Source organism: Lolium perenne, chromosome 2 (genome assembly GCF_019359855.2).
Source record: "Lolium perenne isolate Kyuss_39 chromosome 2, Kyuss_2.0, whole genome shotgun sequence".
Classification (NCBI taxonomy): domain Eukaryota; kingdom Viridiplantae; phylum Streptophyta; class Magnoliopsida; order Poales; family Poaceae; genus Lolium; species Lolium perenne.
Genome location: NC_067245.2, coordinates 210,580,210 through 210,868,567, shown reverse-complemented (window position 1 = coordinate 210,868,567; position 288,358 = coordinate 210,580,210). Strand labels below are relative to the sequence as shown.

The 288,358-nt window shown below is 40.2% G+C and overlaps 8 protein-coding genes, 2 long non-coding RNA genes and 1 pseudogene across 20 annotated transcripts; 8 read left to right on the top strand and 3 right to left on the bottom strand.

Annotated features, from left to right (window-relative positions):
• Positions 1–1,030: 1,030 nt before the first annotated feature.
• Positions 1,031–1,937, top strand: LOC127329118 (uncharacterized). Its single transcript, XM_051355661.1, has one exon. The coding sequence runs from the start codon at positions 1,031–1,033 to the stop codon at positions 1,760–1,762; it is 732 nt and encodes a 243-aa protein (XP_051211621.1). The 3' UTR covers positions 1,763–1,937.
• A 59,615-nt stretch (positions 1,938–61,552) lies between these two features.
• On the bottom strand, positions 61,553–64,157 carry LOC139835269 (uncharacterized). Its single transcript, XR_011751057.1, has 3 exons — positions 63,916–64,157; positions 62,859–62,918; positions 61,553–61,713 (listed from the first exon to the last, which is right to left on the bottom strand). It is a non-coding gene; the product is annotated as an uncharacterized lncRNA (long non-coding RNA).
• Positions 64,158–79,575: 15,418 nt separating this feature from the next.
• Positions 79,576–89,932, top strand: LOC127334738 (RNA polymerase II C-terminal domain phosphatase-like 2). 2 transcript variants are annotated; one of them, XM_051361267.2, is made up of 10 exons: positions 79,576–79,945; positions 80,964–81,417; positions 83,686–83,899; positions 84,296–84,453; positions 84,587–84,657; positions 84,764–84,869; positions 84,948–85,040; positions 88,725–88,968; positions 89,161–89,339; positions 89,424–89,932. In XM_051361267.2, the coding sequence occupies exons 2-10, from the start codon at positions 81,328–81,330 to the stop codon at positions 89,682–89,684; spliced, it is 1,416 nt and encodes a 471-aa protein (XP_051217227.1). In that variant the 5' UTR covers positions 79,576–79,945; positions 80,964–81,327; the 3' UTR covers positions 89,685–89,932. The 2 variants fall into 2 exon arrangements, with proteins under 2 accessions (XP_051217227.1, XP_051217226.1); XM_051361266.2 differs by having other exon boundaries at positions 80,937–81,417.
• LOC139835083 (uncharacterized) lies at positions 85,368–86,429 on the bottom strand (annotated as a pseudogene).
• Positions 89,933–91,541: 1,609 nt separating the features above from the next.
• Positions 91,542–259,090, top strand: LOC127334742 (uncharacterized). Its single transcript, XM_071825581.1, has 3 exons — positions 91,542–91,678; positions 258,387–258,855; positions 258,907–259,090. The coding sequence occupies exons 1-3, from the start codon at positions 91,675–91,677 to the stop codon at positions 259,088–259,090; spliced, it is 657 nt and encodes a 218-aa protein (XP_071681682.1). The 5' UTR covers positions 91,542–91,674.
• Positions 92,718–94,629, top strand: LOC139835268 (uncharacterized). Its single transcript, XR_011751056.1, has 3 exons — positions 92,718–92,831; positions 93,004–93,158; positions 94,297–94,629. It is a non-coding gene; the product is annotated as an uncharacterized lncRNA (long non-coding RNA).
• LOC127334740 (uncharacterized) lies at positions 137,731–143,665 on the top strand. 10 transcript variants are annotated; one of them, XM_071826475.1, is made up of 10 exons: positions 137,731–138,464; positions 138,865–138,952; positions 139,160–139,345; positions 139,437–139,705; positions 140,200–140,265; positions 140,469–140,641; positions 140,737–140,846; positions 141,335–141,405; positions 142,563–142,724; positions 143,102–143,665. In XM_071826475.1, the coding sequence occupies exons 1-3, from the start codon at positions 137,995–137,997 to the stop codon at positions 139,172–139,174; spliced, it is 573 nt and encodes a 190-aa protein (XP_071682576.1). In that variant the 5' UTR covers positions 137,731–137,994; the 3' UTR covers positions 139,175–139,345; positions 139,437–139,705; positions 140,200–140,265; positions 140,469–140,641; positions 140,737–140,846; positions 141,335–141,405; positions 142,563–142,724; positions 143,102–143,665. The 10 variants fall into 10 exon arrangements, 7 of the variants coding, with proteins under 7 accessions (XP_071682576.1, XP_071682574.1, XP_071682577.1 ...); XM_071826473.1 differs by having other exon boundaries at positions 140,195–140,265; XM_071826476.1 differs by lacking the exon at positions 140,469–140,641.
• On the top strand, positions 185,017–185,786 carry LOC139835267 (uncharacterized). Its single transcript, XM_071825165.1, has one exon. The coding sequence runs from the start codon at positions 185,146–185,148 to the stop codon at positions 185,680–185,682; it is 537 nt and encodes a 178-aa protein (XP_071681266.1). The 5' UTR covers positions 185,017–185,145; the 3' UTR covers positions 185,683–185,786.
• A 5,844-nt stretch (positions 259,091–264,934) lies between the features above and the next one.
• LOC127334741 (uncharacterized) lies at positions 264,935–265,787 on the top strand. Its single transcript, XM_051361270.2, has one exon. The coding sequence runs from the start codon at positions 265,146–265,148 to the stop codon at positions 265,662–265,664; it is 519 nt and encodes a 172-aa protein (XP_051217230.1). The 5' UTR covers positions 264,935–265,145; the 3' UTR covers positions 265,665–265,787.
• A 3,420-nt stretch (positions 265,788–269,207) lies between these two features.
• LOC127334737 (ABC transporter B family member 29, chloroplastic) lies at positions 269,208–273,368 on the top strand. Its single transcript, XM_051361265.2, has 10 exons — positions 269,208–269,910; positions 270,050–270,136; positions 270,220–270,327; positions 270,413–270,679; positions 271,229–271,312; positions 271,712–271,928; positions 272,092–272,177; positions 272,414–272,601; positions 272,806–272,935; positions 273,025–273,368. The coding sequence occupies exons 1-10, from the start codon at positions 269,296–269,298 to the stop codon at positions 273,184–273,186; spliced, it is 1,944 nt and encodes a 647-aa protein (XP_051217225.1). The 5' UTR covers positions 269,208–269,295; the 3' UTR covers positions 273,187–273,368.
• Positions 273,369–274,024: 656 nt separating this feature from the next.
• Positions 274,025–283,064, bottom strand: LOC127334736 (protein transport protein SEC23 D). Its single transcript, XM_051361264.2, has 14 exons — positions 282,606–283,064; positions 282,467–282,529; positions 281,686–281,739; positions 281,405–281,577; positions 281,081–281,267; positions 280,751–280,899; positions 280,524–280,678; positions 279,498–279,579; positions 279,300–279,415; positions 277,343–277,435; positions 276,905–277,028; positions 275,204–275,472; positions 274,793–275,004; positions 274,025–274,571 (listed from the first exon to the last, which is right to left on the bottom strand). The coding sequence occupies exons 1-14, from the start codon at positions 282,937–282,939 to the stop codon at positions 274,360–274,362; spliced, it is 2,223 nt and encodes a 740-aa protein (XP_051217224.1). The 5' UTR covers positions 282,940–283,064; the 3' UTR covers positions 274,025–274,359.
• Positions 283,065–288,358: the final 5,294 nt, after the last annotated feature.

Sequence of the window (288,358 nt, the reverse complement as noted above, 5' to 3'; positions counted from 1 at the left end):
GCCGATTAAAGACAGTCGCTCAAGCTATTTACAACTGTTAAATATAAATATACTGCCTAATCTTTTTCCATCAGTTCGGACTGATGGGTGAATTGGTTAGGTGCATACAACTTGAAACCTGAGGTTGAGGGTTCAATACCCAATAAAATTAATAAGAAAATTATTGCAGCTTTCCGCCGTTCCCGATGTGCACGTCAAGACTCTAAAAAAAGGAGCCACAGACGTGAGGAGGAGTATTAGAGTGTAATGGGTGACCTCTCTCTATATAGTATCAGAGCACAAGGTATTTAAAATAAATATTTGCGGTCTCCCTAAAAACAAATGCACGTCTAAGACCCGTGCGAGATCTAAAATAAGGCCCACCGACCTAGACGTGAGGGGAGGTGTTGAATATAATTGCCTAGCTCTCCTACACCAGATCGGTCTTTTGCAAATTTGGCTAGTGCATCAATCCTATAACAACCAGTATGGTTGACAGCTTTCTAAAGGGATTCCCCCATCATATTTGTATGTTTTCCTTGATTGACCTTTATGTGCACCATGTGCGACCTAAGAAATGTACAACTCTTGAACTATAAAACTTTGTAATAAAACTGGTGTGTGCATCAATTAATTCAGAGACCGGGACTAAGGTTTCTATTTCGAAAAGAAAGATTAATTATATATACAAATTGTTACTTGAATGCATATGGCATTTGATTTAAAAAAAATGTAGTGGCGCCTCATTCATATTCGTATTCGTAAAACAAATTCGGAAACTAACTTGGATGTTCATTTTCATTTGGTTTGGATGTAGATGTCGATTTACTACTATCATAGGTGGAATTATCAATGGCGTGGGTAATCGGATCAGATTATCCCAACAAGGCAACAACCAACATTCAACAAAGACGACTGTTTCATCGGATAGCAAGAGCAGAGAGCGGCCCAGCTTCCAACCGGCATATCGATATGATGCATGCCATATCGCCATGCATGCACCTTGCCACCCGGTCGAGCGCAAACGGCGAGGCGCGCACCACCCGCCTCCATGGAGACCCGCTCAGAGTCAGCCGCTCTCGCTCTCGGCTCCATCGGCGCTACTCTCCTCACTGTTCTCTCTCGCGATCACAGATACATAGGCGGCGGCCGGGCACAGCTGCTGCACCGGTGCACCCAGACGTACTCCCGCACTCACCACGTACGCAACCACCGACCACCACCGCACCTCCCAGCGCGCGCGACGCCCGTCCGTCCGTCCGTCCATGGCGCCCCCACCGCTCCACCTCCCGCCCTACTTAGGCCCCACTTGGCCCATCGCGCGCCCCGGTTCCGCACCGCCATTGAGCCCCCCGCCAGCTCTCCACCCATCCTCCGACAGTCCGACCTCCTCACCGAGGCGCTCGGGGCCGAGAGCTTAGACCCGGACGACGTCGCCATGGACGGCGTCGCTGCGGTCGTAGCCCAGGACCCGCCTTGCAAGAGAGAGCAGCGTGAGCCTGAGGACGACGCCGACCAAGGTTTCGTGATGCCGAGGCGGACGAGGAGCGGGAGGGTGTTCCCTCCACCGATTTCGGTGATCGGCAGGGGCGGGCGCCCGTGGCTGACTCTCCGGGCGCACCGGGAGGACGGCCGGCTCGTGCTGCGGGAGATGCGGCTGCCGTCGCAGGAGCTGCTCCAGCCATGCAGGGAGGACGGGAGGTTTAAGCTGTTCAGGCACCCGGAGGCCGGCGGCCGATGCTTCGTTGCCGGCGCCGGATCACCCACCGCGGCGCAGGACTAGGGAAAGGCCGGGAAGCACTTTGAGATGGAGCTGATCGACCAGACTATTCTGTAATTTAGTTCCTGCGTGACACAGCACTCGCGAGTTATTCCTCTCTTTCCTGCAGCAATGTTCATGATCATCTTGCCTTCCCGTCCGATCTATCCATGCATGGCTGGAAAAATCATCTCCCACATGTTCCAATGTCTCTCGATCTGTTCGGTAGCATGTGAACTGGAAGTCTGGAATACACATACACTGCATTGAATATATCAAAATTACTTGGAAAACAACAATTAATCATCACAGAACAAATCATACAGGATGCAATTGCACTTTTTTAACAGAAAAATACAACTTAAAGCACTTTTTATAAGTAACTTAGACTTAAGAAAATCTCAGTTGACTAAGAAGCAGATTTTTATATAATACGGCGTATTTAACTTCAGGTTTCACGTGAAAATGTAAGTTATTTATTATCTTAGTTTTTCGGTATTAACAAATCAAACCTCACATACACAATAAATTTACTCATGATCAACCAAAGAATTGATAGCATTATTATTGTCCACCTGCAGAGAAAGTAAGCTAATTATTTGAGCTTATCAACGGAACAAAGCGTGCAAGTTTATCCAAATCATGTTTTTTCTTCTGGCTAACTTAGGTATTTAAAATTTTGACCTCACGTTTACGCTATAGTTGTATTTAAAGAAACAAGATTTATATGTCTAATCTCAAAAGAGGTATCGTTTAATCCTAATCGTTTTTGTGTTTCACTCAGAAAAATGTTTCAGTTTTGAGGGTCTATGAAAGCACAAACCTAGTTATATACACGAGAATACACTCCCCTATAAGTGCACACACGCAATGAGCATCTCCGAACATGGGCGAAGCTCCCCTAAGAGCAAAGTACCACGGTACGATGCCTGTCCTACCTTGAATTTTGGCCGAAAAATTCATATAGGTATGCATCTCTGACTACGTACCAGCTTTTGCATTTTCTGTCTGTTCCAAAGAAACGAAGGGAAATCACCAGACAATTCAATTTTTTGCGTCATATTATTTTTATGCTTTAGAGTTTGCCTGATCCTGATTTTCGTCCTCCACCACCGCATCTGAAAGACTACATAGAACTTATCAAATACTTTTTATGTGCACATGCTAGATACCACAAACCTGTAAACGTAGCTTCGTATTACATTGGAAATTTTTTGGCATTGTGTGTTTGTATCATAATACTTTCACGAAGTTATCTGAAATTTTTAGAGGTGACTTTGTGAATTAAGGATTAATTCGGTGCTTATTAACGGGTCAGCAAGTAGGTGAGCCCAACAGCTTGTGGGGACGGTCACTGTACGACTTTAGTAATTATTTTTCCAGCCCCATAATATAAGATGGTAGTGCAAGCAAGCTAGGAATATATTGGTTGTAATAACATCTTATATTACTTGGAGCGGTGTTTTGGAACATGGGTCCATATGCTCTCTATATTTCGAAATGCATCTTACGTACATTTTAAATTTAAAAAAATAGAAACTAAAAGTTCGCACGTACATCTTCACGTGCTACGTGCTCTTAAAGTCGTTTCATAAAAAATCGACTTATCATGTGACGTGTGTAAAAAAGACAAAATTCAGTGCTAAAAATAATGCTTTTGACAAGATAAACTTTCTCTTTTTTATATAGACCACACAAAATATTGGTTTTTCGTGAAACTTGACGAACGCACGTATATTATGAAGATGTACATGTAGAATTTTTTGTCCAAATTTTTCGACATTTCGAAATATAATTTTTTTAGTAGAGGGAGCATACGCACCCGGGAGCCGAATTGAATTTCCGTATATTACTGGACTATATTATTTGACGAAGGTACTAAAATTTGAACCTTGTCCTTATAAGTAATCAGTAAAATCAACCAAAACATGGCGAAAATGAATAATTTTTGTAGAAGTTAGTGACGCGGCCAATCTCACAAGTTGCTCACATCAATACATTTAATTCGACCCGCAAATGGTGCGATCGAAATGGGGCGCGGTTGATATCACGACCGTTGTTGTTAGTTGTGTTCCTCGAGATTTGTTTCAACCCGGCCTTAAGTGAAAAAGAAATCTACAACTGTCATGTGTGTAAAAGCAATAATACTTTTGGCACTATTGCATGTACTGATACGTCTCCAACGTATCGATAATTTCTTATGTTCCATGCTTGTTTTATGATGATACACACATGTTTTATATACACTTTATGTCATATTTATGCATTTTCCGGCACTAACCTATTAACAAGATGCCGAAGAGCCAGTTGATGTTTTCTGCTGTTTTTGGTTTCAGAAATTCTAGTAAGGAAATATTCTCGGAATTGGACGAAATCAACGCCCAGGATCTTATTTTTCCACGAAGCTTCCAGAATTCCGAGAGGGAAATGAAGTGGGGCGACGAGGCGGCGACACGCCAGGGCGGCGCGGCCCAGCCCCTGGCCGCGCGGCCCTGTTGTGTGGGCCCCTCGTGTCGCCCCTAAACCTACCCTTCTGCCTATAAGAAGCCTTCGTCGATAATAACTCCAGTACCGAGAGCCACGATACGGAAAACCTTCCAGAGACGCCGCCGCCGCCAATCCCATCTCGGGGGATTCAGGAGATCGCCTCCGGCACCCTGCCGGAGAGGGGAATCATCTCCCGGAGGACTCTTCACCGCCATGGTCGCCTCCGGAGTGATGTGTGAGTAGTTCACCCCTGGACTATGGGTCCATAGCAGTAGCTAGATGGTTGTCTTCTCCTCATTGTGCTATCATTATCGGATCTTGTGAGCTGCCTAACATGATCAAGATCATCTATTTGTAATGCTACATGTTGCGTTTGTTGGGATCCGATAAATATGGAATGCTATGTTATGTTGATTATCAATCTATCATCTATGTGTTGTTTATGATCTTGCATGCTCTCTGTTATTAGTAGAGGCTCTGGCCAAGTCATTACTTGTAACTCCAAGAGGGAGTATTTATGCTCGATAGTGGGTTCATGCCTCCATTAAATGCAGGACGATGTGAGAAAGTTCTAAGGTTGTGGATGTGCTGTTGCCACTAGGGATAAAACATCAATGCTATGTCTAAGGATATTTGTGTTGATTACATTACGCACCATACTTAATGCAATTGTCTGTTGTTTGCAACTTAATACTGGAAGGGGTTCAGATGATAACCTGAAGGTGGACTTTTTAGGCATAGATGCATGCTGGATAGCGGTCTATGTACTTTGTCGTAATGCCCAATTGAATTTCACACTACTCATCATAATATGTATGTGCATTGTCATGCCATCTTTATTTGTCGATTTCCCAACTGTAATTTGTTCACCCAACATGCTATTTCTTATTGTAGAGACACCACTAGTGAACTGTGGACCCCGGTCCATTCTTTCACTGTCACGTTGGGGCAAAGTAATTTGGTTGTGTTGTGCAGGTTCCACGTTGGCGCCGGAATCCCTGGTGTTGCGCCGCACTACACTCCGCCGCCGTCAACCTTCAACGTGCTTCTTGGCTCCTACTGGTTCGATAAACCTTGGTTTCTTACTGAGGGAAACTTACTGCTGTACGCATCACACCTTCCACTTGGGGTTCCCAACGGTCGCGTGTTGTACGCGTGTCAAGCTAAATTTCTGGCGCCGTTGCCGGGGACGTGAAGGAAATTACACCACAGAGATTTCTAACTCCCACGTCAACCGCACGCCAGCAAACAAATTTCTGGCGCCGTTGCCGGGGAGATCAAGACACGCTGCAAGGGGAGTCTCCACTTCCAATCTCTTTACTTTGTTTTTGTCTTGCTTTATTTTATTTACTAATTTGTTTGCTGCATTATATCAAAATACAAAAAAAATTAGTTACTTGCTTTACTTTATTTACTATCTTGTTTGCTTTCTCCATATTAAAAACACAAAAAAATTAGTTACTTGCATTTATTTTATCTAGTTTGCTTTATTTACTATTGCTAAAATGGGTACTCCTGAAAATACTAAGTTGTGTGACTTCACTAGCACAAATAATAATGATTTCTTATGCACACCTATTGCTCCACCTGCTACTACAGCAGAATTCTTTGAAATTAAATCTGCTTTACTGAATCTTGTTATGAGAGAGCAATTTTCTGGTGTTAGTTCTAATGATGCTGCTGCCCATCTTAATAATTTTGTTGAACTATGTGAAATGCAAAAGTATAAAGATGTAGATGGTAACATTATAAAATAAAAATTGTTTCCTTTTCTCATTAAGAGGAAGAGCTAAAGATTGGTTGCTATATTTTCCTAAGAATAGTATTGATTCATGGACTAAATGTAAGGATGCTTTCATTGGTAGATATTATCCTCCTGCTAAAATTATATGTTTGAGAAGTAGCATAATGAATTTTAAGAAATTGGATAATGAGCATGTTGCCCAAGCATGGGAAAGAATAAAATCTTTGGTTAAAAATTTCCCAACCCATGGACTGACTACTTGGATGATCATCCAAACCTTTTATGCAGGATTGATTTTTTCTTCGTGGAACCTATTGGATTCAGCTGCTGGAAGTACCTTTATGTCCATCACTCTAGGCGCCGCAACAAAGCTTCTTGATAATATGATGATTAATTACTCTGAATGGCACACGGAAAGAGCTCCACAAGGTAAGAAGGTAAATTCTGTCAAAGAAACCTCTTCCTTGAGTGATAAGATTGATGCTATTATGTCTATGCTTGTGAATGGTAGAACTAATGTTGATCCTAATAATGTTCCGTTAGCTTCATTGGTTGCTCAAGAAGAACATGTTGATGTGAACTTCATTAAAAATAATAATTTCAACAAAAATGCTTATCGTAATAACTCTAGTAACAACTATAGGCCATATCCTTATAATAATGGTAACGGTTATGGTAATTCTTATGGGAATTCTTACAACAATAATAGGAATGTGCCCCCTGGACTTGAAGCCATGCTTAAAGAATTTATTAGTACATGATACGTCTCCAACGTATCGATAATTTCTTATGTTCCATGCTTGTTTTATGATGGTACCTACATGTTTTGTTCACACTTTATATCGTTTTTATGCGTTTTCCGGAACTAATCTATTGACGAGATGCCGAAGTGCCAGTTCCTGTTTTCTGCTGTTTTTGGTTTCAGAAATCCTAGTAAGGAATATTCCCGGAATTGGACGAAATCAACGCCCAGTATCTTATAATTCCACGAAGCTTCCAGAACACCCGAGAGGGACCAGAGGAGGGCCACAGGGGGCCCACACGTGTGGGCGGCGTGGCCAAGGAGCCAGGCGCGCCCCCCTATTGTGTGGCGGCTCTGTAACCCTTCCGACTCCGCCTCTTCGCCTATAAGAAGCCCCCTGACCTAAATCTTCGAGACGGAAAAACCACGGTACGAGAAACCTTCCAGAGCCGCCGCCATCGCGAAGCCAAGATCTGGGGGACAGGAGTCTCTATTCTGGCACGCCGCCGGGACGGGGAAGTGCCCCCGGAAGGCATCTCCATCGACACCACCGCCATCCTCATCACCGCTGCTGCTCTCCATGATGAGGAGGGAGTAGTTCTCCCTCGAGGCTAAGGGTTGTACCGGTAGCTATGTGGTTAATCTCTCTCCTATGTGCTTCAATACAATGATTTCATGAGCTGCCTTACATGATTGAGATTCATATGAGTTTTGTATCACTATTCATCTATGTGCTACTCTAGTGATGTTATTAAAGTACTCTATTCCTCCTCCATGATGTAATGGTGACAGTGTGTGCATCATGTAGTACTTGGCGTAGTTTATGATTGTGATCTCTTGTAGATTATGAAGTTAACTATTACTATGATGGTATTGATGCAATCTATTCCCCCTTTCATAGTCTGTCGGTGACGGTGTGCATGCTATGTTAGTACTCGGTATAATTGTGTTGATCTATCATGCACTCTAAGGTTATTTAAATATGAATATCGAATGTTGTGGAGCTTGTTAACTCCGGCATTGAGGTGCTCTTGTAGCCCTACACAATTAGTGGTGTTCATCATCCAACAAGAGAGTGTAGAGTGGTTTTATTATGTGATCAATGTTGAGAGTGTCCACTAGTGAAAGTAGGATCCCTAGGCCTTGTTTCCAAACATCGAATCTCCGTTTGTTTACTGTTCCGTTAACGTTGCATGTTTACTCGCTGCCATATTTTATTCAGATTGCTATTACCACTCATATTCATTCATATCATTTGCATCTCACTATCTCTTCACCGAACTAGTGCACCTATACATCTGACAAGTGTATTGGGTGTGTTGGGGACACAAGAGACTTCTTGCATTGTGATCGCAGGGTTGCTTGAGAGGGATATGTTTGACCTCTTCCTCCCTGAGTTCGATAAACCTTGGGTGATCCACTTAAGGGAAAACTTGCTGCTGTTCTACAAACCTCTGCTCTTGGAGGCCCAACACTGTCTACAGGAATAGAAGCGTGCGTAGACATCAAGCTATTTTCTGGCGTCGTTGCCGGGGAGGAAAGATAAAAGGTACTCACACTCCGGATCTCGGCTACTAAGCTATTTTCCGGCCGTTGTAAGTGCTCGAAGCTATTTCCTTTAGATCCTGCAATTGCATCTTTTTGTTTCTTGTTTATCACTAGTTTGGCATAATGGAAAGCAACATGGAGCTTTTTAATCTTTTTCCTGAGTTAAGACATGGATGGTTTGATGCGAAAATTAAAAAACCCATGGAACATATTAGTATGAACACTTTGAATACCATTATTGCTAATGATATAGAAAGTTCTAAGCTTGGGGAAGCTGGTTTAGATGAGCATGATATTTTTAGTCCCCCAAGCATTGAGGAGAAAATTTACTTTGATGATACTTTGCCTCCTATTTATGATGATTATGATGATAGTGGTCTTTTGGTGCCGCCTGTTATGGAGGATAAATTTGATTATGATTACAATATGCCTCCTATATTTGATGATAGCTACTTTGTTGAATTTGCTCCCACTATTACAAATAAAATTGATTATGCTTATGTGGAGAGTAATAATTTTATGCATGAGACTCATGATAAGAATGTTTTATTTGATAGTTATATTGTTGAGTTTGCTCATGATGCTACTGGATATTATTATGAGAGAGGAAAATATGGTTGTAGAAATTTTCATGTTACTAAAACACCTCTCTTTTTGCTGAAAATCTTGAAGCTGCACTTGTTTTATCTTTCTATGCTTGTTGCATTATGCTTCTTGAATTTGTTTATTTACAAGATTCCTTTTCATAGGAAGTGGGCTAGACTTAAATTTGTTTTGAATTTGCTTCTTGATGCTCTCTTTTGCTTCAAATACTATTTCTTGCGAGTGCATCATTAAAACTGCTGAGCCCATCTTAATGGCTATAAAGAAAGCACTTCTTGGGAGATAACCCATGTTTTTGTTTTACTACAGTAATTTTATTTTATATTTGAGTCTTGGAAGTTGTTACTACTGTAGCAATCTCTCCTTATCTTTATTTTATTGCATTGTTGTGCCAAGTAAAGTCTTTGATAGAAAGGTTGATACTAGATTTGGATTACTGCGCAGAAACAGATTTCTGTCTGTCACGAATTTGGGCAGGGTTCTCTGTAGGTAACTCAGAAAAATCTGCCAATTTACGTGTGTGATCCTCAGATATGTACGCAACTTTCATTCAATTTGAGAATTTTCATCTGAGCAAGTCCAGTGCCTCTAAAAAATTCGTCTTTACGGACTGTTCTGTTTTGACAGATTCTGCCTTTTATTTCGCATTGCTTCTTTTGCTATGTTGGATGGATTTCTTTGTTCCATTAACTTGCAGTAGCTTTGAGCAATGTCCAGAAGTGTTAAGAATGATTGTGTCACCTCTGAACATGTGAGTTTTTGATTATGCACTAACCCTCTAATGAGTTTGTTTTGAGTTTGGTGTGGAGGAAGTTTTCAACGGTCAAGAGAGGAGGATGATATATGATTAAGAAGAGTGAAAAGTCTAAGCTTGGGGATGCCCCGGTGGTTCATCCCTGCATATTTCAAGAAGACTCAAGCATCTAAGCTTGGGGATGCCTTGGGCATCCCCTTCTTCATCAACAATTTATCAGGTTTCTTCTCTTGAAACAATATTTTTATTCGGTCACATCTTATGTACTTTACTTGGAGCGTCTGTTTGTTTTTATTTTTGTTTTGTTTGAATAAATTCATGCTTGTGTGGGAGAGAGACACGCTCCGCTGGTTCATATGAACACATGTGTTATTAGCTTTTAATGTTCATGGCGAAGGTTTAAACTGCTTCGTTAATTGTTATATGGTTGGAAACAGAAAATGCTACATGTGGTAATTGGTATGATGTCTTGAATAACTTGATACTTGGCAATTGTTGTGCTCATATAGATTATGTTTAAGCTCTTGCATCATGTACTTTGCACCTATTAATGAAGAAATACATAGATCTGGTTAAAATTTTGTTTGCATGATTGGTCTCTCTAAGGTCTAGATATTTTCTGGTAAAGGTGTTTGAACAACAAGGAAGACAATGTAGAGTCTTATAATGCTTGCAATATGTTTTTATGTGAGTTTTGCTGTACCGGTTCATACTTGTGTTTGCTTCAAATAACCTTGCTAGCCTAAGCCTTGTATTGAGAGGGATTACTTCTCATGCATCCAAATCCTTGAGCCAATAACTATGCCATTTGTGTCCACCATACCTACCTACTACATGGTATTTCTCTGCCATTCCAAAGTAAATTGCTTGAGTGCTATCTTTAAACACTTCAAAAATTATTACCTCTTATTTGTGTCAATGTTTTATAGCTCATGAGGAAGTATGTGGTGTTTATCTTTCAATCTTGTTGGGCAACTTTCACCAATGGACTAGTGGCTTCATCCGCTTATCCAATAATTTTGCAAAAAGAGCTGGCAATGGGGTTCCCAGCCCCAATTAATTAACTTTCATAATTTTACAAAAAAAAAGACACTCCTCCATGGTATGAGATTGTTGGCAGGCACCCGAGGATTCGGTTAGCCATGGCTTGAGAAAGCTAAGGTGGGGAGGAGTGTCATCTAAATAAAACTAAAATAAAAAGGCACTCCTTCATGGTATGAGATTGTTGGCAGGCACCCGAGGATTCGGTTAGCCATGTTTGTGAAAGTAAAGGTTGGAAGGAGTGCCACCCAAAAATAAAAATGTTTCATGGGAGCCGCTCTTTGAAAGTCTGTCTGGCAAGGGGGTTAGAGTGCCCACTACCATTCGTTGACAACAACAAACACCTCTCAAAATTTTACTTTTATGCTCTCTTTATGTTTTCAAAATAAAAGCTCTAGCACAAACATAGCAATCAATGCTTCCCTCTGCGAAGGGCCTTTCTTCTACTTTTATGTTGAGTCAGTTTACCCATTTCTCTCCATCTTAAGAAACAAACACTTGTGTTAACTGTGCATTGATTCTTACATACTTGCTTATTACACTTATTATATTACTTTATGTTGACAATATCCATGAGATATACATGTTACAAGTTGAAAGCAACCGCTGAAACTTAATCTTCCTTTGTGTTGCTTCAATGCCTTTACTTTGAATTTATTGCTTTATGAGTTAACTCTTATGCAAGACTTATTGATGCTTGTCTTGAAGGTACTATTCATGAAAAGTCTTTGCTATATGATTCAGTTGTTTAATCATTGTCTTTACCATTGCTTTGAATCGCTGCATTCATCTCATATGCTTTACAATAGTATGATCAAGATCATGTTGGTAGCATATCACTTCAGAAATTATCTTTGTTATCGTTTACCTACTCGAGGACGAGTAGGAACTAAGCTTGGGGATGCTGATACGTCTCCAACGTATCGATAATTTCTTATGTTCCATGCTTGTTTTATGACAGTACCTACATGTTTTGTTCACACTTTATATCGTTTTTATGCGTTTTCCGGAACTAACCTATTGACAAGATGCCGAAGTGCCAGTTCCTGTTTTCTGCTGTTTTTGGTTTCACAAATCCTAGTAAGGAATATTCTCGGAATTGGACGAAATCAACGCCCAGTATCTTATAATTCCACGAAGCTTCCAGAACACCCGAGAGGGACCAGAGGAGGGCCACAGGGGGCCCACACGTGTGGGCGGCGCGGCCAAGGAGCCAGGCGCGCCCCCCTATTGTGTGGCGGCTCCGTAACCCTTCCGACTCCGCCTCTTCGCCTATAAGAAGCCCCCTGACCTAAATCTTCGAGACGGAAAAACCACGGTACGAGAAACCTTCTAGAGCCGCCGCCATCGCGAAGTCAAGATCTGGGGGACAGGAGTCTCTGTTCCGGCACGCCGTCGGGACGGGGAAGTGCCCCCGGAAGGCATCTCCATCAACACCACCGCCATCCTCATCACCGCTGCTGCTCTCCATGATGAGGAGGGAGTAGTTCTCCCTCGAGGCTAAGGACTGTACCGGTAGCTATGTGGTTAATCTCTCTCCTATGTGATTCAATACAATGATCTCATGAGCTGCCTTACATGATTGAGATTCATATGAGTTTTGTATCACTATTCATCTATGTGCTACTCTAGTGATGTTATTAAAGTACTCTATTCCTCCTCCATGATGTAATGTTGACAGTGTGTGCATCATGTAGTACTTGGCGTAGTTTATGATTGTGATCTCTTGTAGATTATGAAGTTAACTATTACTATGATGGTATTGATGCAATCTATTCCCCCTTTCATAGTCTGTCAGTGACGGTGTGCATGCTATGTTAGTACTCGGTATAATTGTGTTGATCTATCATGCACTCTAAGGTTATTTAAATATGAATATCGAATGTTGTGGAGCTTGTTAACTCCGGCATTGAGGTGCTCTTGTAGCCCTACACAATTAGTGGTGTTCATCATCCAACAAGAGAGTGTAGAGTGGTTTTATTATGTGATCAATGTTGAGAGTGTCCATGATACGTCCAATTTGCATCACTATTTTATATCATAATTTGCTGTTATTCATTGATATATTTCATATTTGGACATAATACTTATGTTATTTCATCTATTTTGCATGTTTCATGATTATTGGAGGATCGAGCACCGGAGCCAGGATTCTGCTGGAAAAAGCACCGTCAGAATGCAATATTTCGGAAGATCAACAGTTGACGGAAATTATACCAAAAATCCTATTTTTCCAGATGACGAAGTGAGCCAGAAGGGGGAGCTGAGGGGACCCGAGGTGGGCCCACCCCATAGGCCGGCGCGGCCCAAGGGCTGGCCGCGCCGCCCTGTGAGGAGGGGGGCCCACAGCCCCTCTCGCCTCCTTTTCTTCGTGAAATCCTTCGTCCCGAAGACCTAAGCTCCAGAGGGTACCTCACGAAGAGTTACAACCGTCTCTGCGGGGCGGAGAACACTAGAGAGAAAAGAGCTCTCCGGCGGGCTGAGATCCGCCGGGGAAATTCCCTCCCGGAGGGGGGAAATCGACGCCATCGTCACCGCCATCAAGTTGGACATCATCTCCATCACCATCATCATCATCTTCATCATCATCACCGCCGCCTCCACCGCTGCACATCGTCACCGCTGTAGCAATTTGGGTTTGATCTTGATTGTTTGATAGGGGAAACTCTCCCGGTATTGATTTCTACTTGTTATTGATGCTATTGAGTGAAACCGTTGGACCAAGGTTTATGTTCAGATTGTTATTCATCATCATATCACCTCTGATCATGTTCCATATGATGTCTCGTGAGTAGTTCGTTGAGATCTTGAGGACATGGGTGAAGTCTAAATGTTAGTAGTGAAGTATGGTTGAGTAATATTCAATGTTATGATATTTAAGTTGTGGTGTTATTCTTCTAGTGGTGTGGTGTGAACGTCGACTACACGACACTTCACCTTTATGGGCCTAGGGGAATGCATCTTGTACTCGTTTGCCAATTGCGGGGTTGCCGGAGTGACAGAAACCTAAGCCCCCGTTGGTATATCGATGCAGGAGGGATAGCAGGATCTCAGAGTTTAAGGCTGTGGTTAGATTTATCTTAATTACTTTCTTGTAGTTGCGGATGCTTGCAAGGGGTATAATCACAAGTATGTATTAGTCCTAGGAAGGGCGGTACATTAGCACAGGTTCACCCACACAACACTTATCAAAACAATGAAGATTAATTAGCCGTATGTAGCGAAAGCACTAGACTAAAATCCCGTGTGTCCTCGAGAACGTTTGGTCATTATAAGTAAACAAACCGGCTTGTCCTTTGTGCTAAAAAGGATTGGGCCACTCGCTGCAATTGTTACTCTCGCACTTTACTTACTCGTACTTTATTCATCTGCTACATCAAAACCCCCTGAATACTTGTCTGTGAGCATTTACAGTGAATCATTCATCGAAACTGCTTGTCAACACCTTCTGCTCCTCGTTGGGATCGACATTCTTACTTATCGAAGATACTACGATACACCCCCTATACTTGTGGGTCATCAAGACTATTTTCTGGCGTCGTTGCCGGGGAGTGAAGCGCTATTGGTAAGTGGAATTGGTAAGGGAAATTTCTACTGTTTGTGCTGATTTTATTTCTGCCTGCTGCCATAATTCATTATGGAGATATCTCCTTTTGAATGTTTATTTGGAAAATCTGCTACTACTGCAAAGGTAGTGGATGAGGCGCCAGGTAAGGAAGAGATACCATACAAAATACCTATGAAAATTATGGAACGCGTAGTGGGTAACTGTTATACAGGGGATGGAACTATCCACCCTGGAGATCATTTACTGTTCTTACATGAATTATGCGGTTTATTCAAGTGTGCAGGTATTGCTATGGATGAAGTGAGGAAGAAACTATTCTCTATATCGCTGTCTGGTAAAGCGGCGCATTGGTATAAATTACTGGATAATGGGGATTCTCTTGAATGGAATGATATTGTGCCCCGGTTTTATTCTAAGTTCTATCCTCCAAGTGAAATTCACAAGGATCGGAATCGCATATATAATTTTTGGCCTCATGATGGAGAGAGTATTGCCCAAGCTTGGGGGAGATTGAAGTCTTTAATGCTCAAATACCCCATTCATGAGCTTCCTGGTAATGTTATTATTGATAATTTCTATACAAGACTTTCTTTTGAAGACAAGACCTTGCTGGATACTTCTTGTTCTGGATCATTCACACGCAACAAGGAAGAGTTTAAAAGGGACCTTCTTAATCGGATCCAGGAAAATACTGAAGGATGGGAGATTGACAAAGATAGAGAATCAGGTATAAATTATGATTATAAATGCATTGAAGCTTTTATGGATACTGATAAATTTCGTAATATGAGTGCTACTTATGGTCTTGATTCTCAAGTTGCTGCAAATCTTTATAAAGCTTTTGCCTCTCATTATGAATTGCCTAAGAAGAATTTTGATAAGTATCATGAACCGTATAAAGATAAAATTAATTCATCTATTAATAAATGCGTTGTAGTTGAAACTGTTGATCATGTTATTCCTGAAGCTTATATTGAAAAAACTCCTTTCCCTCCTAAAATGAAGGAGTACTCTGTTATAAATAGTGCGGTTCATAAAAGTGAAAAGAAACCTATAGAACCTGAAGAACAAATAAAAGTTGAACCTGCTGTTGCAATAGTTAAAGATCTTGTGACTGAAAATGTAGAGGATGGTCATATTATTTTCTGTGAAGATGCTTCCAATATTGTTTCACATCCTAATAAATCCAAACAAGCTAGTGTTCCTATGCTATCTGTTAGAATTGGTGATCATTGTTATTATGGTTTATGTGATATTGGTGCAAGTATAAGTGCTATTCCTTATGAGCTTTACATGGAGATTATGCACGAAATTGGTTCTTGTGAACCTGAAGATATTGATGTGGTTATTCAGCTGGCTAATAGAGAAACTATTTCTCCAATTGGTATTGTTCGAGATGTGGAAGTTCTATGTGGTAAGATTAAATATCCTGCTGACTTTTTGGTACTTGGTTCTGCTGCTAGTAAATATTGTCCTATCATTTTTGGTAGACCTTTTCTAAATACTTGTGGAGCTATTATAGATTGCAAGAAAGAGAAAATTTTGACTAAATTTGCTGGTGAATCTTATGAGTTTAACTTCTCTAAATTTACCAAAACTCCTTATAAAGCTGATTTGCCTAATAATGATTTTAAAGTTGAACAGTGCGCATCTATTGTTCTTGCTCCTAATAATCCCTTGCAGCAACATTTGGAGAATAGCGAGAGTGAAGTTTTTAGGGAAGAAAGAGATGAGCTTGATGAAAATTTTCTTCGTCAACCTATTCTTAAGCACGATTTACCGGTGGAAGATCTGGGTACAACACCACCACCAAAGGAAGATCCTGTCTTTGATTTAAAACCATTGCCTGATAATCTTAAATATGCTCATATTGATTATAAGAAAATATATCCTGTTATTATTAGTTCTAAGCTTTCAGAGTTTGAAGAAGAAAGGTTATTGGAAATACTGAAGAAGCACCGAGGAGCTATTGGCTACACTCTTGATGACTTGAAGGGGATTTCTCCCTCTATTTGCCAACACACCATTAATATGGAAGATGATGCGAAGCCTGTTGTTGAACCTCAGCATCGTCTAATTCCTAAGATGAAGGATGTGGTAAGAAATGAGGTATTAAGACTTCTTGAAGCTGGTATTATATATCCTATTGCTGATAGTAGATGGGTTAGTCCTGTGCATTGTGTTCCTAAGAAAGGAGGAATGACTGTTGTGCCTAATGATAATGATGAGCTCATACCTCAAAGAGTAGTTGTAGGGTATAGAATGTGCATTGATTATCGAAAAGTTAATAAGGTTACTAAGAAAGATCATTACCCTTTGCCTTTTATTGATCAAATGTTAGAAAGGTTATCTAAAAATACTCATTTTTGTTTTCTTGATGGTTATTCTGGGTTTTCACAAATTGCTGTTAAAACTAAGGATCAAGAGAAAACCACTTTCACTTGTCCTTATGGAACTTATGCTTATAGACGTATGCCTTTTGGTTTATGTAATGCTCCTGCTACTTTTCAAAGATGCATGTCTGCTATTTTTCATGGCTTTTGCGAGAGTATTGTAGAGGTATTAATGGATGATTTTTCTGTCTATGGGAATTCTTTTGATAATTGCTTGCGGAACCTTGATAAAGTTTTGCAGAGATGTGAAGAAACTAACCTTGTTCTTAATTGGGAGAAATGCCACTTTATGGTTAATGAAGGAATTGTATTGGGACATAAAATTTCCGAGAGAGGTATTGAAGTTGATAGAGCTAAAGTTGAAGCAATTGAGAAGATGCCCTATCCTAGGGATGTTAAAGGTATTCGTAGTGTTCTTGGTCATGCTGGGTTTTATAGGAGGTTTATTAAAGATTTCTCCAAGATTTCAAAGCCTCTTACTAATCTTCTTCAAAAAGATGTACCTTTTGTTTTTGATGATGATTGTAAGGAAGCTTTTGAAACTCTAAAGAAAGCCTTAATAACTGCTCCTATAGTTGAACCTCCTGATTGGAATTTACTATTTGAAATTATGTGTGATGCTAGTGATTTTGCTGTAGGCGCTGTTCTTGGACAGCGAGTAGATAAAAAATTGAATGTTATTCATTATGCTAGTAAAACTCTTGATGCTGCTCAAAGAAATTATGCTATTACTGAAAAGGAATTGTTAGCTGTAGTCTTTGCTTGTGATAAGTTTAGATCTTATATTGTTGATTCAAAAGTTACTATACATACTGATCATGCTGCAATCAGATACCTTATGCAAAAGAAAGATGCTAAGCCAAGGCTTATTAGATGGGTACTACATTGCAAGAATTTGATTTACATATTGTAGATAGGAAAGGTGCTGATAATCCTGTTGCTGATAATTTGTCTAGATTGGAAAATATTGCTTATGATCCTGTTCCCGTTAATGATAGTTTTCCAAATGAACAATTGGCTGTAATAAAGGTGAGCTCGCGAGACAGTCCTTGGTATGCTGATTATGCTAACTTTATTGTTTCCAAGTACTTGCCTCCAACCTTTTCAGCCCAGCAAAGGAGGAAATTCTTTTATGACTTGAGGTATTATTTCTGGGATGACCCACACTTATATAAAGAAGGAGTGGATGGTATTCTGCGAAGATGTGTTCCCGAATATGAACAACAGGAGATATTGAGTAAATGTCATGGTAGTGCTTATGGAGGACATCACGCCGGAGATAGAACCGCGCAAAAGGTTCTACAATCAGGTTTTTATTGGCCAACTCTCTTCAAAGATGCAAGGAAGTTTATCTTATCTTGTGATGAATGTCAAAGGGTTGGTAATATCTCCAGACGCAATGAAATGCCTATGAATTATACTCTTGTTATTGAACCGTTCGATTGTTGGGGATTTGACTTCATGGGACCTTTTCCCTCTTCAGAAGGTAACACTCATATACTTGTTGATGTTGATTATGTTACTAAATGGGTGGAAGCCATTCCTACAAAAAGTGCTGATGGTGAGACCTCTTTAAGAATGCTTTTAGATATTATTTTTCCTAGATTTGGAGTTCCTAGATATATTATGACTGATGGAGGTTCTCATTTTATTCATGGTGGTTTTAGAAAAACTCTTGGTAAATATGGTATTAATCATAGAATTGCTTCCGCTTATCATCCTCAAACTAGTGGGCAAGTAGAACTATCAAATAGAGAAATTAAATCTATCTTGCAAAAGACTGTTAATAAAACTAGAAAGAATTGGGCTAGTAAATTGAAGGATGCACTATGGGCTAATAGAACTGCTTATAAAAACCCCATGGGAATGTCACCTTATAAAATGGTTTATGGGAAAGCTTGTCATTTACCTTTAGAACTAGAGCACAAAGCTTATTGGGCAGTTAGAGAATTAAATAAAGATCCTAAACTTGCCGGTAATAAGAGGTTGTTGCAATTGAGTTCTCTAGATGAATGGAGTAGTGAAGCTTATGAAAATGCTAAACTCTTTAAAGAGAAAGTTAAAAAATGGCATGATAGAAGGATTATCAAAAGAGAATTTAATATTGGGGATAAAGTCCTATTGTATCGGTCTCGTCTCAGATTCTTTGCAGGGAAATTACTCTCGAAATGGGAAGGACCATATGTTGTTGAGGAGGTGTATCGTTCAGGAGCAATTAAAATTAGCTCTCTCCAAGGCAATGCCACACAAGTGGTGAATGGACAAAGACTCAAGCATTATATCTCAGGTGATTCTTATAATGTAGATGTTGATATTATTCGAGTGGAAACACCGGAAGCCTTCATCAAAGGACAAATTGACAGTCCGCCAGAACTCGACTTTGAATAGGTAACAGTACTGGTAATGAAAAGTTCGCAATTTACCTTCCGAACAATGTTTTGCTGTTTTTGGAATATATGAAAAATTACGAGATCGAAACGGAGTGGAGGAGACGCACGAGGGCGTGCCCCCATAGGCTGGCGCGGGCCCCAGCCAGGCCGCGCCGCCCTATGAGCTGGCCGCCTCGTCGCCCCTTTCCGACTTTGGTTCGACCTGGTACTTTCCTTTTGTCGTGAAAATTTTTGCTATATAATCCCCCGGACCCCTGGAGGTCCGTATATCGCTTTCTCGACGTGTTTTGTTTCGAGCTGTTTCTGCCAGGATCTATTTTCAATCTAGGAGCACCATGGCCTCCAACAACAAGGGCAAGGGGTTTTCTGAAGAAGAAGTGAAGAGGATGTCGTCAAAACAAGAGCAACAAGCCGTTGGGAGTAAGCAAATCTTGGTGGGATCTGTTGACACTCGACGTTCTTTCTCTCATAACTTGCAGGGATCCTTACCACCCGCTCTTAGCCTCGACTCCTTCCCTGTGTTGGAAGAAGCTCTACGGACTACTGATGAGTTTTGTGATCGATATCGGGCTCTAAGAAGAGAAGTGGAGATACTCCAGGAGGAGAACTACCGTCTCCGTAGAATGCTGGAATATTACTCGATTCCCATCACAAGGTCGCCACCGCCAACTTCAGATAACAATGAATCTCTTCGAGTCTTAGTGCAGAATTGCCAAGCTGAGAAACTGAAGCTGAAGGAGATCTGTAAGAAGCGCGGGAGGAGTTCATCACCACCATCGCCGAAGGAGTAATTCATCATCGGTATTGGCATCCCCTTGGTTTGTTCCAAGCTTGGGGGAGTGCCGCGGTATCACATCACCACTACCTTTTACTTTTACTGTCAAGTAGTGTCATATCATGAGTAGGGAGGTTATCATATAAGATGGGTTGCAGTTTGGAAGTATCTCTCCTTTAGTTAGTTGTCTATGTATCCCTTGGTGTGAGTTATCGTTATGGAATATTAATGAGAAGTCTTATCATTTACATATTGCACACCTTATTTTAGTTTGCAATCTCTATTATATGATTGATCTTGATTTTAGTATTGGTATCACTTTGGGAGCATTGAATAAATCTATTTGGTTTTGGCAAACTTAGCATTGGTCAATAGCAACAACACTTTGAGGTTTAAGTAGAAAAGAGGAATACATGTGGTTGTTTCATTGTCTTTCTTTCTTGTTAGCTCATAGCTTATTATTCTGAAGTTAAAACTGTTTGTGCTTACAAGGAAGATGCATGATTGTTTCTATCACATGTATATTTGTTTGTTTCCTTCGACTCTTATGCTTGCTAATTAACCTTGCTAGCCAAAGACTTGTACTGAGAGGGAATACTTCTCGTGCATCCAAACCTAAACCCAAACCTATGCCATTTGTGTCCACCATATCTACCTACTACATGGTATTTCCTGCCATTCCAAGTAAATACTTCGTGTGCTACCTTTAAACAATTCAAAATTTACTATCTCTTATTTGTGTCAATGTTTTATAGCTCATGAGGAAGTATGTGGTGTTTTATCTTTCAATCTTGTTGGGCAACTTTCACCAATGGACTAGTGGCTTCATCCGCTTATCCAATAATTTTGCAAAAAGAGCTGGCAATGGGATTCCCAGTCCCAAATTAATTAAACTAAATAGACACTCCTCCATGGTATGTGATTGATGGACGGCACCCGAAGGATTCGGTTAGCCATGGCTTGTGTAAGCAAAGGTTGGGGGGAGTGTCATCATAATAAAACTAAAATAAAAAGGCACTCCTTCATGGTATGAGATTGTTGGTAGGCACCCGAGGATTCGGTTAGCCATGGTTTGTGAAAGAAAGGTTGGAAGGAGTGCCATACAAAATAAAAATAAAATGGGAGCCGCTCTTTGAAGGTTTGTCTGGCAAGGGGGTTAGAGTACCCGCTACCAGTCGTTGACAACAACAAACACCTCTCAAAATGTTACTTTTATTCTCTTTATATGATTTCAAAACTGAAAAAGCTCTAGCACATGATTTAATCCCTGCTTCCCTCTGCGAAGGGCCTGTCTTTTACTTTATGTTGAGTCAGTAAACCTATTTCCCTCCATCTCAAGCAAGCATTTGAGTAGTTGTGATCAAACCATTAGATTGTGATTTGCTTTATCATGTCTTTACTCTTCCTTGTTTAGTACAAGTTTTATCTGAATGAATATAGCTTTGCAAGTTATCAATGATCATGAGGAGACTATTATGATTGAGTATGAAAGTTGTGCCATATAAACTTTAACATGAGAGCGCTTCTCAATGAGATAAGTATAATCTGTTAATTGTTCTCTGACCAAGAACGAAGTTTGCCATCACCAACTATGATTTCTTATGCACCTTTATTTGTGATTACCTTATACTTGTTTCAAGTTGAGTTATATGAGGAAGTTGTTTACTAGAATGTCTTGTGTTAATGAATATGATGCTTCTTGTCCGTATTTTATTTATCGACTCTTCACTACATAAACATGTGGTCCTGTTTACCGAGTTCAGTTTCGCTTGGGGACAAGCGAAGTCTAAGCTTGGGGGGAGTTGATACGTCCAATTTGCATCACTATTTTATATCATAATTTGCTGTTATTCATTGATATATTTCATATTTGGACATAATACTTATGTTATTTCATCTATTTTGCATGTTTCATGATTATTGGAGGATCGAGCACCGGAGCCAGGATTCTGCTGGAAAAAGCACCGTCAGAATGCAATATTTCGGAAGATCAACAGTTGACGGAAATTATACCAAAAATCCTATTTTTCCAGATGACGAAGTGAGCCAGAAGGGGGAGCTGAGGGGACCCGAGGTGGGCCCACCCCATAGGCCGGCGCGACCCAAGGGCTGGCCACGCCGCCCTGTGAGGAGGGGGGACCACAGCCCCTCTCGCCTCCTTTTCTTCGCGAAATCCTTCGTCCCGAAGACCTAAGCTCCAGAGGGTACCTCACGAAGAGTTACAGCCGCCTCTGCGGGGCGGAGAACACCAGAGATAAAAGAGCTCTCCGGCGGGCTGAGATACGCCGGGGAAATTCCCTCCCGGAGGGGGAAATCGACGCCATCGTCACCGCCATCAAGTTGGACATCATCTCCATCACCATCATCATCATCTTCATCATCATCACCGCCGCCTCCACCGCTGCACATCGTCACCGCTATAGCAATTTGGGTTTGATCTTGAATGTTTGATAGGGGAAACTCTCCCGGTATTGATTTCTACTTGTTATTGATGCTATTGAGTGAAACCGTTGGACCAAGGTTTATGTTCAGATTGTTATTCATCATCATATCACCTCTGATCATGTTCCATATGATGTCTCGTGAGTAGTTCGTTTAGTTCTTGAGGACATGGGTGAAGTCTAAATGTTAGTAGTGAAGTATGGTTGAGTAATATTCAATGTTATGATATTTAAGTTGTGGTGTTATTCTTCTAGTGGTGTCGTGTGAACGTCGACTACACGACACTTCACCTTTATGGGCCTAGGGGAATGCATCTTGTACTCGTTTGCCAATTGCGGGGTTGCCGGAGTGACAGAAACCTAAGCCCCCGTTGGTATATCGATGCAGGAGGGATAGCAGGATCTTAGAGTTTAAGGCTGTGGTTAGATTTATCTTAATTACTTTCTTGTAGTTGCGGATGCTTGCAAGGGGTATAATCACAAGTATGTATTAGTCCTAGGAAGGGCGGTACATTAGCACAGGTTCACCCACACAACACTTATCAAAACAATGAAGATTAATTAGCCGTATGTAGCGAAAGCACTAGACTAAAATCCCGTGTGTCCTCGAGAACGTTTGGTCATTATAAGTAAACAAACCGGCTTGTCCTTTGTGCTAAAAAGGATTGGGCCACTCGCTGCAATTGTTACTCTCGCACTTTACTTACTCGTACTTTATTCACCTGCTACATCAAAACCCCCTGAATACTTGTCTGTGAGCATTTACAGTGAATCCTTCATCAAAACTGCTTGTCAACACCTTCTGCTCCTCGTTGGGATCGACATTCTTACTTATCGAAGATACTACGATACACCCCCTATACTTGTGGGTCATCAGTCCACTAGTGAAAGTAGGATCCCTAGGCCTTGTTTCCAAACATCGAATCTCCGTTTGTTTACTGTTCCGTTGCATGTTTACTCGCTGCCATATTTTATTCAGATTGCTATTACCACTCATATTCATTCATATCATTTGCATCTCACTATCTCTTCGCCGAACTAGTGCACCTATACATCTGACAAGTGTATTGGGTGTGTTGGGGACACAAGAGACTTCTTGCATTGTGATCGCAGGGTTGCTTGAGAGGGATATCTTTGACCTCTTCCTCTCTGAGTTCGATAAACCTTGGGTGATTGATACGTCCAATTTGCATCACTATTTTATATCATAATTTGCTGTTATTCATTGATATATTTCATATTTGGAGATGATACTTATGTTATTTCATCTATTTTGCATGATTCATGATTATTGGAGGATCGCGCACCGGAGTCAGGATTCTGCTGGAAAAAGCGCCGTCAGAATGCAATATTTCGGAAGATCAACAGTTGACGGAAATTATACGAAAAATCCTATTTTTCCAGAAGACGAAGGGAGCCAGAAGGGGGAGCCGAGGGGACCCGAGGTGGGCCCACCTCATAGGCCGGCGCGGCCCAAGGCCTGGCCGCGCCGCCCTGTGAGGAGGGGGCCCACAGCCCCCTCTCGCCTCCTTTTCTTTGCGAACGTCTTCGTCCCGAAAACCTAAGCTCCAGGGGATAGGTCGCGAAGTGTCACAGCCGCCTCTGCGAGGCGGAGAACACCAGAGAGAAAAGAGCTCTCCTGCAGGCTGAGATCCGCCGGGGAAATTCCCTCCCAGAGGGGGAAATCAATGCCATCGTCACCGCCATCGAGTTGGACATCATCTCCATCACCATCATCATCATCTCCATCATCATCATCATCATCACCGCCGTCTCCACCGCTGCACATCGTCACTGCTGTAACAATTTGGGTTTGATCTTGATTGTTTGATAGGGGAAACTCTCCCGGTGTTGATTTCTACTAGTTATTGATGCTATTGAGTGAAACCATTGAACCAAGGTTTATGTTCAGATTGTTATTCATCATCATATCACCTCTGATCATGTTCCATATGATGTCTCGTGAGTAGTTCGTTTAGTTCTTGAGGACATGGGTGAAGTCTAAATGTTAGTAGTGAAGTATGGTTGAGTAATATTCAATGTTATGATATTTAAGTTGTGGTGTCATTCTTCTAGTGGTGTCGTGTGAACGTCGACTACACGACACTTCACCTTTATGGGCCTAGGGGAATGCATCTTGTACTCGTTTGCCAATTGCGGGGTTGCCGGAGTGACAGAAACCTAAGCCCCCGTTGGTATATCGATGCAGGAAGGATAGCAGGATCTCAGAGTTTAAGGCTGTGGTTAGATTTATCTTAATTACTTTCTTGTAGTTGCGGATGCTTGCAAGGGGTATAATCACAAGTATGTATTAGTCCTAGGAAGGGCGGTACATTAGCATAGGTTCACCCACACTACACTTATCAAAACAATGAAGATTAATTAGCCGTATGTAGCGAAAGCACTAGACTAAAATCCCGTGTGTCCTCGAGAACGTTTGGTCATTATAAGTAAACAAACCGGCTTGTCCTTTGTGCTAAAAAGGATTGGGCCACTTGCTGCAATTGTTACTCTCGCACTTTACTTACTCGTACTTTATTCATCTGTTACATCAAAACCCCCTGAATACTTGTCTGTGAGCTTTTACAGTGAATCCTTCATCGAAACTGCTTGTCAACACCTTCTGCTCCTCGTTGGGATCGACATTCTTACTTATCGAAGATACTAAGATACACCCCCTATACTTGTGGGTCATCAATACTATTTTCTGGCGCCGTTGCCAGGGAGTGAAGCGCTATTGGTAAGTGGAATTGGTAAGAGAAACTTCTACTGTTTGTGCTGATTTTATTTCTGCCTGCTGCCATAATTCATTATGGAGAGATCTTCTCTTGAGTTTTTATTTGGAAAATCTACTACTACTGCAAAGGTAGTGGATGAGGCGCCAGGTGAGGAAGAGATACCATACAAAATACCTATGAAAATTATTGAACGTGTAGTGGATAACCGTTATACAGGGGATGGAACTGTCCACCCTGGAGATCATTTACTGTTCTTACATGAATTATGTGGTTTATTCAAGTGTGCAGGTATTGCTATGGATGAAGTGAGGAAGAAACTATTCTCTATATCGCTGTCTGGTAAAGCGGCGCATTGGTATAAATTACTGGATAATGGGGATTCTCTTGAATGGAATGATATTGTGCCCCGGTTTTATTCTAAGTTCTTTCCTCCAAGTGAAATTCACAAGGATCGGAACCGCATATATAATTTTTGGCCTCATGATGGAGAGAGTATTGCCCAAGCGTGGGGGAGATTGAAGTCTTTAATGCTCAAATGCCCCATTCATGAGCTTCCTGGTACTGTTATTATTGATAATTTCTATGCAAGACTTTCTTTTGAAGACAAGACCTTGCTGGATACTTCTTGTTCTGGATCATTCACGCGCAACAAAGAAGAGTTTAAAAGGGACCTTCTTAATCGGATCCAGGGAAAATCTTTGAAGGATGGGAGAACGACAAAGATAGAGAATCAGGTATAAATTATGATTACAAATGCATTGAAGCTTTTATGGATACTGATAAATTTCGTAATATGAGTGCTACTTATGGTCTTGATTCTCAAGTTGCTGCAAATCTTTATAAAGCTTTTGCCTCTCATTATGAATTGCCTAAGAAATTTTTTGATAAGTATCATGAACCGTATAAAGATAAAATTGATTCATCTATTAATAAATGTGTTGTAGTTGAAACTGTTGATCATGTTATTCCTGAAGCTTATATTGAAAAAACTCCTTTCCCTCCTAAAATGAAGGAGTACTCTGTTATAAATAGTGCGGTTCATAAAAGTGAAAAGAAACCTATAGAACCTGAAGAACAAATAAAAGTTGAACCTGCTGTTGCAGTAGTTAAAGATCTTGTGACTGAAAATGTGGAGGATGGTCATATTATTTTCTGTGAAGATGCTTCTAATATTGTTTCACATCCTAATAAGTCTAAGCAAGCTAGTGTTCCTATGTTATCTGTTAGAATTGGAGATCATTGTTATTATGGTTTATGTGATATTGGTGCAAGTATTAGTGCTATTCCTTATGAGCTTTACACGGAGATTTTGCACGAAATTGGTTCTTGTGAACTTGAAGATATTGATGTGGTTATTCGTCTGGCTAATAGAGAAACTATCTCTCCAATTGGTATTGTTCCAGATGTGGAAGTTCTATGCAGCAAGATTAAATATCCTGCTGACTTTTTGGTACTTGGTTCTGCTGCTAGTAAATATTGTCCTATCATTTTTGGTAGACCTTTTCTAAATACTTGTGGAGCTATTATAGATTGCAAGAAAGAGAAAATTTTGACTAAATTTGCTGGTGAATCTTATGAGTTTAACTTCTCTAAATTTACCAAAACTCCTTATAAAGCTGATTTGCCTAATAATGATTTTAAAGTTGAACAGTGTGCATCTATTGTTCTTGCTCCTAATAATCCCTTGCAGCAACATTTGGAGAATAGCGAGAGTGGAGTTTTTAGGGAAGAAAGAGATGAGCTTGATGAAATTTTCCTTCGTCAACCTATTCTTAAGCATGATTTACCGGTAGAAGATCTGGGTACAACACCGCCACCAAAGGAAGATCATGTCTTTGATTTAAAACCATTGCCTGATAATCTTAAATATGCTCATATTGATGATAAGAAAATATATCCTGTTATTATTAGTTCTAAGCTTTCAGAGTTTGCAGAAGAAAGGTTATTGGAAATATTGAAGAAACACCGAGGTGCTATTGGCTACACTCTTGATGACTTGAAGGGGATTTCTCCCTCTATTTGCCAACACGCCATTAATATGGAAGATGATGCGAAGCCTATTGTTGAACCTCAGCGTCGTCTAATTCCTAAGATGAAGGATGTGGTAAGAAATGAGGTATTAAGACTTCTTGAAGCTGGTATTATATATCCTATTGCTGATAGTAGATGGGTTAGTCCTGTGCATTGTGTTCCTAAGAAAGGAGGAATGACTGTTGTGCCTAATGATAATGATGAGCTCATACCTCAAAGAGTAGTTGTAGGGTATAGAATGTGCATTGATTATCGTAAAGTTAATAAGGTTACTAAAAAAGATCATTACCCTTTGCCTTTTATTGATCAAATGTTAGAAAGGTTATCTAAAAATACTCATTTTTGCTTTCTTGATGGTTATTCTGGGTTTTCACAAATTGCTGTTAAAACTAAGGATCAAGAGAAAACCACTTTCACTTGTCCCTATGGAACTTATGCTTATAGACGTATGCCTTTTGGTTTATGTAATGCTCCTGCTACTTTTCAAAGATGCATGTCTGCTATTTTTCATGGCTTTTGCGAGAGTATTGTAGAGGTATTCATGGATGATTTTTCTGTCTATGGGAATTCTTTTGATAATTGCTTGCGGAATCTTGATAAAGTTTTGCAGAGATGTGAAGAAACTAACCTTGTTCTTAATTGGGAGAAATGCCACTTTATGGTTAATGAAGGAATTGTATTGGGACATAAAATTTCCGAGAGAGGTATTGAAGTTGATAGAGCTAAAGTTGAAGCAATTGAGAAGATGCCCTATCCTAGGGATGTTAAAGGTATTCGTAGTGTTCTTGGTCATGCTGGGTTTTATAGGAGGTTTATTAAAGACTTCTCCAAGATTTCAAAGCCTCTTACTAATCTTCTTCAAAAAGATGTACCTTTTGTTTTTGATGATGACTGTAAGGAAGCTTTTGAAACTCTCAAGAAAGCCTTAACAACTGCTCCTATAGTCGAACCTCCTGATTGGAACTTACCTTTTGAAATTATGTGTGATGCTAGTGATTTTGCTATAGGCGCTATTCTTGGACAGCGAGTAAATAAAAAATTGAATGTTATTCATTATGCTAGTAAAACCCTTGATGCTGCTCAAAGAAATTATGCTACTACTGAAAAAGAATTGTTAGCTGTAGTCTTTGCTTGTGATAAGTTTAGATCCTATATTGTTGATTCAAAAGTTACTATACACACTGATCATGCTGCAATCAGATACCTTATGCAAAAGAAAGATGCTAAGCCAAGGTTTATTAGATGGGTACTTCTGTTGCAAGAATTTGATTTACATATTGTAGATAGGAAAGGTGCTGATAATCCTGTTGCTGATAACTTGTCTAGATTGGAAAATATTGCTTATGATCCTGTTCCTGTTAATGATAGTTTTCCAAATGAACAATTGGCTGTAATAAAGGTGAGCTCGCGAGACAGTCCTTGGTATGCTGATTATGCTAACTTTATTATTTCCAAGTACTTGCCTCCAACCTTTTCAGCCCAGCAAAGGAGGAAATTCTTTTATGACTTGAGGCATTATTTCTGGGATGACCCACACTTATATAAAGAAGGAGTGGATGGTATTCTGCGAAGATGTGTTCCCGAATATGAACAACAAGAGATATTGAGTAAATGTCATGGTAGTGCTTATGGAGGACATCACGCCGGAGATAGAACCGCGCAAAAGGTTCTACAATTAGGTTTTTATTGGCCAACTCTCTTCAAAGATGCAAGGAAGTTTATTTTATCTTGTGATGAATGTCAAAGGGTTGGTAATATCTCCAGATGCAATTATACTCTTGTTATTGAACCATTTGACTGTTGGGGATTTGACTTCATGGGACCTTTTCCCTCTTCAGAAGGTAACACTCATATACTTGTTGCCGTTGATTATTTTACTAAATGGGTGGAAGCCATACCCACAAAAAGTGCTGATGGTGAGACCTCTTTAAGAATGCTTTTAGATATTATTTTTCCTAGATTTGGAGTTCCTAGATATATTATGACTGATGGAGGTTCTCATTTTATTCATGGTGGTTTTAGAAAAACTCTTGCTAAATATGGTATTAATCATAGAATTGCTTCCGCTTATCATCCTCAGACCAGTGGGCAAGTAGAACTATCAAATAGAGAAATTAAATCTATCTTGCAAAAGACTGTTAATAAAACTAGAAAGAATTGGGCTAGTAAATTGAAGGAAGCACTATGGGCTTATAGAACTGCTTATAAAAATCCCATGGGAATGTCACCTTATAAAATGGCTTATGGAAAAGCTTGTCATTTACCTTTAGAACTAGAGCACAAAGCTTATTGGGCTGTTAGAGAATTAAATAAAGATCCTAAACTAGCTGGTAATAAGAGGTTGCTGCAATTGAGTTCTCTAGATGAATGGAGAAGTGAAGCTTATGAAAATGCTAAACTCTTTAAAGAGAAAGTTAAAAAATGGCATGATAGAAGGATTATCAAAAGAGAATTTAATATTGGGGATAAAGTCCTATTGTATCGGTCTCGTCTCAGATTCTTTGCAGGGAAATTGCTCTCGAAATGGGAAGGACCATATGTTGTTGAGGAGGTGTATCGTTCAGGAGCAATTAAAATTAGCTCTCTCCAAGGCAATGCCACACAAGTGGTGAATGGACAAAGACTCAAGCATTATATCTCAGGTGATTCTTACAATGTAGATATTGATGTTATTCAAGTGGAAACACCGGAGGCTTTCATCAAAGGACAAATTGACAGTCCGCCAGAACTCGACTTTGAATAGGTAACAGTACTGGTAATAAAAAATTTGCAATTTACTTTCCGAACAATGTTTTTGCTGTTTTTAGAAAATATGAAAAATTACGAGATCAAAACGGAGTGGAAGAGACGCACGAGGGCGTGCCCCCATAGGCCGGCGCGGCCATGCCTTGGCCTGCGCCGCCCTATGAGCTGGCCGCCTCATCGCCCCTCTCCGACTCTGGTTCGACCTGGTACTTTCCTTATTACATACAAATTCCTGCTATATAATCCCCCGGACCCCTGGAGGTCCGTATATCGTTTTCTTGACGTGTTTTGTTTCGAGCTGTTTCTGCCAGGATTTGCTTCGGATCTAGAGCCATCATGTCTTCGTCGGAAACTCCGAAGGACAGCTCCTGCAAGGACGTTGACAACTTGTACATGAACGAGCTGAGGATGCACCCTAAGGAGTTGCTGCTCGTTGATGGAGAGCTACAGATCAAAGATGTCCAGGGTCCTAAAGGAGAAGGAAGCTTGGAAGACAGGATGGAGAAGCTGGAACAAGAGGTCTTCAACTACAAGAAGATGGCTGAGCGTGAGGTGGACATCCTCCACAAGATTGTGTCGGAACTTATTGATGCACACGAGAAGGAGACTGCAAAGCTATGGGGCGACATCCTCTCACTTCACGACACCACCAACAAACTCCAAGCTCAACTCTATGACGTTCAGAATCAGAACTGTGAGTATGAAAACAGGTTTAAACACATAAGCTATGCTGCTAGTTTCAGGATTCCCGAGACCAAGATGTCGTTTGTTGATGGAGAGCCTCTTCCTTAGAAATCTGATGATGGGAATTCATCACCACCATCGCCGAAGGAGTAATTCATCATCGGTATTGGCATCCCCTTGGTTTGTTCCAAGCTTGGGGGAGTGCCGCGGTATCACATCATCACTACCTTTTACTTTTTATAGTCAAGTAGTGTCATATCATGAGTAGGAAAGTTATCATATAAGATGGGTTGCAGTGTGGAAGTATATCTCCTTTAGTTGGTTGTCTATGTATCCCTTGGTGTGAGTTATCGTTATGGAATATTAATGAGAAGTCTTATCATTTACATATTGCACATCTTATTTTAGTTTGCAATCCTTATTATATGATTGATCTTGTTATTAGTATTGGTATCACTTTGGGAGCATTGAATAAATCTATTTGGTTTTGGCAAACTTAGCATTGGTCAATAGCAACAACACTTTGAGGTTTAAGTAGAAAAGAGAAATACATGTAGTTGTTTCATTATCTTTCTTTCTTGTTAGCTCATAGCTTATTATTCTGAAGTTAAAACTGTTTGTGCTTGCAAGGAAGATGCATGATTGTTTCTATCACATGTATATTTGTTTGTTTCCCTCGACTCTTATGCTTGCTAATTAACCTTGCTAGCCAAAGACCTGTACTGAGAGGGAATACTTCTCGTGCATCCAAACCTTAACCCAAACCTATGCCATTTGTGTCCACCATAACTACCTACTACATGGTATTTCCTGCCATTCCAAGTAAATACTTCGTGTGCTACCTTTAAACAATTCAAAATTTATTATCTCTTATTTGTGTCAATGTTTTATAGCTCATGAGGAAGTATGTGGTGTTTTATCTTTCAATCTTGTTGGGCAACTTTCACCAATGGACTAGTGGCTTCATCCGCTTATCCAAATTTTGCAAAAAGAGCTGGCAATGGGATTCCCAGTCCCAAATTAATTAACCTAAATAGACACTCCTCCATGGTATGTGATTGTTGGACGGCACCCGAAGGATTCGGTTAGCCATGGCTTGTGTAAGCAAAGGTTGGGGGGAGTGTCGTCATAATAAAACTAAAATAAAAGGGCACTCCTTCATGGTATGAGATTGTTGGCAGGCACCCGAGGATTCGGTTAGCCATGGTTTGTGAAAGAAAGGTTGGAAGGAGTGCCACACAAAAATGAATAAAATGGGAGCCGCTCTTTGAAGGTTTGTCTGGCAACGGGGTTAGAGTACCCGCTACCAGTCGTTGACAACAATAAACACCTCTCAAAATGTTACTTTCATTCTCCTTATATGATTTCAAAACTGAAAAAGCTCTAGCACATGATTTAATCCCTGCTTCCCTCTCCGAAGGGCCTGTCTTTTACTTTATGTTGAGTCAGTAAACCTATTTCCCTCCATCTTAAGCAAGCATTTGAGTTGTTGTGATCAAACCATTATATTGTGATTTACCTCATCATGTCTTTTACTTTTCCTTATTTAGTACAAGTTTTATCTGAATGAATATAGCTTTGCAAGTTATCAATGATCATGAGGAGATTATTATGATTGAGTATGCAAGTTGTGCCATATAAACTTTAACATAAGAGCGCTGCTCGATAGATAAGTATAACCTGTTAACTGTTCTTTGACCAAGAACGAAGTTTGCCATCACCAACTAAGATTTCTTATGCACTTTTATTTGTGATTACCTTATACTTGTTTCAAGTTGAATTATATGAGGAAGTTGTTTACTAGAATGTCTTGTGTGAATGAATATGATGCTTCTTGTCCGTATTTGATTTATCGACTCTTCACTCCATAAACATGTGGTCCTGTTTACCGAGTTCAGTTTCGCTTGGGGACAAGCGAAGTCTAAGCTTGGGGGGAGTTGATACGTCCAATTTGCATCAGTATTTTATATCATAATTTGCTGTTATTCATTGATATATTTCATATTTGGAGATGATACTTATGTTATTTCATCTATTTTGCATGATTCATGATTATTGGAGGATCGCGCACCGGAGTCAGGATTCTGCTGGAAAAAGCGCTGTCAGAATGCAATATTTCGGAAGATCAATGATGCGTGTGGTTGACACGTCCGTTGGGAACCCCAAGAGGAAGGTGTGATGCGCACAGCGGCAAGTTTCCCTCAGTAAGAAACCAAGGTTTAATCGAACCAGTAGGAGTCAAGAAGCATGTTGAAGGTTGATGGCGGCGGGATGTAGTGCGGCGCAACACCAGAGATTCCGGCGCCAACGTGGAACCTGCACAACACAACCAAAGTACTTTGCCCCAACGAAACAGTGAGGTTGTCAATCTCACCGGCTTGCTGTAACAAAGGATTAACCGTATTGTGTGGAAGATGATTGTTTGCAGAAAACAGTAGAACAAGTATTGCAGTAGATTGTATTTCAGTATAGAGAATTGGACCGGGGTCCACAGTTCACTAGAGGTGTCTCTCCCATAAGATAAACAGCATGTTGGGTGAACAAATTACAGTTGGGCAATTGACAAATAAAGAGGGCATGACCATGCACATACATATTATGATGAGTATTGTGAGATTTAATTGGGCATTACGACAAAGTACATAGACCGCTATCCAGCATGCATCTATGCCTAAAAAGTCCACCTTCAGGTTATCATCCGAACCCCCTCCAGTATTAAGTTGCTAACAACAGACAATTGCATTAAGTATTGCGCGTAATGTAATCAGTGACTATATCCTCGAACATAGCACTAATGTTTTATCCCTAGTGGCAATAGCACATCCATAATCTTAGAGATTTCTGTCACTTCCCCAGATTCACGGAGACATGAACCCACTATCGAGCATAAATACTCCCTCTTGGAGTTACAAGCATCTACTTGGCCAGAGCATCTACTAGTAACGGAGAGCATGCAAGATCATAAACAACACATAGACATAACTTTGATAATCAACATAACAAGTATTCTCTATTCATCGGATCCCAACAAACGCAACATATAGAATTACAGATAGATGATCTTGATCATGTTAGGTAGCTCACAAGATCCGACAATGAAGCACAATGGGGAGAAGACAACCATCTAGCTACTGCTATGGACCCATAGTCCAGGGGTAGACTACTCACACATCACTCCGGAGGCGACCATGGCGGCGTAGAGTCCTCCGGGAGATGATTCCCCTCTCCGGTAGGGTGCCAGAGGCGATCTCCTGAATCCCCCGAGATGGGATTGGCGGCGGCGGCGTCTCTGGAAGGTTTTCCGTATCGTGGCTCTCGGTACTGGGGGTTTCGCGACGGAGGCTTTAAGTAGGCGGAAGGGCAAGTCAGGAGGCGGCACGAGGGGCCCACACCACAGGGCCGCGCGGCCAGGGGGTGGGCCGCGCCGCCCTAGGGTGTGGCCACCTCGTGGCCCCACTTCGTCTCCTCTTCGGACTTCTGGAAGCTTCGTGGCAAAATAGGACCCTGGGCGTTGATTTCGTCTAATTCCGAGAATATTTCGTTACTAGGATTTCTGAAACCAAAAACAGCAGCGACAAGCAATCGGCACTTCGGCATCTTGTTAATAGGTTAGTTCCAGAAAATGCACGAATATGACATAAAGTGTGCATAAAACATGTAGATAACATCAATAATGTGGCATGGAACATAAGAAATTATCGATACGTTGGAGACGTATCAGCATCCCCAAGCTTAGTTCTGCTCGTCCCGAGCAGGTAAAACGATAACAAAGATAATTTCTGGAGTGACATGCCATCATAACCTTGATCATACTATTTGTAAAGCATATGTAGTGAATGCAGCGATCAAAACAATGTATATGACATGAGTAAACAAGTGAATCATAAAGCAAAAACTTTTCATGAATAGTACTTCAAGACAAGCATCAATAAGTCTTGCATAAGAGTTAACTCATAAAGCAATAATTCATAGTAAAAGCATTGAAGCAACACAAAGGAAGATTAAGTTTCAGCGGTTGCTTTCAACTTGTAACATGTATATCTTCATGGATATTGTCAACATAGAGTAATATAATAAGTGCAATATGCAAGTATGTAGGAATCAATGCACAGTTCACACAAGTGTTTGCTTCTTGAGGTGGAGAGAAATAGGTGAACTGACTCAACAATGAAAGTAAAAGAATGATCCTCCATAGAGGAAAAGCATCGATTGCTATATTTGTGCTAGAGCTTTTATTTTGAAAACATGAAACAATTTTGTCAACGGTAGTAATAAAGCATATGTATCATGTAAATTATATCTTACAAGTTGCAAGCCTCATGCATAGTATACTAATAGTGCCCGCACCTTGTCCTAATTAGCTTGGACTACCGGATCATCACAATGCACATGTTTTAACCAAGTGTCACAAAGGGGTACCTCTATGCCGCCTGTACAAAGGTCTAAGGAGAAAGCTCGCATTGGATTTCTCGCTATTGATTATTCTCAACTTAGACATCCATACCGGGACAACATAGACAACAGATAATGGACTCCTCTTTTATGCATAAGCATATAACAACAATTAATAATTTTCTCATATGAGATTGAGGATATATGTCCAAAATTGAAACTTCCACCATGGATCATGGCTTTAGTTAGCGGCCCAATGTTCTTCTCTAACAATATGCATGCTTAACCATAAGGTGGTAGATCGCTCTTACTTCAGACAAGACGAACATGCATAGCAACTCACATGAAATTCAACAAAGAGTAGTTGATGGCGTCCCCAGTGAACATGGTTATCGCACAACAAGCAACTTAATAAGAGATAAAGTGCATAAGTACATATTCAATACCACAATAGTTTTTAAGCTATTTGTCCCATGAGCTATATATTGCAAAGGTGAATGATGGAATTTTAAAGGTAGCACTCAAGCAATTTACTTTGGAATGGCGGAAAATACCATGTAGTAGGTAGGTATGGTGGACACAAATGGCATAGTGGTTGGCTCAAGTATTTTGGATGCATGAGAAGTATTCCCTCTCGATACAAGGTTTAGGCTAGCAAGGCTTATTTGAAACAAACACAAGGATGAAGCGGTGCAGCAAAACTCACATAAAAGACATATTGTAAACATTATAAGACTCTACACCGTCTTCCTTGTTGTTCAAACTCAATACTAGAAATTATCTAAACTTTAGAGAGACCAAATATGCAAACCAAATTTTAGCATGCTCTATGTATTTCTTCATTAATGGGTGCAAAGTATATGATGCAAGAGCTTAAACATGAGCACAACAATTGCCAAGTATCACATTACCCAAGACATTTATAGCAATTACTACATGTATCATTTTCCAATTCCAACCATATAACAATTTAACGAAGAAGAAACTTCGCCATGAATACTATGAGTAGAAACTAAGGACATAGTTGTCCATATGCTACAGCGGAGCGTGTCTCTCTCCCACAAAGTGAATGCTAGGATCCATTTTATTCAAACAAAACAAAAAACAAAAACAAACCGACGCTCCAAGCAAAGCACATAAGATGTGATGGAATAAAAATATAGTTTCAGGGGAGGAACCTGATAATGTTGTCGATGAAGAAGGGGATGCCTTGGGCATCCCCAAGCTTAGACGCTTGAGTCTTCTTAGAATATGCAGGGGTGAACCACCGGGGCATCCCCAAGCTTAGAGCTTTCACTCTCCTTGATCATGTTGCATCATACTCCTCTCTTGATCCTTGAAAACTTCCTCCACACCAAACTTAGAACAACTCATTAGAGGGTTAGCGACAATAAAAATTAACATGTTCAGAGGTGACACAATCATTCTTAACACTTCTGGACATTGCATAAAGCTACTGGACATTAATGGATCAAAGAAATTCATCCAACATAGCAAAAGAGGCAATGCGAAATAAAAGGCAGAATCTGTCAAAACAGAACAGTTCGTATTGACGAATTTTATTGAGGCACCAGACTTGCTCAACTGAAAATGCTCAAATTGAATGAAAGTTGCGTACATATCTGAGGATCACTCACGTAAATTGGCATAATTTTCTGAGTTACCTACAGAGAAAACAGCCCAGATTCGTGACAGCAAAGAAATCTGTTTCTGCGCAGTAATCCAAATCTAGTATGAACTTTACTATCAACGACTTTACTTGGCACAACAAAACACTAAACTAAGATAAGGAGAGGTTGCTACAGTAGTAAACAACTTCCAAGACACAAAATAAAAACAAAGTACTGTAGGTAAAAACCATGGGTTGTCTCCCATAAGCGCTTTTCTTTAACGCCTTTCAGCTAGGCGCAGAAAGTGTGTATCAAGTATTATCAAGAGACGAAGTGTCAACATCATAATTTGTTCTAATAATAGAATCAAAAGGTAACTTTATTCTCTTTCTAGGGAAGTGTTCCATACCTTTCTTGAGAGGAAATTGATATTTTATATTACCTTCCTTCATATCAATGATAGCACCAACAGTTCGAAGAAAAGGTCTTCCCAATATAATGGGACAAGATGCATTGCATTCAATATCCAAGACAACAAAATCAACGGGGACAAGGTTATTGTTAACGGTAATGCGAACATTATCAACTTTCCCCAAAGGTTTCTTTGTAGAATGATCAGCAAGATTAACATCCAAATAACAATTTTTCAGTGGTGGCAAGTCAAGCATATTATAAATTTTCTTAGGCATAACAGAAATACTTACACCAAGATCACATAAAGCATTACAATCAAAATATTTAACCTTCATCTTAATGATGGGCTCCCAACCATCCTCTAGCTTTTTAGGAATAGAGGCTTCGCGCTCTAGTTTCTCTTCTCTAGCTTTTATGAGAGCATTTGTAATATGTTGCGTGAAAGCCAAATTTATAGCACTAGCATTAGGACTTTTAGCAAGTTTTTGCAAGAACTTTATAACTTCAGAGATGTGGCAATCATCAAAATTCAAACCATTATAATCTAAAGCAATGGGATCATCATCCCCAATGTTGGAAAAAATTTCAGCAGTTTTATCACAGGCAGTTTCAGCAGGTTTAGCAGTTTCGGGCAGTTTCTCGCGCTTTGCATTAGAAGTGGAAACATTGCTAACACCAATTCTTTTATTATTAATAGTAGGAGGTGCAGAAACATGTGTAGCATTAGCATTACTAGTGGTGGTAATAGTCCAAACTTTAGCTACATTCTTCTCTTTAGCTAGTTTTTCATTTTCTTCTCTATCCCACCTAGCACGCAGTTCAGCCATTAATCTTATATTCTCATTAATTCTAACTTGGATGGCATTTGCTGTAGTAGTAATTTTATTATCTAAATCCTCGGGTTTAGCAGCCATTTTATTAATTAAAGAAGATTGTGATGCAGACATGTATGAGATTCGATTTTCAGCATTAGCAAGTTTAGTTTGCAACCCCGAGATCTCCCTACTCAGATTTTCAAGTTGATTCCCTATATTCTTCAACAAGGTAGATTGCTCATTCATTGTTTTAGTAAACAATTTATTTTGCTCATATTGTGATTGCATAAAGCTCTTAGTGGATCTTTCAATTTCTAGCATCTTCTCTTCATTAGGTGAAACATATCTACCATGAGAGTTACCATTAGCAGGATATGGCCTAGAATCATTGTAATTGTTATTTTTAATGAAATTCACATCAACATATTCTTTTTGAGCAACCAATGACGCTAACAGAACATTATTAGAATTAACATTAGGCCTACCATTCACAAGCATAGACATAATAGCATCAATCTTATCACTCAAGGAAGAAGTTTCTTCGACAGAATTTACCTTCTTACCTTGTGGAGCTCTTTCCGTGTGCCATTCAGAGTAATTGATCATCATATTATCAAGAAGATTTGTTGCTTCACCAAGAGTGATGGACATAAAGGTACCTCCAGCAGCTGAATCCAATAGGTTCCGCGAAGAAAAATTTAGTCCTGCATAGAAGGTTTGGATGATCATCCAAGTAGTCAGTCCATGGGTTGGGCAATTTTTAACCAGAGATTTCATTCTTTCCCATGCTTGTGCAACATGTTCAGTATCTAATTGTTTAAAATTCATTATGCCACTCCTCAAAGATATAATTTTAGCAGGGGGATAATATCTACCAATAAAAGCATCCTTGCATTTAGTCCATGAATCAATACTATTCTTAGGCAGAGATAGCAACCAATCTTTAGCTCTTCCTCTTAATGAGAAAGGGAACAATTTTAGTTTAATAATATCACCATCTACATCTTTATATTTTTGCATTTCACATAGTTCAACAAAATTATTAAGATGGGAAGCAGCATCATCAGAACTAACACCAGAAAATTGCTCTCGCATAACAAGATTAAGTAAAGCAGGTTTAATTTCAAAGAATTCTGCTGTAGTAGCAGGTGGAGCAATAGGTGTGCATAAGAAATCATTATTATTTGTGGTTGAGAAGTCACACAACTTAGTATTTTCAGGGGTGGCCATTTTAGCAACAGTAAATAAAGCAAACTAGATAAAGTAAATGCAAGTAACTATTTTTTTTGTGTTTTTGATATAGCAAACAAGATAGCAAATAAAGTAAAACTAGCAACTAATTTTTTTGTATTTTGATTTAGTGCAGCAAACAAAGTAGTAAATAAAACTAAGCAAGACAAAAACAAAGTAAAGAGATTGGGATGTGGAGACTCCCCTTGCAGCGTGTCTTGATCTCCCCGGCAACGGCGCCAGAAATTTGCTTGATGCGTGTGGTTGACACGTCCGTTGGGAACCCCAAGAGGAAGGTGTGATGCGCACAGCGGCAAGTTTCCCTCAGTAAGAAACCAAGGTTTAATCGAACCAGTAGGAGTCACGAAGCACGTTGAAGGTTGATGGCGGCGGGATGTAGTGCGGTGCAACACCAGAGATTCCGGCGCCAACGTGGAACCTGCACAACACAACCAAAGTACTTTGCCCCAACGAAACAGTGAGGTTGTCAATCTCACCGGCTTGCTGTAACAAAGGATTAACCGTATTGTGTGGAAGATGATTGTTTGCAGAAAACAGTAGAACAAGTATTGCAGTAGATTGTATTTCAGTATAAAGAATTGGACCGGGTCCACAGTTCACTAGAGGTGTCTCTCCCATAAGATAAACAGCATGTTGGGTGAACAAATTACAGTTGGGCAATTGACAAATAAAGAGGGCATGACCATGCACATACATATTATGATGAGTATTGTGAGATTTAATTGGGCATTACGACAAAGTACATAGACCGCTATCCAGCATGCATCTATGCCTAAAAAGTCCACCTTCAGGTTATCATCCGAACCCCCTCCAGTATTAAGTTGCTAACAACAGACAATTGCATTAAGTATTGCGCGTAATGTAATCAGTGACTATATCCTCGAACATAGCACTAATGTTTTATCCCTAGTGGCAACAGCACATCCATAATCTTAGAGATTTCTGTCACTTCCCGCATTCACGGAGACATGAACCCACTATCGAGCATAAATACTCCCTCTTGGAGTTACAAGCATCTACTTGGCCAGAGCATCTACTAGTAACGGAGAGCATGCAAGATCATAAACAACACATAGACATAACTTTGATAATCAACATAACAAGTATTCTCTATTCATCGGATCCCAACAAACGCAACATATAGAATTACAGATAGATGATCTTGATCATGTTAGGCAGCTCACAAGATCCGACAATGAAGCACAATGGGGAGAAGACAACTATCTAGCTACTGCTATGGACCCATAGTCCAGGGGTAGACTACTCACACATCACTCCGGAGGCGACCATGGCGGCGTAGAGTCCTCCGGGAGATGATTCCCCTCTCCGGCAGGGTGCCGGAGGCGATCTCCTGAATCCCCCGAGATGGGATTGGCGGCGGCGGCGTCTCTGGAAGGTTTTCCGTATCGTGGCTCTCGATGCGGGGGTTTCGCGACGGAGGCTTTAAGTAGGCGGAAGGGCAGGTCGGGGAGGCGGCACGAGGGCCCACACCACGGGCCGCGCGGCCGGGGGTGGGCCGCGCCGCCCTAGGGAGTGGCCACCTCGTGGCCCCACGTCGTCTCCTCTTCGGACGTCTGGAAGCTTCGTGGCAAAAGAGGCCCCTGGGCGTTGATTTCGTCCAATTCCGAGACTATTTCGGTACTAGGATTTCTGTAACCAAAAACAGCAGAAACAAAGAATCGGCACTTCGGCATCTTGTTAATAGGTTAGTTCCAGAAAATGCACGAATATGACATAAAGTGTGCATAAAACATGTAGATAACATCAATAATGTGGCATGGAACATAAGAAATTATCGATACGTTGGAGACGTATCAATCAACAGTTGACGGAAATTATACAAAAAATCCTATTTTTCCAGAAGACGAAGGGAGCCAGAAGGGGGAGCCGAGGGGACCCGAGGTGGGCCCACCTCATAGGCCGGCGCGGCCCAAGGCCTGGCCGCGCCGCCCTGTGAGGAGGGGGCCCACAGCCCCATCTCGCCTCCTTTTCTTCGCGAACGTCTTCGTCCCGAAAACCTAAGCTCCAGGGGATAGGTCGCGAAGAGTCACAGCCGCCTCTGCGAGGCGGAGAACACCAGAGAGAAAAGAGCTCTCCGGCAGGCTGAGATCCGCCGGGGAAATTCCCTCCCAGAGGGGGAAATCAACGCCATCGTCACCGCCATCGAGTTGGACATCATCTCCATCACCATCATCATCATCTCCATCATCATCACCGCCGTCTCCACCGCTGCACATCGTCACCGCTGTAACAATTTGGGTTTGATCTTGATTGTTTGATAGGGGAAACTCTCCCGGTGTTGATTTCTACTAGTTATTGATGCTATTGAGTGAAACCATTGAACCAAGGTTTATGTTCAGATTGTTATTCATCATCATATCACCTCTGATCATGTTCCATATGATGTCTCGTGAGTAGTTCGTTTAGTTCTTGAGGACATGGGTGAAGTCTAAATGTTAGTAGTGAAGTATGGTTGAGTATTATTCAATGTTATGATATTTAAGTTGTGGTGTCATTCTTCTAGTGGTGTCGTGTGAACATCGACTACACGACACTTCACCTTTATGGGCCTAGGGGAATGCATCTTGTACTCGTTTGCCAATTGCGGGGTTGCCGGAGTGACAGAAACCTAAGCCCCCGTTGGTATATCGATGCAGGAGGGATAGCAGGATCTCAGAGTTTAAGGCTGTGGTTAGATTTATCTTAATTACTTTCTTGTAGTTGCGGATGCTTGCAAGGGGTATAATCACAAGTATGTATTAGTCCTAGGAAGGGCGGTACATTAGCATAGGTTCACCCACACAACACTTATCAAAACAATAAATATTAATTAGCCGTATGTAGCGAAAGCACTAGACTAAAATCCCGTGTGTCCTCGAGAACGTTTGGTCATTATAAGTAAACAAACCGGCTTGTCCTTTGTGCTAAAAAGGATTGGGCCACTCGCTGCAATTGTTACTCTCGCACTTTACTTACTCGTACTTTATTCATCTGTTACATCAAAACCCCCTGAATACTTGTCTGTGAGCTTTTACAGTGAATCCTTCATCGAAACTGCTTGTCAACACCTTCTGCTCCTCGTTGGGATCGACATTCTTACTTATCAAAGATACTACGATACACCCCCTATACTTGTGGGTCATTGATGTCTACGGGAGCTTCTATTCTTGTAGACAGTGTTGGGCCTCCAAGAGCAGAGGTTTGTAGAACAGCAGCAAGTTTCCCTTAAGTGGATCACCCAAGGTTTATCGATCTCAGGGAGGAAGAGGTCAAAGATATCCCTCTCAAGCAACCCTGCAATCACGATACAAGAAGTCTCTTGTGTCCCCAACACACCAAATACACTTGTCAGATGTATAGGTGCACTAGTTCGGCGAAGAGATAGTGAGATACAAGTAATATGGATGAGTATGAGTGATAATAGCAATCTGGATAAAATATGGCAGCGAGTAAACATTCAACAAAACAGTAAACAAACGGAGATTCGATGCTTGGAAGCAAGGCCCAGGGATCCTGCTTTCACTAGTGGACACTCTCAACAATGATCACATAATAGGACTACTCTACACCCTCTTGTCGGATGATGAACACCATTGTGTAGGATTACACGAACCCTCAATGCCGGAGTTAACAAGCTCCACAATATTCAATGTTCATATTTAAATAACCTTAGAGTGCAAGATAGATCAACACAACCAAACCAAGTACTAACATAGCATGCACACTTCTACCATCACACTATGAAAGGAGGAATAGATCGCATCAATACCATCATAGTAATAGTTAACTTCATAATCTACAAGAGATCACAATCATAGCATAAACCAAGTACTACACGATGCACACACTGTCCATATTACACCGTGCAGGAGGAATACACTACTTTAATAACATCACTAGAGTAGCACATAGATGATATTCAACCTGATCACAAAGAGAGAGAGAGATGAACCACATAGCTACAGCGGAGCCCTCAACCCCGGGGGTGAATTACTCCCTCCTCATCATGGAGGCAGCGATGGCGGTGAAGATGGCAGTGGAGACGGCGGTGGAGATGGCTTCGGGGGCAATTCCCCGTCCCGGCAGGGTGCCGGAACAGAGACTTCTGTCCCCCAAATTGGAGTTTCGCGATGGCGGCGGCTCTGGATGGTTTTCTCTGGTTTCGTCGAACTGGTCGAGGTTTTTAGGTCAGGGACGATTATATAGGCGGAGAGGCGGAGTCGGAGGGGCCACATGGTGCCCAGATGATAGGGGGCGCGCCCCCCTTGGGCCGCGCCGCCCTGTGGGGTGGGGCCCCCTGGCTCCCCTCTGACTTTTCTCCGGTGCTCTGGAAGCTTCCTGAAATTATAAGATCTCCGATGTTGATTTCGTCTGATTCCGAAAATATTTCCTTACTAGGATTTCTGAAACCAAAAACAGCAGAAAACAGCAACTGGCCTTTGGGCATCTCGTCAATAGGTTAGTTCCGGAAAACGCATAAATATGACATAAAGTGTGCATAAAACATGTAGATATCATCAATAATGTGGCATGGAACATAAGAAATTATCGATACGTCGGAGACGTATCAGCATCCCCAAGCTTAGTTTCTGCTCGTCCCGAGCAGGTAAACGATAAACAAAGATAATTTCTGGAGTGACATGTCATCATAACCTTGATCATACTATTGTAAGCATATGTAATGAATGCAGCGATCAAAACAATGTATATGACATGAGTAAACAAGTGAATCATATAGCAAGGACTTTTCATGAATAGTACTTCAAGACAAGCATCAATAAGTCTTGCATAAGAGTTAACTCATAAAGCAATAATTCAAAGTAAAGGTATTGAAGCAACACAAAGGAAGATGAAGTTTCAGCGGTTGCTTTCAACTTGTAACATGTATATCCCATGGATATTGTCAACATAGAGTAATATAACAAATGCAATATGCAAGTATGTAGGAATCAATGCACAGTTCACACAAGTGTTTGCTTCTTGAGATGGAGAGAAATATGTGAACTGACTCAACATAAAAGTAAAAGAAAGGCCCTTCGCAGAGGGAAGCATTGATTGCTATATTTGTGCTAGAGCTTTGATTTTGAAAACATATAGAGAGCATAAAAGTAAAATTTTGAGAGGTGTTTGTTGTTGTCAACGAATGGTAGTGGGCACTCTAACCCCCTTGCCAGACAAACCTTCAAAGAGCGGCTCCCATTTTATTTTATTTTTGTGTGGCACTCCTTCCAACCTTTCTTTCACAAACCATGGCTAACCGAATCCTCGGGTGCACACAACAATCTCATACCATGAAGGAGTGCCTTTTTATTTTAGTTTTATTATGATGACACTCCTCCCCACCTTTGCTTTCTCAAGCCATGGCTAACCGAATCCTTCGGGTGCCGTCCAACAATCACATACCATGGAGGAGTGTCTATTTAGTTTGATTAATTTGGGACTGGGAATCCCATTGCCAGCTCTTTTTGCAAAATTATTGGATAAGCGGATGAAGTCACTAGTCCATTGGTGAAAGTTGCCCAACAAGATTGAAAGATAAACACCACATACTTCCTCATGAGCTATAAAACATTGACACAAATCAGAGGTGATAAATTTTGAATTGTTTAAAGGTAGCACTCAAGCAATTTACTTTGGAATGGCGGAGAAATACCATGTAGTAGGTAGGTATGGTGGACACAAATGGCATAGTGGTTGGCTCAAGTATTTGGATGCATGAGAAGTATTCCCTCTCGATACAAGGTTTAGGCTAGCAAGGCTATTTGAAACAAACACAAGGATGAAGCGGTGCAGAAAAACTCACATAAAAGACATATTGTAAACATTATAAGACTCTACACCGTCTTCCTTGTTGTTCAAACTAAATACTAGAAATTATCTAGACCTTCGAGAGACCAAATATGCAAACCAAATTTTAGCATGCTCTATGTATTTCTTCATTAATGGGTGCAAAGTATATGATGCAAGAGCTTAAACATGAGCACAACAATTGCCAAGTATCACATTATCCAAGACATTTTAGCAATTTACTACATGTAGTATTTTCCAATTCCAACCATATAATAATTAACGAAGCAGTTTCAACCTTCGCCATGAAAATTAAAAGCTAAGAACACATGTGTTCATACGAACCAGCGGAGCGTGTCTCTCTCCCACACAAACATTTATTCAAACAAAAACAAAAATAGAAACAAACAAACAGACGCTCCAAGTAAAGTACATAAGATGTGACCGAATAAAAATATAGTTTCAAGAGAAGGAACCTGATAATTTATCGATGAAGAAGGGGATGCCTTGGGCATCCCCAAGCTTAGATGCTTGAGTCTTCTTGAAATATGCAGGGATGAACCACCGGGGCATCCCCAAGCTTAGAGCTTTCACTCTCCTTGATCACATTATATCATCCTCCTCTCTTGACCCTTGAAAACTTCCTCCACACCAAACTCGAAACAAACTCATTAGAGGGTTAGTGCATAATCAAAAACTCACATGTTCAGAGGTGACACAATCATTCTTAACACTTCTGGACATCGCTCAAAGCTACTGGAAGTCAATGGAACAAAGAAATCCATCCCACATAGCAAAAGAAGCAATGCGAAATAAAAGGCAGAATCTGTCAAAACAGAACAGTCCGTAAAGACGAATTTTATTGAGGCACCAGACTTGCTCAAATGAAAATGCTCAAATTTAATGAAAGTTGCGTACATATCTGAGGATCACTCACGTAAATTGGCATAATTTTCTGAGTTACCTACAGAGAATTTTGCCCAGATTCGTGACAGACAGAAATCTGTTTCTGCGCAGTAATCCAAATCTAGTATCAACCTTGCTATCAAAGACTTTACTTGACACAACAAAACACAAAACTAAGATAAGGAGAGGTTGCTACAGTAGTAAACAACTTCCAAGACACAAATATAAAACAAAGTACTGTAGCAAAATAACACATGGGTTATCTCCCAAGGAGTTCTTTCTTTATAGCCATTAAGATGGGCTCAGCAGTTTCAATGATGCACTTGCAGGAAATAGTATTTGAAGCAAAAAGAGAGCATCAAGAGGAAAATTCAAAACACATTTAAGCCTAACATGCTTCCTATGAAAAGGAATCTTGTACACAAATGAATTCATGAAGAACAAAGTGACAAGCATAAGAGGATAAAACACGAGTAACTTCAAGATTCTCAACATAAAGAGGGGAAACTTAATATTATTAAGATGCCTATAACCATGTTTCCCTCTCTCATAATAACTTTCAGTAGCATCATTGATGAAATCCACAATATACCCATCACTTATAACATTCTTATCATGGTTCATATGCATATAAGTATCATTAATTTTGGCATAAGGAGAGTTCTTCGCATTAATTGTAATTGGAGCAAGATTATTATCAAGAATTTGAACATGGTAAACAAGTTGCATATTAAGGGAATTGTTTTTGGTAATCCAATCATGACTATGACAAGTTTCATAAGGATAGTTATAACCTATATCATAGCATTCTTTATAATAATCATCAAAAGTCGGAGGCACAGTGTCATCATAAGAAATAAAATAGTTATCTTTCACAGTCGGTTTATCTGTGACCATACCATCATTATTATTAGAAGGAGATGTATCAAACACATAATGATCAGTAGCAAAAGGATTTTCAAACACCTCTTCCCCAAGCTTAGAGCTTTCTATATCATTATGGGAGGAAGCGTGGATAGCACTGACACTATGGCAATTATTATCATCATCATTTTCAGAATTAGTTTCCCAGAGATTTGCAATATCAAAAGTAGTGTGCTCATTCAAATCATGATCACTAATGTATGTAGAGAGCATAGGAAGATCATCGTATTCAGATTCATTATCATAATAATCATTAGGAGCAACATACTTATGGTTACCTAGCGTTATCTCATTCACGCGGGGATATGCCGTTACCTCTTTCTTTTTATTCTCCTTCCTCTTCTTCTTCTTCTTCTTCTTCTTCTTCTTCTTCTTCTTCTTCTTCTTCTTCTTCTTCTTCTTCTTCTCTTCCTTCTCCTCGTTCCCTTCTTTCGGAGGAAGAGGCTTGAAGGGTGGCTTGTCCGCATAACCTGATTTACTTTCAGAAACAATAGAAGAAACTTGGGAGGATCCCTCCTTTTCATTAATTAGTTGAAAACACACAGCGGTCCTATCATATTTTGGAAAGGTGTCATCTTCTAAAATATTTTGTATGTAAGTATTTGTATGGCTATTATCAATGCAATAAGAAAAACACCCATGAAGGACATCATCAATATCAAGATCACTCATATGTAACAAAGAGATTTTTCTCGACAGTTCTTCACACCCCAAAAATAAAGTAAGTTCATCATGCTGATTAGGAGTAATTTCATCATCACAATACAAATTTTCAGCACTCATTGGGTTCAAATTATCATTGGAGGAGCATTGAAAATTAAAATGACCCACTTCATGGCAAACTTCACAAATAAAAGGATAGAGGGCACAAACCTTTTTACCAAGATCATCTAGAGCCCTAAGCCACTTTCTAGTTTTTTCATTAATATGATGGATGCAATATTCATCTTTGACTTGATTAATTCCACAAGGTCTATGCATTCCACAAAAATTAACATGCTTATAGGAAATAGCATTCTTAGGAGTTTGAGCATGCTTATTGCAATCATTAACAACAATTTCATTCTTCACGCAAGCCTCTTTAAAAGGTTCATGATACTTATCAAAATTCTTTTTAGGCAATTCAAAATGATAAGCAAAGGCTTTATAAAGATTTGCAGCAACTTGAGAGTCAAGACCATAAGTAGCACTCATATTTCGGAATTTATCAGTATTCATAAAAGCTTCAATGCATTCATAATCATAATTTATACCTGACTCTTTACCTTCATTGTTCTCCCATCCTTCAGCGTTCTCCTCAATCCGATCAAGAAGATCCCACCTAGCTTCAACCTCCTTGCTTGTGAAAGATCCCTCCGAACAGGCATCCAGATAGTCCTTGTGTTGTCCTGAAAGCCTTGCATAAAAATTGTTAACAATAACATTACGGGGGAGCTCATGAATGGGACATTTGAGCATTAGTGATTTCAATCTCCCCCACGCTTGAGAAATACTCTCTCCATCACGAGGATAAAAGTTATAAATATAATTCCTATCAATATGCACTTCATGAGGAGGATAAAATTTAGAATAAAAGAGAGATGCAATTTCCTACCAACCAAGAGAATGACTATCCTCCAACAATATATACCAATGCGCCGCTTTACCAGACAGCGAAGCAGAGAATAGCTTCTTCCTCACTTCATCCATAGAGATACCTGCACACTTGAATAACCCGCATAATTCATGCAAAAACAGTAAATGATCTTCAGGATGGACAGTTCCATCCCCTTCATAGCGGTTATCCATAACACGTTCAATAATTTTCATGGGTATCTTGAAAGAAGTACTTGCAGTAGGTGGATTTAAAATATCAGAAGCATCATTAGAATTATCGCATATGGGAGATAAAGCATTATCAGAGCAAAATATTTCTTCAAAAGCTGAAGAGCAAAAAAGATTATTTTTATATAAACTAGCTTCCCCAAGCTTAGACTTATTCATAGCATTAGTAGTGATTGCGTTCATACTAATAACATTGCTACTAGCATGCAATTGAGGCTCCATAGGTTCTTTAATTTTCGCATCACCCAATTCATGTCCTAACTTAGGAAATAAATCAAAAAGCTCATAGTTGTATTCCATTATGCCTAACTAGTGTAAACAAGAAACAAAAAGTTGCAATTGCTGGATCTAAAGGAAATAGCTTCGAGCACACACACAATGGCGCCAGAAAAGTACTGTTACCTGGAACCGCAGTATGAGTGCCGTTTACCTTTCCTCCCCGGCAACGGCGCCAGAAAAGTACTTGATGTCTACGGGAGCTTCTATTCTTGTAGACAGTGTTGGGCCTCCAAGAGCAGAGGTTTGTAGAACAGCAGAAAGTTTCCCTTAAGTGGATCACCCAAGGTTTATCGATCTCAGGGAGGAAGAGGTCAAAGATATCCCTCTCAAGCAACCCTGCAATCACGATACAAGAAGTCTCTTGTGTCCCCAACACACCAAATACACTTGTCAGATGTATAGGTGCACTAGTTCGGCGAAGAGATAGTGAGATACAAGTAATATGGATGAGTATGAGTGATAATAGCAATCTGGATAAAATATGGCAGCGAGTAAACATTCAACAAAACAGTAAACAAACGGAGATTCGATGCTTGGAAGAAAGGCCCAGGGATCCTGCTTTCACTAGTGGACACTCTCAACAATGATCACATAATAGGACTACTCTACACCCTCTTGTCGGATGATGAACACCATTGTGTAGGATTACACGAATCCTCAATACCGGAGTTAACAAGCTACACAATATTCAATGTTCATATTTAAATAACCTTAGAGTGCAAGATAGATCAACACAACCAAACCAAGTACTAACATAGCATGCACACTTCTACCATCACACTATGAAAGGAGGAATAGATCGCATCAATACCATCATAGTAATAGTTAACTTCATAATCTACAAGAGATCACAATCATAGCATAAACCAAGTACTACACGATGCACACACTGTCCACATTACACCGTGCAGGAGGAATACACTACTTTAATAACATCACTAGAGTAGCACATAGATGATATTCAACCTGATCACAAAGAGAGAGAGATGAACCACATAGCTACAGTGGAGCCCTCAGCCCCGGGGGTGAATTACTCCCTCCTCATCATGGAGGCAGCGATGGCGGTGAAGATGGCGGTGGAGACGGCGGTGGAGATGGCTTCGGGGGCAATTCCCCGTCCCGGTAGGGTGCCGGAACAGAGACTTCTGTCCCCCGAATTGGAGTTTCGCGATGGCGGCGGCTCTGGATGGTTTTCTCTGGTTTCGTCAAACTGGTCGAGGTTTTTAGGTCAGGGACGATTATATAGGCGGAGAGGCGGAGTCGGAGGAGCCACAGGGTGCCCAGATGATAGGGGGGCGCGCCCCCCCTTGGGCAGAGCCGCCCTGTGGGGTGGGGCCCCCTGGCTCCCCTCTGACTTTTCTCCGGTGCTCTGGAAGCTTCCCGAAATTATAAGATCTCCGGTGTTGATTTCGTCCGATTCCGAAAATATTTCCTTACTAGGATTTCTGAAACCAAAAACAGCAGAAAACAGCAACTAGCCTTTCAGCATCTCGCCAATAGGTTAGTTCCGGAAAACGCATAAATATGACATAAAGTGTGCATAAAATATGTAGATATCATCAATAATGTGGCATGGAACATAAGAAATTATCGATACGTCGGAGACGTATCAGTCATCAGTGATCCACTTAAGGGAAAACTTGCTGCTGTTCTACAAACCTCTGCTCTTGGAGGCCCAACACTGTCTACAGGAATAGAAGCGTGCGTAGACATCAGTACACAAACTGCTTTTAACAAATCTGTTGAAGAAAAGTTTGGGAAAATTGATATACTTGCTTCTAAAGTTGATAGTCTTGCTGCTGATGTTGATCTTTTGAAATCGAAAGTTATGCCTAATGAAAATAAAGATATTAAGTCATTTGCTACAGCAAACGCCATCCAAGTTAGAATTAATGAGAATATAAGATTGATGTCCGAATTGCGTGCTAGGTGGGAAAAAGAAGAAATGCTTAAGATAATAATGTAGCTAAAGTTTGGACTATTACCACCACTAGCAATGCTAATGCTTCACATGTTGCTACACCTCCTACTATCAATGGTAAAATAATTGGTGTTGGCAATGTTTCTACTTCTAATGCAAAGCTTGCAAAACTGTCTGAACCTGCTAAAACTGCTGAAACTACTTGTGATAAAACTGCTGAATTTTTTTCCAATATTGGGGATAATGATCCCATTGCTTTAGATCATAATGGTTTAGATTTTGATGATTGTCACATCTCTGAAGTTATAAAGTTCTTACAAAAACTTGCTAAAAGTCCTAATGCTAGTGCTATAAATTTGGCCTTTACGAAACATATTACAAATGCTCTCATAAAAGCTAGAGAAGAGAAACTAAATCGTGAAACTTCTATTCCTAGGAAGTTAGAGGATGGTTGGGAGCCCATCATTAAGATGAAGGTCAATGATTTTGATTGTAATGCTTTATGTGATCTTGGTGCAAGTATTTCCGTTATGCCTAGGAAAATCTATAACATGCTTGACTTGCCACCATTGAAAAATTGTTATTTGGATGTTAATCTTGCTGATAATTCTACAAAGAAACCTTTGGGGAGGGTTGATAATGTTCGCATTACGGTTAACAATAACCTTGTCCCCGTTGATTTTGTTGTGTTGGATATTGAATGCAATGCATCTTGTCCCATTATATTGGGAAGACCTTTTCTTCGAACTGTTGGTGCTATTATTGATATGAATGAAGGCAATATTAAATATCAATTTCCTCTCAAGAAAGGTATGGAACACTTCCCTAGAAATAGAATGAAGTTACCTTTTGATTCAATCATTAGAACAAATTATGATGTTGATGCTTCATCTCTTGATAATACTTGATTCACACTTTTTGCGCCTAGCTGAAAGGCGTTAAAGAAAAGCGCTTATGGGAGACAACCCATGATTTTACTTCTGCACTTTTGTTTTATATTTGAGTCTTGTAAGTTGTTACTACTGTAGCAACCTCTCCTTATCTTTATTTTATTGCATTGTTGTGCCAAGTAAAGTCTTTGATGGTAAGGTTCATACTAGATTTGGATTACTGCACAGAAACAGATTTCTTGCTGTCACGAATTTGAGCAGTGTTCTCTGTAGGTAACACCGAAAAATCTTCCAATTTACGTGAGTAATCCTCAGATATGTACGCAACTTTCATTCAATTTGAGCATTTTCATTTGAGCAAGTCTGGTGCACCTAAAAAATTCGTATTTACGGACTGTTCTGTTTTGACAGATTCTGCCTTTTATTTCGCATTGCCTGTTTTGCTATGGATTTCTTTATTCCATTAACTTTTAGTAGCTTTGTGCAATGTCCAGAAGTGTTAAGAATGATTATGTCACCTCTGAACATGTGAATTTTGGTTATGCACTAACCCTCTAATGAGTTGTTTTGAGTTTGGTGTGGAGGAAGTTTTCAAGGATCAAGAGAGGAAGATGATACAATATGATCAAGGAGAGTGAAAGCTCTAAGCTTGGGGATGCCCCGGTGGTTCATCCCTGCATATTTCAAGAAGACTCAAGCATCTAAGCTTGGGGATGCCCAAGGCATCCCCTTCTTCATCGACAACATTATTAGGTTCCTCTAGTGAAACTACATTTTTATTCCATCACATCTTATGTGCTTTACTTGGAGCATCTGTATGTTTTTGTTTTGTTTTGTTTGAATAAAATTGGATCCTAGCATTCATTGTGTGAGAGAGAGACACGCTCCGCTGTTGCATATGGACAAATATGTCCTTAGCTTTACTCATAATGTTCATGGCGAAGGTTGAAATTGCTTCGTTAATTGTTATATGGTTGGAAACAGAAAATGCTACATGTGGTAATTGGTATAATGTCTTGAATAATTTGATACTTGGCAATTGTTGTGCTCATAAGGATCATATTTAAGCTCTTGCATCATATACTTTGCACCTATTAGTGAAGAAATACATAGAGCTTGCTAAAATTTGGTTTGCATGATTGGTCTCTCTAAGGTCTAGATATTTTCTAGTAAGGGTTTGAACAACAAGGAAGACAGTGTAGAGTCTTATATTGCTTGCAATATGTTTTCATGTGAGTTTTGCTGTACCGGTTCATACTTGTGTTTGCTTCAAACAACCTTGCTAGCCTAAGCCTTGTATTGAGAGGGATTACTTCTCGTGCATCCAAATCCTTGAGCCAAAAACTATGCCATTTGTGTCCACCATACCTACCTACTACATGATATTTTTCTGCCATTCCAAAGTAAATTGCTTGAGTGCTACCTTTAAAATTTCCATTCTTTGTCTTTGCAATATATAGCTCATGGGAAAAATAGCTTAAAAACTATTGTGGTATTGAATATGTACTTATGTATCTTATTTCTTATTAAGTTGTTTGTTGAGCGATAACCATGTTCCTGGGGACGCCATCAACGCTTTGTTGAATATCATGTGAGTTGCTATGCATGTTCGTCTTGTCTGAAGTAAGGGTGATTTATCATGAGTTGAATGGTTTGAGTATGCATATTGTTAGAGAAGAACATTGAGCCGCTAACTAAAGTCATGATCCATGGTGGAAGTTTCAGTTTTGGACAACAATCCTCAATCTCTTATGAGAATATTATTTGTTGTTGAATGCTTATGCATTAAAGAGGAGTCCATTATCTGTTGTCTATGTTGTCCCGGTATGGATGTCTAAGTTGAGAATAATCAAAAGCAAGAAATCCAATGCGAGCTTTCTCCTTAGACCTTTGTACAGGCGGCATAGAGGTACCCCTTTGTGATACTTGGTTAAAACATATGTATTGCGATGATAATCCATGAAAATCCGAGCTAATTAGGACAAGGTGCGGGCACTATTGGTAATCTATGCATGAGGCTTGCAACTTGTAGGATATCTTATACATAATACATATGCTTTATTACTACCGTTGACAAAATTGTTTCTTGTTTTCAAAATAAAAGCTCTAGCACAAATATAGCAATCAATGCTTCCCTCTTTGAAGGGCCATTCTTCTACTTTTATGTTGAGTCAGTTTACCCATTTCCTTCCATCTCAGAAGCAAACACTTGTGTTAACTGTGCATTGATTCCTACATACTTGCATATTTGCATTCATTATATTACTTTATGTTGACAATATCCATGAGATATACATGTTACAAGTTGAAAGCAACCTCTGAAACTTATATCTTCCTTTGTGTTGCTTCAATGCCTTTACTTTGAATTTATTGCTTTATGAGTTAACTCTTATGCAAGACTTATTGATGCTTGTCTTGAAAGTATTATTCATGAAAAGTCTTTGCTATATGATTCAGTTGTTTAACCATTGTATTTACCATTGCTTCGAATCGCTGCATTCATTACATGTGCTTACAATAGTATTGATCGAGATTATGATAGCATGTCACTTCAGAAATTATCTTTGTTATCGTTTACCTACTCGGGACGAGTAGGAACTAAGCTTGGGGATGTTGATACGTCTCCAACGTATTGATAATTTCTTATGTTCCATGCTTGTTTTATGATAATACACACATGTTTTATATACACTTTATGTCATATTTATGCATTTTCCGGCACTAACCTATTAACAAGATGCCGAAGAGCCAGTTGCTGTTTTCTGCTGATTTTGGTTTCAGAAATCCTAGTAAGGAAATATTCTTGGAATTGGACGAAATCAACGCCCAGGATCTTATTTTTCCACGAAGCTTCCAGAAGTCCGAGAGGGAAACGAAGTGGGGCGACGAGGCGGCGACACACCAGGGCGGCGCGGCCCAGCCCCTGGCCGCGCGGCCCTGTTGTGTGGGCCCCTCGCGTCGCCCCTAAACCTACCCTTCTGCCTATAAGAAGCCTTCGTCGATAATAACTCCAGTACCGAGAGCCACGATACGGAAAACCTTCCAGAGACGCCGCCGCCAATCCCATCTCGGGGGATTCAGGAGATCGCCTCCGGCACCCTGCCGGAGAGGGGAATCATCTCCCGGAGGACTCTTCACCGCCATGGTCGCCTCCGGAGTGATGTGTGAGTAGTTCACCCCTGGACTATGGGTCCATAGCAGTAGCTAGATGGTTGTCTTCTCCTCATTGTGCTATCATTGTCGGATCTTGTGAGCTGCCTAACATGATCAAGATCATCTATTTGTAATGCTACATGTTGCGTTTGTTGGGATACGATGAATATGGAATGCTATGTTATGTTGATTATCAATCTATCATCTATGTGTTGTTTATGATCTTGCATGCTCTCCGTTATTAGTAGAGGCTCTGGCCAAGTCATTACTTGTAACTCCAAGAGGGAGTATTTATGCTCGATAGTGGGTTCATGCCTCCATTAAATCTGGGACAGTGACAGAAAGTTCTAAGGTTGTGGATGTGCTGTTGCCACTAGGGATAAAACATCAATTCTATGTCTAAGGATATTTGTGTTGATTACATTACGCCCCATACTTAATGCAATTGTCTGTTGTTAGCAACTTAATACTGGAAGGGGTTCGGATGATAACCTGAAGGTGGACTTTTTAGGCATAGATGCATGCTGGATAGCGGTCTATGTACTTTGTCGTAATGCCCAATTGAATTTCACACTACTCATCATAATATGTATGTGCATTGTCATGCCATCTTTATTTGTCAATTGCCCAACTGTATTTTGTTCACCCAACATGCTATTTCTTATTGGAGAGACACCACTAGTGAACTGTGGACCCCGGTCCATTCTTTTACATCGAATACAATCTACTGCAATACTCGTTCTTACTGTTTTCTGCAAACATCATCATCCACACTATACATATAATCCTTTGTTACAGCAAGCCGGTGAGATTGACAACCTCACTGTGATGTTGGGGCAAAGTAATTTGGTTGTGTTGTGTAGGTTCCACGTTGGCGCCGGAATCCCTGGTGTTGCGCCGCACTACACTCCGCCGCCATCAACCTTCAACGTGCTTCTTGGCTCCTACTGGTTCGATAAACCTTGGTTTCTTACTGAGGGAAACTTACTACTGTACGCATCACACCTTCCACTTGGGGTTCCCAACGGTCGCGTGTTGTACGCGTGTCATGTACCATAGGAACAAATTGACAAGGACTTTACAAGTCCAGCAGTACTTTTCACAGGACTACATGAACATTGCATACGAACTACATGCGCAAAAAATAGATGACTCTATAGATCCATTTTAGAAAATTAAATATTAGACTCATTTCGAAGAGTTGGTCACGAGAAAGTCGAATATGCAAACAAAATCTCATTTGCATTTATTATGCTAAAGTAATACTCATTTTAGAATTAGTAGTTTATTTGAAGAAGGGAATCTTTTGCAATGAGTGGGCAGCCTGGTAAACCCCATAAATGGGCATCCCTATGCATGTGAATGGCAGGGATTTCCACCACGCCCCATTTCGGTCGCACCGTTGCATTTTCGCATTTAATTTCATTCCTAGTGAGAATTAATTTAGTCATGTAATATTGTGACCCCCGTTTGATCCTATTTTGGGAGGGGTTTGTTATATTTGATTTCGAGATAGAATAGTTATTCGCTAGTTATTCTATACTTACTTTGTTTCTCTATATATGGTTTTTACGTCTCGTAAATTTTGTCTTACCTTAAAAGTTTAGAAGAATGTAGAAAAATGCATGACATAAAAATGTTTTATTTACACGAGGTACCAAAAAACACGATTATAAAATATGCGTGTATTGTGTATTATATTTTTACGCTATTCGACTCATATATTGTGTTTCATATGTTGATTTTTCATTGTCGATCAATATGGATGTAACTATTCATATACAAAACATAAATTTGTAATGTAACACCATACAAAATCTTTGGTGTAGCATTTGTATGTTCATGGATTGAAATTTAAAGTATAATTTCAATTCTTGAGAGATCCACGGTCCAATGGAGGGTTTCTATGACCTTACCTTTGATGTGGAGGGAGAAGAGGGACTAGAGCTTGAGGACCTGGAAACCGATGAACAACAGAACCATAAACCGGATGATGATGGGGACTTAGGGGATGACTTCAAGGAAGCTTTGGCGAAACCAGAACAACAAAACAAAAGTGACAACGGTAATGAGGGAGCTGCAAAGCAGGGGGCAGCGGAGAATGAAGGAGGACCGGCTGCGGCGCCTCCAACTCAAACTGCATGCTTGACGGGTGTGGTTTTTTCTCCGAGTGTGCGTCGCGCTATTCAGCAAGCCAAGGCGTGCCTTGCTTCTATTGGGAGCCCATTGTGTTGTTTCGAGTGAGGCAACCGGAGAGAGCATGCAGGGTCGTGAGCTGCATCAGCTCCACTCGATGGACAGCATGACTTTTGACGAGCGTACTGAAGCTGCGATGACACCGAGGGCGTCGACCATGGGCGTTGGCCCTATGGAGTCTCCGGCGGAGGTGACCAAGGCGATGGTTGCCTCCTCTTGTGTAAGCTCGCCGATGCAACAGGGGGTTGCGTTGGCGGGCGCCAACACGATGCCTCGCTCGTCCACCATAGGCGTTGGTCCTATGGAGTCTCAGGCGGAGGTGACCAAGGTGGTGGTTGCCTCCTCTTGTGTCAGCTCGTCGATGCAACATGAGGTTGCGTTGGCGGGCATCGACACGATGCCTCGTTCTCCGATCATCTCAGGCGGAGTTGATGGAGCAAGCGAGATGGTCACACCGCCAAGAGCTTCAAGGACACTCCGGTCTCCTCTTGGGGAAGCTGGACTTACGCCGTCGTTGGAACGGTGTGCTGCAGTGGAGGAGTTTGGGGGCATTGCGGACCCTCTGGCGATGGGCACCCATTCTAGCGGCCGCATTCGTGCTCAAGCTAATGCGGATGACACTCAGATGGCTAGGGCTATGGCTCTGGCTCAGCGTTGACACTCCACTTCAGGTACAAATCTGAACCCCACCTTCTCTTTATTGTCTTTTTTCGATGAGCATATTATTGATAAAGCTGCTAGGTTAGGTGTTTCTTTGGGAGATTCCACACATAGTAGTATGTTGTCAGCTAGGTTAATCAAAGAATCTGAGACTAATAGACAATTACATATCATAGAGAATAATTTAAATAGAGGCATTGATGGAGATGATCCAGCAAGCTTGGTGCTTAGCCGAGCCTCTTGTTTATCATAGGATATGGCGGAGGAGGAGTCGATAGAGGAGGATGTCGATCATTTGGATCTTCTTCCCAAACCGGTTAAGACAACTAAAAAACGGGGAAAGGAAGTAATCGCTATGTCCGATCGTAGGCGTAGTTGTGCGACTGAAAAAACAATCTGTTTTATAGATGCAAGGCTTGAAAGGATTTTTTTGGAACAGCGAAGGTATACGGGGCCGGGAAACATCTCTTAATTAGAGAGTGTTAGGGATTTGAAATTGGACTTCATTGCCTTGTCGGAGACAGGAAGGGCCCATTTTTCTCAACCCTTTTTAAGTCACCTAGCAGCGGGTCAGGATTTTATTTGGTTCTGCCTACCACCTCATGGGAGGTTGGGGGGCATGTTAATTGGGATAAATTCGGCAACACTACAAGTCCGTAATGTGGAGGCCGGTGACTTTTGTGTCAAGCTTTCCATTAGATCGAAAGGGGATGGTTTCGAGTGGGTGTTGGTGTCGGTTTATGGAGCGGCACAAGATGCTCAAAAACCTGCTTTGGCCGAGTTAGCCAGAATTTGTGAAAAGGAGTCATTAATAGTAACTTTAATCCCCGCTGGTCTTTTATGTTTAATCCTATTATTGAATGTTTAAACCTAAAAGAGATTGAGCTAACGGGTAGACAATACACATGGGCGACTAGACGAGAAACGCCAACTTTTGAAAAGTTGGATCGGGTCTTGGCAAGTATTTCTTGGGAGCAGAAGTTCCCGCTAGCCACAGTACAAGCATTGACACGCACAGGGTCAGATCATACTCCCCTACTTATTGATGCGGGGATTCAAGCCCATGTCGGCAATGTGGCGAGATTCTCCTTCGAGCTTTCGTGGCTTAGAATGGAAGTTTTTTTTTGATATGATAGCTGCTGAATGGACGGATTTCACTAAAGGTTCATCGCCAATTGAGGTGTGGCAAAACAAAATTCGACATTTGCGTCGGTTTTTAAAAGGGTGGGCGAAGAACCAAAGTGGTAAATACAAAGTAGAAAAAGAAAATTGTTGCGCATCACTTCTGATCTTGATGTTAAAGCTGAGAGCACGTTGCTTGATGCTTCTGAACGCGAGACACTGCGACAAGATCAAGACCGCATTAGCTCCCTTCGTCGAGATGAGGAGACTAAATGGGCTCAACGGGCTAAAGTTAAACATGTCCAAGAAGGTGGCAACAATACAAAATATTTCCATATGATTGCGAATGGAAAATATAGGAAGAAAAAGATTTTTCAACTAGAGCAAGATGAGGGAACCATTGTAGGAGAGGATAATTTAAAGAACTATATTACAGAATATTACAAAAAATTGTTCGGGGAGCCGACTCCAAATAATTTTACGCTGGATGGAAGTCTTATTTCGGATATTCCACAATTGTCAAATGAGGAAAATTCGCTTCTTACTGCTGATTTCTCGGTGAAAGAGGTGTTCGAAGCTATTTCTCAAATGGAATTGAACAAAGCCGCAGGGCCGGACGGGTTTCCGGCTGAATTCTATCAAACTTTCTGGGAAGTAATAAAGGACGATTTAATGGCTATGTTTGTTCAATTTCAGCAAGGAACGTTGCCCTTGTATAAATTAAACTTTGGAGTCATTACGTTACTTCCTAAAAAGGAAAATGTGGTTCAAATACAACAGTATAGTCCGATATGTCTTCTGAATGTCAGTTTAAAATTTTCACAAAAGTAGGAACTAACAGAATAACGGGAATTGCCCAAAAAGTTATTAAACCTACTCAGACTGCCTTTATGCATGGAAGGCATATTTTGGAAGGGGTAGTTGTACTCCATGAAACGACCCATGAGCTTCATCAGAAGAAAATGGACGGTGTTCTTTTTAAAATTGATTTTGAGAAGGCATATGATAAAGTAAAATGGCCTTTCCTCCAACAAGCACTGCGTATGAAAGGTTTTGCACAACATTGGCGTAATTCGGTTATGCAATTTATACAAGGAGGAAGTGTGGGTATTAGAGTTAATGATGACATTGGTCATTATTTTCAAACTAAAAAAGGCCTTAGGCAAGGAGACCCGCTATCTCCAATGCTTTTTAATATTGTCGTCGATATGTTGGCCATTCTTATCGCGCGGGCGAAGGAAGATGGACAGGTAGGGGGACTAATACCTCATCTTATTGAGGGTGGAGTCTCTATCTTACAATATGCGGACGACACCATTTTGTTTTTGGAACAGGATCTAGAAAAGGCGGTCAATATGAAACTAATACTATGTATTTTTGAACAACTATCGGGGCTCAAAATTAACTTTCACAAAAGCGAAATTTTCTGTTTTGGTAAGGCAAAAGAGGTAGAGGATCAATATCGACAAATATTTGGATGTGAGTCGGGGTCCCTACCCTTCAAGTATTTGGGAGTTCCTATCCATTATAGAAAATTACGCAATGCTGAATGGTACCCTATTGAATGTTGTTTTGCGGGCAAACTAGGGTGCTGGAAAGGGAAGATGCTCTCATACGGAGACAGAGACAGGCTTGTTTTGATAAATTCGGTTTTATCAAGCCTACCAATGTTTATGTTCTCATTTTTTGAGGTACCTGTAGGGGTACGTAAAATATTTGATTACTATAGGTCGCGCTTTTTTGGCAAAGCGATGAACATAAACAAAAATATAGATTAACAAAGTGGAACATAATCTGTAGACCCAAGGACCAAGGGGGGCTTGGAATTGAGGTCCTTGAACTACAAAATAAGTGTTTTCTTATCAAATGGCTGTTTAAGTTGTTAAACGAGGAAGGTATGTGGCAGGAGCTACTACATAATAAATACCTACAGAGTAAAACTCTAGCTCAAGTTGAGATCAATCCGAATGATTCACCCTTTCGGAAAGGCCTCATGCGGGTAAAGGAAGATTTTTTTTAATAGAGGGTCCTTTAAAATTGGAAATGGGCTATCTACTAGATTTTGGGAAGATACCTGGTTAGGAGACAAACCTCTAGTGCATCAATATCCATCGCTCTACAACATTATTCAACGGAAACATGTCTCTCTTAATGATGTTTTGGCTGCTGCACCCCCTTTGAACATTGGTTTTAGAACGGCGTTAATCGGAGACAAATGGGATGCATGGTCTCATGTATGTCTTCGTTTGATGGATATTAATTTGATAGACAATGATGACACTTTTGCGTGGAATCTAACTACAAATGGTAAATTCACCGTTAAATCGATATATGTTTGATGAATGGGCATACGACATATTTGCATAAATATTTGTGGAAACTGAAACTACCCTTGAAAATAAAGATTTTTGTGTGGTTTCTTAATAGAAAATCTTGTTAACCAAGGATAACCTGGCTAAAAGAAGTGGAAAGGATGTACGAAGTGTGCTTTTTGTGGTTCGTCGGAGACAATTGAACACCTTTTTTTTCCTGCCCCTTTGCTCAACTCGTTTGGCGTGTTGTTTTTAGCACCTATAATATTCCAGCTCCAACTAATATCACAAATATGTTTGGAAATTGGTTGAATTACATCGATAAGAAGACCAAGGATAGAATTCGCATTGGCGTTTCTGATATATGTTGGTCTATATGAAATTGTCGAAACAATCTTGTTTTTAATATATCTTCGAATTTGCATATTCTGCAGGTTATCCACATGACAGCTCATTGGATTCAGCTTTGGGCATATCTCCTACCCGAGGACCAGCGAGAACTTATGGTTACTGGGTGTGCCCGGCTCCTGATGGTCGCTCAGTGTGAGAACCGGAACTTAACATTCCGACCCCCCCTGTGTAACTCGTCAATCCAGGATTAACTTGACGACAGAGCGAAATAAATATCATTGCAGAACGTGCAAAAAAAAGTAATTATTACAAAGTTTGAGCCACAAAGTGAAATGTCTTGTGACATTTATTACAACCAGAAAGCATAGCGGATAATAAAATGCGAAGTAACTCCATCTCAGCTACAGGCAGTCGATGTAGTCCCCGAGGCCTCACTCCTCAGCGTCATCGTAGTCGCCATAGTCTTCACCATCTTCATAGTACTCTGAATATCAACAAAAGTTTTGCCATGAGTACATTTTGTACTCAACATGCCCCCTCGTGCAAACCTACTAAATCTACATGAGGCTTCAAAGAAAGGCTATATGGTTCTTTTGCAGAAAAGCCAATTTTATTTGCAATAATACACTATATTTGATAAAAGCAGTTTTAGACGAAAACATGTTTTATATTCAGTGTAATATTTCTCATCAATGTGACTGTCCCCGACAACTCACATATATCATGGGATTCAGATTCCAAGGAAAGGATGGAGGCAAAGAGGGAAATAGCAAAACAGGTTCCTGTATGTCAAGAAGGATTCATGTGTCGTCCATGACCGTGGACACGGCTATTCGAATAGGTTTAACTCTGCAGAGGTGGTACACTTTCACCACATGTCACAATCTCGCCTAGTTGCAACCAGCCGTCGCTAGCATAGCAACAGGGATTTTGTGACGAGGTCTTTTAGCTAGATCCCCCAAAGATGTGACATGCCCACCGGGTATGGCGCACGGAACTGAGAGTACGTCCCCAAACCGGTCCCCCCATCTGTGCCGAAGGTTCCCCCGTAGGCAGACACCTCATCAGCGGTACGGCGACATCGACACCTAAGGCTGATTAACATACTCAACCAAGCCAGTGCCCATATAGCATGTGGTTGTACGGTTGTCACAATCTTCAAATCCAAGACTTGTTAGGATCCTTATGCGGCACGGACGACGGATTGCCCCCTCCAACAAATGAAGGGCAGCCAACCGCTCCTTCAATATCTGATCCAGCTGTCGCCCGCGCCATGTTTAGATGGTAAGTTTCATCCAGAGTAGCATAGAGTAGAGGAAACAACAATGGCTAACTAGCCCAGCTCAACGAGCTCAACAATGTTCAAAGAGGTGTTTTGACCCGTTGGTCGATCAATTCCTCCGAAGAGGCAACATAAAGTTTCCTAATGATTATTTAGCATGGCTAAGCATTCTACTCTATCAGAATTATATATAATCACTACTCAGGGTATCAAGTAAAAGGCGACAAGCAGATCAAGTTGGTGTGTCAATCGACACGCTAGCTACTGGAATAAAATAGCATATATTTGTAAAACATAAAATAACATGCAAGTTGTAAAACTGGGATAAATATGATGAGAGGGCATGCCTTCGTTGTCGTCGAAAAACCCTCCTTCGTAGTCTTGGTTCGACCCGTTCCCGTCACTCCCTACTCGTCATAACGATAAACCACAAATAAATACAATTTCAAATAAACACCGATAAAATCCAAATAGAAAGATCCAAATAAAAATTATGTGGTCGTTCGATATACATGTAGTATAAGAGACTGGAATGGCTCATCCGGGATTTGGGTTAACTAAGGCGCATGGTATGGCGATCGCTCACTATTGGGTAGCAAAATATTTTAGAAAAACATATTGAGCGAGCCTACATAGATGACACTGGATTTAAAATGTAATGTGCAAACAGACTACATGCTACTAGTCATAATCAAGCATAGGTAGAATAATCCATGATTAGAATAATGTGTACATGCGTACCAGAGAAACAACTAATATGCATGAACTATTGTGACTTTAACAGTAGCATGGTATTAGTATGACATCTAACCTGGTGATGCCCTAAACAAAGAATTGCATGTTAAAATAATATGCAGAGGCACATGCAATTATATAAAACCTGTTGTGACTCTAAACTACTGACATGTTGAGTAACTGTATTTACATATGATCTAATATGTGCTACTGGTAACAATTAAACCAATCAACGTACTGTATTACCCAAATCTAACCTATAACTGAACATGCATAGCCAATTCCAAAAGCTGTGATTAAACACACGCACGAGTACAGAAAATAGCTAGCACTACAGCAGGAAAGGCTAACAGCAGTACATGCATGTTTATATGCGTATCATGGTGCAACAAGTTCAGTTTAGCTTTTAGGAAATAGATTGAAAAAAAAAACGTCGTATATAGACACCACTAACCGCACTACTGGTTTCCTGGAGCAGATTGGTATATATCATGGGTTGAAAACAAAACAGAAAACGTGTTCTTGGTTGCCTAATATGACCATGCCACCAGATGGCATTCGGTTCACCGGCGACTCGACAAACTGTAAAACTAAGGATGGAAACCATGTCTAGGAGGTAGGCATATAGATGTGTAGCGCGTGTGTGCAAGGATTTCTACTGGTGCTCACCGAGCGCGACGCAGTTCGTGGTTGAAGTCGGTGTCCAGAGTTGGCGTTGGTTCCGTGGGTGTCGTCTGTGGTCAGCAACTCAGCCTTCTAGCTCCGTGGATGAACTCCACTCGTCCCTGTGATCCTTCTGGCGCAGCAGCTCCGCCTCTAGTGCCCTGAATCACCGGGAACGCGAGCGGCGTTCAGCGGCGGCCTCGCGGAGCTTCGCGAGATTAGATCGGTTTATGCCGCTAGGGCTTTGGGTGGCGGCGTGGGAAGGAAAAGAGAGGCAGGGGCGTCGACTTGAGGATTTATAGGCTGAGGGGCGACGCGATTTGTGCTGCCAAAGAATCGGAACCGGAATTATACGCGCGACGGTGTATCGTGTGCTGCACGAATTCCTGGCGTGCGTCGTCGCGTCCATCCGCTCAGCTGCAGCTAGCTGAGCTAGGCGTGGGCTTTGATGGGCTACTGGAGCAGCACTACGTTAGGCAATGAAGGGCCTTGGGCTGTTAGCTTCGGTGAGATTAATCCGTAGAGAAGAAAGGAATTAGAACAGAGGAGGGAATACTAGTACACGTGCATGAGTAGGACACGGAGGAAAAATACTCAAATACACGATCTCCCGTTGCAGTGCATGCACGTGCATGTGGTTGAACAATGTGATTTTGCACAAAGAACCAATAAGAAGCAAATACATGAATTGACCACAGGTTCAAATATGACTTAAAGACAAAACAATCTGTGGATTCAAATAGAAAATCAATTGAAAAGAATAAATCTTCAGAACCTAAATAAAATATTCCTTTACTTTATTTTGCTGCAACATCCGTTCCTAAAAAAAAAATTCAGGTCATAAAAATCCGGATGTTACAATTCTACCCCCCTTACAAGGAATCTCGACCCCGAGATTCGACCTAAGAGAAAAGATTTGGAAACTCCTCCTGGAGGGCATCTTCCCGCTCCCATGTCGCTTCTTCCTCGCTATGGTTGCTCCATTGAACTTTGCAGAATTTGATCACATTCCTTCTGGTTGTTCTCAATTGTTCATCGAGAATTTTAACGGGGTACTCTTCATAAGTCAAGTCATCTTGAACTTCTATGGCATCCAACGAGGTTTTCCGAGCCTCTTCTTCTGGCTTATTGAAACATTTCTTCAGCTGGGATACGTGAAACACATTATGCACTTTCGACAGCTTCTCGGGTAGTGCTAACTCATAAGCAACCTCGCCACGCCGGGCGGTGATCGTAAACGGTCCAATGTATCGAGGTGCCAACTTTCCCTTTAGTCCAAAACGTCGCATCCCGCGAAGTGGAGATACTTTTAGGTACACATCGTCACCCTTCTCAAATGATAACTCGTGACGGCGTCTATCCGCATAGACCTTCTGCCTAGATTGGGCAGCCCGTAGTCTTTCCTGAATCATCTTTACTTGCTTATCCGCTTCCTCTAGAGTATCGGGTCCAAAAACTTGGTTCTCTCCGACCTCATGCCAGTTAAGTGGGGTGCGGCACTTCCGTCCATACAAAGCTTCAAACGGTGACATTTGTAGGCTCGCTTGAAAGCTATTGTTGTAAGAAAATTCTGCATACGGCAAACTCTTGTCCCATGTGCGCTGACAGGTTAGAGCACATGCCCGAAGCATGTCTTCCAAAATCTGGTTCACTCGCTCAGTTTGTCCATCAGTCTGTGGATGGTAGGCGGTACTAAAATTCAACTGCGTGCCCAAGACTTCGTGTATCTTCTTCCAAAATCTCGAGGTAAATTGAGTACCTCGATCAGACACAATCTTTTTGGGGACTCCATGTAGGCAAACAATTCTGGCCATGTATAATTCGGCCAATTTCTCCCCCTTAAAAGTGGTCTTCACCGGGATAAAGTGAGCTGACTTGGTTAATCGATCCACGATGACCCAGATGGAATCATATCCCGCTGTCGTCCTCGAGAGTCCTGTAATGAAGTCCATCCCGATTTCTTCCCATTTCCACTCAGGAACTTTGAGTGGTTGAAGCAGCCCCGCGGGCTTCTGATGCTCTGCCTTGACTCTGCGGCATACATCACACCTAGATACATACTCTGCAATCTCTCGCTTCATGCTAGACCACCAGAAACTACCTCGGAGATCGTGATACATCTTCGTGCTTCCCGGGTGTATGGAATATGGTGTGTCATGTGCCTCTTTCATGATCGCATCCTTGAGTTCTTTTTGGTTGGGCACCAATAAGCGATCTCGAAACCAAATGCTTCCACTTTCATCCTCCTTGTATTCAGGCGCTTCTCCTGACTTGATTTTTGCTCGAATCTCTTCGATCCCTGTGTCATTTTTCTGGGCTTCTCTAACTTGATCCTCTAGAGTGAACTTGACTTCTAATACCTCCTCATTTTCAGCGAGACTCACATTCAAGTTCAATTTTCTGATCTCTTCATGCAATTTTGGTTGAGCTTCTTGAATCATGAGGTTATTGCAATAAACCTTTCTGCTCAACGCATCAGCTACGACATTGGCTTTACCAGGGTGGTAATTTACGCCAATATTATAGTCCTTGATCAACTCCAGCCATCTCCTTTGCCTCAGATTCAAATCCGGTTGAGTGAAAATATATTTCAAACTCTTATGATCTGTATATATTTCACAACGATTTCCAATAAGGTAGTGCCTCCATATCTTCAAGGCATGAACTACGGCAGCCAACTCTAAGTCATGGGTAGGATAGTTCACTTCATGAGGGCGTAACTGTCTCGATGCATAGGCCACAACCTTGCCTTGTTGCATGAGCACACAACCCAATCCTTGTTTAGAAGCATCACAATAAACTTCAAAATCCTTCCGAATATCCGGCAGTATTAGCACCGGAGCTGATGTCAATCTCCTCTTGAGTTCTTGAAAACTTGTTTCACACGCTGGTGTCCACTCAAACTTTTTATCTTTCTTGATCAATTGTGTCATCGGTCTTGCAATCCGCGAGAAATCCTCTATGAATCGACGGTAATATCCCGCAAGACCAAGGAAACTACGTATCTCTGACACATTCTTCGGCTGTTTCCAACTAAGTACTGATTCCACTTTAGCCAGATCCACAGCTACTCCTTCCGCTGAGATGACATGACCAAGGAAATCCACTTTCTTCAGCCAAAACTCACACTTGCTAAACTTGGCATAGAGTTGATGTTCTCTAAGCCTTTCCAGAACAATCCGAAGGTGCTTTTCATGATCCTCCTCATTACGAGAGTAAATCAACACATCATCAATGAACACTACGACGAACTTATCCAAGCAATCCATGAACACTTTATTCATGAGATTCATAAAGTAGGCCGGTGCATTCGTGAGTCCAAAGGACATCACCAGAAATTCGTACAGACCATACCGAGTGACAAAGGCTGTCTTAGGTATGTCTTCGGGTCGGATCTTCAACTGATGGTATCCCGACCTGAGGTCTATCTTAGAGAATACAGAAGCTCCCTTCAATTGATCAAACAGATCATCAATCCTAGGCAAAGGGTATTTATTCTTGATGGTCACTTCATTCAGGGCACGGTAGTCCACGCACATTCGCATGGTACCATCTTTTTTCTTAACAAACAACACCGGTGCTCCCAAAGGCGAGGTGCTTGGTCTAACATATCCCTTCTCTAAAAGCTCCTCAATTTGCTTCTTCATTTCAGCTAGTTCATTTGCCGGCATCCTATATGGTCTCTTTGCAATAGGAGCAGTGCCCGGGACTAACTCGATGGCAAACTCTATCTCACGGTCTGGTGGCAGACCAGGTAACTCATCCGGAAAAACATCTGGGTATTCCTTAACCACTCTAACATCCGAGACAACCATCTCCTTCAAGCTGTTCAGAATACTGTCCACTGCTGTATGAGGTGCTGACTTGGGTTTGTAATCCACCACAGTTCCATTCTTACTAGTCAGCGATACTACTCCAAGGCCACAGTCTATCATAGCTTTGTGTTTTACTAACCAGTTCATGCCCAGAATAACATCTAACCCTTTAGAGTCTAACACTATGAGGTCTGCTAGAAACTCTATTCCCTCGATCGTTAGGATCACCTTAGGACATTTTAAACCCGTAGTAAGAATTCCCCCGGGTGATTGTACTGCCATCTCCCGACTCATACCCTCGGTTTTCAAACGGTGTTTTTCAACAAATTGCTTGGAAATGAATGAATGGGAAGCTCCAGAATCGAAAAGTACTGAACCATAACATGAGTTGATTGGAAACATACCAAGGACAACATCCGAAGCTTCATGCGCCTGTTCCGCCGTGACATGGTTGACTTGGCCACGTCCTTGCTGTCCTGAGGCATGAGGTGCGCCTCCTGGGGTAGGCAGTATGCCCCTTCCACGTCCCGCTGCTGGTGTCTTGGCGGCGGAACGTAAGTTGAACTTCACTGGCGTCGCCCCTGCGTTCTTCTTGCCTGGACATGCAGCAACAAAGTGACCCTCTTCGCCACAGTTGTAGCATGTCCTCCCAGCAGTGTTGGCATGGTTCCCTCCGACTTCAGCTCTCGGAGTACGATAGGCACCATACGAAGCATTGTGATTAGGCTTCGTCGGCTTTGCACCTGATCCACGATATCCTGGGTTGTTATTGTTCTTCTGGCGTGAGCTCCCTGCCCCATACTGACTCTGTGGTGCCTTGCGCTTGCGGTGTTCATCAAGTTCGTTCTTTGAATTCTCCTGAAGAATAGCCTTGTTGACCAAACTCTGGAAGTTGGCAAAATCATGAGACACCAACCTATCCTTCAAACCTAGGTTCAGGCCCCTCAGAAACTTAGAAATCTTATCCGCCTCAGTGGGAATATCCGCCCTTCCATAGCGAGATAACTGGGTGAAACGGTCCCAGTACTCAGAGACTGTCATCTTCCCCTGAACTAGAGCTCGAAATTCATCCCTCTTCAGCTCCATAAGACCAGCTGGTATGTGTGCAGTGCAAAATGATTCGGCAAACTCATTCCACGTGATCCCCTCGGCGTCATCATGCGCCTCACAATAGTTCTCCCACCAATCGGCGGCCACACCCTGGAGTTGGTGCGCAGCATACTTCACACGGTCTTGAGCGTTAACACTCACCAGGTTGAGTTTCCGGCGAATATCCTTCAGCCAATCGTCTGCCTCAATAGGGTCCGGTGATCCCGCAAAGGTGGGTGGCTTCGTCCTCATGAACTCTGCGAGCTTGGACTGCGGTGGAGGAGGATTCTGATTTTGATTTTGATTCTGATTCTGATTCTGGTTCGCCATAGTGGCGGCCATCTGCTGCAGTAGTTGTGTCTGCATCAACATCACTTGCGCAATGTTAACCGGTGGCAGTGGTGGCGGCTGCTCTGGTCCCTCATTCTCGGTGTCAGTGTCTGTGTCGTGAACTTCACCCTCGACGAAGTCCTCCTGAAACGCTGGCGCGCGACCACGTCCGCGTCCTCCGCGACCACGACCCCGATTTGCATTCATCCTGTGTCGTTATTCCAAGTTAGGATAGATAAGAGGGAAAAAGAAACTAACCCATAACCAAATCTATAACCAAACATGGAATATCCAAATAAACTTCAATCAAATTACTTTGTAAAATATGGTTTAGTATGACTACATAAAATAACCAAACAGATGTAGTCAATACTCAAGCAAAATCCCCTAACATACGTAGTACATACCTAAAAGGATTCTATTTAACTCATCCTATATGGTTTGTCTTCTCTCAACTGGGTATTGAAGTATCGAGTACTTGATATATGACACTTGAATCCATGCGTTCTTGAGATGACTTTCGCCTAGATAGGATATTGTATACTAAAGAAGTGGTTAGGGAAGAAAAATTTAAGAACAAATGGTGAACAAGGTAAGATAAGGAATAGCAATAGTCGAGAATTAGAATACGAGGACTTTCATAATTAAATAATTTTTTTCTTCAAATTGTTATAAAAGTTTTTCCATTCTAACTAAGGCCACGTGACTAGGTCGACGTCGGCTCTGATACCACTTCTGTGAGAACCGGAACTTAACATTCCGACCCCCCCTGTGTAACTCGTCAATCCAGGATTAACTTGACGACACAGCGAAATAAATATCATTGCAGAACGTGCAAAAAAAAGTAATTATTACAAAGTTTGAGCCACAAAGTGAAATGTCTTGTGACATTTATTACAACCAGAAAGCATAGCGGATAATAAAATGCGAAGTAACTCCATCTCAGCCACATGCAGTCGATGTAGTCCCCGAGGCCTCACTCCTCAGCGTCGTCGTAGTCGCATAGTCTTCACCATCTTCATAGTACTCTGAATATCAACAAAAGTTTTGCCATGAGTACATTTTGTACTCAACATGCCCCCTCGTGCAAACCTACTAAATCTACATGAGGCTTCAAAGAAAGGCTATATGGTTCTTTTGCAGAAAAGCCAATTTTATTTGCAATAATACACTATATTTGATAAAAGCAGTTTTAGACGAAAACATGTTTTATATTCAGTGTAATATTTCTCATCAATGTGACTGTCCCTGACAACTCACATATATCATGGGATTCAGATTCCAAGGAAAGGATGGAGGCAAAGAGGGAAATAGCAAAACAGGTTCCTGTATGTCAAGAAGGATTCATGTGTCGTCCATGACCGTGGACACGGCTATTCGAATAGGTTTAACTCTGCAGAGGTGGTACACTTTCACCACATGTCACAATCTCGCCTAGTTGCAACCAGCCGTCGCTAGCATAGCAACAGGGATTTTGTGACGAGGTCTTTTAGCTAGATCCCCCAAAGATGTGACATGCCCACCGGGTATGGCGCACGGAACTGAGAGTACGTCCCCAAACCGGTCCCCCCATCTGTGCCGAAGGTTCCCCCGTAGGCAGACACCTCATCAGCGGTACGGCGACATCGACACCTAAGGCTGATTAACATACTCAACCAAGCCAGTGCCCATATAGCATGTGGTTGTACGGTTGTCACAATCTTCAAATCCAAGACTTGTTAGGATCCTTATGCGGCACGGACGACGGATTGCCCCCTCCAACAAATGAAGGGCAGCCAACCGCTCCTTCAATATCTGATCCAGCTGTCGCCCGCGCCATGTTTAGATGGTAAGTTTCATCCAGAGTAGCATAGAGTAGAGGAAACAACAATGGCTAACTAGCCCAGCTCAACGAGCTCAACAATGTTCAAAGGGGTGTTTTGACCCGTTGGTCGATCAATTCCTCCGAAGAGGCAACATGAAGTTTCCTAATGATTATTTAGCATGGCTAAGCATTCTACTCTATCAGAATTATATATAATCACTACTCAGGGTATCAAGTAAAAGGCGACAAGCAGATCAAGTTGGTGTGTCAATCGACACGCTAGCTACTGGAATAAAATAGCATATATTTGTAAAACATAAAATAACATGCAAGTTGTAAAACTGGGATAAATATGATGAGAGGGCATGCCTTCGTTGTCGTCGAAAAACCCTCCTTCGTAGTCTTGGTTCGACCCGTTCCCGTCACTCCCTACTCATCATAACGATAAACCACAAATAAATACAATTTCAAATAAACACCGATAAAATCTCTACTACTTAAAAAGAAGGAACGTGTTCCCCCTTCTCCCCCTACTTTCGTCGTCTTTTGGTCGTCCTTCCTTCGTCATCCATCATCCACCCGCATGGGCCTGGTGACCTGGCCCGTTAAGGTTTCCAGAAATCACGCACAAGCAAATCACCATCGTTTTGCTCACGGGATCCTGGCAACCAGTCTCCCCTCAGCTGCGCCGCCTCCCAGTGCCACCCCTGGATCCCGCCGCCACCCCCACCCCGCACTCCCGCAGCCAGATTTCCTACGCATCCGCTTGAGCTCCAGGACGCCGCCGCATCAACTACCTGCAACGGCGGACTTCTTTCCGCAGGCAACCATTATGGAGGCCAGATCGACGACCGGGCTAATCGATGCTAACTCCCGCCGGCGCATCCTTCACACATTTATTCCGTGATCCGTTCCACCCGGGAGAGAAAGACTCCCTGGAGCAGGTGCCGGCGCGCAAGGGGAACTCGGGCGGGATTAATGAAGATGGAGGAGCGGGGCGGCGCGCGCAGGCCCGGGGTAGGAGGTCACCATGGTAGGTTCTGAAGGACGTCGAGGCCAAAGACCTTTCATAAGTTCCTCTTTTCAAGAACGCATATCTGAAACCTTGATGTTGTTTCAGTGAGGGGGCTGTTCAGGAGGAGCACGGACGACGGTGGCCTGGGGGTATACAAGACACATGTCGAGGGATTGCGGGACGTGGGAGATCTCAGTGCCAATCAGGTTCAAGCGGACAAGGCCAAAGAGGTAGCCATTTCAATCTGATGGGTCATGGCATAAGAGGAAATTAACATGACTCGCTGATATGAATGGTGAAATGGTTGATGCACATATGTTCACCTGAATGGCGTTTACTGAGATGACTCGTAGAAGTAGCTCTTTAAATAGCTGTTCGTGGACATGTTAGCCAGAGTGAATTCACCCATATAACTAGCAGAAATTTTCTTTGGATGACTTTTTTTTTGTTCGATGCTATGATCATAGCAACTCTGTATCAAAGGTGAATGCTTTTGGGTTCCTCAATGAAAAAAAAATGTTTAAAGGGTTAGCTCTGTTTTTGAACTCTAGCTATGTTAAATCGATCAATTAGTGCATTATTGCTTAACCTATTCCTTGTGACTATTTTCAACAGCTTTTCACATATAACTCACATAGTTTGTACTTGTCTATTTCAGGATATACGTAAATTATTTACGCCTCTCACAGATGAAGATGAAACTTTAGTAGACAGCTCATTGTATGGTAGTGGTCACAGGTACACACTTGGCAATCAAGCTTAGTGAATTTTATTCAATACTTCTGCTCTTATTTTGTTAGCACCATTAAGCATTATTCCTCTTCTGCTTGCAGTAAACAAATATTAGTACTGCATGAGCCTTCAAATATCGAGATTACCAGAGATAAACTAGGGTGCTTGAGCCCTCGTGGTTGGTTAAACGATGAGGTGAATATTTAAATTGAAGAACTTTCTTCATTAAGGAAAAACGTCATGTTACATTTTTTATGATCTTGAAGTTCCAAGGCTTTATCTTGTATTCTATTTTTACCCCTTTCAGGTCATCAATTTGTTCCTAGAATTGTTAAAGGAGAGGGCAAAAAGAGAACCCACAAGATTTTTAAAATGCCACTTCTTTAACACATTCTTCTATAAGAAGGTCAGCTGATCTGCATTCTTTGCTTTCTATATTTGGAACTCCTGAAACCTTGATGCTATACAAATTAAGTCTAGATGTCTTCTCTTAAGTTCAGGAATCATGATACCATCCGATTTCCTCAAAGCTTAATTTTCTCAGTGTAAATTTTCAGCTATGAAGGCAACATGGACCTCCAAATAGGGAAGCAAGAGAAGCACCACTTTAATAATCATTACATCTACTCTACTTGGAGTAACACGGTTAGTTGCAGTTTCCCTCTGCTTCTATGCCTTAGCATGGAAAACCATCAAGAAAACTCATCACAAGGTCAAAGAAGGAAGCCTCCTCTTATCTTGTTATATTTTCTTACAGTGCCTTTTATTTTGTGTGCATGTGGTCAAAGAAGAAAGTCCTTCCTGCATACAAGTTACAGAAGTCAAGCGCGCTGTCGTGCGAAATTTTAGAATGCCATAGCCATCGTTATAAGCTTCACTCCTTTGTTTGTATAAATCTATAGGGAAAGGTAACAAAGATAGAAGCTATGGTTGCAGACACACATTAAAAGATCATGTATGTTGTAGAGGTAAGTTAACCTGGACATTTGCTTTTGGTGAATGACTGCAATTCATTTTCGTACCACTCTTATACATCATGTTGTAGAGTTATCACATCTCTGAATTTCTTTGTCCAGATTTTTGTACATCAACTCAATATTCGTTTGAGACAAGAGTGTCTGGTTTGCAATCTGGAATTGATTAGGCTGGGAGCGCTATTGTGGAACAAAATATTCTCCCGGTTAGCTATTTGCACTTGAGTTTAATAGTAGTATACTGCAACCATATGTCAAACAACCAAGTTTATATAGGGGAGGATTTGACTAGAACCATATATTGGTTGTCCTTTTTTTGTATCGTTACCATGTGAGTTTTCTGAATGATTTTGAGGGATAGGTATGACCATGTAGTCCACTGTTTTAGGCTGTCCATACTGCTCTGAATTTACAGGTTAGTAAAATGTCAACAATCAGTATGTGTTCAGTTAAAAATAATGTGTTATAAGAAGTGAGCTTAGCTCACTTGGTTAGGGCTCACTTGGTTAGGGAAGTGGATGTACAACCCAGCCACCTAGGTTCAAGTATCCGTGAACGTGAATTTGGTTTCTTATTATTTTTTAAAAAATCACTGTAGGGGCTTCCCATACCGTATTCCTTTCACACAAAAAGTGTGTGTTAGTCTCTCTACTCCCCACCAAGTCTTAAGACCCGAAATGTGAGTCAAAATCACCTTTATATGATCAAGCACAAGCCCATAGTGTAACTCAATGATCACACTTAACACCACAATTAAATCAGATGGGAAAATTATCAACAGAGGAGTGCCAACAGTCAAGAGTGGATTGTATATATTCATAAAAAACCTACCTTACTCCATTCAGGTTCAAATGGCGAGGCACACCATGCTGGTGCATCTTTTTTTTAAAGGCCCCTCCTGTGGGGAATTATCTGTACATTGTTGCATGTACCGGTGCATAAGTAAGTTAATAAATGTTTAAAAAGAACTTGTAAGAACAGGACAAGATTTGCTGTCTGAAAACACATCCTGTGTGAGTAAAGATGCATGGACTTTGTTGGCTGAAAACCATCACTGGCGGCGCCATCGCCAAGGTGCACCGACAACCTGCTTCTTAGAGGAGACCAGTCCAGTTTCTTTTCATGTCGTCATGTTCAAGTCTGTCCGCAAGCGTGATCTCCATTGAGTCCTGAGACAGAACTGCCCCTACCATGTCCCATGCTCGTGCCCACTATGGTCACCATGTTCTGAGCAGCTAACCTAGCTAGCAAAGTCCTGGGCCTCCTGGAGTGTTCCCATTCCGAGGGCCTTCACTTCAGAGGCGATCTGTCTTGGTACGTGACTTGCCTAAGCAAAATTTTCATTAACTAGAATGTACAAAGTTTGCATTCATATTCATACAGGTTAATTTCTTGTTGATATTTGTTTGTTAAATGTCTTGCATTTCTAAAGAGTACATGTTTTAATTTTTTGTATCATGTGAATATCTACATACTTATCTCCAATCCATATTGGAGGATATATAGGCTAATTTTTTTTTTCCATATACATATAACTTTTCCTTATATGCAGGTCTAGGGAGAGCAAGCCTACAGATCACATCCCTTTGATTTTTTGCTCCTATGACAATCTGAGCTTTACGTCTAATCAATCAAAAGCATACATATGTTTTTTGTTACACGTTAATATATATATGGTTTCATGCGCAACGACAACAGCCGGCCCTAAATTAGGACCTCTTGATTACAGATTGTTTTGGCATGTTCCTCGGGGACATGTCAAGAAATATTTTTTTTTACCAGTTACCTGATAGTCAAATTGGAAAAAACCACATGCATTTTCTCTGAAAACTTGGTTATTTGAACTTCGAAAACATTTATTATTGATCTGACGTTGCAGAACGTGGTCGATTATCAGAGAACTATGTCCATCGTAGATATTAAAGCTTATCTAGAAGCCATGTGTGAGGCTTTAGCTGATATTTTTGCAATGGATGAAGGGGTCAATTAATGAAAAAGTATTCTATTTTGTTGTGAAAAAGTAATTCTCAATTATAGTTTGTTCTAATAACTAATAGCAATATACGTCATCAGGAAGCGCACCTATATTTTGCCTGTGTGTACACTTTTCTTTGTCGGTTTATTTCATGTGTTGCTATAGTAGAAAGGATTACGGATTGGTCTCAGAGGATATCACTCAGTTTTTATGCTTCTTTATAGTCAGGGAAGATTCAAGAGGTCATGGTGCGGGGGCAACACTAAAGGTGTGCAGTACCAGTCTGTTTTTTTAGTCTTTTTTTTTTTAGTTTGCCTTCTCACATACTGAATTCTTTGTCGAGCTGTAGGTTCATATCATACTGAGTTATAGTTTGTTTCACATTCTTGGCTCGAGCGTAATGTCAGGTCTTTGATGGCATCTACACATCATCGTCTCAAGGATCATGGATGAGTGGAGAGCCCGGGTGGCTTGCTGCGGTGGGAACCGGCGATAGTATCATAGTAATTCCTTTAGTGTTTTCTGTTCTGTTGTTGTCCCAAAGCAGGTGAGAGTGTTGTGGTGTGGCCCCTTCAGGTCTAATTAATATCTGATTTGGATTTCTTCCCTCTTAAGCTTAGTGAAATAACTTCATTTAACTTCCTTTTGTTTCATATGAGCTATTTCATTGTGGCCTGTCCATGTGTAACTTAAATGTTTTGATCAACTTGAAAACAAAGATGGATTGTTTTGCTCCTTTTTATCTAAAATGGAATTATGTTTTTAAATAAAATTTCTTAACGCCATCCAAATTAATACTAATGGAGGCTGGATCTCGGTGTTCTAATTAATATTTTCTTTGTTCCAATGCATTCGGTCTATCTTTAACTGTCTATAAAGATATAATAGCAATGTTTTAGTGATAAAATAGCATTATCATAAGAAAGTTGGTACTGTCATCTTTGGTGGCATGGTAGGCATGAAATCGCTGCCCGCGCTTGTTTTGGAAGCTCGCTGATACTTACCAGCTCTGCGTGGTCATTAACCATCACTGGTGGTGCAATCCGATCACCCTCATACTATTATAGCGAAATCAAGCATGTCTTTTCTACTATTATAGCGAAATCAACCATGTCTTTTCTTCTCCCGTTGCAACGCACGGGCAAATTTCCTAGTCCAAATAGAAAGATCCAAATAAAAATTATGTGGTCGTTCGATATACATGTAGTATAAGAGACTGGAATGGCTCATCCGGGATTTGGGTTAACTAAGGCGCATGGTATGGCGATCGCTCACTATTGGGTAGCAAAATATTTTAGAAAAACATATTGAGCGAGCCTACATAGATGACACTGGATTTAAAATGTAATGTGCAAACAGACTACATGCTACTAGTCATAATCAAGCATAGGTAGAATAATCCATGATTAGAATAATGTGTACATGCGTACCAGAGAAACAACTAATATGCATGAACTATTGTGACTTTAACAGTAGCATGGTATTAGTATGACATCTAACCTGGTGATGCCCTAAACAAAGAATTGCATGTTAAAATAATATGCAGAGGCACATGCAATTATATAAAACCTGTTGTGACTCTAAACTACTGACATGTTGAGTAACTGTATTTACATATGATCTAATATGTGCTACCGGTAACAATTAAACCAATCAACGTACTGTATTAGCCAAATCTAACCTATAACTGAACATGCATAGCCAATTCCAAAAGCTGTGATTAAACACACGCACGAGTACAGAAAATAGCTAGCACTACAGCAGGAAAGGCTTACAGCAGTACATGCATGTTTATATGCGTATCATGGTGCAACAAGTTCAGTTTAGCTTTTAGGAAATAGATTGAAAAAAAAACGTCGTATATAGACACCACTAACCGCACTACTGGTTTCCTGGAGCAGATTGGTATATATCATGGGTTGAAAACAAAACAGAAAACGTGTTCTTGGTTGCCTAATATGACCATGCCACCAGATGGCATTCGGTTCACCGGCGACTCGACAAACTGTACAACTAAGGATAGAAACCATGTCTAGGAGGTAGGCATATAGATGTGTAGCGCGTGTGTGCAAGGATTTCTACTGGTGCTCACCGAGCGCGACGCAGTTCGTGGTTGAAGTCGGTGTCCAGAGTTGGCGTTGGTTCCGTGGGTGTCGTCTGTGGTCAGCAACTCGGCCTTCTAGCTCCGTGGATGAACTCCCCTCGTCCCTGTGATCCTTCTGGCGCAGCAGCTCCGCCTCTAGTGCCCTGAATCACCGGGAACGCGAGCGGCGTTCAGCGGCGGCCTCGCGGAGCTTCGCGAGATTAGATCGGTTTATGCCGCTAGGGCTTTGGGTGGCGGCGTGGGAAGGAAAAGAGAGGCAGGGGCGTCGACTTGAGGCTTTATAGGCTGAGGGGCGACGCGATTTGTGCTGCCAAAGAATCGGAACCGGAATTATACGCGCGACGGTGTATCGTGTGCTGCACGAATTCCTGGCGTGCGTCGTCGCGTCCATCCGCTCAGCTGCAGCTAGCTGAGCTAGGCGTGGGCTTTGATGGGCTACTGGAGCGGCACTACGTTAGGCAATGAAGGGCCTTGGGCTGTTAGCTTCGGTGAGATTAATCCGTAGAGAAGAAAGGAATTAGAACAGAGGAGGGAATACTAGTACACGTGCATGAGTAGGACACGGAGGAAAAATACTCAAATACACGATCTCCCGTTGCAGTGCATGCACGTGCATGTGGTTGAACAATGTGATTTTGCACAGAGAACCAATAAGAAGCAAATACATGAATTGACCACAGGTTCAAATATGACTTAAAGACAAAACAATCTGTGGCTTCAAATAGAAAATCAATTGAAAAGAATAAATCTTCAGAACCTAAATAAAATATTCCTTTACTTTATTTTGCTGCAACATCCGTTCCTAAAAAAAAAATTCAGGTCATAAAAATCCGGATGTTACACTCAGGACTTCTTTTCCCGGGCTATGTGGCAGCATTCTAGACGACTCCGAGCGTAGTGGTCTAAATGTTGTCCATTTTTAGATGCCTCAACCTTATGTGATGCGTGAGATGTAAACTCTGAAACTCTCTTGACATTTGTAATAATTTCAGCTGTGTGCAGAGGCTGGGGGTTTCCCCTTTTCTAATAAAAAAATGGAGCCACGGTGGGTTGTATATAGGGTTGAAAACGAAAGGGAATCTTTCCGTTCATTTCCGAAGAAAAAGGAAATGGAGGACCAAATACGGAAAAGGAAGTGGCATTTTGAGAAAAAGAAACGGAAACGGCAAAAGCATAAACGGAAACGGAAAAGAAAACGAGGGAGCCCTTTCCGACGGAAACGAAAACGGCAGGGGAAATTCCGGAAAAATAAATACGGAAAGTTTCCGGAAATATAACCTAGAGAGGCCCGTGCATTTAGTACGCCTACATTTACACATGAAACCAGGCTTGGCCACGTATCATGTCCACTAATTCCTCTAACCCTAATCACTCTGTATAATTGCGCGTGCATGCAGCTGTTAAACTATGTGTGTTACTTTATGTGAATTGCCGCTTGTCGAACTTAAGTGTTATATCTTGTTTTATTGTCTTTTTCTTTATATGTGTCTTTCGGTCTACAAACCAAGGCATCATGCCGCATTGTATTGTGGCAAATATTCGTTTTCGTAACGTATCCGCTACGTATCCGTTCCGTATTCATATCCGATGGTTTCCGTTTTCATATTCGTTTCCGGGGATTCCGATTCCATTTTCGATTCCGATAAGATAGAGGGAAACAAAAACGGTAAAGCATGTTTCCGTCCGTTTCCGTTTCATTTTCAACCCTAGTTGTATATAAAGGAGAAGACTTGGAGACTAAGAAAACTTGGACTACTCGACGCCGGTGCACTGCAGGTTCTGTCCAGAAAAGTGGAGGGTTGTTTTGCAAAGTCCCACTCGCCACACTTATTTCGGGACGGAGCCACGGAGGGAGTATTCCCCGGTCATCCCCACCATCAAGCACGGCCATGGCCGCCTCGCTCACCGGCGCGGGCGGGGTCAGGACCATGCCGATGTTCGAGGGTGACGTGTTCTTTGGCTACGTCGATGTGTTGCTTCCACCATCATCTGGCGGCAGGGAACCTGTGTTCCGAAACAACGAGATCCGGATCAGCCGCCGGTCGCCGGCGAGCGACAGGTGCCCACCGCTGGCCGTTCTGCAGGTGATCAGCGCCTACTCCATGCGCTGCAAGATCCAGGAAAGCACGACGTTGGATATTCATCCCAGATCCCCCCTCCTTAACAGCCTGCACTCCACCTGCTGGAACCAACGCATGGTACCGTACGTATGCACATCTTCTTTGCCTAGTCGTCTACAGCTTTAATCTACTCCATATATAATCGCTGCCAGATCTTTCGTCCATTTTCCAACTTGTAGGTTTATTATAGTAGTATATATAGGCCTGGAAAATGCATAGCTGAACATGGGGGCATCTACCCCTTTTTTGAAAAGAACGTTTCCAACTGTATCAAAATTACGGAAAAAATTGCACGCCTACATCCCCACGTTCTATGTGCGCACAGAAAGTTTCGTAGGAAAATGATTTTTCTTTGCCTGTGGAAAAAAGACAAAAAATTGTCTTGTGAAAAGTTTTTTTTCTAGCACCAAAATTTGTCATTTTACAGAGGCAAAATAGAAAGCTATTTTTCTCACGAAACTATGTGCGCCGTGCTTATATATTATGGAGAAGTACGCATACAGTATTGAATGCAATTTTAAAAAACGGGGCAGATGCCCCTAGGTTCAGATAGTGCACTCTCCTTATATATTGGATTAACTCACTATTAGATTTCCTTGGCCTGCGATTTTACTTAGCAAGAGGCATTGAGCTGTTGATTTGTTGCACTAGTATGCTTCATTTTATGAACTGGGTGGTGGAGCCTGCAATTTAGGATGCAAAATACTTTTAGAACTAGTTGCGATACAGCTTTACAGTATTGATGCAAAACAAGTCCTATCATAGTAGTATGATACAGTTTGTTTGTTAGGCGAAATAGAGTAGATTAGGGCTGGAATGTATTTTTTGGATGTCATATTATTGGATGACAATGGTATGTCACTGAATATATGACGTTTGCCTTAACAATTACTGCGAGATACCTTTGAATGTCTTTTATACTTCAGCAAGGTCATCTCCTTAGAACCCTAGCAGGTTCTCTTATTCCTTCACTCTTGGTAACATTTCAGATGTAGTATTGGATTTCCATCATTTTAATTAGATTACAGGCTTAGAGTTTATTTTTCTCATTGATTATTGTGGGTTTTAGACCGCTGTGGTGGATGCCGGACTGGAGGAACTTCACCTTGTGGCTATGCAAAGCAAGGTTGAAAAGGGTGTGCCTTGTTTCTGGTGTTGGTCCGCACAAGAAGGGCTTTACGAGGCATGCCTTGGGATGCTCAACCAGCGATGCATAGCCATTGTGTTTGATCTCGACGAGACCATCATATTTGCCAGCAACGAGAAAAAATTAGAAACTCACATGGAAGAGATCGATCAAATCAGACCTGAAGAATTCTGAACTTGATGCGGTTACACAATTGGTACTTCAGAATCAACTCTGTAGGGTCTCTAAGGATAATACATTTCTGAAGGATTTTGTACATAAAGGTGCTATCACTGTCGATCATGAGATTGTGAGGAACCAACATGAGAAGGGCATGTTGTATAAACCTGGCGGACTACAACTTGTTCGACCTGTAATCAGGGTCCCGAAAAGGAATGCGGTTCTGACTCGCCTTAACCCAATGGTATGTACGATTTGTTTGGTTGTTCTGCAAATCACCAAATTATTATTTATTATTCTTATAACTTCTAGTTTAATTGCTGTTGAGAAATTAGTTCATGTCATGCTCATGAAAATTAGCAATGTAATATAGATATTGCTTTCGTAGTTAATGAGTATTTATATTATGTAAAAATAATTTTAAACTTCATAAAGAGGTCATATATGTTGTTATTTTGGGCTGGTGTGTTTAGTTTCTAAATCAAAGTATTTATGTTTTTGCATATCAATATTAATCTGATGGATGGAAGGTGTATAGTTCAAGTTACGTATATTAAAAGTCAACAAAAAATACACAGTTTTGTTGGAATTGGCTTCTAATATGCGTATAGGGATACAACTTGATTTGGTATAAGAGGAGGGTTAGCTGTTGGACTCAAGTCCCGCGTGTGTGGACCAGTGTAGGTTTAGGGTAGGTCCTCTGTAGCTTAGGTTTTTGGCCGCAGTGCGGTGTTCTGCTCTTTGGTTGTCGAGGGATCTGGGACGTAGTCTGTTCAAGCTGGGATGGTGTAGCGGCGGCGACATCCTTATGGTGGACTTGTGCCCTTGGGCTCCGTCGTTGCGACGACGTTCACTCCAACGTCGGAGCAGAGCTCGGGAGGTTGGTAAAAAGTACGCAGAGACAGTAGTCTGAATTGGTGACAGCTGGAAGATGGTGAATTTTGTGCTAGGTTCGTGGTTAGAGGCTGGCAGATATGGTTTCCTCCTCTGACGTCGCGCGGGGGGTGTCAAATCTGGAGTTGTATGGCGTGTCCAGGGTGCTGCCCCGGTCTGATTCTTTCAACGGCAATGGCTTTGCCTTTGGCAAGCTACTTTGGAGGTCCGTAAAGCTGCAGATCAGTGATGGAGCCGCGTCGACCTCAGGTGAAGAGCTGATCTGTCCACTTTTTCTTAGGTGGCTGCTACTGTGGTGCCAGGGGAAGGGCAGGTGTTGGTACCTTGTTTAGGGTTTTCTTTGGTCCAGACTGTATTTTTCGTTCCTGGCTGAGCGTTCCTTTGGGAAAAGTTCCGTCGGGTCCGTGTTTTCGTGCCATGTAACTTTATCTTTATTTAATAAATGAGACATGTATTACCAACAAAAAACGCTGTTGGACTTGAGCACTTGTAACCCAGACCTAATGTATATAGACTAGAAGTTAGACACGAGATCAAAAGGGGGACGGTTTGGTCGCCCATGGCAAGGGTGGCTGGACAACTGGCGGTTGTTTGGAGATACTATGGATGGCGTTGACGGATGTTTTTTCATTGGATGTGTTATGTCAATGTATACATGAGAATGTGGGATGTTGGCGTTCACAACAAACCATGTTAACAAACATCGCCCTGCCGTCCACTTTTATGCAGTGGTCCGGTCAAGATAATTATAACAGAGTTCAATGGGATCAGTTTACATATGGTGTTGCTACTTCGAGACTAAACCTGATTTAGGGCAATAATTTTTAAAATTTTACAACTTGTGTATTAGGCCACGTACAATGCACAGTGCTTAGAGAGGTGCTTACAAAAATAAACCAAGCATTTTCATAAGAACCAGTGCCTATTTCTATAGAGGGGGTGCTTAGTTAAGCATTTGTCTAGAGCAAATAAGCACCGGTGTTTAGCTAAAAACCGGTTTATTTTCTAAGCACCTCCTATAAGCACCTTGCATTGTACATGCCCTTATGCAGGTCTAACTCCAAACATCATATAGTCATGCAAGCCAGTTTCACAATTCTTTTTTTCGAGAAAACGCAAAAAGCCTTTGCGTTTCTTTTCATATAATAGAGAGAAAGGGTTTAGTACAAGGGCCTCCTAGGAGGTGAGTGCTGTTATGACAAAAAAATCAGTGGACATCCCAGGTTGTGGGCAAGATCGCTCTAAGTCATAGTGCTCCAGCCCTGGACCAGAACGCCGCCTCATCCTTGATATTGTCGAGGGTGCGAGAGATGGAGGGGGCGGCGTGGTTGAAGACGCAGTCGTTCCCCAGTTTCACAATTCCAACATAACAACACATGTGCTACTAGCATGTTATGTTATGTAAATTGCGTTCTCTGTTCAACACTACTGATGTATTCCCAACTCATCTTTGTTTTCTAATCCAAGTGTCATTATTATTTTATTAATCTATTAAATAAATAGACCAGTTGTTTTTTGCAATATATGCTTGAAAACCTTCTTGTATTTGTTGTATATTACTGTCAATAATTATCCATATCATCTCTTCTTACCTGCTGCAACATTATATGCCGTTCAGGATCCTAGAAGTAGTTATTTTGTAAACATACGGCCTGGCTGGGATAATTTGAAGACTTATCTGAGTAAAACCAGTAGATGGAGAAAATATAAGGTATATGTATGTACAAAAGCTGCAAGACAATATGCTCTCGAGGCATGGAGACTGCTTGATCCAGAAGGCAGCTTGATCAGCTCAGAAGAGATTTCACAGCGTTTAGTATGTGTGAGGCCAGGTAAAATTTTGCGTGAGTATTTACTATTCTTCTTTCATGAGACCCTCATTGGATCAATTCTAAATTCTAATAGCTAGTTTGGATAGGGAGAAGTACGTTGCGTCGTTGATCACTAGCTACCAAGTATTTCTCAAACAGTATTTTTTCCCGACAAGGGGGGTAGCTTGCTTTTCATGTTAAAAAAATCTTTAGCTAGTGTTGCATAGCAGTTTGATAAAAAAAAGTTGCAATATTTGTATCATCATGTATGTTGGTTACAAGCACAACTACTAGAACATCCTTATGTACAAGTAAAAGATAAGTTTGTTGATGGATGGAAGACTGATTAACACCGATTATGTTTCTTGTTTGTGCCACATGCACCTTCGTTTTATTTTATTTTGTATTGACTGTTAGGTTCCAAAAAGTCGCTTAAGCGTGTGTTTCAAAAGAGTTCATGCCATCCAAATATGGCGATGGTGATTGATGACCGGATGAATGTTTGGGATGACAAAGATAAACGACGAGTTCATAATTTGCCTCCTTACACTCCATCAGTTTGCCCTGAGGACAAGGTAATTTATATGTATCTGAATTCTTCCCTATTTTAATTTCTGAAGAGAACAAATTGAGACTAGTCTGTGATGTTGCATGTATTTTAACTGAATTGGACTACTCTGACATGTTGCATGTATTTTAACTGATCAGGTGGTCAATGGTTGCTATGTGCTTCAGATTCTAAGAGATTATATACTGGAAGTACATAAAGGATTCTTCAGGTTTATTTAAAATAGATAAAAAATAATACGATACAGCCTAAACACTCAATATTGTATTTATTTTTACTGTCGTCTATTTAACAAATGGGTTATATATATCTTGTAGCGAGTTTGATGGGATGCTTCTGAAAAAAGTAGATGGACTAATGTATGAAAATGATGGACTGGATCTTGTATACACTCCAGATGTTGGTGACTACGTAGAACTGACGGTATTTTCTTGCTACCTTTGTATTGCTTGGTCTGTGACTAAGAATCAGACATTCATATTACTCGCTGTTATGTTCCAGAATAACAAGATTGTAGAACACAGTGATTCCCCTATATCACCCAAAAATACAAAGAGTGCTAAAGGGGAGGTGGGAGCAAGAATTAATGGAGAGGTAAGTTTTGCTCAATTCTTTCAGCCTACTTGTTCGCCTTTTTAACTAGAGAAAGAGGTTAGGGATATCTTATGCCATATGATTATCAAATACATTCTTTAGCGGGGATCAAATATGACATCATATGATGATAGGCATTGAAGTTTGTCCAGTCTTTATGGCATGCCGAACAGATAAATAAATTATAAACCTTCAGACATAATATCTAGTCATGAATATTCAGCTTGAACGGTTACTTTCCAATTAAAATGTTCAATAAAAACTGTTCTACCCAAAATATAAGCAAGTGCTCCTTCCGTTTTTAAAATAAGATTTATTAGCATTTGTCTACATTCGTATAACCTTGAATTTTGAATCAGTGCCAGAGTACTCAATCAACCATTGCCACTCCTCTGGTTGTACATCTTCAGGCACATTCGCCAATCTAGCAGCATCAATTTTGTACGCCTTGTATGTGGCGCTTAGAGTTGAACGCCAAGCTCTATATCGCTCATGTGCAACTTTGAGAATTTTCTCCTCAATTACCGGTGTATCTTCCAATGCACATCTGTCCTGTAATGAGTACAACAAATGTCTATGCTTAAACAATGCATTTTCAATGGTAAACTAAATAACACATGTGAAAAGGGTTGTACTCACTATCATATCGACAACAATTTGTCGATGGATGGTAGGGTGAATATCCGCCCACCTTCTCACTCCAATGAGCGGTAACCTTTTTTTTCATCATGAGTACCATGTCATCTACGAATGTACAGTAGTTCATTCCTACTGTACCACCCAAATGCTCAGAGAATGAAATATTAAGCTTTTCTGATCCATTGGCATAACGCTTCTTAGATTCTTTAAAACCCTTGAGAGCACCTCGCCCCTTCTTCTTCTTCTGTCCGCCAGTTTCTACAACCAAAAGCATACAAGAAATATTGTGTTACTCGGTATTTGATTATAGTAGAATAGAACAAAAATATAAACCAAAATTTGTACCATTCTGTTGTAGTTCACGGTTGCGTCGAGCATGAGATGGCCATTCACCCAGTGCGCACATGTCATTGGCGGACACTGGAGTGTCAGATTGTTCTTCAGTTTCTGCATAAGGTTTAACGGTTGTTAAGATTAAGCAATCTAGGATTTTATGCATTATACAAAATGGTAGAGACTCAAATATTTTTTACCAGATCCTCGCTGGTTTTTGTATGCTGCTATACTTTCCATCCTTGTTACAAGAACAAATCCTTTCTTTACTGAGCGCAAGAACAATTAAAGGAGTTAGCATTATCCTTGTTACAGAATAGTGATTAAGAATTAAGGAAATTGTGTACCTTTTAGAAAGGAGTAATGTGAATCATCTATTTCCTCTGAAGCTTGCACTCGATGTCGATGTATCGTCATCGGTATCCTACCAGCAACATCTTGCGTTGAATTCATCGTTGTGCCCTTGTATTGGTAAAAATCCGGATTAGAGTCAATTTCATAGTAAACGGCAACAATATGGTAGATCTGGCAACAGAGAACGTTTGATAAATATCAACGTTGGAAGACATAGTTTTGCTTCAGTAGTTGAAATTCACATTACTTAAATTTGTACTTAAACATCCAAAACATAGTATGAATGAATTCTTCATACAATTTTCTTATTTAATTTGTACTTATTTTATTTTGGATAAAGTAAACAATTCTATCACTAGAAATCAAGAACAATATGTAAAATATACGACTTGATCCAAATTAAACTTACTACTTTCCAGGGTGCACAACAACAACACATGTAACATCCAAACACAAACTTTCTACTCACACATATATAGTACTTCCAAATTTACATGCAACATAAAACCTGTTCTGCTAACATAGTACTTCCGAAACACAGACATAGTAGTAGGATTACAAAAGCCAGATGACATAGTAGGTCTTCAGTTCTTCACACATGCATACATATAACATAAGCATATATAATAAGACAAGGACATGTTGCTGGAATAGGGACATCTCTTGTCCTAGTCCCAGGACTCCCAGCCACTCTTCCTCTTCTTGCTGTTGTTGGAAGAATCTGCCACCTCCGACTCACTTGGCTGCTAAATGGTCTTCTTCATGGGTCGTGGGAGGTACACTGCCACATTCTGCAGGTGAACCTGTCCCTGGTTCACTAAGCTGATCCTGCGATACAGTTCGGAGGTGATATATCCATCCAAGATAGCGTAGTTCAGGTTCTTCTCTGAAAGTGGCTTCCATTCCCAGTACGAATGCCCTTCGCGTTTCTGCCCGTCATCCTTCATACCTTCCTTCATCTTCAAGTACTTTTTGTGGATGAGCTTCCCAGCCATAGCTGCCATTCCTGCCCTACCGTTTCTAGCACCTTCAATCTTGTAGATGTCCTGGATGTTGATGTGGTACTGGATAGGAATGTGCAGCCACTCGTTACCAAGCACTCGTCTGTGCCCTTTTATGCCCACCCCAACGAAAGTTATGTTCTTGTTCTGCAGAATATTCTTTAGGCTGCGTGGAACACCTACATATATATCATAACGCAAAAATGTAGTTAACATGGGATTAGGAGCTTGTTTTATATTATATATATGCAGTGTAATGAACAATTTAATTAGTTGAACAACTAATTAATTATACGTATAGTACATGCTAAGCACTAATTAAATGTTGGGGGACGAATGTACATTTGCAGATCAATCTAACATGCCAAATGTTGGGGAACTAGTACACATTGCTAAGCACTAAATGTTGGGGAACTAATATACAGGAAGAACTTTGACCACACAAGAAAATTTGCAGATCAATCTTGCATGCCAAATACCGTCAGAACAATGGTTGCCAAATTAACAGAGCGGATTTTAATTTTATTGCGCGCATGTGCTGTTCCTAGTTGATACCAAAAATAAATAAATAAAACTCTTGGCACTCTCAAGAACAAAGGTCGGTCGTACTCAGACTTCAAGCAAATTATTTTGGGGAAATGATAGTACCTTATCTTGTGAAAGAAGAGCACATGCTCCCTCATGGTGAGCTGCATCACCGCCACCTTCCTCTGCGTGCCGTTGTACTCGAGATCTAGGCCGACGAACTTGATCTCCTCGTCCGCGAGCCAACGCACGTACTTCTCGAGGATTAGATCCATGGTTGCGGCCTCGTTCGTGTACACCTCCTCAATCCATGTCGCGCCGTGAGCATGCACATAGCGGTCTCCTTTCTTGCCTGCGGCTGCCGTGGTTTAGCGAATCGGGGTGATTTTTTTAGGGTTTGTTGTATCTAATCAGGCGGGTAGCGAAGCGGGCGGGGCGATTTTTAGTGGGTTTTCCTAGCGGAGATTTTCCTAGGGTTTACTGTCTAGCGATTCCTAGCGAAGCGGGGTTCTATGTGATATGAATTTTATGTTCTCTTTTCGCTGTTTGAGATTCAAACTAGATGCTCCTATAGTTCTCTCCTTTTTTTTACTGCATATGTTTGTTATTACAGTTCAATTAATTGTCTATCATCTAATTGTTCACTGTTTATAAGGAATTTATAACTGCTAGTGCAAATGTTGCAACCTGAACCTAAGCATCCCAACTTAGTTTTAACGTGTAATAGGTTTCATAATTCGCAAATGTTGCAATTTATCATCATTAATTGTTCATTGTTTATCTATCAGTGCTATTATAATTATCTATCATCTAATTGTTCACTGCTTATTAGGTTGACACCATGGACCTCCATGAAGTTTCCATCTTGGTCGCAGCCAAGAAGATCAAGATCGCTGAAACCATCGACATTAGCTCATCCTCCGAAGGTGATGGTGCTGCAGCAAAGGATCATGTTGTTAAGCTTGGGGAAGAAGGTGATGGTGCTGCAGCTAGTGATCTTCATGCTAGTGCTGGTGCACCGGTTCATCTAGATGATGCTGCTGCTGCTAGACTTTCTGCCAAGCTGACTCGCCGAGGTAAAATATACCATGGAGCATATTAATTATAGTTGCAGGATAGGTAAAATGTAGGCCTGGCCGTTTGGCATGATAGTAATTTGGATGTATATTCAGGGAATTTTTCAGTTCCTATCTGTCTTCAATTTTAGGAAAACTTTGTTGCCGAACTATATGCCTTAATTAATCCTTGATTTCCTTAATTATATGTAGGTCCCAGGATAAAGGGAGGTCAGACATTTGACAAGTATTGCGTGTTTCCCAACCTAGTGGAAATGTACCCTGAACAACTTGAAGCCCTGAAACATCAAGTTCGTGAAACGCGCCCCGCAATTCCTTTCTATGTGTGCACTATAAAGGGTGCAAGTACTCTGAGAGGCAAATCCAAAATGGTAAATAATCTTAAGGATGTTTTTGCATATTTATGACAATGACTACATCTGAATGAATTTTTGCATCTTATAATTAATCTGCAGTACTTCACAAGGAAGTTTACCCAGAAATACATATTGAAGAATATGAACCTTCCAGCTGATAACGTGGAAGTCTCTTTCAAGAATGGATCTTCTGTGCAAGTGAGGATGATCATGGGCAAAGGGAAGAATAAAGGCGCCATGATCACAACTAACTGGAGAGTTGTGGTGCAGGACACCAACATGAAGGACAACGATATATTTGTGTTTTGGTTCCGCTCCAATGGTCGTCTCAAGTTACTTGTTAGGAAGCTCAAGAAATGAGCTAGCAGCAGGCTGGATGTTGTGGTATCCTGCATTCGACTGTGCTGGGGCTCTGGGCCTCTGGTATGTACTGTACGCAATATGATGCCACTGTGTGATGTTTAGGTGAAAAGTTTTCTGAAATTGTGGGAAGTGACTACTAAATGGCTCCTGAAGTGCTCAAGAGAAACTATGGACCTGAAATAGACATATGGAGTGCTTATGTTATCTTATATATATTGCTATGCGGCCTCCATTTTTTGTTGGTACTTTGCCTTCTCTCTATGGAAATCTTTTATAATTAGCTTTGGTCTAGTGCAAATGGTCTTGGCTTTATTGTAGAGACTGGACAAGGAGTTGCAGAAGTTGTACTTCATGGAAATATAGATTTTAAGAGAGAACCCTGGCCCCATGTTTCTGTTAATGTTGGTTGGACAGATGATTCAGACTGGTCCGGAAATCAGGCCTTGACTACTTGATTGTTGTACTCACCTTGACTACTTGATTGGTTAGTTTCTTCTCATCACTAAGAATTGCTTCAAATTTACGACTACTTGATTGGTTAGTTTCTCTCATCACTAAGAATTGCTTCCAATTTACTTTAATGTATGTATGGAGAAACCAAACTGATTTGAAGTGTGGACTTGTATCGTGCAGTAGCTTCATGCATTTAATTTCCTAAACAAAAAGGAAGTAGATATCTTCTGATTTTTGTGTTGACACCAATAGGCTCGGTGCATTCAAAGTTCAAGGACCAATAAGAACAGTCCAAAAAGCTGAAATTCGTAGGGTGGAGTGGCAAAGAGATGATTAGATCAAGTTTGTTTATTGTTCTTACTGTGCCCAGAGTCTTTGTGCACTGAGGAATCTCCTGTGTATGCAATAGGCAATAGGCAATAGGTATGATGAAAATCAAATTCCTGTGAATTACTGTAGTTAAATGGGACTCAAATTGTTTGGTTGACACAATTCCTTGCATGATGAGCACGTCAGGATGCATGCTCTCAGATTCGTGATTTGTGCCTTTCGCATCACATGACACACATCACTCACTTACGCATCCATTATGGTTACTAAATATTTTGCATCCGTCTTAAATGACATCACAACACATTATTTGTTCTGAGGCTTACGCATCCATTATGGTTACTAAATATTTTACATCTGTCTTAAAGGACGTCACAACACATTATTTGTTCCGAGGCAATTTTACTTTGTGCTGATCAATATTCTTTGTACTCCAACAACTGATGTTTGCTTAATATGGTCAATGATGTGAGCTCTGTTGCTTCATTTGCAACTAAAGATCCTTGCTTAATATATTTCTAGAAAAAAATTGTAGATGCCTTGCTGAGAAAGTACAAATTTATTTTCCAAGCAAATACTGTACGATTTTGAAGAAAACAAAGGTGAGGGCAGTAAGTAGCATAATTAGGAGATCTCAGTAAACTTATTTTGTGGGACATTGCTCCTCATTTCGAAGCAGTATCGTAGTTTCTTGTACTTTTTTCTTGACACTATTAGCATTGTAGATTATCCTTGAAACAATATCATGCTTTTAATCTTACTGCTTTTGAACCACATGTACATGATTTGGCTGGTGTATTACTGGTACAATAGAATGTGATACAAAATTTTCTAAATAGTTGAAGATGGTACTTAGTCTTTTCTATGTGCTAAATAAGTATTTGGGTGTTTTTATCTATTGTAATGGTTGCTTCTTATTTCTTCCCATTGGTGTCACTGGGTTAAGTACTGATTATCAGTACATGAGTGGTTGAAATTTATTCATAACTGGTTGAAACAACCTGGTATAACCTTTAACTTTGGGAAATCTGAGTCTCTTTTTTCATTACGCAGTTTTCTGGCACCTGAATATGCCAATAGGTGGGTAAATTACTGAGAAGTCTGATGTCTACTAATTTGGGGTAGTTCTAGTGGAACTTGTCACTCGGCGCAAGGCTGTCGATATCGACATTAACAGACCGAAGGGACAATAGTTCCTAAGCGAATGGGTAAGTTCACCTCATAATTAGACCATTATTACCACTGAAATCTCTTTCTGGATCTCTTTTTGCTGGTTAATATGAATATGATAGTTTATCACAGTACTTGGCTCCATGTGATTGGTGTTGTTGTAGTAACTGAAAATTTGATCTCTCAACCTTATCTGATGGAGTACTTAAAATAATCATTTGTTCATTTCAATATGAGTACTTAAAATGCTTGAAGTTAATTGGTTTTACCAGCTTGTGCCCATAATTTATGCACTTTGTTCAGTATTGTCAAACATTTGGAGTAATGGTTTAGGGTTGCAGATCTCTCCGGTAGATAGCCTGGACATCAAAAGCCAAGTAGTACTGTAGCAGGAAAGAAACCGGATATTCAAAACGGGTGGTGGGTAAGTAGTACTGTAGCAGGAAAGAAACCGGATATTCAAAACGGGTGGTGGGTGCAGATGCACCCACTACCCAAATTTTTTTTTCTAAATGTCAAAAAATAAGGACATATGTAAGATTCCTGAACAAACCTACTGCTTAGATTAATTACCGGTTAGGTATAGACTTTTTTAAGAAAGTGAATGGTGCGAATTTTGATTTTCCATATAATCAATCCAAAATAAGGACATATGTATGATTCCCAAATAAACCTACTGCTTAGATTAATTACCGGTTAGGTATACACTTTTTGCCACACAAATTCAGAAGTTTAAGTAATATGATTGATCCCAATGTAGGAATCTACAGAACTTTCAGATGAAAAAAAACTAGAACACCAATGAGATTTTTGGATGGGAGTCACAAGCATTAATGCAATGTTAAGTTCGCCAAACCTACGAATTAAACAGGCAAGGGGTTTTCTTAAAAGTTATAAAAATATGCATTACTATTCAACTGAAGGGGTGAGGCAAGTTTCATGCTAGGTAGTCAACTTCAGTTTGTAGCCTGCATATTCTATTGCTTTTAATTAAAAGCATTATAACTAACTTATGTATTTTTATTTTCTTTTTATACATCACAGATGATTTTGTATTAGAACAATATGAAACAGAGATATCAACTGAATCAACCCCATTTGCTGTTTCACTTGCAAGACACCTACACACTGTTGTTTGGTTCTGCGATGTATGGAGCGTTTTGGTGTTCTCATTACAATGAGCAAAAACTGGTACAAGCTCTTTCATCTTCTTAATATCCTTGCTGATGTGCTGAGCAAAATCTCCCATAACGAAGTTGAACAAAATCACCCTAAGAAGTTATTTCCATTATTTTGTAATTAGATCTTCACTCTTTCGTATGCCGCCTACAATTCTCTACTCAGAATTTTCGCTTTAATACAGACCAAAAAGTGCTAAATATGCAAGTCTTGACGCTAAAAGATTTATCATCCCAAGATTCAACTGGAAGGTTCTTGTGTGTGCTGCTCGAATATGGAAGTGTAGGCATCAGAAAAACAAAGCAGAACTTATATGAGATAGAGTTTATTGTCGATGAGGTAGTGTTTTATGATCTGAAACATTGTATTGAACTACCTTGCATTGTGTGCTCCCATGTTGTTTTCCCTCTTTTTTTGTCCCTGGTTAATTTAGAATGTTGCGTTCGTGGACGAAGATAAACCGATTCTTCTATATCTGGTTATCTTCTTGCATATCATAATTGTTTTCATAGCATTACACTTATACTCATGTTTCCTGTTTTGTATGATTTATTTAACCTTGTGATCCCACAGCAGTGAATAATTTTCGTCTGCTAATTCATAAGTATGCCTAATCTTTCGAATTACACTTTTCTTGCATTTTGTATTAAAGATCAATGGATGCTCCTATATCTGAACTTTCCTTTCGCATAAAAAATATTTGTTTTGCCACCACCCTTAAACTTATATTTCTTGCAATATATAAATTATCTTACCTTGCAACCTCACAAAGTAATAATTTTCATGCAAACCAATTCGTGAATTTACACGATCTTCTGAATTATATTTTGCATACACTTTATACTAGCTAGCATGGAAACCTCCTCAACCATGTTTTTCGTCTTTTTATATTAATCAGAGTTGATAAGTTATTTGAATGTTCTTTTACCCCTGGTTGTTCTTTTTTTCTTTTTTAAGACAGGTAATGTTAGAAAGATGCTTCCGAGCTGTTTAGACGAGTTTCTGAAGTCAACTACTTATTTCACGTTATCAACATAGAACACAGTTCAGTTTAATAGAACCATGCATACTAAGTATCTCATGTCGCCATCTAGATGTGTCTTGGTCAATACATTGAACATTTTTTTTTCCTAGGTAACATGCTATCATTTCCAAGCCGGTTGTTACCTCTGATGTATTACTTTCTTTTTTTACGCATGTGTCCTTATAATAGTCTACTAAATAAACTTTTCTTGAGGCTACAATGTAAGTTGCCCGCTTCTAAAAGGTGCCAGATATATGAGCTTTGGCATAGGAAGTTGTCTTTTTTGTTACTTAGATCTAGGGATCTATTATTGATTTCTTGGAATTCAATGTTTGGAAGTTCTCTATTTTTTCATCTACAAATATATTCAGCTTTATGACCTCTGAAGTAGTTTTAAAAAACATGTTCTTACTAAGTCTGAGTTGCCTCCTTGCTTATAATGGACGAGTTCAGGCTGAAGATCAAAGAAGAAGCACATATCAGGTGTGCCACCAAGGAGTAGGTTATCCCCGACACGGTTGGCAAAGGCATGGAAATTAGCCTCCTTTTCTCTGACAAAGAAGAGGTGACTTTGGTAAATACTGATTGCCCTCCAAGTAGAAATAATAAGGTTTTCCAAAAATTGTGTTCTATGTTTTTACGTCCCAGTTACCAAGTGTAATGTGCATACGATGGCTTCCAGGGATTGCATAGTCAGTTTTTATCTTTGATGGTGTAATAAAAGTTGCGACGAGATCCCATACATGTACCACATGCATCAACATTGTTGCTTTTTCTTTTTGCGAATTCATCTACATTGTTGCTTGATAGATGATTTATCTGATAACTTAGACAGAAATAATGCTGCGATGAATGAGCATTCAATCAAAAGTATGCGTCCACTCTAAAAATACCACTTATTATTCTTTAACTCACAGGCACATGTTGGGCGCGGCGTGCCGCCGTGCCAATAGTTTGCTAGTTAAAACTTAAAAGGCTACCTCATCTCATGCCATGACTTCTCCAATAATTCAAGATTCCTTGCCAGTACTTAGGTGTGGCGTACTTAAAACTTCAACTGCTGCCAAGTGATCAGATTACTCTTCTTGTATGTGGTAATCCTCAAGGCTATGGATCTTGTAAAAAAATGATCTTGTGTCGACAGTAGTTTATAACGTTTTACAGTAGAACAAAAGGCAGTCAAGTAAAAGTCAGTTGGCATGTAAAATGTAAACGAAACATGAGAATATGAGCAGATACTGGCCAGCTCCAGACTGAAATCCTAACACAGATCGATAAATTATGTTTTACATACTTCTGGGGTAGACAGTCAGATATGCAAGGTTGGAGTTACAGCCATAAGGGAATAAACATTAAGGGAAAAATTTACTGGCTTTTACCATTAAGCTATGCAAAGCAATAGCAGGTAAGGCAACCAACCAACGCACAAAATAAAATATAGGTGCTGGCAGGAACATGTACTGGAAATCAATGGTTTGTTTATATCGCTCATCACGAAGTGCACTCTTTCCATCATGACATGATTCAAGACTAAAGCTGAATGGATTCTAGGTCTGAGATTTGTAGGATCTCCTTAGTATCTTAAATGGTGAATCACTTAAGGTCACATGCAACTTTATCTACTCAATAAGGACAGTCAAGATTGCATTCGAGATCGGTCTCTCTCTGATAGGCTGCCTCAAATGATCTTCGGAATATGTTCACCAGGCAGCGGAGGCTCGCATAAATCGCCTATGAAAGTATCCCAACCTGCGAACCAATCCCAAACGAAAAAGTAAATATATCACATATAACCGTTCAGAGTGGTTATAGAAAAGCTTATTGTTGTGATAGCTGAGGAAATGCCTTTCTTCTTGAAATTATGGACTGTATACCTCCTGGCCTGGTCGTTTGACTGGCATGTATATATAATATTAAACAGGTGAAAAGTGTTTGCAACTTCATTTTCGTTCTCCTTAAAACAGTAAGGTCTATATATATCCTTAATGCATTGAACTTACTTCCATTCCTGAGTTGATATTGAAACTATATCCTTAGAGCATCGAACTTGCTTTCATTCCTGGGAGATGAACTGGAAATATTGTCCTCAGTGCATAGACCTGACCTTTATTTGGTTCATTCATACGTTCATCGTTTAGGATTCTGACCATAGTGACCGAAAAACATATTCATGAATTTTAAATTTGTGTGACATGAAACACCTTTCTCTTCTGTGTTCAAATTTGTGAGATTTGTCGATGCAGATTTTTTTATCGATGTGATTGCTCTCTACAATTGCATAAGCTGCTGCTATGGTTCTTGAAATGACACGATTGTCTGCTATCTAAAACACACTAGGGATGTACCAATTATTCTGATGAAGAGTATATGTATAAGGTGATGAGAGATTAAAAAATATTGTGAGTTTGTGTAGTATTGTTGTTTTGGAATGTCCTAATCCGATGTTGGAATTTAATTCTCAATCAAAACTATCATGTTTTGAACATTTCTGTTTGATGTGTAATGCTTCTCATTATCGGTTGCCATTTTTTTAAAATCACAAATGTCGTATCTTAATAATACGCAGAATATTATTGCTCGAGTTGTGTCGATGACAATCTCTCTTCTTTTATTTTGCAAGGAGGTGATTTTAAGAACAACTTGTGATGCGGAGTCCTCTTTATTATCATTAACCTATGACAGCAATATGGTCTTGCATCTGACATGGTTGTGTTTATTCTTTTTAAGAGGAACGTAGCCCAGCCAGTGAGCATGGTGTTCCATGTACTGTTGGGGTGATTTGCTATGCCATCAAGGCGATCAGTCGATGATAAGTATTCACAATGTTATTTCGTGAGGATTCAAGTTTGTTTTAATTTGGTTAATAGTCTATTTGAGTACTACAATTTGAGTAATAAATTATTCACCTTTATCGGTGTACATAAGAGTTTCTATATGGTGTTAGTTAAATAAATGCAAATAAAATTAATTACTTTTTACCAACAAATAAAGTGTGTGGCATCAATGTAGTAGTTGCATCCGGCAGTTGCGCAGTCGCGCAACGGGTCATCTAGTAGTCATAAAACTAAGCTTGCTGGCCTGCCGGGCATCATAGTATTCATCTTCACAAGTGCGCACTCGACACGTCCACTCCCTACGACGTTTAGGGTCCACACTCAACATGCATAGAACCAGTGGGCATCAATGCACGATGCAGAGCAAAGCACGAGATCTAGTCTTCCATGTACTCAACAATAGGGGCGTTTGTTGCTACTGTACAGTACTCTTGCGTGCTATTGCTACAGTTCACTGAAGTTGGCTTGGGACGTGCTACGATCCTGCCTACGCTACTGCTCAACATGCATAGAGTGGGCATCAATGAAACCGATCTTAGACAGGCAGCATTAAAACTTAAAAGGCTACCTCATCTCATGCCATGACTTCTCCAATAATTCAAGATTCCTTGCCAATACTTAGGTGACGTACTCAAAACTTCAACTGCTGCTAAGTGATCAGATTACTCTTCTTGTACGTGGTAATCCTCAAGGCTATGGATCTTGTAAAAAAATAATCTTGTGTCGACAGTAGTTTATAACGTTTTACAGTAGAACAAAAGGCAGTCAAGCAAAAGTCAGTTGGCATGTAAAATGTAAACGAAACATGAGAATATGAGCAGGTACTGGCCAGCTCCAGACTGAAACCCTAACACAGATCGATAAATTATGTTTTACATACTTCTGGGGTAGACAGTCAGATATGCAAGGTTGGAGTTACAGCCATAAGGGAATAAACATTAAGGGAAAAATTTACTGGCTTTTACCATTAAGCTATGCAAAGCAATAGCAGGTAAGGCAACCAACCAACGCAGAAAACAAAATATAGGTGCTAGCAGGAACATGTACTGGAAATCAATGATTTGTTTCTTATATCGCTCATCACGAATTGCACTCTTTCCATCATGACATGATTCAAGACTAAAGCTGAATGGAATCTGATACGTCTCCAACGTATCTATAATTTCTGATGTTCCATGCTTGTTTTATGACAATACCTACATGTTTTGTTCACACTTTATGATGTTTTTATGCATTTTCCAGAACTAACCTATTAACGAGATGCCGAAGTGCCAGTTGCTGTTTTCTGCTATTTTTTGTTTCAGAAATCCTAGTAAGGTAGTATTCTCGGAATTGGACGAAATCAACGCCCAACATCTTATAATTCCACGAAGCTTCCAGAACACCCGAGAGGGACCAGAGGAGAGCCACAGGCCCACCACACAGGTGGCCAGCGCGGCCCAAGGGGGGTGCGCCCCCCTATTGTGTGGAGCCACCGCAGACCTTCCGACTCCGCCTCTTCGCCTATAAGAAGCTCCCTGACCTAAATCTTCGAGACGAATAAGCCACGGGACGAGAAACCTTCTTACATGTTTACCTATTGCACGTGTTATATTGCTTTATGTTGACAAATATCCATGAGATATACATGTTGAAGTTGAAAGCAACTGCTGAAACTTAAATCTTCCTTTGTGTTGTTTCAATGCCTTTACTATGAATGTATTGCTTTACGAGTTAACTCTTATGCAAGACTTATTGATGCTTGTCTTGAAAGTACTATTCATGAAAAGTCTTTGCTATATGATTCAGTTGTTTAATCATTGTGTTTACCATTGTCTTGAATCGCTGCATTCATCTCATTTGCTTTACAATAGTATGATTAAGATCATGCTGGTAGCATGTCACTTCAGAAATTATCTTTGTTATCGTTTACCTACTCGGGGACGAGTAGGAACTAAGCTTGGGGATGCTGATACGTCTCCAACGTATCTATAATTTCTGATGTTCCATGCTTGTTTTATGATAATACCTACATGTTTTGTTCATAGTTTATGATGTTTTTATGCATTTTCCGGAACTAACCTATTAACGAGATGCCGAAGTGCCAGTTCCTGTTTTCTGCTGTTTTTGGTTTCAGAAATCCTAGTAAGGAAATATTCTCGGAATTGGACGAAATCAACGCCCAGCATCTTATAATTCCACGAAGCTTCCAGAACACCCGAGAGGGACCAGAGGAGAGCCACAGGCCCACCACACAGGTGGCCGGCACGGCCCAAGGGGGGGCGCGCCCCCTATTGTGTGGAGCCACCGCAGCCCTTCCGACTCCACCTCTTCGCCTATAAGAAGCTCCCTGACCTAAATCTTCGAGACGAATAAGCCACGGGACGAGAAACCTTCCAGAGCCGCCGCCATCGCGAAGCCAAAGATCTGGGGGACAGAAGTCTCTGTTCTGGCATGCCGCCGGGACAGGGAAGTGCCCCCGGAAGGCATCTCCATCGACACCGCCGCCATCTTCATCACCGCTGCTGTCTCCTATGATGAGGAGGGAGTAGTTCTCCATCGAGGCTAAGGGCTGTACCGGTAGCTATGTGGTTCATCTCTCTTCCATGTACTTCAATACAATGATCTCATGAGCTGCCTTACATGATTGAGATTCATATGAGCTTTGTATCACTATTCATCTATGTGCTACTCTAGTGATATTATTAAAGTACTCTATTCCTCCTCCATGGTGTAATGGTGACAGTGTGTGCATCATGTAGTACTTGGCGTAGTTTATGATTGTGATCTCTTGTAGATTATGAAGTTAACTATTACTATGATAGTATTGATGTGATCTATTCCCCCTTTCATAGTCTGTTGGTGACAGTGTGCATGCTATGTTTGTACTCGGTATAATTGCGTTGGTCTATCATGCACTCTAAGGTTATTTAAATATGAACATCGAATGTTGTGGAGCTTGTTAACTCCGGCATTGAGGTGCTCTTGTAGCCCTACACAATTAGTGGTGTTCATCATCCAACGAGAGAGTGTAGAGTGGTTTTATTATGTGATCAATGTTGAGAGTGTCCACTAGTGAAAGTATGATCCCTAGGCCTTGTTTCCAAATACTGCAATAATCGCTTGTTTACTATTCTACTACATCTGTACTTCCTGCAATATTACCACCATCAACTGCACGCCAGCAAGCTTTTTTCTGGCACCATTATTACTGCTCATATTCATTCATACCACCTGTATTTCACTATCTCTTCGCCGAACTAGTGCACCTACACATCTGACAAGTGTATTAGGTGTGTTGGGGACACAAGAGACTTCTTGTATCGTGATTGCAGGGTTGCTTGAGAGGGATATCTTTGACCTCTTCCTCCCTGAGTTCGATAAACCTTGGGTGATCCACTTAAGGGAAAACTTGCTGCTGTTCTACAAACCTCTGCTCTTGGAGGCCCAACACTGTCTACAGGAAAAGAAGCGTGAGTAGACATCAAGCTATTTTCTGGCGCCGTTGCCGGGGAGGAAAGGTAAAAGGTACTGACACTCCGGATCTCGGCAACTAAGCTATTTTCTGGGTGAGTGCTCGAATTTATTTCCTTTAGATCCTGCAATTGCATCTTTTTGTTTCTTGTTAAACACTAGTAAGGCATAATGGAAAACAACTGTGAGCTTTTTAATTTATTTCATGAGTTAAGACATAAATGGTGTGTTGCAAAAATTGAAAAACCTATGGAACCTTATTTGCATGCTAATGGCAATGTTATTAGTATGAACGCTTTGAACACCATTGTTGCTAATGATATGGAAAATTCTAAGCTTGGGGAAGCTGGTTTTGATGAGCATGATATTTTTAGTCCACCAAGCATGGAGGAGAAAATTTTCTTTGATGATACTTTGCCTACTATTTATGATGATTATAATGATAGTGGTCTTTTGGTGCCTCCTACTATGGAGGATAAATCTAATTATGATTACAATATGCCTCCTATATTTGATGATAGCTACTTTGTTGAATTTGCTCCCACTACAATTAATAAGAATGACTATGCTTATGTTGGGAGTAGTAATAATTTTATGCATGAGACTCATGATAAGAATGTTTCATTTGATAGTTATATTGTTGAGTTTTTTCATGATGCTACTGAAAATCATTATGAGAGAGGAAAATATGGTTGTAGAAATTTTCATGTTACTAAAACACCTCTCTATATGCTAAAAATCTTGAAGTTGCGCTTGTCTAGTTTTCCTATGCTTATTGCATTATGCCTACATGACTTGTTTATTTACAAGATTCCTAAGCATAGGAAGCATGTTAGGCTTAAATGTGTTTTGAGTTTGCTTCTTGATGCTCTCTTTTGTTTCAACTACTATTTCTTGAGAGTGCATCATTAAAACTGCTGAGCCCATCTTAATGGCTATAAAGAAAGCACTTCTTGGGAGATAACCCATGTTTTATTTTACTACAGCACTTTTGTTTTATATTTGAGTCTTGGAAGTTGTTACTACTGTAGCAACCTCTCCTTATCTTTATTTTATTGCATTGTTGTGCCAAGTAAAGTCTTTGATAGTAAGGTTGATACTAGATTTGGATTACTGATGACCCACAAGTATAGGGGGTGTATCGTAGTATTTTCGATAAGTAAGAATGTCGATCCCAACGAGGAGCAGAAGGTGTTGACAAGCAGTTTCGATGAAGGATTCACTGTAAATGCTCACAGACAAGTATTCAGAGAGTTTTGATGTAGCAGGTGAATAAAGTACGAGTAAGTAAAGTGCGAGAGTAACAATTGCAGCGAGTGGCCCAATCCTTTTTAGCACAAAGGACAAGCCGGTTTGTTTACTTATAATGACCAAACGTTCTTGAGGACACACGGGATTTTAGTCTAGTGCTTTCGCTACATATGGCTAATTAATCTTCATTGTTTTGATAAGTGTTGTGTGGGTGAACCTATGCTAGTGCACCGTCCTTCCTAGGACTAATACATACTTGTGATTATACCCCTTGCAAGCATCCGCAACTACAAGAAAGTAATTAAGATAAATCTAACCACAGCCTTAAACTCTGAGATCCTGCTATCCCTCCTGCACCGATATACCAACGGGGGTTCAGGTTTCTGTCACTCCGGCAACCCCGCAATTGGCAAACGAATACAAGATGCATTCCCCTAGGCCCATAAAGGTGAAGTGTCATGTAGTCGATGTTCACATGACACCACTAGAAGAATAACACCACAACTTACACTAGAAGAATAACACCACAACTTAAATATCATAACATTGAATATTACTCAACCATACTTCACTACTAACATTTAGACTTCACCCATGTCCTCAAGAACTAAACGAACTACTCACGAGACATCATATGGAACATGATCAGAGGTGATATGATGATGAATAACAATCTGAACATAAACCTTGGTTCAATGGTTTCACTCAATAGCATCAATAACAAGTAGAAATCAACACCGGGAGAGTTTCCCCTATCAAACAATCAAGATCCAACCCGAATTATTACAGCGGTGACGATGTGCAGCGGTGGAGACGGCGGTGATGATGATATAGATGATGACGATGGTGATGGAGATGATGTCCAGCTCGATGACGGTGACGATGGCGTCGATTTCCCCCTCCGGGAGGGAATTTCCCCGGCGGATCTCAGCCTGCCGGAGAGCTCTTTGCTCTCTGGTGTTCTCCGCCCCGCAGAGGCGGCTGTGACTCTTCGCGACTATCCCCCTGGGGCTTAGGTTTTCGGGACGAAGAAATACGCGAAGGAGAGGAGGCCAGAGGGGGCTGTGGGCCCCCTCCCCACAAGGCGGCGCGGCCAGGCCTTGGCCCGCGCCAGCCTGTGAGGTGGGCCCACAGTGGCCCTCCTCGGCTCCCCTTCTGGCTCCCTTCGTCTTCTGGAAAAATAGGATTTTTCATATAAATTCCGTCAATTGTTGATCTTCCGAAATATTGCATTCTGACGGTGCTTTTTCCAGCAGAATCCTGACTCCGGTGCGCGATCCTCCAATAATCATGAAACATGCAAAATAGATGAAATAACATAAGTATCATCTCCAAATATGAAATATATCAATGAATAACAGCAAATTATGATATAAAATAGTGATGCAAATTGGACGTATCAACTCGCCCCAAGCTTAGACTTCGCTTGTCCCCAAGCGAAACTGAACTCGGTAAACAGGACCACATGTTTATGGAGTGAAGAGTCGATAAATAAAATATGGACAAGAAGCATCATATTCATTCACACAAGACATTCTAGTAAACAACTTCCTCATATAATTCAACTTGAAACAAGTATAAGGTAATCACAAATAAAGGTGCATAAGAAATCATAGTTGGTGATGGCAAACTTCGTTCTTGGTCAGAGAACAATTAACAGGTTATACTTATCTATCGAGCAGCGCTCTCATGTTAAAGTTTATATGGCACAACTTGCATACTCAATCATAATAATCTCCTCATAATCATTGATAACTTTCAAAGCTATATTCATTCGGATAAAACTTGTACTAAACAAGGAAGAGTAAAAGACATGATGAAGTAAATCACAATATAGATGGTTTGATCACAACAACTCAAATGCTTGCTTCAGATGGAGAGAAATAGGTTTACTGACTCAACATAAAGTAAAAGACAGGACCTTCGCAGAGGGAAGCAGGGATTAAATCATATGCTAGAGCTTTTTCAGTTTTGAAATCATATAAAGAGAATAAAAGTAACATTTTGAGAGGTGTTTGTTGTTGTCAACGACTGGTAGCGGCTACTCTAACCCCCTTGCCAGACAAACTCTCGAAGAGCGGCTCCCATAAAGTTTTATTTTAGGTTGGCACTCCTCCCAACCTTTGCTTTCACAAACCACGGCTAACCGAATCCTCGGGTGCCTGCCAACAATCTCATACCATGAAGGAGTGCCTTTTTATTTTAGTTTTATTTAGGTGACACTCCTCCCCTCCTTTGCTTTCTCAAGCCATGGCTAACCGAATCCTCGGGTGCCTTCCAACAATCACATACCATGGAGGAGTGTCTATTTATAAAATTATGAAGGTTAATTAATCGGGGCTGGGAACCCCATTGCCAGCTCTTTTTGCAAAGTTATTGGATAAGTGGATGAAGCCACTAGTCCATTGGTGAAAGTTGCCCAACAAGATTGAAAGATAAACACCACATACTTCCTCATGAGCTATAAAACATTGACACAAATAGGAGGTGGTAAATTTTGAATTGTTTAAAGGTAGCACACGAAGTATTTACTTGGAATGGCAGGAAATACCATGTAGTAGGTAGTTATGGTGGACACAAATGGCATAGATTTGGGTTAAGGTTTGGATGCACGAGAAGCATTCCTTCTCAGTACAGGTTTTTGGCTAGCAAGGTTAATTAGCAAGCACAAGAGTTGAGGGAAACAAACAAATATACATGTGATAGAAACAATCATGCATCTTCCTTGTAAGCACAAACAATTTTAACTTCAGAATAATAAGCTATGAGCTAACAAGAAAAGAAGACAATGAAACAACTACATGTATTTCTCTTTTCTACGTAAACCTCAAAGTGTTATTGCTATTGACCAATGCTAAGTTTGCCAAAACCAAATAGATTTATTCAATGCTCCCAAAGTGATACCAATACTAATAACAAGATCAACCATATAATAGGGATTGCAAACTAAAATAAGATGTGCAATATGTAAATGATAAGACTTCTCATTAATATTCCATAACGATAACTCACACCAAGGGATACATAGACAACCAACTAAAGGAGAGATACTTCCACACTGCAACCCATCTTATATGATAACTTCCCTACTCATGATATGACACTACTTGATAGTAAAAAGTAAAAGATAGTGATGATGTGATACCGCGGCACTCCCCCAAGCTTGGAACAAACCAAGGGAATGCCAATACCGATGATGAATTACTCCTTCGGCGATGGTGGTGATGAATTCCCATCATCAGACTTCCAAGGAAGAGGCTCTCCATCAACAAACGACATCTTGGTCTCGGGGATCCTGAAACTAGCAGCATAGCTTATGTGTTTAAACCTGTTTTCATACTCATAGTTATGATTCTGAACGTCATAGAGTTGAGCTTGGAGTTTGTTGGTGGTGTCGTGAAGCGAGAGGATGTCGTCCCACAGCCTTGCAGTCTCCTTCTTGTGTGCATCAATAAGTTCAGACACAATCTTGTGGAAGATATCCACTTCACGCTCAGCCATCTTCTTGTAGTTGAAGACCTCTTGTTCTAGCTTCTCCATCCTGTCTTCTAAGCTTCCTTCTCCTTTAGGACCCTGGACATCTTTGATCTGCAACTCTCCATCAATGAGTAGCAACTCCTTGGGGTGCATCTTCAGCTCGTTCATGTACAGGTTGATGACATCCTCGCAGAAGCCGTCCCTCGGAGTTTCCGACGAAGACATGATGGCTCTAGATCCGAAGCAGATCCTGGCAGAAAACAGCTCGAAACAAAACACGTCGAGAAAACGATATACGGACCTCCAGGGGTCCGGGGGATTATATAGCAGGAATTTTTATGTCATAAGGAAAGTACCAGGTCGAACCAGAGTCGGAGAGGGGCGACGAGGTGGCCACCTCATAGGGCGGCGCAGCCAGGCCTTGGCCCGCGCCGGCCTATGGGGGCACGCCCTTGTGCGTCTCCTCCACTCCGTTTCGATCTCGTAATTTTTCATATTTTCCAAAAACAGCAAAAACATTGTTCGGAAAGTAAATCGCGAACTTTTTATTACCAGTATTGTTACCTATTCAAAGTCGAGTTCTGGCGGACTATCAATTTGACCTTTGATGAAAGCTTCCGGTGTTTCCACTCGAATAAAGCAACATCTTCATTATAAGAATCACCTGAGATATAATGCTTGAGTCTTTGTCCATTCACCACTTGTGAGGCATCGCCTTGGAGAGAACTAATTTTAATGCTCCTGAACGATACACTTCCTCAACGACATATGGTCCTTTCCATTTTGAGAGTAATTTCCCTGCAAAGAATCTGAGACGAGACCGATACAATAGGACTTTATCTCCAATATTAAATTCTCTTTTGATAATTCTTCTATCATGCCATTTCTTAACTTTCTCTTTAAAGAGTTTAGCATTTTCATAAGCTTCACTTCTCCATTCATCTAGAGAACTTAATTGTAGCAACCTCTTCTTACCGGCTAGTTTAGGATCTTTATTTAATTCTCTTACAGCCCAATAAGCTTTGTGCTCTAGTTCTAGAGGTAAATGACAAGCTTTTCCATAAACCATCTTATAAGGTGACATACCCATGGGATTTTTATAAGCAGTTCTATAAGCCCATAGTGCTTCCTTCAATTTACTAGCCCAATTCTTTCTAGTTTTATTAACAGTCTTTTCCAAGATAGATTTAATCTCTCTATTTGATAATTCTACTTGCCCACTAGTTTGAGGATGATAAGCGGAAGCAATTCTATGATTAATACCATATTTAGCAAGAATTTTCTAAAACCACCATGAATAAAATGAGAACCTCCATCAGTCATAATATATCTAGGAACTCCAAATCGAGGAAAAATAATATCTAAAAGCATTCTTAAAGAGGTCTCACCATCAGCACTTTTTGTAGGTATGGCTTCCACCCATTTAGTAACATAATCAACAGCAACAAGTATATGAGTGTTACCTTCTGAAGAGGGAAAAGGTCCCATGAAGTCAAATCCCCAACAATCAAATGGTTCAATAACAAGAGTATAATTCATAGGCATTTCATTTCGTCTGGAGATATTACCAACCCTTTGACATTCATCGCAAGATAAAATAAACTTCCTTGCATCTTTGAAGAGAGTTGGCCAATAAAAACCTGATTGTAGAACCTTTTGCGCGGTTCTATCTCCGGCGTGATGTCCTCCATAAGCACTACCATGACATTTACTCAATATCTCTTGTTGTTCATATTCGGGAACACATCTTCGCAGAATACCATCCACTCCTTCTTTATATAAGTGTGGGTCATCCCAGAAATAATGCCTCAAGTCATAAAAGAATTTCCTCCTTTGTTGGGCTGAAAAGGTTGGAGGCAAGTACTTGGAAACAATAAAGTTAGCATAATCAGCATACCAAGGACTGTCTCGCGAGCTCACCTTTATTACAACCAATTGTTCATTTGGAAAACTATCATTAACAAGAACAGGATCATAAGCAATATTTTCCAATCTAGACAAGTTATCAGCAACAGGATTATCAGCACCTTTCCTATCTACAATATGCAAATCAAATTCTTGCAACAAAAGCACCCATCTAATAAGCCTTGGCTTAGCATCTTTCTTTTGCATAAGGTATCTAATTGCAGCATGATCAGTATGAATTGTAACTTTTGAATCAACAATATAAGATCTAAACTTATCACAAGCAAAGACTACAGCTAACAATTCCTTTTCAGTAGTAGCATAATTTCTTTGAGCAGCATCAAGAGTTTTACTAGCATAATGAACAACATTCAATTTTTTATCTACTCGCTGTCCAAGAATAGCGCCTACAGCAAAATCACTAGCATCACACATAATTTCAAATGGTAAGTTCCAATCAGGAGGTTCAACTATAGGAGCAGTTGTTAAGGCTTTCTTCAGAGTTTCAAAAGCTTCCTTACAATCATCATCAAAAACAAAAGGTACATCTTTTTGAAGAAGATTAGTAAGAGGCTTCGAAATCTTGGAGAAGTCTTTAATAAACCTCCTATAAAACCCAGCGTGACCAAGAACACTACGAATACCTTTAACATCCCTAGGATAGGGCATCTTCTCAATTGCTTCAACTTTAGCTCTATCAACTTCAATACCTCTCTCGGAAATTTTATGTCCCAATACAATTCCTTCATTAACCATAAAGTGGCATTTCTCCCAATTAAGAACAAGGTTAGTTTCTTCACATCTCTGCAAAACTTTATCGAGGTTTCGCAAGCAATTATCAAAAGAATTCCCATAGACGGAAAAATCATCCATGAATACCTCCACAATATTCTCACAAAAGCCATGAAAAATAGCAGACATGCATCTTTGAAAAGTAGCAGGGGCATTACATAAACCAAAAGGCATACGTCTATAAGCATAAGTTCCATAGGGACAAGTGAAAGTGGTTTTCTCTTGATCCTTAGTTTTAACAGCAATTTGTGAAAACCCAGAATAACCATCAAGAAAGCAAAAATGAGTATTTTTGGATAACATTTCTAACATTTGATCAATAAAAGGCAAAGGGTAATGATCTTTCTTAGTAACCTTATTAACTTTTCGATAATCAATGCACATTCTATACCCTACAACTACTCTTTGAGGGATGAGCTCATCATTATCATTAGGCACAACAGTCATTCCTCCTTTCTTAGGAACACAATGCACAGGACTAACCCATCTACTATCAGCAATAGGATATATAATACCAGCTTCAAGAAGTCTTAATACCTCATTTCTTACTACATCCTTCATCCTAGGAATTAGACGACGCTGATGTTCAACAACAGGCTTTGCATCATCTTCCATATTAATGGCGTGTTGGCAAATAGAGGGAGAAATCCCCTTCAAGTCATCAAGAGTTTAGCCAATAGCACCTCGGTGTTTCTTCAATATTTCCAATAACCTTTCTTCTTCAAACTCTGAAAGCTTAGAACTAATAATAACATGATATATTTTCTTATCATCAATATGAGCATATTTAAGATTATCAGACAATGGTTTTAAATCAAAGACAGGATCTTCCTTTGGTGGTGGTGTTGTACCCAGATCTTCTACCGGTAAATCATGCTTAAGGATAGGTTGACGAAGGAAAATTTCATCAAGCTCATCTCTTTCTTCCCTAAAAACTTCACTCTCACTATTCTCCAAATGTTGCTGCAAAGGATTATTAGGAGCAAGAGCAATAGATGCACACTGTTCAACTCTAAAATCATTATTAGGAGAATCAGCTTTATAAGGAGTTTTGGCATATTTAGAGAAGTTAAACTCATAAGATTCACCAGCAAATTTAGTCAAATTTTTCTCTTTCTTGCAATCTATAACAGCTCCACAAGTATTTAGAAAAGGTCTACCAAAAATGATAGGACAATATTTACTAGCAGCAGAACCAAGTACCAAAAAGTCAGCAGGATATTTAATCTTACCGCATAGAACTTCCACATCTCGAACCATACCAATTGGACAGATAGTTTCTCTATTAGCCAGCCGAATAACCACATCAATATCTTCAAGTTCACAAGAACCAATTTCGTGCATAATCTCCGTGTAAAGGTAATAAGGAATAGCACTAATACTTGCACCAATATCACATAAACCATAATAACAATGATCACCAATTCTAACGGATAGCATAGGAACACTAGCTTTCTTGGACTTATTAGGATGTGAAACAATATTAGAAGCTTCTTCACAGAAAATAATATGACCATCCTCCACATTTTCAGTCACAAGATCTTTAACTATTGCAACAGCAGGTTCAACCTTTATTTGTTCTTCAGGTTCTATAGGTTTCTTTTCACTTTTATTAACCGCACTATTTATAACAGAGTACTCCTTCATTTTAGCAGGGAAAGGAGTTTTTTCAATATAAGCTTCAGGAATAACATGATCAACAGTTTCAACTACAACACATTTATTTATAGATGAATCAATTTTATCTTTATACGGTTCATGATACTTATCAAAATTCTTCTTAGGCAATTCATAATGAGAGGCAAAAGCATTATAAAGATTTGCAGCAACTTGAGAATCAAGACCATAAGTTGCACTCATATTACGAAATTTATCGGTATCCATAAAAGCTTCAATGCATTTATAATCATAATTTATACCTGATTCTCTATCTTTGTCGTTCTCCCATCCTTGAGTATTTTCCTGGATCCGATTAAGAAGGTCCCTTTTAAACTCTTCTTTGTTGCGTGTAAATGATCCAGAACATGAAGTATCCAGCAAGGTCTTGTCTTGAAAAGAAAGTCTTGCATAGAAATTATCAATAATAATATTACCAGGAAGCTCATGAATGGGGCATTTCAGCATTAAAGACTTCAATCTCCCCCACGCTTGGGCAATACTCTCTCCATCATGAGGCCAAAAATTATATATGCGGTTCCGATCCTTGTGAATTTCACTTGGAGGATAGAACTTAGAATAAAACCGGGGCACAATATCATTCCATTCAAGAGAATCCCCATTATCCAGTAATTTATACCAATGCACCGCTTTACCAGACAGCGATATAGAGAATAGTTTCTTCCTCACTTCATCCATAGCAATACCTGCACACTTGAATAAACCGCATAATTCATGTAAGAACAGTAAATGATCTCCAGGGTGGACAGTTCCATCCCTGTATAACGGTTATCCACTACACGTTCAATAATTTTCATAGGTATTTTGTATGGTATTTCTTCCTCACCTGGCGCCTCATCCACTACCTTTGCAGTAGTAGTAGATTTTCCAAATAAAAATTCAAGAGAAGATCTCTCCATAATGAACTATGGCAGCAGGCAGAAATAAAATCAGCACAAACAGTAAAAGTTTCCCTTACCAATAGCGCTTCACTCCCCGACAACGGCGCCAGAAAATAGTCTTGATGACCCACAAGTATAGGGGGTGTATCGTAGTATTTTCGATAAGTAAGAATGTCGATCCCAACGAGGAGCAGAAGGTGTTGACAAGCAGTTTCGATGAAGGATTCACTGTAAATGCTCACAAACAAGTATTCAGAGAGTTTTGATGTAGCAGGTGAATAAAGTACAAGTAAGTAAAGTGCGAGAGTAACAATTGCAGCGAGTGGCTCAATCCTTTTTAGCACAAAGGACAAGCCGGTTTGTTTACTTATAATGACCAAATGTTCTTGAGGACACACGGGATTTTAGTCTAGTGCTTTTGCTACATATGGCTAATTAATCTTCATTGTTTTGATAAGTGTTGTGTGGGTGAACCTATGCTAATGCACTGCCCTTCCTAGGACTAATACATAATTGTGATTATACCCCTTGCAAGCATCCGCAACTACAAGAAAGTAATTAAGATAAATCTAACCACAGCCTTAACCTTTGAGATCCTGCTATCCCTCCTGCACCGATATACCAACGGGGGTTCAGGTTTCTGTCACTCCGGCAACCCCGCAATTGGCAAACGAATACAAGATGCATTCCCCTAGGCCCATAAAGGTGAAGTGTCATGTAGTCGACGTTCACATGACACCACTAGAAGAATAATACCACAACTTAAATATCATAACATTGAATATTACTCAACCGTACTTCACTACTAACATTTAGACTTCACCCATGTCCTCAAGAACTAAACGAACTACTCACGAGACATCATATGGAACATGATCAGAGGTGATATGATGATGAATAACAATCTGAACATAAACCTTGGTTCAATGGTTTCACTCAATAGCATCAATAACAAGTAGAAATCAACACCGGGAGAGTTTCCCCTATCAAACAATCAAGATCCAACCCGAATTGTTACAGCGGTGACGATGTGCAGCGGTGGAGACGGCGGTGATGATGATGTAGATGATGACGATGGTGATGGAGATGATGTCCAGCTCGATGACGGTGACGATGGCGTCGATTTCCCCCTCCGGGAGGGAATTTCCCCGGCGGATCTCAGCCTGCCGGAGAGCTCTTTGCTCTCTGGTGTTCTCCGCCCCGCAGAGGCGGCTGTGACTCTTCGCGACTATCGCCCTGGGGCTTAGGTTTTCGGGACGAAGAAATACGCGAAGGAGAGGAGGCCAGAGAGGGCTGTGGGCCCCCTCCCCACAAGGCGGCGCGGCCAGGCCTTGGCCCGCGCCGGCCTGTGAGGTGGGCCCACAGTGGCCCTCCTCGGCTCCCCCTTCTGGCCCCCTTCGTCTTCTGGAAAAATAGGATTTTTCAAATAAATTCCGTCAATTGTTGATCTTCCGAAATATTGCATTCTGACGGCGCTTTTTCCAGCAGAATCCTGACTCCGGTGCGCGATCCTCCAATAATCATGAAACATGCAAAATAGATGAAATAATATAAGTATCATCTCCAAATATGAAATATATCAATGAATAACAGCAAATTATGATATAAAATAGTGATGCAAATTGGACGTATCAATTACTGCGCAGAAACAGATTTCTGTCTGTCATGAATTAGGGGCAGAGTTCTCTGTAGGTAACTCAGAAAAATCTGCCAATTTACGTGCTTGATCCTCAGATATGTGCGCAACTTTCATTCAATTTGAGCATTTTCATCTGAGCAAGTTTGGTGCCTCTAAAAAATCGTCTTTACGGACTGTTCTGTTTTGACAGATTCTGCCTTTTATTTCGCTTTGCCTCTTTTGCTGTGTTGGATGGATTTATTTTTTCCATAAACTTACAGTAGCTTTGTGCAATGTCCAGAAGTGTTAAGAATGATTGTGTCACCTCTGAACATGTGAATTTTTGATTATGCACTAACCCTCTAATGAGTTTGTTTCGAGTTTGGCGTGGAGGAAGTTTTCAAGGGTCAAGAGAGGAGGATGATATATGATTAAGAAGAGTAAAAGGTCTAAGCTTGGGGATGGCCCCGGTGGTTCATCCCTGCATATTTCAAGAAGACTCAAGCATCTAAGCTTGGGGATGCCCAAGGCATCCCCTTCTTCATCGACAACATTATCAGGTTCCTCTAGTGAAACTATATTTTTATTCCATCACATCTTATGTACTTTACTTGGAGCGTCTGTGTGCTTTTATTTTCATTTTGTTATTTTCATTCTCTGAATAAATGCTTGTGTGGGAGAGAGACACGCTACGCTGGTTCATATGAACACATGTGTTCTTAGCTTTTAATGTTCATGGCGAAGGTTGGAAACAGAAAATGCTACATGTGGTAATTGGTATAATGTCTTGAATAATTTGATACTTGGCAATTGTTGTGCTCATATGGACCATGTTTAAGCTCTTGCATCATATACTTTGCACCTATTAGTGAAGAAATACATAGAGCTTGCTAAAATTTGGTTTGCATGATTGGTCTCTCTAAGGTCTAGATATTTTCTAGTAAGGGTTTGAACAACAAGGAAGACAATGTATAGTCTTATATATAATGCTTGCAATATGTTCTTATGTGAGTTTTGCTGTACTAGTTCACACTTGTGTTTGCTTCAAACAACCTTGCTAGCCTAAGCCTTGTACTAAGAGGGAATACTTCTCGTGCATCCAAAATCCTTGAGCCAAAAACTATGCCATTTGTGTCCACCATACCTACCTACTACATGGTATTTCTCCGCCATTCCAAAGTAAATTGCTTGAGTGCTATCTTTAAACAATTCAAAAGTTATTACCTCTTATTTGTGTCAATGTTTTATAGCTCATGAGGAAGTATGTGGTGTTTATCTTTCAATCTTGTTGGGCAACTTTCACCAATGGACTAGTGGCTTCATCCGCTTATCCAATAATTTTGCAAAAAGAGCTGGCAATGGGGTTCCCAGCCCAAAATTAATTAACTTTCATAATTTTACAAATAGACACTCCTCCATGATATGTGATTGTTTGACGGCACCCGAGGATTCGGTTAGCCATGGCTTGACAAAGCAAAGGTGGGGGGGAGTGTCATCTAAATAAAACTAAAATAAAAAGGCACTCCTTCATGGTATGAGATTGTTGGCAGGCACCCGAGGATTCGGTTAGCCATGGTTTGTGAAAGCTAGGTTGGAAGGAGTGCCATCCAAAAATAAAAAATTTCATGGCAGCCGCTCTTTGAAAGTCTGTCTGGCAAGGGGGTTAGAGTGCCCACTACCATTCGTTGACAACAACAAACACCTCTCAAAACTTTACTTTTATGCTCTCTCTATGTTTCCAAAACAAAAGCTCTAGCACAAATATAGCAATCCATGCTTCCCTCTGTGAGTGGGCCATTCTTTTACTTTTATGTTGAGTCAGTTTACCTACTTCCTTCCATCTTAGAAGCAAACACTTATGTTAACTGTGCATTGATTCTTACATGTTTACTTATTGCACGTGTTATATTGCTTTATGTTGACAAATATCCATGAGATATACATGTTGAAGTTGAAAGCAACTGCTGAAACTTAAATCTTCCTTTGTGTTGTTTCAATGCCTTTACTATGAATGTATTGCTTTACGAGTTAACTCTTATGCAAGACTTATTGATGCTTGTCTTGAAAGTACTATTCATGAAAAGTCTTTGCTATATGATGCAGTTGTTTAATCATTGTCTTTACCATTGTCTTGAATCACTGCATTCATCTCATATGCTTTACAATAGTATGATTAAGATCATGTTGGTAGCATGTCACTTCAGAAATTATCTTTGTTATCGTTTACCTACTCGGGGACGAGTAGGAACTAAGCTTGGGGATGCTGATACGTCTCCAATGTATCTATAATTTCTGATGTTCCATGCTTGTTTTATGATAATACCTACATGTTTTGTTCACACTTTATGATGTTTTTATGCATTTTCCGGAACTAACCTATTAACGAGATGCCGAAGTGCCAGTTCCTGTTTTCTGCTGTTTTTGGTTTCAGAAATCCTAGTAAGGAAATATTCTCGGAATTGGACGAAATCAACGCCCAGCATCTTATAATTCCACGAAGCTTCCAGAACACCCGAGAGGGACCAGAGGAGAGCCACAGGCCCACCACACAGGTGGCCGGCACGGCCCAAGGGGGGGCGCGCCCCCCTATTGTGTGGAGCCACCGCAGCCCTTCCGACTCCGCCTCTTTGCCTATAAGAAGCTCCCTGACCTAAATCTTTGAGACGAATAAGCCACGGGATGAGAAACCTTCCAGAGTCGCCGCCATCGCGAAGCCAAGATCTGGGGGACAGAAGTTTCTGTTCCGGCACGCCGCCGGGACGGGGAAGTGCCCCCCGGTAGGCATCTCCATCGACACCACCGCCATCTTCATCACCGCTGCTGTCTCCTATGATGAGGAGGGAGTAGTTCTCCATCGAGGCTAAGGGCTGTATCGGTAGCTATGTGGTTCATCTCTCTTCCATGTACTTCAATACAATGATCTCATGAGCTGCCTTACATGATTGAGATTCATATGAGCTTTGTATCACTATTCATCTATGTGCTACTCTAGTGATGTTATTAAAGTACTCTATTCCTCCTCCATGATGTAATGGTGACAGTGTGTGCATCATGTAGTACTTGGCGTAGTTTATGATTGTGATCTCTTGTAGATTATGAAGTTAACTATTACTATGATAGTATTGATGTGATCTATTCCCCCTTTCATAGTCTGTTGGTGACAGTGTGCATGCTATGTTTGTACTCGGTATAATTGCGTTGGTCTATCATGCACTCTAAGGTTATTTAAATATGAACATCGAATGTTGTGGAGCTTGTTAACTCCGGCATTGAGGTTCTCTTGTAGCCCTACACAATTAGTGGTGTTCATCATCCAACGAGAGAGTGTAGAGTGGTTTTATTATGTGATCAATGTTGAGAGTGTCCACTAGTGAAAGTATGATCCCTAGGACTTGTTTCCAAATACTGCAATAATCGCTTGTTTACTGTTCTACTGCATCTGTACTTCCTGCAATATTACCACCATCAACTGCACGCCAGCAAGCTTTTTTCTGGCACCGTTATTACTGCTCATATTCATTCATACCACCTGTATTTCACTATCTCTTCGCCGAACTAGTGCACCTATACATCTGACAAGTGTATTAGGTGTGTTGGGGACACAAGAGACTTCTTGTATCGTGATTGCAGGGTTGCTTGAGAGGGATATCTTTGACCTCTTCCTCCCTGAGTTCGATAAACCTTGGGTGATCCACTTAAGGGAAAACTTGCTGCTGTTCTACAAACCTCTGCTCTTGGAGGCCCAACACTTTCTACAGGAAAAGAAGCGTGAGTAGACATCAGAGTCTAGGTTTGAGATTTGTAGGATCTCCATAGTATCTTAAATGGTGAATCACTTAAGGTCACATGCAACTTTATCTACTCAATAAGGACAGTCAAGATTGCATCCGAGATTGGTCTCTCTCTGATAGGTTGCCTCAAATGATCTTTGGAATCTGTTCACCAGGCAGCAGAGGCTCGCATAAATCGCCTATGAAAGTATCCCAGCCTGCGAACCAATCCCAAATGAAAAAGTAAATATATCACATATAACCGTTCAGAGTGGTTATAGAAAAGCTTATTGTTGTGATAGCTGAGGAAATGCCTTTCTTCTTGAAATTATGGACTGTATACCTCCTGGCCTGGTCGCTTGACTGGCATGTATATATAATATTAAACAGGTGAAAAGTGTTTGCAACTTCATTTTCGTTCGCCTTAAAACAGTAAGGTTTGGGAGTTGAAATGGAAACTATATATATCCTTAGTGCATTGAACTTACTTCCATTCCTGAGTTGATATTGAAACTATATCCTTAGAGCATCGAACTTGCTTTCATTCCTGGGAGATGAACTAGAAATATTGTCCTCAGTGCATAGACCTGACCTTTATTTGGTTCATTATTGTGAGTTTGTGTAGTATTATAGTTTTGGAATGTCCTAATCCGATGTTGGAATTTAATTCTCAATCAAAACTATCAGGTTTTGAACATTTCCGTTTGATGTGTACGTAATGCTTCTCATTATCGGTTGCCATTTTTTTCAAAATCACAAATGTCGTATCTTAATAATACGCATAATATTATTGCTCGAGTTGTGTCGATGACAATCTTTTTTTTTTATTTTGCAAGGAGGTGATTTTAAGAACAACTTGTGATGCGGAGTCCTCTTTATTATCATTAACCTATGACAGCAATATGGTCTTGCATCTGACATGGCTGTGTTTATTCTTTTTAAGAGGAACGTAGCCCAGCCAGTGAGCATGGTGTTCCATGTACTGTTGGGGTGATTTGCTATGCCATCAAGGCGATCAGTCGATGATAAGTATTCACAATGTTATTTCGTGAGGATTCAAGTTTGTTTTAATTTGGTTAATAGTCTATTTGAGTACTACAATTTGAGTAATAAATTATTCACCTTTATCGGTGTACATAAGTGTTTATATATGGTGTTAGTTAAATAAATGCAAATAAAATTAATTACTTTTTATCAACAAATAAAGTGTGTGGCAGCAATGTAGTAGTTGCATCCGGCAGTTGCGAAGTCGCGCAACGGGTCATCTAGTAGTCATAAAACTAAGCTTGCTGGCCGGCCGGGCATCATAGTGTTCATCTTCACAAGTGCGCACTCGACACGTCCACTCCCTACGGCGTTTAGGGTCCACACTCAACATGCATAGAACCAGTGGGCATCAATGCACGATGCAGAGCAAAGCACGAGATCTAGTCTGCCATGTACTCAACAATAGGGGCGTTTGTTGCTACTGTACAGTACTCTTGCGTGCTATTGCTACATTTCACTGAAGTTGGCTTGGGACGTGCTACGATCCTGCCTACGCTACTGCTCAACATGCATAGAGTGGGCATCAATGAAACCGATCTTGGACAGGCAGCATTAAAACTTAAAAGGCTACCTCATCTCATGCCATGACTTCTCCAATAATTCAAGATTCCTTGCCAGTACTTAGGTATGGCGTACTCAAAACTTCAACTGCTGCCAAGTGATCAGATTACTCTTCTTGTACGTGGTAATCCTCAAGGCTATGGATCTTGTAAAAAAAATGATCTTGTGTCGACAGTAGTTTATAACGTTTTACAGTAGAACAAAAGGCAGTCAAGCAAAAGTCAGTTGGCATGTAAAATGTAAACGAAACATGAGAATATGAGCAGATACTGGCCAGCTCCAGACTGAAACCCTAACACAGATCGATAAATTATGTTTTACATACTTCTGGGGTAGACAGTCAGATATGCAAGGTTGGAGTTACAGCCATAAAGGAATAAACATTAAGGGAAAAATTTACTGGCTTTTGCCATTAAGCTATGCAAAGCAATAGCAGGTAAGGCAACCAACCAACGCACAAAACAAAATATAGGTGCTGGCAGGAACATGTACTGGAAATCAATGGTTTGTTTCTTATATCGCTCATCACGAAGTGCACTCTTTCCATCATGACATGATTCAAGACTAAAGCTGAATGGAGTCTAGGTCTGAGATTTGTAGGATCTACTTAGTATCTTAAATGGTGAATCACTTAAGGTCACATGCAACTTTATCTACTCAATAAGGACAGTCAAGATTGCATTCGAGATCGGTCTCTCTCTGATAGGCTGCCTCAAATGATCTTCGGAATCTGTTCACCAGGCAGCGGAGGCTCGCATAAATCGCCTATGAAAGTATCCCAGCCTGCGAACTAATCCCAAACGAATAAGTAAATATATCACATATAACCGTTGAGAGTGGTTATAGAAAAGCTTATTGTTGTGATAGCAGAGGAAATGCCTTTCTTCTTGAAATTATGGACTGTATACCTCCTGGCCTGGTCGTTTGACTGGCATGTATATATAACACTCCCTCCGTTCCTTTCTATAGTGCCTATAGATTTTTGTCATTTGTTTCAGAATATAAGGTTGTAGCTTAGCTTTTTTCAATTACCCCCTCCCCGTTCAGCTCCCAAATCGTTTAGGTCCCAAATTTGTTATGGTAAGTTCGTAAGATATGGATTTCCCAAATTTTACGTTGATCTCAAATCGTTCAGCTAGAGGTCTTGTGTACAAAATACTCTTGCGCTAATTTCCGTGCCAAAAAACTATAGGCACTATAGAATGGAACAGAGGGAGTATTAAACAGGTGAAAAGTGTTTGCAACTTCATTTTCGTTCGCCTTAAAATAGTAAGGTTTGGGAGTTGAAATGGAAACTATATATATCCTTAGTGCATTGAACTTACTTCCATTCCTGAGTTGATATTGAAACTATATCCTTAGAGCATCGAACTTGCTTTCATTCCTGGGAGATGAACTGGAAATATTGTCCTCGGTGCATAGACCTGACCTTTATTTGGTTCATTCATACGTTCATCGTTTAGGATTCTGACCATAGTTACCAAGAAACATATTCGTGAATTTTAAATTTGTGTGACATGAAACACCTTTCTCTTCTGTGTTCAAATTTGTGAGATTTGCCGATGCGGATTTTTTTATCAGTCGCAGTTGCTCTCTACAATTGCATAAGTTGCTGCTATGGTTCTTGAAATGACACGATTGTCTGGTATCTAAAACACACTAGGGATGTACCAATTATTCTGATGAAGAGTATATGTATAAGGTGATGAGAAATCAACAAATATTGTGAGTTTGTGTAGTATTGTAGTTTTGGAATGTCCTAATCCGATGTTGGAATTTAATTCTCAATCAAAACTATCAGGTTTTGAACATTTCTGTTTGATGTGTAATGCTTCTCATTATCGGTTGCCATTTTTTTAAAAATCACAAATGTCGTATCTTAATAATACGCAGAATATTATTGCTCGAGTTGTGTCGATGACAATCTCTTTTTTTATTTTGCAAGGAGGTGATTTTAAGAACAACTTGTGATGTGGAGTCCTCTTTATTATCATTAACCTATGACAGCAATATGGTCTTGCATCTGACATGGCTGTGTTTATTCTTTTTAAGAGGAACGTAGCCCAGCCAGTGAGCATGGTGTTCCATGTACTGTTGGGGTGATTTGCTATGCCATCAAGGCGATCAGTCGATGATAAGTATTCACAATGTTATTTCGTGAGGATTCAAGTTTGTTTTAATTTGGTTAATAGTCTATTTGAGTACTACAATTTGAGCAATAAATTATTCACCTTTATCGGTGTACATAAGTGTTTTTATATGGTGTTAGTTAAATAAATGCAAATAAAATTAATTACTTTTTACCAACAAATAAAGTGTGTGGCAGCAATGTAGTAGTTGCATCCTAGATTCTTGCTAGTCGCAACGGGTCATCTAGTAGTTATAAAACTAAGCTTGCTGGCCGGCCGGGCATCATAGTGTTCATCTTCACAAGTGCGCACTCGACACGTCCACTCCCTACGGCGTTTAGGGTCCACACTCAACATGCATAGAACCAGTGGGCATCAATGCACGATGCAGAGCAAAGCACGAGATCGAGTCTGCCATGTACTCAACAATAGGGGCGTTTGCTGCTACTGTAAAGTACTCTTGCGTGCTATTGCTACAGTTCACTGAAGTTGGCTTGGGACGTGCTATGATCCTGCCTACACTACTGCTCAACATGCATAGAGTGGGCATCAATGAAACCGATCTTGGACAGGCAGCATTAAAACTTAAAAGGCTACCTCATCTCATGCCATGACTTCTCCAATAATTCAAGATTCCTTGCCAGTACTTAGGTGTGGCGTACTCAAAACTTCAACTGCTGCCAAGTGATCAGATTACTCTTCTTGTACGTGGTAATCCTCAAGGCTATGGATCTTGTAAAAAAATGATCTTGTGTCGACAGTAGTTTATAACGTTTTACAGTAGAACGAAAGGCAGTCAAGCAAAAGTCAGTTGGCATGTAAAATGTAAACGAAACATGAGAATATGAGCAGATACTGGCTAGCTCCAGACTAAAACACTAACACAGATCGATAAAGTATGTTTTACATACTTCTGGGGTAGACAGTCAGATATGCAAGGTTGGAGTTACAGCCATAAGGGAATAAACATTAAGGGAAAAATTTACTGGCTTTTACCATTAAGCTACGCAAAGAAATAGCAGGTAAGGCAACCAACCAACGCACAAAACAAAATATAGGTGTTGGCAGGAACATGTACTGGAAATCAATGGTTTGTTTCTTATATCGCTTATCACGAAGTGCACTCTTTCCACCATGACATGATTCAAGACTAAAGATGAATGGAGTCTAGGCATGAGATTTGTAGGATCTCCTTAGTATCTTAAATGGTGAATCACTTAAGGTCACATGCAACTTTATCTACTCAATAAGGACAATCAAGATTGCATTCGAGATCAGTCTCTCTCTGATAGGCTGCCTCAAATGATCTTCGGAATCTGTTCACCAGGCAACGGAGGCTCGCATAAATCTCCTATGAAAGTATCCCAGCCTGCGAACCAATCCCAAACCAAAAAGTAAATATATCGCATATAACCGTTGAACGTGGTTATAGAAAAGCTTATTCTTGTGATAGCTGAGGAAATGCCTTTCTTCTTGAAATTATGGACTGTATACCTCCTGGCCTGGTCGTTTGACTGGCATGTATATATAATATTAAACAGGTGAAAAGTGTTTGCAACTTCATTTTCGTTCGCCTTAAAACAGTAAGTTTTGGGAGTTGAAATGGAAACTATATACATCCTTAGTGCATTGAACTTACTTCCATTCCTGAGTTGATATTGAAACTATATCCTTAGAGCATCGAACTTGCTTTCATTCCTGGGAGATGAACTGGAAATATTGTCCTCAGTCCATAGACCTGACCTTTATTTGGTTCATTCATACGTTCATCGTTTAGGATTCTGACCATAGTGAACGAGAAACATATTCGTGAATTTTAAATTTGTGTGACATGAAACACCTTTCTCTTCTCTGTTCAAATTTGTGTGATTTGCCGATGCAGATTTTTTTATCAGTCGCAGTTGCTCTCTACAATTGCATAAGCTGCTGCTATGGTTCTTGAAATGACACGATTGTCTGCTATCTAAAACACACTAGGGATGTACCAATTATTCTGATGAAGAGTATATGTATAAGGTGATGAGAGATTAAAAAATATTGTGAGTTTGTGTAGTATTGTAGTTTTGGAATGTCCTAATCCGATGTTGGAATTTAATTCTCAATCAAAACTATCAGTATTTGAACATTTCTGTTTGATGTGTAATGCTTCTCATTATCGGTTGCCATTTTTTTAAATCACAAATGTCGTATTTAATAATACGCAGAATATTATTGCTCGAGTTGTGTCGATGACAATCTCTTTTTTTTTTGCAAGGAGGTGATTTTAAGAACAACTTGTGATGCGGAGTCCTCTTTATTATCATTAACCTATGACAGCAATATGGTCTTGCATCTGACATGGCTGTGTTTATTCTTTTTAAGAGGAACGTAGCCCAGCCAGTGAGCATGGTGTTCCATGTACTGTTGGGGTGATTTGCTATGCCATCAAGGCGATCAGTCGATGATAAGTATTCACAATGTTATTTCGTGAGGATTCAAGTTTGTTTTAATTTGGTTAATAGTCTATTTGAGTACTACAATTTGAGCAATAAATTATTCACCTTTATCGTTGTACATAAGTGTTTCTATATGGTGTTAGTTAAATAAATGCAAATAAAATTAATTACTTTTTACCAAAAAATAAAGTGTGTGGCAGCAATGTAGTAGTTGCATCTGCGATTCTTGTGATTCTTGTGATGCGCAACGGGTCATCTAGTAGTCATAAAACTAAGCTTGCTGGCAGGCTGGGCATCATAGTGTTCATCTTCACAAGTGCGCACTCGACACGTCCACTCCCTACGGCGTTTAGGGTCCACACTCAACATGCATAGAACCAGTGGGCATCAATGCACGATGCAGAGCAAAGCACGAGATCTAGTCTGCCATTACTCAACAATAGGGGCGTTTGTTTCTACTGTACAGTACTCTTGCGTGCCATTGCTACAGTTCACTGAAGTTGGCTTGGGACGTGCTACGATCCTGCCTATGCTACTTCTCAACATGCATAGAGTGGGCATCAATGAAATCGATCTTGGACAGGCAGCATTAAAACTTAAAAGGCTACCTCATCTCATGCCATGACTTCTCCAATAATTCAAGATTCCTTGCCAGTACTTAGGTGTGGCGTACTCAAAACTTCAACTGCTGCCAAGTGATCAGATTACTCTTCTTGTACGTGGTAATCCTCAAGGCTATGGATCTTGTAAAAAAAAATCTTGTGTCGATAGTAGTTTATAACGTTTTACAGTAGAACAAAAGGCAGTCAAGCAAAAGTCAGTTGGCATGTAAAATGTAAACGAAACATGAGAATATGAGCAGATACTGGCCAGCTCCAGACTGAAACCCTAACACAGATCGATAAATTATGTTTTACATACTTCTGGGGTAGACAGTCAGATATGCAAGGTTGGAGTTACAGCCATAAGGGAATAAACATTAAGGGAAAAATTTACTGGCTTTTACCATTAAGCTATGCAAAGCAATAGCAGGTAAGGCAACCAACCAACGCACAAAACAAAATATAGGTGCTGGCAGGAACATGTACTGGAAATTAATTGTTTCTTTCTTATATCGCTCATCACGAAGTGCAGTCTTTCCATCATGACATGATTCAAGACTAAAGCTGAATGGAGTCTAGGTCTGAGATTTGTAGGATCTCCTTAGTATCTTAAATGGTGAATCACTTAAGGTCACATGCAACTTTATCTACTCAATAAGGACAGTCAAGATTGCATTCGAGATCGGTCTCTCTCTGATAGGCTTCCTCAAATGATCTTCGGAATCTGTTCACCAGGCAGCGGAGGCTCGCATAAATCGCCTATGAAAGTATCCCAGCCTGCGAACCAATCCCAAACGAAAAAGTAAATATATCACATATAACCGTTGAGAGTGGTTATAGAAAAGCTTATTCTTGTGATAGCTGAGGAAATGCCTTTCTTCTTGAAATTATGGACTGTATACCTCCTGGCCTGGTCGTTTGACTGGCATGTATATATAATATTAAACAGGTGAAAAGTGTTTGCAACTTCATTTTCGTTCGCCTTAAAACAGTAAGGTTTGGGAGTTGAAATGGAAACTATATATATCCTTAGTGCATTGAACTTACTTCCATTCCTGAGTTGATATTGAAACTATATCCTTAGAGCATCGAACTTGCTTTCATTCCTGGGAGATGAACTGGAAATATTGTCCTCAGTGCATAGACCTGACCTTTATTTGGTTCATTCATACGTTCATCGTTTAGGATTCTGACCATAGTGACCGAGAAACATATTCGTGAATTTTAAATTTATGTGACATGAAACACCTTTCTCTTCTGTGTTCAAATTTGTGAGATTTGCCGATGCAGATTTTTTTATCGATGCATGATTGCTCTCTACAATTGCATAAGCTGCTGCTATGGTTCTTGAAATGACACGATTGTCTGCTATCTAAAACACACTAGGGATGTACCAATTATTCTGATGAAGAGTATATATATAAGGTGATGAGAGATTAAAAAATATTGTGAGTTTGTGTAGTATTGTAGTTTTGGAATGTCCTAATCCGATGTTGGAATTTAATTCTCAATCAAAACTATCAGGTTTTGAACATTTCTGTTTGATGTGTAATGCTTCTCATTATCGGTTGCCATTTTTTTAAATCACAAATGTCGTATCTTAATAATACGCAGAATATTATTGCTCGAGTTGTGTCGATGACAATCTCTCTTTTTTTATTTTGCAAGGAGGTGATTTTAAGAACAACTTGTGATGCGGAGTCCTCTTTATTATCATTAACCTATGACAGCAATATGGTCTTGCATCTGACATGGCTGTGTTTATTCTTTTTAAGAGGAACGTAGCCCAGCCAGTGAGCATGGTGTTCCATGTACTGTTGGGGTGATTTGCTATGCCATCAAGGCGATCAGTCGATGTTAAGTATTCACAATGTTATTTCGTGAGGATTCAAGTTTGTTTTAATTTGGTTAATAGTCTATTTGAGTACTACAATTTGAGTAATAAATTATTCACCTTTATCGGTGTACATAAGTGTTTCTATATGGTGTTAGTTACATAAATGCAAATAAAATTAATTACTTTTTACCAACAAATAAAGTGTGTGGCAGCAATGTAGTAGTTGCATCCGGCAGTTGCGCAGTCGCGCAACGGGTCATCTAGTAGTCATAAAACTAAGCTTGCTGGCAGGCTGGGCATCATAGTGTTCATCTTCACAAGTGCGCACTCGACACTTCCACTCCCTACGGCGTTTAGGGTCCACACTCAACATGCATAGAACCAGTGGGCATCAATGCACGATGCAGAGCAAAGCACGAGATCTAGTCTGCCATTACTCAACAATAGGGGCGTTTGTTGCTACTGTACAGTACTCTTGCGTGCCATTGCTTCAGTTCACTGAAGTTGGCTTGGGACGTGCTACGATCCTGCCTACGCTACTGCTCAACATGCATAGAGTGGGCATCAATGAAACCGATCTTGGACAGGCAGCATTAAAACTTAAAAGGCTACCTCATCTCATGCCATGACTTCTCCAATAATTCAAGATTCCTTGCCAGTACTTAGGTGTGGCGTACTCAAAACTTCAACTGCTACCAAGTGATCAGATTACTCTTCTTGTACGTGGTAATCCTCAAGGCTATGGATCTTGTAAAAAAATGATCTTGTGTCGATAGTAGTTTATAACGTTTTACAGTAGAACAAAAGGCAGTCAAGCAAAAGTCAGTTGGCATGTAAAATGTAAACGAAACATGAGAATATGAGCAGAATCGGCCAGCTCAGCATCGAAACCCTAACACAGATCGATAAATTATGTTTTACATACTTCTGGGGTAGACAGTCAGATATGCAAGGTTGGAGTTACAGCCATAAGGGAATAAACATTAAGGGAAAAATTTACTGGCTTTTACCATTAAGCTATGCAAAGCAATAGCAGGTAAGGCAACCAACCAACGCACAAAACAAAATATAGGTGCTGGCAGGAACATGTACTGGAAATCAATGGTTTGTTTCTTATATCGCTCATCAAGAAGTGCACTCTTTCCATCATGACATGATTCAAGACTAAAGCTGAATGGAGTCTAGGTCTGAGATTTGTAGGATCTCATTAGTATCTTAAATGGTGAATCACTTAAGGTCACATGCAACTTTATCTACTCAATAAGGACAGTCAAGATTGCATTCGAGATCGGTCTCTCTCTGATAGGCTTCCTCGAATGATCTTCGGAATCTGTTCACCAGGCAGCGGAGGCTCGCATAAATCGCCTATGAAAGTATCCCAGCCTGCGAACCAATCCCAAACGAAAAAGTAAATATATCACATATAACCGTTGAGAGTGGTTATAGAAAAGCTTATTCTTGTGATAGCTGAGGAAATGCCTTTCTTCTTGAAATTATGGACTGTATACCTCCTGGCCTGGTCGTTTGACTGGCATGTATATATAATATTAAACAGGTGAAAAGTGTTTGCAACTTCATTTTCGTTCGCCTTAAAACAGTAAGGTTTGGGAGTTGAAATGGAAACTATATATATCCTTAGTGCATTGAACTTACTTCCATTCCTGAGTTGATATTGAAACTATATCCTTAGAGCATCGAACTTGCTTTCATTCCTGGGAGATGAACTGGAAATATTGTCCTCAGTGCATAGACCTGACCTTTATTTGGTTCATTCATACGTTCATCGTTTAGGATTCTGACCATAGTGACCGAGAAACATATTTGTGAATTTTAAATTTATGTGACATGAAACACCTTTCTCTTCTGTGTTCAAATTTGTGAGATTTGCCGATGCAGATTTTTTTATCGATCATTGCTCTCTACAATTGCATAAGCTGCTGTTATGGTTCTTGAAATGACACGATTGTCTGCTATCTAAAACACACTAGGGATGTACCAATTATTCTGATGAAGAGTATATGTATAAGGTGATGAGAGATTAAAAAATATTGTGAGTTTGTGTAGTATTGTAGTTTTGGAATGTCCTAATCCGATGTTGGAATTTAATTCTCAATCAAAACTATCAGGTTTTGAACATTTCTGTTTGATGTGTAATGCTTCTCATTATCGGTTGCCATTTTTTTAAATCACAAATGTCGTATCTTAATAATACGCAGAATATTATTGCTCGAGTTGTGTCGATGACAATCTCTCTTTTTTTATTTTGCAAGGAGGTGATTTTAAGAACAACTTGTGATGCGGAGTCCTCTTTATTATCATTAACCTATGACAGCAATATGGTCTTGCATCTGACATGGCTGTGTTTATTCTTTTTAAGAGGAACGTATCCCAGCCAGTGAGCATGGTGTTCCATGTACTGTTGGGGTGATTTGCTATGCCATCAAGGCGATCAGTCGATGTTAAGTATTCACAATGTTATTTCGTGAGGATTCAAGTTTGTTTTAATTTGGTTAATAGTCTATTTGAGTACTACAATTTGAGTAATAAATTATTCACCTTTATCGGTGTACATAAGTGTTTCTATATGGTGTTAGTTACATAAATGCAAATAAAATTAATTACTTTTTACCAACAAATAAAGTGTGTGGCAGCAATGTAGTAGTTGCATCCGGCAGTTGCGTAGTCGCGCAACGGGTCATCTAGTAGTCATAAAACTAAGCTTGCTGGCAGGCTGGGCATCATAGTGTTCATCTTCACAAGTGCGCACTCGACACTTCCACTCCCTACGGCGTTTAGGGTCCACACTCAACATGCATAGAACCAGTGGGCATCAATGCACGATGCAGAGCAATGCACGAGATCTAGTCTGCCATTACTCAACAATAGGGGCGTTTGTTGCTACTGTACAGTACTCTTGCGTGCCATTGCTACAGTTCACTGAAGTTGGCTTGGGACGTGCTACGATCCTGCCTACGCTACTGCTCAACATGCATAGAGTGGGCATCAATGAAACCGATCTTGGACAGGCAGCATTAAAACTTAAAAGGCTACCTCATCTCATGCCATGGCTTCTCCAATAATTCAAGATTCCTTGCCAGTACTTAGGTGTGGCGTACTCAAAACTTCAACTGCTACCAAGTGATCAGATTACTCTTCTTGTACGTGGTAATCCTCAAGGCTATGGATCTTGTAAAAAAATGATCTTGTGTCGATAGTAGTTTATAACGTTTTACAGTAGAACAAAAGGCAGTCAAGCAAAAGTCAGTTGGCATGTAAAATGTAAACGAAACATGAGAATATGAGCAGATACTGGCCAGCTCCAGACTGAAACCCTAACACAGATCGATAAATTATGTTTTACATACTTCTGGGGTAGACAGTCAGATATGCAAGGTTGGAGTTACAGCCATAAGGGAATAAACATTAAGGGAAAAATTTACTGGCTTTTACCATTAAGCTATGCAAAGCAATAGCAGGTAAGGCAACCAACCAACGCACAAAACAAAATATAGGTGCTGGTAGGAACATGTACTGGAAATCAATGGTTTGTTTCTTATATCGCTCATCAAGAAGTGCACTCTTTCCATCATGACATGATTCAAGACTAAAGCTGAATGGAGTCTAGGTCTGAGATTTGTAGGATCTCATTAGTATCTTAAATGGTGAATTACTTAAGGTCACATGCAACTTTATCTACTCAATAAGGACAGTCAAGATTGCATTCGAGATCGGTCTCTCTCTGATAGGCTTCCTCAAATGATCTTCGGAATCTGTTCACCAGGCAGCGGAGGCTCGCATAAATCGCCTATGAAAGTATCCCAGCCTGCGAACCAATCCCAAACGAAAAAGTAAATATATCACATATAACCGTTGAGAGTGGTTATAGAAAAGCTTATTCTTGTGATAGCTGAGGAAATGCCTTTCTTCTTGAAATTATGGACTGTATACCTCCTGGCCTGGTCGTTTGACTGGCATGTATATATAATATTAAACAGGTGAAAAGTGTTTGCAACTTCATTTTCGTTCGCCTTAAAACAGTAAGGTTTGGGAGTTGAAATGGAAACTATATATATCCTTAGTGCATTGAACTTACTTCCATTCCTGAGTTGATATTGAAACTATATCCTTAGAGCATCGAACTTGCTTTCATTCCTGGGAGATGAACTGGAAATATTGTCCTCAGTGCATAGACCTGACCTTTATTTGGTTCATTCATACGTTCATCGTTTAGGATTCTGACCATAGTGACCGAGAAACATATTCGTGAATTTTAAATTTATGTGACATGAAACACCTTTCTCTTCTGTGTTCAAATTTGTGAGATTTGCCGATGCAGATTTTTTTATCGATGTGATTGCTCTCTACAATTGCATAAGCTGCTGTTATGGTTCTTGAAATGACACGATTGTCTGCTATCTAAAACACACTAGGGATGTACCAATTATTCTGATGAAGAGTATATGTATAAGGTGATGAGAGATTAAAAAATATTGTGAGTTTGTGTAGTATTGTAGTTTTGGAATGTCCTAATCCGATGTTGGAATTTAATTCTCAATCAAAACTATCAGGTTTTGAACATTTCTGTTTGATGTGTAATGCTTCTCATTATCGGTTGCCATTTTTTTTAAATCACAAATGTCGTATCTTAATAATACGCAGAATATTATTGCTCGAGTTGTGTCGATGACAATCTCTCTTTTTTTATTTTGCAAGGAGGTGATTTTAAGAACAACTTGTGATGCGGAGTCCTCTTTATTATCATTAACCTATGACAGCAATATGGTCTTGCATCTGACATGGCTGTGTTTATTCTTTTTAAGAGGAACGTATCCCAGCCAGTGAGCATGGTGTTCCATGTACTGTTGGGGTAATTTGCTATGCCATCAAGGCGATCAGTCGATGTTAAGTATTCACAATGTTATTTCGTGAGGATTCAAGTTTGTTTTAATTTGGTTAATAGTCTATTTGAGTACTACAATTTGAGTAATAAATTATTCACCTTTATCGGTGTACATAAGTGTTTCTATATGGTGTTAGTTACATAAATGCAAATAAAATTAATTACTTTTTACCAACAAATAAAGTGTGTGGCAGCAATGTAGTAGTTGCATCCGGCAGTTGCGCAGTCGCGCAACGGGTCATCTAGTAGTCATAAAACTAAGCTTGCTGGCAGGCTGGGCATCATAGTGTTCATCTTCACAAGTGCGCACTCGACACTTCCACTCCCTACGGCGTTTAGGGTCCACACTCAACATGCATAGAACCAGTGGGCATCAATGCACGATGCAGAGCAAAGCACGAGATCTAGTCTGCCATTACTCAACAATAGGGGTGTTTGTTGCTACTGTACAGTACTCTTGCGTGCCATTGCTACAGTTCACTGAAGTTGGCTTGGGACGTGCTACGATCCTGCCTACGCTACTGCTCAACATGCATAGAGTGGGCATCAATGAAACCGATCTTGGACAGGCAGCATTAAAACTTAAAAGGCTACCTCATCTCATGCCATGACTTCTCCAATAATTCAAGATTCCTTGCCAGTACTTAGGTGTGGCGTACTCAAAACTTCAACTGCTACCAAGTGATCAGATTACTCTTCTTGTACGCGGTAATCCTCAAGGCTATGGATCTTGTAAAAAAATGATCTTGTGTCGATAGTAGTTTATAACGTTTTACAGTAGAACAAAAGGCAGTCAAGCAAAAGTCAGTTGGCATGTAAAATGTAAACGAAACATGAGAATATGAGCAGATACTGGCCAGCTCTGCATCGAAACCCTAACACAGATCGATAAATTATGTTTTACATACTTCTGGGGTAGACAGTCAGATATGCAAGGTTGGAGTTACAGCCATAAGGGAATAAACATTAAGGGAAAAATTTACTGGCTTTTACCATTAAGCTATGCAAAGCAATAGCAGGTAAGGCAACCAACCAACGCACAAAACAAAATATAGGTGCTGGCAGGAACATGTACTGGAAATCAATGGTTTGTTTCTTATATCGCTCATCAAGAAGTGCACTCTTTCCATCATGACATGATTCAAGACTAAAGCTGAATGGAGTCTAGGTCTGAGATTTGTAGGATCTCATTAGTATCTTAAATGGTGAATCACTTAAGGTCACATGCAACATTATCTACTCAATAAGGACAGTCAAGATTGCATTCGAGATCGGTCTCTCTCTGATAGGCTTCCTCAAATGATCTTCGGAATCTGTTCACCAGGCAGCGGAGGCTCGCATAAATCGCCTATGAAAGTATCCTAGCCTGCGAACCAATCCCAAACGTAAAAGTAAATATATCACATATAACCGTTGAGAGTGGTTATAGAAAAGCTTATTGTTTTGATAGCTGAGGAAATGCCTTTCTTCTTGAAATTATGGACTGTATACCTCCTGGCCTGGTCGTTTGAATGGCATGTATATATAATATTAAACATGTGAAAAGTGTTTGCAACTACATTTTCGTTCGCCTTAAAACAGTAAGGTTTGGGAGTTGAAATGGAAACTATATATATCCTTAGTGCATTGAACTTACTTCCATTTCTGAGTTGATATTGAAACTATATCCTTAGAGCATCGAACTTTCTTTCATTCCTGGGAGATGAACTGGAAATATTGTCCTCAGTGCATAGACCTGACCTTTATTTGGTTCATTCATACGTTCATCTTTTAGGATTCTGACCATAGTGACCGAGAAACATATTCGTGAATTTTAAATTTATGTGACATGAAACACCTTTCTCTTCTGTGTTCAAATTTGTGAGATTTGCCGATGCAGATTTTTTTATCAGTTGCAGTTGCTCTCTACAATTGCATAAGCTGCTGCTATGGTTCTTGAAATGACACGATTGTCTGCTATCTAAAACACACTAGGGATGTACCAATTATTCTGATGAAGAGTATATGTATAAGGTGATGAGAGATTAAAAAATATTGTGAGTTTGTGTAGTATTGTAGTTTTGGAATGTCCTAATCCGATGTTGGAATTTAATTCTCAATCAAAACTATCAGGTTTTGAACATTTCTGTTTGATGTGTAATGCTTCTCATTATCGGTTGCCATTTTTTTTAAATCACAAATGTCGTATCTTAATAATACGCAGAATATTATTGCTCGAGTTGTGTCGATGCAATCTCTCTTTTTTTATTTTGCAAGGAGGTGATTTTAAGAACAACTTGTGATGCGGAGTCCTCTTTATTATCATTAACCTATGACAGCAATATGGTCTTGCATCTGACATGGCTGTGTTTATTCTTTTTAAGAGGAATGTATCCCAGCCAGTGAGCATGGTGTTCCATGTACTGTTGGGGTGATTTGCTATGCCATCAAGGCGATCAGTCGATGTTAAGTATTCACAATGTTATTTCGTGAGGATTCAAGTTTGTTTTAATTTGGTTAAGAGTCTATTTGAGTACTACAATTTGAGTAATAAATTATTCACCTTTATCGGTGTACATAAGTGTTTCTATATGGTGTTAGTTACATAAATGCAAATAAAATTAATTACTTTTTACCAACAAATAAAGTGTGTGGCAGCAATGTAGTAGTTGCATCCGGCACATGCGCCCACGCGCAACGGGTCATCTAGTAGTCATAAAACTACGCTAGCCGGCAGGCTGGGCATCATAGTGTTCATCTTCACAAGTGCGCACTCGACACTTCCACTCCCTACGGCGTTTAGGGTCCACACTCAACATGCATAGAACCAGTGGGCATCAATGCACGATGCAGAGCAATGCACGAGATCTAGTCTGCCATTACTCAACAATAGGGGCGTTTGTTGCTACTGTACAGTACTCTTGCGTGCCATTGCTACAGTTCACTGAAGTTGGCTTGGGACGTGCTACGATCCTGCCTACGCTACTGCTCAACATGCATAGAGTGGGCATCAATGAAACCGATCTTGGACAGGCAGCATTAAAACTTAAAAGGCTACCTCATCTCATGCCATGACTTCTCCAATAATTCAAGATTCCTTGCCAGTACTTAGGTGTGGCGTACTCAAAACTTCAACTGCTACCAAGTGATCAGATTACTCTTCTTGTACGTGGTAATCCTCAAGGCTATGGATCTTGTAAAAAAATGATCTTGTGTCGATAGTAGTTTATAACGTTTTAAAGTAGAACAAAAGGCGAGTCAAGCAAAAGTCAGTTGGCATGTAAAATGTAAACGAAACATGAGAATATGAGCAGATACTGGCCAGCTCCAGACTGAAACCCTAACACAGATCGATAAATTATGTTTTACATACTTCTGGGGTAGACAGTCAGATATGCAAGGTTGGAGTTACAGCCATAAGGGAATAAACATTAAGGGAAAAATTTACTGGCTTTTACCATTAAGCTATGCAAAGCAATAGCAGGTAAGGCAACCAACCAACGCACAAAACAAAATATAGGTACTGGCAGGAACATGTACTGGAAATCAATGGTTTGTTTCTTATATCGCTCATCAAGAAGTGCACTCTTTCCATCATGACATGATTCAAGACTAAAGCTGAATGGAGTCTAGGTCTGAGATTTGTAGGATCTCATTAGTATCTTAAATGGTGAATCACTTAAGGTCACATGCAACTTTATCTACTCAATAAGGACAGTGAAGATTGCATTCGAGATCGGTCTCTCTCTGATAGGCTTCCTCAAATGATCTTCGGAATCTGTTCACCAGGCAGCGGAGGCTCGCATAAATCGCCTATGAAAGTATCCCAGCCTGCGAACCAATCCCAAACGAAAAAGTAAATATATCACATATAACCGTTGAGAGTGGTTATAGAAAAGCTTATTGTTGTGATAGCTGAGGAAATGCCTTTCTTCTTGAAATTATGGACTGTATACCTCCTGGCCTGGTCGTTTGAATGGCATGTATATATAATATTAAACATGTGAAAAGTGTTTGCAACTTCATTTTCGTTCGCCTTAAAACAGTAAGGTTTGGGAGTTGAAATGGAAACTATATATATCCTTAGTGCATTGAACTTACTTCCATTCCTGAGTTGATATTGAAACTATATCCTTAGAGCATCGAACTTTCTTTCATTCTTGGGAGATGAACTGGAAATATTGTCCTCAGTGCATAGACCTGACCTTTATTTGGTTCATTCATACGTTCATCATTTAGGATTCTGACCATAGTGACCGAGAAACATATTCGTGAATTTTAAATTTGTGTGACATGAAACACCTTTCTCTTCTGTGTTCAAATTTGTGAGATTTGCCGATGTAGATTTTTTTATCAGTCGCAGTTGCTCTCTACAATTGCATAAGCTGATGCTATGGTTCTTGAAATGACACGATTGTCTGCTATCTAAAACACACTAGGGATGTACCAATTATTCTGATGAAGAGTATATGTATAAGGTGATGAGAGATTAAAAAATATTGTGAGTTTGTGTGGTATTGTAGTTTTGGAATGTCCTAATCCGATGTTGGAATTTAGTTCTCAATCAAAACTATCAGGTTTTGAACATTTCTGTTTGATGTGTAATGCTTCTCATTATCGGTTGCCATTTTTTTTTAAATCACAAATGTCGTATCTTAATAATACGCAGAATTTTATTGCTCGAGTTGTGTCGATGACAATCTCTCTTTTTTTATTTTGCAAGGAGGTGATTTTAAGAACAACTTGTGATGCGGAGTCCTCTTTATTATCATTAACCTATGACAGCAATATGATCTTGCATCTGACATGGCTGTGTTTATTCTTTTTAAGAGGAACGTAGCCCAGCCAGTGAGCATGGTGTTCCATGTACTGTTGGGGTGATTTGCTATGCCATCAAGGCGATCAGTCGATGATAAGTATTCACAATGTTATTTTGTGAGGATTCAAGTTTGTTTTAATTTGGTTAATAGTCTATTTGAGTACTACAATTTGAGTAATAAATTATTCACCTTTATCGATGTACATAAGTGTTTCTATATGGTGTTAGTTAAATAAATGCAAATAAAATTAATTACTTTTTACCAACAAATAAAGTGTGTGGCAGCAATATAGTAGTTGCATCCTAGCTTGCTAGTCGCGCAACGGGTCATCTAGTAGTCATAAAACTAAGCTTGCTGGCCGGCCGGGCATCATAGTGATCATCTTCACAAGTGCGCACTCGACACGTCCACTCCCTACGGCGTTTAGGGTCCACACTCAACATGCATAGAACCAGTGGGCATCAATGCACGATGCAGAGCAAAGCACGATATCTAGTCTGCCATGTACTCAACAATAGGGGCGTTTGTTGCTACTGTACAGTACTCTTGTGTGCTATTGCTACAGTTCACTGAAGTTGGCTTGGGACGTGCTACGATCCTGCCTACGCTACTGCTCAACATGCATAGAGTGGGCATCAATGAAACCGATCTTGGACAGGCAACATTAAAACTTAAAAGGTTACCTCATCTCATGCCATGACTTCTCCAATAATTCAAGATTCCTTGCCAGTACTTAGGTGTGGCGTACTCAAAACTTCAACTGCTGCCAAGTGATCAGATTACTCTTCTTGTACGTGGTAATCCTCAAGGCTATGGATCTTGTAAAAAATGATCTTGTGTCGACAGTAGTTTATAACGTTTTACAGTAGAACAAAAGGCAGTCAAGCAAAAGTCAGTTGGCATGTAAAATGTAAACGAAACATGAGAATATGAGCAGATACTGGCCAGCTCCAGACTAAAACCCTAACACAGATCGATAAATTATGTTTTACATACTTCTGGGGTAGACAGTCAGATATGCAAGGTTGGAGTTACAGCCATAAGGGAATAAACATTAAGGGAAAAATTTATTGGCTTTTACCATTAAGCTATGCAAAGCAATAGCAGGTAAGGCAACCAACAACCAACGCACAAAACAAAATATAGGTGCTGGCAGGAACATGTACAGGAAATCAATGGTTTGTTTCTTATATCGCTCATCACGAAGTGCACTCTTTCCATCATGACATGATTCAAGATAAAGCTGAATGGAGTCTAGGTCTGAGATTTGTAGGATCTCCTTAGTATCTTAAATGGTGAATCACTTAAGGTCATATGCAACTTTATCTACTCAATAAGGACAGCCAAGATTGCATTCGAGATTGGTCTCTCTCTGATAGGCTGCCTCAAATGATCTTCGGAATCTGTTCACCAGGCAGCGGAGGCTCGCATAAATCACCTATGAAAGTATCCCAGCCTGCGAACCAATCCCAAACGAAAAAGTAAATATATCACATATAACCGCTGAGAGTGGTTATAGAAAAGTTTATTGTTGTGATAGCTGAGGAAATGCCTTTCTTCTTGAAATTATGGACTGTATACCTCCTGGCCTGGTCGTTTGACTGGCATGTATATATAATATTAAACAGGTGAAAAGTGTTTGCAACTTCATTTTCGTTCGCCTTAAAACAGTAAGGTTTGGGAGTTGAAATGGAAACTATATATATCCTTAGTGCATTGAACTTACTTCCATTCCTGAGTTGATATTGAAACTATATCCTTAGAGCATCGAACTTGCTTTCTTTCCTGGGAGATGGACTAGAAATATTGTCCTCAGTGCATAGACCTGACCTTTATTTGGTTCATTCATACGTTCATCGTTTAGGATTCTGACCATAGTGACCGAGAAACATATTCGTGAATTTTAAATTTGTGTGACATGAAACACCTTTCTCTTCTGTGTTCAAATTTGTGAGATTTGTCGATGCAGATTTTTTTATCGATGTGATTGCTCTCTACAATTGCATAAGCTGCTGCTATGGTTCTTGAAATGACACGATTGTCTGCTATCTAAAACACACTAGGGATGTACCAATTATTCTGATGAAGAGTATATGTATAAGGTGATGAGAGATTAAAAAATATTGTGAGTTTGTGTAGTATTGTAGTTTTGGAATGTCCTAATCCGATGTTGGAATTTAATTCTCAATCAAAACTATCAGGTTTTGAATATTTCTGTTTGATGTGTAATGCTTCTCAATATCGGTTGCCATTTTTTTAAAATCACAAATGTCGTATCTTAATAATACGCAGAATATTATTGCTCGAGTTGTGTCGATGACAATCTCTCTTTTTTTTTATTTTGCAAGGAGGTGATTTTAAGAACAACTTGTGATGCGGAGTCCTCTTTATTATCATTAACCTATGATAGCAATATGGTCTTGCATCTGACATGACTGTGTTTATTATTTTTAAGAGGAACGTAGTCCAGCCAGTGAGCATGGTGTTCCATGTACTGTTGGGGTGATTTGCTATGCCATCAAGGCGATCAGTCGATGATAAGTATTCACAATGTTATTTCGTGAGGATTCAAGTTTTAATTTGGTTAATAGTCTATTTGAGTACTACAATTTGAGTAATAAATTATTCACCTTTATCGGTGTACATAAGTGTTTCTATATGGTGTTAGTTGAATAAATGCAAATAAAATTAATTACTTTTTACCAACAAATAAAGTGTGTGGCAGCAATGTAGTAGTTGCATCCGGCATTCTTGTGATGCGCAACGGGTCATCTAGTAGTCATAAAACTAAGCTTGCTGGCCGGCCGGGTATCATAGTGTTCATCTTCACAAGTGCGCACTCGACACGTCCACTCCCTACGGCGTTTAGGGTCCACACTCAACATCCATAGAACCAGTGGGCATCAATGTACGATGCAGAGCAAAGCACGAGATCTAGTCTGCCATGTACTCAACAATAGGGGCGTTTGTTGCAACTGTACAGTACTCTTGCATACTATTGCTACAGTTCACTGAAGTTGGCGCAGCTCACTGAAGTTGGCTTGGGACGTGCTATGATCCTGCCTACGCTACTGCTCAACATGCATAGAGTGGGCATCAATGAAACCGATCTTGGACAAGCAGCATTAAAACTTAAAAGGCTACCTCCAGGGCCCGTCCATAGATTTCGGAGGCCCTAGGACGAAACGATATCAAGGGCCCCTTGTTCACAATAGCGAAGTTATCGTAGGGAAGGGGCCATTGCCCCCCCTAGATTTTTTTTAAATATTTATTTATGGTAAATTTATATATATTACTTAAAGTTTAAGAAAGATTCGTGTTCTGGCCCTTACTATTGGGCAAGAGAAAATATTAGGGTAATGCAATAACAAACAAAATAATATTTACATTTGAATGATTCATGGTCTTCGAAATCTTGAAGAAGATATTTGAAAAAATATATTTCTATTGATCGAGCAAACTATGCCATGTTTCTTATTTCTACCAATGGCTACTTGTGTACACGTGTCTTTAAGATTAATTATGAAAAAATGATATAGGTCGGTGTTGTCTAGACATTTGGGAAGGCTAGAGAGAAATCATATCTTTGATAAAAAGTTTGTTAACAGAAGTTGGAGTAGAGGCACGGTAAGATCCAGCTTGAATCTTGTATATTTTATAGAATTATTCTAAATGGTACATTCTAAAGCGTAAATATTTAAATAAATGTTTGGTAAGAGGCACGGTAAACTGTAGCTTAGGGCATCTATAGTTTTTTAGAATTATTTTGAAATCAACAACCTAAGTATCTACACTACTTACACTACTTAAAAAGGATGAATGTGTTCCTTATTCTGCCTACCCACCAATACGTCAAAGAGTTTGGTCGTCCAATATTTTCCAGCGCCGACATGTGGGCCCGCCTAACACACAATCTTCTCATCGAGCCCCAAACTCAATCTCTAGATCGGGATCTGGCGTTACATCTGAGGCCGCCTAGCACGAACACCACAGCCAGAGGGCAGGCCGCCGCCGTTGTCCTGCTCGTCACCCGCCCCCGCCTCTCGTCCCCTACCACCGCTGCTTGCCGCTATCCTGCACACCCATCGGTCGAAGCAGATTGCTGCCGGCCAGCGCCGATGGTCAGCCTCCGCCGTGTGCCCCGCCTCGCCATCTTCCCCGTCAATCGCGAGCCCACCTCCCCATGCGGATAACCCTAGCATCCTCGTTGTCGTGCCCGCCTTCCCCACCGACGAGAGACGCAAGACCTCTACCGCCACTGATGACATCTAGCACCTCCTTTTCTGATGTCGTGAGGTGTGAAGTCCTCCATGCCGTGGCCATCCTAATCGAGATTTCAGACCCCAACTCTAGCAGCCGGTGCTGGAGAGAAAAAGAGGTGAGCAGGCTCTGCAGCATACGGGGTGGCACCTTTGACATCGCCATCGGATTCTCTCCTTCTGCTGCTTCGATCCTGGGGCAGATGCGAAGCGAGGACGGCGGAGGGAGGGCGGTGGAGGAGGAGGAGGGGGTCAAAGACCTCGAGCGGGGGCATGGACTTGGCAGTGGAAGCGAGGCAGAACGCGGAGGGTGGGTTGACGATGGAGCAGGAGGGGTTAAATACCTCGCGCAAGCCCCGGGGGTTGTGCGGCGGCTGCTGCTTCGGCCGCTGAGGTTCGTCATGGCTGCCTCCTCCTGCACCTGCACACCCACCATCACCACCACTTAACTAGGTACTACTACACTGCTCCGTCATACTAGCAATTCTACAGAAATTAAAGAAACATTTTCCCCCAAAAATCGTCGATCTACATTTAGTATACTGTAGGAGGTTCATTCGAAAATTGATATCACGAACTGAATTGAATCAAGTAGCAAAGATGTACAGCAGTGGAGGTGTAATCAATAGAGACTGTTTCCAATTAATTGAGTAAAACGGGGTGGGCTTATTCATCTGCTTCTATCTGCAGTGGATTGAATTGACGCTGCAGGTCTATAAACTGGTATTTGATTCATTTGCAATGAAACTTATGCTTACTACAGTTGATCCTATATTACTATTGTTTCCCGGCAGTTTGGTGGTCTTATCCATGTTTGATGCAACTGCACCATGCAATTCAACCACGTCAGTGATGCCTGTGTTGGGTGGATCTCTTTCTATGGTAGCCGCCCCCATGTCTTCGATTAATGCTTCTATGATACAATTTGGTATATCATTTCTATGATACCATTAGATTTTCTGAAACTTAGGCTCTTTGTCATCAGTTGATACATTCAGGAGATGGAGAAAAGATACTACCTGATATTTTTGTTTACATCTTGCAAAATTAATTATCATGTCCTGATGCTCATTTTGTTTATTGTTGTAGATGGAGGTTACATAGTAATATGCTCGTCTGCACCTTACTAACGAGGAGAGGTGGTGGCTGCCAACACTATGTGTGACCAAACTCGGGCTAACGGAGTTGGCCCGAAGAGACCTGCGGCAAAAGAATGACTGCGCAAACCAGATCTAGATGGCGATTCCGGAGTCATACACGCGGATACTTCCCAAGGTAACCTTAGATTTTTTGCCCAGAAAGTTCTCTTCTTTCCATTTTGTTCTTCCAATAAAGAAGCTATTGGTTATGACTACTGAATGTGCAGTTTGGGCGGGCTGGGGTGGGCGACACAATCTACAGGCACGTGTTGTTCCTGACAAAGTTCTTGTGGGAGTACCTGCTCAACAGCCTAGAGATATTGTCATAGCACCTAGGCCCTGGAGGTCCCCGTGGAGCAACGTCAATAACCTAATAGGGTTGGACAAGACTTGACGGTGGTGAGTAGGGCTGATGACATCCTATTCTGCCTTGAACAGCGGTTTCATGGCCTCTCACATACCACGCTTGACGCAAGCAAGATACAATACAAATAAGGTAACAACACATCAATCATCTGCTTGAGTGGCGATTTCCCGGCCCCTCATAACCTTCCAATCTACAGGTGTTGGATTGTAAATTTATGATGTGAATCTGCTTGTGTGTGGCTGCTGGTGTTGCAGGACATTCGGCAAGTTACCTGAGATGCATCACAATTATTTTTAAATCATGCTATTCTCTCCTGTTTGTGTAAACTAATCAACCAAGTGCATATTTATGGGTTTCTTGCACTTCTTAAGTAGCAAACTAACTTCATCTTTGTAGCTTCAGCTCTTTGTATTTGTTTATTTTCGTATGGTAATATCATAAACTTAATTGCCTATCTGCAGGAATTTTTTCTATAGCCCTCATTTTATATTTTCTATCAGAATCATATTTAGAAGTTAGAACACACCACAATCACCTTACATTTACAAGTTTTACACATCATCCGCTTCCATTGTCTGCACCGCACCTACTCTTATTATAATTTTGTCTTTTTTGCAGAATAGAAGGAGTTGATGGGCATGGTATGATCAGCGACACAAAGAGGAATATGCATGCCAATGCTTCCCTTGGTTAGCATACTTTGAATTTCCGGTTCTTTTCATTTCATATTTATCTATTGTTTTGGTGGTACACTGCAATATGTATCTAACTTCTTTGAATTTTTGGTTCTTTTGAATATGGATGTAGGCCAAATTCACTTGTGTGCTTCAATCATTGTTAAATTTCTGTTTATGTTGTACGCTGATTCACAAAATATCTCTGTTTTAAATAGCCCGCTATAGCCCCGCTATAGCCTTTCCCGCACGATGTGCCCGGCTAAAGGTGCCAAAGTCCTTAAATAGCCGACTATAGTCAGGCTATAGCCGGGCTATAGCTGTTTTGGTAGGCCACAGCTATAACCTACGGCCGGCTATTTAAAACCATGCAAAATATAGCCAAATTAAGGTAGACAGTATGGCTTGAACAATATTATTTGTACTGCCTCTTCTTTGGTAGTGGTGTGCAACTGCATAAGTTAATTGGGCAAGCGTCATTTTCAGGCTAATGGATGGTGGTGAGTAGGGCTGATGACATCATGTTCTGCCTTGAGCAGCGGTTTCATGGCCTCTCACAGACCACGCTATACGCAAGCAAGATACAATACAATAAGGTAACAACACATCAATCATCTGCTTGAGCGGCGATTTCCTGGCCCCTCATAACCTTCCAATCTACAGCTGTTGGATTGTAAATTTATGATGTGAATCTGCTTGTGTGTGGCTGCTGGTGTTGCAGGACATTCGGCAAGTTACATGAGATGCATCGCAATTATTTTTAAATCATGCTATTCTCTCCTATTTGTGTAAACTAATCAACCAAGTGCATATTTATGGGTTTCTTGCATTTCTTAAGTAGCAAACTAACTTCATCTTTGTAGCTTCAGCTCTTTGTATTTGTTTATTTTCGTATGGTAATATCATAAACTGAATTGCCTATCTGCAGGAGTTTTTTCTATAGCCCTCATTTTATATTTTCTATCAGAATCATATTTAGAAGTTAGAACACACCACAATCACCTTACCTTTACAAGTTTTGCACATCATCCGCTTCCATCGTCTGCACCGCACCTACTCTTATTATATTTTTGTCTTTTTGCAGAATAGAAGGAGTTGATGGGCATGGTATGATCAGCGACACAAAGAGGAATATGCATGCCAATGCTTCCCTTGGTTAGCATACTTTGAATTTCCGGTTCTATTCATTTCATATTTATCTATTGTTTTGGTGGTACACTGCAATATGTATCTAACTTCTTTGAATTTTTGGTTCTTTTGAACATGGATGTAGGCCAAATTCACTTGTGTGCTTCAATCATTGTTAAAATTCTGTTTATGTTGTACGCTGATTCACAAAATATCTTTGTTTTAAATAGCCCTCTATAGTCCCGCTATAGCCTTTCCCGCACGATGCGCACGGCTACAGGTGCCAAAGTCCTTAAATAGCCGGCTATAGTCAGGCTATAGCCGGGCTATAGCTGTTTTGGTAGGCCACAGCTATAACCTACCGTCGGCTATTTAAAACCATGCAAAATATAGCCAAATTAAGGTAGACAGTATGGCTTGAACAATATTATTTGTACTGCCTCTTCTTTGGTAGTGGTGTGCAACTGCATAAGTTAATTGGGCAAGCGTCATTCGGTAGTGGTGTGCAACTGCATAAGTTAATTGGGCAAGCATCATTTTCAGGCTAATGGATGTAATCTTAGATGATTGTTTTATGCAGATCAAAAGAGATATGCATGCCCACAATGAAGCTTGCTAGGCATCCTACTGTTCTGTATCTACCTTATTGTAGATGATCATAATGAAGCTTACTAGGCATCCTACTGTTGTCAGTATCTACTTTCTGAGAGATGTTGGTATTGCTAATATTTTTTATTAGTTGTCTTCTTTAAGTACCAATAGGATCATTAAAAGGCAGTCTACTATGTGCATGTTTCTAAAAGTTAACTTGGTCAGATATAATATAACAAAGGCTGTTATTTACATCGTCATCAATCATATCAGTCACTTGAAAGTCAAGCTTTACTACCTTGAATGCAATGGTACCCTGACAAAGGGAAACTTAGTGATCACTATATTAATGTGCCAGGATACATTCAAGGACTATAAGTGCATAACTGAAAGTTTGAATCCTTTTCATGAAAAAATGGATTTGCAGCAAATATGCTAAACATGGAGTGCTATGCGCTTTGTGGTGTGTGGTGATTTAGTGATAACGAGTGAGTACGTGGAGTGGTTGTGTGGGAGTGTGGTTATATGTCCAGAAAGTTGTAGTTGATCTTCTTATCGCCGATGAATGAACTAAACGGTCATCCCCTGATCAGGTTTACTACGACTCGCGCATGACGCAGTGTGGTGCTGGCGAGGAGGACCAAGCAAGAAGTGGACTATCAACCTTCGAGTTTCCTGTCATCCTTGACATCGAGAAGATGTCACCCCAAGCCGTCTCTGCACTACAAGTGTACCAATGATCTTATTGTGGCTAGGTATTTCATGTGATTTCATGTGTACCATTTTCAGTAATAACACTTATCTATGGATTGGTGGCAAAAGATGCTAAATAGGGAGTGCTAGATGATTTGTGGTGTGTGTGGTGATTTTAGTACACTGTTTTATAGTGCATCTATTTCTTTCCCCTAATTATCATATCTACAATATATCTATCCAGATGAACCAAACAAAAAGATAAATTCTGATTTTGTAAATTTCTTTTCTCAGTTATTTTCATGAACACGCATCGTTAGTATGGTTCAAGCAGATTTTTTTATGGTGATTATATTGACTAACGTGAATCGGAGACAAGACGAGGTGCAAGTGTACTAGAAACTAACTTTTCCCTCATCTCTTGGTCCTCATGCCGCAGGTGCTGATCAAAATGTACGGAGGGATGTTTGGCTGGTTATTTCAACATGCAATAGTTGGAGAGATTTCGTCGGCAATTACATGAGGCGCCGAACATCATGAATCTCATTTCAGATTTTCAGTCATCTAAGCATGACCAAAAGACTAGATCGATTTCCTTTGTACTAAAGGAGCCTCATTCAAGGTCAAGAGCTAGCCATGTGATTCCATCTATCATGCAAGCAAAGCAGCTAGATCCATAATCATGTATGGTACAAGATACCTGATGGCTAGCTAAAGATCACCTGATGGAATAAAGAGTTCCAACATTAAATAAACTGTGACTTACATATAGATAAGTGGAGTGCTTTTGCATTTTATATGTCCATGCAGCTATTTGCTTCAGTACAGTATAATATTGTTTTCTGTAAATATTCACAAGTAGCACTCTTTTTTGTTTACCGCCCTAACCATGCATATATTAATTACCCACTCTAACCCCATCTTGTAATACAGCGTAGAAGTTCTGAACCTTCTATTTGGTGAAGATTAGTTTAGCGCTGAGATATAACATGTATTTACCAAAGATAGTTTCTCGGATCATACCACCTACAACTCCTTGAGTGAGAAGGTTTTTTTTCATGGTAAGACATCTTGATTTGGTTGTTAATTAGGCCATCTGACTTATATTCCCCGGTTTTGTCCAAGATATGCAGAATCTAATTGTGGCACTCTGGTTTACGGTCTATCTCAAATTTCTAGATAAAATGGCGTTGTTTGTCATGTTACCAAGAATACCATGCAATGCAATAACACTTAAGAGCATATTACAGGATATATGGATTCATTAAACAACTGAGAATTTTCTACACTATCTTATTTTAGTTACAGGATGTTAGTCATACTAAATGCATATCTGATTAAACCCATGCTCAAAACATATATGTTCTTTCATAGGGAAGATCATGAGAACTCTAGGTCCTCGCCATAACCCATGAAAAGATCAGGTTCTTATGACTTTTAAAACAAAAAAATTATGCCAAGTGTTACTTTTCTGAAGATGTGAAAATTACTTGGCATTTTGATGAAACCTTTGAAATTATTTACCTTTTTCCTTCACTATTTATGGGATTAGAAAAGATATATTTGATGGTGTTTTCGTGCCACATTTTTACGGTTTGAAACATAGAGTATATATGAGCCATACTTCTTTGATTTGAATCATCTCTGACATTTTCCTTGATTGCATGGATTCCTTCGTAGTTTTTGTGAATCCCTCCAATCAAGGGACTTAGTTACCTTATTAGTCAAAGAGAAACTGATTGTAAGAATAGACTATTATAGTTCTAATAAGGAGATTCATATTTAAAAAGAGTGAGTTATGCAAATGCCTACCTATATCAATGTCTCTTTGACAATAAAAACTAATAACCCATAGCAACGCACGGGCATTTGTGCTAGTCTTAGTATAAATATATCAAATATGTAAAACAATCTTGGGCCAGGGCCCTCGCTCCTGAAGGCCCGGGGCGAGCGCCCCTTTGCCCCGCCCTATGGGCCGGCATTGGCTACCTCATCTCATGCCATGACTTCTCCAATAATTCAAGATTCCTTGCCAGTACTTAGGTGTGGCGTACTCAAAACTTCAACTGTTGCCAAGTGACCAGATTACTCTTCTTGTACGTGGTAATCCTCAAGGCTATGGATCTTGTAAAAAATGATCTTGTGTCTACAGTAGTTTATAACGTTTTACAGTAGAACAAAAGGCAGTCAAGCAAAAGTCAGTTGGCATGCAAAATGTAAACGAAACATGAGAATATGAGCGGATACTGGCCAGCTCCAGACTGAAACCCTAACACAGATCGATAAATTATGTTTTACATACTTCTGGGGTAGAAAGTTAGATATGCAAGGTTGGAGTCACAGCCATAAGGGAATAAACATTAAGGGACAAATTTACTGGCTTTCACCATTAAGCTATGCAAAGCAATAGCAGGTAAGGCAACCAACCAACGCACAAAACAAAATATAGGTGCTGGCAGGAACATGTACTGGAAATCAATGGTTTGTTTCTTATATCGCTCATCACGAAGTGCACTCTTTCCATCATGACATGATTCAAGACTAAAGCTGAATGGAGTCTAGGTCTGAGATTTGTAGGATCTCCTTAGTATCTTAAATTGTGAATCACTTAAGGTCACATGCAACTTTATCTACTCAATAAGGACAGTCAAGATTGCATTCGAGATCGGTCTCTCTCTGATAGGCTGCCTCAAATGATCTTCGGAATCTGTTCACCAGGCAGCGGAGGCTCGCATAAATCGCCTATGAAAGTATCCTAGCCTACGAACCAATCCCAAACGAAAAAGTAAATATATCAATATAACCGTTGAGAGTGGTTATAGAAAAGCTTATTGTTGTGATAGATGAGTGATACGCGTACAGCACGCGTCCGTTGGGAACCCCAAGAGGAAGGTGTGATGCGTACAGCGGCAAGTTTTCCCTCAGTATGAAACCAAGGTTTATCGAACCAGTAGGAGCCAAGAAGCACGTTGAAGGTTGATGGCAGCGAGATGTAGTGCGGCGCAACACCAGGGATTCCGGCGCCAACGTGGAACCTGCACAACACAAACCAAGTACTTTGCCCCAACGAAACAACGAGGTTGTCAATCTCACCGGCTTGCTGTAACAAAGGATTAGATGTATAGTGTGGATGATGATTGTTTGCAGAAAATAGTAGAACAGTATTGCAGTAGATTGTATTTCAGTATATAGAATTGGACCGGGGTCCACAGTTCACTAGAGGTGTCTCTCCCATAAGATAAACAACATGTTGGGTGAACAAATTACAGTTGGGCAATTGACAAATAAAGAGGGCATGACCATGCACATACATATTATGATGAGTATAGTGAGATTTAATTGGGCATTACGACAAAGTACATAGACCGCTATCCAGCATGCATCTATGCCTAAAAAGTCCACCTTCAGGTTATCATCCGAACCCCTTCCAGTATTAAGTTGCTAACAATAGACAATTGCATTAAGTATTGCGCGTAATATAATCAGTAACTACACCCTCGAACATAGCACCAATGTTTTATCCCTAGTGGCAACAACACATCCATAATCTTAGAGATTTCTGTCACTTCCCCAGATTCACGGAGACATGAACCCACTATCGAGCATAAATACTCCCTCTTGGAGTTAATAGCAAAAACTTGGTCAGAGTCTCTACTAATAACGGAGAGCATGCAAGATCATAAACAACACATAGATATAAATTGATAATCAACATAACATGGTATTCTCTATTCATCGGATCCCAACAAACACAACATATAGAATTACAGATAGATGATCTTGATCATGTTCGGCAGCTCACAAGACCCGACAATTAAGCACAATGGGGAGAAGACAACCATCTAGCTACTGCTATGGACCCATAGTCCAGGGGTGAACTACTCACACATCACTCCGGAGGCGACCATGGCGGCGTAGAGTCCTCCGGGAGATGATTCCCCTCTCCGGCAGGGTGCCGGAGGCGATCTCCTGAATCCCCCGAGATGGGATTGGCGGCGGCGGCGTCTCTGGAAGGTTTTCCGTATCGTGGCTCTCGGTACTGGGGGTTTCGCGACGAAGGCTATTTGTAGGCGGAAGGGCAGGTCAAGGGGCGTCACGAGGGGCCCACACCATAGGTCGGCGTGGCCAGGGCTTGGGCCGCGCCGCCCTGTGGTCTGGCCACCTCGTGGCCCCACTTCGTTGACTTTTCGGTCTTCTGGAAGCTTCGTGGCAAAATAGGACCCTGGGCGTTGATGTCGTCCAATTCCGAGAATATTTCCTTACTAGGATTTCTGAAACCAAAAACAGCAGAAACAAAGAATCGGCACTTCGGCATCTTGTTAATAGGTTAGTTCCAGAAAATGCACAAATATGACATAAAGTGTGCATAAAACATGTAGATATCATCAATAATGTGACATGGAACATAAGAAATTATCGATACGTCGGAGACGTGTCAGCATCCCCAAGCTTAGTTCCTGCTCGTCCCGAGCAGGTAAACGATAAACAAAGATAATTTCTGGAGTGACATGCCATCATAACCTTGATCATACTATTTGTAAGCATATGTAGTGAATGCAGCGATCAAAACAATGTAAATGACTTGAGTAAACAACTGAATCATATAGCAAAGACTTTTCATGAATAGTACTTCAAGACAAGCATCAATAAGTCTTGCATAAGAGTTAACTCATAAAGCAATAATTCATAGTAAAGGCATTGAAGCAACACAAAGGAAGATGAAGTTTCAGCGGTTGCTTTCAACTTATAACATGTATATCTCATGGATATTGTCAACATAGAGTAATATAACAAATGCAATATGCAAGTATGTAGGAATCAATGCACAGTTCACACAAGTGTTTGCTTCTTGAGGTGGAGAGAAATAGGTGAACTGACTCAACAATAAAAGTAGAAGAAAGGTTCTTCAAAGAGGAAAGCATCGATTGCTATATTTGTGCTAGAGCTTTGATTTTGAAAACAAGAAACAATTTTGTCAACGGTAGTAATAAAGCATATGTATCATGTAAATTATATCTTACAAGTTGCAAGCCTCATGCATAGTATACTAATAGTGCCCGCACCTTGTCCTAATTAGCTTGGACTACCGGGATTATCGCAATGCACATGTTTTAACCAAGTATCACAAAGGGGTACCTCTATGCCGCCTGTACAAAGGTCTAAGGAGAAAGCTCGCATTGGATTTCTCGCTATTGATTATTCTCAACTTAGACATCCATACCGGGACAACATAGACAACAGATAATGGACTCCTCTTTTATGCATAAGCATGTAGCAACAATTAATTTTCTCATATGAGATTGAGGATATATGTCCAAAACTGAAACTTCCACCATGGATCATGGCTTTAGTTAGCGGCCCAATGTTCTTCTCTAACAATATGCACGCTCTAACCATAAGGTGGTAGATCGCCCTTACTTCAGACAAGACGAACATGCATAGCAACTCACATGATATTCAACAAAGAGTAGTTGATGGCGTCCCCAGGAACATGGTTATCGCACAACAAGCAACTTAATAAGAGATAAAGTGCATAAGTACATATTCAATACCACAATAGTTTTTAGGCTATTTGTCCCATGAGCTATATATTGTAAAGGTGAAGAATGGAAATTTAAAGGTAGCACTCAAGCAATTTACTTTGGAATGGCGGAGAAATACCATGTAGTAGGTAGGTATGGTGGACACAAATGGCATAGTGGTTGGCTCAAGTATTTTGGATGCATGAGAAGTATTCCCTCTCGATACAAGGTTTAGGCTAGCAAGGCTATTTGAAACAAACACAAGGATGAACCGGTGCAGCAAAACTCACATAAAAGACATATTGTAAACATTATAAGACTCTACACCGTCTTCCTTGTTGTTCAAACTCAATATTAGAAATTATCTAGACCTTAGAGAGACCAAGTATGCAAACCAAATTTTAGCATGCTCTATGTATTTCTTCATTAATGGGTGCAAAGCATATGATGCAAGAGCTTAAACATGAGCACAACAATTGCCAAGTATCACATTATCCAAGACATTTTAGCAATTACTACATGTAGCATTTTCCAATTCCAACCATATAACAATTTAACGAAGAAGAAACTTCGCCATGAATATTATGAGTAGAGCCTAAGGACATACTTGTCCATATGCTACAGCGGAGCGTGTCTCTCTCCCACACAATGAATGCTAAGATCCATTTTATTCAAACAAAACAAAAACAAAAACAAACCAACGCTCCAAGCAAAGCACATAAGATGTGATGGAATAAAAATATAGTTTCAGGGGAGGAACCTGATAATGTTGTCGATGAAGAAGGGGATGCCTTGGGCATCCCCAAGCTTAGACGCTTGAGTCTTCTTGATATATGCAGTGATGAACCACCGGGGCATCCCCAATCTTAGAGCTTTCACTCTCCTTGATCATGTTGTATCATCTCCCTCTCTTGATCCTTGAAAACTTCCTCCACACCAAACTTAGAACAACTCATTAGAGGGTTAGTGCACAATCAAAATATACATGTTCAGAGGTGACATAATCATTCTTAACACTTCTGGACATTGCACAAAGCTACTGAAAGTCAATGGAATCAAAATATCCATCGATCATAACAAAATAGGCAATGCGAAATAAAAGGCAGAATCTGTCAAAACAGAACAGTTCGTATTGACGAATTTTATTGAGGCACCAGACTTGCTCAAATGAAAATTCTCAAATTTAATGAAAGTTGCGTACATATCTGAGGATCACTCACGTAAATTGGCATAATTTTCTGAGTTACCTACAGAGAATTTTGCCCAGATTCGTGACAGCAAAGAAATCTATTTCTGCGCAGTAATCCAAATCTAGTATGAACTTTACTATCAACGACTTTACTTGGCACAACAAAACACTAAACTAAGATAAGGAGAGGTTGCTACAGTAGTAAACAACTTCCAAGACACAAAATAAAAACAAAGTATTGTAGTAAAAACATGGGTTGTCTCCCATAAGCGCTTTTCTTTAACGCCTTTCAGCTAGGCGCAGAAAGTGTGTATCAAGTATTATCGAAGGATGGTGCATCTACAGCGGGGTGTGGAGTTTTCTCAACCATGCATAGTATATTGGATACATAAGTTTTAGCGTCTCCCTTTTCATTAGTCTTGGGCTTGCTACTCTCATCAAACAAATTTTCAGAAACAAGCCAAGCATAGTTATTTTCTTGTGCTTCATGCATTGCTAGGAGCTTACATGGTATTGGTGCTTTAATCTCCCCACCATTATTAACATTATTAGTGTACCTTATTCTCTCCATGTCCATTTTTTCAAGGAGACTAACAAAATTGGTATAAGAACCAAGCATATTATATTTAGCAAAGACCTTTCTAGCCTCTCTTGCTATACCACCAAATTCTCTAAGAAGGGTTTCTAAAACAAAATCTTTCTTTTCCCCTTCTTCCATATCACCGAGTGTAAGAAACATGTGTTGGATTATAGGATTGAGATTAACAAATTTAGTTTCCATCATACGAACTAAAGCAGCAGCGGCAATTTCATAAGTAGGAGCAAGGTCTACCAAGTGTCTATCTTCAAAATCATCAACGGTACTAACATGGTTGAAAAATTCTTCTATATTATTTCTCCCAATTATAGACCCGCGCCCTACCGGCATGTCTTTTACGGTAAAATTAAAAGGAAACATGTTGAAACAAGTAAAGCAAATATAAGTAACTAATTTTTTTGTGTTTTTGATATAGCAAACAAGATAGCAAATAAAGTAAAACTATCAACTAATTTTTTTGTATTTTTGATTTAGTGCAGCAAACAAAGTAGTAAATAAAACTAAGCAAGACAAAAACAAAGTAGAGAGATTGCGATGTGGAGACTCCCCTTGCAGCGTCTCTTGATCTCCCCGGCAACGGCGCCAGAAAAAGAGCTTGATACGCGTACAGCACGCGTCCGTTGGGAATCCCAAGAGGAAGGTGTGATGCGTACAGCGGCAAGTTTTCCATCAGTATGAAACCAAGGTTTATCGAACCAGTAGGAGCCAAGAAGCACGTTGAAGGTTGATGGCGGCGAGATGTAGTGCGGCGCAACACTAGGGATTCCGGCGCCAATGTGGAACCTGCACAACACAAACCAAGTACTTTGCCCCAACGAAACAGCGAGGTTGTCAATCTCACCGGCTTGCTGTAACAAAGGATTAGATGTATAGTGTGGATGATGATTGTTTGCAGAAAATAGTAGAACAGTATTGCAGTAGATTGTATTTCAGTATAGAGAATTGGACTGGGGTCCACAGTTAACTAGAGGTGTCTCTCCCATAAGATAAACAGCATGTTGGGTGAACAAATTACAGTTGGGCAATTGACAAATAAAGAGGGCATGACCATGCACATACATATTATGATGAGTATAGTGAGATTTAATTGGGCATTACGACAAAGTACACAGACCGCTATCCAGCATGCATCTATGCCTAAAAAGTCCACCTTCAGGTTATCATCCGAACCCCTTCTAGTATTAAGTTGCTAACAACAGACAATTGCATTAAGTATTGCGCGTAATGTAATCAGTAACTACATCCTCGAACATAGCACCAATGTTTTATCCCTAGTGGCAACAGCACATCCATAATCTTAGAGATTTCTGTCACTTCCCGCATTCACGGAGACATGAACCCACTATCGAGCATAAATACTCCCTCTTGGAGTTAATAGCAAAAACTTGGCCAGAGCCTCTACTAATAACGGAGAGCATGCAAGATCATAAACAACACATAGATATAAATTGATAATCAACATAACATGGTATTCTATATTCATCGGATCCCAACAAACACAACATATAGAATTACAGATAGATGATCTTGATCATGTTCGGCAGCTCACAAGACCCGACAATTAAGCACAATGGGGAGAAGACAACCATCTAGCTACTGCTATGGACCCATAGTCCAGGGGTGAACTACTCACACATCACTCCGGAGGCGACCATGGCGGCGTAGAGTCCTCCGGGAGATGATTCCCCTCTCCGGCAGGGTGCCGGAGGCGATCTCCTGAATCCCCCGAGATGGGATTGGCGGCGGCGGCGTCTCTGGAAGGTTTTCCGTATCGTGGCTCTCGGTACTGGGGGTTTCGCGACGAAGGATATTTGTAGGCGGAAGGGCAGGTCAAGGGGCGTCACGAGGGGCCCACACCATAGGTCGGCGCGGCCAGGGCTTGGGCCGCGCCGCCCTGTGGTCTGGCCACCTCGTGGCCCCACTTCGTTGACTCTTCGGTCTTCTGGAAGCTTCGTGGCAAAATAGGATCCTGGGCGTTGATTTCGTCAAATTCCGAGAATATTTCCTTACTAGGATTTCTGAAACCAAAAACAGCAGAAAACAACAACTGGCACTTCGGCATCTTGTTAATAGGTTAGTTCTAGAAAATGCACAAATATGACATAAAGTGTGCATAAAACATGTAGATATCATCAATAATGTGGCATGGAACATAAGAAATTATCGATACGTCGGAGACGTATCAATGAGGAAATGCCTTTCTTCTTGAAATTATGGACTGTATACCTCCTGGCCTGGTCGTTTGACTGGCATGTATATATAATATTAAACAGGTGAAAAGTGCTTGCAACTTCATTTTCGTTCACCTTAAAACAATAAGGTTTGGGAGTTGAAATGGAAACTATATATATCCTTAGTGCATTGAACTTACTTCCATTCCTGAGTTGATATTGAAACTATATCCTTAGAGCATCGAACTTGTTTTCATTCCTGGGAGATGAACTGGAAATATTGTCCTCAGTGCATAGACCTGACCTTTATTTGGTTCATTCATACGTTCATCGTTTAGGATTCTGACCATAGTGACCGAGAAACATATTCGTGAATTTTAAATTTGTGTGACATGAAACACCTTTCTCTTCTGTTTTCAAATTTGTGAGATTTGACGATGCAGATTTTTTTATCAGTCGCAGTTGCTCTCTACAATTGCATAAGCTGCTGCTATGGTTCTTGAAATGACACGATTGTTTGCTATCTAAAACACACTAGGGATGTACCAATTATTCTGATGAAGAGTATATGTATAAGGTGATGAGAGATTAAAAAATATTGTGAGTTTGTGTAGTATTGTAGTTTTGGAATATCCTAATCCGATGTTGGAATTTAATTCTCAATCAAAACTATCATGTTTTGAACATTTCTGTTTGATGTGTAATGCTTCTCATTATCGGTTGCCATTTTTTTAAAATCACAAATGTCGTATCTTAATAATACGCAGAATATTATTGCTCGAGTTGTGTCGATGACAATCTCTCTTTTTTTATTTTGCAAGGAGGTGATTTTAAGAACGACTTGTGATGTGGAGTCCTCTTTATTATCATTAACCTATGACAGCAATATGGTCTTGCATCTGACATGGCTGTGTTTATTCTTTTTAAGAGGAACGTAGCCCAGCCAGTGAGCATGGTGTTCCATGTACTGTTGGGGTGATTTGCTATGCCATCAAGGCGATCAGTCGATGATAAGTATTCACAATGTTATTTCGTGAGGATTCAAGTTTGTTTTAATTTGGTTAATAGTCTATTTGAGTACTACAATTTGAGTAATAAATTATTCACCTTTATCGGTGTACATAAGTGTTTCTATATGGTGTTAGTTAAATAAATGCAAATAAAATTAATTATTTTTTACCAACAAATAAAGTGTGTGGCAGCAATGTAGTAGTTGCATCCGGCAGTTGCGCAGTCGCGCAACGGGTCATCTAGTAGTCATAACACTAAGCTTGCTGGCCGGCCGGGCATCATAGTGTTCATCTTCAAAAGTGCGCACTCGACACGTTCACTCCCTACGGCGTTTAGGGTCCACACTCAACATGCATAGATACAGTGGGCATCAATGCACGATGCAGAGCAAAGTACGAGATCTAGTCTGCCATGTACTCAACAATACGGGCGTTTATTGCGGAAAGTACCATGTGCACATGAGCACAAGTGCTCCTTGGACTTTTGGATTTTTGAAAATTTTCATAACCTCGCTCTTTTATGTTTTCAAAAATTATGGCATTAAATATGTAGATAGATTTAGACACGAGGAGTGTAGTCAAAAAAGTCTTATTAAAAAATACTTTGTATTTTGGAAAATACAAAAAAGACAAATTTCTGACTATAAATAGTAGTACAATAGTACGTATATTTTGTCAGTGTACTGCCAAAAATTTGTCTTTTTGCATCTCCAAAAATATAACGTATTTTTTGACGAGACTTTTTTGATTCCAATCCTCGTATACACATCTATCTACATATTTAATGTCATAATTCTTGAAAGCAGAGAAATATGAGAATCTGAAATTTTCAAAAATCCAAAAGTGAAGGGAGCAGTGACTCCCATGTGCACAAAATCCTTGTCCCGTTGGTTACTACTGTACAGTACTCTTGCGTGCTATTGCTACAGTTCACTGAAGTTGGCTTGGGACATGCTACGATCCTGTCTACACTACTGCTCAACATGTATAGAGTGGGCATCAATGAAACCGATCTTGGACAGGCAGCATTAAAACTTAAAAGGCTACCTCATCTCATGCCATGACTTCTCCAATAATTCAAGATTCCTTGCCAGTACTTAGGTGTGGCGTACTCAAAACTTCAACTGCTGCCAAGGGATCAGATTACTCTTCTTGTACGTGATAATCCTCAAGGCTATGGATCTTGTAAAAAATGATCTTGTGTCGATAGTAGTTTTAACGTTTTACAGTAGAACAAAAGGTAGTCAAGCAAAAGTCAGTTGGCATGCAAAATGTAAACGAAACATGAGAATATGAGCAAATACTGGCCAGCTCCAGACTGAAACCCTAACACAGATCTATAATTTATATTTTACACTTCTGGGGTAGACTGTCAGATATGCAAGGTTGGAGTCACAGCCATAAGGGAATAAACATTAAGGGAAAAATTTACTGGCTTTCACCATTAAGCTATGCAAAGCAATAGCAGGTAAGGCAACCAACCAACGCACAAAACAAAATATAGGTGCTGGCAGGAACATGTACTGGAAATCAATGGTTTGTTTCTTATATCGCTCATCACGAAGTGCACTCTTTCCATCATGACATGATTCAAGACTAAAGCTGAATGGAGTCTAGGTCTGAGATTTGTAGGATCTCCTTAGTATCTTAAATGGTGAATCACTTAAGGTCACATGCAACTTTATCTACGCAATAAGGACAGTCAAGATTGCATTCGAGATCGGTCTCTCTCTGATAGGCTGCCCCAAATGATCTTCGGAATCTGTTCACCAGGCAGTGGAGGCTCGCATAAATCGCCTATGAAAGTATCCCAGCCTGCGAACCAATCCCAAACGAAAAAGTAAATATATCACATATAACCGTTGAGAGTGGTTATAGAAAATCTTATTGTTGTGATAGCTGAGGCAATGCCTTTCCTCTTGAAATTATGGACTGTATACCTCCTGGCTGGTCGTTTGACTGGCATGTATATATAATATTAAACAGGTGAAACGTGTTTGCAACTTCATTTTCGTTCGCCTTAAAACAGTAAGGTTTGGGAGTTGAAATGGAAACTATATATATCCTTAGTGCATTGAACTTACTTCCATTCCTGAGTTGATATTGAAACTATATCCTTAAAGCATCGAACTTGCTTTCATTCCTGGGAGATGAACTGGAAATATTGTCCTCAGTGCATAGACCTGACTTTTATTTGGTTCATTCATACGTTCATCGTTTAGGATTCTGACCATAGTGACCGAGAAACATATTCGTGAATTTTAAATTTGTGTGACATGAAACACCTTTCTCTTCTGTGTTCAAATTTGTGAGATTTGCCGATGCAGATTTTTTTATCAGTCGCAGTTGCTCTCTACAATTGCATAAGCTGCTGCTATGGTTCTTGAAATGACATGATTGTCTGCTATCTAAAACACACTAGGGATGTATCAATTATTCTGATGAAGAGTATATGTATAAGGTGATGAGAGATTAAAAAATACTGTGAGTTTGTGTAGTATTGTTATTTTGGAATTTCCTAATTCAATGTTGGAATTTAATTCTCAATCAAAACTATCAGGTTTTGAACATTTCTGTTTGATGTGTAATGCTTCTCATTATCGGTTGCCATTTTTAAAAAAATCACAAATGTCGTATCTTAATAATTCGCAGAATATTATTGCTCGAGTTGTGTCGATGACAATCTCTCTTTTTTTATTTTGCAAGGAGGTGATTTTAAGAACAACTTGTGATGCGGAGTCCTCTTTATTATCATTAACCTATGACAGCAATATGGTCTTGCATCTGACATGGCTGTGTTTATTCTTTTTAAGAGGAACGTAGCCCAGCCAGTGAGCATGGTGTTCCATGTACTGTTGGGGTGATTTGCTATGCCATCAAGGCGATCAGTCGATGATAAGTATTCACAATGTTATTTCGTGAGGATTCAAGTTTGTTTTAATTTGTTTAATAGTCTATTTGAGTACTACAATTTGAGTAATAAATTATTCACCTTTATCGGTGTACATAAGTGTTTCTATATGGTGTTAGTTAAATAAATGCAAATAAAATTAATTACTTTTTACCAACAAATAAAGTGTGTGGCAGCAATGTAGTAGTTGCATCCGGCAGTTGCGCAGTCGCGCAACGGGTCATCTAGTAGTCATAAAACTAAACTTGCTGGCCGGCCGGGCATCATAGTGTTCATCTTCATAAGTGCGCACTCGACACGTCCACTCCCTACGGCGTTTAGGGTCCACACTCAACATGCATAGAACCAGTGGGCATCAATGCACGATGCAGAGCAAAGCACGAGATCTAGTCTACCATGTACTCAACAATATGGACGTTTGTTGCGGAAAGTACCATGTGCACATGAGCACAAGTGCTCCTTGGACTTTTGGATTTTTGAAAATTTTCAAAACCTCGCTCTTTTATGTTTTCAAAAATTATGGCATTAAATATGTAGATAGATTTAGACACGAGGAGTGTAGTCAAAAAAGTCCCATTAAAAAATACTTTGTATTTTGGAAAATACAAAAAAGACAAATTTCTGACTATAAATAGTAGTACAATAGTACGTATATTTTGTCAGTGTACTGCCAGAAATTTGTCTTTTTTGCATCTTCAAAAATATAACGTATTTTCTGACGAGACTTTTTTGATTCCAATCCTCGTATACACATCTATCTACATATTTAATGTCATAATTCTTGAAAGCAGAGAAATATGAGAATCTGAAATTTTCAAAAATCCAAAAGTGAAGGGAGCACTGACTCCCATGTGCACAAAATCCTTGTCCCGTTTGTTGCTACTATACAGTACTCTTGCGTGCTATTGCTACAGTTCACTAAAATTGGCTTGGGACGTGCTACGATCCTGCCTACGCTACTGCTCAACATGCATAGAGTGGGCATCAATGAAACCGATCTTGGACAGGCAGCATTAAAATTTAAAAGGCTACCTCATCTCATGCCATGACTTCTCCAATAATTCAAGATTTCTTGCCAGTACTTAGGTGTGGCGTACTCAAAACTTCAACTGCTGCCAAGTGATCAGATTACTCTTCTTGTACGTGGTAATCCTCAAGGTTATGGATCTTGTAAAAAAAATGATCTTGTGTCGATAGTAGTTTTAACGTTTTACAGTAGAACAAAAGGCAGCCAAACAAAAGTCAGTTGGCATGCAAAATGTAAACGAAACATGAGAATATGAGCAGATACTGGCCAGCTCCAGACTGAAACCCTAACACAGATCTATAAATTATATTTTACATACTTCTGGGGTAGACAGTCAGATATGCAAGGTTGGAGTCACAGCCATAATGGAATAAACATTAAGGGAAAAATTTACTGGCTTTCACCATTAAGCTATGCAAAGCAATAGCAGGTAAGGCAACCAACCAACGCACAAAACAAAATATAGGTGCTGGCAGGAACATGTACTGGAAATCAATGGTTTGTTTCTTATATCGCTCATCACGAAGTGCACTCTTTCCATCATGACATGATTCAAGACTAAAGCTGAATGGAGTCTAGGTCTGAGATTTGTAGGATCTCCTTAGTATCTTAAATGGTGAATCACTTAAGGTCACATGCAACTTTATCTACTCAATAAGGACAGTCAAGATTGCATTCGAGATCGGTCTCTCTCTGATAGGCTGCCTCAAATGATCTTCGGAATCTGTTCACTGTGCAAAGGAGGCTCGCATAAATCGCCTATGAAAGTATCCCAGCCTGCGAACCAATCCCAAACGAAAAAGTAAATATATCACATATAACCGTTGAGAGTGGTTATAGAAAAGCTTATTGTTGTGATAGCTGAGGAAATGTCTTTCTTCTTGAAATTATGGACTGTATACCTCCTGGCCTGGTCGTTTGACTGGCATGTATATATAATATTAAACAGGTGAAAAGTGTTTGCAACTTCATTTTCGTTCGCCTTAAAACAGTAAGGTTTGGGAGTTGAAATGGAAACTATATATATCCTTAGTGCATTGAACTTACTTCCATTGCTGAGTTGATATTGAAACTATATCCTTAGAGCATCGAACTTGCTTTCATTCCTGGGAGATGAACTGGAAATATTGTCCTCAGTGTATAGACCTGACCTTTATTTGGTTCATACATACGTTCATCGTTTAGGATTCTGACCATAGTGACCGAGAAACATATTCGTGAATTTTAAATTTGTGTGACATGAAACACCTTTCTCTTCTGTGTTCAAATTTGTGAGATTTGCCGATGCAGATTTTTTTATCAGTCGCAGTTGCACTCTACAATTGCATAAGCTGCTGCTATGGTTCTTGAAATGACACGATTGTCTGCTATCTAAAACACACTAGGGATGTACCAATTATTCTGATGAAGAGTATATGTATAAGGTGAAGAGAGATTAAAAAATATTGTGAGTTTGTGCAGTATTGTAGTTTTGGAATGTCCTAATCCACTGTTGGAATTTAATTCTCAATCAAAACTATCAGGTTTTGAACATTTCTGTTTGATGTGTAATGCTTCTCATTATCGGTTGCCATTTTTTAAAATCACAAATGTCGTATCTTAATAATACGCAGAATATTATTGCTCGAGTTGTGTCGATGACAATCTCTCTTTTTTATTTTGCAAGGCGGTGATTTAAAGAATAACTTGTGATGCGGAGTCCTCTTTATTATCATTAACCTATGACAACAATATGGTCTTGCATCTGACATGGCTGTGTTTATTCTTTTTAAGAGGAACGTAGCCCAGCCAGTGAGCATGGTGTTCCATGTACTGTTGGGGTGATTTGCTATGCCATCAAGGCGATCAGTCGATGATAAGTATTCACAATGTTATTTCGTGAGAATTCAGGTTTGTTTTAATTTGGTTAATAGTCTATTTGAGTACTACAATTTGAGTAATAAATTATTCACCTTTATCGGTGTACATAAGTGTTTCTATATGGTGTTAGTTAAATAAATGCAAATAAAATTAATTACTTTTTACCAACAAATAAAGTGTGTGGCAGCAATGTAGTAGTTGCATCCGGCAGTTGCGTAGTCGCGCAACGGGTCATCTAGTAGTCATAAAACTAAGCTTACTGGCCGGGCGGGCATCATAGTGTTCATCTTCACAAGTGCGCACTCGACACGTCCACTCCCTACGGCGTTTAGGGTCCACACTCAACATGCATAGAACCAGTGGGCATCAATGCACGATGCAGAGCAAAGCACGAGATCTAGTCTGCCATGTACTCAACAATAGGGACGTTTGTTGCGGAAAGTACCATGTGCACATGAGCACAAGTGCTCCTTGGACTTTTGGAATTTTGAAAATTTTCAAAACCTCGCTCTTTTATGTTTTCAAAAATTATGGCGTTAAATATGTAGATAGATTTAGACACGAGGAGTGTAGTCAAAAAAGACCCATTAAAAAATACTTTGTATTTTGGAAAATACAAAAAAGAAAAATTTCTGACTATAAATAGTAGTACAATAGTACGTATATTTTGTCAGTGTACTGCTAAAAATTTATCTTTTTTGCATCTCCAAAAATATAACGTATTTTTTGACGAGACTTTTTTGATTCCAATCCTCGTATACACATCTATCTACATATTTAATGTCATAATTTTTGAAAGCAGAGAAATATGAGAATCTGAAATTTTCAAAAATCCAAAAGTGAAGGGAGCACTGACTCCCATGTGCACAAAATCCTTGTCCCGTTTGTTGCTACTGTACAGTACTCGTGCGTGCTATTGCTACAGTTCACTGAAGTTGGCTTGGGACATGCTACGATCATGTCTACGCTACTGCTCAACATGTATAGAGTGGGCATCAATGAAACCGATCTTGGACAGGCATCATTAAAACTTAAAAGGCTACCTCATCTCATGCCATGACTTCTCCAATAACTAGATGATTCCCCGCGCGTTGCGGCGGGCATTTAAGTGCAACCGAAAATATGTAAATTCAGTCTAAAAAATTGAGTACGCATAAAAGCACATGCATTCGGGAGTATGATTAAAACCCAGTAGAGATAAGGATTAAACAGAGGTAAAACAGCTCAACCAAATGATTTTAAGTTAGTAGGAACCAACCTGAAAATATGCCCTTCAGAAGCCCTTGCTGAGTAGGCATAAGAGATGGTAAACACTATACATCATAGTCCGATGGGAGGCAATTCATCGGACCGATGCCAGGCCGTTGATCTCGTTTCCATCGCACGGTTCCAGATTCGATTTTGCTTCCCACAGGAAATAAAGGTTGGCCCGTTAAACCCGGAGATTCCGTACCTAAATCCCGATAATCAAGTCTTACAATTGTGCACCTTCCCCAAATTGAGCCCCTATTTCGACACAGGTGCAGCGATCATGATTAGTCTCTCTCTCTCCACCATACCGCCCCTCAGTTGGCTCTGCATCGACGCCGATCTCCGTGCTTCCACATGCATCGACCTATGTGGGCACGCACCGCCGGCGGCCAGCGCACTGGATCGGTGGCGGCAGCTTAGCCAAATCGGCTTGTCTACACTCCGGCCGAAGTGGTGGGCCGAAGGGTGCTTCCACGGCGACCGCGCTTCCACGCCATTAGCCGATACGCCTCGTCCAGCGCACGATGTGTCGCCGACGCTAGTGTACACGGCGGCACCCATTCACCGGCGAGAGGTGGCCATTCCAGCTGCTGCAGGGAGGCGAACAAGCGGCGGCAGGAGTTTGCTACCGCAGCCTGCATGTCCCAGCGTGCGCCGCCCGTTATCTGCAGCGCGTCATGGCAGCGCCTCCATTATTCCATTGACGTACTTTTTACCAGTTCTTGTCAATTTTGTAGTTCAGATCCGGAAACTGCAAACGATGGATACTTGAAATACGTGTTTGCCACCAACAGGTAACCATATTCATATCGATCTTTCCTGATATGTGTTTTTCTACCTTGCTTTGGTGTGTAAGCTCACAAAACCACCTACTTATTTTGTTGAATTGTTTGTAAGCTGCATGGTTTGTACATCACACAATGATGCACCCACGTGCTGATACTAAATAATTGCTAATTTCCAATTTCAAATTATGCTTCCACTAATCTATTTTGATTGCAGGTCCATTCGATGTAGATGCATGAAAGCTCACATGTTCAGTTCCCTAATTGCTAAAGAATCTTGTTGTTATACTACAAACTAGGTGCTTCATGTCGTGAATCAAACTTCATAGAGCTTGCATGCCGTCACTTGGTTCTTGGACCACCCCGAGGATGACAACCGGCTACAACGTCAATATAGCTGATGCATGGCAATTTTTATTCTAGCAAATGTAATCCTCTATGGCTCTATGTATGAAGTGAATATCAGGAACAATGGAAAATCCATTTTTTTTCCCAATTTATGTTCATGGAAGCAGGTTCTGATTCGATAGGAAGCAAACAAATTATTGTTTAGGATCATTGTCCAATTTGTTTGAAGCTCGTGTAAATTACATGTGCCGATGGTTATATTGATCTACGTACAGAAAATAATCCTATTTCGATGGAAGCAACTGTATAGTCGATGGAAGCATTGTTGTGATGCTTTTGAAATACATATCCTTTCATATAACACCAATTTAAATTTAAGCTGAAGCACGAGCTTTGTTCAATTTGAAGCAAGTTTTTGGAAGCAAGATGTGCTTCAGAAGGAAGCAAAGTAAATGTTTTGAAACAAAATGTGTTTCAGAATAAAGCAAAGTATATAAATATTTTTGTAATTGGTAGACATGGAAGCAAATAGTCCGGTGTATGAAAACAAGATTTCATGTGATTGAAGCTAACTTTGGCTTCATAGGAAACAAAAAACTGAATGTTGTGTTTTGAAGCAAACTTCTGTTCGTACGATGCAAAGTAGAATAACCTTGGAAACAAAGCATGCTTCATAAGGTAACCTAGATAAAGTACTTAATTACTTTCCTGAAAATAAATAATTCGTTTCTTGAAAGCTAGCCAGCAGTTAATTTCCTAAACAAATCAGGAATTGAGATTTGTTAGCGGAAGAAGTCAAAGCCACATATGTTAATTGGTTTTTATTTGAGTTAAGTCCATTTTAAACCTTGTACTTGTAGACCATAGCTAAATCAAACCCCAAACTTACAATCCCTGAAGTTAGCACACTTAGCAAACCCGGTCTAATTCCAACCTTTGGTCCATTCCAAACGCGGATTGCCGATGTGAAAAAAACAGTCGCTGGGATCCGTTAGTTTGAGGCTTTGGTTGAGTCTCTTTCGCCGCCCAGTCCTAGCAGCCCAGTCACTACTCACTACGTACATGAGCAGATGAACGCTGCCGCCGGCTTAGATCGTGACGACAAGGAAAAACGATCGCATTTTGTACAAGCTGAGCTTGCATTGCATTGATCATCTGTGCTGACGAATCCAAACCTGAGAAAAAACTGTAGCGAACAAGATCTGTAGATCATGCCTCGGGCCCAGGCTGTGCAAGCCAGGCCTTGTCAAGCAGCTTCTCCATCGCGTGGAGGGAGCACAGCTGGTACTGCACCTCGCCAGTGCCCGGCTGCTGGATTACCTCGGCCAGCTCGGCCGTCAGGCAGGTGGAGTCCATGCCTCCATGGTCTTGCTGAGGACCTTGAGAGCGAGGGAAACGGCATCCTCGCGGCCGGTAGTCCTTCTAGATCATGGATTGGGAGGCCTGGCTGTTGGCCCCGACGAGCTGCTAGCTAGACGGCGATGGGCTCCTGGTAGGCGAGCACGTAAAGATGGGCGTGGAGGCGAGCGGTGTTGACGAGGACCACGCCATCCGCCGCGAGTATGCCGATCGAGGGTCGAGCCGGCGTTACTGATCCCCTCCATCGCGTACTCCACCTGGTGTGGATGGCCCTCCGGCTGCCGCCGCCGCCCGCTCTCCTCTGCTCTCGTGAATCCTCTTTCCCCAAATTATGCAGTCCAACTCGAATCCTCATTCCTCACCAAGCCGGTCGAGCCCAACCTGGCAGTGGGCCCGCTCAAGTCAACAATCCCAGGGTTTGACTAGCCACGTCAGCAAATTTCTACTAAAACGGACCAAAGGTTGGAATTAGACTGGGATTGCTAAGTTGAGTGTGCTAACTTCGAGGATTGTAAGTTTGGGGTTTGATTTAGCTACGCCCTACAAGTACAAGGTTTAAAATGGACTTAACTCTTTTTATTTGGAAGCGCATGGGTGGGATGGGCAGCATGCATGCGGCAATTATTAATCCTCCAATCAGGCATTCCATCTCATGGCTCCCATGCTTTCAATCGTACGGTGAACCTCTGGTCCGATGGAAGCTACTTATCGGATGCCGATTCCTAGTGGTGCCCATAAGAGATTTAGCACGCACATAAAACGAAAGAAGAGATATGCATGTTGAATTATACCTTGTAACTGATTACAGTAAGACAATGACATTAAAAGATTTAATGGAAGGTACTCAATTGACGTTGTTGGTTGAATTTAAACATGACAGCCGTTTCCCTTGTCAATGGAATTTCAAGCTTGTGGGAAAATAGGTAAAACTGCTAGGAAGTAGAAATCCAGTAGTAACAGCAGCATATCACAGGTGAAAACTGGGTGCTTGCAATAGCCCTTTGAAGTGTACAACCCAAGGGGATTCAATTTATGCAATGTATGTCGAGATATGGCTCTTCAAATTGTGCCACCATCCTCACGATCTAGATGAGAATGCCCACAGTTGACATCTTTCATACATGTGATGAGTAATCCAAAGTACGCCAACATCTTCATATGACGCATTGATTTTGTGATCAAATCAGTTCAGAAACAAACATATAATATACGGTGACCTGCAAGAACATACCAGAAAAGACCACTAAAATCAATGTGTTGGGTGGGCACCCTACCGGCTAAGAGTGACTTCAAAATGGGCATATTCAGGTTATTCACTTGTATCCAAGTATCCAGCATCTTGCATAGTTAAGTTTTCTATACAATCAAAGAAATCATACTGGGTCATAAATAAAGTGTAGTTGCAAAACACAGTAGCAGAAGTAGCCAGCACAAGTAATTCACTGATATATGTCAGATCTGATTTCCCAGTAGTATGGAGATTACCTAAAAACTCTCCGTTCTCACAATGGAACCAAACAATAATTAATAGCAAGAGGGAGGATTATACTTTTGGTACTCAATCGTGCTGCAGTTCCCGAGCCTATCTCAAGAAGTCTCTGAATCTGCACTGATATATGCCAGATCTGATTTCCCAACAGTTTGGAGCCTATCTAAAAACTCTCTGTTTTCACAATGAAACAAAACGATAAAAGCAATATGGAGGATTATACTTTTTGTACTCAATCTCGCTGCAGTTGCGGAGCCCGTCTCAAGAACTTTGTGAATCCACAATGAACAACAACAACAAATAAAGCAAAAGGGGGCTTCAGGGTATACTTCCCGTAATCAATCGATGCAAATCCTCAATCTTCACAAATGGAAATAGAAATGGCCAGACAGCTGGTGCATGTTGGAGAAGGAGATAGAAATAATATTCAATTTGTGAGGACTGGGATGTGAAAGGGATTCATCTTCCGTGATATGGTAGCCTGCTATATATATGAAGGAAAAGGAAGATGCAAGGAAGGGGAACAGATATTTCTGAAATTAAAAGGGGAAGGGGAGAAGACAACACGAAATTATGGTCGACTCTCTGGTAAGCCTGCATCTCTTCCTTATAATTTAATTTCTTGTGGGGTTGAGGGGAGAGCACGGTGTCATAATGGAGAAGAGGAAGTAGAGGTTGTCAGCTGATGCGTTGTCAGTTGTTGTTGTTGGACATGTCATGTGGAGAAGAAAAATAGTAATGGGCTGTTCATGCAATTCGGTGAGCTCTGGATGACGTGGGCCAATTAGATAGTTGATGACGTGTATAGCTTGCATGTCAAGAGAATTACTCATAGTGGGTTGCTCTAATTTAGATATTATAGATTCAAGATTCCTTGCCAGTACTTAGGTGTGGCGTACTCAAAACTTCAACTGCTGCCAAGTGATCAGATTACTCTTCTTGTACGTGGTAATCCTCAAGGCTATGGATCTTGTAAAAAAATGATCTTGTGTCGATAGTAGTTTTAACGTTTTACAGTAGAACAAAAGGCAGTCAAGCAAAAGTCAGTTGGCATGCAAAATGTAAACGAAACATGAGAATATGAGCAGATACTGGCCAGCTCCAGACTGAAACCCTAACACAGATCTATAATTTATATTTTACACTTCTGGGGTAGACTGTCAGATATGCAAGGTTGGAGTCACAGCCATAAGGGAATAAACATTAAGGGAAAAATTTACTGGCTTTCACCATTAAGCTATGCAAAGCAATAGCAGGTAAGGCAACCAACCAACGCACAAAACAAAATATAGGTGCTGGCAGGAACATGTACTGGAAATCAATGGTTTGTTTCTTATATCGCTCATCACGAAGTGCACTCTTTCCATCATGACATGATTCAAGACTAAATCTGAATGGAGTCTAGGTCTGAGATTTGTAGGATCTCCTTAGTATCTTAAATGGTGAATCACTTAAGGGCACATGCAACTTTATCTACTCAATAAGGACAGTCAAGATTGCATTCGAGATCGGTCTCTCTCTGATAGGCTGCCTCAAATGATCATCGGAATCTGTTCACCAGGCAGCGGAGGCTCGCATAAATCGCCTATGAAAGTATCCCAGCCTGCGAACCAATCCCGAACGAAAAATTAAATATATCACATATAACCGTTGAGAGTGGTTATAGAAAAGCTTATTGTTGTGATAGCTGAGGAAATGCCTTTCCTCTTGAAATTATGGACTGTATACCTCCTGGCCTGGTCGTTTGACTAGCATGTATATATAATATTAAACAGGTGAAACGTGTTTGCAACTTCATTTTCGTTCGCCTTAAAACAGTAAGGTTTGGGAGTTGAAATGGAAACTATATATATCCTTAGTGCATTGAACTTACTTCCATTCCTGAGTTGATATTGAAACTATATCCTTAGAGCATCGAACTTGCTTTCATTCCTGGGAGATGAACTGGAAATATTGTCCTCTGTGCATAGACCTGACCTTTATTTGGTTCATTCATACGTTCATCGTTTAGGATTCTGACCATATTGACCGAGAAACATATTCGTGAATTTTAAATTTGTGTGACATGAAACACCTTTCTCTTCTGTGTTCAAATTTGTGAGATTTGTCGATGCAGATTTTTTTATCAGTCGCAGTTGCTCTCTACAATTGCATAAGCTGCTGCTATGGTTCTTGAAATGACACGATTGTCTGCTATCTAAAACACACTAGGGATGTACCAATTATTCTGATGAAGAGTATATGCATGAGAGATTAAAAAATATTGTGAGTTTGTGTAGTATTGTAGTTTTGGAATGTCCTAATCCGATGTTGGAATTTAATTCTCAATCAAAACTATCAAGTTTTGAACATTTATGTTTGATGTGTAATGCTTCTCATTATCGGTTGCCATTTTTTTAAAATCACAAATGTCGTATCTTAATAATACGTAGAATATTATTGCTCGAGTTGTGTCGATGACAATCTCTTTTTTTTATTTTGCAAGGAGGTGATTTTAAGAACAACTTGTGATGCGGAGTCCTCTTTATTATCATTAACCTATGACAGCAATATGGTCTTGCATCTGACATGGCTGTGTTTATTCTTTTTAAGAGAAACGTAGCCCAGCCAGTGAGCATGGTGTTCCATGTACTGTTGGGGTGATTTGCTATGCCATCAAGGCGATCAGTCGATGATAAGTATACACAATGTTATTTCGTGAGGATTCAAGTTTGTTTTAATTTGTTTAATAGTCTATTTGAGTATTACAATTTGAGTAATAAATTATTCACCTTTATCGGTGTACATAAGTGTTTCTATATGGTGTTAGTTAAATAAATGCAAATAAAATTAATTACTTTTTACCAACAAATAAAGTGTGTGGCAGCAATGTAGTAGTTGCATCCGGCAGTTGCGCAGTCGCGCAACGGGTCATCTAGTAGTCATAAAACTAAGCTTGCTGGCCGGCCGGGCATCATAGTGTTCATCTTCACAAGTGCGCACTCGACACGTCCACTCCCTACGGCGTTTAGGGTCCACACTCAACATGCATAGAACCAGTGGGCATCAATGCATGATGCAGAGCAAAGCACGAGATCTAGTCTGCCATGTACTCAACAATAGGGACGTTTGTTGCGGAAAGTACCATGTGCACATGAGCACAAGTGCTCCTTGGACTTTTGGAATTTTGAAAATTTTCAAAACCTCGCTCTTTTATGTTTTCAAAAATTATGGCATTAAATATGTAGATAGATTTAGACACGAGGAGTGTAGTCAAAAAAGTCCCATTAAAAAATACTTTGTATTTTGGAAAATACAAAAAAGACAAATTTCTGACTATAAATAGTAGTACAATAGTACGTATATTTTGTCAGTGTACTGCCAGAAATTTGACTTTTTTTGCATCTTCAAAAGTATAACGTATTTTTTGACGAGACTTTTTTGATTCCAATCCTCGTATACACATCTATCTACATATTTAATGTCATAATTCTTGAAAGCAGAGAAATATGAGAATCTGAAATTTTCAAAAATCAAAAAGTGAATGGAGCACTGACTCCCATGTGCACCAAATCCTTGTCCCGTTTGTTGCTACTATATAATACTCTTGCGTGCTATTGCTACAGTTCACTGAAATTGGCTTGGGACGTGCTACGATCCTGCCTACGCTACTGCTCAACATGCATAGAGTGGGCATCAATGAAACCGATCTTGGACAGGCAGCATTAAAACTTAAAAGGCTACCTCATCTCATGCCATGACTTCTCCAATAATTCAAGATTCCTTGCCAGTACTTAGGTGTGGCGTACTCAAAACTTCAACTGCTGCCAAGTGATCAGATTACTCTTCTTGTACGTGGTAATCCTCAAGGCTATGGATCTTGTAAAAAAATGATCTTTTGTCGATTGTAGTTTTAACGTTTTACAGTAGAACAAAAGGCAGTCAGACAAAAGTCAGTTGGCATGCAAAATGTAAACGAAACATGAGAATATAAGCAGATACTGGCTAGCTCCAGACTGAAACCCTAACACAGATCTATAAATTATGTTTTACATACTTCTGGGGTAGACAGTCAGATATGCAAGGTTGGAGTCACAGCCATAAGGGAATAAACATTAAGGAAAAAATTTACTGTCTTTCACCATTAAGCTATGCAAAGCAATAGCAGGTAAGGCAACCAACCAACGCACAAAACAAAATATAGGTGCTGGCATGAACATGTACTGGAAATCAATGGTTTGTTTCTTATATCGCTCATCACGAAGTGCACTCTTTCCATCATGACATGATTCAAGACTAAAGCTGAATGGAGTCTAGGTCTGAGATTTGTAGGATCTACTTAGTATCTTAAATGGTGAATCACTTAAAGTCACATGCAACTTTATCTACTCAATAAGGACAGTCAAGATTGCATTCGAGATCGGTCTCTCTCTGATAGGCTGCCTCAAATGATCTTCGGAATCTGTTCACCAGGCAGTGGAGGCTCGCATAAATCGCCTATGAAAGTATCCCAGCCTGCGAACCAATCCCAAACGAAAAAGTAAATATATCACATATAACCGTTGAGAGTGGTTATAGAAAAGCTTATTGTTGTGATAGCTGAGGAAATGCCTTTCCTCTTGAAATTATGGACTGTATACCTCCTGGCCTGGTCGTTTGACTGGCATGTATATATAATATTAAACAGGTGAAACATGTTTGCAACTTCATTTTCGTTCGCCTTAAAACAGTAAGGTTTGGGAGTTGAAATGGAAACTATATATACCCTTAGTGCATTGAACTTACTTCCATTCCTGAGTTGATATTGAAACTATATCCTTAGAGCATCGAACTTGCTTTCATTCCTGGGAGATGAACTGGAAATATTGTCCTCAGTGCATAGACCTGACCTTTATTTGGTTCATTCATATGTTCATCGTTTAGGATTCTGACCATAGTGACCGAGAAACATATTCGTGAATTTTTAATTTGTGTGATATGAAACACCTTTCTCTTCTGTGTTCAAATTTGTGAGATTTGCCGATGCAGATTTTTTTTATCAGTCGCAGTTGCTCTCTACAATTGCATAAGCTGCTGCTATGGTTCTTGAAATGACACGATTGTCTGCTATCTAAAACACACTAGGGATGTACCAATTATTCTGATGAAGAGTATATGTATAAGGTGATGAGAGATTAAAAATTATTGTGAGTTTGTGTAGTATTGTAGTTTTGGAATGTCCTAATCCGATGTTGGAATTTAATTCTCAATCAAAACTATCAGGTTTTGAATATTTCTGTTTGATGTGTAATGCTTCTTATTATCGGTTGCCATTTTTTTTAAATCACAAATGTCGTATCTTAATAATACGTAGAATATTATTGCTCGAGTTGTGTCGATGACAATCTCTTTTTTTTATTTTGCAAGGAGGTGATTTTAAGAACAACTTGTGATGCGGAGTCCTCTTTATTATCATTAACCTATGACAGCAATATGGTCTTGCATCTAACATGGCTGTGTTTATTCTTTTTAAGAGGAACGTAGCCGAGCCAGTGAGCATGGTGTTCCATGTACTGTTGGGGTGATTTGCTATGCCATCAAGGCGATCAGTCGATGATAAGTATTCACAATGTTATTTCGTGAGGATTCAAGTTTGTTTTAATTTGTTTAATAGTCTATTTGAATACGACAATTTGAGTAATAAATTATTCACCTTTATCGGTGTACATAAGTGTTTCTATATGGTGTTAGTTAAATAAATGCAAATAAAATTAATTACTTTTTACCAACAAATAAAGTGTGTGGCAGCAATGTAGTAGTTGCATCCGGCAGTTGCGCAGTCGTGCAACGGGTCATCTAGTAGTCATAAAACTAAGCTTGCTGGCCGGCCGGGCATCATAGTGTTCATCTTCACAAGTGCGCACTCGACACGTCCACTCCCTACGGCGTTTAGGGTCCACACTCAACATGCATAGAACTAGTGGGCATCAATGCATGATGCAGAGCAAAGCACGAGATCTAGTCTGCCATGTACTCAATAATAGGGACGTTTGTTGCGGAAAGTACCATGTGCACATGAGCACAAGTGCTCCTTGGACTTTTGGATTTTTGAAAATTTTCAAAACCTCGCTCTTTTATGTTTTCAAAAATTATGGCATTAAATATGTAGATAGATTTAGACACGAGGAGTGTAGTCAAAAAAGTCCCATTAAAAAATACTTTGTATTTTGGAAAATACAAAAAGACAAATTTCTGACTATAAATAGTAGTATAATAGTACGTATATTTTGTCAGTGTACTGCCACAAATTTGTCTTTTTTGCATCTTCAAAAATATAACGTATTTTTTGAAGAGACTTTTTTGATTCCAATCCTCGTATACACATCTATCTACATATTTAATGTCATAATTCTTGAAAGCAGAGAAATATGAGAATCTGAAATTTTCAAAAATCAAAAAGTGAAGGGAGCACTGACTCCCATGTGCACAAAATCCTTGTCCCGTTTGTTGCTACTGTACAGTACTCTTGCGTGCTATTGCTACAGTTCACTAAAATTGGCTTGGGACGTGCTACGATCCTGCCTACGCTACTGCTCAACATGCATAGAGTGGGCATCAATGAAACCGATCTTGGACAGGCCAGCATTAAAACTTAAAAGGCTACCTCATCTCATGCCATGACTTCTCCAATAATTCAAGATTCCTTGCCAGTACTTAGGTGTGGCGTACTCAAAACTTCAACTGCTGCCAAGTGATCAGATTACTCTTCTTGTACGTGGTAATCCTCAAGGCTATGGATCTTGTAAAAAAAATGATCTTGTGTCGATAGTAGTTTTAACGTTTTACAGTAGAACAAAAGGCAGCCAAACAAAAGTCAGTTGGCATGCAAAATGTAAACGAAACATGAGAATATGAGCAGATACTGGCCAGCTCTAGACTGAAACCCTAACACAGATCTATAAATTATGTTTTACATACTTCTGGGGTAGACAGTCAGATATGCAAGGTTGGAGTCACAGCCATAAGGGAATAAACATTAAGGGAAAAATTTACTGGCTTTCACCATTAAGCTATGCAAAGCAATAGCAGGTAAGGCAACCAACCAACGCACAAAACAAAATATAGGTGCTGGCAGGAACATGTACTGGAAATCAATGGTTTGTTTCTTATATCGCTCATCACGAAGTGCACTCTTTCCATCATGACATGATTCAAGACTAAAGCTGAATGGAGTCTAGGTCTGAGATTTGTAGGATCTCCTTAGTATCTTAAATGGTGAATCACTTAAGGTGACATGAAACTTTATCTACTCAATAAGGACAGTCAAGATTGCATTCGAGATCGGTCTCTCTCTGATAGGCTGCCTCAAATGATCTTCGGAATCTGTTCACCAGGCAGCGGAGGCTCGCATAAATCGCCTATGAAAGTATCCCAGCCTGCGAACCAATCCCAAACGAAAAAGTAAATATATCACATATAACCGTTGAGAGTGGTTATAGAAAAGCTTATTGTTGTGATAGCTGAGGAAATGTCTTTCTTCTTGAAATTATGGACTGTATACCTCCTGGCCTGGTCGTTTGACTGGCATGTATATATAATATTAAACAGGTGAAAAGTGTTTGCAACTTCATTTTCGTTCGCCTTAAAACAGTAAGGTTTGGGAGTTGAAATGGAAACTATATATATCCTTAGTGCATTGAACTTACTTCCATTCCTGAGTTGATATTGAAACTATATCCTTAGAGCATCGAACTTGCTTTCATTCCTGGGAGATGAACTGGAAATATTGTCCTCAGTGCATAGACCTGACCTTTATTTGGTTCATTCATACGTTCATCGTTTAGGATTCTGACCATAGTGACCGAGAAACATATTCGTGAATTTTAAATTTGTGTGACATGAAACACCTTTCTCATCTGTGTTCAAATTTGTGAGATTTGCCGATGCAGATTTTATTATCGGTCGCAGTTGCTCTCTACAATTGCATAAGCTGCTGCTATGGTTCTTGAAATGACACGATTGTCTGCTATCTGAAACACACTAGGGATGTACCAATTATTCTGATGAAGAGTATATGTATAAGGTGAAGAGAGATTAAAAAATATTGTGAGTTTGTGCAGTATTGTAGTTTTGGAATGTCCTAATCCGCTGTTGGAATTTAATTCTCAATCAAAACTATCAGGTTTTGAACATTTCTGTTTGATGTGTAATGCTTCTCATTATCGGTTGCCATTTTTTAAAATCACAAATGTCGTATCTTAATAATACGCAGAATATTATTGCTCGAGTTGTGTCGATGACAATCTCTCTTTTTATTTTGCAAGGAGGTGATTTTAAGAACAACTTGTGATGCGGAGTTCTCTTTATTATCATTAACCTATGACAGCAATATGGTCTTGCATCTGACATGGCTGTGTTTATTCTTTTTAAGAGGAACGTAGCCCAGCCAGTGAGCATGGTGTTCCATGTACTGTTGGGGTGATTTGCTATGCCATCAAGGCCGATCAGTCGATGATAAGTATTCACAATGTTATTTCGTGAGGATTCAAGTTTGTTTTAATTTGTTTAATAGTCTATTTGAGTACTACAATTTGAGTAATAAATTATTCACCTTTATCGGTGTACATAAGTGTTTCTATATGGTGTTAGTTAAATAAATGCAAATAAAATTAATTACTTTTTACCAACAAATAAAGTGTGTGGCAGCAATGTAGTAGTTGCATCCGGTAGTTGCGCAGTCGCGCAATGGGTCATCTAGTAGTCATAAAACTAAGCTTGTTGGCCGGCCGGGCATCATAGTGTTCATCTTCACAAGTGCGCACTCGACACGTCCACTCCCTACGGCGTTTAGGGTCCACACTCAACATGCATAAAACCAGTGGGCATCATTGCACGATGCAAAGCAAAGCACGAGATCTAGTCTGCCATGTACTCAACAATAGGGACGTTTGTTGCGGAAAGTACCATGTGCACATGAGCACAAGTGCTCATTGGACTTTTGGATTTTTGAAATTTTTCAAAACCTCGCTCTTTTATGTTTTCAAAAATTATGGGATTAAATATGTAGATAGATTTAGACACGAGGAGTGTAGTCAAAAAAGTCCCATTAAAAAATACTTTGTATTTTGGAAAATACAAAAAAGAAAAATTTCTGACTATAAATAGTAGTACAATAGTACGTATATTTTGTCAGTGTACTGCCAGAAATTTATCTTTTTTGCATCTTCAAAAATATAACATATTTTTTGACGAGACTTTTTTGATTTCAATCCTCGTATACACATCTATCTACATATTTAATATCATAATTCTTGAAAGCAGAGAAATATGAGAATCTGAAATTTTCAAAAATCCAAAAGTGAAGGGAGCACTGACTCCCATGTGCACAAAATCCTTGTCCCGTTTGTTGCTACTGTACAGTACTCTTGCGTGCTATTACTACAGTTCACTGAAATTGGCTTGGGACGTGCTACGATCCTGGCTACGCTACTGCTCAACATGCATAGAGTGGGCATCAATGAAACCGATCTTGGACAAGCAGCATTAAAACTTAAAAGGCTACCTCATCTCATGCCATGACTTCTCCAATAATTTAAAATTCCTTGCCAGTACTTAGGTGTGGCGTACTCAAAACCTCAACTGCTGCCAAGTGATCAGATTACTCTTCTTGTACGTGGTAATCCTCAAGGCTATGGATCTTGTAAAAAAAATGATCTTGTGTCGATAGTAGTTTTAACGTTTTACAGTAGAACAAAAGGCAGCCAAACAAAAGTCAGTTGGCATGCAAAATGTAAACGAAACATGAGAATATGAGCAGATACTGGCCAGCTCCAGACTGAAACCCTAACACAGATCTATAAATTATGTTTTACATACTTCTGGTGTAGACAGTCAGATATGCAAGGTTGGAGTCACAGCCATAAGGGAATAAACATTAAGGGAAAAATTTACTGGCTTTCACCATTAAGCTATGCAAAGCAATAGCAGGTAAGGCAACCAACCAACGCACAAAACAAAATATAGGTGCTGGCAGGAACATGTACTGGAAATCAATGGTTTGTTTCTTATATCGCTCATCACGAAGTGCACTCTTTCCATCATGACATGATTCAAGACTAAAGCTGAATGGAGTCTAGGTCTGAGATTTGTAGGATCTCCTTAGTATCTTAAATGGTGAATCACTTAAGGTCACATGCAACTTTATCTACTCAATAAGGACAGTCAAGATTGCATTCGAGATCGGTCTCTCTCTGATAGGCTGCCTCAAATGATCTTCGGAATCTGTTCACCAGGCAGCGGAGGCTCGCATAAATCGCCTATGAAAGTATCCCAGCCTGTGAACCAATCCCAAACGAAAAAGTAAATATATCACATATAACCGTTGAGAGTGGTTATAGAAAAGGTTATTGTTGTGATAGATGAGGAAATGCCTTTCTTCTTGAAATTATGGACTGTATACCTCCTGGCCTGGTCGTTTGACTGGCATGTATATATAATATTAAACAGGTGAAAAGTGTTTGCAACTTCATTTTCGTTCGCCTTAAAACAGTAAGGTTTGGGAGTTGAAATGGAAACTATATATATCCTTAGTGCATTGAACTTACTTCCATTCCTGAGTTGATATTGAAACTATATCCTTAGAGCATCGAACTTGCTTTCATTCCTGGGAGATGAACTGAAAATATTGTCCTCAGTGCATAGACCTGACCTTTATTTGGTTCATTCATATGTTCATCGTTTAGGATTCTGACCATAGTGACCGAGAAACATATTCGTGAATTTTAAATTTGTGTGACATGAAACACCTTTCTCTTCTGTGTTCAAATTTGTGAGATTTGCCGATGCAGATTTTTTATCAGTCGCAGTTGCTCTCTACAATTGCATAAGCTGTTGCTATGGTTCTTGAAATGACATGATTGTCTGCTATCTAAAACACACTAGGGATGTACCAATTATTCTGATGAAGAGTATATGTATAAGGTGATGAGAGATTAAAAAATATTGTGAGTTTGTGTAGTATTGTAGTTTTGGAATGTCCAAATCCGATGTTGGAATTTAATTCTCAATCAAAACTATCAGGTTTTGAACATTTCTGTTTGATGTGTAATGCTTCTCATTATCGGTTGCCATTTTTTTAAAATCACAAATGTCGTATCCTAATAATACGCAAAATATTATTGCTCGAGTTGTGTCGATGACAATCTCTCTTTTTTATTTTGCAAGGAGGTGATTTTAAGAACAACTTGTGATGCGAAGTCCTCTTTATTATCATTAACCTATGACAGCAATATGGTCTTGCATCTGACATGACTGTGTTTATTCTTTTTAAGAGGAACGTAGCCCAGCCAGTGAGCATCGTGTTCCATGTACTGTTAGGGTGATTTGCTATGCCATCAAGGCGATCAGTCGATGATAAGTATTCACAATGTTATTTCGTGAGGATTCAAGTTTGTTTTAATTTGGTTAATAGTCTATTTGAGTACTACAATTTGAGTAATAAATTATTCACTTTTATCGGTGTACATAAGTGTTTCTATATGGTGTTAGTTAAATAAATGCAAATAAAATTAATTACTTTTTACCAACAAATAAAGTGTGTGGCAGCAATGTAGTAGTTGCATCCGGTAGTTGCGCAGTCGCGCAATGGGTCATCTAGTAGTCATAAAACTAAGCTTGCTGGCCGACCGGGTATCATAGTGTTCATCTTCACAAGTGCGCACTCGACACGTCCACTCCCTACGGCGTTTAGGGTCCACACTCAACATGCATAGAACCAGTGGGCATGAATGCACGATGCAGAGCAAAACACGAGATCTAGTCTGCCATGTACTCAACAATACGGGCGTTTATTGCGGAAAGTACCATGTGCACATGAGCACAAGTGCTCCTTGGACTTTTGGATTTTTGAAAATTTTCAAAACCTCGCTCTTTTATGTTTTCAAAAATTATGGCATTAAATATGTAGATAGATTTAGACACGAGGAGTGTAGTCAAAAAAGTCCCATTAAAAAATACTTTGTATTTTGGAAAATACAAAAAAGACAAATTTCTGACTATAAATAGTAGTACAATAGTACGTATATTTTGTCAGTGTACTGCCAGAAATTTGTCTTTTTTGCATCTCCAAAAATATAACGTATTTTTTGACGAGACTTTTTTGATTTCAATCCTCGTATACACATCTATCTACATATTTAATGTCGTAATTCTTGAAAGCAGAGAAATATAAGAATCTGAAATTTTCAAAAATCCAAAAGTGAAGGGAGCACTGACTCCCATGTGCACAAAATCCTTGTCCCGTTTGTTGCTACTGTACAGTACTCTTGCATGCTATTGCTACAGTTCACTGAAGTTGGCTTGGGACGTGCTACGATCCTGTCTACGCTACTGCTCAACATGTATAGAGTGGGCATCAATGAAACCGATCTTGGACAGCTAGGCAGCATTAAAACTTAAAAGGTTACCTCATCTCATGCCATGACTTCTCCAATAATTCAAGATTCCTTGCCAGTACTTAAGTGTGGCGTACTCAAAACTTCAACTGCTGCCAAGTGATCAGATTACTCTTCTTGTACGTGGTAATCCTCAAGGCTATGGATCTTGTAAAAAAATGATCTTGTGTCGATAGTAGTTTTAACGTTTTACAGTAGAACAAAAGGCAGTCAAGCAAAAGTCAGTTGGCATGCAAAATGTAAACGAAACATGAGAATATGAGCAGATACTGGCCAGCTCCAGACTGAAACCCTAACACAGATCTATAAATTATGTTTTACATACTTCTGGGGTAGACAGTCAGATATGCAAGGTTGGAGTTACAGCCATAAGGGAATAAACATTAAGGGAAAAATTTACTGGCTTTCACCATTAAGCTATGCAAAGCAATAGCAGGTAAGGTAACCAACCAACGCACAAAACAAAATATAGGTGCTGGCAGGTACTGGAAATCAATGGTTTGTTTCTTATATCGCTCATCACCAAGTGCACTCTTTCCATCATGACATGATTCAAGACTAAAGCTGAATGGAGTCTAGGTCTGAGATTTGTAGAATCTCCTTAGTATCCTAAATGGTGAATCGCTTAAGGTCACATGCAACTTTATCTACTCAATAAGGACAGTCAAGATTGCATTCGAGATCGGTCTCTCTCTGATAGGCTGCCTCAAATGATCTTCTGAATCTGTTTACCAGGCAGCGGAGGCTCGCATAAATCGCCGATGAAAGTATCCCAGCCTGTGAACCAATCCCAAACGAAAAAAGTAAATATATCACATATAACCGTTGAGAGTAGGGAAATATATTACATATAAGAACAAATATATGGTTCTGACATAACAGTAGCCGACCGTAGAGAAGCAAATGTGACTGGAAATCCAGAAAGTGGGTCATATTTTAAGAATGGGGGACAACCAGAAACTTCACACATAATGAACAATAGGAATAGAAATTGGTGAATGCTAAGAAAAGTAGAAAACTGGACAAATACATTCAATGGCATGTACATTTATGAACAACTTCATCGTGAAAAATCATAAGGTTCCAACAATAGTACAAAATAGATATGGACAGTGCAGTAAGAAATGTCCAGATCACATTGCTTTGCAGGATCCAGAATTGCACAGTGATTTCATCCATTTATCACTTAATTGTCTATTCTACAAATAAAACAAATACTCCCTCTGTTTCATTCTATAGTGCCTATAATTTTTTGGCACGGAAATTAGCGCAAGAGTATTTTTTACACAAGACCCCTAGCTGAACGATTTGAGATCAACGTAAAATTTGGAAAATCCATATTTTACTAACTTACCATAACAAATTTGGAACCTGAACGATTTGGGAGCTGAACGGGGAGGGGCTAATTCTGAAACAATGCCAAAAATCTATAGGCACTATAGAAAGGAACGGAGGGAGTAACAATTATGGTGTTTGCAAAGCTAACAGATCCACCATTCTAATTTTGAGAGCAACAGGGATCGATATCCCCGGTTGCATTGATGAAATCAACGATACATATCAATGAACCGATCTTGGAAAGGCAGCATATAAAGGCTACCTCATCTCATGCCATGACTTCTCCAATCATTCAAGATTCCAACTAAGAAATATAGTATGAGTTAAAGTTGCAGAAATTATTTAGCACGCGTCTTCTAAGACGTCATTTTGTTAACTTTTAAGCTCTATGAAACACAAAATTTCTTTTTTCACGACACTGACTTTTGGTTACAACCTGTCGAGGCTTCTTAAGACAACTCAATGACAGAGGCCATAAATACTTCAAGTACGGCAGCTTGCAACTACCTCTGCCTAGATGCTACTCCAACTGATGCGGGTGATCAACTTGATAGTGACCTGCTTGATTTCATGCTGGATTTTGATTCGACATTTGAAGAAGAACATGGTGATGATGAACTTGACTCAACCACTCAATCCATAAAGCAAGAAAAGAAAATGAAGAAAGCCTTGAAGCAACTATACGAAGCTCTTCGTGATGTCTTCCCACATCAGCTTGCAGAATCCAGTGGTTTCATCGAGGACATGGTGAACGAAATTCTTGCTTGCCCACCTTCTGATGACTTCCACGCCGGTTTAATGGACCTCATGGCTCTTTCGAAGGATAAAGACGCAATCAAAAGAGCAACTGATCTAGCAGCTCGGAAGTGGCAGATAAATGAGAAAAAATTCCAGTGCAGCAAGCTTAAGGCTAACAACATGCCGTCAGAGCGAAGAAGCTGGTTTTGCAGCAAACCGAGCTAAAAAAACCCGAGGGAGATCCTCCAGTCAGAGCTGGAGAAGGTCGACTCAAAGTTGAGTGATCTTTCGGCCACCATCGCCCAAGAAAAAAGCATGGGGATGGCTGCACAGGCTGATGGGAAAACGCTGGCAGAGCAGGTGCTGAAAGCAGAAGCAGGAGAAGGCGATTTGGGTAGTGGGTCTAGATGCACCCATTAGGTAATTTTTTTGTTTTTTTTTTCCAGAATGTCAAAAAATTCAAGAAAAAAAATCCAGATGTACATTTCAGTGTGATGTGTTAGCACAAAAATTGGCATGGTGAAAAAACTTTTTTAGCAACCTGTAAAAAAAGAGAAAATTCTGACCCGTATATATACATTTTGATATGTTCGAATTTGTCTTTTTTGCACAGGTTGCAAAAAAAGTTTTTTGTTCGCGTAACTTTTTGTACTGACTTGAAATGTGTTGGTTTACATGGAAATTTTGTTTTGAATTTTTTGACATTTATGAAATTGTTTTTTGGGTAGTGGGCCACCCGTTTTGAATATCCGGTTTTAACTTTATTATTATATTTGTATGCATTTTTGACTAATCTGTTAACATGATGCCTAATGTCAGTTTTTGTCATTGTTCAAGATATCTTCCGATATTCCGATTTATCGTGCGATATCGCTTATCGGTGTCTGACCGATAAGATAAATCGGCCGATAAGTGTGCCGATATGTCGATAAATCTGCCGATATGCCAATAAACTGGTCGATTTATCCCTTATCTTGGGTCGACCGATAAGTTCCCGATAAACGATATCCCCAACATTGGTTTTTGTTTTTGCTGTATTTTTGTTTTAGAAAATCTCTTCAAAAACTATTCTCCAAAAATTCCTAAACAATATAATCAAAGATGGATCGGTGGTCATAGTTTCACTAATGGCGTCTCTCCAATAAAAGATTAGCATACATGCGGATAAACAAATTACAGCTAGATATTTGACAAATTCATGAAATAATTGTATAGAGGTTGTTATAATAAATATTGACTTGAAATATTAAATATTAGGCATTGCATCAAAATATACAGACCGTAATTCAACCACATCTATGACTAATAATTCACCTTAGAATCACTATCTAGCATGTCACCAAAAAATATTAAGTTCCAAGCAATTGATAATTGCAATAAATTCCATATATAATGTAAGCAATGCACGTAATCATATAGACCATTACACCGCTATTTTCTCCCTAGTGGCAACAGCACATCCCTTTCTTACACAGTTCTATCACTCCAGCTCGGAATCACGAGATGCCCGAACCCACTATCTAACATCAATACCTCTCTTGGAGATACAATATCATCACTTGGCCAAAGTAATATAAGTATCAGAGAGCATGTAAGATCATAAATATAACAATAACATGAATAAGCAATGGTAAAAAATCTGAACATAACTTCGTGAATCATCGGATCCTAGCAAAAACATCATGTAGCATTACAATAAAGTGATCTTGATCATGTTAGGAAGCTCACAAGATCTAAACATTGTGACACCAGTAGAAGAGACAACCATCTAGATAATTCTATGGACCCATAGTCAAAGGTCTAACTACTAATGCACAACTTCGGCAGAAGGCATCGCCATGAAGAAGGCTCCGGTGATGATCTCCCCTCTGGCACGGTACCGGGAAGACTTTCAGAACCCTCCCGAACTAGGTTTCGAGGTGACAGCGGCCTCATGAGTCTTTCGTGGAACATTTTCTTTGTATTAGGGTTTTCAGTCAAGGGGGAATAAATAGGCGAAAGGGCGATGGGAGTGGGCCTCCCTTGCACTGGCATATGGGGATGGCGCATGGTCTCCCCCTGCCCAGGTGGGTGCCCCAGGGGTGGGACCATCCCATCTCTCTGATTTTCGGTGTGCAACTTTGTACCGAAGTAAAACACTCATTATTTTTCGCGGATTTTTTGGAGGATTTTCCTTTAACATGTTTTCCTAAAATAAAACAGCAGGAAACATAAACTAGCACTGGGAATCTTGTTAATAGGTTAGTTCATAAAAATGTCTCAAAATGATATAATTATACAATATAAACATGTATCAATGATATAAAACAAGCACAAAACATCAAATTATAGGTACTTTTGGGACGTATCACTCCCATCCTTTCCCCTTCTAGCTCTTTGGCTTAATCATCATAAAAATAATATGTAATTTTCCTAGAAGTTTTGGAGTTCCAAAACTTGGGTATCGTGACGATGCTTTTTCCAACTGATTCCTAACTCCGACGCATTATTCCCGAATAATTGCAAAACATGCAAAACAAGCTAAAATAACATAAATATTGCATTCTAATATGAAATATATCAGTGAATAAGTGCAAATTATGATATAAAATAGTGATCCAAAATGAACGTATCCATTCTCTCGTAAGGATCACTTGGGTAATCCCTCTTATAATATCAACATGTACACGCCAGCAACCCGTCAACGTTTCGCCGTCTAGAACTACATTGCGCTGACAAAGAGAGACAACATTTTGGGGTAATATAGGTGGCAGATCTAATCAACTTGATTAAATTTATATGAGACTAGAGATTTCTAATGCTCAACATATGATATATAACTAGAGAGAGAAATTAATTAGGGCGTTGTCTAATTAGAAGTACTTTAAGAATCATCTAATTCATAATTTGGCAAATTTCAAAATTTTCAAGCCCAGTATTATTCACCGATCGAGATCTACGCATTTATCTCTTTTGCTCGGGCCAAAATAAGATGAAATTTTTATCAACATTTTGCACACTCATAAAGCTTGACATTATCTACACCTCATTTTTTTCCTTACTTCTTTAAACTAAAAATGTCGATTTCGGATGGTTTCGAATAGCGACCCGTGGAGCTCGGCTTCCATATCGCCACACTTGATCGTGATAGAAAGTCAAAATGGAGCCTGATCTAGGCATAGCTTGTTATTTTCCAAAATTTGAAATCTCCTTTTTAATGTTTCAAAGAAATTAAAATTAAAATCCCTTGGTGTAGATTATGTCGAGTTCTAGAACCAGCAAATTGTTAATGCTAAATTTGTGAGCACACAACAGCGGTGGAGGCTCACCGAATGACACAACCAGCAAATTGTTAATGCTAAATTTGGGAACGTAGCCACCCCATCTCGGCTACTAGATTATATTAGCTTTAGTATAATTTTTAGTTGTACTTAAGTATGAGCTTAAATTTCATTGTAATTTAGCAAGCTCAATGAAAATCGACCAATTTTTAACGGATTTACAAATATTCAAAAAATCAAATAGAACTTTGGAGGCGTCGCTGGACACCCGTAATTGTGCTGGACAAGTGCCCTACACCTTGGATGAATGCCGGTGAAGACGCTCTTATAATCCAGAAGAAGCTTGACCGGTCATCGAGCTTCTCCTCTTAACACCCGGTCCTAACTCGTACACACACGACACCACGCCCTTCTTGCTGGTGCCTATAAATAAAGGCACATCGAGCTGCTTCTCAACACCCAATCAACCACTATCCCTTCCTTCTACCAGCTAGCACTTTCACTACCCAGTCCACCAGTCCCGATGGGAGGTTATCGGTGCCCCATAAGCCGCTGCGATGCTCACCTCTTCCAGAAGAAAGCTGATTTGTCCGAGCACCTCAAGGACGACCATGAGTGGACGCTAAAGGAGAGAAAAAGCTACTTGGAGGACGCTGAGAGGGAGGAGTCTGACGGCAGCAGCAATGACTACACCCGCACCTACAATGACACGAGATCCTCCTCCTCCGATGATGACCAGAAGGGTGGCTCCAAGAAGCGAGGCGGCGGGGGCGACGGCTCCTATGTACGCATGGATCGAGCACAAGGACGACGGCAGCGCGCACGTATCCGGTTACGGCCCGGCCGGACGCAACGTCGTCTACAACGACGACGGGAAGAAGGCCGGTAAGGGCAAGTAAACCACAAGCGCCGGCTGAAGAACAAAACCCTGCTGCTTAGTGTTTTACTTTCAGTTTCGTCATAATAACTGTCGGGCGTTGTGAGTCTGTTCGCCGTCCGATGTAGCTAGGTTAGTTTCTGATTTCAGTTGCCTAGTTTGTCGCTAGGACTTGGTATATCGTGGGATGGCACGATGTTGGCCAGGTCGTAGCGCTAGTAGTGGCTCACACACGAACGCCGTGGGATGGCACGGCCGGTAAGTTCGGGTGGTGATGGTCCTGGTTTGTTACCTGTTTCAGTGGATCTCTGAATCCACACAAATAATGAGAAATACAGAAAAGCTGTACCTGTTGTACCCAGCACAAACACCTGCGTCTCTCTCTCTCTCGTTTGTATCCAGTTCGTGATTCGGCAACAACAAGTGGCACGAGGGCTTGTGGTGTTCGATCCACCTCTCCACTTCCGCGCGGTGTTTGATCCGCGGCGGAGCCATGTCGAAGTCACCGAACAAGGACGCGGACGCTGAGAAAGTTTTGAAGGACGGGGACACTGAGAAAGTTTTGAAGGACGGACCCGCTTCAGACCTGCAGAAGCCACGGGCGCGGCTGTCTCTCGACGGCGCCGTGAGACGCGGATCGTGGAGTGCGTGATCCAAGGAGGAGGAGGAGGAGGATCGATGCATCCTCCGATGCTGACCAGGACCAACTACCAGGAGTGGTCCCTGGTGATGAAGGTGCAAATGGAGGCCGAGGGCCTCTGGGACGTCCTCGTCAACGACCTCTTCGGCAGCAAGCGCGACGATCGCCGTGCTCTGGCCTTCATCCTTAAGGGGGTGCTGCCAGAGCTGACTCGCGTTCTCGCCGTCAAGGCCACCGCGAAGGAGGCCTGGGAGACTGTCAAGGTCATGCGCGTGGGCACCGACCGCGTGCACAGTGGAGCTGAGCTCATCGTCCTCCAACTCGAGCCGACTCGGTCCTGACCTGCGTCAGACGCAACGTCGCCGGTGATTGCTCGCGTATGTTTTGCAACGACGCCGGTGATTGCTCGCGTCTTCCAGGGATGCGCTGGGAATCCTGAAACTGCTCACGAACGAGGAAAAAAAAGTCCAACATTATCTTTTGGCTATTTTGCATTAAGGACCCTTCAAGACAGGAATTGGCAAAACAGCTACAATCTGTTCTAGTCAGATTTGCATACTACATCTCAACATTTCGGATTTTGCATTCCACTATCAGATAACAAAGTTGCTCACCCTTTTTGTCGAAGTTGTCTCAACGTACACCAAATTTGTTCCGCCTTGTATAAAAGTTGCTTTTAATTATTTTTGTGAAATTGTTTTACTTGCAATGAAGTTGGTTAATTGCACATCAAAGATTCCTTGGGCGACAGAGCGTCCGCGTTGTCCGTGCGGTGGTATCCTATAAGAGGAAAGCACCATTTTTTTTTTGCCACCGCATGCCCGCATTTTTGTATAGATTTTCCCATCAATATTACCTACAGACCAATTTACGTTACTACGTGACTTGGTATGGTAGCCGATCATGCCAAACAGACTACATTGTTTTGTTACCACAATTTGTTTTGTTAAATCCTAATCATAAATTTTAGATCTAACCAATGTTGAGGAAACCGTTTATCTATCGGTGTTAACTCGGTCGGTAGGCGATTAGCAATTATAGAAAAATTTGCCAATTAACCGGGCAATAAATAAGTTAATCGATCGATAAATGAGTTTATCGGTGACACTTAATAGCGATTAATCGTTGAATTGGACGATTTTTCGAAATAATATAGATGATGTGGTTTAATGTGGTGGCTTTATTAGACATTCGTATATCTATCGTATATTCCTTTAAGTATATAGTAGATAGAAATAGATAGATGTATGATGAAATGGAGGTAATACTATATAGGTGTATTTGGGATATGGGGAGTTATCCATGACGTGGGTAATCGGATCAGATTATCCAACATTCAACAACGACGGTTTCATCGGATAGCAAGAGCCGAGAGCGGCACATGCATCTTCCAACCGGCATTTACCATTCGCGTTGGATCCATGATATATCTCCGTGCATGCACCCTGCCACTCGGTCGAGCGTGAACGCCGAGGGCGCACCACCCGCCTCCATGGAGACCCGCTCAGCCGCTCTCGATCGGCTCCATCAGACGGAGATTCGGAGCTGCTCTGCTCAGTATTCTCTCTCGCGATCATAGATACATAGGCGACGGCCGGGCACAGCTGCTGCAACCACGTACGTAGGCTCGCAGCCACCAGGCCACCACATACGCAGCTCAGCCACCGACCACTCCCAGCGCGCACGACGCCCGTCCGTCCATGGCGCCCCCACCGCTCCACCGCCCTCCCTACTTAGGCCCCACTTGGCCCATCGCGCGCCACCGTTCCGCACCACCATTGACGCCCCCGCCAGCGCTCCACCCCTGCTCCGACCTCCTCACCGAGGCGCTCGGGGCCGAGAGCTTAGACCCATACGACGTCGCCATGGACGGCGTCGCCGCGGTCGAAGCCCGGGACCCGCCTTGCAAGAGAGAGCAGCGTGAGCCTGATGATGACGCCGACCAAGGTTTCGTGATGCCGAGGCGGACGAGGAGGGGGAGGGTAAAGTTCCCTCCACCGATCTCGGTGATCGGCAAGAGCGGGCGCCCGTGGCTGACTCTCCGGGCGCACCGGGAGGACGGCCGGCTCGTGCTGCGGGAGATGCGGCTGCCGTCGCTGGAGCTGCTCCAGTGTGCAGGGAGGACGGGAGGTTTAAGCTGTTTAGGCACCCGGAGGCCGGCGCCGGCGGCCGATGCGTCGTTGCCAGCGCTAGATCACCCACTGCGGCGCAGGACTAGGGAAAGGGGAGCAGTTTGAGATGATGGAGCGGCTGATCGAACAGACAGACTTATCTGTAATTTAGTTCCTGCGTGACAGAACTCGAGTTATTCCTCACCTTCCTGCAACAATGTTCATGATCATCTTGCATTCTCGTCTGATCTATCCATGCATGGCTGCAAAAATCATCTCCCACATGTTCCAATGTCTCTCCATCGATCTGTTCCGTAGCATGTGAACTGGAATACACTGCATTGAATATATCAAAATCACTTGGAAAACAACAATTAATCATCACAGAAGATTTTTATATCATACGGAGTACTCCGTATTTAACTTCAGTTTTCACGTGGAAATGTAAGTTATTTATTATCTTATTTTTTGGTGTTAAGAAATCAAACCTCACATACACAATAAAATTACTCAAGATCAACCAATTAATTGATATATAGCATTGTCCACAGAGAGTGTATCCATACCATCTATACTGCATCAAGATTCGTGCAACTTCTTTTTGTTCCCCTCTCAAACAATTTCTCATTTTCGTATCTCTCACACCACATATTGTTTGAACTCGAAAATTTGCAGACCACTTAAGCATAACAATTGGAACGTGGGAAAAATATTTTGTATTTTTTTCAATCATTGTGTATATATATATTTAAAGAATTTATTTTGAAGTTTAAATAATTTGCAATTTAAAATTGCACAAAAAATTTCAAAACTATTTTCCCCCATTCTTTTATTTTTATTTTTGAGTGACTTGCGAAAAAATAAAATCAAAAAATTATATAATTTAAGAGATATGAAAAAGCAAAAGTAAAAAAAAAAAGAGGTGGTGGGCAGAGCGCACGTGCGCTCTTGCAGTTTTCCCTTGTCCACCTGCAGAGGAAGTAACGTAATTTGAGCTTATCAAGGTAACAAAGCGTGCAAGTTTATCCAAATTGTGTTTTTCTTCTAGCTAACTTCATTATCTAAAATTTTGACTTCAACTTGTTTACACTATATTTTTTTTAAAACAAACACAATACAAACGCAGATATGTATATACACGCGGATACACTCGCCCTATAAGTGCACACACGTAATGAGAACCTCTAAACACGAGCGAAGCTTCTCTAAGGTCAAGGTACCTAGGTACGACACCTGCCCTACCTTGAATTTTGGCCAAATAATTTATATAGGTATGCATCTCTGACTATTTCTATTTGGTAGCAGTTTTTGCATTTTCTGTCTGGTCCAAAGAAACAAAGGGAAATCACGATACATGGGCAATACAATTTAATTTTTTTGCATCAGTTTAATTTTATGCCTTAGAGTTTGCCCGGTCCTAATTATTATCTTTTCCCTCACCACTGGCCTCTAAAGACTGCATATATCAGATACCTTTGATGTGCACATGTTAGATACCACAAACCTGTAAACGTGGCTACGTATAACATTGGGAAAAAATTGGCATTGTGTTTGCATCATAATACTTTCATGAAATTATCTGAAATTTTTAGAGGTAACTTTGTGAATTAAGGAGAAATGTGGTGCTTATTAACGGGGTCAGCAATTTAGGTGAGCCCAACGGCTTGTGGAGACAATCACTGTACGACTTTAGCGGAAATTCAATTCGACTCACAGGTGCATAGGTGCATATGCTTCCTCTACCAAAAAATACATTTCGAAGTGTCGAATTTTTTTGATTTTTGTTACATGTACATCTTCATAATATACGTGCATTTGTCAAGTTTTGCGAAAAAATGATATTTTTCGTCGTCTATGTAAAAAATAGAAAAAATATATCTTGTGAAAAGCCTTATTTTTAGCGCCAATTTTTATCTTTTTACACACGTCACACGACAAGTCGATTTTTCATGAAACAACCTTGTGGGTGCGTAGCACGTGAAGATGTATATGCGAATTTTTTATTTCAAACTTTTTGACATTTCAAAATATGTTTAACATGGGTTTCAAAATAAAAGGAGCATATGCTCCCATGAGCTAAAACACCACTCCCCAACTTTAGTACATAATTTTCTAGTCCCATAATATAAGATGTTAGTACAAGCAAGATAGAAATATATTGGTTGTAATATCATCTTGTATTATTGGACGAAGGTACTAAAAATTAAACCATGTCCTTATAAGTAATCAGTAAAATCAACAAAACGTAGCGAAAATGAATAAATTTTGTAGAAGTTAGTGACGTGTGCAATCTCACAAGTTGCTCATATCAATACATTTCATTTCATTCCTAATGATAATTAATTTAGTCATGTATTTTTTGTGACCCCCGTTTGGCCATATTTTGGGAGGGGCGTAGTATATTTGATTTCGAGAGAGTGGAATAGTTATTCGCTAGTTATTCTACACATACTTTGTTTCTTTATATTTGATTTTTACGGCACGTAAATTTGTCTTACCATGAAAGTTTAGAAGAATCTTTAAAAAAATGCATGATATAAAAATGTTTTATTTACACGAGGTACCAAAAATACGATTTAAAATATGTATGTATTATATTTTTTACGCTATTCCGACTCATATATTGTGTTTCCTATGTTGATTTTTTGTTGTAGATCAATATGAATATATCTATTCATATATGATACACAAAAATTTAATATATAACAACATATAAATAACATTGGAAAAAAATTGGCATTATGTTTGCATCATAATACTTTCACGAATTATCTGAAATTTTTAGAGGCAACTTTGTGAATTAAGGAGAACTGCGGTGCTTATTAACGGGGTCAACAAGTAGATGAGCCCAACGGCTTGTGGAGACAGTGTACGACTTTAGTACTCTTATTTTTCTAGTCCCATAATATAAGATGTTAGTACAAGCAAGATAGATATATTGGTTGTAATAACATCTTATATTATTGGACGAAGGTACTAAAATTTAAACCTTGTCCTTATAAGTAATCAGTAAAATCAACCAAAACGAAGCGAAAATGAATAAATTTTGTAGAAGTTAGTGACGCGGGAGATCTCCGAAGCTGCTCAGATCAATACATTTAATTTCATTCCTAGTGAGAATTAATTTAGTCATGTATTTTTGTGACCCCTGTTTGACCATATATATTTTGGGAGGGGTGTGTTATATTAGATTTCGAGAGAGTGGAATAGTTATTCCCTAGTTATTGTACACATACTATGTTTCTTTATATATGGTTTTTACGGCACGTAAATTTTGTCTTACCTTGAAAGTTTAGAAGAATGTAAAAATGCATGATATAAAATGTTTTATTCACATGAGGTACAGTACCAAAAATACGATTTAAAATATGTATGTATTACATTTTTACGCTATTCCTACTCATATACTGTGTTTCCTATGCTGATTTTTCGTTGTAGATCAATATGAATATAACTATTCATATATGAAACATAAATTTTTAATGTTACACCATACAAAATCTTTGGTGTAGGATTTCTATGTTCATGGATTGAAATTTATAGTATTATAACTTCAATTCTTGAGAAAGCCACGGTCCAATTTAATTATTGACTTCTAGTAGAGTACTTCAAAATCGTTATTTCAATCTTAGAAAACATGATTATCGGGATTCAGGTCCAGTTCGTCATGCACAACCTCTTCTTCTCGCACATTTCGCATCGCCTCCCTCGCTTTTTCATTTCCGCATAGCGCCCGGTGACAAGGTATTAACTTGTCAATGCCTACGGGTTGTAGACTAGGGTTTAGTTGGAAGTAGAGGGCAAGTAGATCTCGAAGGTTTCAGCCGAAAAGTACTCGACGATTATGAAAACTAGGGTTTGAGAGACAATGATTCGATGCTTTCTTTGTCCCTCGACTCCCCCTTATATAGGAGGTGGAGCCGAGGGATTCGTGTTGTACAAGTTACATAGTCCGAGACGATTTACAACTCATCCCGCAAGATTACAAACATCATCTATAATACAATTCTAACTTTCCTTAATATCAACTTGGGCTTCCGATTCTTCTTATTCTTCGAGTCGCGGGCCTTCAATAAACCCCGGGTACTATCTTCGGCAGGCCCATTTGGGATGCCTAGCCCCCGAGATTTTGCTTGAATCGTAGAGTCAGGGAAAATCTCCACTGTTTATTTTTACTCGACAACTTAAAACTTCTCTATATTTCTTCATATGAATTTCTATATTGTACAGGGATAATGGTAGTTGGGGCTAGTTCATCTGACGGATCAGGTACTAGTTAACTGCTCTAGTGGCAATCCGCAAAAACCTACTTCAAGATCACATCCCTGGACATGATCTCGGGATACTGGTGTAGACTTCGACAGGTGCCGCTTAAGGTCTTACCATTCTGTCGAGTCCCAGTCATATTTATCGGGTACCTAACGCGTCCGTTAGGATTTTTCTTCGTATCTGTTGATACGGATAAAAGTAGCAAACCGACGTCAGAGACGGCGCCACGCCACACAGAACGGATCTGGGGTCTTACCTTCGCAAAGTTTTGCGGTATTCAGAAATTGTCCGCAACTTTGGCGTTCTGAGAATATATTGTCGAGTGCTTATTCGGCTGTTGGAATGACACATTTTATTGAGTCAACGGATGACTTATATTGCCCTCCCGATGGGAGTATATGTAGAGTTACTTATAACTCGAAATATACTCTCTTGTTCTTCTATCTTTCGTCTTCTCCCTTTTTTTACAATTTCATCGGGCACGCGAACAGCGTTCCCGATGGGAGTAGCCCCCAAGGCTACAGCCAAGGACTTGTGCTTGGGTGTAGGCTCCACGCCTTATGCCGCTATATTTTCTTTTTCTCCCGCAATTTTCAAATCTCTCGGGTGCGCGAACAGCGCTCCCGATGGGAGTAGCCCCCGAGGCTATGAGCAAATATTTGCATTTGATCATAGGCTCACGCCATTTCTATTTTGTCTTTCTCGAACTTTTCATCTTTCCAAAGTAGCCCCCGAGCATTTGATCAAAAACTTGTATTTGATCAAAGGCTCTCCAATATATATTTTTTACTGTCGCCTTTTTTCATGAAGCTGTGAAGTCGAATTTTTCTCCTACCAAAGTGACTTTATTGCTGACGATAGCCACGATTGCAATTTTCTGAAATCGCGAGAAGTCCTCTCCCGCTGCCTTGCGGGCCCAAATTATGCATCATATTGACACGTCGTGCAAGTGGGGGACACACGTCCTCCGCTTTTCTTGGCATACGCACTGTAACTCCTCCAGGGTTAAATTACTTTTGTACCCCTGTTCCACGTGGTCATCATCTGCCGCACACTTTTTCCATCCAACGATACGCCGCTCCGCCGCACCTCTATATAAGATCCCCTTCTTCTTCCTCGAGCACCTCCGCTCGCGTCGTTCTCCTGCTCTCCTCTGCAAAAACTCCTCTTGCGCCCCACAGTTCCCTGAGCTCATCTTCTCCCAAGCTGCATTCCTGCGCCATTGTTAATGCCACCGCGTAGATTGACCAGACATAGCACGCCAGAATCGACGATGGCTTCCGTGGATCTGGGAAGCGCCGAGTGGGAGAGATCCAAAATCTCCACCCAAGACATCAACCTCCTGAAGAAACTGGGGATCAGCAAGAAGCCCAAGGCGTTGTGCTTCCCCAGCGAAGAAAGCTACCCAACCCCTCCAATGGAGTATCGGGTTAGTTTTGTCGACCATCTCATCCGCGGCCTTTCTGCCCCCATTCACCCTTTCCTTCGAGGATTACTTTTTGTTTATGGTCTGCAACTTCATCACCTCACGCCCAATTCTATCCTCCACATATCCATTTTCATCACCCTCTGCGAAGCCTTCCTTGGCGTCCAACCTAACTGGGTGCTATGGAAGCGCATTTTCTTTTGTCGCCGCAATGGCTCTCCCATTGTCGCCTATAATATAGGCGGCGTTGTTATCTGCGTTCACCCCGATGTCAAGTATTTCGACGTCAAATTCCCTGACTTAGTTCAAGGGTGGCGCAAGAAATGGTTGTACATCCATGAGGAGAACCATGGATGTGCTGAAGACAATATTCCTCCTTTTGACGGTGCCGAGAAAATCTATCGCCGCCGCTCCTGGGATGCAGAGGCTACCGAAGAAGAAAAAATGTCGACGGAGGCATTGATGACTCGCATCCACGAGTTGCAAAACACTCGCGGCAAAGAGCTATCAGGTATCCAAATCACAGCGTATTTCCTTAGAATCAGAGTGCAGCCTCTTCAGGCTCGCAAATACCCTCTCTGGAAATATGCTGGCGACAAGGATGCAGATCGGTTGTCGGTGGATTTAGAGGTCAAGGGCTTAGAGAAACTTGTCCGGAAAATTTCCTCCCTCAGCAAAAAAGATCCCGTCCCTTCTTCTTGTCGCGTAAAACCATACAGCGCCACCAATGCGCTCCCCAAGGTAACCTTTGTCGACTTTTGCTCATTTTTATTTGCCATCCTTTGCATAACTCTTTTGCTGACACCCCCCTTGTTTTCATATAGAACCATCCAGATCTTGTCTCGCTTCCTCCCCTTCCTGAAGGTGGAGAAGTTGAAGAACGTGCTGTTGTTATTGAAGACAACCAAGATGCTCCTGTCCCTGATAGTGAACCCGCAGGTTCTCGAAAATCTGCGGGATCCTCTGAAAAGGAAGCAGAACATGAGGGTACCACATCGGCACAGTCTCCTCCTCCTGCTGTTTCTCCAAAGAACAAAAGGAAAAGGGCTGATGTCGAAGATTCCGGCACCTCCAAAGCCGAAGAAACTGCTCCTTCACGCCAGAAGGCAGCTTTTGATCCATACCTTGAAGCCCTCGTCAGCTCGTAAGTTATCTTTTTGTTTCTCCTTGTTTTGCTACTCGAAGATTTTTGTCTATCTTGCTTTTTTTTATACTGCCGCCATTTAATCGTAGTGGTGACGAGGAAGAAATTCCAGCTACTGATGCGACTGCTCGAACGAGTACGTCGCATACTCTAGTTGTTTCCGAGGTGCAAGTTGAAGGAGAAGAATCTTCGCCTCCTCAACAAAACATCGACGCTCCTACTCCTCCTGCAAGCCCCCTTGTCCCTTCACCAAAAAGGACAAGGGTTGAAACAATCACGGAGCCTACCCTACAATTGGGTGGCTCCTCGAGTCCTCTTTTGGATGATGTAAGTCCTTAATTTCTTTTTGTCATTGTCTATATTTTCTCTGTTTGCTTCTTTGTCCCATCATGTTTTTTCCCATACCGACGCTCTCTTTCTTTATCCTTCTTTGACAGCCTATGATCAAAGAACTTATTCGCATCGGTGCCCAATTCGTTGGGTACCGCGAGTATGCCAGCAAGACCGAAGGTAATGACTCCCTGCTTGCCTTTGTTCATGACTTCTTGCTCCTGTTTTATCGCAATTTTGACTATTTTTAACTATTTTGGCAGAAAAACTTGCGGAGGCCAACAAACTTGCCGACACGCTTGCTCAGAAATTAGAGCAGAGTGAGGCGGCTCGCAAGAAGGCCGAATCTGATGCTGGCAAAGCTAGGGCAGAGGCTGATAAGGCCAAGGCAGAAACTGCTGGTGTCGAAGATCTCGAGAAGAGACTTCATGATGCCGAAACTTCCTTGAGCGAGCATAAAGCCGCGCAGGCTGCTCGTGAAAAAGCGATCCTCAAGCGCTTGAACTCGCAGAGACATCGGCATGGACCATGGCCGCCATGGTGACGGCGAACCCTGCACCACCTCCAACCTTCTCCTCACAATCCCGTACATTCACCGCAAGCATTTCACTGCGCACCTGCAGAGCCATATCCCGCTCCCGATCCCTAGCTCTAACCGCGACACCGGCGCCGGCGCGCTCCATCCACCTCCGCGCACGGGCCACCAAGAACGGCTCGGCACCGCCTCACCCGCTCTTGGACAGGCAGCATTAAAACTTAAAAGGCTACCTCATCTCATGCCATGACTTCTCCAATAATTCAAGATTCCTTGCCAGTACTTAGGTGTGGCGTACTCAAATCAACTGCTGCCAAGTGATCAGATTACTCTTCTTGTACGTGGTAATCCTCAAGGCTATGGATCTTGTAAAAAAATGATCTTGTGTCGATAGTAGTTTTAACGTTTTACAGTAGAACAAAAGGCAGCCAAACAAAAGTCAGTTGGCATGCAAAATGTAAACGAAACATGAGAATATGAGCAGATACTGGCCAGTTCCAGACTGAAACCCTAACATAGATCTATAAATTATGTTTTACATACTTCTGGGGTAGACAGTCAGATATGCAAGGTTGGAGTCACAGCCATAAGGGAATAAACATTAAGGGAAAAATTTACTGGCTTTCACCATTAAGCTATGCAAAGCAATAGCAGGTAAGGCAACCAACCAACGCACAAAACAAAATATAGGTGATGGCAGGAACATGTACTGGAAATCAATGGTTTGTTTCTTATATCGCTCATCATGAAGTGCACTCTTACCATCATGACATGATTCAAGACTAAAGCTGAATGGAGTCTAGGTCTGAGATTTGTAGGATCTCCTTAGTATCTTAAATGGTGAATCACTTAAGGTCACATGCAACTTTATCTACTCAATAAGGACAGTCAAGATTGCATTCGAGATCGGTCTCTCTCTGATAGGCTGCCTCAAATGATCTTCGGAATCTGTTCACCAGGCAGCGGAGGCTCGCATAAATCGCCTATGAAAGTATCCCAGCCTGCGAACCAATCCCAAACGAAAAAGTAAATATATCACATATAACCGTTGAGAGTGGTAATAGAAAAGCTTATTGTTGTGATAGCTGAGGAAATGCCTTTCTTCTTGAAATTATGGACTGTATACCTCCTGGCCTGGTCGTTTGACTGGCATGTATATATAATATTAATAAGGTGAAAAGTGTTTGCAACTTCATTTTCGTTCGCCTTAAAACAGTAAGGTTTGGGAGTTGAAGTGGAAACTATATATATCCTTAGTGCATTGAACTTACTTCCATTCCTGAGTTGATATTGAAACTATATCCTTAGAGCATCGAACTTGCTTTAATTCATGGGAGATGAACTGGAAATATTGTCCTCAGTGCATAGACCTGACCTTTATTTGGTTCATTCATACGTTCATCGTTTCGGATTCTGACCATAGTGACCGAGAAACATATTCGTGAATTTTAAATTTGTGTGACATGAAACACCTTTCTCTTTTGTGTTCAAATTTGTCAGATTTGCCGATGCAGAATTTTTTATCAGTCGCAGTTGCTCTCTACAATTGCATAAGCTGCTGCTATGGTTCTTGAAATGACACGATTGTCTGCTATCTAAAACACACTAGGGATGTACCAATTATTCTGATGAAGAGTATATGTATAAGGTGATGAGCGATTAAAAAATATTGTGAGTTTGTGTAGTATTGTAGTTTTGGAATGTCCTAATCCGATGTTGGAATTTAATTCTCAATCAAAACTATCAGGTTTTGAACATTTCTGTTTGATGTGTAATGCTTCTCATTATCGATTGCCATTTTTTAAAATCACAAATGTCGTATCTTAATAATACGCAGAATATTATTGCTCGAGTTGTGTCGATGACAATCTCCCTTTTTTTGTTTTGCAAGGAGGTGATTTTAAGAACAACTTGTGATGCGGAGTCCTCTTTATTATCATTAACCTATGACAACAATATGGTCTTGCATCTGACATGGCTGTGTTTATTCTTTTTAAGAGGAACGTAGCCCAGCCAGTGAGCATGGTGTTCCATGTACTGTTGGGGTGATTTGCTATGCCATCAAGGCGATCAGTCGATGATAAGTATTCACAATGTTATTTCGTGAGGATTCAAGTTTGTTTTAATTTGGTTAATAGTCTATTTGAGTACTACAATTTGAGTAATAAATTATTCACCTTTATCGGTGTACATAAGTGTTTCTATATGGTGTTAGTTAAATAAATGCAAATAAAATTAATTACTTTTTACCAACAAATAAAGTGTGTGGCAGCAATGTAGTAGTTGCATCCGGCAGCTGCGCAGTCGCGCAACGGGTCATCTAGTAGTCATAAAACTAAGCTTGCTGGCCAGCCGAGCATCATAGTGTTCATCTTCACAAGCGCGCACTCGACACGTCCACTCCCTACGGCGTTTAGGGTCCACACTCAACATGCATAGAACCAGTGGGCATCAATGCACGATACAGAGCAAAGCACGAGATCTAGTCTGCCATGTACTCAACAATAGGGGCGTTTGTTGCGGAAAGTACCATGTGCACATGAGCACAAGTGCTCCTTGGACATTTGGATTTTTGAAAATTTTCAAAACCTCGCTCTTTTATGTTTTCAAAAATTATGACGTTAAATTTGTAGATATATTTAGACACGAGGAGTGTAGTCAAAAAAGTCCCATTAAAAAATACTTTGTATTTTGGAAAATACAAAAAAGATAAATTTCTGACTATAAATAGTAGTACAATAGTACGTATATTTTGTCAGTGTACTGCCAGAAATTTGTCTTTTTTGCATCTCCAAAAATATAACGTATTTTTTGACGAGACTTTTTTGATTCCAATCCCCGTATACACATCTATCTACATATTTAATGTCATAATTCTTGAAAGCAGAGAAATATGAGAATCTGAAATTTTCAAAAATCCAAAAGTGAAGGGAGCACTGACTCCCATGTGCACAAAATCCTTGTCCCGTTTGTTGCTACTGTACAGTACTCTTGCGTGCTATTGCTACAGTTCACTGAAATTGGCTTGGGACGTGCTACGATCCTGCCTACGCTACTGCTCAACATGCATAGAGTGGGCATCAATGAAACCGATCTTGGACAGGCAGCATTAAAACTTAAAAGGCTACCTCATCTCATGCCATGACTTCTCCAATAATTCAAGATTCCTTGCCAGTACTTAGGTGTGGCGTACTCAAAACTTCAACTGCTGCCAAGTGATCAGATTACTCTTCTTGTACGTGGTAATCCTCAAGGCTATGGATCTTGTAAAAAATGATCTTGTGTCGATAGTAGTTTTAACGTTTTACAGTAGAACAAAAGGCAGCCAAGCAAAAGTCAGTTGGCGTGCAAAATGTAAAAGAGCAGATATTGGCCAGCTCCAGACTGAAACCCTAACACAGATCTATAAATTATGTTTTACATACTTTTGGGGTAGACAGTCAGATATGCAAGGTTGGAGTCACGGCCATAAGGAAATAAACATTAAGGGAAAAATTTACTGGCTTTCACCATTAAGCTATGCAAAGCAATAGCAGGTAAGGCAACCAACCAACGCACAAAACAAAATATAGGTGCTGGCAGGAACATGTACTGGAAATCAATGGTTTGTTTCTTATATCGCTCATCACCAAGTGCACTCTTTCCATCATGACATGATTCAAGACTAAAGCTGAATGGAGTCTAGGCCTGAGATTTGTAGGATCTCCTTAGTATCTTAAATGGTGAATCACTTAAGGTCACATGCAACTTTATCTACTCAATAAGGACAGTCAAGATTGCATTCGAGATCGGTCTCTCTCTTATAGGCTGCCTCAAATGATCTTCGGAATCTGTTCACCAGGCAGCGAAGGCTCGCATAAATCGCCTATGAAAGTATCCTAGCCTGCGAACCATTCCCAAACGAAAAAGTAAATATATCACAAATAACCGTTGAGAGTGGTTATAGAAAAGCTTATTGTTGTGATAGATGAGGAAATGCCTTTCTTCTTGAAATTATGGACTGTATACCTCCTGGCCTGGTTGTTTGACTGGCATGTATATATAATATTAAACAGGTGAAAAGTGTTTGCAACTTCATTTTCGTTCGCCTTAAAACAGTAAGGTTTGGGAGTTGAAACGGAAACTATATATATCCTTAGTGCATTGAACTTACTTCCATTCCTGAGTTGATATTGAAACTATATCCTTAGAGCATCGAACTTGCTTTCATTCCTGGGAGATGAACTGGAAATATTGTCCTCAGTGCATAGACCTGACCTTTATTTGGTTCATTCATACATTCATCGTTTAGGATTCTGACCATAGTGACCGAGAAACATATTCGTGAATTTTAAATTCTTGTGACATGAAACACCTTTCTCTTCTGTGTTCAAATTTGTGAGATTTGCTGATGCAGATTTTTTTATCAGTCGCAGTTGCTCTCTACAATTGCATAAGCTGCTGCTATGGTTCTTGAAATGACACGACTGTCTGCTATCTAAAACACACTAGGGATGTACCAATTATTCTGATGAAGAGTATATGTATAAGGTGATGAGAGATTAAAAAATATTGTGAGTTTGTGTAGTATTGTAGTTTTGGAATGTCCTAATCCGATGTTGGAATTTAATTCTCAATCAAAACTATTAGGTTTTGAACATTTCTGTTTGATGTGTAATGCTTCTCATTATCGGTTGCCATTTTTTAAATCACAAATGTCGTATCTTAATAATACGCAGAATATTATTGCTCGAGTTGTGTCGATGACAATCTCTTTTTTTTATTTTGCAAGGAGGTGATTTTAAGAACAACTTGTGATGCGGAGTCCTCTTTATTATCATTAACCTATGACATCAATATGGTCTTGCGTCTGACATGGCTGTGTTTATTCTTTTTAAGAGGAACGTAGCCCAGCCAGTGAGCATGGTGTTCCATGTACTGTTGGGGTGATTTGCTATGCCATCAAGGCGATCAGTCGATGATAAGTATTCACAATGTTATTTCGTGAGGATTCAAGTTTGTTTTAATTTGTTTAATAGTCTATTTGAGTACTACAATTTGAGTAATAAATTATTCACCTTTATCGGTGTACATAAGTGTTTCTATATGGTGTTAGTTAAATAAATGCGAATAAAATTAATTACTTTTTACCAACAAATAAAGTGTGTGGCAGCAATGTAGTAGTTGCATCCGGCGATTCTTGCGATCGCGCAACGGGTCATCTAGTAGTCATAAAACTAAGCTTGCTGGCCAGCCGGGCATCATAGTGTTCATCTTCACAAGTGCGCACTCGACACGTCCACTCCCTACGGCGTTTAGGGTCCACACTCAACATGCATAGAACCAGTGGGCATCAATGCACGATGCAGAGCAAAGCACGAGATCTAGTCTGCCATGTACTCAACAATAGGGACGTTTGTTGCGGAAAGTACCATGTGCACATGAGCACAAGTGCTCCTTGGACTTTTGGATTTTTGAAAATTTTCAAAACCTCGCTCTTTTATGTTTTCAAAAATTATGGCATTAAATATGTAGATAGATTTCGACACGAGGAGTGTGATACGTCTCCGACGTATCGATAATTTCTTATGTTCCATGCCACATTATTGATGATATCTACATGTTTTATGCATACTTTATGTCATATTTATGCATTTTTCGGCACTAACCTATTAACGAGATGCCGAAGAGCCAGTTGCTGTTTTCTGCTGTTTTTGGTTTCAGAAATCCTAGTAAGAAAATATTCTCGGAATTGGACGAAATCAACGCCCAGGGGCCTATTTTACCACGAAGCTTCCAGAAATCCGAGGGAGAGACGAAGTGGGGCCACGAGGTGGCCAGACACCAGGGCGGCGCGGCCCAAGCCCTGGCCGCGCCGGCCTGCTGTGTGGGGCCCCCGTGACGCCCCCTGACCTATCTCCTCCGCCTACTTAAAGCCTTCGTCGCGAAAACCCCAGTACCGAGAGCCACGATACGGAAAACCTTCCAGAGACGCCGCCGCCGCTAATCCCATCTCGGGGAATTCAGGAGATCGCCTCCGGCACCCTGCCGGAGAAGGGAATCATCTCCCGGAGGACTCTTCACCGCCATGGTCGCCTCCGGAGTGATGAGTGAGTAGTTCACCCCTGGACTATGGGTCCATAGCAGTAGCTAGATGGTCGTCTTCTCCTAATTGTGCTTCATTGTCGGGTCTTGTGAGCTGCCTAACATGATCAAGATCATCTATCTGTAATGCTATATGTTGTGTTTGTTGGGATCCGATGAATAGAGAATGCTATGTTATGTTGATTATCAATATCATCTATGTGTTGTTTATGATCTTGCATACTCTCCGTTACTAGTAGAGGCTCTGGCCAATTTGATACTTGTAACTCCAAGAGGGAGTATTTATGCTCGATAGTGGGTTCATGTCTCCATTAAATCTGGGGGAGTGACAGCAACCCCTAAGATTGTGGATGTGTTGTTGCCACTAGGGATAAAACATCAATGCTATGTCTAAGGATATATTCGTTGATTACATTACGCACCATACTTAATGCAATTGTCTGTTGTTTGCAACTTAATACTGGAAGGGGTTCGGATGATAACCTGAAGGTGGACTTTTTAGGCATAGATGCATGCTGGATAGCGGTCTATGTACTTTGTCATAATGCTCAATTAAATCTCACTATACTCGTCATATCATGTATGTGCATGGTCATGCCCTCTTTATTTGTCAATTGCCCAACTGTAATTTGTTCACCCAACATGCTATTTATCTTATGGGAGAGACGCCTCTAGTGAACTGTGGACCCCGGTCCATTCTTTTAATCAAATACAATCTACTGCAATACTTGTTCTACTGTTTTCTGCAAACAATCATCATCCACACTATACATCTAATCATTTGTTACAGCAAGCCGGTGAGATTGACAACCTCACTGTCACGTTGGGGCAAAGTAATTCGGTTGTGTTGTGCAGGTTCCACGTTGGCGCCGGAATCCCTGGTGTTGCGCCGCACTACATCTCGCCGCCATCAACCTTCAACGTGCTTCTTGGCTCCTACTGGTTCGATAAACCTTGGTTTCTTACTGAGGGAAAACTTGCCGTTGTACGCATCACACCTTCCTCTTGGGGTTCCCAACGGACGCGTGATGTACGCGTATCAAGCTCTTTTTCTGGCGCCGTTGCCGGGGAGATGAAGACACGCTGCAAGGGGAGTCTCCACCTCCAATCTCTTTACTTTGTTTTTGTCTTGCTTTACTTTTATTTAGTACTTTGTTTGCTGCATTATATCAAAACACAAAAAAACTAGTTGCTAGTTTTACTTTATTTACTATCTTGTTTGCCATATTAAAAACACAAAAAAATTAGTTACTTACATTTAATTTATCTAGTTTGTTTTATTTACTATTGCTAAAATGAGTAATCCTGAAGTTGAAGTTCATTTATTTAAGCAACAAGGGGGAGAATGTTTAAAAGATGCTTGGTATAGAATTAGTGATGCTCATAATAGGTGCACTAAGAAACACTCCACCACTATTCTACTCAGGAATTTTTATGTTGGTATCTCTAGCTGGAATAGGTATGTTCTTGATTGTCTCGCGGGAGGTAATTTCCTAGGCACTCCTGCTTTAGAAGCTAGTTGCATTATTGAGAGTCTATTTGGAATACCACTTATCAATGAAGTTAAAACTGAAATCTCTTTTGAAGATGTCATGAAAAAGTTAGAAATCATAGAGCAAAATCTTCCAAGCATTGAGACTAAGTTGGGAGAATTACTTAATAGCACTGATAAGCTCGACAAATCTCTAGGTGGAATTAATGAGAAAATTGCCATCTTAGAAACTTGTGCTATTCATGATAATCAAACCCAAAGGATTAGTGAACTTGAAGAAGCTATGGGAACCTTAGGTTCAACTTTTTCATCTATTAAGTTTAGAGAGAAAGCTTATGTGGGTAAGGAGCAAAAGTTCATGTATGTCTCTAAGGTGCCTAAACCAAAAAACTATTATAGGCCTAAAATTGATAAAGCTCTTAAAACCACTATAGATAAGTGAGAATCTAAGATACCTAATGGGACAAATTGTGAAAATTATGATGTTGATGCTTCGTCTCTTGATAATACTTGATACACACTTTATGCGCCTAGCTGAAAGACGTTAAAGAAAAGCGCTTATGGGAGACAATCCATGATTTCACTACTGCACTTTTATTTTATATTTGAGTCTTGGAAGTTATTAATACTGTGGAAACCTCTCCTTATCTTAGTTTTGTTGCATTGTTGTGCCAAGTAAAGTCGTTGATAGTAAGGTTCATACTAGATTTGGATTACTACGCAGAAACAGATTCCTTGCTGTCACGAATCTGGGCCTAATTCTCTGTAGGTAACTCAGAAAATTATGCCAATTTACGTGAGTGATCCTCAGATATGTACGTAACTTTCATTCAATTTGAGCATTTTCATTTGAGCAAGTCTGGTGCCTCTTAGAAATTCATCTTTACTAACTGTTCTGTTTTGATAGATTCTGCCTTTTATTTCGCATTGCCTGTTTTGCTATGCTTGATGGATTTTTCGATTCCATTAACTTTCAGTAGCTTTGTGCAATGTCCAGAAGTGTTAAGAATGATTATGTCACCTCTGAACATGTGAATTGTGATTGTGCACTAACCCTCTAATGAGTTGTTTTGAGTTTGGTGTGGAGGAAGTTTTCAAGGATCAAGAGAGGAGGATGATACAATATGATCAAGGAGAGTGAAAGCTCTAAGCTTGGGGATGCCCCGGTGGTTCACCCCTGCATATTTCAAGAAGACTTAAGCGTCTAAGCTTGGGGATGCCCAAGGCATCCCCTTCTTCATCGACAACATTATCAGGTTCCTCTAGTGAAACTATATTTTTATTCCATCACATCTTATGTACTTTGCTTGGAGCGTCGGTTTGTTTTTGTTTTTGTTTTGTTTGAATAAAGTTGGATCCTAGCATTCATTGTGTGGGAGAGAGACACGCTCCACTGTTGCATATGGACAAATATGTCCTTAGGCTTTACTCATAGTGTTCATGGCGAAGGTTGAATCTTCTTCGTTAAATTGTTATATGGTTGGAAACGGGAAATGCTATACGTAGTAATTGGTAGAATGTCTTGAATAATTTGATACTTGGCAATTGTTGTGCTCATGTTTAAGCTCTTGCATCATATACTTTTCACCTATTAATGAAGAAATACATAGAGCTTGCTAAAATTTGGTTTGCATAATTGGTCTCTCTAAGGTCTAGATAATTTCTAGTAAGGGTCGAACAACAAGGAAGACGGTGTAGAGTCTTATAATGTTACAATATGTCTTTTATGTAAGTTTTGCTGCACCGGTTCATACTTGTGTTTGTTTCAAGTAGCCTTGCTAGCCTAAACCTTGTATCGAGAGGGAATACTTCTCATGCATCCAAAATCCTTGAGCCAACCACTATGCCATTTGTGTCCACCATACCTACCTACTACATGGTATTTCTCCGCTATTCCAAAGTAAATTGCTTGAGTGCTACCTTCAAATTTCTATCCTCTATATTTGCAATATATAGCTCATGGGACAAATAGCCTAAAAACTATTGTGGTAATGAATATGTACTTATGCACTTTATCTCTGATTAAGTTGCTTGTTGTGCGATAACCATGTTCCTGGGGACGCCATCAACTACTCTTTGTTGAATATCATGTGAGTTGCTATGCATATCCGTCTTGTCTGAAGTAAGGGCGATTTACCATGATTTGAATGGTTTGAGCATGCATACTATTAGAGAAGAACATTGGGCCGCTAACTAAAGCCATGATCCATGGTGGAAGTTTCAGTTTTGGACAAATATCCTCAATCTCATATGAGAAAAGTAATTGTTGTTGAATGCTTAAGCATTAAAGAGGAGTCCATTATCTGTTGTCTATGTTGTCCCGGTATGGATGTCTAAGTTGAGAATAATCAAAAGCGAGAAATCCAATGCGAGCTTTCTCCTTAGACCTTTGTACAGGCGGCATAGAGGTACCCCTTTGTGACACTTGGTTAAAACATATGTATTGCGGTGATAATCCAGGTAATCTGAGCTAATTAGGACAAGGTGCGGGCACTATTAGTATACTATGCATGAGGCTTGCAACTCGTAGGATATAATTTACATAACACATATGCTTTATTACTACCGTTGACAAAATTGTTTCTTGTTTTCAAAACCAAAGCTCTAGCACAAATATAGCAATCAATGCTTCCCTCTGCGAAGGGCCTTTCTTTTACTTTTATGTTGAGTCAGTTCACCTATTTCTCTCCATCTCAAGAAGCAAACACTTGTGTGAACTGTGCATTGATTCCTACATACTTGCATATTGCACTTGTTATATTACTTTACATTGACAATATCCATGAGATATACATGTTATAAGTTGAAAGCAACCGCTGAAACTTAATCTTCCTTTGTGTTGTTTCAATGCCTTTACTTTGAATTATTGCTTTATGAGTTAACTCTTATGCAAGACTTACTGATGCTTGTCTTGAAAGTACTATTCATGAAAAGTTTTTGCTATATGATTCATTTGTTTACTCATATCATTTACATTGCTTTGATCGCTGCATTCATTACATGTGCTTACAATAGTATGATCAAGATTATGATGGCATGTCACTCCAGAAATTATCTTTGTTATCGTTTACCTACTCGAGACGAGCAGGAACTAAGCTTCGGGATGTTGATACGTCTCCGACGTATCGATAATTTCTTATGTTCCATGCCACATTATTGATGATATCTACATGTTTTATGCATACTTTATGTCATATTTATGCATTTTCCGGCACTAACCTATTAACGTGATGCCGAAGAGCCAGTTGCTGTTTTCTGCTGTTTTTGGTTTCAGAAATCCTAGTAAGGAAATATTCTCGGAATTGGACGAAATCAACGCCCAGGGGCCTATTTTGCCACGAAGCTTCCAGAAGTCCGAGGGAGAGACGAAGTGGGGCCACGAGGTGGCCAGACACCAGGGCGGCGCGTGATGTCTACGTTCCCCCTCCTTTCCTGTAGACAGTGTTGGGCCTCCAAGAGCAGAGGTTTGTAGAACAGCAGCAAGTTTTCCCTTAAGTGGATCACCCAAGGTTTATCGAACTCAGGGAGGAAGAGGTCAAAGATATCCCTCTCATGCAACCCTGCAACCACAAAGCAAGAAGTCTCTTGTGTCCCCAACACACCTAATAGGTGCACTAGTTCGGCGAAGAGATAATGAAATACAGGTGGTATGAATATATAGGAGCAGTAGCAACGGTGCCAGAAAATAGCTTGCTGGCGTGTAGTTGATGGTGGTAGTATTGCAGCAGTAGTAACACAGTAAAACAGTAAACAAGCAGCGATAGCAGTATTTAGGAACAAGGCCTAGGGATTGCACTTTCACTAGTGGACACTCTCAACATTGATCACATAACAGAATAGATAAATGCATACTCTACACTCTTGTTGGATGATGAACACATTGCGTAGGATTACACGAACCCTCAATGCCGGAGTTAACAAGCTCCACAATAATGCTCATATTTTAGTAACCTTTAGTGTAAGATAGATCAAAAGACTAAACCAAGTACTAGCATAGCATGCACACTGTCACCTTCATGCATATGTAGGAGGAATAGATCACATCAATATTATCATAGCAATAGTTAACTTCGCAATCTACAAGAGATCATGATCATAGCATAAACCAAGTACTAACACGGTGCACACACTGTCACCTTTACACACGTGCAGGAGGAATAGAACTACTTTAATAACATTGCTAGAGTAGCACATAGATAAATTGTGATACAAACTCATATGAATCTCAATCATGTAAAGCAGCTCATGAGATTATTGTATTGAGGTACATAGGAGAGAGATTAACCACATAGCTACCGGTACAGCCCCGAGCCTCGATGGAGAACTACTCCCTCCTCATGGGAGCAGCAGCGGTGATGAAGATGGCGGTGGAGATGGCAGCGGTGTCGATGGAGAAGCCTTCCGGGGGCACTTCCCCGCTCCGGCAGCGTGCGGAACAGAGACTCCTGTCCCCCGGATCTTGGCCTCGCGATGGCGGCGGCTCGGAAGGTTTACGTGGTTTTCGTCGAACGTTTCAGGGTTTTCGATCCAGGGGCTTTATATAGGCGAAGAGGCGGCGCAGGAGGGTCGAAGGGGCGACGACACCATAGGGCGGCGCGGCCAGGGCCTGGGCCGCGCCGGCCTAGGGTCTGGGGGGCCAGTGCCCCCCCCTCTGGTCCTTCCCGGGTGTTCTGGATGCTTCCGGTGAAAATAGGAACTTGGGCGTTGATTTCGTCCGATTCCGAGAATATTTCGTTACTAGGATTTCTGAAACCAAAAACAGCAGAAAACAGGAACTGGCACTTCGGCATCTTGTTAATAGGTTAGTTCCGGAAAATGCACGAATATGACATAAAGTGTGCATAAAACATGTAGATAACATCAATAATGTGGCATGGAACATAAGAAATTATCGATACGTTGGAGACGTATCAGCATCCCCAAGCTTAGTTCTGCTCATCCCGAGCAGGTAAAACGATAACACAGATAATTTCTGGAGTGACATGCCATCATAACCTTGATCATACTATTTGTAAAGCATATGTAGTGAATGCAGCGATCAAAACAATGTATATGACATGAGTAAACAAGTGAATCATATAGCAAAGACTTTTCATGAATAGCACTTCAAGACAAGCATCAATAAGTCTTGCATAAGAGTTAACTCATAAAGCAATAATTCAAAGTAAAGGCATTGAAGCAACACAAAGGAAGATTAAGTTTTAGCGGTTGCTTTCAACTTGTAACATGTATATCTCATGGATATTGTCAACATAGAGTAATATAACAAATGCAATATGCAAGTATGTAGGAATCAATGCACAGTTCACACAAGTGTTTGCTTCTTGAGGTGGAGAGAGATAGGTGAACTGACTCAACAATGAAAGTAAAAGAATGGTCCTTCAAAGAGGAAAGCATTGATTGCTATATTTGTGCTAGAGCTTTGATTTTGAAAACATAAAGAGAGCATAAAAATAAAGTTTTGAGAGGTGTATGTTGTTGTCAACGAATGGTAGCGGGTACTCTAACCCCCTTGCCAGACAAACCTTCAAAGAGCGGCTCCCATTTTATTTTATTTTGGGTGGCACTCCTTCCAACCTTTCTTTCACAAACCATGGCTAACCGAATCCTCGGGTGCCTGCCAACAATCTCATACCATGAAGGAGTGCCTTTTTATTTTAGTTTTATTACGATGACACTCCTCCCAACCTTTGCTTACACAAGCCATGGCTAACCGAATCCTTCGGGTGCCGTCCAACAATCACATACCATGGAGGAGTGTCTATTTTTGTTAATTAATTTGGGACTGGGAATCCCATTGCCAGCTCTTTTTGCAAAATTATTGGATAAGCGGATGAAGCCACTAGTCCATTGGTGAAAGTTGCCCAACAAGATTGAAAGATAAACACCACATACTTCCTCATGAGCTATAAAACATTGACACAAATCAGAGGTGATACATTTTGAATTGTTTAAAGGTAGCACTCAAGCAATTTACTTTGGAATGGCGGAGAAATACCATGTAGTAGGTAGGTATGGTGGACACAAATGGCATAGTGGTTGGCTCAAGTATTTTGGATGCATGAGAAGTATTCCCTCTCGATACAAGGATTAGGCTAGCAAGGCTTATTTGAAACAAACACAAGGATGAACCGGTGCAGCAAAACTCACATAAAAGACATATTGAAAACATTATAAGACTCTGCACCGTCTTCCTTGTTGTTCAAACTCAATACTAGAAATTATCTAGACCTTAGAGAAACCAAATATGCAAACCAAATTTTAGCATGCTCTATGTATTTCTTCATTAATGGGTGCAAAGCATATGATGCAAGAGCTTAATCATGAGCACAACAATTGCCAAGTATCACATTACCCAAGACATTAATAGCAATTACTACATGTATCATTTTCCAATTCCAACCATATAACAATTTAACGAAGAAGAAACTTCGCCATGAATACTATGAGTAGAAACCAAGGACATACTTGTCCATATGCTACAGCGGAGCGTGTCTCTCTCCCATAAAGTGAATGCTAGGATCCATTTTATTCAAACAAAACAAAAAAAACAAAAACAAACCGACGCTCCAAGAAAAAGCACATAAGATGTGATGGAATAAAAATATAGTTTCAGGGGAGGAACCTGGTAATGTTGTCGATGAAGAAGGGGATGCCTTGGGCATCCCCAAGCTTAGACGCTTGAGTCTTCTTAATATATGCAGGGGTGAACCACCGGGGCATCCCCAAGCTTAGAGCTTTCACTCTCCTTGATCGTAGTATATCATCCTCCTCTCTTGACCCTTGAAAACTTCCTTCACACCAAACTTCTCATAAACTTCATTAGAGGGGTTAGTACATAATCAAAAACTCACATGTTCAGAGGTGACACAATCATTCTTAACACTTCTGTACATTGCTCAAAGCTACTGGAGTTTAATGGAACAAAGAAATCCATCCCACATAGCAAAAGAGGCAATGCAAAATAAAAGGCAGAATCTGTCAAAACAGAACAGTCCGTAAAGACGAATTTTTAATAAATACTTCCGTTGCTCAGATCAGAAAACTCAAAACTAATGAAAGTTGCGTACATATCTGAGGAACACGCACGTAAATTGGCATATTTTTCTGATTTTTCTACAGAGAAAACAGCCCAGATTCGTGACAGATAGAAATCTGTTTCTGCGCAGAAATCCAAATCTAGTATCAACCTTCGATTAGAGGCTTCACTTGGCACAACAAAACACAAAACTAAGATAAGGAGAGGTTGCTACAGTAGTAAACAACTTCGAAGACACAAAATAAAAAACAAAGTACTGTAGCAAAATAAACACATGGGTTATCTCCCAAGAAGTTCTTTCTTTATAGCCATTAAGATGGGCTCAGCAGTTTTAATGATGCACTCGCAAGAAATAATATTTGAAACAAAAGAGAGCATCAAGAGGCAAATACAAAACACATTTAAGCCTAACATGCTTCCTATGAAGAGGAATCTTGTAAATAAACAAGTTCAAGAAGCATAATGCAACAAGCATAGAAACATAAAACAAGTGTAGCTTCAAAAATTTCAGCACATAGAGAGGTGTTTTAGTAACATGAAAATTTCTACAACCATATTTTCCTCTCTCATAATAACTTTCAGTAGCAACATGAGCAAACTCAACAATATAACTATCACATAAAGCATTCTTATCATGAATCTCATGCATAAAATTATTACTCTCCAAATAAGCATAATCAATTTTATTAGTTGTAATGGGAGCAAATTCAACAAAGTAGCTATCATTATTATTTTCATCATCAAATATAGGAGGCATATTGTAATCATAATCAAATTTATCCTCCATAACAGGCGGTACTAAAAGACCAATATCATTATAATCATCATAAATAGGAGGCAAAGTATCATCAAAGTAAATTTTCTCCTCAATGCTTGGGGGACTAAAAAGATCATGCTCATCAAAACCAGCTTCCCCAAGCTTAGAACTTTCTATATCATTATCAACAATGGTGTTCAAAGCGTTCATACTAATATTACTACCAGCATGCAAATAAGATTCCATAGGTTTTTTAATTTTCGCATCAAACAATCCATGTTTTAAATCAGGAAATAGAATAAGAAGATCATTCTTGTCCATTATGCCAAACTAGTGTAAACAAGAAACAAAAAGTTGCAATTGCAGGATCTAAAGGAAATAGCTTCGAGTACTTACGACGACGGAAAATAACTTAGTAGCCGAGGTCCGGAGTGTGAGTACCTTTTACCTTTCCTCCCCGGCAACGGCGCCAGAAAATAGCTTGATGTCTACGTTCCCCCTCCTTTCCTGTAGACAGTGTTGGGCCTCCAAGAGCAGAGGTTTGTAGAACAGCAGCAAGTTTTCCCTTAAGTGGATCACCCAAGGTTTATCGAACTCAGGGAGGAAGAGGTCAAAGATATCCCTCTCATGCAACCCTGCAACCACAAAGCAAGAAGTCTCTTGTGTCCCCAACACACCTAATAGGTGCACTAGTTCGGTGAAGAGATAATGAAATACAGGTGGTATGAATATATAGGAGCAGTAGCAACGGTGCCAGAAAATAGCTTGCTGGCGTGTAGTTGATGGTGGTAGTATTGCAGCAGTAGTAACACAGTAAAACAGTAAACAAGCAGCGATAGCAGTATTTAGGAACAAGGCCTAGGGATTACACTTTCACTAGTGGACACTCTCAACATTGATCACATAACAGAATAGATAAATGCATACTCTACACTCTTGTTGGATGATGAACACATTGCGTAGGATTACACGAACCCTCAATGCCGGAGTTAACAAGCTCCACAATAATGCTCATATTTTAGTAACCTTTAGTGTAAGATAGATCAAAAGACTAAACCAAGTACTAGCATAGCATGCACACTGTCACCTTCATGCATATGTAGGAGGAATAGATCACATCAATATTATCATAGCAATAGTTAACTTCGCAATCTACAAGAGATCATGATCATAGCATAAACCAAGTACTAACACGGTGCACACACTGTCACCTTTACACACGTGCAGGAGGAATAGAACTACTTTAATAACATTGCTAGAGTAGCACATAGATAAATTGTGATACAAACTCATATGAATCTCAATCATGTAAAGCAGCTCATGAGATTATTGTATTGAGGTACATAGGAGAGAGATTAACCACATAGCTACCGGTACAGCCCCGAGCCTCGATGGAGAAGTACTCCCTCCTCATGGGAGCAGCAGCGGTGATGAAGATGGCGGTGGAGATGGCAGCGGTGTCGATGGAGAAGCCTTCCGGGGGCACTTCCCCGCTCCGGTAGCGTGCCGGAACAGAGACTCCTGTCCCCCAGATCTTGGCCTCGCGATGGCGGCGGCTCTGGAAGGTTTCTGTGGTTTTCGTCGAACGTTTCAGGGTTTTTGATCCAGGGGCTTTATATAGGCGAAGAGGCGGCGCAGGAGGGTCGAAGGGGCGACGACACCATAGGGCGGCGCGGCCAGGGCCTGGGCCGCACCGGCCTAGGGTCTGGGGGCCCAGTGCCCCCCCTCTGGTCCTTCCCGGGTGTTCTGGATGCTTCCGGTGAAAATAGGAACTTGGGTGTTGATTTCGTCCGATTCCGAGAATATTTCGTTACTAGGATTTCTGAAACCAAAAACAGCAGAAAACAGGAACGCGCACTTCGGCATCTTGTTAATAGGTTAGTTCCGGAAAATGCACGAATATGACATAAAGTGTGCATAAAACATGTAGATAACATCAATAATGTGGCATGGAACATAAGAAATTATCGATACGTTGGAGACGTATCAGCGCGGCCCAAGCCCTGGCCGCGCCGGCCTGCTGTGTGGGGCCCCCGTGACGCCCCCTGACCTATCTCCTCCGCCTACTTAAAGCCTTCGTCGCGAAACCCCCAGTACCGAGAGCCACGATACGGAAAACCTTCCAGAGATGCAGTCGCCGCCAATCCCATCTCGGGGGATTCAGGAGATCGCCTCCGGCACCCTGCCGGAGAGGGGAATCATCTCCCGGAGGACTCTTCACCGCCATGGTCGCCTCCGGAGTGATGAGTGAGTAGTTCACCCCTGGACTATGGGTCCATAGCAGTAGCTAGATGGTCGTCTTCTCCTAATTGTGCTTCATTGTCGGGTCTTGTGAGCTGCCTAACATGATCAAGATCATCTATCTGTAATGCTATATGTTGTGTTTGTTGGGATCCGATGAATAGAGAATGCTATGTTATGTTGATTATCAATATCATCTATGTGTTGTTTATGATCTTGCATGCTCTCCGTTACTAGTAGAGACTCTGGCCAAGTTGATACTTGTAACTCCAAGAGGGAGTATTTATGCTCGATAGTGGGTTCATGTCTCCATTAAATCTGGGGGAGTGACAGCAACCCCTAAGGTTGTGGATGTGCTGTTGCCACTAGGGATAAAACATCAATGCTATGTCTAAGGATATATTCGTTGATTACATTACGCACCATACTTAATGCAATTGTCTGTTGTTTGCAACTTAATACTGGAAGGGGTTCGGATGATAACCTGAAGGTGGACTTTTTAGGCATAGATGCATGCTGGATAGCGGTCTATGTACTTTGTCGTAATGCCCAATTAAATCTCACTATACTCATCATATCATGTATGTGCATGGTCATGCCCTCTTTATTTGTCAATTGCCCAACTGTAATTTGTTCACCCAACATGCTATTTATCTTATGGGAGAGACGCCTATAGTGAACTGTGGACCCCGGTCCATTCTTTTAATCGAATACAATCTCTTGCAATACTTGTTCTACTGTTTTTCGAAAACAATCATCATCCACACTATACATCTAATCCTTTGTTACAGGAAGCTCGGTGAGATTGACAACCTCACTGTCACGTTGGGGAAAAGTAATTCGGTCGTGTTGTGCAGGTTCCACGTTGGCGTCGGAATCCCTGGTGTTGCGCCGCACTACATCTCACCGCCATCAACCTTCAACGTGCTTTTTGGCTCCTACTGGTTCGATAAACCTTGATTTCTTGCGAGGAAAACTTGCCCTTTGTACGCATCACACCTTCCTCTTGGGGTTCCCAACGGACGCATGCTGTACGCGTATCAGAGTGTAGTCAAAAAAGTCCCATTAAAAAATACTTTGTATTTTGGAAAATACAAAAAAGACAAATTTCTGACTATAAATAGTAGTACAATAGTACGTATATTTTGTCAGTGTACTGCCAGAAATTTGTCTTTTTTGCATCTTCAAAAATATAACGTATTTTTTGACGAGACTTTTTTGATTCCAATCCTCGTATACACATCTATCTACATATTTAATGTCATAATTTTTGAAAGCAGAGAAATATGAGAATATGAAATTTTCAAAAATCCAAAAGTGAAGGGAGCACTGACTTCCATGTGCACAAAATCCTTGTCCCGTTTGTTGCTACTGTATAGTACTCTTGCGTGCTATTGCTACAGTTCACTGAAATTGGCTTGGGACGTGCTACGATCCTGCCTACGCTACTGCTCAACATGCATAGAGTGGGCATCAATGAAACCGATCATGGACAGGCAGCATTAAAACTTAAAAGGCTACCTCATCTCATGCCATGACTTCTCCAATAATTCATGATTCCTTGCCAGTACTTAGGTGTGGCGTACTCAAAACTTCAACTGCTGCCAAGTGATCAGATTACTCTTATTGTACGTGGTAATCCTCAAGGCTATGGATCTTGTAAAAAAATGATCTTGTGTCGATAGTAGTTTTAACGTTTTACAGTAGAACAAAAGGCAGCCAAACAAAAGTCAGTTGGCATGCAAAATGTAAACGATACATGAGAATATGAGCAGATACTGGCCAGCTCCAGACTGAAACCCTAACACAGATCTATAAATTATGTTTTACATACTTCTGGGGTAGACAGTCAGATATGCATGGTTGGAGTCACAGCCATAAGGGATTAAACATTAAGCGAAAAAATTTACTGGCTTTCACCATTAAGCTATGCAAAGCAATAGCAGGTAAGGCAACCAACCAACGCACAAAACAAAATATAGGTGCTGGCAGGAACATGTAGTGGAAATCAATGGTTTGTTTCTTATATCGCTCATCACGAAGTGCACTCTTTCTATCATGACATGATTCAAGACTAAAGCTGAATGGAGTCTAGGTCTGAGATTTGTAGGATCTCCTTAGTATCTTAAATGGTGAATCACTTAAGGTCACATGCAACTTTATCTACTCAATAAGGACAGTCAAGATTGCATTCGAGATCGGTCTCTCTCTGATAGGCTGCCTCAAATGATCTTCGGAATCTGTTCACCAGGCAGCGGAGGCTCGCATAAATCGCCTATGAAAGTATCCCAGCCTGCGAACCAATCCCAAACGAAAAAGTAAATATATCACATATAACCGTTGAGAGTGGTTATAGAAAAGCTTATTGTTGTGATAGCTGAGGAAATGCCTTTCTTCTTGAAATTATGGACTGTATACCTCCTGGCCTGGTCGTTTGACTGGCATGTATATATAATATTAAACAGGTGAAAAGTGTTTGCAACTTCATTTTCGTTCGCCTTAAAACAGTAAGGTTTGGGAGTTGAAATGGAAACTATATATATCCTTATTGCATTGAACTTACTTCCATTCCTGAGTTGATATTGAAACTATATCCTTAGAGCATCGAACTTGCTTTCATTCCTGGGAGATGAACTGGAAATATTGTCCTCAGTGCATAGACCTGACCTTTATTTGGTTCATTCATACGTTCATCGTTTAGGATTCTGACCATAGTGACCGAGAAACATATTCGTGAATTTTAAATTTGTGTGACATGAAACACCTTTCTCTTCTGTGTTCAAATTTGTGAGATTTGCCGATGCAGATTTTTTTATCAGTCGCAGTTGCTCTCTACAATTGCATAAGCTGCTGCTATGGTTCTTGAAATGACACGATTGTCTGCTATCTAAAACACACTAGGGATGTACCAATTATTCTGATGAAGAGTATATGTATAAGGTGATGAGAGATTAAAAAATATTGTGAGTTTGTGCAGTATTGTAGTTTTGGAATGTCCTAATCCGCTGTTGGAATTTAATTCTCAATCAAAACTATCAGGTTTTGAACATTTCTGTATGATGTGTAATGCTTCTGATTATCGGTTGCCATTTTTTAAAAATCACAAATGTCGTATCTTAATAATACACAGAATATTATTGCTCGAGTTGTGTCGATGATAATCTCTCTTTTTTATTTTGCAAGGAGGTGATTTTAAGAACAACTTGTGATGCGGAGTCCTCTTTATTATCATTAACCTACGACAACAATATGGTCTTGCATCTGACATGGCTGTGTTTATTCTTTTTAAGAGGAACGTAGCCCACCCAGTGAGCATGGTGTTCCATGTACTGTTGGGGTGATTTGCTATGCCATCAAGGCGATCAGTCGATGATAAGTATTCACAATGTTATTTCGTGAGGATTCAAGTTTGTTTTAATTTGGTTAATAGTCTATTTGAGTACTACAATTTGAGTAATAAATTATTCACCTTTATCGGTGTACATAAGTGTTTCTATATGGTGTTAGTTAAATAAATGCAAATAAAATTAATTACTTTTTACCAACAAATAAAGTGTGTGGTAGCAATGTAGTAGTTGCATCCGGCATTCTTGTGATCGCGCAACGGGTCATCTAGTAGTCATAAAACTAAGCTTGCTGGCCGGCCGGGCATCATAGTGTTCATCTTCACAAGTGCGCACTCGACACGTCCACTCCCTACGGCGTTTAGGGTCCACACTCAACATGCATAGAACCAGTGGGCATCAATGCACGATGCAGAGCAAAGCACGAGATCTAGTCTGCCATGTACTCAACAATAGGGACGTTTGTTGCGGAAAGTACCATGTGCACATGAGCACAAGTGCTCCTTGGACTTTTGGATTTTTGAAAATTTTCAAAACCTCGCTCTTTTATGTTTTCAAAAATTATGGCGTTAAATATGTAGATAGATTTAGACACGAGGAGTGTAGTCAAAAAAGTCCCATTAAAAAATACTTTGTATTTTGGAAAATATAAAAAAGACAAATTTCTGACTATAAATAGTAGTACAATAGTACGTATATTTTGTCAGTGTACTGTTAAAAATTTGTCTTTTTTTGCATCTCCAAAAATATAACGTATTTTTTGACGAGACTTTTTTGATTCCAATCATCGTATACACATCTATCTACATATTTAATGTCATAATTTTTGAAAGCAGAGAAATATGAGAATCTCAAATTTTCAAAAATCCAAAAGTGAAGGGAGCACTGACTCCCATGTGCACAAAATCCTTGTCCCGTTTGTTGCTACTGTACAGTACTCTTGCGTGCTATTGCTACAGTTCACTGAAGTTGGCTTGGGACATGCTACGATCGTGTCTACGCTACTGCTCAACATGTACAGAGTGGGCATCAATGAAACCGATCTTGGACAGGCAGCATTAAAACTTAAAAGGCTACTTCATCTCATGCCATGACTTCTCCAATAATTCAAGATTCCTTGACAGTACTTAGGTGTGGCGTACTCAAAACTTCAACTGCTGCCAAGTGATCAGATTACTCTTCTTGTACGTGGTAATCCTCAAGGCTATGGATCTTGCAAAAAAATGATCTTGTGTCGATAGTAGTTTTAACGTTTTACAGTAGAACAAAAGGCAGTCAAACAAAAGTCAGTTGGCATGCAAAATGTAAACGAAACATGAGAATATGAGCAGAAACTGGCCAGCCCCAGACTGAAACCTAAACACAGATCTATAAATTATGTTTTACATACTTCTGGGGTAGATATGCAAGGTTGGAGTCACAGCCATAAGGGAATAAACATTGAGGGAAAAATTTACTGGCTTTCACCATTAAGCTATGCAAAGCAATAGCAGGTAAGTGATACGTCCAATTTGCATCACTATTTTATATCATAATTTGCTGTTATTCATTGATATATTTCATATTGGGACACAATACTTATGTTATTTCATCTATTTTGCATGTTTCATCATTATTGGAGGATCAAGCACCGGAGCCAGGATTCTGCGGGAAAAAGCACCGTCAGAACGCAATATTTCGGAAGATCAACTGTGGAAGGAAATTATACCAAAAATCATATGAATCTCAATCATGTAAAGCAGCTCATGAGATTATTGTATTGAGGTACATAGGAGAGAGATTAACCACATAGCTACCGGTACAGCCCCGAGCCTCGATGGAGAACTACTCCCTCCTCATGGGAGCAGCAGCGGTGATGAAGATGGCGGTGGAGATGGCAGCGGTGTCGATGGAGAAGCCTTCCGGGGGCACTTCCCCGCTCCGGCAGCGTGCCGGAACAGAGACTCCTGTCCCCCAGATCTTGGCCTCGCGATGGCGGCGGCTCTGGAAGGTTTCTGTGGTTTTCGTCGAACGTTTCAGGGTTTTCGATCCAGGGGCTTTATATAGGCGAAGAGGCGGCGCAGGAGGGTCGAAGGGGCGACGACACCATAGGGCGGCGCGGCCAGGGCCTGGGCCGCGCCGGCCTAGGGTGCAGGGGGCCGTGCCCCCCCTCTGGTCCTTCCCGGGTGTTCTGGATGCTTCCGGTGAAAATAGGAACTTGGGCGTTGATTTCGTCCGATTCCGAGAATATTTCGTTACTAGGATTTCTGAAACCAAAAACAGCAGAAAACAGGAACTGGTACTTCGGCATCTTGTTAATAGGTTAGTTCCAGAAAATGCACGAATATGACATAAAGTGTGCATAAAACATGTAGATAACATCAATAATGTGGCATGGAACATAAGAAATTATCGATACGTTGGAGACGTATCAGCATCCCCAAGCTTAGTTCTGCTCATCCCGAGCAGGTAAAACGATAACACAGATAATTTCTGGAGTGACATGCCATCATAACCTTGATCATACTATTTGTAAAGCATATGTAGTGAATGCAGCGATCAAAACAATGTATATGACATGAGTAAACAAGTGAATCATATAGCAAAGACTTTTCATGAATAGCACTTCAAGACAAGCATCAATAAGTCTTGCATAAGAGTTAACTCATAAAGCAATAATTCAAAGTAAAGGCATTGAAGCAACACAAAGGAAGATTAAGTTTTAGCGGTTGCTTTCAACTTGTAACATGTATATCTCATGGATATTGTCAACATAGAGTAATATAACAAATGCAATATGCAAGTATGTAGGAATCAATGCACAGTTCACACAAGTGTTTGCTTCTTGAGGTGGAGAGAGATAGGTGAACTGACTCAACAATGAAAGTAAAAGAATGGTCCTTCAAAGAGGAAAGCATTGATTGCTATATTTGTGCTAGAGCTTTGATTTTGAAAACATAAAGAGAGCATAAAAATAAAGTTTTGAGAGGTGTATGTTGTTGTCAACGAATGGTAGCGGGTACTCTAACCCCCTTGCCAGACAAACCTTCAAAGAGCGGCTCCCATTTTATTTTATTTTGGGTGGCACTCCTTCCAACCTTTCTTTCACAAACCATGGCTAACCGAATCCTCGGGTGCCTGCCAACAATCTCATACCATGAAGGAGTGCCTTTTTATTTTAGTTTTATTACGATGACACTCCTCCCAACCTTTGCTTACACAAGCCATGGCTAACCGAATCCTTCGGGTGCCGTCCAACAATCACATACCATGGAGGAGTGTCTATTTTTGTTAATTAATTTGGGACTGGGAATCCCATTGCCAGCTCTTTTTGCAAAATTATTGGATAAGCGGATGAAGCCACTAGTCCATTGGTGAAAGTTGCCCAACAAGATTGAAAGATAAACACCACATACTTCCTCATGAGCTATAAAACATTGACACAAATCAGAGGTGATACATTTTGAATTGTTTAAAGGTAGCACTCAAGCAATTTACTTTGGAATGGCGGAGAAATACCATGTAGTAGGTAGGTATGGTGGACACAAATGGCATAGTGGTTGGCTCAAGTATTTTGGATGCATGAGAAGTATTCCCTCTCGATACAAGGATTAGGCTAGCAAGGCTTATTTGAAACAAACACAAGGATGAACCGGTGCAGCAAAACTCACATAAAAGACATATTGAAAACATTATAAGACTCTGCACCGTCTTCCTTGTTGTTCAAACTCAATACTAGAAATTATCTAGACCTTAGAGAAACCAAATATGCAAACCAAATTTTAGCATGCTCTATGTATTTCTTCATTAATGGGTGCAAAGCATATGATGCAAGAGCTTAATCATGAGCACAACAATTGCCAAGTATCACATTACCCAAGACATTAATAGCAATTACTACATGTATCATTTTCCAATTCCAACCATATAACAATTTAACGAAGAAGAAACTTCGCCATGAATACTATGAGTAGAAACCAAGGACATACTTGTCCATATGCTACAGCGGAGCGTGTCTCTCTCCCATAAAGTGAATGCTAGGATCCATTTTATTCAAACAAAACAAAAAAAACAAAAACAAACCGACGCTCCAAGAAAAAGCACATAAGATGTGATGGAATAAAAATATAGTTTCAGGGAGGAACCTGGTAATGTTGTCGATGAAGAAGGGGATGCCTTGGGCATCCCCAAGCTTAGACGCTTGAGTCTTCTTAATATATGCAGGGGTGAACCACCGGGGCATCCCCAAGCTTAGAGCTTTCACTCTCCTTGATCGTAGTATATCATCCTCCTCTCTTGACCCTTGAAAACTTCCTTCACACCAAACTTCTCATAAACTTCATTAGAGGGGTTAGTACATAATCAAAAACTCACATGTTCAGAGGTGACACAATCATTCTTAACACTTCTGTACATTGCTCAAAGCTACTGGAGTTTAATGGAACAAAGAAATCCATCCCACATAGCAAAAGAGGCAATGCAAAATAAAAGGCAGAATCTGTCAAAACAGAACAGTCCGTAAAGACGAATTTTTAATAAATACTTCCGTTGCTCAGATCAGAAAACTCAAAACTAATGAAAGTTGCGTACATATCTGAGGAACACGCACGTAAATTGGCATATTTTTCTGATTTTTCTACAGAGAAAACAGCCCAGATTCGTGACAGATAGAAATCTGTTTCTGCGCAGAAATCCAAATCTAGTATCAACCTTCGATTAGAGGCTTCACTTGGCACAACAAAACACAAAACTAAGATAAGGAGAGGTTGCTACAGTAGTAAACAACTTCGAAGACACAAAATAAAAAACAAAGTACTGTAGCAAAATAAACACATGGGTTATCTCCCAAGAAGTTCTTTCTTTATAGCCATTAAGATGGGCTCAGCAGTTTTAATGATGCACTCGCAAGAAATAATATTTGAAACAAAAGAGAGCATCAAGAGGCAAATACAAAACACATTTAAGCCTAACATGCTTCCTATGAAGAGGAATCTTGTAAATAAACAAGTTCAAGAAGCATAATGCAACAAGCATAGAAACATAAAACAAGTGTAGCTTCAAAAATTTCAGCACATAGAGAGGTGTTTTAGTAACATGAAAATTTCTACAACCATATTTTCCTCTCTCATAATAACTTTCAGTAGCAACATGAGCAAACTCAACAATATAACTATCACATAAAGCATTCTTATCATGAATCTCATGCATAAAATTATTACTCTCCAAATAAGCATAATCAATTTTATTAGTTGTAATGGGAGCAAATTCAACAAAGTAGCTATCATTATTATTTTCATCATCAAATATAGGAGGCATATTGTAATCATAATCAAATTTATCCTCCATAACAGGCGGTACTAAAAGACCAATATCATTATAATCATCATAAATAGGAGGCAAAGTATCATCAAAGTAAATTTTCTCCTCAATGCTTGGGGGACTAAAAAGATCATGCTCATCAAAACCAGCTTCCCCAAGCTTAGAACTTTCTATATCATTATCAACAATGGTGTTCAAAGCGTTCATACTAATATTACTACCAGCATGCAAATAAGATTCCATAGGTTTTTTAATTTTCGCATCAAACAATCCATGTTTTAAATCAGGAAATAGAATAAGAAGATCATTCTTGTCCATTATGCCAAACTAGTGTAAACAAGAAACAAAAAGTTGCAATTGCAGGATCTAAAGGAAATAGCTTCGAGTACTTACGACGACGGAAAATAACTTAGTAGCCGAGGTCCGGAGTGTGAGTACCTTTTACCTTTCCTCCCCGGCAACGGCGCCAGAAAATAGCTTGATGTCTACGTTCCCCCTCCTTTCCTGTAGACAGTGTTGGGCCTCCAAGAGCAGAGGTTTGTAGAACAGCAGCAAGTTTTCCCTTAAGTGGATCACCCAAGGTTTATCGAACTCAGGGAGGAAGAGGTCAAAGATATCCCTCTCATGCAACCCTGCAACCACAAAGCAAGAAGTCTCTTGTGTCCCCAACACACCTAATAGGTGCACTAGTTCGGTGAAGAGATAATGAAATACAGGTGGTATGAATATATAGGAGCAGTAGCAACGGTGCCAGAAAATAGCTTGCTGGCGTGTAGTTGATGGTGGTAGTATTGCAGCGATGTAGTAACACGGTAAAGAAACAAGAAACAAGCAGCGATAGCGATATTTAGGAACAAGGCCTAGGGATTACACTTTCACTAGTGGACACTCTCAACATTGATCACATATGAATAGATAAATGCATACTCTACACTCTTGTTGGATGATGAACACATTGCGTAGGATTACACGAACCCTCAATGCCGGAGTTAACAAGCTCCACAATAATGCTCATATTTTAGTAACCTTTAGTGTAAGATAGATCAAAAGACTAAACCAAGTACTAGCATAGCATGCACACTGTCACCTTCATGCATATGTAGGAGGAATAGATCACATCAATATTATCATAGCAATAGTTAACTTCGCAATCTACAAGAGATCATGATCATAGCATAAACCAAGTACTAACACGGTGCACACACTGTCACCTTTACACACGTGCAGGAGGAATAGAACTACTTTAATAACATTGCTAGAGTAGCACATAGATAAATTGTGATACAAACTCATATGAATCTCAATCATGTAAAGCAGCTCATGAGATTATTGTATTGAGGTACATAGGAGAGAGATTAACCACATAGCTACCGGTACAGCCCCGAGCCTCGATGGAGAAGTACTCCCTCCTCATGGGAGCAGCAGCGGTGATGAAGATGGCGGTGGAGATGGCAGCGGTGTCGATGGAGAAGCCTTCCGGGGGCACTTCCCCGCTCCGGTAGCGTGCCGGAACAGAGACTCCTGTCCCCCAGATCTTGGCCTCGCGATGGCGGCGGCTCTGGAAGGTTTCTGTGGTTTTCGTCGAACGTTTCAGGGTTTTTGATCCAGGGGCTTTATATAGGCGAAGAGGCGGCGCAGGAGGGTCGAAGGGGCGACGACACCATAGGGCGGCGCGGCCAGGGCCTGGGCCGCACCGGCCTAGGGTCTGGGGGCCCAGTGCCCCCCCTCTGGTCCTTCCCGGGTGTTCTGGATGCTTCCGGTGAAAATAGGAACTTGGGTGTTGATTTCGTCCGATTCCGAGAATATTTCGTTACTAGGATTTCTGAAACCAAAAACAGCAGAAAACAGGAACTGGCACTTCGGCATCTTGTTAATAGGTTAGTTCCAGAAAATGCACGAATATGACATAAAGTGTGCATAAAACATGTAGATAACATCAATAATGTGGCATGGAACATAAGAAATTATCGATACGTTGGAGACGTATCAGCGCGGCCCAAGCCCTGGCCGCGCCGGCCTGCTGTGTGGGGCCCCCGTGACGCCCCCTGACCTATCTCCTCCGCCTACTTAAAGCCTTCGTCGCGAAACCCCCAGTACCGAGAGCCACGATACGGAAAACCTTCCAGAGATGCAGTCGCCGCCAATCCCATCTCGGGGGATTCAGGAGATCGCCTCCGGCACCCTGCCGGAGAGGGGAATCATCTCCCGGAGGACTCTTCACCGCCATGGTCGCCTCCGGAGTGATGAGTGAGTAGTTCACCCCTGGACTATGGGTCCATAGCAGTAGCTAGATGGTCGTCTTCTCCTAATTGTGCTTCATTGTCGGGTCTTGTGAGCTGCCTAACATGATCAAGATCATCTATCTGTAATGCTATATGTTGTGTTTGTTGGGATCCGATGAATAGAGAATGCTATGTTATGTTGATTATCAATATCATCTATGTGTTGTTTATGATCTTGCATGCTCTCCGTTACTAGTAGAGACTCTGGCCAAGTTGATACTTGTAACTCCAAGAGGGAGTATTTATGCTCGATAGTGGGTTCATGTCTCCATTAAATCTGGGGGAGTGACATCAACCCCTAAGGTTGTGGATGTGCTGTTGCCACTAGGGATAAAACATCAATGCTATGTCTAAGGATATATTCGTTGATTACATTACGCACCATACTTAATGCAATTGTCTGTTGTTTGCAACTTAATACTGGAAGGGGTTCGGATGATAACCTGAAGGTGGACTTTTTAGGCATAGATGCATGCTGGATAGCGGTCTATGTACTTTGTCGTAATGCCCAATTAAATCTCACTATACTCATCATATCATGTATGTGCATGGTCATGCCCTCTTTATTTGTCAATTGCCCAACTGTAATTTGTTCACCCAACATGCTATTTATCTTATGGGAGAGACGCCTATAGTGAACTGTGGACCCCGGTCCATTCTTTTAATCGAATACAATCTACTGCAATACTTGTTCTACTGTTTTCTGAAAACAATCATCATCCACACTATACATCTAATCCTTTGTTACAGGAAGCCGGTGAGATTGACAACCTCACTGTCACGTTGGGGAAAAGTAATTCGGTCGTGTTGTGCAGGTTCCACGTTGGCGTCGGAATCCCTGGTGTTGCGCCGCACTACATCTCACCGCCATCAACCTTCAACGTGCTTTTTGGCTCCTACTGGTTCGATAAACCTTGATTTCTTACTGAGGAAAACTTGCCACTGTACGCATCACACCTTCCTCTTGGGGTTCCCAACGGACGCATGCTGTACGCGTATCAGAGTGTAGTCAAAAAAGTCCCATTAAAAAATACTTTGTATTTTGGAAAATACAAAAAAGACAAATTTCTGACTATAAATAGTAGTACAATAGTACGTATATTTTGTCAGTGTACTGCCAGAAATTTGTCTTTTTTGCATCTTCAAAAATATAACGTATTTTTTGACGAGACTTTTTTGATTCCAATCCTCGTATACACATCTATCTACATATTTAATGTCATAATTTTTGAAAGCAGAGAAATATGAGAATATGAAATTTTCAAAAATCCAAAAGTGAAGGGAGCACTGACTTCCATGTGCACAAAATCCTTGTCCCGTTTGTTGCTACTGTATAGTACTCTTGCGTGCTATTGCTACAGTTCACTGAAATTGGCTTGGGACGTGCTACGATCCTGCCTACGCTACTGCTCAACATGCATAGAGTGGGCATCAATGAAACCGATCATGGACAGGCAGCATTAAAACTTAAAAGGCTACCTCATCTCATGCCATGACTTCTCCAATAATTCATGATTCCTTGCCAGTACTTAGGTGTGGCGTACTCAAAACTTCAACTGCTGCCAAGTGATCAGATTACTCTTATTGTACGTGGTAATCCTCAAGGCTATGGATCTTGTAAAAAAATGATCTTGTGTCGATAGTAGTTTTAACGTTTTACAGTAGAACAAAAGGCAGCCAAACAAAAGTCAGTTGGCATGCAAAATGTAAACGATACATGAGAATATGAGCAGATACTGGCCAGCTCCAGACTGAAACCCTAACACAGATCTATAAATTATGTTTTACATACTTCTGGGGTAGACAGTCAGATATGCATGGTTGGAGTCACAGCCATAAGGGATTAAACATTAAGCGAAAAAATTTACTGGCTTTCACCATTAAGCTATGCAAAGCAATAGCAGGTAAGGCAACCAACCAACGCACAAAACAAAATATAGGTGCTGGCAGGAACATGTAGTGGAAATCAATGGTTTGTTTCTTATATCGCTCATCACGAAGTGCACTCTTTCTATCATGACATGATTCAAGACTAAAGCTGAATGGAGTCTAGGTCTGAGATTTGTAGGATCTCCTTAGTATCTTAAATGGTGAATCACTTAAGGTCACATGCAACTTTATCTACTCAATAAGGACAGTCAAGATTGCATTCGAGATCGGTCTCTCTCTGATAGGCTGCCTCAAATGATCTTCGGAATCTGTTCACCAGGCAGCGGAGGCTCGCATAAATCGCCTATGAAAGTATCCCAGCCTGCGAACCAATCCCAAACGAAAAAGTAAATATATCACATATAACCGTTGAGAGTGGTTATAGAAAAGCTTATTGTTGTGATAGCTGAGGAAATGCCTTTCTTCTTGAAATTATGGACTGTATACCTCCTGGCCTGGTCGTTTGACTGGCATGTATATATAATATTAAACAGGTGAAAAGTGTTTGCAACTTCATTTTCGTTCGCCTTAAAACAGTAAGGTTTGGGAGTTGAAATGGAAACTATATATATCCTTATTGCATTGAACTTACTTCCATTCCTGAGTTGATATTGAAACTATATCCTTAGAGCATCGAACTTGCTTTCATTCCTGGGAGATGAACTGGAAATATTGTCCTCAGTGCATAGACCTGACCTTTATTTGGTTCATTCATACGTTCATCGTTTAGGATTCTGACCATAGTGACCGAGAAACATATTCGTGAATTTTAAATTTGTGTGACATGAAACACCTTTCTCTTCTGTGTTCAAATTTGTGAGATTTGCCGATGCAGATTTTTTTATCGATCATGATTGCTCTCTACAATTGCATAAGCTGCTGCTATGGTTCTTGAAATGACACGATTGTCTGCTATCTAAAACACACTAGGGATGTACCAATTATTCTGATGAAGAGTATATGTATAAGGTGATGAGAGATTAAAAAATATTGTGAGTTTGTGCAGTATTGTAGTTTTGGAATGTCCTAATCCGCTGTTGGAATTTAATTCTCAATCAAAACTATCAGGTTTTGAACATTTCTGTATGATGTGTAATGCTTCTGATTATCGGTTGCCATTTTTTAAAAATCACAAATGTCGTATCTTAATAATACACAGAATATTATTGCTCGAGTTGTGTCGATGATAATCTCTCTTTTTTATTTTGCAAGGAGGTGATTTTAAGAACAACTTGTGATGCGGAGTCCTCTTTATTATCATTAACCTACGACAACAATATGGTCTTGCATCTGACATGGCTGTGTTTATTCTTTTTAAGAGGAACGTAGCCCACCCAGTGAGCATGGTGTTCCATGTACTGTTGGGGTGATTTGCTATGCCATCAAGGCGATCAGTCGATGATAAGTATTCACAATGTTATTTCGTGAGGATTCAAGTTTGTTTTAATTTGGTTAATAGTCTATTTGAGTACTACAATTTGAGTAATAAATTATTCACCTTTATCGGTGTACATAAGTGTTTCTATATGGTGTTAGTTAAATAAATGCAAATAAAATTAATTACTTTTTACCAACAAATAAAGTGTGTGGTAGCAATGTAGTAGTTGCATCCGGCGATTCTTGTGATCGCGCAACGGGTCATCTAGTAGTCATAAAACTAAGCTTGCTGGCCGGCCGGGCATCATAGTGTTCATCTTCACAAGTGCGCACTCGACACGTCCACTCCCTACGGCGTTTAGGGTCCACACTCAACATGCATAGAACCAGTGGGCATCAATGCACGATGCAGAGCAAAGCACGAGATCTAGTCTGCCATGTACTCAACAATAGGGACGTTTGTTGCGGAAAGTACCATGTGCACATGAGCACAAGTGCTCCTTGGACTTTTGGATTTTTGAAAATTTTCAAAACCTCGCTCTTTTATGTTTTCAAAAATTATGGCGTTAAATATGTAGATAGATTTAGACACGAGGAGTGTAGTCAAAAAAGTCCCATTAAAAAATACTTTGTATTTTGGAAAATATAAAAAAGACAAATTTCTGACTATAAATAGTAGTACAATAGTACGTATATTTTGTCAGTGTACTGTTAAAAATTTGTCTTTTTTTGCATCTCCAAAAATATAACGTATTTTTTGACGAGACTTTTTTGATTCCAATCATCGTATACACATCTATCTACATATTTAATGTCATAATTTTTGAAAGCAGAGAAATATGAGAATCTCAAATTTTCAAAAATCCAAAAGTGAAGGGAGCACTGACTCCCATGTGCACAAAATCCTTGTCCCGTTTGTTGCTACTGTACAGTACTCTTGCGTGCTATTGCTACAGTTCACTGAAGTTGGCTTGGGACATGCTACGATCGTGTCTACGCTACTGCTCAACATGTACAGAGTGGGCATCAATGAAACCGATCTTGGACAGGCAGCATTAAAACTTAAAAGGCTACTTCATCTCATGCCATGACTTCTCCAATAATTCAAGATTCCTTGACAGTACTTAGGTGTGGCGTACTCAAAACTTCAACTGCTGCCAAGTGATCAGATTACTCTTCTTGTACGTGGTAATCCTCAAGGCTATGGATCTTGCAAAAAAATGATCTTGTGTCGATAGTAGTTTTAACGTTTTACAGTAGAACAAAAGGCAGTCAAACAAAAGTCAGTTGGCATGCAAAATGTAAACGAAACATGAGAATATGAGCAGAAACTGGCCAGCCCCAGACTGAAACCTAAACACAGATCTATAAATTATGTTTTACATACTTCTGGGGTAGATATGCAAGGTTGGAGTCACAGCCATAAGGGAATAAACATTGAGGGAAAAATTTACTGGCTTTCACCATTAAGCTATGCAAAGCAATAGCAGGTAAGTGATACGTCCAATTTGCATCACTATTTTATATCATAATTTGCTGTTATTCATTGATATATTTCATATTGGGACACAATACTTATGTTATTTCATCTATTTTGCATGTTTCATCATTATTGGAGGATCAAGCACCGGAGCCAGGATTCTGCGGGAAAAAGCACCGTCAGAACGCAATATTTCGGAAGATCAACTGTGGAAGGAAATTATACCAAAAATCATATTTTTCAAGATGACGAAGAAAGCCAGAAGGAGGAGCCAGGAGGACCCAGGGTGGGCCCACACCCTAGGCCGGCGCGGCCCATGCCCTGGCCGCGCCGCCATGTGGTTTGGGGGGCCCACGACCCCTTTCGCCTCCTTTTCTTCGCGAAATCCTTCGTCTCGAAAACCTAAGCCACAGAGGGTACCTCGCGAAGAGTTACAGCCGCCTCTGCGGGGCGGAGAACACCAGAGAGAAAAGAGCTCTCCGGCGGGCAGGAATCCGCCGGGGAAATTCCCTCCGGGAGGGGGAAATCGACGCCATCGTCACCGTCATCGAGCTGGACATCATCTCCATCACCATCATCATCATCATCTCCACCATCATCACCGCCGTCTCCACCGCTGGACACCGTCACCGCCGTAGCAATTTGGGTTTGATCTTGATTGTTTGATAGGGGAAACTCTCCCGGTATCGATCTCTACTTGTTATTGATGCTATTGAGTGAAACCATTGAACCAAGTTTATGTTCAGATTGTTATTCATCATCATATCACCTCTGATCATGTTCCATATGATGTCTCGTGAGTAGTTCGTTTAGTTCTTGAGGACATGGGTGAAGTCTAAATGTTAGTAGTGAACTATGGTTGAGTAATATTCAATGGTATGATATTTAAGTTGTGGTGTTATTCTTCTAGTGGTGTCATGTGAACGTCGACTACATGACACTTCACCATTTATGGGCCTAGGGGAATGCATCTTGTACTCATTTGCTAATTGCGGGGTTGCCGGAGTGACAGAAACCTAAACCCCCGTTGGTATATCGATGCAGGAGGGATCGCAGGATCTCAGAGTTTAAGGCTGTGGTTAGATTTATCTTAATTACTTTCTTGTAGTTGCGGATGCTTGCAAGGGGTATAATCACAAGTATGTATTAGTCCTAGGAAGGGCGGTACATTAGCATAGGTTCACCCACACAACACTTATCATAACAATGAAGATTATTTAGCCGTATGTAGCGAAAGCACTAGACTAAAATCCCGTGTGTCCTCGAGAACGTTTGGTCATTATAAGTAAACAAACCGGCTTGTCCTTTGTGCTAAAAAGGATTGGGCCACTCGCTGCAATTATTTCTCTCGCACTTTACTTACTCGTACTTTATTCAACTATTACATCAAAACCCCCTGAATACTTGTCTGTGAGCATTTACAGTGAATCCTTCATCGAAACTGCTTGTCAACACCTTCTGCTCCTCGTTGGGATCGACATTCTTACTTATCGAAGATACTGCGATACACCCCCTATACTTGTGGGTCATCAAGACTATTTTCTGGCGCCGTTGCCGGGGAGTGAAGCGCTATTGGTAAGTGGAATTGGTAAGGAAAACCTTTACTGTTGTGCTGATTTTATTTCTGCCTGCTGCTATAAGTCATTATGGAGAGATCTTCTCTTCAATTTTTATTTGGGAAATCTACTACTACTGCAACGGTAGTGGATGAGGCGCCAGGTGAGGAAGTAATACCATATAAAATACCTATGAAAATTATTGAACGTGTTATGGATAACCGCTATGAAGGGGATGGAACTGTCCATCCTGGTGATCATTTACTGTTTTTGCATGAATTATGCGGTTTATTCAAATGTGCAGGTATTGCTATGGATGAAGTGAGGAAGAAACTATTCTCTTTATCGCTGTCTGGTAAGGCGGCGCATTGGTATAAATTACTGGATAATGGGGATTCTCTTGAATGGAATGATATTGTGCCCCGGTTTTATTCTAAGTTCTATCCTCCAAGTGAAATTCACAAGGATCGGAATCGCATATATAATTTTTGGCCTCATGATGGAGAGAGTATTGCCCAAGCTTGGGGGAGATTGAAGTCTTTAATGCTCAAATGCCCCATTCATGAGCTTCCTGGTAATGTTATTATTGATAATTTCTATGCAAGACTTTCTTTTCAAGACAAGACCTTGCTGGATACTTCTTGTTCTGGATCATTTACACGCAACAAAGAAGAGTTTAAAAGGGACCTTCTTGATCGGATCCAAGAAAATACTGAAGGATGGGAGAACGACAAGGATAGAGAATCAGGTATAATTTATGATTATAAATGCATTGAAGCTTTTATGGATACTGATAAATTTCGTAATATGAGTGCTACATATGGTCTTGATTCTCAAGTTGCTGTAAATCTTTATAAAGCTTTTGCCTCTCATTATGAATTGCCAAAGAAGAATTTTGATAAGTATCATGAACCGTATAAAGATAAAATTGATTCATCTATTAATAAATGCGTTGTAGTTGAGACTGCTGATCATGTTATTCCTGAAGCTTATATTGAAAAAACTCCTTTCCCTGCTAAAATGAAGGAGTACTCTGTTATAAATAGTGCGGTTCATAAAAGTGAAAAGAAACCTGTAGAACCTGAAGAACAAATAAAAGTTGAACCTGCTGTTGCAATAGTTAAAGATCTTGTGACTGAAAATGTGGAGGATGGTCATATTATTTTCTGTGAAGATGCTTCTAATATTGTTTCACATCCTAATAAACCCAAACAAGCTAGTGTACCTATGCTATCTGTTAGAATTGGTGATCATTGCTATTATGGATTATGTGATATTGGTGCAAGCGTTAGTGCTATTCCTTATGAGCTTTACACGGAGATTATGCACGAAATTGATTCTTGTGAACTTGAAGATATTGATGTGGTTATTCAGCTGGCTAATAGAGAAACTATTTCTCCAATTGGTATTGTTCGAGATGTGGAAGTTTTACGCGGTAAGATTAAATATCCTGCTGACTTTTTGGTACTTGGTTCTGCTGCTAGTGATTATTGTCCTATTATTTTTGGTAGACCTTTTCTAAATACTTGTGGAGCTATTATAGATTGCAAGAAAGAGAAAATTTTGACTAAATTTGCTGGTGAATCTTATGAGTTTAACTTCTCTAAATTTACCAAAACTCCTTATAAAGCTGATTTGCCTAGTAATGATTTTAAAATGGAGCAGTGTGCATCTATTGTTCTTGTTCCTAACAATCCTTTGCAGCAACACTTGGAGGAGAGCGAGAGTGAAGTTTTTAGGAAAGAAAGAGATGAGCTTGAGGAAATTTTTCTCCGCCAACCTATTCTCAAGCATGATTTACCGGTAGAAGATTTGGGTACAACACCTCCACCAAAGGAAGATCCTGTTTTTGATTTAAAGCCTTTGCCTGATAATCTTAAATATGCTCATATTGATGATAAGAAAATATATCCTGTTATTATTAGTTCTAAGCTTTCAGAGATTGAAGAAGAAAGGTTATTGGAAATATTGAGGAAGCACTGAGGAGCTATTGGCTATACTCTTGATGATTTGAAAGGGATTTCTCCTTCTATTTGCCGACATGCTATTAATATGGAAGAGGATGCAAAGCCTGTTGTTGAACATCAGCGTCGTCTAATTCCGAAGATGAAGGAAGTGGTAAGGAATGAGGTATTAAGACTTCTTGAAGCAGGTATTATATATCCTATTGCTGATAGTAGATGGGTTAGTCCTGTGCACTGCGCTCCCAAGAAAGGTGGAATGACTGTTGTGCCTAATGATAATGATGAGCTCATCCCTCAAAGAGTAGTTGTAGGGTATAGAATGTGCATTGATTTTCGAAAAGTTAATAAAGTTACTAAGAAAGATCATTACCCTTTACCATTTATTGATCAAATGCTAGAAAGATTGTCTAAAAATACACATTTTTGTTTTCTTGATGGTTATTCTGGGTTTTCACAAATTGCTGTTAAAGCTAAAGATCAAGAGAAAACCACTTTTACTTGTCCCTATGGAACTTATGCTTATAGACGCATGCCTTTTGGTTTATGTAATGCTCCTGCTACTTTTCAAAGATGCATGTCTGCTATTTTTCATGGTTTTTGTGAAAGTATTGTAGAGGTATGCATGGATGATTTTTCCGTCTATGGGAATTCTTTTGATAGTTGCTTGCGAAACCTTGATAAAGTTTTGCAGAGATGTGAAGAAACTAACCTTGTTCTTAATTGGGAGAAATGCCACTTTATGGTTAATGAAGGAATTGTATTGGGACATAAAATTTTTGAGAGAGGTATTGAAGTTGATAGAGCTAAAGTTGAAGCGATTGAGAAGATGCCCTATCCGAGGGATGTTAATGGTATTCGTAGTGTTCTTGGTCATGCTGGGTTTTATAGGAGATTTATTAAAGATTTCTCCAAGATTTCAAAGCCTCTTACTAATCTTCTTCAAAAAGATGTACCATTTGTTTTTGATGATGATTGTAAGGAAGCTTTTGAAACTCTTAAGAAAGCCTTAACAACTGCTCCTATAGTTGAACCTCCTGATTGGAACTTACCCTTTGAAATTATGTGTGATGCTAGTGATTTTGCTGTAGGTGCTGTTCTTGGACAGCGAGTAGATAAAAAGCTGAATGTTATTCATTATGCTAGTAAAACTCTTGATGCTGCTCAAAGAAATTATGCTACAACTGAAAAAGAATTATTAGCTGTAGTCTTTGCTTGCGATAAATTTAGATCTTATATTGTTGATTCAAAAGTTACTATTCATACTGATCATGCTGCAATTAGATACCTTATGACAAAGAAAGATGCTAAGCCGAGGCTTATTAGATGGGTACTTCTTTTGCAAGAATTTGATTTACATATTGTAGATAGGAAAGGTGCTGATAATCCTGTTGCTGATAATTTGTCTAGATTGGAAAATATTGCTTATGATCCTGTTCCTGTTAATGATAGTTTTCCAAATGAACAATTGGCTGTAATAAAGGTGAGCTCGCGAGACAGTCCTTGGTATGCTGATTATGCTAACTTTATTGTTTCCAAGTACTTGCCTCCAACCTTTTCAGCTCAGCAAAGGAGGAAATTCTTTTATGATTTGAGGCATTATTTCTGGGATGACCCACACTTATATAAAGAAGGAGTGGATGGTATTATGCGAAGATGTGTTCCCGAATATGAACAACAGGAGATATTGAGTAAATGTCATGGTAGTGCTTATGGAGGACATCACGCCGGAGAAAGAACCGCGCAAAAGGTTCTACAATCAGGTTTTTATTGGCCAACTCTCTTCAAAGATGCGAGAAAGTTTATTTTATCTTGTGATGAATGCCAAAGGGTTGGTAATATCTCCAGACGTAATGAAATGCCCATGAATTATACTCTTGTTATTGAACCATTTGATTGTTGGGGATTTGACTTCATGAGACCTTTTCCGTCTTCAGAAGGTAACACTCATATACTTGTTGCTGTTGATTATGTTACTAAATGGGTGGAAGCCATACCTACAAAAAGTGCTGATGGTGAGACCTCTTTAAGAATGCTTTTAGATATTATTTTTCCTAGATTTGGAGAACCTAGATATATTATGACTGATGGAGGTTCTCATTTTATTCATGGAGGTTTTAGAAAAACTCTTGCTAAGTATGGTATTAATCATAGAATTGCTTCCGCTTATCATCCCCAAACTAGTGGTCAAGTAGAATTATCAAATAGAGAGATTAAATCTATTTTGGGAAAGACTGTTAATAAAACTAGAAAGAATTGGGCTAGTAAATTGAAGGATGCACTTTGGGCTTATAGAACTGCTTATAAAAATCCCATGGGAATGTCACCGTATAAAATGGTTTATGGGAAAGCTTGTCATTTACCTTTAGAACTAGAGCACAAAGCTTATTGGGCTGTTAGAGAATTAAATAAAGATCCTAAACTTGCCGGTGATAAGAGGTTGTTGCAATTAAGTTCTCTAGATGAATGGAGAAGTGAAGCTTATGAAAATGCTAAACTCTTTAAAGAGAAAGTTAAAAAATGGCATGATAGAAGGATTATCAAAAGAGAATTTAATATTGGGGATAAAGTCCTATTGTATCGGTCTCGTCTCAGATTCTTTGCAGGGAAATTACTCTCGAAATGGGAAGAACCATATGTTGTCGAGGAGGTGTATCGTTCAGGAGCAATCAAAATTAGCTCTCTCCAAGGCAATGCTACGCAAGTAGTGAATGGACAAAGACTCAAGCATTATATCTCGGGTGATTCCTATAATGTTGATGTTGATATTATTCAAGTGGAAACACCGGAGGCCTTCATCAAAGGGCAAATTGACAGTCCGCCAGAACTCGATTTTGAATAGGTAACAGTACTGGTAATGAAAAGTACGCAATTTACTTTCTGAACAATATTTTCGCTATTTTTGGAAAATATGAAAAATTACGAGTTCGAAACGGAGTGGAAAGGACGCACGAGGGGGCGCCACCATAGGCCGGCGCGGCCAAGCCTAGGCCCGCGCCGCCCTATGGTTTGGCCGCCCCGTCGCCCCTTTCCGACTCTGGTTCGATCTGGTACTTTCCTTTTGTCGTGAAAATTTTTGCTATATAATTCCCCGGACCCCTGGAGGTCCGTATATCGTGTTCTCGACGTGTTTTGTTTCGAGCTGTTTCTGCCAGGATTTGTTTCGGATCTAGAGCCATCATGTCTTCATCGGAAACTCCGAAGGATAACTCCTGCAAGGATGTTGGCAACTTGTACATGGAGGAGCTGAGGATGCACCCCAAGGAGTTGCTGCTCGTTGAAGGAGAACTGCTGGTCAAGGATGTCCAGGGTCCTAAAGGAGAAGGAAGCTTGGAAGACAGGATGGAGAAGCTAGAACAAGAGGTTTTCAAATACAAGAAGATGGCTGAGCGTGAGGTGGATATCTTCCACAGGATTGTGTCTGAACTCATTGCTGAACATGAGAAGGAAACTGCAAAGCTTTGGAGCGACATCCTCTCACTTCACGACACCACCAACAAGCTCCAAGCACAACTCTATGACGTTCAGAATCAGAACTGTGAGTATGAAAACAGGTTTAAATACATAAGCCGTGCTGCTAGTTTCAGGATCCCCGAGACCAAGATGTCGTTTCTTGATGGAGAGCCTCTTCCTTGGAAGTCTGATGACGGGAGTTCATCACCACCATCGCCGCAGGAGTAATTCATCATCGGTATTGGCATCCCCTTGGTTTGTCCCAAGCTTGGGGGAGTGCCGCGGTATCACATTATCACTACCTTTTACTTTTATTGTCAAGTAGTGTCATATCATGAGTAGGGAAGTTATCATATAAGATGGGTTGCGTTTGGAAGTATCTCTCCTTTAGTTGGTTATCTATGTATCCCTTGGTGTGAGTTATCGTTATGGAATATTAATGAGAAGTCTTATCATTTACATATTGCACATCTTGTTTTAGTTTGCAATCTCTACTATATGATTTACCTTGTTGTTAGTATTGGTATCACTTTGGGAGCATTGAATAAATCTATTTGGTTTTGGCAAACTTAGCATTGGTCAATAGCAACAACACTTTGAGGTTTAAGTAGAAAAGAGAAATACATGTAGATGTTTCATTGTCTTTCTTGTTAGCTCATAGCTTATTATTCTGAAGTTAAAATTGTTTGTACTTACAAGGAAGATGCATGATTGTTTCTATCATATGTATATTTGTTTGTTTCCCTCGACTCTTATGCTTGCTAATTAACCTTGCTAGCCAAAAACCTGTACTGAGAGGGAATACTTCTCGTGCATCCAAACCTTAGCCCAAACTTATGTCATTTGTGTCCACAATACCTACCTACTACATGGTATTTTCTGCCATTCCAAGTAAATACTTCATGTGCTACCTTTAAACAATTCAAAACTTAGTATCTCTTATTTGTGTCAATGTTTCATAGCTCATGAGGAAGTATGTGGTGTTTTATCTTTCAATCTTGTTGGGCAACTTCCACCAATGGACTAGTGGCTTCATCCGCTTATCCAATAATTTTGCAAAAAGAGCTGGCAATGGGATTCCCAGTCCCAAATTAATTAAACTAAATAGACACTCCTCCATGGTATGTGATTGATGGACGGCACCCGAAGGATTCGGTTAGCCATGGCTTGAGAAAGCAAAGGTTGGGGGGAGTGTCATCATCATAATAAAACCAAAATAAAAAGGCACTCCTTCATAGTATGAGATTGTTGGCAGGCACCCGAGGATTCGGTTAGCCATGGTTTGTGAAAGAAAAGGTTGGAAGGAGTGCCAAGTAAAATGAAAATAATATGGGAGCCGCTCTTTGGAGGTTGTTTGGCAAGGGAGTTAGAGTACCGGCTACCAGTCGTTGACAACAACAAAAACCTCTCAAAATGTTACTTTTATTCTCTTTATATGATTGCAAAAACTGAAAAAGCTCTAGCACATGATTTAATCACTGCTTCCCTCTGCGAAGGGCCTGTCTTTTACTTTATGTTGAGTCAGTAAACCTATTTCCCTCCATCTCAAGCAAGCATTTGAGTAGTTGTGATCAAACCATTATATTGTGATTTGCTTCATCATGTCTTTTATTCTTCCTTGTTTAGTACAAGTTTTATCTGAATGAATATAGCTTTGCACGTTATTAATGATTATGAAGAGACCATTATGATTGAGTATGCAAGTTGTGCCATATAAACTTTAACATGAGAGCGCTGCTCAATGAGATAAGTATAATCTGTTAATTGTTCTTTGACCAAGAACGAAGTTTGCCATCACCAATTATGATTTCTTATGCACCTTTATTTGTGATTACCTTATACTTGTTTCAAGTTGAGTTATATGAGGAAGTTGTCTACTATAATGTCTTGTGTGAATGAATATGATGCTTCTTGTCTGTATTTTATTTATCGACTCTTCACTCCATAAACATGTGGTCCTGTCTATCGAGCTCAGTTTCGCTTGGGGACAAGCGAAGTCTAAGCTTGGGGGGAGTTGATACGTCCAATTTGCATCACTATTTTATATCATAATTTGCTGTTATTCATTGATATATTTCATATTGGGACACAATACTTATGTTATTTCATCTATTTTGCATGTTTCATCATTATTGGAGGATCAAGCACCGGAGCTAGGATTCTCAAGGGAAAAAGCACCGTCGAACGCAATATTTCGGAAGATCAAGCTGTGGAAGGAAATTATACCAAAAATCCTATTTTTCAAGATGACGAAGAAAGCTGAAGGAGGAGCCGGGAGGACCAGGGGTGGGCCCACACCCTAGGGCGGCGCGGCCCATGCCCTGGCCGCGCCGCCATGTGGTTTGGGGGGCCCACGACCCCTTTCGCCTCCTTTTCTTCGCGAAATCCTTCGTCTCAAAAACCTAAGCCACAGAGGGTACCTCGCGAAGAGTTACAGCCGCCTCTGCGGGGTGGAGAACACCAGAGAGAAAAGAGCTCTCCGGCGGGCAGGAATCCGCTGGGGAAATTCCCTCCGGGAGGGGGAAATCGACGCCATCGTCACCGTCATCGAGCTGGACATCATCTCCATCACCATCATCATCATCTCCACCATCATCACCGCCGTCTCCACCGCTGGACACCGTCACCGCCGTAGCAATTTGGGTTTGATCTTGATTGTTTGATAGGGGAAACTCTCCCGGTATCGATCTCTACTTGTTATTGATGCTATTGAGTGAAACCATTGAACCAAGTTTATGTTCAGATTGTTATTCATCATCATATCACCTCTGATCATGTTCCATATGATGTCTCGTGAGTAGTTCGTTTAGTTCTTGAGGACATGGGTGAAGTCTAAATGTTAGTAGTGAACTATGGTTGAGTAATATTCAATGGTATGATATTTAAGTTGTGGTGTTATTCTTCTAGTGGTGTCATGTGAATGTCGACTACATGACACTTCACCATTTATGGGCCTAGGGGAATGCATCTTGTACTCGTTTGCTAATTGCGGGGTTGCCGGAGTGACAGAAACCTAAACCCCCGTTGGTATATCGATGCAGGAGGGATCGCAGGATCTCAGAGTTTAAGGCTGTGGTTAGATTTATCTTAATTACTTTCTTGTAGTTGCGGATGCTTGCAAGGGGTATAATCACAAGTATGTATTAGTCCTAGGAAGGGCGGTACATTAGCATAGGTTCACCCACACAACACTTATCATAACAATGAAGATTATTTAGCCGTATGTAGCGAAAGCACTAGACTAAAATCCCGTGTGTCCTCGAGAACGTTTGGTCATTATAAGTAAACAAACCGGCTTGTCCTTTGTACTAAAAAGGATTGGGCCACTCGCTGCAATTATTTCTCTCGCACTTTACTTACTCGTACTTTATTCAACTATTACATCAAAACCCCCTGAATACTTGTCTGTGAGCATTTACAGTGAATCCTTCATCGAAACTGCTTGTCAACACCTTCTGCTCCTCGTTGAGATCGACATTCTTACTTATCGAAGATACTGCGATACACCCCCTATACTTGTGGGTCATCAGTAAGGCAACCAACCAACGCACAAAACAAAATATAGGTGCTGGTAGGAACATGTACTGGAAATCAATGGTTTGTTTCTTATATCGCTCATCACGAAGTGCACTCTTTCCATCATGACATGATTCAAGACTAAAGCTGAATGGAGTCTAGGTCTGAGATTTGTAGGATCTCATTAGTATCTTAAATGGTGAATCACTTAAGGTCACATGCAACTTTATCTACTCAATAAGGACAGTCAAGATTGCATTCGAGATCGGTCTCTCTCTGATAGGCTGCCTCAAATGATCTTCGGAATCTGTTCACCAGGCAGCGGAGGCTCGCATAAATCGCCTATGAAAGTATCCTAGCCTGCGAACCAATCCCAAACGAAAAAGTAAATATATCACATATAACCGTTGAGAGTGGTTATAGAAAAGCTTATTGTTGTGATAGCTGAGGAAATGCCTTTCCTCTTGAAATTATGGACTGTATACCTCCTGGCCTGGTCGTTTGACTGGCATGTATATATAATATTAAACAGGTGAAACGTGTTTGCAACTTCATTTTCGTTCGCCTTAAAACAGTAAGGTTTGGGAGTTGAAATGGAAACTATATATATCCTTAGTGCATTGAACTTACTTCCATTCCTGAGTTGATATTGAAACTATATCCTTAGAGCATCGAACTTGCTTTCATTCCTGGGATATGAACTGGAAATATTGTCCTCAGTGCATAGACCTGACCTTTATTTGGTTCATTCATACGTTCATCGTTTAGGATTCTGACCATAGTGACCGAGAAACATATTCGTGAATTTTAAATTTGTGTGACATGAAACACCTTTCTCTTCTGTGTTCAAATTTGTGAGATTTGCCGATGCAGATTTTTTTATCAGTCGCAGTTGCTCTCTACAATTGCATAAGCTGTTGCTATGGTTCTTGAAATGACACGATTGTCTGCTATCTAAAACACACTAGGGATGTACCAATTATTCTGATGAAGAGTATATGTATAAGGTGATGAGAGATTAAAAAATATTGTGAGTTTGTGTAGTATTGTAGTTTTGGAATGTCCTAATCCGATGTTGGAATTTAATTCTCAATCAAAACTATCAGGTTTTGAACATTTCTGTTTGATGTGTAATGCTTCTCATTATCGGTTGCCATTTTTTTAAAATCACAAATGTCGTATCTTAATAATACGTAGAATATTATTGCTCGAGTTGTGTCGATGACAATCTCTTTTTTTTTTGCAAGGAGGTGATTTTAAGAACAACTTGTGATGCGGAGTCCTCTTTATTATCATTAACCTATGACAGCAATATGGTCTTGCATCTGACATGGCTGTGTTTATTCTTTTTAAGAGGAACGTAGCCCAGCCAGTGAGCATGGTGTTTCAGGTACTGTTGGGGTGATTTGCTATGTCATCAAGGCGATCAGTCGATGATAAGTATTCTCGTGAGGATTCAAGTTTGTTTTAATTTGTTTAATAGTCTATTTGAGTACTACAATTTGAGTAATAAATTATTCACCTTTATCGGTGTACATAAGTGTTTCTATATGGTGTTAGTTAAATAAATGCAAATAAAATTAATTACTTTTTACCAACAAATAAAGTGTGTGGCAGCAATGTAGTAGTTGCATCCGGCAGTTGCGCAGTGGCGCAACGGGTCATCTAGTAGTCATAAAACTAAGCATGCTAGCCAGCCGGGCATCATAGTGTTCATCTTCACAAGTGCGCACTCGACACGTCCACTCCCTACGGCGTTTAGGGTCCACACTCAACATGCATATGACCAGTGGGCATCAATGCACGATGCAGAGCAAAGCACGAGATCTAGTCTGCCATGTACTCAACAATAGGGACGTTTGTTGCGGAAAGTACCATGTGCACATGAGCACAAGTGCTCCTTGGACTTTTGGATTTTCAAAAATTATGGCATTAAATATGTAGATAGATTTAGACACGAGGAGTGTAGTCAAAAAAGTCCCATTAAAAAATACTTTGTATTTTGGAAAATACAAAAAAGACAAATTTCTGACTATAAATAGTAGTACAATAGTACGTATATTTTGTCAGTGTACTGCCAGAAATTTGTCTTTTTGCATCTTCAAAAATATAACGTATTTTTTGACGAGACTTTTTTTGATTCTAATCCTCGTATACACATCTATCTACATATTTAATGTCATAATTTTTGAAAGCAGAGAAATATGAGAATCTGAAATTTTCAAAAATCCAAAAGTGAAGGGAGCACTGACTCCCATGTGCACAAAATCCTTGTCCCGTTTGTTGCTACTGTACAGTACTCTTGCGTGCTATTGCTACAGTTCACTGAAATTGGCTTGGGACGTGCTACGATCCTGCCTACGCTACTGCTCAACATGCATAGAGTGGGCATCAATGAAACCGATCATGGACAGGCAGCATTAAAACTTAAAAGGCTACCTCATCTCATGCCATGACTTCTCCAATAATTCAAGATTCCTTGTCAGTACTTAGGTGTGGCGTACTCAAAACTTCAACTGCTGCCAAGTGATCAGATTACTCTTCTTGTACGTGGTAATCCTCAAGGCTATGGATCTTGTAAAAAAATGATCTTGTGTCGATAGTAGTTTTAACGTTTTACAGTAGAACAAAAGGCAGCCAAACAAAAATCAGTTGGCATGCAGAATGTAAACGAAACATGATAATATGAGCAAATACTGGCCAGCTCCAGACTGAAACCCTAACACAGATCTATAAATTATGTTTTACATACTTCTGAGGTAGACAGTCAGATATGCAAGGTTGGAGTCACAGCCATAAGGGAATAAACATTAAGGGAAAAATTTACTGGCTTTCACCATTAAGCTATGCAAAGCAATAGCAGGGAAGGCAACGAACAAACGCACAAAACAAAATATAGGTGCTGGCAGGAACATGTACTGGAAATCAATGGTTTGTTTCTTATATCGCTCATCACGAAGTGCACTGTTTCCATGATGACATGATTCAAGACTAAAGCTGAATGGAGTCTAGGTCTGAGATTTGTAGGATCTCCTTAGTATCTTAAATGGTGAATCACTTAAGGTCACATGCAACTTTATCTACTCAATAAGGACAGTCAAGATTGCATTCGAGATCGGTCTCTCTCTGATAGGCTGCCTCAAATGATCTTCGGAATCTGTTCACCAGGCAGCGGAGGCTCGCATAAATCGCCTATGAAAGTATCCCAGCCTGCGAACCAATCCCAAACTAAAAAGTAAATATATCACATATAACCGTTGAGAGTGGTTATAGAAAAGCTTATTATTGTGATAGATGAGGAAATGCCTTTCTTCTTAAAATTATGGACTGTATACCTCTTGGCCTGGTCGTTTGACTGGCATGTATATATAATATTAAACAGGTGAAAAGTGTTTGCAACTTCATTTTCGTTCGCCTTAAAACAGTAAGGTTTGGGAGTTGAAATGGAAACTATATATATCCTTAGTGCATTGAACTTACTTCCATTCCTGAGTTGATATTGAAACTATATCCTTAGAGCATCGAACTTGCTTTCATTCCTGGGAGATGAACTGGAAATATTGTCCTCAGTGCATAGACCTGACCTTTATTTGGTTCATTCATATGTTCATCGTTTAGGATTCTGACCATAGTGACCGAGAAACATATTCGTGAATTTTAAATTTGTGTGACATGAAACACCTTTCTCTTCTGTGTTCAAATTTGTGAGATTTGCCGATGCAGATTTTTTTATCAGTCGCAGTTGCTCTCTACAATTGCATAAGCTGCTGCTATGGTTCTTGAAATGACACGATTGTCTGCTATCTAAAACACACTAGGGATGTACCAATTATTCTGATGAAGAGTATATGTATAAGGTGATGAGAGATTAAAAAATATTGTGAGTTTGTGTAGTATTGTAGTTTTGGAATGTCCTAATCCGATGTTGGAATTTAATTCTCAATCAAAACTATCAGGTTTTGAACATTTCTGTTTGATGTGTAATGCTTCTCATTATCGGTTGCCATTTTTTTAAAATCACAAATGTCGTATCTTAATAATACGCAGAATATTATTGCTCGAGTTGTGTCGATGATAATCTCTCTTTTTTTATTTTGCAAGGAGGTGATTTTAAGAACAACTTGTGATGCGGAGTCCTCTTTATTATCATTAACCTATGACAGCAATATGGTCTTGCATCTGACATGGCTGTGTTTATTCTTTTTAAGAGGAACGTAGCCCAGCCAGTGAGCATGGTGTTTCATGTACTGTTGGGGTGATTTGCTATGACATCAAGGAGATCAGTCGATGATAAGTATTCACAATGTTATTTCGTGAGGATTCAAGTTTGTTTTAATTTGTTTAATAGTCTATTTGACTACTACAATTTGAGTAATAAATTACTCACCTTTATCGGTGTACATAAGTGTTTCTATATGGTGTTAGTTAAATAAATGCAAATAAAATTAATTACTTTTTACCAACAAATAAAGTGTGTGGCAGCAATGTAGTAGTTGCATCCGGTAGTTGCGCAGTCGCGCAATGGGTCATCTAGTAGTCATAAAACTAAGCTTGCTGGCCGGCCGGGCATCATAGTGTTCATCTTCACAAGTGCGCACTCGACACGTCCACTCCCTTCGGCGTTTAGGATCCACACTCAACATGCATAGAACCAGTGGGCATCAATGCACGATGCAGAGCAAAGCACGAGATCTAGTCTGCCATGTACTCAACAATAGGGATGTTTGTTGCGGAAAGTACCATGTGCACATGAGCACAAGTGCTCCTTGGACTTTTGGATTTTTGAAAAATTTCGAAACCTCGCTCTTTTATGTTTTCAAAAATTATGGCATTAAATATGTAGATAGATTTAGACACGAGGAGTGTAGTCAAAAAAGTCCCATTAAAAAATACTTTGTAATTTGGAAAATACAAAAAAGACAAATTTCTGACTATAAATAGTAGTACAATAGTACGTATATTTCTTCAGTGTACTGCCAGAAATTTGTCTTTTTTGCATCTTCAAAAATATAACGTATTTTTTGACGAGACTTTTTTGATTCCAATCCTCGTATACACATCTATCTACATATTTAATGTCATAATTCTTGAAAGCAGAGAAATATGAGAATCTGAAATTTTCAAAAATCCAAAAGTGAAGGGAGCACTGACTCCCATGTGCATAAAATCCTTGTCCCGTTTGTTGCTACTGTACAATACTCTTGCGTGCTATTGCTACAGTTCACTGAAATTGGCTTGGGACGTGCTACGATCCTGCCTACGCTACTGCTTAACATGCATAGAGTGGGCATCAATGAAACCGATCTTGGACAGGCAGCATTAAAACTTAAAAGGCTACCTCATCTCATGCCATGACTTCTCCAATAATTCAAGATTCCTTGCCAGTACTTCGGTGTGGCGTACTCAAAACTTCAACTGCTGCCAAGTGATCAGATTACTCTTCTTGTACGTGGTAATCCTCAAGGCTATGGATCTTGTAAAAAAAAATGATCTTGTGTCGATAGTAGTTTTAACGTTTTACAGTAGAACAAAAGGCAGCCAAACAAAAGTCAGTTGGCATGCAAAATGTAAACGAAACATGAGAATATGAGCAGATACTGGCCAGCTCCAGACTGAAACCCTAACACAGATCTATAAATTATGTTTTACATACTTCTGGGGTAGACAGTCAGATATGCAAGGTTGGAGTCACAGTCATAAGGGAATAAACATTAAGGGAAAAATTTACTGGCTTTCACCATTAAGCTATGCAAAGCAATAGCAGGTAAGGCAACCAACCAACGCACAAAACAAAATATAGGTGCTGGCAGGAACATGTACTAGAAATCAATGGTTTGTTTCTTATATCGCTCATCACGAAGTGCACTCTTTCCATCATGACATGATTCAAGACTAAAGCTGAATGGAGTCTAGGTCTGAGATTTGTAGGATCTCCTTAGTATCTTAAATGGTGAATCACTTAAGGTCACGTGCAACTTTATCTACTCAATAAGGACAGTCAAGATTGCATTCGAGATCGGTCTCTCTCTTATAGGCTGCCTCAAATGATCTTCGGAATCTGTTCACCAGGCAGCGGAGGCTCGCATAAATCGCCTATGAAAGTATCCCAGCCTGCGAACCAATCCCAAATGAAAAAGTAAATATATCACATATAACCGTTGAGAGTGGTTATAGAAAAGCTTATTGTTGTGATAGATGAGGAAATGCCTTTCTTCTTGAAATTATGGACTGTATACCTCCTGGCCTGGTCGTTTGACTGGCATGTATATATAAGATTAAACAGGTGAAAAGTGTTTGCAACTTCATTTTCGTTCGCCTTAAAACAGTACGGTTTGGGAGTTGAAATGGAAACTATATATATCATTAGTGCATTGAACTTACTTCCATTCCTGAGTTGATATTGAAACTATATCCTTAGAGCATCGAACTTGCTTTCATTCCTGGGAGATGAACTGGAAATATTGTCCTCAGTGCATAGACCTGACCTTTATTTGGTTCATTCATACGTTCATCGTTTAGGATTCTGACCATAGTGACCGAGAAACATATTCGTGAATTTTAAATTTGTGTGACATGAAACACCTTTCTCTTCTGTGTTCAAATTTGTGAGATTTGCCGATGCAGATTTTTTTATCGATGTGATTGCTCTCTACAATTGCATAAGCTGCTGCTATGGTTCTTGAAATGACACGATTGTCTGCTATCTAAAACACACTAGGAATGTACCAATTATTCTGATAAAGAGTATATGTATAAGGTGATGAGAGATTAAAAAATATTGTGAGTTTGTGTAGTATTGTAGTTTTGGAATGTCCTAATCTGATGTTGGAATTTAATTCTCAATCAAAACTATCAGGTTTTGAACATTTCTGTTTGATGTGTAATGCTTCTCATTATCGGTTGCCATTTTTTTAAAATCACAAATGTCGTATCTTAATAATATGTAGAATATTATTGCTCGAGTTGTGTCGATGACAATCTCTTTTTTTTTATTTTGCAAGGAGGTGAATTTAAGAACAACTTGTGATGCGGAGTCCTCTTTATTATCATTAACCTATGACAGCAATATGGTCTTGCATCTGACATGGCTGTGTTTATTCTTTTTAAGAGGAACGTAGCCCAGCCAGTGAGCATGGTGTTCCATGTACTGTTGGGGTGATTTGCTATGCCATCAAGGCGATCAGTCGATGATGAGTATTCTCATGAGGATTCAAGTTTGTTTTAATTTGTTTAATAGTCTATTTGAGTACTACAATTTGAGTAATAAATTATTCACCTTTATCGGTGTACATAAGTGTTTCTATATGGTGTTAGTTAAATAAATGCAAATAAAATTAAATACTTTTTACCAACAAATAAAGTGTGTGGCAGCAATGTAGTAGTTGCATCCGTGATTCTTGTGATCGCGCAACGGGTCATCTAGTAGTCATAAAACTAAGCTTGCTGGCCGGCCGGGCATCATAGTGTTCATCTTCACAAGTGCGCACTCGACACGTCCACTCCCTACGGCGTTTAGGGTCCACACTCAACATGCATAGAACCAGTGGGCATCAATGCACGATGCAGAGCAAAGCATGAGATCTAGTCTGCCATGTACTCAACAATAGGGACGTTTGTTGCGGAAAGTACCATGTGCACATGAGCACAAGTGCTCCTTGGACTTTTCGATTTTTGAAAATTTTCAAAACCTCGCTCTTTTACGTTTTCAAAAATTATGGCATTAAATATGTAAATAGATTTAGACACGAGGAGTGTAGTCAAAAAAGTCCCATTAAAAAATACTTTGTATTTTGGAAAATACAAAAAATACAAATTTCTGACTATAAATAGTAGTACAATAGTACGTATATTTTGTCAGTGTACTGCCAGAAATTTGTCTTTTTTGCATCTTAAAAAATATAACGTATTTTTTGACGAGACTTTTTTGATTCCAATCCTCGTATACACATCTATCTACATATTTAATGTCATAATTCTTGACAGCAAAGAAATATGAAAATCTGAAATTTTCAAAAATCCAAAAGTGAAGGGAGCACTGACTCCCATGTGCACAAAATCCTTGTCTCGTTTGTTGCTACTGTACAGTACTCTTGCGTGCTATTGCTACACTTCACTGAAATTGGTTTGGGACGTGCTACGATCCTGCCCACGCTACTGCTCAACATGCATAGAGTGGGCATCAATGAAACCGATCTTGGACAGGCAGCATTAAAACTTAAAAGGCTATCTCATCTCATGCCATGACTTCTCCAATAATTCAAGATTCCTTGCCAGTACTTAGGTGTGGCGTACTCAAAACTTCAACTGCTGCCAAGTGATCAGATTACTCTTCTTGTACATGGTAATCCTCAAGGCTATGGATCTTGTAAAAAATGATCTTGTGTCGATAGTAGTTTTAACGTTTTACAGTAGAACAAAAGGCAGCCAAACAAAAGTCAGTTGGCATGAAAAATGTAAACGAAACATGAGAATATGAGCAGATACTGGTTAGCTCCAGACTGAAACCCTAACACAGATCTATAAATTATGTTTTACATACTTCTGGGGTAGACAGTTAGATATGCAAGATTGGAGTCACAGCCATAAGGGAATAAACCTTAAGCGAAAAATTTACTGGCTTTCACCATTAAGCTATGCAAAGCAATAGCAGGGAAGGCAACCAACAAACGCACAAAACAAAATATAGGTGCTGGCAGGAACATGTACTGGAAATCAATGGTTTGTTTCTTATATCGCTCATCACGAAGTGCACTCTTTCCATCATGACATGATTCAAGACTAAAGCTGAATGGAGTCTAGGTCTGAGATTTGTAGGATCTCCTTAGTATCTTAAATGGTGAATCACTTAAGGTCACATGCAACTTTATCTACTCAATAAGGACAGTCAAGATTGCATTCGAGATCGGTCTCTCTCTTATAGGCTGCCTCAAATGATCTTCGGAATCTGTTCACCAGGCAGCGGAGGCTCGCATAAATCGCCTATGAAAGTATCCCAGCCTGCGAACCAATCCCAAACGAAAAAGTAAATATATCACATATAACCGTTGAGAGTGGTTATAGAAAAGCTTATTGTTGTGATAGATGAGGAAATGCCTTTCTTCTTGAAATTATGGACTGTATACCTCCTGGCCTGGTCGTTTGACTGGCATGTATATATAAGATTAAACAGGTGAAAAGTGTTTGCAACTTCATTTTCGTTCGCCTTAAAACAGTAAGGTTTGGGAGTTGAAATGGAAACTATATATATCCTTAGTGCATTGAACTTACTTCCATTCCTGAGTTGATATTGAAACTATATCCTTAGAGCATCGAACTTGCTTTCATTCCTGGGAGATAAACTGGAAATATTGTCCTCAGTGCATAGACCTGACCTTTATTTGGTTCATTCATACGTTCATTGTTTAGGATTCTGACCATAGTGACCGAGAAACATATTCGTGAATTTTAAATTTGTGTGACATGAAACACCTTTCTCTTCTGTGTTCAAATTTGTGAGATTTGCCGATGCAGATTTTTTTATCGATCAGTTGCTCTCTACAATTGCATAAGCTGCTGCTATGGTTCTTGAAATGACACGATTGTCTGCTATCTAAAACACACTAGGGATGTAGCAATTATTCTGATGAAGAGTATATGTATAAGGTGATGAGAGATTAAAAAATATTGTGAGTTTGTGTAGTATTGTAGTTTTGGAATGTCCTAATCCGATGTTGGAATTTAATTCTCAATCAAAACTATCAGGTTTTGAACATTTCTGTTTGATGTGTAATGCTTCTCATTATCGGTTGCCATTTTTTTTAAAATCACAAATGTCGTATCTTAATAATATGTAGAATATTATTGCTCGAGTTGTGTCGATGACAATCTCTTTTTTTTTTGCAAGGAGGTGATTTTAAGAACAACTTGTGATGCGGAGTCCTCTTTATTATCATTAACCTATGACAGCAATATGGTCTTGCATCTGACATGGCTGTGTTTATTCTTTTTAAGAGGAACGTAGCCCAGCCAGTGAGCATGGTGTTTCATGTACTGTTGGGGTGATTTGCTATGCCATCAAGGCGATCAGTCGATGATAAGTATTCTCGTGAGGATTCAAGTTTGTTTTAATTTGTTTAATAGTCTATTTGAGTACTACAATTTGAGTAATAAATTATTCACCTTTATCGGTGTACATAAGTGTTTCTATATGGTGTTAGTTAAATAAATGCAAATAAAATTAATTACTTTTTACCAACAAATAAAGTGTGTGGCAGCAATGTACTAGTTGCATCCGGCAGTTGCTTGATCGCGCAACGGGTCATCTAGTAGTCATAAAACTAAGCTTGCTGGCCGGCCGGGCATCATAGTGTTCATCTTCACAAGTGCGCACTCGACACGTCCACTCCCTACGGCGTTTAGGGTCCACACTCAACATGCATAGAACCAGTGGGCATCAATGCACGATGCAGAGCAAAGCACGAGATCTAGTCTGCCATGTACTCAACAATAGGGACGTTTGTTGCGGAAAGTACCATGTGCACATGAGCACAAGTGCTCCTTGGACTTTTGGATTTTTGAAAATTTTTAAAACCTCGCTCTTTTACGTTTTCAAAAATTATGGCATTAAATATGTAAATAGATTTAGACACGAGGAGTGTAGTCAAAAAAGTCCCATTAAAAAATACTTTGTATTTTGGAAAATACAAAAAATACAAATTTCTGACTATAAATAGTAGTACAATAGTACGTATATTTTGTCAGTGTACTGCCAGAAATTTGTCTTTTTTGCATCTTAAAAAATATAACGTATTTTTTGACGAGACTTTTTTGATTCCAATCCTCGTATACACATCTATCTACATATTTAATGTCATAATTCTTGACAGCAAAGAAATATGAGAATCTGAAATTTTCAAAAATCCAAAAGTGAAGGGAGCACTGACTCCCATGTGCACAAAATCCTTGTCCCGTTTGTTGCTACTGTACAGTACTCTTGCGTGCTATTGCTACAGTTCACTGAAATTGGCTTGGGACGTGCTACGATCCTGCCTACGCTACTGCTCAACATGCATAGAGTGGGCATCAATGAAACCAATCTTGGACAGGCAGCATTAAAACTTAAAAGGCTACCTCATCTCATGCCATGACTTCTCCAATAATTCAAGATTCCTTGCCAGTACTTAGGTGTGGCGTACTCAAAACTTCAACTGCTGACAAGTGATCAGATTACTCTTCTTGTACGTGGTAATCCTCAAGGCTATGGATCTTGTAAAAAAATGATCTTGTGTCGATAGTACTTTTAACGTTTTACAGTAGAACAAAAGGCAGCCAAACAAAAGTCAGTTGGCATGCAAAATGTAAACGAAACATGAGAATATGAGCAGATACTGGCCAGCTTCAGACTGAAACCCTAACACAGATCTATAAATTATGTTTTACATACTTCTGGGGTAGACAGTCAGATATGCAAGGTTGGAGTCACAGTCATAAGGGAATAAACATTAAGGGAAAAATTTACTGGCTTTCACCATTAAGCTATGCAAAGCAATAGCAGGTAAGGCAACCAACCAACGCACAAAACAAAATATAGGTGCTGGCAGGAACATGTACTAGAAATCAATGGTTTGTTTCTTATATCGCTCATCACGAAGTGCACTCTTTCCATCATGACATGATTCAAGACTAAAGCTGAATGGAGTCTAGGTCTGAGATTTGTAGGATCTCCTTAGTATCTTAAATGGTGAATCACTTAAGGTCACATGCAACTTTATCTACTCAATAAGGACAGTCAAGATTGCATTCGAGATCGGTCTCTCTCTTATAGGCTGCCTCAAATGATCTTCGGAATCTGTTCACCAGGCAGCGGAGGCTCGCATAAATCGCCTATGAAAGTATCCCAGCCTGCGAACCAATCCCAAATGAAAAAGTAAATATATCACATATAACCGTTGAGAGTGGTTATAGAAAAGCTTATTGTTGTGATAGATGAGGAAATGCCTTTCTTCTTGAAATTATGGATTGTATACCTCCTGGCCTGGTCGTTTGACTGGCATGTATATATAAGATTAAACAGGTGAAAAGTGTTTGCAACTTCATTTTCGTTCGCCTTAAAACAGTACGGTTTGGGAGTTGAAATGGAAACTATATATATCCTTAGTGCATTGAACTTACTTCCATTCCTGAGTTGATATTGAAACTATATCCTTAGAGCATCGAACTTGCTTTCATTCCTGGGAGATGAACTGGAAATATTGTCCTCAGTGCATAGACCTGACCTTTATTTGGTTCATTCATACGTTCATCGTTTAGGATTCTGACCATAGTGACCGAGAAACATATTCGTGAATTTTAAATTTGTGTGACATGAAACACCTTTCTCTTCTGTGTTCAAATTTGTGAGATTTGCCGATGCAGATTTTTTTATCAGTCGCAGTTGCTCTCTACAATTGCATAAGCTGCTGCTATGGTTCTTGAAATGACACGATTGTCTGCTATCTAAAACACACTAGGGATGTACCAATTATTCTGATAAAGAGTATATGTATAAGGTGATGAGAGATTAAAAAATATTGTGAGTTTGTGTAGTATTGTAGTTTTGGAATGTCCTAATCTGATGTTGGAATTTAATTCTCAATCAAAACTATCAGGTTTTGAACATTTCTGTTTGATGTGTAATGCTTCTCATTATCGGTTGCCATTTTTTTAAAATCACAAATGTCGTATCTTAATAATATGTAGAATATTATTGCTCGAGTTGTGTCGATGACAATCTCTTTTTTTTTATTTTGCAAGGAGGTGAATTTAAGAACAACTTGTGATGCGGAGTCCTCTTTATTATCATTAACCTATGACAGCAATATGGTCTTGCATCTGACATGGCTGTGTTTATTCTTTTTAAGAGGAACGTAGCCCAGCCAGTGAGCATGGTGTTCCATGTACTGTTGGGGTGATTTGCTATGCCATCAAGGCGATCAGTCGATAATGAGTATTCTCGTGAGGATTCAAGTTTGTTTTAATTTGTTTAATAGTCTATTTGAGTACTACAATTTGAGTAATAAATTATTCACCTTTATCGGTGTACATAAGTGTTTCTATATGGTGTTAGTTAAATAAATGCAAATAAAATTAATTACTTTTTACCAACAAATAAAGTGTGTGGCGGCAATGTAGTAGTTGCATCCGGCAGTTGCGCAGTCGCGCAACGGGTCATCTAGTAGTCATAAAACTAAGCTTGCTGGCCGGCCGGGCATCATAGTGTTCATCTTCACAAGTGCGCACTTGACACGTCCACTCCCTACGGCGTTTAGGGTCCACACTCAACATGCATAGAACCAGTGGGCATCAATGCACGATGCAGAGCAAAGCATGAGATCTAGTCTGCCATGTACTCAACAATAGGGACGTTTGTTGCGGAAAGTACCATGTGCACATGAGCGCAAGTGCTCCTTGGACTTTTCGATTTTTGAAAATTTTCAAAACCTCGCTCTTTTACGTTTTCAAAAATTATGGCATTAAATATGTAAATAGATTTAGACACGAGGAGTGTAGTCAAAAAAGTCTCATTAAAAAATACTTTGTATTTTGGAAAATACAAAAAATACAAATTTCTGACTATAAATAGTAGTACAATAGTACGTATATTTTGTCAGTGTACTGCCAGAAATTTGTCTTTTTTGCATCTTAAAAAATATAACGTATTTTTTGACGAGACTTTTTTGATTCCAATCCTCGTATACACATCTATCTACATATTTAATGTCATAATTCTTGACAGCAAAGAAATATGAAAATCTGAAATTTTCAAAAATCCAAAAGTGAAGGGAGCACTGACTCCCATGTGCACAAAATCCTTGTCTCGTTTGTTGCTACTGTACAGTACTCTTGCGTGCTATTGCTACACTTCACTGAAATTGGCTTGGGACGTGCTACGATCCTGCCTACGCTACTGCTCAACATGCATAGAGTGGGCATCAATGAAACCAATCTTGGACAGGCAGCATTAAAACTTAAAAGGCTATCTCATCTCATGCCATGACTTCTCCAATAATTCAAGATTCCTTGCCAGTACTTAGGTGTGGCGTACTCAAAACTTCAACTGCTGACAAGTGATCAGATTACTCTTCTTGTACGTGGTAATCCTCAAGGCTATGGATCTTGTAAAAAATGATCTTGTGTCGATAGTACTTTTAACGTTTTACAGTAGAACAAAAGGCAGCCAAACAAAAGTCAGTTGGCATGCAAAATGTAAACGAAACATGAAAATATGAGCAGATACTGGTTAGCTCCAGACTGAAACCCTAACACAGATCTATAAATTATGTTTTACATACTTCTGGGGTAGACAGTCAGATATGCAAGATTGGAGTCACAGCCATAAGGGAATAAACCTTAAGCGAAAAATTTACTGGCTTTCACCATTAAGCTATGCAAAGCAATAGCAGGGAAGGCAACCAACAAACGCACAAAACAAAATATAGGTGCTGGCAGGAACATGTACTGGAAATCAATGGTTTGTTTCTTATATCGCTCATCACGAAGTGCACTCTTTCCATCATGACATGATTCAAGACTAAAGCTGAATGGAGTCTAGGTCTGAGATTTGTAGGATCTCCTTAGTATCTTAAATGGTGAATCACTTAAGGTCACATGCAACTTTATCTACTCAATAAGGACAGTCAAGATTGAATTCGAGATCGGTCTCTCTCTTATAGGCTGCCTCAAATGATCTTCGGAATCTGTTCACCAGGCAGCGGAGGCTCGCATAAATCGCCTATGAAAGTATCCCAGCCTGCGAACCAATCCCAAACGAAAAAGTAAATATATCACATATAACCGTTGAGAGTGGTTATAGAAAAGCTTATTGTTGTGATAGATGAGGAAATGCCTTTCTTCTTGAAATTATGGACTGTATACCTCCTGGCCTGGTCGTTTGACTGGCATGTATATATAAGATTAAACAGGTGAAAAGTGTTTGCAACTTCATTTTCGTTCGCCTTAAAACAGTAAGGTTTGGGAGTTGAAATGGAAACTATATATATCCTTAGTGCATTGAACTTACTTCCATTCCTGAGTTGATATTGAAACTATATCCTTAGAGCATCGAACTTGCTTTCATTCCTGGGAGATAAACTGGAAATATTGTCCTCAGTGCATAGACCTGACCTTTATTTGGTTCATTCATGCGTTCATTGTTTAGGATTCTGACCATAGTGACCGAGAAACATATTCGTGAATTTTAAATTTGTGTGACATGAAACACCTTTCTCTTCTGTGTTCAAATTTGTGAGATTTGCCGATGCAGATTTTTTTATCAGTCGCAGTTGCTCTCTACAATTGCATAAGCTGCTGCTATGGTTCTTGAAATGACACGATTGTCTGCTATCTAAAACACACTAGGGATGTACCAATTATTCTGATGAAGAGTATATGTATAAGGTGATGAGAGATTAAAAAATATTGTGAGTTTGTGTAGTATTGTAGTTTTGGAATGTCCTAATCCGATGTTGGAATTTAATTCTCAATCAAAACTATCAGGTTTTGAACATTTCTGTTTGATGTGTAATGCTTCTCATTATCGGTTGCCATTTTTTTTAAAATCACAAATGTCGTATCTTAATAATATGTAGAATATTATTGCTCGAGTTGTGTCGATGATAATCTCTTTTTTTTTTTGCAAGGAGGTGATTTTAAGAACAACTTGTGATGCGGAGTCCTCTTTATTATCATTAACCTATGACAGCAATATGGTCTTGCATCTGACATGGCTGTGTTTATTCTTTTTAAGAGGAACGTAGCCCAGCCAGTGAGCATGGTGTTCCATGTACTGTTGGGGTGATTTGCTATGCCATCAAGGCGATCAGTCGATGATAAGTATTCTCGTGAGGATTCAAGTTTGTTTTAATTTGTTTAATAGTCTATTTGAGTACTACAATTTGAGTAATAAATTATTCACCTTTATCGGTGTACATAAGTGTTTCTATATGGTGTTAGTTAAATAAATGCAAATAAAATTAATTACTTTTTACCAACAAATAAAGTGTGTGGCAGCAATGTAGTAGTTGCATCCGGCAGTTGCGCAGTCGCGCAACGGGTCATCTAGTAGTCATAAAACTAAGCTTGCTGGCCGGCCGGGCATCATAGTGTTCATCTTCACAAGTGCGCACTCGACACGTCCACTCCCTACGGCGTTTAGGGTCCACACTCAACATGCATAGAACCAGTGGGCATCAATGCACGATGCAGAGCAAAGCACGAGATCTAGTCTGCCATGTACTCAACAATAGGGACGTTTGTTGCGGAAAGTACCATGTGCACATGAGCACAAGTGCTCCTTGGACTTTTGGATTTTTGAAAATTTTTAAAACCTCGCTCTTTTACGTTTTCAAAAATTATGGCATTAAATATGTAAATAGATTTAGACACGAGGAGTGTAGTCAAAAAAGTCCCATTAAAAAATACTTTGTATTTTGGAAAATACAAAAAATACAAATTTCTGACTATAAATAGTAGTACAATAGTACGTATATTTTATCAGTGTACTGCCAGAAATTTGTCTTTTTTGCATCTTAAAAAATATAACGTATTTTTTGACGAGACTTTTTTTATTCCAATCCTCGTATACACATCTATCTACATATTTAATGTCATAATTCTTGACAGCAAAGAAATATGAGAATCTGAAATTTTCAAAAATCCAAAAGTGAAGGGAGCACTGACTCCCATGTGCACAAAATCCTTGTCCCGTTTGTTGCTACTGTACAGTACTCTTGCGTGCTATTGCTACACTTCACTGAAATTGGCTTGGAACGTGCTACGATCCTGCCTACGCTACTGCTCAACATGCATAGAGTGGGCATCAATGAAACCGATCTTGGACAGGCAGCATTAAAACTTAAAAGGCTACCTCATCTCATGCCATGACTTCTCCAATAATTCAAGATTCCTTGCCAGTACTTAGGTGTGGCGTACTCAAAACTTCAACTGCTGACAAGTGATCAGATTACTCTTCTTGTACGTGGTAATCCTCAAGGCTATGGATCTTGTAAAAAAATGATCTTGTGTCGATAGTACTTTTAACGTTTTACAGTAGAACAAAAGGCAGCCAAACAAAAGTCAGTTGGCATGCAAAATGTAAACGAAACATGAGAATATGAGCAGATACTGGCCAGCTCCAGACTGAAACCCTAACACAGATCTATAAATTATGTTTTACATACTTCTGGGGTAGACAGTCAGATATGCAAGGTTGGAGTCACAGCCATAAGGGAATAAACATTAAGGGAAAAATTTACTGGCTTTCACCATTAAGCTATGCAAAGCAATAGCAGGGAAGGCAACCAACAAACGCACAAAACAAAATATAGGTGCTGGCAGGAACATGTACTGGAAATCAATGGTTTGTTTCTTATATCGCTCATCACGAAGTGCACTCTTTCCATCATGACATGATTCAAGACTAAAACTGAATGGAGTCTAGGTCTGAGATTTGTAGGATCTCCTTAGTATCTTAAATGGTGAATCACTTAAGGTCACATGCAACTTTATCTACTCAATAAGGACAGTCAAGATTGCATTCGAGATCGGTCTCTCTCTGATAGGCTGCCTCAAATGATCTTCGGAATCTGTTCACCAGGCAGTGGAGGCTCGCATAAATCGCCTATGAAAGTATCCCAGTCTGCGAACCAATCCCAAACGAAAAAGTAAATATATCACATATAACCGTTGAGAGTGGTTATAGAAAAGCTTATTGTTGTGATAGATGAGGAAATGCCTTTCTTCTTGAAATTATGGACTGTATACCTCCTGGCCTGGTCGTTTGACTGGCATGTATATATAATATTAAACAGGTGAAAAGTGTTTGCAACTTCATTTTCGTTCGCCTTAAAACAGTAAGGTTTGGGAGTTGAAATGGAAACTATATATATCCTTAGTGCATTGAACTTACTTCCATTCCTGAGTTGATATTGAAACTATATCCTTAGAGCATCGAACTTGCTTTCATTCCTGGGAGATGAACTGGAAATATTGTCCTCAGTGCATAGACCTGACCTTTATTTGGTTCATTCATACGTTCATCGTTTAGGATTCTGACCATAGTGACCGAGAAACATATTCGTGAATTTTAAATTTGTGTGACATGAAACACCTTTCTCTTCTGTGTTCAAATTTGTGAGATTTGCCGATGCAGATTTTTTTATCAGTCGCAGTTGCTCTCTACAATTGCATAAGCTGCTGCTATGGTTCTTGAAATAACACGATTGTCTGCTATCTAAAACACACTAGTGATGTATCAATTATTCTGATGAAGAGTATATGTATAAGGTGATGAGAGATTAAAAAATATTGTGAGTTTGTGTAGTATTGTAGTTTTGGAATGTCCTAATCCGATGTTGGAATTTAACTCTCAATCAAAACTATCAGGTTTTGAACAATTTTGTTTGATGTGTAATGTTTCTCATTATCGGTTGCCATTTTTTTAAAATCACAAATGTCGTATCTTAATAATACGCAGAATATTATTGCTCGAGTTGTGTCGATGACAATCTTTTTTTTTTATTTTGCAAGGAGGTGATTTTAAGAACAACTTGTGATGCGGAGTCCTCTTTATTATCATTAACCTATGACAGCAATATGGTCTTGCATCTGACATGGCTGTGTTTATTCTTTTTAAGAGGAACGTAGCCCAGCCAGTGAGCATGGTGTTCCATGTACTGTTGGGGTGATTTGCTATGCCATCAAGGCGATCAGTCGATGATAAGTATTCACAATGTTATTTCGTGAGGATTCAAGTTTGTTTTAATTTGGTTAATAGTCTATTTGAGTACTACAATTTGAGTAATAAATTATTCACCTTTATCGGTGTACATAAGTGTTTCTATATGGTGTTAGTTAAATAAATGCAAATAAAATTAATTACTTTTTACCAACAAATAAAGTGTGTGACGGCAATGTAGTAGTTGCATCCGGTAGTTGCGCAGTCGCGCAATGGGTCATCTAGTAGTCATAAAACTAAGCTTGCTGGCCGGCCGGGCATCATAGTGTTCATCTTCACAAGTGCGCACTCGACACGTCCACTCCCTACGGCGTTTAGGATCCACACTCAACATGCATAGAACCAGTGGGCATCAATGCACGATGCAGAGCAAAGCACGAGATCTAGTCTGCCATGTACTCAACAATAGGGATGTTTGTTGCGGAAAGTACCATGTGCACATGAGCACAAGTGCTCCTTGGACTTTTGGATTTTTGAAAATTTTCGAAACCTCGCTCTTTTATGTTTTCAAAAATTATGGCATTAAATATGTAGATAGATTTAGACACGAGGAGTGTAGTCAAAAAAGTCCATTAAAAAATACTTTATATTTCGGAAAATACAAAAAAGACAAATTTCTGACTATAAATAGTAGTACAATAGTACGTATATTTTGTCAGTGTACTGCCAGAAATTTGTCTTTTTTGCATCTCCAAAAATATAACGTATTTTTGACGAGACTTTTTTGATTCCAATCCTCGTATACACATCTATCTACATATTTAATGTCATAATTCTTGAAAGCAGAGAAATATGAGAATCTGAAATTTTCAAAAATCCAAAAGTGAAGGGAGCATTGACTCCCATGTGCACAAAATCCTTGTCCCGTTTGTTGCTACTGTACAGTACTCTTGCGTGCTATTGCTACAGTTCACTGAAGTTGGCTTGGGACGTGCTACGATCATGTCTACGCTACTGCTCAACATGTATAGAGTGGGCATCAATGAAACCGTTCTTGGACAGCTAGGCAGCATTAAAACTTAAAAGGCTACCTCATCTCATGCCATGACTTCTCCAATAATTCAAGATTCCTTGCCAGTACTTAGATGTGGCGTACTCAAAACTTCAACTGCTGCCAAGTGATCAGATTACTCTTCTTGTACGTGGTAATCCTCAAGGCTATGGATCTTGTAAAAAAATGATCTTGTGTCGATAGTAGTTTTAACGTTTAAAGTAGAACAAAAGGCAGTCAAGCAAAAGTCAGTTGGCATGCAAAATGTAAACGAAACATGAGAATATGAGCAGATACAGGCCAGCTCCAGACTGAAACCCTAACACAGATCTATAAATTATGTTTTACATACTTCTGGGGTAGACAGTCAGATATGCAAGGTTGGAGTTACAGCCATAAGGGAATAAACATTAAGGGAAAAATTTACTGGCTTTCACCATTAAGCTATGCAAAGCAATAGCAGGTAAGGTAACCAACCAACGCACAAAACAAAATATAGGTGCTGGCAGGTACTGGAAATCAATGGTTTGTTTCTTATATCGCTCATCACCAAGTGCACTCTTTCCATCATGACATGATTCAAGACTAAAGCTGAATGGAGTCTAGGTCTAAGATTTGTAGAATCTCCTTAGTATCCTAAATGGTGAATCGCTTAAGGTCACATGCAACTTTATCTACTCAATAAGGACAGTCAAGATTGCATTCGAGATCAGTCTCTCTCTGATAGGCTGCCTCAAATGATCTTCTGAATCTGTTCACCAGGCAGCGGAGGCTCGCATAAATCGCCGATGAAAGTATCCCAGCCTGTGAACCAAACCCAAACGAAAAAGTAAATATATCACATATAACCGTTGAGAGTAGGGAAATATATTACATATAAGAACAAATATATGGTTCTGACATAACAGTAGCCGACCGTAGAGAAGCAAATGTGACTGGAAATCCAGAAAGTGGGTCATATTTTAAGAATGGGGGACAACCAGAAACTTCACACATAATGAACAATAGGAATAGAAATTGGTGAATGCTAAGAAAAGTAGAAAACTGGACAAATACATTCAATGGCATGTACATTTATGAACAACTTCATCGTGAAAAATCAGAAGGTTCCAACAGTAGTACAAAATAGATATAGACAGTGCAGTAAGAAATGTCCAGATCACATTGCTTTGCAGGATCCAGAATTGCACAGTGGTTTCATCCATTTATCACTTAATTGTCTATTCTATAAATAAAACAAATAACAATTATGGTGTTTGCAAAGCTAACAGATCCACCATTCTAATTTTGAGAGCAGCAGGGATCGGTATCCCCGGTTGCATTGATGAAATCAACGATACATATCAATGAACCGATCTTGGACAAGCAGCATATAAAGGCTACCTCATCTCATGCCATGACTTCTCCAATCATTCAAGATTCCAACTAAGAAATACAGTATGAGTTAAAGTTGCAGAAATTATTTAGCACGCGTCTTCTAAGACGTCATTTTGTTAAGTTTTAAGCTCTATGAAACACAAAATTTCTTTTTTCACGACACTGACTTTTGGTTACAACCTGTCGAGGCTTCTTAAGACAACTCAAAGACAGAGGCCATAAATACTTCAAGTACGGCAGCTTGCAACTACCTCTGCCTAGATGCTACTCCAACTGATGCGGGTGATCAGCTTGATAGTGACCTGCTTGATTTCATGCTGGATTTTGATGCGACATTTGAAGAAGAACATGGTGATGATGAACTTGACTCAACCACTCAATCCATAAAGCAAGAAAAGAAAATGAAGAAAGCCTTGAAGCAACTATACGAAGCTCTTCGTGATGTCTTCCCACATCAGCTTGCAGAATCCAGTGGTTTCATCGAGGACATGGTGAACGAAATTCTTGCTTGCCCACCTTCTGATGACTTCCACGCCAGTTTAATGGACCTCATGGCTCTTTCGAAGGATAAAGACGCAATCAAAAGAGCAACTGATCTAGCGGCTCGGAAGTGGCAGATAAATGAGAAAAAATTCCAGTGCAGCAAGCTTAAGGCTAACAACATGCTGTCAGAGCGAAGAAGCTGGTTTTGCAGCAAACCGAGCTAAAAAAAACCGAGGGAGATCCTCCAGTCAGAGCTGGAGAAGGTCGACTCAAAGTTGAGTGATCTTTCGGCCACCATCGCCCAAGAAAAAAGCATGGGGATGGCTGCACAGGCTGATGGGAAAACGCTGACAGAGCAGGTGCTGAAAGCAGAAGCAGGAGAAGGCGATTTGGGTAGTGGGTCTAGATGCACCCATTAGGTAATTTTTTTTGTTTTTTTTCCAGAATGTCAAAAAACTCAAGAAAAAAAAATCCGGATGTACATTTCAGTGTGATGTGTTAGCACAAAAATTGGCATGGTGAAAAAACTTTTTTAGCAACCTGTAAAAAAAGAGAAAATTCTGACCGGTATATATACATTTTGATATGTTCGAATTTGTCTTTTTTGCACAGGTTGCAAAAAAAGTTTTTTGTTCGCGTAACTTTTTGTACTGACTTGAAATGTGTTGGTTTACATGCAAATTTTGTTTTGAATTTTTTGACATTTAGAAAATTGTTTTTTGGGTAGTGGGCCACCCGTTTTGAATATCCGGTTTTTTACTTTATTATTATATTTGTATGCATTTTTGACTAATCTGTTAACATGATGCCTAATGTCAGTTTTTGTCATTGTTCAAGATATCTTCCGATATTCCGATTTATCGTGCGATATCGCTTATCGGTGTCTGACCGATAAGATAAATCGGCCGATAAGTGTGCCGATATGTCGATAAATCTACCGATATGCCAATAAACTGGTCGATTTATCCCTTATCTTGGGTCGACCGATAAGTTCCCGATAAACGATATCCCCAACATTGGTTTTTGTTTTTGCTGTATTTTTGTTTTAGAAAATCTCTTCAAAAACTATTCTCCAAAAATTCCTAAACAATATAATCAAAGATGGATCGTTGGTCATAGTTTCACTAATGGCGTCTCTCCAATAAAAGATTAGCATACATGCGGATAAACAAATTACAGCTAGATATTTGACAAATTCATGAAATAATTGTATAGAGGTTGTTATAATAAATATTGACTTGAAATATTAAATATTAGGCATTACATCAAAATATACAGACCGTAATTCAACCACATCTATGACTAATAATTCACCTTAGAATCACTATATCTAGCATGTCACCAAAAAATATTAAGTTCCAAGCAATTGATAATTGCAATAAATTCCGTATATAATGTAAGCAATGCACGTAATCATATAGACCATTACACCGCTATTTTCTCCCTAGTGGCAACAGCATATCCCTTTCTTACACATTTCTATCACTCCAGCTCGGAATCACGAGAGGCCCGAACCCACTATCTAACATCAATACCTCTCTTGGAGATACAATATCAGCACTTGGCCAAAGTAATATAAGTATCAGAGAGCATGTAAGATCATAAATATAACAATAACATGAATAAGCAATGGTAAAAAAATCTGAACATAACTTCGTGAATCATCGGATCCTAGCAAAAACATCATGTAGCATTACAATAAAGTGATCTTGATCATGTTAGGAAGCTCACAAGATCTAAACATTGTGACACCAGTAGAAGAGACAACCATCTAGATAATTCTATGGACCCATAGTCAAAGGTCTAACTACTAATGCACAACTTTGGCAGAAGGCATCGCCATGAAGAAGGCTCCGGTGATGATCTCCCCTCTGGCACGGTACCGGGAAGACTTTCAGAACCCTCCCGAACTAGGTTTCGAGGTGACAGCGGCCTCATGAGTCTTTCGTGGAACATTTTCTTTGTATTAGGTTTTTCAGTCAAGGGGGAATAAATAGGCGAAAGGGCGATGGGAGTGGGCCTCCCTTGCACTGGCATATGGGGATGGCGCATGGTCTCCCCCTGCCTAGGTGGGTGCCCCAGGGGTGGGACCCTCCCATCTCTCTGATTTTCGGTGTGCAACTTTGTACCGAAGTAAAACACTCATTATTTTTCGCGGATTTTTTGGAGGATTTTCCTTTAACATGTTTTCCTAAAATAAAACAGGAGGAAACATAAACTAGCACTGGGAATCTTGTTAATAGGTTAGTTCATAAAAATGTCTCAAAATGATATAATTATACAATATAAACATGTATCAATGATATAAAACAAGCAGAAAACATCAAATTATAGGTACTTTTGCGATATCACTCCCATCCTTTCCCCTTCTAGCTCTTTGGCTTAATCATCATAAAAATAATATGTAATTTTCCTAGAAGCTTTGGAGTTCCAAAACTTGGGTATCGTGACGATGCTTTTTTCCAACTGATTCCTAACTCCGACGCATTATTCCCGAATAATTGCAAAACATGCAAAACAAGCTAAAATAACATAAATATTGCATTCTAATATGAAATATATCAGTGAATAAGTGCAAATTATGATATAAAATAGTGATCCAAAATGAACGTATCCATTCTCTCGTAAGGATCACTTGGGTAATCCCTCTTATAATATCAACATGTACACGCCAGCAACCCGTCAACGTTTCGCCGTCTAGAACTACATTGCGCTGAAAAAGAGAGACAACATTTTGGGGTAATATAGGTGGCAGATCTAATCAACTTGATTAAATTTATATGAGACTAGAGATTTCTAATGCTCAACATATGATATATAACTAGAGAGAGAAATTAATTAGGGCGTTGTCTAATTAGAAGTACTTTAAGAATCATCTAATTCATAATTTGGCAAATTTCAAAATTTTCAAGCCCAGTATTATTCACCGATCGAGATCTACGCATTTATCTCTTTTGCTCGGGCCAAAATAAGACGAAATTTTTATCAACATTTTGCACACTCATAAAGCTTGACATTATCTACACCTCATTTTTTTTCCTTACTTCTTTAAACTAAAAATGTCGATTTCGGATGGTTTCGAATAGCGACCCGTGGAGCTCGGCTTCCATATCGCCACACTTGATCGTGATAGAAAGTCAAAATGGAGCCTGATCTAGGCATAGCTTGTTATTTTCCAAAATTTGAAATCTCCTTTTTAATGTTTCAAAGAAATTAAAATTAAAATCCCTTGGTGTAGATTATGTCGAGTTCTAGAACCAGCAAATTGTTAATGCTAAATTTGTGAGCACACAACAGCGGTGGAGGCTCACCGAATGACACAACCAGCAAATTGTTAATGCTAAATTTGGGAACGTAGCCACCCCATCTCGGCTACTAGATTATATTAGCTTTAGTATAATTTTTAGTTGTACTTTCAGTATGAGCTTAAATTTCGTTGTAATTTAGCAAGCTCAATGAAAATCGACCAATTTTTAATGGATTTACAAATATTCAAAAAATCAAATAGAACTTTGGAGGCGTCGCTGGACACCCGTAATTGTGCTGGACAAGTGCCCTACACCTTGGATGAATGCCGGTGAAGACGCTCTTATAATCCAGAAGAAGCTTGACCGGTAATCGAGCTTCTCCTCTTAACACCCGGTCCTAACTCGTACACACACGACACCACGCCCTTCTTGCTGGTGCCTATAAATAAAGGCACATCGAGCTGCTTCTCAACACCCAATCAACCACTATCCCTTCCTTCTACCAGCTAGCACTTTCACTACCCAGTCCACCAGTCCCGATGGGAGGTTATCGGTGCCCCATAAGCCGCTGCGATGCTCACCTCTTCCAGAAGAAAGCTGATTTGTCCGAGCACCTCAAGGACGACCATGAGTGGACGCTAAAGGAGAGAAAAAGCTACTTGGAGGACGCTGAGAGGGAGGAGTCTGACGGCAGCAGCAATGACTACACCCGCACCTACAATGACACGAGCTCCTCCTCCTCCGATGATGACCAGAAGGGTGGCTCCAAGAAGCGAGGCGGCGGGGGCGACGGCTCCTATGTATGGATCGAGCACAAGGACGACGGCAGCGCGCACGTATCCGGTTACGGCCCGGCCGGACGCAACGTCGTCTACAACGACGACGGGAAGAAGGCCGGTAAGGGCAAGTAAACCACAAGCGCCGGCTGAAGAACAAAACCCTGCTGCTTAGTGTTTTACTTTCAGTTTCGTCATAATAACTGTCGGGCGTTGTGAGTCTGTTCGCCGTCCGATGTAGCTAGGTTAGTTTCTGATTTCAGTTGCCTAGTTTGTCGCTAGGACTTGGTATATCGTGGGATGGCACGATGTTGGCCAGGTCGTAGCGCTAGTAGTGGCTCACACACGAACGCCGTGGGATGGCACGGCCGGTAAGTTCGGGTGGTTATGGTCCTGGTTTGTTACCTGTTTCAGTGGATCTCTGAATCCACACAAATAATGAGAAATACAGAAAAGCTGTACCAGTTGTACCCAACACAAACACCTGCGTCTCTCTCTCTCGTTGTATCCAGTTCGTGATTCGGCAACAACAAGTGGCACGAGGGCTTGTGGTGTTCGATCCACCTCTCCACTTCCGCGCGGTGTTTGATCCGCGGCGGAGCCATGTCGAAGTCACCGAACAAGGACGCGGATGCTGAGAAAGTTTTGAAGGACGGGGACGCTGAGAAAGTTTTGAAGGACGGACCCGCTTCAGACCTGCAGAAGCCACGGGCGCGGCTGTCTCTCGACGGCGCCGGTGAGACGCGGATCGTGGAGCGCGTGATACAAGGAGGAGGAGGAGGAGGATCGATGCATCCTCCGATGCTGACCAGGACCAACTACCAGGAGTGGTCCCTGGTGATGAAGGTGCAAATGGAGGCCGAGGGCCTCTGGGACGTCCTCGTCAACGACCTCTTCGGCAGCAAGCGCGACGATCGCCGTGCTCTGGCCTTCATCCTTAAGGGGGTGCCGCCAGAGCTGACTCGCGTTCTCGCCGTCAAGGCCACCGCGAAGGAGGCCTGGGAGACTGTCAAGGTCATGCGCATGGGCACCGACCGCGTGCACAGTGGAGCTGAGCTCATCGTCCTCCAGCTCGAGCCGACTCGGTCCTGACCTGCATCAGACGCAACGTCGCCGGTTATTGCTCGCGTATGTTTTGCAACAACGCCGGTGATTGCTCGCGTCTTCCAGGGATGCGCTGGGAATCCTGAAACTGCTCACGAACGAGGAAAAAAAAGTCCAACATTATCTTTTGGCTGTTTTGCATTAAGGACCCTTCAAGACAGGAATTGGCAAAACAGCTACAATCTGTTCTAGTCAGATTTGCATACTACATCTCAACATTTCGGATTTTGCATTCCACTATCAGATAACAAAGTTGCTCACCCTTTTTGTCGAAGGTGTCTCAACGTACACCAAATTTGTTCCACCTTGTATAAAAGTTGCTTTTAATTATTTTTGTGAAATTGTTTTACTTGCAATGAAGTTGGTTAATTGCACATCAAAGATTCCTTGGGCGACAGAGCGTCCGCGTGTCCGCGCGGTGGCATCCTATAAGAGGAGAGCACCATTTTTTTTTGCCACCGCATGCCCGCATTTTTGTATCGATTTTCCCATCAATATTACCTACAGACCAATTTACGTTACTACATGACTTGGTATGGTAGCCGATCATGCCAAACAGACTACATTGTTTTGTTACCACAATTTGTTTTGTTAAATCCTAATCATAAATTTTAGATCTAACCAATGTTGAGGAAACCGTTTATCTATCGGTGTTAACTCGGTCGGTAGGCGATTAGCAATTATAGAAAAATTTGCCAATTAACCGGGCAATAAATAAGTTAATCGATCGATAAATGAGTTTATCGGTGACCGCCCAATAGCGATTAATCGTTGAATTGGACGATTTTTCGAAATAATATAGATGATGTGGTTTAATGTGGTGGCTTTATTAGACATTCATATATCTATCGTATATTCCTTTAAGTATATAGTAGATAGAAATAGATAGATGTATGATGAAATGGAGGTAATACTATATAGGTGTATTTGGGATATGGGGAGTTATCCATGACGTGGGTAATCGGATCAGATTATCCAACATTCAACAACGACGGTTTCATCGGATAGCAAGAGCCGAGAGCGGCACATGCATCTTCCAACCGGCATTTACCATTCGCGTTGGATCCATGATATATCTCCGTGCATGCACCCTGCCACTCGGTCGAGCGTGAACGCCGAGGGCGCACCACCCGCCTCCATGGAGACCCGCTCAGCCGCTCTCGATCGGCTCCATCGGACGGAGATTCGGAGCTGCTCTGCTCAGTATTCTCTCTCGCGATCATAGATACATAGGCGACGGCCGGGCACAGCTGCTGCAACCACGTACGTAGGCTCGCAGCCACCAGGCCACCACATACGCAGCTCAGCCACCGACCACTCCCAGCGCGCGCGACGCCCGTCCGTCCATGGCGCCCCCACCGCTCCACCGCCCACCCTACTTAGGCCCCACTTGGCCCATCGCGCGCCACCGTTCCGCACCACCATTGACGCCCCCGCCAGCGCTCCACCCCTGCTCCGACCTCCTCACCGAGGCGCTCGGGGCCGAGAGCTTAGACCCATACGACGTCGCCATGGACGGTGTCGCCGCGGTCGAAGCCCGGGACCCGCCTTGCAAGAGAGAGCAGCGTGAGCCTGATGATGACGCCGACCAAGGTTTCGTGATGCCGAGGCGGACGAGGAGCGGGAGGGTAAAGTTCCCTCCACCGATCTCGGTGATCGGCAAGAGCGGGCGCCCGTGGCTGACTCTCCGGGCGCACCGGGAGGACGGCCGGCTCGTGCTGCGGGAGATGCGGCTGCCGTCGCAGGAGCTGCTCCAGCCGTGCAGGGAGGACGGGAGGTTTAAGCTGTTCAGGCACCCGGAGGCCGGCGCCGGCGGCCGATGCGTCGTTGCCAGCGCTAGATCACCCACCGCGGCGCAGGACTAGGGAAAGGGGAGCAGTTTGAGATGATGGAGCGGCTGATCGAACAGACAGACTTATCTGTAATTTAGTTCCTGCGTGACAGAACTCGAATTATTCCTCACCTTCCTGCAACAATGTTCATGATCATCTTGCATTCTCGTCTGATCTATCCATGCATGGCTGCAAAAATCATCTCCCACATGTTCCAATGTCTCTCCATCGATCTGTTCCGTAGCATGTGAACTGGAATACACTGCATTGAATATATCAAAATCACTTGGAAAACAACAATTAATCATCACAGAAGATTTTTATATCATACGGAGTACTCCGTATTTAACTTCAGTTTTCACGTGGAAATGTAAGTTATTTATTATCTTATTTTTTGGTGTTAAGAAATCAAACCTCACATACACAATAAAATTACTCAAGATCAACCAATTAATTGATATATAGCATTGTTCACAGAGAGTGTATCCATACCGTCTATACTGCATCAAGATTCGTGCAACTTCTTTTTGTTCCCCTCTCAAACAATTTCTCATTTTCGTATCTCTCACACCACACATTGTTTGAACTCGAAAATTTGCAGACCACTTAAGCATAACAATAGGAACGTGGGAAAAATATTTTGTATTTTTTTCAATCATTGTGTATATATATATTTAAAGAATTTATTTTGAAGTTTAAATAATTTGCAATTTAAAATTGCACAAAAAAATTCCAAACTATTTTTCCCCCATTCTTTTATTTTTATTTTTGAGTGACTTGCGATCAAAAAATTATATAATTTAAGAGATATGAAAAAGCAAAAGTAAAAAAAAAAAGGTGGTGGGCAGAGCGCACGTGCGCTCTTGCAGTTTTCCCTTGTCCACCTGCAGAGGAAGTAACGTAATTTGAGCTTATCAAGGTAACAAAGCGTGCAAGTTTATCCAAATTGTGTTTTTCTTCTAGCTAACTTCATTATCTAAAATTTTGACTTCAACTTGTTTACACTATAATTTTTTTAAAACAAACACAATACAAACGCAGATATGTATATATACACGCAGATACACTCGCTCTATAAGTGCACACACGTAATGAGAACCTCTAAACACGGGCGAAGCTTCTCTAAGGTCAAGGTACCTAGGTACGACACCTGCCCTACCTTGAATTTTGGCCAAATAATTTATATAGGTATGCATCTCTGACTATTTCTATTTGGTAGCAGTTTTTGCATTTTCTGTCTGGTCCAAAGAAACAAAGGGAAATCACGATACATGGGCAATACAATTTAATTTTTTTGCATCAGTTTAATTTTATGCCTTAGAGTTTGCCTGGTCCTAATTATTATCTTTTCCCTCACCACTGGCCTCTAAAGACTGCATATATCAGATACCTTTGATGTGCACAGGTTAGATACCACAAACCTGTAAACGTGGCTACGTATAACATTGGGAAAAAATTGGCATTGTGTTTGCATCATAATACTTTCATGAAATTATCTGAAATTTTTAGAGGTAACTTTGTGAATTAAGGAGAAATGTGGTGCTTATTAACGGGGGCAGCAATTTAGGTGAGCCCAACGGCTTGTGGAGACAATCACTGTATGACTTTAGCGGAAATTCAATTCGACTCACAGGTGCATAGGTGCATATGCTTCCTCTACCAAAAAATACATTTCAAAGTGTCGAAATTTTTTGATTTTTGTTACATGTACATCTTCATAATATATGTGCATTTGTCAAGTTTTGCGAAAAAACGATATTTTTCGTCGTCTATGTAAAAAATAGAAAAAATATATCTTGTGAAAAGCCTTATTTTTAGCGCCAATTTTTATCTTTTTACACACGTCACACGACAAGTCGATTTTTCATGAAACAACCTTGTGGGTGCGTAGCACGTGAAGATGTATATGCAAATTTTTTATTCCAAACTTTTTAACATTTCAAAATATGTTTAACATGGGTTTCAAAATAAAAGGAGCATATGCTCCCATGAGCTAAAACACCACTCCCCAACTTTAGTACTTAATTTTCTAGTCCCATAATATAAGATGTTAGTACAAGCAAGATAGAAATATATTGGTTGTAATATCATCTTGTATTATTGGACGAAGGTACTAAAAATTAAACCATGTCCTTATAAGTAATCAGTAAAATCAACAAAACGTAGCGAAAATGAATAAATTTTGTAGAAGTTAGTGACGTGTGCAATCTCACAAGTTGCTCATATCAATACATTTCATTTCATTCCTAATGATAATTAATTTAGTCATGTATTTTTTGTGACCCCTGTTTGGCCATATTTTGGGAGGGGCGTAGTATATTTGATTTCGAGAGAGTGGAATAGTTATTCGCTAGTTATTCTACACATACTTTGTTTCTTTATATTTGATTTTTACGGCACGTAAATTTGTCTTACCATGAAAGTTTAGAAGAATCTTTAAAAAAATGCATGATATAAAAATGTTTTATTTACACGAGGTACCAAAAATACGATTTAAAATATGTATGTATTATATTTTTTACGCTATTCCGACTCATATATTGTGTTTCCTATGTTGATTTTTTGTTGTAGATCAATATGAATATATCTATTCATATATGATACACAAAAATTTAATATATAACAACATATAAATAACATTGGAAAAAAAATTGGCATTATGTTTGCATCATAATACTTTCACGAATTATCTGAAATTTTTAGAGGCAACTTTGTGAATTAAGGAGAAGTGCGGTGCTTATTAACGGGGTCAACAAGTAGATGAGCCCAACGGCTTGTGGAGACAGTGTACGACTTTAGTACTCTTATTTTTCTAGTCCCATAATATAAGATGTTAGTACAAGCAAGATAGAAATATATTGGTTGTAATAACATCTTATATTATTGGGCGAAGGTACTAAAATTTAAACCTTGTCCTTATAAGTAATCAGTAAAATCAACCAAAACGAAGCGAAAATGAATAAATTTTGTACAAGTTAGTGACGCGGGAGATCTCAGAAGCTGCTCAGATCAATACATTTAATTTCATTCCTAGTGAGAATTAATTTAGTCATGTATTTTTTGTGACCCCCGCCCGTTTGACCATATTTTGGGAGGGGTGTGTTATATTAGATTTCGAGAGAGTGGAATAGTTATTCCCTAGTTATTGTACACATACTATGTTTCTTTATATATGGTTTTTACGGCACGTAAATTTTGTCTTACCTTGAAAGTTTAGAAGAATGTAAAAATGCATGATATAAAATGTTTTATTCACATGAGGTACCAAAAATATGATTTAAAATATGTATGTATTAGTACATTTTTACGCTATTCCTACTCATATACTGTGTTTCCTATGCTGATTTTTCGTTGTAGATCAATATGAATATAACTATTCATATTATGAAACATAAATTTTTAATGTTACACCATACAAAATCTTTGGTGTAGGATTTCTATGTTCATGGATTGAAATTTATAGTATAACTTCAATTCTTGAGAAAGCCACGGTCCAATTTAATTATTGACTTCTAGTACATCAGAATCGTTATTATTTCATTCTTAGAAAACATGATTATCGGGATTCAGGTCCAGTTCACCTCTTCTTCCCGCACATTTCGCATCGCCTCCCACGCTTTTTCGTTTCCGGCGCCCGCCCCGCCGCGAGACATCGGCATGGACCATGGCCGCCATGGCGACGGCGAACCCTGCACCACCTCCAACCTTCTCCTCGCAATCCCGTACATTCACCGCAAGCATTTCACTGCGCACCTGCAGAGCCATATCCCGCTCCCGATCCCTAGCTCTAACCGCGACACCGGCGCCGGCGCGCTCCATCCACCTCCGCGCACGGGCCACCAAGAACGGCTCGGCACCGCCGCCGCACCCGCTCTCTGAGGTCCTCCCCTACGTCGCCGCGGAGTGGCGGACCATCGCCAAGGGGTGGGCGTGCGCGGCGGCCGCCGTGTACTGCCTCTCGCGCACGGTGCCCGCCGCGGGGCGCCTCCCGCGCGCGCTCGCCGCCGGCGTGGGCGTGTCGCCGGAGGTCTCGAGGGGCGTGGTCGCGCTCGCGGCGCTCGCCTCCGCGCGCGCGGCCGCGTCGTACGTGCAGCAGGCCTTGCTCTGGGAGGCGGCGCTGCGGGCGGTGGCCCGCCTGCGGGAGCGCGCCTTCGAGCGCCTGCTCGCGCGCGACCTCGCCTTCTTCGATGGCAGGGCGGGGATGGCCGCGGGAGACATCGCGCACCGGATCACCGATGAGGCCGATGATGTCGCCGACGCGGTGTACTCTGTTCTCAATGTGAGGTTCCTCCAGCCTGCTAGATAGAGATGCGTTGGATGAATTGTACGAAAGCTGTTTGGGAAAATGCTCCCCTCAGCCTTACTTGTGTCCTCTGGCCATTGTGCCACGCTAATTTTTGTTAGTAATTCTGTTGCAGACAATTGTGCCGACAAGCTTGCAGTTGATAGCAATGGGCACTCAAATGGTGGCAATAAACCCTCACCTCTCATTAGTTGCAGCAATGGTAACCAATCTCATAGTTCGACTGTTCTTTCATGGTCACTTCTATGTGCACTTTTTAATTTTCTCTCTGCATTACTTGAATAGGTAATTCCATGCATGTGCGTAGTCATCGCAAAGCTTGGTGAAAGACTCCGTCAAATGGCCAGGGAGGCCCATCTTAGCCTCGCCATGCTTGCAGCCTATCTCAACGATGTCTGGTTTATTAATTAGCACTCGTTAGAGTTCATCTATAGCCATGCAGGGATTGTTGTTTACTCGAATTGAATGCCCCTTGTAGGTCCTTCCATCGATGCTCACTGTGAAGGTAAACAACGGAGAGCGCAAAGAGATATTAAGATTCCATGAGTTAGCTCTCGTTGATCTGAAGAATAATTTGGGTAAGAAGAAGATGAAAGCTCTCATACCTCAAGCTGTTCGAACTACATATGTTGCAGGCCTCGTAGTGCTCTGTGCTGGTTCAGTAGCAATTTCTGGAACCACATTTGATCCTGAGGGGTTTCTGTCCTTCCTAACAGCACTAGCTCTTTTTGTTGAGCCTATTCAGGTATCACCATCACCATTGTATATCTACTTTAATAATTCTTGCCATATGTGCCATCTCGTCACTTAATTTTTCTGTATGAATGTTACTTATGTTCAAATAAGTGTATGGAGCATCTAGAACTTGTGATAATGATAATTATTTACTCTATTAGATTTGATAATGTTCAGAGAGTTTGGTGTTTGATTAACCAAACATTTTTTCTTCCCAAGATAAATTTACTTGCACATTTGTCTTCCTTTCGTTGGGAATATGCGCACAGTATACCCCCAAGGCTTTTCTCACCTGAAGAGGAATTATCAAAGAGTGCTGCTTGTGTAGGAAATTAGGAATATCAACAAAAAAAAACGTTTTTCCATTTTTGTGCTTTAGAAGAAAATTTAGGTATTAAGTTTTAGAACTTACCCTTGTTCATACTTTGTTTTATTAACATAAATTTTTTGAGAAACTTTGAATGTGCTTTTCTTCAAGTGCTAAATCTAGTTATCATGCACCGCTTTCTCCTCGTAAATACTTTTGATTAGATCTTACTATAATCTATTCCCTGCATAGGATTTTGGGAAGGCATACAATGAATATAAACAAGGAGAGCCAGCATTAGAACGCATATTTGATCTAACAAGGTTCATCCCTGAGGTAATCACCATTTCTTGTTTTCTAAGGACCGACTTCTATTTTTTTAAATATAAGATGATCATGGACAAGATCACAAGACAAGTCATTAGTACGTTGTTTTCAAAGGTTTCTAATGTATTTGTAGTTTTCGAAAAATGCAATGAAGTATTATTTTCTGGATTGGATTGGCTTTCGGTACACAAGTGAAAATCCGCTTGAAGGCATAAAGATGTCTATTCAGATTTGTCAGAAATGAATTCAACAGTATAAACATTTCAGAAAATATAAGTTTTTGCTAGAATTTTCTTAGTTTTTAATAGCTGTAATCAAGGGAAAATAAAAGAAAGTATGACAATACTTTTTTATTGTGTTCATCATAAGTTGTAACTCATAAGCCCATGCTTCTTTGGTGTGCTGTAGGTGAGGGATAAACCAAGTGCAGTTCATCTAAATTCTGTTAAGGGAGATATTCAGTTCCATGACGTTACGTTCAGATATGTTGCTGGTATGTCTCCAGTAGTAGATCGCGTGAATCTTCATATCAGAGCAGGAGAAACTATTGCTATTGTCGGACCATCCGGTGGAGGCAAAACTACTCTTGCCAAATTACTCCTCCGTCTATATCATCCACAAAGTGGTACTGAGCTGAATGCCAGTAGAACAGCAGCGTAGATTCTGTAAAATTTTGTCCATATTTTAGCCCTTCAGCTGAAGTAGTTTGGTATCCCGAATTCCCATTTTGTTGTGTTCAAACTCCATGGTTATCTTCTAATATTGCTATTTGTAAATTTCCCTTTTAGGATATATAATTCTGGACAACCATGATATTCAAGACATTGAGCTAAAATGCTTGAGAACACATATTGCTTTTGTTTCACAGGATCCGGTTAGTACCTGTGGTGATTTTCTTTGTGCCAGTACAGTTTCAAAGCATTTCATTTGGGATGTTTAAAACTACTTGTTTGTCCTTCCTTTGCAACTCTTGATTTAACTTAGTTTAGGTGGCATCTCAACAGCCAACACACACATAATTCAAATATGTTATTTTGCATGTTGGACTAATTAAGTAATGCACTATCATTGTATTCTCACATGTTCAGTTCATCTTTTATCATTTCATAGATGTTATTTTCCGGTACAATTGCTGAAAATATTGCTTATGGAGACCCTATGGGAAATATTGATATGAGAAAAGTTGAGAATGCTGCTAAGATTGCTAATGCTGATGAGTTCATTAAGATGATGCCCAAGGGATACGGCTCATATGTAGGACAGAGAGGTTCTAGTTTAAGTGGCGGGCAGAAACAAAGGTAAAATACCCACTATCACAATATCTAGTACGCTCTCTTCGTATTACTTGATGTTACTATAGAAATATCTAGACACATTTTAGTTGTACATACATCCGTTTTAGCATCAAGTAATATGGATCGGAGGGAGTATATTTATCTTTTTTACTAACCTGATCTTAATGTTTCATGAAACTCATTGCCGTGCATATTTTCAACCTACAGGTTATCTATTGCAAGAGCAATCTACCAGAACTCTTCCATACTGATATTGGATGAAGCAACGTCTGCTTTGGACAGCAGATCTCAGCTGCTACTGAAACAAGCACTGATGAACTTGATGACAAATCATACTGTAAGTGGCATAGCAGTATCGTTCTTCAGAGATTTCTCTATGCTGTCAGTTCTCATGATTTTACTGTGTACAACATTTCCCACTTTCAGGTTTTAATCATTGCTCATAGGTTGGAAATGATCCTGATGGCTGATAGAATTGTTTTACTAGAGGGCAGTGAAGTGCGAGAGATGACAAGATCAGCTTTCTTGTCTAGAGATGGCCACTTCTCGCAACCAGATGCCCTGAGTCCAGAATTGGGCGAGATTTGATTCTATGAGGGAAAGGTGGTATGTCTTGTCTATGATACCGCCCAAGCCTAAAGGCATTAAATCGTAGACTACTACCCCTCAGGCAGAAAACTCTGTAACCCCTTAACCTTGTACATAGTTGTGGCGCACCTCATTTGTGCTCCCTGGTTTAATTTGAGATTTCAAATCGCCAATCTTCAAAATCAGCAAATTCATGATAAAAATGCATAGGCTAGAATATATCGACGCCTCAAATGAGAAGTAATACAGAAAATAGGCAATTTTAAGAGCAGCATCAACAATAAGCCGGGTAGCTACAAAATAAACACGAAGCTGGACTTGATGTGTAGGGTTCGTTCCCGCAAAAAAAAGGTGTGCAGTGTTCAGGTCCTGTTTCTTTTTCTCTTGGCAGAAGCAAACATACACTCGTAGTGGTGTGTGGAGTAGTAGAAGAAAAGGAATACCCAGTTAATAAAGAAAAGGGACAGGTGAAAAACACCACCCGGCCACGGCAGCACAGGCACACAAACTCCACACACCACTACGAGCCTCACGATACGGGTCCATAATTCATGCTGTGTGCTTTCACTTTTCCATTAAGTTCAGCGTTTTGCTAACATTGTGCGTGTACCCATACGGCCTATTATTTGTTACTTAGATCTAAGATAAACAGCTGTGCTGCTCTCTGCTTATGCCTCCAAGTATAAACTTTAAGAACCTGGTTCTGTTTCTTCATGATAAAGCTGGGCAATCTTCACTTTTCAAATAAAACGTTCAAAAAGACTTTTATATCAAAAGGCACGCCTTTCAAACACTAAAACAAATACTAATAATAATGTAGGAGGAACACATCAGTACATGACAACAGTAGAAGCTAAAATTTTCTCTGAAGCATGTTTGTGTTGGTGTAAAAAGTACAAGCATGTTCAAGACAAACTTCTGAAGTATGAAACCCAGCGATACTATCAGCCTGTGCTGTTGGCTTCATATCATGCAGTGGTCGGTATGCAGATGACAATTGGTTCCCCCAACTGTCTTGACAAATAGACTCCACAGCTACAGCAAGGATGACAAAGATTTTGCGATACAAACACACAAAAAAAGCAAAGCAATACAACGGCTCTCGTGCATGCAAAGGCTCAGGATGACCAGAATCATCAATCCTCGTATATTGAACAGCTGAAACAACAGTCTCTATATGCCAAATTCAGCTACTCTGCTTCTAACCTCCTCAAGGAATGATCTGAAACCTGTGGTGCCAGCCAGCATTGTGCCATCTAGAGCCCGGTCCTCAAGAAGGTATTTCTCGAATGTTGTAGTATCATCATGCGCACCATGAATAAAAACAAGCCTGGGGGTTAAATTCCTTTCTTGCTTCAGTTTGTCGACAGTTGATCTCAACAGACCTACAAAGATCATTTCAGTGTTAGTATATGTATTGGCTGAAATAAGCATCAGTTACAATTAATATCACTCCATCCATTCTTTTGTATAGGACGTCTTCAATATATGTGCACAAATTACAAAAAGTCAAAAGGAATGGAGCTAGTACGATTTAAGGAGGAAATGCTGTTAGTCTCAGGATAAATAAGTGGGGCATGAAAAAAAAAGTTCCTGCTGGACTCACAGTCACGCGGAGGAGGGAAGGGAATTGAGGTGCTGGCTGTAGGCAAATAATACACCAAAAGGTCAGTGTAGGCATCAAGAAGGAATATTGGTCTCTCGCTGGTGATTACACTGCGACTTAGCGACTGATGAACTTCTGCTTCTGTATCAGGAGAGGAGTATGAAGTCAACGTGGGACATATAGCTTGTCGAACAGAAGCCGGCTCCAGTGCACTGTGAAGAAAAATAATAATGCAAACCTTATTAATGTTGGCCATTATAATAAAGCAGTACTTGAGAGTAGCTCAAAGAAACTACAGCAGTGAGAGAGTAATCTGGAATCTGGAAAATAAATGGAGACAGGAAACATGTGAAATATAATTGTTTCTTTTGAGAATTCTGGCAATTGCATGGTATCAAATATATGCTTTACCTGAAGAGGCATTGCAAATATGTCTGATAATCTGGATGAATATGTTGATCTTGAACTTGAAGCAAGGGGCTTACTAGAAAAGCAAATACAAGCCGTGCCAGAGGCTGCAATTGTGAGCAGTTTGTGAAGTCAACATCAATATCAGAAACCCCAGTATCAGCTGGTCTAACACTCTTGTATGCCTTGTTGTACTGGGCAATGAAAATCGCCAACCAATCATGGAGCCATAGTCTTGCTTCTACCACATCATTTAGAGAAGCCAAAATAACCTGGAAAATGAACTCTTTTCAGTCTCAAATAATCACCTGCTTGATCTTCTGCGATAGCACTGTTCTCTTCTAGAGTCTAGAAATGTTGTTAGGTTTGATAATCATGAGAACTTCTGTCCTATTTTTTCAGTCGCCAAGCAAACATTTATAACAGAAATGGCATGTGTAGATTCAGAATGCCAAAGGTTACTGCAAGATACAGTATTGTCCCCAATAGCATTGTACTTGGTAAACAAGCTGATTCAGAGGATTAGAGTTTAAGCTAGGATGGGTTTTATTATGCTGCATTAATGGATAATGCATTAATAACTGCGATAAAAGTTAGCGTAGCTACTTGCATACTAACAGTCTCACGAGCATTTTGGAATCCAAGAATTCAACACTTGGCTGGACTGGGTCGATTTTGTTAGACAAACAGCAACTTGTATTACCAGGGGGCCAAAGGCCACAATATATAGTACAAAAGACTTGAGGCACAAGAATAGTAAACCTAGACAAATGCGGACTCATAGAGATCTAGATGAATACTAATACTCCTTAACAAATTTCACCAAACAAGAAACTACTGCAGGAAACAAGATAAACCAGTCCTGCCAACACAGGACCTGATAACTCTTAGCCCAGAATGTTTGAATGGATATCAATCTTATAGTAATAAATATAAGAATGTAAGATGAATGTTCAAATAAAATTATTAGATGAATGTTTGAATAAAAAATATAAAAACACTGAGTATGTACCCCAGTCCAAATTATTTTTTTAGAATGGCATTTAATTCATGCAGTAAGCTGTTATAGTCCTATAGAAGCTGTAGCAACATTCCATTGCGCTAGCATGTTTGCCACTTAATAAAATTTACAGTCGGGGCCTCCCCTACAGTTTTCAGCTCAAAAAAGCATGTTTGCAACAGCTACAATAGCCAATTAGTCTAGAGTCTACACAATGCGTGCAGTTGCTACTTAAAGAAGTGGTAAAACTATATCACCTAAGTATGGCCTACATGCTAGGCTAAGGAATATATATTTTATGGTTTCAATTTAGGTGTGTAGCTGCCAACCATAAATTCCCGCCTACCTAAATCTGGATATTTGAAGCGACCCTTATGATTCCTAGAAACCCCAGCATGATGCATGGTTTGCTATCATGTGAGAACGAGCTAGGAACAGTTTTCTAAACTATATCACCTTATTTTTTATGTGACGGCCAACATACCAATTAACAAAGCTTTGTTGATAACTGGCATGCTTTTAAATAGATAGTAGTTATGCAAATTAACATCTACCTCTCTTAGACAAGGATGGGAATCCATGTTCAGCTAATGGCATTTGTGCTTACCACAAGCAGCTTATTAGCAGTCACATTGTACTGGATAGTCCGCACCATCTTACCACAAACTTCTGTAACAAAACTGCATACGAAAGAAAGGTTGTACCTGGTGTACAAGTATGGTCAATACCACATCTGGGTCAACAAAATCATATAGGTCCCAGATATTAGCAGTTGTGTTGTACTGGATAGTCCGCACCCTTAGCCGCCTTTGCAATGAGAACTTAGACCTGGACAAGGTATATTTAAGATATAAAACATAAATAAAAATGTGTATAAAACTGTTGCTAGCATGGAGAATCTGCAAATTGGCAATCAAATACGCATTAGAAAGCAAGTAATGTACTTGCAAGCTAATACTCCTGCAGGTGCAAACATGATCAGAGGATGTTCCATTAAAAATAGTGTATATCACAGGATCAAGGAAAAAGAATTGACATCTCACACACAAGGACAATTGTCAATATGCTTTAGTACTACTGAAGAATGAAATATCAACAAACTACGTATTTACAAATCTCTGTCAAGGGATAAGCAAATTTACCTGCTACCAGAATTTGAGACATCAGATGTATCACCATGGTGCACAATGGTCGTGTACTTGAACGCGATTTGGAGAATAGGAGGCCTTGACTTCCTGCAGGTGCAAACATGATGTTGTTGGAGATAATCTTAAAGAACAGTTTGGCTTAAGAATTAAATGATTCTGAATGCCAGTAGTTACAGTTTTTTTTGACAGGGAAATTGTAACATCTATAAAAGACATCAAGAAAGTATCACTTTCAATCAATGGTTGGAATGGATATTATGGTTTGGTATTATTTTATGTATTTGTATAGCATAGTTGTTAAGAACCCTGGTACTACCTCCATCCCAAGGCTTACAGCTTATTTTTTTTAGAAAATCAAACTATGTCAAGTTTGACCAAGTTTTTAATCATTAACATGAAAATACAAAATCAATAGATAATGAAATATATTTTCATATGGTATCTACAAAATATCATATTTGTTGATAGATTCTTCTAAAAGTTTGGTCAAACTTTACTTGGTTTGACTTTGTAAAAAAAAATATAAGCCTTAAGCCTTGGGATGGTGGTAGTAGATAACATCCTTGTACGTTGTATATTTTTTTATTCTAGTGTAGTCTTTTAACAGCAAATCTACTTGGGAGTTCGGTTAAAATATCTACAACGATGGTAGATTCCTCACAGAAATAGATGATCATATTCTCTTATGTGGTACTGAAGTACTAATGCTGGATGATTTTCTAGATTTTCTTTTCTTTCGACAATCAACGGTACAATTTCTACGGTTCCCCTGTTAGTAACATAGTGACCTCCAGTCAATTTTAACTACTCTGTATTCGAAACAAAAGCACCCAAAAAGAAGTCAATTCTCACAACGAACAAGCTGGTGTTAGTATCTGACAAGTGTACTAAGTACTAACGGAGAAATACTTTGTATACTAATACTCCATCAGTGCACCAAGTCCAGTCGCAGTCGCACTACCAGAAAGGCAGAAATAGCTGCACCTTCCTAGAACAGTTCTTCAGATTAGAGAGGAGTCTTACTTCAAGTAGTGTTCCTACTTATGGGGTAATTACTGCATGGCACATGGCAGGGACAGAGGAATCACTACTGTCCAGTTTGTGTTCTAATAGATTACAAGAGTCAGATTGTGCTCCCATTTGACTAAACATGCAAGGCAAAGCCTCTATATAAATGGGTTAGCAACGTGATGAACAAATCAAGCAAGGAACCAGACCCATCCTTCTGTTAGCCCAACGTGTCATAACCCTATCCCTGTGCCTGGGCCTTCCAGGCCTAGCTGCTCACTTCTACATGGCACCCAAGTGATAAGTTACTGACCAGGCCTAATCCTTCCACATTGCCTCTGTTCCAATAACTCAAGTGCTAACAACAGGCAAGGAAGAAATACATATTCCTTGTTTCAGCTAACGATGTGGTTTATGCTACCTTTCCCATAGTTCAGTGACAAACTAAATTCAAGTATCATATGGTGAAAACAAATTGGCTTATATAGTTCTCCATTCAGACTAGGCATGATCCTAAACATCAGAAAACATATTCTAACCTAAAGCTAAAGTCAACTTGTGAATAACAAGATATAGGATCCATATATAGGAGAATGGAAACAAAGTACCATTAGCGGATTTAGGACAGACTGCCAGAGTACTTAATACCTAAAACTAGCCGCTACGAAAGACCTGCGGACTCACATTGTTTTGACCACAAAAAATGGTACCCTACCAGTAGGAAAAAGCAAATCTCTGATACAAGGATTTGGAGACAAATTCGCTACTACTAATTTCTATCAAAGACCAATGCTGCAACTGGAACAGTAGAAATTTCCATTTCGTCAAACTGAGGAAATGTAAAGTTTCCATTTGTCAGAGAAAATGATAGTGCCCATTGCTCCTAGTTAGCTCAAATTTGCAACAGATAACACATGTAAAGCACAGTCAGAATGGCCTTTACCTCGAAAACTGAGAACCCTTTTCAAACTCAAATTCATAAGTGTAGCTAGCAAACGAATCGCAGCAATTTATGTGCTGAACATGCATGTATTGAGGATCCGGAAAGAAATGGCCATACTGTTGGACATAAATTAAACAATATCATCAGAAGGAGCATATAAGTTCAGTCGGTCAATTTGCAGTCTCTCAGAGTACTTACAGAATCAGCAATCTTGAACTCCGAAGATGTTCTCAGTCGCAGTACACAACCAAAGGCATATGGACGGCTAAGCATTTTGTATCTGTCAATGTGAAAATGTGGATAAATTTACATTTTGCATCATATCTATATAGTAAGCAGATAGCTCAAAGGATAGCATGTGGAGCATATTCTCACATTCTGCACATATATTTAGTTATAGGTATATGATTCTATTACCTTGTACCAGGTATCCAACTAACTTTAAAACCAAGCCTACTACAATTTATAGTTGGAAATTTGGGGGTAGGTCCGTTCACATGAAAGAAAACAAAAAAAAATACAGTGCATGACCAACACTCATAATTTGGTGCCATTAAGCAAGTCAAAAAGATCTAAGGTTCTAACGGTGAGAAGCAGTAGGACCAGTTCTCCACGATAGAACCATGGGCGTCAAGGCATCCACCCTCCGCCTTGGAAAATCGACCGCTTTAGGTGCCTAGGCATCCAAAGCGCCCGCCTAGGCGTCGCTTAGGCGTCAGAGCACCCCCTAACCGCTCTAAGATGCCTTAGCGCCTTTAAAACCATGGATAGAACAACAACAAAACAACCAAGCCTTTCAGTCCCAAACAAGTTGGGGTAGGCAAAACCATGGATAGAACAACGGGAACAAAACTATTACGACATCATCACCCCCAAAGAAAGCTCCAAAGTTAGCCTTAGCTAAGAGATTCCATGGCATGAGGACTAAATAAACAGCTATCACAGATTTAAATCAAAATTGTAACAAAAAGTCACCAGAGATTTAACTGTCCATAGATATGATTCCAGTTGTATATGGCCTATGGGGGTGTGCCAAGCACCCCAATTTCTTGAGTCAAACTCATTTGCAGAACATGGGCATTAGTGATCAGAGGAAGCAATAAAGTATATACATATCAAACAGTGTCTTGAGAATTGAAGCATCTTAAGATATATTTTACTTAAAGTGATACAGTTGGACTACTAAATAAACAAATACAAAGTACAGATGGCGACTGAACTTACATATCTTGTGGGACTGTGGATTCATCTGTATTTGAGTACAGAAACAATGAGCCACCACTTTCAACACTCAGAACCTTCAGGGAATTAAGATCTGTGTACTCATTTGTAATGGCGAAAAGGTCCACACACACACCTGCTTGAACAGCACTAGCAGCCTGTGATATGCCAATCAGGATACCTCCTAAAATATTATCAGAATGCATGAACCAATATTTATGTAGACCTACCAGATTCTTGTAGAAAATTGTCTGTTCGGGAAGTTGCGTATGATCTGAATCCACCACTTTACCAGTATTGTGGTCTCCATGGCTTCCTGGTGCGTCTAGTTGGCCAGGCCCATAATTTGGTGGTCCCGATAAGAACACAAATATCCTAGCTGTTAACGAAATTACCAGGAGAGTGCATTTAGTTGGAGGCAAGGCCATATACTGCAGTTTTACATACTAATAAAGCCTTCAGACAGAATATGCGCCTATCTTCTAGTAAGAAGATAACATAATGGTACTGTAGTCAATACAATAACATATATTTCGCCACGAGAGAAAAAAATTGCATACCAAGTTCAAATGTAGTTTCATATTCCACACTTAGGTAGTTGACAAGAGCATCCAATGCTACCCCAAAACCACGTGTATGATGCGACGCATGATCTTGAACTTGCGATGCAGTTGCTGCCATTTCCCACGAAGATACTGGCTTAAGTGTTTCTAGTGCTTGAGCAATGCTATCTTTGCAGGTGTCAACCTGTTAACATGTAATTAGCATAAGTACATACAAGCGAGATGAACACTCTAGGAACACAGCTAGAGTACATGAAAGCACAAAAAAAAATAGAATTTAAAATAAGAGGACAAGTGTAATTTATAGTGTAATATACATACAGGAGCCAAAAACGAATGAAACGGCATGACATCTTTAAGGTCCACGAGTATGGTGCCATCAGAATCAGGAGGTATAAAAACATTCTTCACAATTGGTATCGGACCTTGAACATCGTATAGTCCTATCTTGCTGCTATATGTTAGTATTCCAAATAATGATCCTGGAGAAAGAGCTGCAAGGCATCACTAGATCAGTGTACACATACATGTATGAGAATCTTTTGTGTTTTATGAAAGAATCTTTAAATAGATTAGCTCCTAAAGTTGTGACTGGACCTCACCTTCAAGAGCTGCCAGAAGAGCACTTTTGACTAGCTCCAAAAACTCCTCTGAAGCTAAAACACAACATGAAAAAATAAATTATGAGAAGACCCAGACAAGTGAACTTCAAAGAAAATGAAACAAAAGATCTCAAGAATTTTGCAGGGGAACTGGGAAAGGACTCTTCAGTTATTCTTTTGAAAATCCAAAACACTCTTCTAGCAGGACAACAGGTTCAGAAGTCGTAATCTTAACTATGTGAATTCAGGCAAAACTGGAATGATTTTGGATGGCATCAGTCCACGTGTCATGTTAGAGGAAAACAGAAGATGGCAACAGAAAGGAAAACTAGATTGGTAGAGTTGCTCACAGTAATGATACAATGCTGTTTTCCCCATCACAGTTCAAAGAAAGCAAAGCAACCACGCATCCGACGCATAGGCAGAGCCCAGCTAAGGACATGAACACTAAACTTGAAACTCTGTACACCCAACCCACAAATCATGCCTCCAAAGGTACCACAGACAGTAACCCCGGAATCGACGCATGTGGGAACTGGGAAGTAAGGTGGTTGTTTTCTCCATGCATATGCAGGGTACAACCTTACTCATGCGGAAATATTTAGCGACCTTAAACCTTAACAGGCAAAACCATTTCCCTCGTCAGTTTATCACTCTTTTGTCTGAAGACAAAGGCGTGGGTCCATGATGATCACAAAAAATTTGGAGACACGGTACAAATAAGCTGGAACAGAATGTTAATGCTTTAAGCCGAGGAAATTCTGAGATGATCGTATCTTACAGGATAAGTCGACCGCTGCCACGTACACGGGCGTCGTCACAGCCGCCGCATCGCCCTCCTCGTCTGCAAAAAACCACACCTCCGTCATCTCACTGCAGCACATTGCATTGCATCCAGATCGGGACTTCGGGAGGCATACCCGGGAGGAGGAGGTCGACGAAGGCGGAGCGCAACTCGGGCGGGTCGTGGCTGCCGTCGCGGGCGTAGCGCGCGGCGGCGTCGGCGGAGAGGTCGTTGTCCTCGGAGCAGATGGGGCAGGTCCAGGACCAGCGGTGCAGGGAGCAATGGGTGCTGAAGTAGCCGAAGCAGGAGGAGCAGCGCGGGATGAGGTGGCCCTCCTCGCCGGTGACTGGAGGCGACCCGCGCTCGTCGACGGGGGAGAAGGGCGTGACGGCGACGCCCCACGGGAGGCCGGAGGAGTCGAGGAGCGCCGCGTCGGAGGGGAAGTAGGCGAGGCTCGGGCGCGCCGCCATTGCTGGCGCGGAAGCTTTTGGGATGTGGATCTGGTGGAGTGGTGACGTGAGAGAGATCTGACGAGGGAGAAGCAAGCGTGGTTTCGGGTGCTGTGTAGTGTGTGGGTTTGCGTTGGACTGTTGTACTGGCGCCGTGGACGAATATAGAAAATTTGATTACAAGAATATAGAAAATAATACAAATATTTACGATACCAAATGCATATAATATGAAAATATATTTCATGACAACTCTAATAATATTAAATTGACATTGTATATATGGTTGAACTTTATGAAGTTTAACTTTGGCCAATATATGCAACATATTTTAAGCAGGAGGGAGTAGTTTGCTCCGCCTATGGTTAACCGCCCTAGGGTAAGAAAATCAAATACGGAGTATTTATGTAAGTAGGGGTGGGCGTTCGGTCATGACCGATAATCCAGTCTTTGTATTTCGGTCTATTTTAAATTCGATCATCCAAAAATGAAGACCAAAATATAATCGTCATTTTTACTACCTGAAATATCCGTGTACACGATAATTCAGGTTCGGGTTCGGTCATGATCCAAAAGTATGGTCGAGTAGTCAACAAAAAAATCGACAATATTTAGTTAAAAAATGGCAGCATTTCAGCTTAGTTTTGTACTTTTCTGCAATGCATGTATTTTTATTAATTGGCAAAAACAAATATGCACCAATATCAAACAAAAATAAATCCATGCTATAGTGTTTGATTGACATACAACAATACCACAATTCACGCACATCACACAACTCTGGAGTTTGAGGTGGTCACACGTATAGTTCGGTCAGTTTGGTCTATTATGTTATTAGGAACTAATGACTGAGTTGATCAATCTAAATTTGGTCTGAATTTTTTTCTAATCAATTTGTTGATCGGTCTCGGTATATTCGGGTTCGGTCTTGGTCCTTTTGGTTTCGATTATCGGTTTTTATGCCCACACCTATATGTAAGCATGAAAAGGGCTAGAACAAAACAATACAACCAACCTCTTCAAGATGAAACTTTTGGCGTAGTGGCGTCCAGCATTTGAATTGTCAGACCTTGCCCCATTGGCTCGTTGGCGACAAATCATATTTGCATTAGCCATACGTCATCGGATATGACAAAATTAGACACATCCACGGACGGAGCCATGAATACGACAAGCGAGGCCAAATGTACATTACATAACTTGGAGGGGGCATAGAAAGAAGTCCAAATGACCCCCCTATCTATCAGGTTTGGGTCACTAACCCCCCCCCCCCCAAGTATGAACTAGGTCATTTAACCCCCTCAAGTTTCTAAAACCAGTCAAATAACCCCCCTAAAGATTGATGGGCTGTTTTGGTAGTGGTTTAGGCCACGCTACATGTATTCTCCTTCCTCCATCCTCTTCCTCGCCGTCGCGGTCGATGTCAGCATGCTGGCTACGACGTTGCACGGCTGGAACTAGGATGACCTCTACCTGCTCGACGCCAAGCGCGTGCTCACCGTGCCCGAAGGCGTGCTCGCGGACTGGAACCCCGGTGATGTCACGCCCTGCCACCGGACGGGCGTCTCCTGCAACGACGGCGCTGTGACGGTGGTTTCCCTCGCGGCCGCCAACCTCGTCGGCCCGTTTCCCTCTGCGCTATGTCGTATCCTGCGCCTCGCGTCCCTCAACCTCAACATGAAATATATCGGCTGATACGTCTCAAACGTATCTATAATTTCTTATGTTCCATGCTAGTTTTATGATGATACTCACATGTTTTATATACACTTTACATCATTTTGATGCATTTTTCGGCACTGGCCTATTAACAAGATGCCGAAGCGTCAGTTCCTATTTTCTGCTGTTTTTGGTTTCAGAAATCCTACACAGGAAATATTCTCGGAATTGGACGAAACAAAAGCCTGCGGTCTTATTTTGCACGGAGCCTTCCATAAGTCCGAAGAGGAGACGAAGAGGGGCGACGAGGCGGCCACACCCTAGGGGGGCGCGGCCCCACCCCTGGGCGCGCCGCCCTATGGGGTGGGCCCCTCGAGCGTCCCCCAACTCTGCCCATTCGCCTATATATTCTCTCCGTCGCGAAAACCCTATGACCGAGAGCCACGATACGGAAAAAGTTCCAGAGACGCCGCCGCCGTCAATCCCATCTCGGGGGATTCAGGAGATCGCCTCCGGCACCCTGCCGGAGAGGGAAATCATCACCGAAGGGCTCTACATCACCATGCCCGCCTCCGGACTGATGCGTGAGTAGTTCATCCTTGGACTATGGGTCCATAGCAGTAGCTAGATGGTTGTCTTCTCCTCATTGTGCTATCATGTTAGATCTTGTGAGCTGCATATCATGATCAAGATCATTTATTTGTAATGCTACATGTTGTGTTTGTTGGGATCCGATGAATATGGAATACTATGTCAAGTTGATTATCAATCTATCATATATGTGTTGTTTATGATCTTGCATGCTCTCCGTTGCTAGTAGAGGCTCTGGCCAAGTTGATACTTGTGACTCCAAGAGGGAGTATTTATGCTCGATAGTGGGTTCATGCCTCCATTGAATGCAGGACGATGTGTGAGAAAGTTCTAAGGTTGTGGATGTGTTGTTGCCACTAGAGATAAAACATCGATGCTTTGTCTAAGGATATTTGTGTTGATTACATTACGCACCATACTTAATGCAATTATCTGTTGTTTGCAACTTAATACTGGAAGGGGTGCGGATGCTAACCTGAAGGTGGACTTTTTAGGCATAGATGCATGCTGGATGGTGGTCTATGTTCTTTGTCGTAATGCCCTAATTAATCTCATAGTAATCATCATGATATGTATGTGCATCTCTATTTTGTCAATTGCCCAACTGTAATTTGTTCACCCAACATACTATTTATCTTATTGGAGAGACACCACTAGTAAACTGTGGACCCCGATCCATTCTTTTACATCTGAAATACAATCTACTGCAATCTCTGTTCTCTGTTGTTCTTCGCAAACAAACATCATTCTCCACACCATACGTTTAATCCTTTGTTTTCAGCAAGCCGGTAAGATTGACAACCTCATTGTTAAGTTGGGGCAAAGTATTTTGATTGTGTTGTGTAGGTTCCACGTTGGCGCCGGAATCCCTGGTGTTGCGACTACACTCCTCCACCAACAACCTTCACGTGGCCTTCATCTCCTACTAGTTCTATAACCTTGGTTTCTTTCTGAGGGAAAACTTACTGTTGTGCGCATCACACCTTCCTCTTGGGGTTCCCAACGGACGTGTGCATCACGCGCCATCAAGACTGTTTTCTGACGCCGTTGCCGGGGAGATCAAGACACGCTGCAAGGGGAGTCTCTCACATCCAATCTCTTTACTTTGTTTATTGTCTTGCTTTACTTTATTTTATTTTTCTGTCTTGTTTGCTTTCTTATATCAAAAACACAAAAAAATTAGTTACTTGTTTTTACTTATTTAATTCGGTTTGTTTAGTTTATTTTTATTACTGTTAAAATGAATACTCCTGAGAACACTAAGTTGTGTGATTTCACTAGCACCAATAATAATGATTTTATATGCACTCCTATTGCTCCACCTGCTACTACAGCAGAATTTTATGAAATTAAACCTGCTTTACTGAATCTTGTTATGAGAGAGCAATTTTCTGGTGTTAGTACTGATGACGCTGCTGCCCATCTTAATAATTTTGTTGAACTTTGTTAAATGCAAAAGTATAAGGATGTAGATGGGGATATTATAAAACTGAAATTGTTTCCTTTCTCCTTAAGAGGAAGAGCTAAAGATTGGTTGCTATCTTTGCCTAAAAATAGTATTGATTCATGGACTAAATGTAAAGATGCTTTTATTGGTAGATATTACCCTCCTGCTAAGATTATATCTTTGAGAAGTAGCATTATGAATTTTAAGCAATTGGATAATGAACATGTTGCCCAAGCATGGGAGAGAATGAAATCTTTGGTAAAGAATTGCCCTACCCATGGACTAACTACTTGGATGATCATCCAAACCTTTTATGCAGGATTGAATTTTTCTTCAAGGAACCTATTGGATTCAGCTGCTAGAGGTACTTTTATTTCCATTACTTTGGGTGCTGCAACAAAGCTTCTTGATGATATGATGATCAACTACTCTGAATGGCATACTAAAAGAACTCCTCAAGGTAAGAAGGTAAATTCTGTTGAAGAAACCTCTTCTTTGAGTGATAAGATTGATGTTATTATGTCTATGCTTGTTAATGGTAGATCTAATGTTGATCCTAATAATGTTCCTTTAGCTTCATTGGTTGCTCAAGAAGAGCATGTTGATGTGAACTTCATTAAAAATAATAATTTCAACAACAATGCTTATAGGAATGATTTTGATAACAACTATAGGCCATATCCTTCTAATAATGGTAATTCTTATGGTAATTCTTACAACAATAGTAGGAGTACACCCTCTGGTTTTGAAGTCATGCTTAAAGAATTTATTAGTACACAAACTGCTTTTAATAAATCTATTGAGGAAAAGCTTGGTAAAATTGATGTTCTTGCTTCTAAGGTTGATAGTCTTGCTGCTGATGTTGATCTTTTAAAATTTAAAGTTATGCCTAATGAAGATAACGATATTAAGTCATTTGCTACAGCAAACGCTATCCAAGTTCGAATTAATGACAATATTAGAATGATGGCTGAATTGCATGCTAGGTGGGTGATGGCGTGTAACTCACACGTTCGTTGGGAACCCCAAGAGGAAGGTATGATGCGCACAGCTGCAAGTTTTCCCTCAGAAAGAAACCAAGGTTTATCGAACCAGGAGGAGCCAAGAAGCACGTTGAAGGTTGATGGCGGCGGGATGTAGTGCGGCGCAACACCAGGGATTCCGGCGCCAACGTGGAACCTGCACAACACAACCAAAGTACTTTGCCCCAACGAAACAGTGAGGGTGTCAATCTCACCGGCTTGCTGTAACAAAGGATTAACCGTATTGTGTGGAAGATGATTGTTTGCAGAAAACGATAAAAACGATATTGCGATAGATTGTATTTGATAAAGAGAATTGGACCGGGGTCCACAGTTCACTAGAGGTGTCTCTCCCATAAGACAAACAGCATGTTGGGTGAACAAATTACAGTTGGGCAATTGACAAATAAAGAGAGCATGACCATGCACATACATATCATGATGAGTATAGTGAGATTTAATTGGGCATTACGACAAAGTACATAGACCGCCATCCAACTGCATCTATGCCTAAAAAGTCCACCTTCAGGTTATCATCCGAACCCCTTCCAGTATTAAGTTGCAAAGCAACAGACAATTGCATTAAGTATGGTGCGTAATGTAATCAACAACTACATCCTTAGACATAGCATCAATGTTTTATCCCTAGTGGCAACAAAGACAACACAACCTTAGAACTTTCTCATCCTTGTCCCGGTGTCAATGCGAGCATGAACCCACT

What these genes read in the sequence shown, in the direction of transcription:
- LOC127334737 (XM_051361265.2), top strand. Translation starts at nt 269,296, where the DNA reads ATGGCCGCCATGGCGACGGCGAACCCTGCACCACCTCCAACCTTCTCC. An exon ending in TCTCATTAGTTGCAGCAATG is followed by an intron (nt 270,137 to 270,219) that starts GTAACCAATCTC and finishes TTACTTGAATAG; the next exon opens with GTAATTCCATGCATGTGCGT. An exon ending in TAACAAGGTTCATCCCTGAG is followed by an intron (nt 271,313 to 271,711) that starts GTAATCACCATT and finishes GGTGTGCTGTAG; the next exon opens with GTGAGGGATAAACCAAGTGC.
- LOC127334738 (XM_051361267.2), top strand. Translation starts at nt 81,328, where the DNA reads ATGTTGTATAAACCTGGCGGACTACAACTTGTTCGACCTGTAATCAGG. An exon ending in GTACATAAAGGATTCTTCAG is followed by an intron (nt 84,658 to 84,763) that starts GTTTATTTAAAA and finishes TATATCTTGTAG; the next exon opens with CGAGTTTGATGGGATGCTTC. An exon ending in TGCCAAGCTGACTCGCCGAG is followed by an intron (nt 88,969 to 89,160) that starts GTAAAATATACC and finishes AATTATATGTAG; the next exon opens with GTCCCAGGATAAAGGGAGGT.
- LOC127334736 (XM_051361264.2), bottom strand. Translation starts at nt 282,939, where the DNA reads ATGGCGGCGCGCCCGAGCCTCGCCTACTTCCCCTCCGACGCGGCGCTC. An exon ending in TTCATTCGTTTTTGGCTCCT is followed by an intron (nt 281,268 to 281,404) that starts GTATGTATATTA and finishes ACATGTTAACAG; the next exon opens with GTTGACACCTGCAAAGATAG. An exon ending in TCCACAGTCCCACAAGATAT is followed by an intron (nt 279,580 to 280,523) that starts GTAAGTTCAGTC and finishes TCACATTGACAG; the next exon opens with ATACAAAATGCTTAGCCGTC.
- LOC139835267 (XM_071825165.1), top strand. Translation starts at nt 185,146, where the DNA reads ATGGCGCCCCCACCGCTCCACCGCCCTCCCTACTTAGGCCCCACTTGG.
- LOC127334741 (XM_051361270.2), top strand. Translation starts at nt 265,146, where the DNA reads ATGGCGCCCCCACCGCTCCACCGCCCACCCTACTTAGGCCCCACTTGG.
- LOC127334740 (XM_071826476.1), top strand. Translation starts at nt 137,995, where the DNA reads ATGCGGATAACCCTAGCATCCTCGTTGTCGTGCCCGCCTTCCCCACCG. An exon ending in CTGCTGCTTCGGCCGCTGAG is followed by an intron (nt 138,465 to 138,864) that starts GTTCGTCATGGC and finishes GTTTCCCGGCAG; the next exon opens with TTTGGTGGTCTTATCCATGT.
- LOC127334742 (XM_071825581.1), top strand. An exon ending in CTTAAGGCTAACAACATGCT is followed by an intron (nt 258,856 to 258,906) that starts GTCAGAGCGAAG and finishes AAAAAAACCGAG; the next exon opens with GGAGATCCTCCAGTCAGAGC.
- LOC127329118 (XM_051355661.1), top strand. Translation starts at nt 1,031, where the DNA reads ATGGAGACCCGCTCAGAGTCAGCCGCTCTCGCTCTCGGCTCCATCGGC.